The following is a 288,358-nucleotide window of genomic DNA, read 5'->3' as shown; positions in this document are numbered from 1 at the left end:
TGTGGCAGAACCAAGACCTGACAAGAAAATTTAGAACTGGACATTCCACTGTCCCAAAAGATGTGCTAATGATGTTGGTTATGATGATAGTGATGAATGTGATGATGGCGATGATGGAGATTCTTTGTTTGGGAGAATCTGGTCTTTAGAAGTTTTGTTATGCCTCCCCTTCTTTATGTTTTTCTATGTTTTAATGTCAAGGCACAGAACAGATTATCCATGTAATCACTTTAATCAATTATCTGTGGGTGATAACTAACCTGCAACTAATTAGTAAAGTTGTCTCCCAGACTAACAGCACTATAGCATCATCTAAAAGTCACCTCAGAAAGACAGAACAATCCATTAAAAATCACTAATGTCTGCAGGGTTTAAAGATGTAAAGTGCTCATTCGGAGAATGAGAAAATCATGCACAATGACTCTTGCAGTCCGGGTTTGTCACGCTCTATGTCCGTGGGATGACTCACATTGCTAAAGCCCAAGTTTAATTAACATGCTTATTCTGTGCTGCTACTTCCATTCTAACAAATTAAATGTTTAAACAGCCAGTGCAAACATTTAGATCTGAGTCAAAATTGTTTGCACTCTGCCAGTTTAGGCATTTAATTTATTATAATCCTTTCCATAATACATGCCTTGAAAGTCATTTTTTTTTGCACTGAAAAATATCGTTAGTATTTCAACTGATGATATTGAATCTGAGACTCTCAGAATGTGTTGTGAGAACTAATTTGGACTGCAGACAAGGGTGATAAATGAAATAATAAACGAATCCTCGTCTGTCCCGACTTCCCCAATTGACCAGGTGATAACTTGACAGGTGCCAACCCCGGACCTGCCTTTGGCCCATAAATCTTTACTCTTGTTGGGAGCCACTACAGCAGGATGAAACGAAGATCTTACAAAGCTCTCAAACATTTCATCTTAAGAGCCATTCCCTGGATCCTGACCTCTTCCTCCCTGCAGATATTTTTTCAGATTATAGAATTTTGCTAGCTTTCAACAATTTCCTTTTTCCCAAGGCTAAAGAAAGTGAAAATGCACTGGAAAGAAAAACTCTAACAAAAGCTCCATTGAAGTAAAGCTGATGGTGATGATAGAGAGCTCGGGCAAGCAGCCCAAGAAGTTGGACAGATGGCTCCCAAGGAATGACCCTCTGTGGTCCCAGGTGACCACAAGGTGGCAGTGAAAGCCTTTTTCGCCCTCCCCATTGGCACCTCCCAACACCCATCTCTACCCGGACCCTCGAAAACCTGGCTTTGCACTAACCTGATCCAGAGGGTAGATGTTTTTCCACTTACAATACAGATACCTTTCTGTTTTGTTGTAAGAAATGTGGAAACTGGAAAAAATGGTTGGAAATTTGAATAGCTCTTGCTTGAAGAAAATGCAGCATTGTGTTGGGACCAAGACAGAAATATGAAATTATAACAGATGATGGCCATGCAAACTCACTAAATCTTAGCTTCCTTGTCTGCAGAATGAGGAGTTGGCTCCTCTCATCCCTGAGGTTTCTTTTAGTGATTCTTCCAGGCAGAGAAGTATGGATCAAACTCATCCAGCCAGAGAGAGGGTAGGTTTTCAGGGACAGCAATTGTTCTGTTGCTGTATGCTAATCAAGGTCACCTGAAACTGAAAACCTGAATTTATTCACTCTTGGCTGGTCAGGCTTCCATTTCCTGTTTGGAAATCATTCAAGGTCTTCCACAAAACATTCCAGGTTGTTTATACCTTAAGATTGAATTATCCAGAGAGGAGCTCAAGTCAGATTTCATAATGAAGCTATATCTACCCAAAACCTGGCTGGTGGAAGGAGGGAGGAAATAGTTAGATTCAGCCAATTTGTTATTTCTCAAAGCAATCAACTCAGATCAATGCAGCTTTGTTTGCTTTTCCAAATAGTGTGGGTAGTTTAGACACATGAGAGAATTTCTGCTAGAGCCAGTTCTAGGAACTACCTATTCAAAAGAGCCCTGCTAAATGCAAATGGATGTCAATCCCCTCATCCGAATTCACTGTTTAAATGCCAGGAGGTTAACTGAGAAATAAAAGATAAAAATCCTTTCTATGCAGAGACATTTTTAAATGTTTTTAATGCCTTAAGGGATGTGATTAAATAAGGCATTAGCTGGCATTTTAAACCACTTTTTTAAAAATTAATTATAATTAGCATTGTGATTAAGTACTTACTATGTGTTAGGCAATATGTTAAAGGGGATTTAGGACCTTGGTCCCTTCCTCTTCCTCTTTTTGCCATGAAGAGGAGTTTTGCTCTACCATGCTCTACCTACATGTTGTGCTATCTCACCACTGGTTCCCCCCAAAAATGAGACCAGTTGATCATGGACTGTAACCTCAAAACTATCTACCAAAATAAACCTTCTCTCTTATAAGATGATTATCTCAGGTACTTTGTTACAGTGTTGAAAAGCTGACTCTCACACACCTGCAGTAGCAGCATCATGGGCAAAGCACCAAAGTGGAAGTTAGCAGGAGTCACCAAGTCAATTCTGCCTGTAACTGGCAACATTTCTTAAGGTGAATCTCCTTTGGTTTCCTCTTCCTCCAAATTCCCTAAGGACCCTGTTTTACTCTGAAATTCTAAGATTTGGATTTTAGAAAGATAATAATGTAGAAAAAGGGGTTAAGAAAGTAGCAAGTAGAGAAACCAACAGACCAGCTGGTAGCCATAACTGTCCTGTTCATTCTGCACAAATTCTACACCAGCCAGGAACTTTATCCTCCATTCCACATTATGCATTCCACATCAGACCTCTGTTTTATCTTTAGCATGTTAGTATTACACATTTATATTTTTCCAGTTATCTCTTCTATTAACCCGGGCACTCTGCAAAATGACTTGTCATTAATAACGTGAACTGGCTTTTTCAGTTTAGACAGCAAGGAAGATATGGAATTGAAGGAACAGCGTTATCTAATGCATTTTCAAAGAGATTTGTTTGGAGAGAGCGCTTGTTAGAAATACCTAAGCAGAGAACATCAAATCTTTGACAAAATATATATTAGAAATATTGCGCAGAGGACTTTCAGGGATTAAAGTCTACCACCATGCATTGCTTCAAATTTTCTGACGAAATTTTAGCAGCAACCATATTAGAATCTTACAACCACAATTACCAATGCCAGAACCCAAATCACCAATGCCATCCCTATTAGATGTGGATTTGAGAGTAATTTTGTTGGGGGAGGTATATTGACTTTATTGTTTAGTTTGCTTGCTTTTCTTTTAAAAGACAGGCACAGTATTTTCAAATTGGGAGGGACCAGGATAGATTATTTCCAACCCCTCTGTTTTACAGTCAAGCAAATTGAGCCCAAGTGCAGGAATGCTGCCAATGTCACACACCAGCACACACAACCAGGACTCAGACCAGTAACTTGACTCCTAGTCCCTCATTTTCTGTCATGTTCCATAAAAAAACAGAACCAAAAGAAGGGAGCCTCGAAGGACCCTGTCATTAATCAAATATCCCTTAGCCGGGAGATGGATGTTCCATGGTATCAGTCAGAACACCAGAAAACAGGGAACCTCTGCAGACTATAGGGAACAGCAGGGAGGGGCTGAGCTGGTAACTCCACCCCTGCAGCAGATCAAGCAGAGGGTGATTAACTCAGAAGCAGAGATTCAGAGTGAATAAACATCTTAGAGAGGCACTGGCAGACCCTTGACCAGCAATTCAGAGGGGAAGATGGGATGTGGGATCACAAGAGCCTGAGTGTGAACTCCAGCTCCGTCTCTCACTACCTGTGACCTTAAACAACTACCCCCCCCTTTACCTCTCCAAGCTTCAGCACCCACATCTGCAAACTCAGACATCTTTGTGTGCTATGTAACCCTGTGAGTTTGTACATTTTAAGATTGTGGCTTCCATTTGTATTTACAGTGTAGTCAGCCACTGGCCAACCAACCACAATTTAACTTCTTTCCAAGGACACAAACAGCACATTCTGACTCAGGTTAACAGGGCCCAGGCTTGGATTCCTACAACCAGGGGCAGCCACAAATTAGCAGTGTTGGCCTGGACCCACCCCCATCCCCATCCAACATTCTGTGCCACTAACCAGCTGCTCTGCCTATGTTTGTTTAAGTTAATTCAAACACCATCCGAGCCAAGGAAAACACGGCTGCTATTGTAACCCAGACCCAGGACTGGCAGCTCAATAGCCCTGACTGGTGGCTATGCTCTGGTTGTGAAGGGGTGGGCCAGCAGAGCAGTCTTCCCCAGCAAGCTGGAAGGAGCCTGACATGGCACTGGGTTGGGGAGACAAGCAAAAAACAGCTGCCCTTCCCAAAGGCATGTACCCTCCAAGACTCTGACAAAAGCTCAGCTTACATGGAGCACCAACAGAGAGCAGAGAGCTAGGCCTTTAGGGGTATATTCGCTATCAATGTGACTGCTGTCAACATGCCTCCGTAATATACTAGATCAACTCCTAAACCAAGAGACCTCAACTGCAGAGCATGTACAGAGGCAGAGAATGAGGAGGAGGGAAAGACCAAAGGGAACCTAAGATAAAAGTCCCAGAAACAGAGAAGGTAACCCCGGGTCTGTCATCATGGAAGAATCATTTCTCCAAGAGGGGAAAACCTGCAGTCCAGGCACTATACAAACTGACTGTGGACTGGTCTACCTTCCCTGGCCTCAGTTTACCTACCTGGGCCAAGTCTCAGTTTTTTTTCAAATATAACAGACAAGCCCTCCAATCACACAATCTCTTACTTATCTTCCAGCTCTAAACCAGAGGTGTCCCTGATTCCAAGTAGACCAAAACAGGCAGACAGACGGTAAACAAAATAAAAGTCATCTTAAAATATTAATCAATTGTGCTTTCTTTTGAGTGACTTATTTTTTGATCAGTCAGAGGCATTCATGTGGCCTCAGGGAAAATTAAGAATGCTTTAGTGGGAATGCCAAAGAAAAGAAGTCATTTTTACCTTCAGAACTAGCTTTCAGAGCTCAAAGCCAAGCCCTGAGGGAACCTGGAGAGAACTTTTGTCATAGCAATGGATTAGAAAGAAGAAGGAAAAAAAAGGGGGGGGGGATGGGATAGGGGATGGGGTTGAGAACTGGTGAGATGAGGGGGCACCTTATGTGAAGAGTAGGGACCAGAACTGGAAGTCTCATGGAAGCCAAGCCAATCTTGATTCCTGTCTTACACTCACATTCCACCTCCACTCCATTTAAAAAATCCCATCTCACTGGCAATGCATCCAGAATCTTACCTTTTCTCGCCACCTCCTCCACTGCTGCCCCAGTCCCAGCCAGCAACATCTCTCACCTGGTTCATGAGAGACCTCTCCGTGTGTTTCCATGCTTCTATCCTTGCTCCCTCTAATCTCTTCTCACCTCAGCAGTTGGAGTTGTGAGCAAAGTAAATGAGACCATGCCACTCCTGCTCAAATCTCCAATGAATCCCCAGCTCATCTCACATATTGGCAAAGCCAACCCCTTAGGACAGACTCCCAGGCCCCACCATGATTGGGCTCACTACCTCTGCAATCTCCTGTCCTTCTTGCTATTCCTGGAAATGCCAGACACACTTCCACCCAGGGCTAGACAGCAGCCCTTCCCTCTATGGGTGCTCTGCAGACATCCTCATAGATGCCTTCCTCAATCTTTGCTCAAGCTCTCCTTCTCACCTTCTGTTAACTGACCTCAAAACACTCCTGATTGGTCTTCACTAATCACCTTCTCGGATACTACACAACTTAAAACCTGACAATCTTTTTCTCCCCCACTAGAACATAAACACTGCAAGAGCAAGGGTCTTTATTTTATTCACTGATAAAGCCTAGAAGGTGCTAAGTAAATATTTGTTGAATGAAAAACTAAGTGAATGAAGACCATCCCCACCATTGGCATAATGTCTGTGTGGTCCAGGCTGAATGACCCAGCAGTCACTGTTGGATAAATCAATAGCCACTCATGGACTGTCCAGCAGAAAGCGGCTTATCTGGGCCCCAAGACCTATCAGAGCCTTATCTGAACTGGCCCTTGTAGATATTCCCTCCTTTAACTGGTCAGTAAGGTTTGGTCATGAAGGAGGCAGGGCATAATTATTAGCCCACCCATAGTTAAAGGTATGATAATGACTTTTTTGTTCTACTTTATGTAATAAAACTTTATTGAATGTAAAAACCAATATTGCTCAGACTCTGGAGAAATTTTAAATTATGTCTGTAAGTGCAAAATGTTCACACCAGACTATGCAAAGAACTTTTATAAACCAGTAAGAAAAATATAGAAAAATACAACATAAAACCAGACAAGTGGCTATATTCTACCAGAATGCCAAAAATAAGAAATTACAAGTGTCATCAAGGAAGCAGAACAATTGGAATTCTCATGCACTGCTGCTTGGAGTATAATTGTTTCAACTACTTTGAAAGCCATTTAGCAGGATCCACTAAAGCTAAACCTGCTCATGCCATACAATCCAGCAACTCCACTACTAGGTATACAGGTAGCAGAAAGGTAGCCAACCACACACTCATCCACAGATGCAAACTAGAAAATTCACATCAGCACTGTTCACAAAACAAAACCGGAAACTCCCTAACTATTCATCAACAGTAGAATGAATAAATAAATGATGCTTCATTCACATTATGGAACACAGAATCATAACCTAGAACTACACACAATTCCATGAATGACTCACAAAATTCAAACACAAAAGAGCACATATGGGGTTGTGACTCAGTGGTAGAGCGCTTGCCTCACACACATGAGGCACTGGGTTCGAACCTCAGCATATATAAAAATAAATAAAATAAAGATATTGTGTCCATTTACAACTAAAAAAAATATTTTTTAAAAAAGAGCACATACTACATTTCTTTTTGCTGTTCTGGGAAATAATCCCAGGGGTACTCTACCACTGAGCTACATCCCCAACCCTTTTTATTTTTTGTTTTGCCCAAGATGGCCTCAAACCTGCGATCCTCCTGCCTCAGCCTCCCAAGTAGCTAGAATTATAGGCATGTACCACCACATCCAGTTATAATTTCTTCTGAGTAAATTACAAAAGTGGGAGAATGTGAGATATGGTGGTAACAGGCAAGCTGTGGTCATCTGGTAGGGTGGTGATTAAAAGGGAGCCTAAGAGGCATTTCAGGTGCTAGGAAAGCTGTTTCTTGGTCAGAATGTTGTCTACATAGATGAGTTAATTTATGAAAGTCTGTCCTGGTTGCTACTCACACTGTGCCTGCTTTAGTCAGCTTCTTCGCTGCTGTGACTGAAAAGACCTGACAAGAACAACATAAAGGAGGAAAAGTTTATTTGGGAGCACACAATTTCAAAGGTCTCAGTTCATAGATAGCTGGGCTCCATTCCTCAAGGCTCAAGGTGAGGCAGAATATCATGGTGTAAGTGTGTGATGGAGAAAACCAACTCAAAACATCACATCAGGAAGCAGAGAGAGTTTCCACTCACCAGGTACAAAATATATAGCCCAAAGGCAGGCCCCTAGTGACCCACCTTTTCCAGCGACACTCTCCCTAGTTAACAGTTATCACACACTTAATCCCTATCAGGGATTAACTCACTGATTGGGTTAAGGTTCTCATAATCCAATCATTTGCCCTTAAACTTTCTCACACTGTTTCACACATGAGCTTTTTGGGGATACCTCATATCCAAACCATAACAATGTTTTTTTAAAGTATATTATACCTTGGACACTTATACATTGCTGGTAGGACTGCAAATAGGTACAGCCAATATGGAAAACAGTATGGAAATTCCTTGGAAATCTGGGAATGGAACCATCATTTGACCCAGCTATCCCTCTCCTCGGACTATACCCAAAGGACTTAAAACCAGCATACTATAGGGACACAGCCACAACAATGTTTATAGCAGCACAATTCACAATAGCTAAACTATGGAGTCCACCTAGATGCCCTTCGGTGGATGAATGGTTAAAAAAAATGTGGCATATATGTGCCTAAAATTTTACTCAGCATTAAAAGAGAATAAAATCATGGCATTTGCAGGTAAATGGATGGTGTTGGAGAAGATAATGCTAAGTGAAGTTAGCCAATCCCCAAAAAACAAATGCAGAATGTTTTCTCTGATATAAGGAGGTTGACTCATAGTGGGGTAGGGAGGGGGAGCATGGGAGGATTAGATGAATTCTAGATAGGGAAGAGGGATGGGAGGGAAAGAGAGGGGGCAGGGGATTAGCTAGGGCAGTGGAATGTGATGGACATCATTATCCAAAGTACATGTATCAAGACTCGAATTGAATGTCATCATACTTTATATATAAACAGAGATATGAAAAATTGTGGTACATATGTGTACTAAGAATTGTAATGCAAAAAAACAAAGTACATGTATAAAGGCATGAATTGGTATGAACATACTCTATATACAAAGATACGAAAAATTGTAGTCTATACGTGTAATAAGAATTGTAATGCATTCCACTGTCGTGTATTTAAAAAAAATCAGTAAAACTAAAAAAAAAAAGTATATTATACCTTGGATACCCAGTTTTTAACAAAGGAGTTAAGTATAGCAGCAGGCACAGGTGAAAAACTGGTGGAAGCAACACATTATACAAGCCAGGAGATGCCGTTCACAAAGGAAGCTGAGCTTCAGAGGGTGGGAAAACAGTGAATAGAAGAGTGAAGAACAATTGGGGCAGAAATGTGTGCCAATGCCAGAGGCACAATACAAAGCATAATTCATCTGAGGCCTAAGGGGAAAGTGAAGAAGCCAGGGTGGGGGTGGGGGGAGAAGCACCTCCCATGGGCCCTTCACCCTCCTACCCCATCTCTGATGCGACACCAGCCCTGTAGTGCACATTACTTTTCCTAACTAACTGGCTTCTCCAGAACTACAATATAATTTTAAGTACTGAGAAAAAGTGTTAACGTGGTCAAAAAATATTTAGAAAACACTGTATTCTAGAATTCTCTTGGAGATTCATGAAATACTTTGGCATAGTAAAAGTTTGTAACCATCTGCAATTAAAAAACCTATTAAATTCCCCAAGTTTAACGTGGAATCTTTTCGTTTTCTTTCTTTGTTTCTTTCAATTGAACATATATTCGGATGCCACTCCATTACACTTAGTGAATTTGTTAGGCCAATGTCAGATGCTATAACAAAATAAAGATCCCCAAATTTCAGCAGCTTCCACAATAAATTTTATTCCCTACTCACATGGTACCATTATATGATACAGGTGTTACTGGTCTGTGGATGGCCGCCCACATGGTAATTCAGGGTCCAGGTCACTCTCGTCTTATGGCTTTTCCCTTGCTTAGGATTCAGAATCTTCAGCATCTACCTCAGAAGATGGAAAGACGGAATGGAAAAGTATCACTCTTGACCACCTCCACCACTGAGGAGAACTAGTCACCTGATCCTATCTAGACACAAGTGGACTTAAGAAATGGAGTCCCTGGCAGCACGGCTATTCTACAGTGTTGAAGGGAGAGTACAAATGTTGGTGTTTCTACTACACCCTACAGATACATTTCCCAAGTCATCTCTTTTTATCATCATGCCTTTGATCATGCCATTCCCTTTGCCGGGAAAGCACCCTCCCTTCCTACAAAATTCTCTCTCTCCCACTGGAAAATTCTACTCTCTTCTGGAGCCCAGAAGAAAGATCATCTTTTTTCTCCATAAGTCCTTCCCTGAACTGACTCCAATTCTCTTCTCTATGTGCCTACAAGATTTTGGACAGAAGTCATCAAAACCTTGTGTTCATCAGGCATGGTGGCACAAGCCTATAATCCCGGTGACTAGGGAGGCTGAGGCAGGAGGATCAGAAGTTCAAAGACAGCCTCAGAAATTCAGTGAGACCCTGTCTCAAAATAAAATACAAAATAGGGCTGGGGATGTGGCTCAGTGGTAAAGTACCTCTGAGTTCAATTCCCCAGTATCCCTCCACCAAAAAAAAAAAAAAAAAAAAGAGGTTTGTTTGTTTGTGTTGTTCTGTTTTGTCTTGTTTTGTTTGGTAGGGGGCTACTAGGGATCAAACTCAGGGGCATTCAACCACTGAGCCACATCCCCAACCCTATTTTGTATTTTATTTAGACAGGGTTTCACTGAATTGCTTAGCATCTCACTTTTTCTGCACTTTTTGCTGGCTTTGAACTTGCCATCTCCTGCCTCAACCTCCCAAGCTACTGGGATTACAGGGATGCACCGTGGCGCCTGGAAACCCTTATGTCTCTTTCCAGCCAAAAGAGAAACCCCATTTGGGCAGGGTCTGTACCTCAAGCGCTTTCACATTCCCAGTACAAAGAGCTGTGTTTGATAGTCAGGGCTCAGTAAATAGAAGGGAGGGAGAAAAGGAATGAAGAGATTGAGGGAGAGAGAGAGAGGGACAGAAGGAAATAAAAAGAAGCCATGGTTTATAAGGGACCATAGTGGGAAAAAGTAGCCCCATTCAATCTGTTACTCTGTAATTAAGAGCAAAGGGGCTTGTTACAAGAGTTTTACTTCACTTAGGAGCCCAAGAGTTAAACAGATGCCTCTGTAGGCAATTTGTGCTCTCATCTTTTTCTCTCAGTGTTTTTTTATAGATGGCCTTTAACAGCATGCAAATTAGCACCCCTTCATTCTTTCAATCTCAGGATTGACACTAATGTAAACAATTATCGAAGTTCCATATCTGGAAGAAGCCCAGGTTATTGTTTTGATCTGAATGTAGTCAGCCTGTACTTGATGGTATATAATTTAAAAGAACATAATTAAAATGCGTAAGAAAAATCTGGACAAGATTTACAACTATAAAAAGAAACTTTCAAAATGCAGCCTCACATTCTCTTGATTGATAGTCTCGGGATAAAATATTATTCCCTACAAACCAAAGGAGTCACCTGACCAGGCGTGGGCACTAGAGAAGCCTCAGATGCCTCTACCCAGGGTGACAGAGGAGTTGGGGGTCCCCACCCCACTCCTACTCCAGGAGCCTTGTTCCTGATTCAGTTTGGTCTCCACAGCTCAGGCTAAGGTAGGTCGTGAACAAGGTGCTTGCCCTTTTCTTGGCCTTATTTTGCTCATCTCTGAGAAGGAGCTAATTCTTCAGTCCTCCTCTGCCACCTGAGAGTGTTGTTAAAACCAAACAAAGATGGGGTGGAAGGAGGCAGTGTTCTGATGTTCTTGCTCCCTTGGGAGATCTCTCTTCCAAACAGAGGTGCTGCTCCACACTCATGTGCCCTAGGGTGCCCCTTCTGGTATCTGTTATTGCCCATCCACACAAAAATGGCCATCCAGGAGAGCTGCCCTGAACAAAAGCTGGAGACTGAGACGATTAATGTCCCACAACCTCGGCAGGGGATATGTGTTTGACCAGGGTGTCAAGGGGCTATTGATGATAGCTGTGACCTTAATGTCCAATCCCTCCTTTCACATCTTACCAGACCTTTAAGCAGGGCCATCTTCCTAAAAGCTGGTTTGGTCTGATGCTTGATACCTTGTTTTCAGCCTTGTCTTCCCAAGGCATGCTGGCTTCATTGATAAGTGTTGCTAGCTCTTTATCGACATCATTTTAGAATAGGTTGCCAAGGAAACGGGATTCAGGAATGATTCTCATTACTGTACAGTTCCCGACAAATGAGTGTCTGCATTTACGTGATCTCAACTAGTATTAGCTCTCCCCTCCCCAAGCTACCAACACTTACCATGTGCAGCACACAATTCCACGTATAATTATATATTGTCTCCAAATAATTATACATTATCTTGGTGAACAATGCTGCTGTGGGCACCCATGCCAACCACATTAACATCTCCTACAGTAACATCTTCCCTCCCTCCCTCACTGATGGGTCAATAATATATATATGCATATGCCATAAGAAAACCCAAACATTCACTAAAGTACATCCATAAACAAAACTCACACCTGGATTCCTGAACACTGCCTCAGTTTCCATCATGTAGAACTCTATGGTTCTCAGTTCAGGGATGGTCCAAACTGTTATTGTTTTTTTTTTTACCCATTTGTTTTTCTAGAAGGAAATATCATTACTCTCAGTATAGCCAGGGTTTGATAAAGACCTAGTGAGGCCATTCAAACCAAGACAAATTCCTTCATATTTTCTAAAACTATGGAATGGGCATGAAACCACAATGTCAAAATAGTCTCCAACACTGATGCTCCCTTTGGATCATGGGCTTGCACTGCACCCAAGACTATGAAATCCACGTTAACACTATTCTTCTCTGGGCTAGGAGGAAAATCTACAGTGACAGTAAAGCTGAAAGGGGGAAATACAAACAATTTTAAATCTCTATGTGGATTATAACATAGCTCTTTCTTTCCCCCTGCTCTCTCCTCTCCCTCTAACCCGCCCCCACACACAAAGCTTTGAAGGAGATTAACTGGACTACAGAAGATCTGGGGTTGTGAGCACTGAGTTGCATTTTAAAAGAATTGGTGGCTCTAGGTCATTTTAATCAAGTTGCATGTCAGCTTGCAAATTTTCCAAATTAGCTGTAGCTAGAGGAGAGCAAGATGTTGTTCTTTTCTCCTAAAGAATAAAAACAGATTGTTGTGACATGTTCTCAGTCATAATGACAGATTGGCGCTGCTGTTTGTGGTACAAGTCAGAAAACAAAGCAACTTTCCCCCCTAAAATTGTAACACTTGATTGATTTCTGTTGAGATTCAGGCATCTCCCAGTTTGTCAGTGATGTTGATGAAGTTCACAAAAATCTTTTTGAAAGCCAGATGCAGACACAGACTGATTTCAAATGAGATTGTCTTTCACTGGGAAAGGAAGCCTCTTGGTCCTAAGGACAAGTTTCAGGAATGCTTAGTTTGGATACTATTCCGATGTTGTTCCCTTGAAAAGACAGAGGCATGATCAAAGGGGATAGTTGGTGCTCCCTCGTCCTGGGAAGCCCTCTGTTCTGAAACAGGAACACTCTGGACAAAGAGAAGCTTTGTCAACCATCCTGAGTGAGATTGGCTCAGCACACACACCAGTGCTCCGCACACATACCAGTGGGCCCCGGTCCAACGAGGAGTCTATGCATCTCCCCATCAGTCTTCTCAGAGTTCCCTCTTAGTCATATCCAGTCAGAATGACTGCAGCACAAAAGGTTGGTTTCCACAAACCAGACAGGAAGGTGTTTAAACCTGTCATTCATTCTGAAGTCAACCAGCAAACAACACAGCTAAAGACTATGGTTCCCGAATCCACAAACAGAATATTGAATTAATATTTGCATGATATGTGAAGGAGAAAGGAGAGAGCCACAGAATAAACAATTACGGAATACACTGGAGTAATGCCTTAAAACATCAAGAAATCCCCAAATTAACAAGTTCCTCTCATATTCTCAATATCTCAGTTTCCCTTGCCAATGAATACTTGTTTTCTTTTTAAACCCACTCCTTGTCCCTGTCCAACTTTGAGGTCACCCTTCCCCTACACAGAGCTCAGAGACATGAGGATGAATTGGTGTTTAAAGGAAAAAACAGAATATATGAGAATAGCATATCCAGTCCTGGGGATCATATAGATCTTGGGTGAAAAGAGGAAGAGATGCCAAGGAAATGAGAAAAAAAAATGAGTCAGATAACTGAAGAGAATTGAGAGTGTTGAGGTCACAGAGGTCCACTGTGGAGAAGACCTTTAGGAAGATGGGTTGTTAAGAGCATCCAAAGTTACAGAGCACTCAGCAAAAAGCACCAGGCAGTTTGACCACTGGAGAGTCACCCTTGACCTCCATGGGTACTGATTGAGTAGAAACCAGGTGAAGTGGCCTCAGGAGGTTCATGGGAACCCACAGATGCAGATGACTGGCTAAGAAGCTCACCAGTGAGAGAGCAGTAGGGCAGAAAGTAGGGCTAGAAGTAGACGTTGCAGCAAGTGCATGTCTGAAAGCATCAAAGGGCCCAATGAAGAGAAAGACGGAAACCACAGGCGATGACCCAAGTCAAGGCCCAAAGGATGGCATCCAAAGCCAACTCCATTGAGGAGAATGTCCACCTCCAATTGGAAAGTGCAGAAGAGGTGACAAACCAGAGACACATTGTGGTAGATGGAAGATGGTTAGGAAACACTCCATCTTCTCACAGGAAGCCAAGGTGTGTTCTTCAGCTGAGTTGGGACAGGGATGGGAAGCAATTTAAGAGAAGAGGGCCCATTTGCAAACACCTTGGGTAAAACAGAATGGAAAGTTTGAGAGGAAAAGTTTTCATGTCAGAGGGAGTCAATGAGAATTGGATGAAGAATCAAAGTGAGCTGGGTAGGAGAATCAATGCGCTTAAACCCCTGAAAAATCAGAGGTGGGAAATATTCCCAAACTCACTCTCTCTTCTCGTGCTGGCCTAAAATAACGCTACAGCCCCATCAGGCTTCCTAATATCCAATAAGATCAGCAGTGTTTAGGCAGTTCCACGGGATTTAATGAGTCACCTGCTTGATATTTTCCACTTCAGGCCTCTGGCTTTCTGGGACCTCAGTCCACTCAGCTGCAAAATTGACTTACGGGATCATGTCAATCGCCAGATGCCGCAGAGCAGAGCAGCGGGTCCAGCCTCTGCAGGTAAACGAACTGCCTGAAAGGAAACGAGCAGTGATTTCCCAGGGAGTCCCTTCTGCAATGTCGTTCTAATGTCAGCTTTTGACAGCACGATGGTTTCAATGAAGACTCTGGAGCATCCCCTGGAAGTGCCTGAGCCTCATTAAGATGATGTCAGCGCATGCTGCATTTCACGTCTCGTGCACATGAACACCCCACAGGGGGACAACACAATGGCTCAGACAAACTACCATGATGCCTAGACTCTCGTGTGCATTTTCCCTGTGGTAGCCCCCCGAGCCCCTCAGGAATATCAAATGGAAGACAGTCCATCTTGAGCTCAGAGAGTTTGTCGGCCAGTCCAGAGAGGAGTCCTCTCGGCTTAGCCTCAGACTCCAGCGTTTGTGTATGTGGAATGCTGTACATTTCAATTCCTTTTCATTCTTCTCCAGGCCTGGTGCATTTTATTAAGGGCCTTCCTCCATGGCCTCTCTGCCACAGGCTTGTCACATATTAGCTCATTTGATGTTCATGACCAGACCATGATGTTGATCTTACCATCCCTAGTTTCACAGATGGGAAAACTGAGGCTCAAGGAGAATGGGTTACTAGCTATGTCCACACAGCCAGCTGCTGAGGAACTTGAACTCAGAATCACTGTCATGGTGGGGAGCAGACTGTCACCCAGCACACAGACCTGGATCCTATTTGGGTCAGTTGCAAAATGGGCCAACACCATCTGCACCCTGGAGCTCCACAGCCTCACCCAGGTGATGACTATGGGAAGATCCTCTGTACATCTAACCACTGATTGCCATGAAGGAACAGTGTGTCTGTGGCCACTTGCCTCTCACAGAGAAACCAGGGTGATTTCCAGTCTCTTAGGCCCCCAAAGTCACTGGGATCTGCTCAAGGCAGCTGATGGGGCAGGGAACAGTGCGGGCAGTAAACATGGAGACTGATCAAGAGCCAGTTGTCCCTGAGGTGTCAGAGTTAACTTTTCCAGTATCTGAGGGCTACTATGAGCAGCCCAAACCAACAGGATCCTACCTGGGTTTCACACCTATGGGTTCACACTGATACCTGGGCAAGGTTGACGTGTCAAGTTCAGCACTGTGGAGACCAATAGGACTCCAGAGAGGCTTAAAGAGATCAAAACTGTGGCAGGCTCCTGGGCTGGTCTGGAGAGGACAGAGGGTGAGTCAGGGCTGAATCCCAAGGATTCCTCCTCTTCTGGCCATGGCTCAGCACAGAAGCTAAGGGGAGAATCCTGAAAGCTTCCAACCACACTCTCCTATCCTTCCTGGAAAAATCGCCGGCACAGAGGTGAGCTCCAAACGCAGGTGTGTGGAGGAACAGCCAGTGCTGAAATAATGAAAACAATGACCTGGAACAGGAACGGGAGGGATAAGGGACGAACAACTTCATGGCTGACATAATTCAAAATTTCATTAGCTTCATTCCTATATTGGGTTTAGGCTAAACTCCAGGTTAGCCTGAAATGCAAGATTCAAAAAGGTAAAATTTTTGTTTCAAATTTGCCTACACTTTAATATATACCTTGTGGCTAAAATAAAGGGAGGCTTTCTTCTTCAGGAAGCATTTGGAGTCTCCCCTTATCTCCATCTGAAGCAGATGCAGAGGTTTAAGCCTCACTATTTTGAGGAGATCATTCTGTATAATAATTAGTCTTCCTGGGCACTGGCTACACCAAATACATGCTGGACCTCACAACACATAACCCAACAAGGGCGTGGCAGATGAACAAGGTTGTGGCAGCCTGCCTGAGTCTTATTCACATGTGCACATTGTACATGCATATGTACAATGCACAATTGCCTTCACATCACTCATGACAGAAAGCTCTGCCCCAGCCTGCTCATTGCACAAGGACCAAGGACAAACAACCAGGTGCATTTCCAGCCTAATTTAGTGGGGCTTAGTAATTGTCTAAAATTAATGCTCCAAGTCAAATTTCTTCAATCCTCTAGCTGCAGTTTCTAGACACAACTCCCCTGACCTTTTCAGATTCTTGCTATACAATTTGCCTCTTGTTCAAACAATTTGCAATTACCAGACACCAACTGCTTGCTGATAAAGGCTAAATGTAAAATACCAATAGTATCCGACTTCAAAAGGGGGCTTAAGACTGGAATAGTAACTAACAATAAGGGATCAAGGGGGAAAAAACAGGCTTAATTATATACTGGATGGTACCATCATGGCTATAAGACAGGTGCTCCAATTCTTGGCAAGAGAATTCATTACCTATCCACTCTCAGGATGGAAATTCTAATCCACGGGGATGTATACACCACTAGTTTTCTTTTAGAACCATGTTGGCAATAAGTTGTTATTAGACTATTTGCAAAGAACAGAAACTAGGTTCTTAACCTATAATTTATTTCTTCCCCTCCTCCTCCTCCTCCTCTCCCTCCCTCCCCATCTCTCAACACTTTTCACCCATGTGATAGTGAGCTGGCAGTACGACACTAGGGATAAAAAATGAGAAAGATCATTCCCACTCAAGGAACTTACACTCTACTCATAGACGACACAACAGAAATTCAAGTGCAGTGAAGAGAAGGAGCAGGCAGGCACTCCAAAGCACCTAAGTGAAGTGATCTCGTCAGATAAGAGTAAGATCCAGCTCCAACCTATGGAAGGCAGGCCCAGGAAGAAGGTCCCAGCCTGAGGAGTGCTCCCAGCACAGGGACCCAGTGGGTACGCACCATCTGGAGACAGGCAAGCAGGACACAGAAGCACAACCAGCCAAAGTTCATTGTTTTCACCTGTGGGGTGACAGGAGGTGAGCCCCCAGTCTGGAGCAGTACCTCCCTATCCCTGCAGAGGAGTTCTACAGGAAACTCCTCCATGTGGAGCCACACCCATGGGCTTTGAGAAACTGCAGAGTAGATCTCCCAGACAGCTCCTTTTAACCAGAAAAGAGCGTCTGGAATTAAACCTCTGGAATTTAACTTTTTGGAATCTAGAAGCCTTGCTTCCTTACTAAAGTACAAAGTGCCCTGGAAAGAAAACCCTGCCCTCAAGTTATGAGAGAGTCCCTGTTGAAGAGGTATATAGGTGAGAACAGCCTCCTATGAAACCCAAGAAAATCACAAACTCCTGGCAAGTGTCCTTGTAAGAGATCAAGAACCGAGGCAGAAATACACCCTTTGAAGCCCAACAAAGCAAAATGGGAAGGGGTCTTCTTTACCCTTTGTAATTTTGAGACGAGTAGATAGCCATAATGGTTTAGATATGAGGTGTCCCCCAAAACATCATGTGTTAAGGCTGGAGGTAAGATATGAGATTATGAGAGTTTTGATCTAATCAGTGAATTAATCCATTTGCTGGATTATAATTTGAATGAATTACTAGGTAGTAACTGTAGGCAGGTGAGGCACGGCTGGAGGAAATTAGGTTACTGTGGCATGCCTTTGGGATTTATATTTTACTCTGAGCTCTCTCTCTCTCTCTCTCTCTCTCTCTCTCTCTCTCTCTCTCTCTCTTTCTCTCCCTCCCTCCCTCCCTCTCCTTCCAGGCTCCCATGAGGTGAGCAGCTTTCTCCACCATGCCCTTTTGTCATGGTGGAGGGCCCTCACCTGGGCCCAGAGCAATGGAGCAGGCTATCCCTGGACACAGAACCAAAATAAACTATTCTTCTTCTAGATTGTTCTTGTCAAGAATTTTGGTCACAATGACAAAAAGCTGGCTAACATAGGGGCATTTCCAGTTGTCCTGTCGAACAGCTGGTTAGGCCTCACTGCTGTGCTGTTTCATTCTTTCTTCCTGAAGTCTGTAGAGTGCCCCATTGTGGGCCTGATTCTTGTGGCTGGAACAGGAGAGGGCTTCTGGAGGGTTCCTTCCTGTATTCATATCACTTTGTGTGGCTGGAGCCAGGAACCCAGATACCATGGCAGTTGGTGGTGACCTGTACCCAAGCCCCCCTGCCTGACACTGCCCAAAGGGCATGCCCAGCACCCAGCAGAGGGCTGAACCACCATGGGCTGCATCAGCAAATGGCACCTCTTCAAAGGCTTTCCTGTAACCCAGCATCTACAGGTTAAAAAATAAATAAACCAACAGGTGAAATGAACATTAGAGTAGCAACCTGCCGAGCCTCTTAATCTGTCACTTAAATCTAGGGCTTTTAGCTATAATTGAACATCCTACTGTGACTATTATGAAGAGGAGGAGAAGGAGGTGTTGAAGTTGTGGTTTAAGAGGGTGGAGGAAAATACATTTTCCTTCAAAACCAGTCAATAACAATGTCTTTGTGTTAAAGGAGTGTAGTGCTACAAGGCGCTGCAGAGGAAAACAACACATCCAGGACATTTAGAGAGAAGGCTGAGTCACTCTGAGGTGGCCATTATTGTGTGCGAGACTAGGGGACTGCTGAGAGGCCCCAAGACTAGAACTGACTTCTCACAGTCTTGAAAAGAAGCCATGCTGGCAGATGACTGTAAGCATACCATCTGCACTGCGCCATCTTGCTAAGGAAAGGAATGAATAAAAAGAGGGAAAAAGTACTCAATAGGATGCAGCACCAAAACGCTCATTTACAAGCTCTGAAAAGATCCCAGGGTGTGGGGATGATTTTTGGGAAGAATAAATCCTTTCAGGCTAACTGCCATGGGGGCCTCCCTGGAGTTCAAGAGGGAGTATCCTTGCCTTCTGGAATGCAGAGCATCTTCAGAGTGCTGCAGCCCTCTGGAAAGGCCATGTGACATAAATCCAGGAGTGGTTACAGTGCCTGTATTACTATCATTATTGGGCTGAATTGTCCTTGAGAGAAGACTCTCCTTTCCAAGAGGGAAATTAGACAGGGAGTGAATTGTTTCATTTCCTCTTTACAGAAATTGGGTTCCTGGGGTCTGAAGAGACATAGTGAGGGGAATCTGAGGTAGATACCTCAGCAGGCAGACTCACTGCATCCCAATCTTCACTGAGAGCCAACTTGAGTACTGGGCATGTGACCTTGTGAGAAGTTAGGTGGAACTAAACCTGCCTTAACTCTCTTCAGAAAGGATCAAAATGAACATTGTACTTCACATCAAAGTTTTTCCTAAGAAGAACAGGGCAAGGGCTACTTTTCTGCCCATCCAGTCATTACCTTTCAAGTGAACTGAACAGATCCTGAAATCCTCCTTCAAGAATCAAGGTCATGTCCAAGGTAAGAGGAGAAGTGACCTCCTTCAACCCTCCTTTCAATAACTGAGAGTGGCTCAGAACACTCCCTTGAGTTCATGATGGTTGCATGTTGGTGCCTTGTACATGATCTGAATCTTAATTCTTACCCCTACAGCACCTCCTTGGTCCCTTCATTTCAGGGGATGAGGCACGCTGGAGGAGTGAATGTACCATGTAATGTAGGTTTATCCCTTAAAACACTGAATCATAAAAAAATAAACAAGGAGACTAGTTGTATTGCATACTTTCTTTCTGAAATAAACAGAGGACATTTCACACTTGAAATTTTACAATTCAGGCCATCATCTTGAATAAGAATTATATTATCTAGTTGTAATTCACATGTAGTAAGTAATAAAAGGTTAAAAGTAGTGGCAATTTCTGTCTGGCTCTCTGATACTTTTAATGTGACCTGATTTTTGAAGCATTACTTGTTATTAAAGGCTTTTCTATATGTCTGCTCCAGGTTTATCAAGGTTTAATGAAGGAAGTGTTAAAAAGACATGGTTCAAGGTAAAAGCTTCATTACAGAAATTAGAAACTGTCTCAGTGATTGGTGCCCAGCAATGGTTATAAACAAGGAGACGTGAATAAATGTTCTTTTGTATAATGATGGTGGCAGCCATGATATGGAAAGGCAGCATATTAGTTAAGATTCACTGGTACGAGCAACAGAATCCAACTCTGAGTATCCTAAACCAGAAAAGTTAATTATTTGAAGAATTCTAAGGAGCTCCCAGCTTTGAAAGAAGAGATGAACCAAGAAGGACTGAATGAGCTACAAAGAGCTCAACAGCAGGATTCATGGACCATCCCCGCTTTAGGACCCTGACATTCCACAAACTGCATCCTAATCACTTCCAGTGCCTGTAGGTTTCCACTCAAGAGTCAATTTTTGGCTGGGCGCGGTGGCACACCCTGTAATCTCAGTGGCTCAGGAGGCTAAATCAGAAGAATTGAAAGTTCAAAGCCAGCCTCAGCAAAAGCAACTCAGTAAGACCTTGTCTCTAAATAATATACTAAATAGCTCTGGGGATGTGGCTCAGTGGTCGAGTGCCCCTGATTTCAATCCCTGGTACCCGCCCCCCACAAATAAAGATTATTTTTTAGGAGACAGATCATTTCATCGGCCCATTTGGTGTCATGGGTCTATCCCTGTGGCCAAATGGATGGACTCCTGTGATTGTTAACCCCATAAAAGCCAAAGAGAATGCAGAAGGGATATTTCCCCTAAATAAAGAAATGTTGGGTAGACCAAAAAGAAAAAGAAAAAAGAAAAAGAGGTCCCCTTGAGATAACCTTTACTAACCCAACTTACACATTTTTTATCTTCCCTAAAGTCCAGTTGCTCCTAGTTTCATTTAAATGTGGCTTCCTAGCTCACACACCCTCTCAAAAATGTGCATGCCCTAATTGGGAACCTGTAAATGGAGAGCTTTGTGGAAACATGATTAAGATTCTGAACTATAGAGATTAGACTGGATTATCCAGTGGGCCCAATGTAATCACATGAGGCAGATTCAGCAGAAAGAAATATTGGAGAAATTCTGAGCATGAGAAGGAATGGATCTCCTCTTGCTGGAGAAGAGTCACATGGAAAACATAGGAAGGAATTCAAACAGCCACTAGGAGCTAGGATCTGCCTCTGACTGACACCTAGCAAGGAAACAGGGACTTCAATCCTACAACTACAAGGAACTCAATTTAGCCAACAACCTTAATGAGTCTAGAAGTGGTTTCATATCCAGAGCCTTCCAGAAAGCAACTTTGCCTTCATTTTAAAACTCAAAATAGAGTACCCAGTTGGGCCACAATATACTTGGACTTCTGACCTACAGAACTATGAAATAATACTTTGTGTTGTTTTAAGCCACTAATTTTGTACTAATTTGTTACAGCACCAATAGAAAAATGAAGAGGCCATGCAGATGTTTCACCTACTATAGTACTAAATCAGGCATCTAATGATTTTCCCAGTGGGGATAAATTCTCCAGATTTATCAACATGGCCACAAATCTTTTTTTCTATCAGTAATAATAACAACAAAAAAGCTTATGGGTCACCTACCATGTGATATGTACTTTATAGCCATTATAATTTTTAATAATTGCCAAAAAGAGAAGAGATTTAACAAATTTTAAAACTCTCCATTTCACTGCATCCCAGGATACAGGGCTAGCAATGCCTATTTCACTGGACTTTCATTTGGATTAAATAAGAGATAGAGAGGTCACATAATTCACCCAATTTCACAAAAACATTAAGAAACAGAGCTGGGATTAAAACCCAATTCTGACTGACCCAGACCTACATTCTTTCTACCAAGCCACACTGCCTCAATACCACTATGGAAGGATCCAAAATAACATGTGCTAAACTTGATTTCCACTATTACTTCATGGCCTCAAGATTCTCCAATATCTCAGACATATGGGGTGATGGAAAGAGCCCTGGACCAGGACCTAATTAGGTTTCCATCCTTTACCAATAGGTTTATGTGGAGGTTGGGGAATACATCGAAAGTTGTAGCTAGTTCTCAATGCGCATTGGTTTCCATCCTCTGCTGGAATCCTTTGGGTCTCCTCCATGCATGCAGAATCTTTCAGTCAGCCAGGACTATGTAGATGATTTATCTCAGGGGACACAATGTTGGGCTACCAGAGTCACAGATTTTCTCATTCCTTCCCAATTGAGTCCTTCACTTTAAGCCAACAAAGTCAAAAATTCACACACACACACACACACACACACACACACACACACACACTGAACTGAATTGGTCCCTTTGGCAGTAAAATAATTCATTTCATGGCCTGCCCCATGTTTTCAAAGCTACAATTCTGGCCAATTGGGCTGATGGAGGGGACAGAAGCATCTTCAGAGAAGCAGGCCACAGGCTCCTGCTGTCCTTATCCAAAACTCCAGCAGTTTTTCCAGAATAAAAGCTTCTCAATTTGTTATCAGCTTTGGTCAATTTACAGTGCTTTGAAATGGTTCTTCTTAATGACTTTTTTTTTCAAGTTTTCTGAGTGCTTTGTGAAGACAAGCCACTGACCTCTCATGCTGCCATAACCGGAAGTCCTACTCACCATCATTCAGTCAGTTCCTCCAAAGGATCTCCAGGAGAGGAACTTTTGCTCCTAGTCCTTGATCACTGGCCAGATCAGTCCAAAAACTGAACCAAAGAGAGAACTGTCTATAGCCTTCTGAATATCTCCCAGAAACTTGTCTCTCCACATTTCCTAGATTTGCTCTCGGGTAGACAAAATGTAGTTAAGATTTTGCAACTTGAAATCTATTTCTATCATATGCATAATATCTAATATCAGAAAACATACAAGTCTAGATCATGAAGCTTCAGCTTTGACAATTGCTGTGTTTTCATTGCAATTAATGAACCATAACTGCTCCAAATACTTTGGTTCTCAGACCATGGGGCCAACATTCCAAATGGATATCAATTTACCATTGCATTTAGATGAAAGAACAAGAAAGAGCTTTGTTAGGGTGAGTTTGTTTTCCCTATTCAAGCTTCAGTCTGTGCAGCTGACAGCTTAGCTTTGGACTATTTTACAGAAAGGTCCAGAATGGTTTAGCTTGCTACTCCTTTTTATTTTAACCACATTACTCCTAATTATTATCCTCCTTTTGGACATCTCAGAAAGTAAAGGAAACCAATAGTCCACCCGCCCCCATAGCAACCCATGTGAAAATCATTTAGTGAGGAAGTAGTTATTGGAAATTGTTCATGAGCCTAAATGCCATCCATTCATTACTGGTTGCCTAGAAAAATAATATAAGAACAATCACTTTTCAAATGCATATACATCTTCATTGTAAAGTGCTGATATGTTTACGGTAGCTAGAATTATCATACACTTTCTCTAATATTGAATATCAAGTCTATAGCCATTATATTATGCTGGAAGGGGAAAGAGAATGAAATTTATTGAAGTTAAAAAGAAAACCTCATTATTGAAAAGACTAAGAATCACTGCTCCAGGGAAACTAAATCTCTAGTAAAATAGCATCTCTTTTTTTTGGCCTAGGGAAGTAGCAATATGTGTGTCGCACACAATTACCTCTGGTTCATGCCCATGACATTGCCCAGCAATTGGGTGTGGTATTCTTGTAGAATACAGCAGACACCAATCTGAAGCACCAACTTCTACTCTAAGGTCTTCCATTAACTTGATGGAAAATATTGGATCCTTTGCTTTATTTTCTTAAGCCTCCATTTATAAAATAATATTACTGAATGATGTCAAAAATCACTCCAGCCAGGCATGGTGGTACACACCTATAATTCCAGTGACTTGGAAAGCTAAATCAGGAAGACTACAAGTTCAAGGCCAGCCTAAGCAATTTAGCAAGATGCTGTCTCAAAATAAAAATAAACAAATAAATAAAAAGGGCTGATAGTGCACCCTTGGGTTCAATCCCCAGAACAACAACAACAACAAAAAAATCCTTACCAGCTCAGCCATTCTTTAACTCAACAAATTGTAGTTGTAGGTACATTGCACACATCTTCCTCCTCATAAACCCCAGAATGGCCACACATCTTTTACAGATAATTGTATTTCCTAGCTAAGTGTTAACAGTTTCTTCACTTGGCTACTGATCATAAAAATAAAGTGCTGTTCCGGGTACAAGTGGCTGACAGCATCAGGGTTCAGGAGGAGGAACTTGTATAGACTCACCTGTCCCCAAAACAGCCATTATTTACTGAGCACTAACTCCTTGCCAAGCACATTGATAATAACTTTTTGTGTATTAAATCATTTGATTCCTCTCAACACCTTACAAGGTGTCCCGTCCTGTTATTTATCCTACTATCCAGGTTTCCAAAATGCCTCTCTGACCTGCATCACATTATCTTCATATTCTGTGGATCATCTTCCCCTTAAAAAAGTTATATGAGTTCTTAGAATATAATTCATAAACATGCATACTATCACCATGTGGGTCCTTGTCATGAAACACAGCAAGATTCAGGGAAGAAAATTAAAAGTTCATTTAGCTATTACCATTAAATATTTCCTTCTCTGAAGCAAATGTCGGATGTCTGTGTAATTATCCTTAGTTCTCACAGCCAGCAGGAAAGAACCCAGTAATTCAAAGTTTGCCATTCTGTTTAGTTAATCTTAAAAGAAGAACACATGAAACCATGGGGAAGGCTTAAGCTGGACAAATTGGTTGGCAACTGAAAGCCTTCAATGATGAAAGAAAATGTGACTTCTGCCACTGAGTCTGTTGACCTGATTCCCAGTCCTTTTGATAACATCTTCAAACAGTATTCAACAAAACCAGGCTCACCTTATAATGTTAATATACATAGGTTGGTAACATTGCTACAGTCATTCTCTATATATAATTTATATATATGTATTATATATATTATATATATATCAGATACATATTATGTTTCATATATGATATAAAATATGTTATCTATAATATATGTATACTATGTATGTATTATGTTATACATTATATATTATGTAGATAAATAGATGTCTAAATGTTTGGAAAATAATAGCAAAAATAAGCATCAGCTATTCTCAGCAATCCCACTCTTAAGGACAAGAAAAAAAATAGATAGACAGTCATGCATGAAAATGTCCATTGGTCCTGTGAAGCCGCATCTATGATAGCAAAATACTGGAACAAATATAAATATGAACACAGTTTTTCAATATTCATTAAACATTTATATGTGCCAAGTACTATGGTAGGCCCCAACATGAATATGACTCTGCTTGAGGATGCTGAATATCCAGGCTTTTGTTTTGATTTTTTTTTTGTCTGCTTACTTTTAACAATTAGCATACATACTTTTCTCCTTTGGGGAACTGGAAGATGGGAACTATGTAGGCCTGGAGGATCTTGGATGTGAGTTGCATTCCGCCAATAAGAAGTGTCTGCATGAGCTAGGCACAGTGGCACACACCTGTAATACCACCAGCTCAGAAGTCTGAGGCAGAAAGATCATGAGTTCGAAGCCAGCCTCAGTAAAAGCAAGGTGCTAAGCAACTCAGTGAGACCCTGTCTCTAAATAAAATACAAAATAGAGCTGGGGATGTGGCTCAGTGGTCCAATGCCCCTGAATTCAATCCCTGGTACAAAAAAAAAAAAAAATCTGCATGAGATTTGGTAGACAGAAGAAAGGCAGAAGCTACTATGCTTCCTTCAGTAGCAATAGTGGACAGATATATGAGCATCATCAGATGGATTTACAGAGGCCAGCTAAATGCTCTTGCCAGCCATCCCATTGGGTGTTGTGGGGTAGCTGGGACCACCATTTCCTTGCAGTTTTCTGACCTTGGCACTCACTGAGCAGTAACTTCCTAATTCTCTGAAACTAGCCCTGAACCTGAAAGCTAAGGAGAGCTCGTCCCCATCCCCCACTGCTGATTTTCATTCCTCCAGCCTTTTTAGTAGTTTTATAAATGCCCAATTCCCTGTATTAAATTCCTTTTTGATTAAAATACCTAGACTAATATCTACTTTCCTTAATCCCTAACTTATTACTGACAGATTACAATCCAGTGTTAGCTAGTAAAAATATAAACCACAAATGTGAACAACTAGTATTATTAAAATTTTTCTTTCATTTTTCTTTCTTTTTTTTTTTCTCCCTATCCTCTCCCCACCCCTCACCATCAGTGCTGGGAACACTAGACAGGGCTCTACCACTGATCTACATTCCTCAGGCCAGATAATGTAAATATTTCTAGTAGCCATGTTAAAAATAAATAAATAAAAAGAAGGTCTGCAGGTGTAGTTCAGTGGAAAAGTGTATGCTTAGGCCCTAAGCTCATAAGGGCTTGAGTTCAATCCCCTGCCATCAAAAAATAAAATAAAAGGAAATAGGTGAAATTGATTTTAATGATATACTTTATTTAACTCAATATATGCAAAATATTATTATTTCAACAGATAATCAATATAATACTATTATGTTATTCACTTTTTTGTGCCAAAGAGACAAAGTATATGTTTTACACACATAACACATCTCAATTCAGACTAGCTGTGTTCCAAATGCTTAACAGCTATGAATGAATGGTGGTTCACATATTTTAAACGTAAATATATATAATAAACTATGGCAGAATATAGTGGCAATTATTGTGCTAGTATTTAAATAAATTGGGGGGCTTGGTGGAGGATTTGTTTTTGGTACTGCAGTTGACTCATCTCTTTACCTAGTCCATTAGGTATCTGTCAAATGAAATCTGACTCTCAGGTTAAACTAAAGGCACCAATTAATAGTCATCCCTTTTAGATGAAGGAGAATAGATGTTCTATAAGCCCTCAAAAACAACATGGGAAGTTTCATCAGGTGAGAAAGGGGCCAAGGTGCTGGGTGGATAGCAGAGGTCTTCCTTGAGCTAGGGTAAACTCACTTGTAGTACAGAAAGGGGCAGTACCTAAGGGCTACAGCCATCTGCTGAGACGGCAGATGCATAAGCCTGGGTTCCTCTACTGAGCCACAAGGAATGGGTAGTCTGACAGCCAGCAAGACTTGTTTGGTAAGCTGCTGAGCTAGGCATGTAAATCTAGAACAAGAGCCTTATTTATGGTGTGTGCATCGGCCTCCAGACATTTGCAGTAAATCTGTTTAGATTGTGAGCTGGCAGAAACACTTTGTGGAAGGCTATTGTGGCCAAAAGAGACAAAGCCAGTCCTGGAGACCATGTCTTGCCAACTGTGAATGTGAACCAGCAAGAAAGAAGTAAAGAAAAAGAACAAAGAAAAAAAAAAAGATTTGAGGATGAATTGGGTAAAGAATAGCAGTTACCAAAGTCAGGTCAAGCCAAGATGGATGCATGTATACAGTGGGCTACAAAACCAGGTGAGAAAGAAACTGATAACCCAGAACTAACTAGAGATACGTTAGGAACCAGGTGCGATATAGAAGGAGTTGGGAATGCCTGCCCTGTGGCTAGGATGGGCAAAAGCCTGTGTCTGCAGGTATCTGTCTCTGTGGGCTGTCCTTGTATTGTTTCAGCCTAAAAGAGCTGCACACATCCTTTGTCACAGCATCATAATAATTAATAGTTTATTTGTGAGTTTTTACTACATGCAAGGCATGGTGCTAAGAGCTTTGCATACATAATCCTGATTTCATCCTTCCTGAGCCCTATGAGGCAAGTACTTAGTCCCGTTTCATATGAGAAGATCAAGCAACTGAAAACCTTACTTAAAAGACACACACTTAGTAAATGTTGGAAGCTACAATTCAAACTCGAGGCACTTGAATTCTGGAACCTTCTACATAATTGCTATGCTGTGCCGCTTCAGTAGAAGTTTGCTGACTTGACTTAACTGGAAAAGGAGAGATGTGAAGGCCGGAGGGTAAACTCTCAGAGTCCAATTTTACCCAATTCACAAATACTATTAGTGTTGGGCCTGGCTGGGGGATGGTGAGTCACAACAGGAATGACAATGTCAAAAAGACAGTGACAACCCCTTCACACACACTCCTTCCAGAAACGTCCACTTGAGCACTCAGGGACACAGGCACAGCGGCCTGGGTGCAGCTGTGGGGCAGAACCTGCCTCCTTCTGAGAAAAAGGACTCCCTCTCAGGTTGAAGGGACTGTCGCAGCTGCCACCACAAATTCTTGGCCCAGTCCTAGGCCAGTGGCTTGAGTCCTAATTCAGAGAGGCTTGGTTGGAGGGTTGGGGGCGGCGGCAGGTAAAAGAATCGGTCTGTCTCTGCTCTGACCACAGCCTTCCACAAAGGGGCAGTGTCTCTGCGGGGTTCAAGATCTAAACAGCGTAACCGCAAACGCCCTGAGCCAGGTCAACAGCGCCCGCAGATGAAGCGCCCTTTCATAGCTGACAGTAGCCCAAAGGGGCTTCGCGTGGCTCTACCAAAGAACCTGCCAGAGTAAACACGACACGCCGTTCCGACAGGATCCCCATTCCGGTTGTGGCTGTCCCGCCCGGGCCTCAGTGGGGCCCTCACAATGCTGGCTTTTTCTCTGCCAGTCAACCCTCATTTCCCCCACCAGGCCAGGCCGGGTGCCCTGCGAGCTTTCCTACCCCAGCTGCCCGCAGTTCTGCCTGCCGCTGGTCTCGGTCCTAAAAAAAAGCCCAGTTTAAACAGAGGCGGGGTTGTAATGCCTCTCCAGAGATGGCTGGCTCAGCGTGAGGAGTCCTGATGCCACCACCCTGTCCCCGCAGCAGCTTCTGCTCTGTGCACCCCCTCCCCGTGGCACTACCGGGCACACATGCGTGCGGGCATGCTCCCTCTGTGTAGGAAGGGCACAGCAAAGTCTGGAGGCCAGGAAACCTGCTGCCGGGCTTGCCCTCCTGTTTCGGTTGACCCGTCATGGCCGCCATACTATTCCAGAAGATGCTACCAGCCAGAATCCTGCTTCTCCTTTTTTTTTTTTTTTTTTTTTTTTTGTACTGGAGATTGAACTCAGGGGCACTCGACCACTGAGCCACACCCCCAGTTCTATTTTGTATTTTATTTAGAGACAGGTTCTCACTGAGTTGCACAGCGCCTTGCTTTTGCTGAGGCTGGCTTTGAACTCTCAATCATCCTGCCTCAGCCCTCCAGCTGCTGGGATTACAGGCATGCGCCACCCACCCGGCTTGCTTTTTCATCTTTTGACCCTGCAATAAAGTGCCAAGAAAAGCACTCCCTGCCTAGACTTCTAAAGCTTCCTGTACCTCAGAAGGGGTCAAAATAATGGAGCCAACTAATTAGAAAGTGTTGACAATAATTCCTTTACTTTTACATTTATATCTTACTTAGCTCATGCAAAAGTTATTGAAGCATTAAAGAGAATTCTAAATTTGGGAAAGAAAACATTGATCCTAATTTTTTGGAACCCAATGGGGTAAACTATTTTCATTTTTCTGCATTCAACAGCTGTTGAATTTTCATTTTTCCAGAGAACGCTTATTATCATATTTCATATGAAATTTAACCAGTCACATGAGAAAAGTAGAGTAGGCTTATTTGCCCCATTCCATAGGTGAGGCAGGAACCAAAGAAGTTGAGATGACTCGTTCAAGGTCAGTGGCTCAGCTGTTCTCTCATGGAAGGATAGGAGTACAGCCTCTTGAGTCTGGACTAGGGCTGTATTCAGTAACTCCAGAATATCCTAGATCCCTGCTGGGCTCATATCCTGGGTTGACCTGAGGCCTGAGTGAATTAGAGAGATAGGTTTTCCTTCAAAAACAATATCAGTCATTGCCTTTAATAATGGGAACTGGGTGTCTGGTGCCAGGGATAATCAGGAGACTTCCCTTTTGGATTATGTACCATGTACGTGAATCAATTATTCAGAAAATAACAGCGTTCAATTTTAAAGTCTTTTACAAATCAATTTTCTTCTATCCCCAAGTTAATGGAATTGAAACAGATATTGTGATTGTTTTGATCCTTAGCCCTCCAGAGGGGGTAAGCCCATGGCCAGGCTCAAATGGAATAGACTGAGAGAAAGAGATTGGACACAGGGTTTCCCCTCTACACCTAAAAGGTACAGAGTTCAGTGGAAATAAAATAGCCTGCTCTTAATTATCTGTGCTAGTGGCAAGCAATGGAGTAAGTAGTCTAAAATGTAAGTAAATATGAAAAAAAGTTATATTTAATTTATACCCAGCTTTGGAATGTGTTTGGGCACTTTGGAATATGGATCTGTTGTCTTCCAGGAAATTCTAACACTGCAAACTGAATAAACCCAAAGAATTGAAATATTGAGAAACTGTCCACATTTTCCCCTCTTTTTCTTGGTGTGCTTTTGGCTACAGAAAAACAAAAAAGCTGACTGAAGCTGTTTAAACAATGAGGCAATTTGCTGTCTTACAAAACTGAGACCCCAGGTCAGAATATCAGGGCTTGATGATCCAATAGCTCAGCAATGTCATCGAAGTCCAGGGTTCTTCCATCCATTTCCTCTGCTATCCTCAGTGTGGCTTCAAGCTCAGGCTTTTGGGAATATGGCAGGAGGATTCTAAGCATAACCTCCAGGTACAAGGTCAAGGGGGAATGAGGAAGCATCTTTTCACAGAATAAGAAAACTCCTCCCAGAATCCTCCTGCCCTCTCTCTACCCCCTGACATCGCTGCATGCTCCCTTTCACCATGTGCCATTCCAGAACCAACCTCTAGCAGGGGTGTAGGGTAATCACAATGGGCTTATGCTAATCAGAGAAGCAGAATGGGTGTTGGCCAAACACAGCCTCCACAGCATGTACTATCATTCCACCTCTTGGAATAACTCACTCAGCAAGGGAACAGACTTTTTTTTTTTAACCAACATTGGAATCAATTTACACAGAGATATCTCCCTCCTACCTCCTCCTTCTTTTCAGGTCTACTCTTGCTAAGGAATGGTGAGAAACGATATATTTTAGTTTCAAGTTCCTGCTGACTGAAAGCTATGTGAGAGGGAAATAAGTTTAAACAAAGATAATGCTCACATCACTAAAAGATAACTTGGACTGAAGGGTGAGTTCAGCAAGCCATTAAAAGCAAATTTGCCATGAGGGAACACAATAATAAGCAGCTGGCCTCATGTTCAAGGTGAATGTGTCTATTAGGATGAGTATCGTGTTCGTTATTGTTATTTTCAGAAATCTACTTGATTCAAAGGCATTGTCAAAGGCTAATGATCACATGAGGCATGTAGCATACAGGTGTTCTTTGTGCAGCGTGGGACAGGTAGGTCACCTTTGGCTACGGCACCTGCTCTGGTGGCTCAGAAGTGGACACTCAAGAGCAGTCTCATTAAAGTCATACAGTCCCATAGGAAAAGGGATGGATTGATGTCACTAACTTGCTGAGATAATAACCACCTCAGCTGCACAAAGCCCCAGTTGGAGGTTAAGAAGGGAATTGCCTACAAGCAATTTACACAGAGCAGCTAAGAAATAAAACACAGTGTCAGATGGGCCACTAAAAAGCCAGCCTGGGAATATGTTCCTTCTTTCCTGCCCCCACCATCTCTGGAAAGAAACAGAAGGTAAAGCCACTGGCTACATTCATTTTTGGAGTAGGGAGGAGGGAAAAGAAGAAAAATAGGTTTAAAAAAAAAAAAAACCTAGTGAAAAACAGCCATCTCAGAATGTCAGGGTTAAGAAGGGCCATGTACTCATGACCTGCACCATCAGAACGGCATATTTGATCTCGCTTTTTAATAGTAGAAAGGGCAAGAATGCCAGTAAGGGATCATCCTAGAATCAAAAATTGATTCTCAAGCTTGAGCATCACCTGAATCAACTGAGGAGCTTATACAAATGCAGGCTCTGGCTCAGAAGGTCTGCCATGAGACCCAAGAATTTGCATTTCTAACAAGCTCCCAGGTGTTCATGGTGCTGCCAGTCTGGGGATTACATTTTGAGTGGCCAGATTATAGGCTACCTATGATAGGGCATTAGTTTTGTTGAGTTGAAAACTGGTGTCATTTTAATATGTACAGATTTTAAGACAGAAAAGAATATTTAAAAGTCAAGTACTAGAGATTGATATATGGCTTGGGAGGCTGAGGCCAGAGGATTGCAAGTTCAAAGCCAGCCTCAGCAACTTAGTGAGACCCTAAACAACTTAGTGAGACCCTGCCTCTAGATAAAATATAAAAAGGGCTGGGGATGTGGCTCAGTGATTAAGCATCCCTGGGCTCAATTTTCAGTACAAAAAAAAAAAAAAAAAAGGAAGGGAGGGAGGGAGGGAAGGAGGAAGGGAATTCCTACAGCTCAATTTTAAAATGGGTGAAGAACTTGAATAGACATTTCTCCCAAGAAGATACACAAATGGCCAGTAGGCATATAAAAGATGTTCTTCTTCACTAATCATTAGGAAAAAGTAAATCAAAACCAACTCACACCCATTAGAATAGCAATTATCAAAAATAAAAAAGTAAGCTGAGCTTGGTGGCACATGTCTATAATCCCAGCTATTTGGGAAGCTGAGGCAGGAGGATCTCTTGAGACCAGAAGTTTGAGGACAGCCTGGGCAACACAGTGAGAACCCCATCTCTAAATAAATAAATAAATAAATAAATAAATAAATAAATAAATAAAATAATTAAATAACTAAACAATTTTCTTTGAAATAACAAGTGTTGGAGGAGATGAGAAGAAATGAGAACACTTGTGCATTGCTGGTAGGAATGTAAAATGATTAAGCCACTGGGGAAAACAGTATGACAGTTCCTCAAAAAATCAAACATAGAATTACCATGTTCCATCAATCCATCAATTCTGCTTCTGGGTTTATATATAAAGAATTGTAGGATTTCCAGCAGATTTTTGTGCACCAGTATTCCTAACAGCATTATTTCACAAGAGCCAGAAAATAAAAATAACCCAAAGTCCACTATAGTTTGGGTCTGAGATATGCTCCAAAGGCCCATGTGTTAAAGGCTTAGAGCCCCCTTGGTGCTGTTGGGAGGTGTGGAAACTTTAAAGAGGTGAGGCCTACCAGGAGACAAAGGATGACTTAAGTGGCTGAGCAGAGAACACAGCTGGGTGGTGATGGACACAAAAGACAGAGCTCTGAGACCTAACTCCCAATTCTAATTCATCTTCCTTGGTGTGAGAACCGTCAGCTGAGGATGGGCTGCTCTGGAATAATGTACAGATGCAAAACATGTAGCAAAGAGAAAAGAGGACCAGGCATCAGGAAACTGAAATTCTGGTTATAATTCTGTCACTCCTACCTATGACCTTTCAGATGAATCCTTGACTTTCCTGGGATTAGTTCTCTAGTCAGTAACACGTAGAGATTGACAACATTCTCATGTGTAAAATAAAGAGAATGTCTCCCAAAATATTTTGCTTAGAATACTCGTCTCAAGAGATATCCGTGGGGGAAAAGCATAATTTTGTTATGAAATATTTGGAAAATGCTGTAGATTAATCCACCTTCTGGATAGTCACAAAGCACTTTAGCATGCTAAGGGCTCTGGAATGTTCTGTAGTAAAGAAATCTGTTCATTTTTCTTTACCCAGCTATCCTACTTTGGGTTCCAGAAGCAGATGCTGAAGCAAGAATTTGAGTACAAGTAGTTTATTTAAGAAGTGAAGGAAATCTGGGAGAAAGACAGGGAAGGGAACATGGCGTTGAAGGATACATAACTAAGCCCACTACTGAAGGGGCAACTCGAGCTCAATCCCATTGGGGGAAATTCCAGAAGCCAACATAGAACAAACACTTCAGTCATTACACTGAAGGGCGTGGGAGCTGGGATGTTTATACACCAACTCCCACCAGTCATAGGAGTGGTTATGATGGGTGCCAAACCTCTGTACTCCTGACCCATGTAAGAACAGAAAAGCCCTTCAAGGCTTTAGGAAGAACATTAGACAAAGAGATACAGACTCAGGCTCCTGGAAGTCATTTTCTGGTGCTGAAGTGGTAAGGCCAAAGGGACATAGCAAAGTGCTAGCAGCATCTGCAACATTAGCTCATTTGCAACATTAGCTCCTCCCAAACTTATATGACCATACCATACACTGTCTTCTGCCTTATTCCCCAACACCTAAAAATATCCTACAGAACTTTTGGAAACTGAACAATCTCTAAGGTCCCCCTGGTTCTAATGTTCTGAAGTATTCTCATTTACATTACTTAAAAATAACTTTACAAATCCTGTTCAGAGGTGAATTGTCCTTCTGTTTCTCAGCCTTGACCCTATTCCCTGCCCTCACCATATGTTAGGCAAGGCTGGCCTCCTGCCAGGACTAGTGAGGAGACAGACTCTCCAAGCATCCCAGTTGGGACATCTCAGGGATGCACACTCTGCTTTTGTCCCTCTCATGCCCCAGATCCATGGGTCTGTGTCTCAGGCTTCCTCCAGAGATGAATACACCATCTGTGAGAAGCTGGCATGTTCCTTTAAAAAAGAGAGCTCCTTTCTAGGTTCCTCAGTTTGCATGTTTGATTTTTTTTTATTTTCCAACTGCATATTTGATTTTTTTAAATTTTCCACCTGAAAATTTTACTGTGTTCAAAAAGAGAACTCAGCACTTGCCTAGCACATGCAAGGTCCTGGGTTCAATTCCCAGTACTGAAAGGAAAAAAAAAAAAACAGTTTTGGGGAAAACTCTTGTCTGAGCCTGTGGAAAACCGGGAGACAGAAACCACTCAAGTCTCCTATCACACCTGTTTGTAATAAAGAAAAGAAAGACATCCCAGCAACTCAGGAGGCTCAGGCAGGAGGACTGCAAGTTCAAGGCTAGCCTCTGCAACTTAGCAAGACTCTCAAAATGAAAAATTTTGAATTTTAAGAAAATGGGCTGGGGATGTAATTCAGTGGCAAAACATCTCTGAGTTCAATCCCCCAGTGCTGTGAAAAAATAAAAATAAAAAAGAATAGGACAAATCCTTAACCAAGAACTTGAACAGTCTCTCCAGACAAATGGGCTGTCTTTAAAAGAAGTCACAGACTGACGAACAGTCAGCCCCATCTGACCTGGCTGTCATCATTCTCTCTCAGAGCCCAGCGTTTTGAAGGCTTCCTTTGGTGGAAAAAAAATTACACTGGCCTTGGTTCAAGTCTCCTCACTCTCTTTAGCTGACAAGTCTTAAAAAGAAATCAAGAACCAGAAAGAATTAGAGGTTTGCCTATTTTTCCTCAGTCAGCAGCTGCATAGCTTCTAGAATTCATCTTGAAGTCCCTTTTCAATCTCTTTCTCCCTGCACAAACATATCAATAACTGTCCCATTATACACACACCTGGACTATATTTACAAATTGTGAGTATAAATTATCCTGCAAATTGTATTAACACTGCGAATAAATTTAAAGGTGTTTGTGAGAGACAGCAAACCCACCTGTTTCTAAATACCAATGTCAACATGATATCAATGCCAAGTTAGTTCAGCCGGGAGCCTGGCTCAGTGCTGGGCACTGAGGAAAAGCCAGCCCGACTCTGCGCAACTACTGCTTTTAGAGGCAGAAAAAGGTCAGATGATAGCAATTGAATAGAATACGGCTCACCTCACACAAAAAAATGAATCATACAGACCTTGGGTTCAAGGAGTTTACAGTTCAGGAGAGAAGACTAATATATTAAACAACCAAGGTGAAACAAGGACTTTAAAAGGTCCAAGTACTATGCTGAGGAGGCTGCGGGTGTTAGGGTCAGATGCTGTAAGGAAGTGGAGTTTCTGACTTTTGTTAAAAAAGAAAATAAACAATTACAAAAGTATGGTTTATGTCCCCTATAGTTCTCCCTTCCCAAAACAACATTAATGGTTTAGTGCATTTTATATTTTTCCATGCATTTTTTCTTCTTTGATTTAAAGAAAATTTGATCGTGCAGCCTATTTATTGTTTCACAACTTTTTTTTCACTTAACCTTATATATTTATGCATCACTTAAAGCTGGGGATATGTTCTGAGAAATGTGTCAGTAGCCAATTTCATCACTGTTCAAATATCATAGAGCATACTAGCACAAATTAAGATGACTGTGATGTCACTAGGTGATGTAATCTTAGGGGGCCATAGAGCATATACAACCTCTAATTAACCAAAACATTGATTTTCAATGCATAATGTATCCTGAACATCTTCCAGTGCTTTATCAATTTTGTTTTTTTTTTCAAACTCCAACATATTCCACTGTGAGGAGGCATCATAATTTGTTTTTTACCATCCCCTATGAATGGACATTTAGGTTGTTCCACTTTTTGATATTTCAAATAAAATTGCAATAAGTATCTTTGAATTTAGATCTCTTGTATCCTTATATCTTCTTTTTTTTAACTTTAAAAATCCTAAGAGTGAAATTGTTCAAGGAAAAGGTACAAACATTTAACATCTGACAAACATTGCCAGATTTGAGGAAACAGATTTTAAACTGGGTCTTGAGAATCCAAAGGAAAGAGGAAAACAGGGGCTGGGGATATAGCTAGGTAGAGTGCTTGCCTCAAATGCACAAGGCCCTGGGTTCAATCCCCACCAACAACAAAAAAAGAAGGAAAAGGAAAACAGGACTTTTCAGAGAAGGAACATAGAGCTGTAAGAGCAAGTGGCAAGCTTATTCTTGCTACCTGGAATTTTACAACTCCTCATTGCAATTAATTCCCATCCCTGTGTTCTCTCTTCAAACTCACCCCCATCACCGTTGGAGTAACTGAGCTATCTATGATCATGCCCAGGACAATGGCTGTGTTACATAGAGGGAAAACAGAGAAGAGACTTTTCAAATTCCTTCTGCCTGACTCAGAGCCACCATCTGGAGGACTGGCCCTTGGCTACCCATCTGGAATCAAACAGCCAACCCTTGACTCCAATTCCAAAACTTCCCACCACCAGGTGGCCTCAGGCAAGCATCTACCTCCTCTGTGCCTCAAGGATTACATGGGGATCATGACAATACCACTGCTCCATAGGGTTGTCTTGGGGATGAGTGAGATTGAATAACCTTTCAAAGCCTGATACACACAAGAGCTCCAGGCTTGTCTGTTCATGAGGTTTTGATTATTCTGTGGCAGGCTGTCTTCAGCCCCTCTCCCTTCCAATGACAGTGATTCCTCAGTGGAGGCACAAGTAGAGGCCTCAGCATTTTGGCTCAAATGTAAAATGGAGATGCTACTGCCTACCTTAAAAGGGTGTTGTATAGATTCAAGGTGAGATAGCTAAAGGACCTGACCCCCTGCTGGGACTCACTAGCCATTATCTGCTATATAGTTGCATGCATGTGTCTTCCATATCTACAAAGGGTATTAATACCCTGGGCCTATTTAAGGTAGCAAACAGAAAGTCCATATTAGATAACCATTTATCAGCAATAGAGCAGGAGGTACTGAAGGGGGTAACGGTAGTTTAAAAATCAGGAGGTAGAATGGTAACATAAGTGGAGGTCATAGAGATTTAGGCAATGGTGATAGAATTAATAGGGGCAGGTGGTGACTTACCTAGTCCCTGTCTTTTTGACTGGGGACTATATAGACGGTCTTCCCTTAAATATGGAGGCTGATAAAGTGTTAAGAGGGATGCCCTCAGATGCAGGGGAGATTTTGAGAATGTGGAAAACAACAATATTCAAACTGGAACCCAAACCCTGGGGGTATGCAAAGGCTTCCCAAAGGGCATGTGTGTACAGATGGTTTGGGAGTGGAATTAAGGTTCATGGCCTCAATTTTCGCACATTAATATGCCTGAGGATATATCTAAAGCCAAATGTCTTGGAAATTTGCCTTCCCACCTCCCCCCTCATGAGTGCCCAACCCTCGTTGTTAGTTTCTATTTTGCTGCTGTTGTTTGTTAACCATTTCCTCGATGCACGTATTTTCTTTATTGGAACATGATTTTGCCCAGAGGAGAATTTTGCAAAACTCTGGTAGGAAAAAACAAGGAAAGAATATGATCTGCAAAATGTCAAGAACCAGGAGAGGTTTTCTGACACTCTGTATGTGATGAGAGATAGCCAGATCAGGACTTTTATTACAGTCTGTCTGATCAGTGTATCAGAAGGAATTCTACCATGCACTGGGCCATATTCTGTAATCGATGATAAGTTGTCAAGAAAGGTTTTTTAAATGAATTGCTTAGACTAGACTGTGCCTTGAGAAAAATGGCCCTGCATTCAGAAAATCTCATTTTTTTAGAGAGGCAATTTTAGTAGCTAAATATTTGAATGTAGTTAAATATTTATAGATTCACAGTATTAAAAATTCAGGTTACCTCTGGTAGGCAGATGTTTCTTATCATCAGTCATAGACTTACAGATCCACATATCTCTCATTACCTGCTTCTTCAGTTACTCTTATATGTCCTTTCAAATCATCTAATTGCTCCAGCAACCAGGGCATTTTTATCAATTCTTGTTAGTTAAAAGGCTCAACCTCCAGTGTACCATGTCTAAAGCTGGAATAAATCTAGAACTCCAAGCTTTCCTTTATCTTGGTCATTCCCCACCCCCTCCTTGCTTCCACCATCGAGACCAGTCACCTCCAACTCCAGCCCTGAGCTGTCTGCTGTTTGTTCCCTCTGATCCTGCTTGTCTTAGCCCATTTGGGATCTTAGAACAAAATGCCATAAATGGGTAGAATATAAAGAACATAGGGGCTGGGGTTGTGGCTCAGTGCACTCGCCTAGCAAGCACAAAGCTCTGGGTCCAATCCTCAGCACCACATAAATGTAAAATAAAGATATTGTGTCCACCCAAAACAAAAAATAAAATAAAATTAAAAAAAGAACATAAATTTATCTGTCACTGTTCCAGAAGCCAAGAAGTTCAAGGTCACAGTGCCCATAGATATAGTATCTAGTGAGAGTCTTTCCTGGTTCATAGATCGTGCCTTCTCATTTTGTCCTCAAATGGTAGAAGGGGCAAGCTAGCTCTCTGAGTTCTCTTTTTTATGGGCACTAATCCCATTTTAAAGGCTCTCTCTTTATGACCTACTGACCTTCAAATGGCCCCACCTCCTATTATCATCCATCATTTGAGTTAAGGATTTTAACGTGAATTTTGGAGAAACACAAACATTCAGACCATAATACTCCTATTTTCCTACCCATTCACAGAAGAAAGATCTGTGACTGCCTCTGTGGGTCTACTTCCTCTGCAGGAAGACCCGATTAGGGAGTCTGGGGTTGCCTTTTGTAAATCTCATAGTCTGGACCAAAAGCAATAGAGTTGAGACTTGTCATCTATTTATGTGATTATATATGATCCAGAAGAGCCCGCCCCCTACCCCTTCATCCTTCTCACTGCTCATTCTCCCACCCTTACCTTAAAATTAACTCCCAGAGAGAAATCAAGATGAGGTGCACATAGGATCTATACAACACAGACAGCTCCTGGCTCTAGTCCCTGCAGCCCTCTGAAACTACCCTGGTTCCTTCATCTTCCTCAATTCTGCAAACCCATGCCCTTCGAATCAGTCCCATTGTTGATTAACCTAGTATCACACAGAGTGACAATCAGTGAACACGCATGCAATGCATGTGAACTTCTGTTGCTTTATCATCACACTGGTAGAAGATCTAAAGGATCTCAGTTCTATTTTTCCACCAAACAATATGTTCCCTATGATAGGTATTATCTACTAGGAATGCACAAATTTGTGAATTGCTCCATCATCAGAATCAACAGAGGTTGTTTTTTGTTTGTTTGGTTTTGAGTGCTTGATGTAAGTCATTGTCATGAGCTTGCTAGCCCAAGAGGTCATTCCTTACTAATTTTGATAACTGTCATAAGAAAGTGATAAAATACTTGCTACAATGCTCAAGGTGGGAACAATGATGTCCTACTGTGGAAGCAGAGAAGGCGTATGACTAAGAGTGCATTTTGCTGATACCTGAAGTCCAGTAGGCCAAGATCAGAAGGAACGTTTCTGCCAGAAGGCCAGAAGAAAGAAAAAGCAGACAAGCAACAAGGTAGAAGGCAAGATTAAAGAACAGCAATGCCCAAGTTGACTGACAGGTCAGGTGGATGAATGTGAACTTCGGGGGGTGGGGGAGAATGCAGGAAGGGAAGGTGTGGCTACACAGTGGAGGGGGCCTGCTTTGTGCTTGGTCAAAAGAGGGTCCCCTTAATTCACCACACAATGGAAAGATATCATAAAATGTATCTGAGCCAGAGAATGACTCCATCTGAGCTATACTATAAGAAGATTAATCCAGCAGCTTTGTGTGGGATGATTTTTAAGGCAGAGAGAATGGGGGCAGAGAAACTAGTAAGAAAACAGACACAATAATCTTGGTAGATAATGCAGGATTGAATTAGCACAGTCAAGAGAGGAAGGAGGAAATTGATGGATGGGAGAGATACTGCAAAGGTAGAAAACTGACATTATTTGACAATTCTAAATATGAAATCTTTGGCAAATGTGTGTATCATTCTTATTTAGTGTTACTTAGAGTAGTTGAGATCTAAAGACCATCTGTCATTAATGTTAATGAGCAAATAAGATTTTCTCCCCATTTAAAGCAAGCTGTCACAATTCAGAGACCACACCCTCACAGGATAGCGCAACAAGGGAATATCAAAGGACTGAGACTTACCAGAGCCAGTCACCTACTCAGTGTAAAGTGGGATGAAAATAGTCTCCTGTACCCCAACACATCCCAAGTAGAACACCCAGCAGGATGTGAATCATCACTGTGCTCAAGAGCTATCCTAGGGGGCACTAAGGCTGCATTGCAGCAGGAAGCAAACCTGTTTCAGAGCTCCTGCCAGGGAGTGGGCCCAGGGCTCAGGGTAGGGACAGAGAATGATCTTTCGAGGACAGGAAATGCTGTCCATTTCTCACCTGCATCCCCAGCACCAAGCAGAGAGCCTGGCATGTGGTAGGTGTACTATAAATAAATGGTTCAATAATTGAATGCATTTCAGGATTTCTGGAATATTCAAGCACTCTAGTGAGGCCACAGAAGCTGTCACCCTTCCACCAGCATCATGTTCCTGCACATCTTCTGAAGCAACTAAAAAGGCTGAGGTCTCTATGGCTTCAGCTGCAACCTGAGAGGTGGTGAAGAAAGAGCCCACTCCGGAGGGGAGAGGAAGCAGGGGCCAGGGAAGAAAGGTGCATGAGGAGCACCTTGCAGAGACAGGAATCCAAGCCTACTCCTCGCCTCCCCACCCCCACTGGTGGGGAATGCCACAATGCTTATTCTCTCAAGGGCAGACGGAAGAACTGAAAGTATTAAATAATCATTTTTTAATTTAAGTCAGGAAAGCATTTGGGAATATCAGCCGCGTGAGCAACTCTCATAACCAAATAACATTCAAGGCGCCCACCGCAGTGACTGCTTATGTCTCAACACTTGTTTCCTTCCTATCATTCCAGTATTGCTTCCAGCCACGATTTGATGAATCTTGGTGCCAGAAAAAAACAAAACTTATTAAAATTATGCTGTCAAACTCTTGTAATTTCACTTCATGCCGCTTCCAGCTATTTAAAAACAATGTCCCCCCAGCCCTTGGGCCCAAGCTTGGAAGTGACACCTGACTCAGGTCTCTCTGCCTCTTTCTTGTGCAAGTGGAAGTTTCTCGTTTAACATTGGAGTCCACAAAGATCTAAAGGGAGAACTCTTTTGCTGTTCTCCACTCCCTGACTATCTGTGGGTTGTCATTACATATGTGTGAAGCATTCTGAGATTGAAAATTAAACATTTTTCTTAAAAAAAATAGAAAAGAAAATAAAATTATAGCAATCAGATTTCTGCTATACCACACCCTCATGGGAGTCCCTGGAGCCTTTGGGAAAATGAGGGAAATAAATAAAGATATAAATATAAACATACACACAGAGCATATATATACTATATATGCTCTCAAGCAAAAAGTCTGGGTTATGGCTATGTTGATGATCTTGGCCCATCAGATGAACTAAATAGAAGAAATTCAGGAACTTCCAAGGTGGACCTATGCAATATCAGACCATGAAAGGTATGGGCCTCCCAGAAGAAAGTAGGACATTATGAAAAGGTAATGGTGCCCACCCCCTGGATCTGATGTCCACCTGTGAGTCTTCACCTTTGTGGCTGATAAAACTGAACATACCCAAGGATGGGACCAGCCTCAGGAATAAGCAGATGAGTGTGCCTCTGGGAAACAGTGCCAGGCAATGCTGGAGAAAGAAACAAGAGGCTTAGGAGCCTGGCAACAGTAGCACACAAACTAGTTGGTGACTGAACTTTAGTGAAACCAAGACAGGGAATCCCTCTATGATCACATTCATTTCCTCCCTCTGGGTTTTCTTGTTGTTCGGTTTGGATGTGTTATTCCAATGCATTTTCTAGTAAGTTTCCTGTGGAAAAAGTCCAAACTTACTTCAGTGGAACCAGGGGCAGGAAGGATGCCAACCTCTAAACCAAAGTAACCAACAGGGACCAGATCACCCCCTTTCCAGCTCAGATACTTAGAGGAGCGGGGACCATGGCAGCCACTCAGGTGAAACAGGGGAAAGCAGGTAGAAGCAAAGTGGGGTAGGCAGGAGAGAGCACAATGTAACAGCCAGGTGTTACAGACCTTCCTGGGGGCTCCCTGTCATCTAGGGGTGATCCCTCTCTTCATTTTGTTCCTCAAGTCTCTAACCTATGTTGACCATAAGGAAGAGTATGGGCTGTGACGGGGACAGAGAAGAAGGTTAAGAGCACAGAGTTTTCACTCAGAAAACTTGAGTGTGCCACACTTGAGTGTGTTCCCTTATACACAAGATTGGCAATCTCTAAGCTTCTATTTTTTTTTTTTCATTTGTTAGAAAGAGAAACAGTACTCACCACCTCATGATAAGTTGTTGTGGATGATATAAGTGAAAGTTGAGTGGACTTTGGTTGTTCAGACAGCCTATTGCTCTCTTCTTTCAGGGAACTACCTCTCCTTCCACACCTTCACCCTAACATGCAAATGGGACTTGTTACCTTTATGCATGACCTTGATGACACTGACTGGTCAAGAGATAATCACTTATTCCAAATTATTCCAGGCACAGAACGTACCCCATGAGTACTATCATTGGTCCAAGAATGGGTATGGGTCCTAAGCAAGTCACTGGTACTCTTCAGAAGACACAAGGAATACAGATATTGAATCCCCACTGCTAGCCACCCTGCTTTTCTGTGATTTAGCTCTATGCTAATTTGAATTGTGATCTTGCCATATGCAACCAAAAGAATATTCTATGAGACGGGAGTGTGATATTCAAAGTAACAAAGCCTAAAATTGGAACTGAATAAGTTAAGGTCAGTATAGTAGTTTTAGCACATCTGCAAATTCTCTGACACTCCTTCCTCAAAAGGTAAAATCTCTGTTCCCTCCTCTCGAAATTGGGCAGGTCTTGGCAACAGACTGAATGAAGAGAGTGTGCTAGAAAGGACAGTGTATGGTTTCTGAAGCTAGGAAAGAAAAACCCATGGAACTTTTTCCAGTTTCTCGTAGGACTCTCACTCTGAGAACCTTCAGTTATCAAGTAAGAAATTCAGATACCTGAGACTGCCAAATAGAGAAACCATGTGGGCAGAGTCAGCTGTGGGAGTCTTCCCAACCCTGGTGCCCTTCCCAGAATGAAGAAGTCTTTGAGAGGACCCCAGCCCCAGCCACCCTCTGAGACCATGAATGAGAATTGCCTGACTGAGCAAAAGCATCAAGAGCAAAGCACACCCAGATCACCCCCATCCCAGCTCAGGTACCTCACAGGGTTTAGCCCTGTGTGGAATGCTTTGTTGTGCAGCAACAGATGATCAGAAGAGCCCAGTTCCTTGCTCTGACAGCAATCTTTGGGAAGAATATGTTAAGCTATTTGATAAATGATCATCTGCCATGTCTGAGGATTCAGCACACTAATACTGGATCCTTAGGGACTTGGGCAAGGTTTATGCATCGTATTGCCTATAAGTTGCAAAATCTTAAGAAGCTACTTCTGGAACTGATGAAAAGAAATGGACATTGACAAAGATGTAGTCTGGTGTATAGTAGTTGAACATGACTTAAGCATTGCAAAATGCTGAGGTGATAAGAATGTGTAATTTTTTCACGGGATGTTTGCATTAAACTGGACGAGACGTTTCTAGAAGGAGTGTGCGCACCTTGGAAGGAGTGGGTGGGAGGGGGTAAGTGTGTGTGTACACTCACACCTAGGCAGTGAAAAGCCAAAAGTGTGGACTGTGCTGGATTTGTTTTGCTCGTTTCCCACTACTCTTCCCTTCATCTGAAACCAGCCCTTTCCCCTTCCTCCCTGTGGGTTCTCCCTTAGGAGACACCTGGCTCCCCCTGATCCTTCGCTGTAAGATCTGAAGCTGCCGCCATCTGACTACATCCTGCCTCACCAGGAGAGTGAGGAGGTTAAAACCCAGCCCACTGGAGGCCACTCAAGGTCCTTCCCAGCATGGTTCAGATGGGATAGGGACATAGTGGCATGGGAGGGGAAAACCCCTCCTTTCTAGAGTTGACTCTGCAAAGAGGTAAGACTGAATCTGACAGTAGAAATGGCTCTTGCCTCATGAAGGATAAAGCCAACACAGAGAGAGAAGAATTGGTGGAGGCCCAGGAAAGCCCACATGAAGCCTGAGTTCCTGCTTTTTCACGATTTAATTACACAGCCCAAAATTCACAGCTCAGGCTGTTTCGTTGCATCCTCTACAATTGAAATAATCTTTTAACACAATTGCAGGGGTGTGGAGAGTGCCCAGAACATGCTTTTCACACCTGTTTCTCACCACTGTACTTCCATCAAGAAGGAGAAAAGACACCTATGCAAGAGAAAAGCACTCACAGCCACACTCTCTTGGGACTCAGTGGGCCCCAAAGCTGGCTCACCGCATTGACCTCCTGGAAAGTCTTTAAGACATAGGAATGGCCAGATTTCATCCCAAACCCCTGAATGAGAGTCTTGAGGGATGAGGTCTGGTGCCTGTAAATTGTTAAAGTTCCATGGGTGAGTTTCTAATTACTTAAATACAAGTGTTTATCTCTCTTTCTTCCTAAAATTCAATAAGATGACAGCAAAAAAGAATTAAGGAGCTAAAAATATCCAAAAGCAAAAAGAACAGGAATAGAGCCAACAGCAAATGAGAAATGTCCATAACATTCTGTAATATAGAGACTATATCAAAGAGTTAGAAAAGAACACCAAACCTACATGGCTGCAGGGGAAAGCACTTTCACTTCTGGGCACAGAATGGTCAAGGGTGTGGACTGTGATGGATTTATCTTGCCCTTTACTCAGCACTCCTCCCTTTGTCTGAATACCTTTTCTCTCTCCTCTCCTAGGGTCCTCATTAGGAGACTCATCCATCCTTCTACTCCTTCACAAGAACATTTAAAGCCCCCGTCATCTTACAATGCTCCTGAAAACAGAGGTGCAAAGTAGAGCTGAAAACAGATTGGTCAAAAGTCTGTGTAAGAATCAGTTTGTGCCCGGATGAATGTCTTAGCCATGTAGCCAGGCAACAGCCCTTCCTCGACAGGCAAAAGATAAAGTTCACGCTCTTCAGAGGATCAACATGCCAAGTGTCTGGGACTTAGGCAAGGGTGAGGACAAATGAGATGCTTGTAAATACAGAGAATTAAAGAAAACACTGCAGGTTGTATGGAAAGAATCTCCTGCCCTCTTATCTTCCAGCTTCCAGAGTGCTTAAACCCTCAAGACAGGAGTTTATAAATGACTTATTGTTACTAGAATATCCTTGGGTGAAGGCCCCAGCTCAGGTGACCCCAAAAGACCAGGCTCTGCTGCCCAACCCAGTAGACCAATCAAATAGAAGAGCAGGGGTGAAGGGCAGGAAAGAAACTTTTAGTCAGTGTGGCCACACCGGGAAGAACAGATAAAGCCATACAGTGAGCAAAGATTTGTCTTCAAGGGACTAACAGAAATGTTGACATTTTTATAGAAAAGAGGAACAAAGACAAAGGTCAATGGTTTGGATGGTTGGGGGTTACTAGCTGGCAGAGGACGTTGTTCTGATCAGGCATGGTCTGGTTGATCATTTTCTCAGAACTGGCTTTGTGAAGCTCTGGGAAGGTCATCATCAAGATCATCATTGCTTGAGGAGGCTACCTGGTTCCCATCGTGAGATGATTGCTCCTGCTTAGTGGGGCAGCCTCAGTTCCATCGTGGAATAATTGCTCCCACTTATAGGGGCAATCTCATGGAGTAATCTATTCTGTAAGACTCCCTGCCACTTGGAAGTAATTTTCATCCCTGTGAGAAAGATGTTATCTACTAAGCCTATAGTTCCTGGCATCCAAGGTAACTGCAGAAGTGGCTCAGAAAGAAAATCATTTAAAAGGGCAAATGGAAAGCCAGGAATGGTGGCACACACCTGTAATCCCAGCAATTGAGGAGGCTGAGGCAGGAGGATTCCAAGTTCAAAGCCAGCCTCAGCAATTTAGCAAGGTCCTAAGCAATTTAGAAAGACCCTGTCTCAAAATAAAAAGTAAAAAAGGGCTAGGGATGTGGTTCAGTGGTTAAGCACCCCTAGGTTCAATCCTTGGTACCAAAAAAAAAAAAAGAAAGGTAAATGGAGTCATAAAGGAACAAAATGGAATTGGTTGGGTCAATGACAGGATCATCCTTAATTTTCTCCAAGAAAACTTTCTCAGAGAAAGATAATTGGATAAAACCAACAGAAAGTCAAATACCCATCCCTTGACCAAATTTGTTCATAGGTCTACCCAGGCACACTGAGCTTAGGTTCAGCTTTTCAGGAGCTCATAGTTAAATATGAATTGCAGCCAAGAGTCCCTAACATGGCAGGGTACTTCAGGAAAAGAGAGATCTGGACCAATGCACAGGACAAAGAAGCCTGGAAGAAATAAAGACAATGTAGAGAGTAGAAGAAAACTTCTTTAAAAGCTGTAATTAAGATTCTCCCAGATACAAGAAGATATTACACCAATAAAATGCTGTTTCTAAGACCCATTTGAGAACAAGAAATATTATAGCAGAATAAAAGAAGTAGAAGATAAAGGTGTGAAATTAGAATTTTTTTAAATAGAGAATAAAAGATAAAAGATGAATGGCCATTCAAAAAATATTCCAAAAAGTAAAAGCTTAGGGAAAGAAATTGACCAAAGCAAAAAGTACATGAAAAATTCTTAGAACAGAGGACATACATTTCCCTTTTATGATAGTAAGAAGTTGAAAACCCAATCTTAAAACCCCCAAACTACCGTGTAACTGTTCATTTTATCTTTAAAATACTTACATTCACCGGAAATGTGTGGGAATAATAAAATGGCTGCTACTTACTAAGGGTTTGCTCTATGCTAGGTACTTGCCATGTTTTACATGTTTTATATTTCATTTGATCTTCATGACTGTCTTACAGAGTGAGAACTATTGTTTTTCCTACTTGGAGATGAAAAAACTGAGACTCAAAGAAGTTAAATTATCTGAAGACTATGATTCAATACAAGACTGCCTTTCCTCCTAACCATTATGTTCTTTTGTCTCTTTTAGGTTAACACAAACTGCATATATGTATGTGCGTGTGCATGTGTTCTCTCTCTCTCTCTCTCTCTCTCTCTCTCTCTCTCTCTCTCTCTCTCTCTCTCTTCTCTCTCTCTCTCTCTCTCTCTCTCTCACACACACACACACACACACACGATTTTTCACCTGTGCTCTTCCTTGCTTTTACTGGTAGGCTCTCTGCTAACAAGCTCTGTTATTTGCTTTTGTTGTGGTTGTTGTTGTTGTTATTTTTTTACTTTTCAGAAAGACTTAGTCCTTTGTGCCACTTCATATTTTCAATTCTTTTTTTATTGATTGTTCAAAACATTACAGAGCTCATGATAAATCATCTTTCATACATTTGACTCAATTGGGTTTTGAACTCCCATTTCTACCCCAAATACAGATTGCAGAATCACATCTGTTACATACTCACATTTTTACATAATGGCATATTAGTGACTGTAAACTGGCCACTTTATGCTTTTCGTTTGGGAGTTCAGCTCACAAAATGTGAAAAATAAACTAGTTCTTGGGTGTGTTAGATCAGCTCATATGGCCCTTTACCCTCTCATTCATTCTTTGGAATTCAAAATGCCCTGGAAAGAAGAAGCTTCTTTTTGTCCCTATCTGATGAGGGAAAGACCTGGTAAGAAAGGACTTTGCAGAGATGCCGGAAAGTTCACATCCCCCTTGAAAAACAAAGACCAGCTGGGAGCCAGTGTTGATGGACCTTTTGACAGGAACAAGACTGCCTTTCACCAAGGAATGATTTATTTGAAATTGGGAAGATAATGTCAACAACGTCTGTCTTTGGGCTGCTCTCTAAAGAAAGGCTATGTATTCAGCTGGGCTAAGCCAAACCTCTACAAATATAGACAATGACAGAAATTTTCAAGGCATGTTGGCTCTTCTGTGAACATTTTGGTACAATGGCACCAAAAAGATCATTAAATGCCTCAAGGGCTACAGTGTTGCTGCACAACTAGAAGAGGCCTTTCTTCTTCAAGAGTTCACTTTATGTAGTTTCTGAAGTTCCATCTGTCTGTCTAGGTATTCTTCATGAGTCTGTTTCCATAGTTTGTCTGAGACTCCCTTCAGCTTTGCAAAAACTATGTATAACCAATACCCTCCCTTCCAGACTTCTGAAGGTGAAAGGGGCAATGAGGGATCTAGCTTTGACTCCAGACCAATACATGTCCAACCTGTATCACGGAAGCAGACAGTAGAAAGGTAAGAGAAAATGTCAACCACCAAAAAGAGAAAAGGCCTATACAATGACACGCCACCTTTCAAGGGGAGGTGTCCTATGAAATCATTGAAAACAATTCTATGGTAACATAAGAACAATATTTTCTTAAGCCACTGGATGATCATTATGCCTTTGACTATTAAAAAGATTATTAGGGGCTGGGGTTGTGGCTCGGTGATAGAGTGCTTGCCTAGCATGTGTGAAACACTGGGTTCAATTCTCAGCACCACATATAATATAAGTAAAATAAAGGTCAACAAGAGGAAAAAAAATTTTTAAAGTATTATTAGACTCTTGGAAATCACCTGTCGTTCAGATTAAATGAATGGCAGCATTCGACAAGCTACAGAAGTCATCAAATCATCCCAGAGTGATTAATACTCAAAATAACTCACTTGAATATTTTTAAATTAACTTACTAAAATAATATTATGCAGTTAAAACAGTTTTTCATATAATTTACTTTGGAGTTTTGAGATGCCTTTATAAATTGGATAGGCCTGTCATTATTTTCCCCATTTCACAGAGAAATAAACTAATTTCTGGAAAGCTAAGAGATTTGTCTAAGGTTACACAATTATTAGTAAGAACAGCGGCTAAATTACTATAGTACTTGCCATAGTGTGGTACTGGAGTTCCCCCAAAGACCCATGTTTCCACCCACTATTGGAAGGTGATGAAAACTTTAGAAGGTGAGGCCTAGTGAGAGGAAGTTAGGTCATTGGTGGGGAGGTCTGTCCTTGAAAGGGACATTGTGATCCTGGCCCCTTCCTGTCTCTTTGCTTCCCAGTCACTAAAGGCGAACAGATCTCCTTCACCACCAGCTCCTGCCATAATGTGCCAAGCCACTGCAGACCCAAAGCAATGGCGCCAAGCAACCATGGATTGAAACCATGCGCTAAAATGAATTTTTCCTTCTTATAAATTGATTATCAATGGGTATATTGTCACAGTCATGGAAGGCTAACATAGTACTTTTCAAGATACAAAGCACTTTTGCATACATTATATCCTATAAAACTCTCCCAACTGTCCTGAAAGAACAATGTTACTAGTAGACTCAATTCTAGGAAGTAAACTTAGACTCTGAGAGGTGAGAATTTCCCTTTTCAGGCTCTCACAGCTACCAAGATTGGCCTATACAGTACTTACACCCTAGATTTTAAATTTCACCCCTTTATATTAGAATTCAAACCCAGATCTACTGACTACAAATCCACTGTACTTTCTGCTAAATCACATGCCCTTGAAGAAGATGAAGAAATAAAACTTCCTCCTTGAGTAGCATTTTTTGAGTCACGTATTTGGAAAGTGTTTGGGGGATCTATGTTGAAAAACCTTTCAGTTCAGTGGGTATTGAAGGAATAGTCCACCCAGACACCAATTTAAACTGATTTACAAATAGAAGATTCCTTTAAAACTAAAGAAGTCTAGGGCTATGGATGTAACCCAGTGATAGAGGACTTGCCTAGAGGTACCAAGCCCAGGGTTGATCACTAGCTCTGAAGGGGAGAAAAAAAAAGGAAAAAAGAAACTAAGTCTTAACATATCCCTATTTAGCATAATACTTGAAATTTTAAATCCAATCAAGAAAGGCCATGATTTTAGAAACCCTAAATGTGCCTCAGTGTGCCACCCTTAAGCCCTCCTCCAGACCAGTGTACTGAAATGAAACACATGGTTAGACAGTAGCATCAAGCAGTGCAACACTCAAATGGTGTTATGGTTGGATGTGAGGTGTCCCCCAAAATCTCATGTGTGAGACAATACAAAAAGGGTTAGAGGAGAGTCTTAGCCCAATCAGTGCATTAATCCCCTGATGGATTAACTGAAGGTGAATAGGGTGTGGCTGGAGGAGGTGGGCATTGGGGACATGGCTTTGGGGTACATATTTTGTATCTGGTGAATGGAATCTCTCTCTCTCTCTCTGCTTTCTCATCATGTGAGCCACTTCTCTCCACCATATTCTTCCACCATGATGTTCTGCCTCACCTCCAACCTCGAGGAATGGAGTCTGCTGTCTATGAATTGAGACTTTTGAAATTGTGAGCCCTCAAATAAAATTTTCTTTCTCTACAATTGGTCTGGTCAGGTCTTTTAGTCACAAAACTGAAAAATCTGACTAAACCAAGTGGCCGTCTACAAAATACCCAGTACCCGTATACCCTAAACACACCCCTCAGATCATCTAAATGGGGATCCAATAGAGGAGATGAGAACACATCCATTAACAAAGCCCAAAGGTGATTAGTCTGAAGTTGGCATTCTGTCACTTTGTTTTTTATTCAAAGTTAACTTTATTTTGGCATTGATTTTGTTGTCTAGTATAATTTCATTTTTCAAGCACAATTTAAAGACTGTCATTTCCACATACTTGCACCCAATGAGAAACAGCTTTGGCGACAACTTTTTTCTTTATTAAAGTTCCTCATGACCAAACAATAGTGCTTCATTCATCTGAATTGAAAGACAAGGTTGTCAGAAAATCTGTAAGCTGTTTCCACACAAATCCCCAAGTGCTGTGAATAGTGCCTCTGTCCAATCCTTTTCACAGATTTGGCTTCAGCACAAAACTTGGCTCAGTAGGTTTCATAAAACCAATCTTCAGATGCCATAAATGCCCAGTGGATTTTCTGTTGACTCTAGAAATACCATATACTGCACTTAATCTTTTCATGTGACATGCTCATTAGTTTCTACATTCCTGAAATATTAGTTTCTTATGTGCTCAGGGTGGACTTTTTTCATTTCTTTTTTCTTCTTTTTTGAGTGTTAAAGATTGAACCTAGGCCCTGGAACACGCTAGGCAAGTCCTCTACCCCTGAACTACATCCCCAGTTGGAGGGGGTACTTTTAAGAAATTAAAAAGACTTTTTTTTGTAGTTGTAGATGGACAGAATGCCTTTATCTTATTTGTTTATTTTTATGTGGTGCTGAGGACCAAACCCAGTGCTTCACACATGCTAGGCAAGCACACTCTGGCTGAGCTACAGCCCCCCAGTCCAGCTTATTGGTTTTTGAGTTTTATATAAAATAAGAAGTACCCCTTTTTTTTCTTTCAACATTTTATTTTCCTAAACAAAGGGAAGGCAGGGGTGAGAAGGAAAAATAAATAAATAAAACCTTTACATTGTGTTACCCAAACTGGCCTTTCTCTTTTAATTTATCTAAATCTTATGTAACCCTTTGAATTAATGCTGGATTCAATGCTCAATGTCAATGGAAATCTTAGTCTTAAAGAGAATAGCCAGGGATTTGCAGAGCTGGCATTATGAAATGCAGCGTGGAAAGCTGACCTAGTCACTGCAGGCAAGCTTTCGACTTAGAGAAGGTAGAGCAGGTGGCTCTGGTGATTTTCAGATTATGTATTTGATTTTTTTTTTTTTTGGCAATTAAATTTAAAAAGTTAGAAGCCTCTTGATTGCTCGAGTTTGTTTTTGTTACAGCTGCTCCCAGGAGAAACAGTATTTTTGCCATCTGTAAATTGGCAGTAACTTCTAGCCTTTTCTTTATGTTGTAGCATATGTTAGCAGCAGTTTTCTGCACTTGATATGCTCCTCCAATCCCTACTTAAAACTCACTTTTCCTGCGCTTCCAGCGTTAAGGCCCACCAGCTTGCTCTGCTCTATCACTGTTGTGTGTCTGCATTCAATTCAGCACCTCCTACATGCCCGCCACTGTCACCCGGCATCTCAGTGCACTCATTCATTCCCATGCTCTCCACAACCTTCAGGAATAGGTTTTGATGTCCCAGTTCAATAGATGATCAAATTGGATTCAGAGAGAGAGAGAAAAAGGCAACTTGTCCACAGTCACAGAGCTTGTTCATGGAACAACTGGGATTTGACCCCACTGCTACCTGACTCCAGAGCCTGGCTTGTCCATTCTAGTGTGATGTTCCTTAGACCATGTGTCATATCTGCCAGTAGTGATAAAAGGGCTGCAAATAACCAAGAGCCTCAACACTACACGTGTAAAGGTCATGCAGATTATGAGTTACACTTGGCAGGTCTCTAAGGTCATCTAGTTCCTACTTCTACCCTTATAAGCAATTCTCTCCACGATATTCCAAGTAAATGGTTTCTCAGCTTGTGCTTGAGTTGTTTTCAAATTAAAAAAAGAAAGTAAAGAAAAATGTAGTAAATGTTTGTGAATATAATCACATTTAAGTATAAATATTCATTCCATGGTTGAGTTTCTACAGCAACGTTCTATTTGGGAACAATTGTACAAACAGCCAATCTCAGGTTGGATCAGAGAATTCCCACCAGCAGAGCCAGGTACCCAGGAGAGACCCAACAGTGAGGTGTAATCAGAAATTGCAGTCCTTGGTGCTGTTTATGTGCCTTCCTGGGGCTGACAATCTTGAAAGTGGTACCCAAAAGGGTTGAACGGTATTCTTTAAAAACTATACAAACAACTTGATAAACAGAACACAAATTCAAAGAGGAAAAAAATCCCTCACAAACCCACCAGCAGAACTAATCATCTGTTTTCATCATTCTTGTTTCCTGCTAATCCTTGCCCACATGTAAACATGATTTCTTGAGTTGTAATCAAGCATACGTGCAATTTGCTAGTCGAGTTTGCATGCCTAACATTATATCATAAGCATTTTATGTTCCTACACAGTCTGCATAATTATAATTTTTAGTGACTGTATGATAGTCCATCAAAATGACACAACGTAATTTACTTAACTACTCACTTGTAAATTGTTTCTGGTTCTTCTTTATTATAAATTACTTCACAATGATCATCTTTCCTTTTTATTGATTTCCCTCCTACATTTAGGTTGTTTTCTTGGAGTCAAAGCTTTGTATACCTTTTAAAAAGTAAATTTAAATGGAATCTACTTTACATTTTGTGACAGGCAAAAGATCCAAGGCCTTATAGAACTGACATCACATGTGGTTATTCTTTCATATATTATCTAGTATTTGAGTATCTAGCAAGTTTGGGTCATAAGTTAATGAAAGCCTGCTCTCTGACTCAAGAGGCTGAGGCAGAAGGATCGCAAGTTCAAGGACAGCCTCAACAACTTATCGAGGCCCTAAGCAACTTAGTGAGACCCTGTCTTAAAATTTAAAAAGGCAATGTGGGTCAGTACCAAGTACAAAAAAAAAAAAAAGGCCTGCTTTCACTGTGCAAATAGTCTAAAAGAAATTAAAAGATTTTTTAAATAGTAAAATACTTTTCAAGTCTTCCCAAAGAAACCAAAGAAAGGTTTTTATTAGTTTTGTCATCTTTCTTTTCTTTTTCTTGTCTTGTTTTTTCTTTTTTCTTTTTTTTTTTTTTTTTTTTTTTGGTTTTGCTGCACAGTCTTGTCTTGAACTTGTAGGTTCAAGTGATCCTTCCACCTCAGTCCCCCAAGTGGCTAAAACCTTGTTTTCCTTTTTAAAGTCTGTGCATACTTACTCCTTACACTTCTTCTAGCTCTTCTTTGTTTGTTGGTTGGTTGGTTGGTTTTGTTTTTGGTTTTGTTATTTATTTATTTATTTATTTTATGATACTGGGGGTTGAACCCAGGGCGCTTAACCACTGAGCCACATCCCCAGCAACACCACCCCACCTTTTTCTTTTTTATTTAGACATCAGGGTCTTGCTGAGTTCCTTAAGGCCTTCCTAAGTTGCTGAGGCTGGCCTTGAACTTGTAATCTTCCTGCCTCAGCCTCCCAAGTAGCTGGGATTACAGTGTGCACCACCACACGTGGCTTCAAGCGTGTTTGTTTGTTTCCATAGCTTTATTGATGTAAAATTGAAGTACAATAAAATGCACATATTTGAAGCATGCAATTTGATAAGTTTTAACATGTATGTATCAAGCACATTTTTATTTCTTTTTTTACATTTTTTAGTGGTAGATGGACACAATATTTTTATTTTTATGTGGTGCTGAGGATTGAACTCATTGCCCCACCTGTGCAAGGCAAGTGCTCTACCACTGAGCTACAGCCCCAGCCTCAAGCACATGTTTTTAACCAGGTGATTGGCATCACTGGATTTGTTACCAGGCAGATCACTTGGGAATGGAAGGTGGCCTGGACAGGGTGAAGTTGTAGCAGGGATATAGTTAGGAGACCACAGCAATGGTTCAGAAAGTCAGACTGAGGCTCTGGCGATGTGGGATTGAGGAATAGGGATGGTCAGAAAAATATAAGCATAGGTGACATTTCTTGGAATAACCAGGATTTGAAGATCAACTTGTTCAATGTGTAGACTTGACAAGTACTCTTGTTTGGCAGTTCTTAGGAGGTTTTCAGAAGAATGATCCTGTTCAGCCTAAGGTGTAGGAAAGACACATCCAACCCAGAGTCACTTGAGGTACTCCAAAATCCTGAGCTCACCTCCCAAAATACTAACAAGTAAAGCCATTCATTTAAGCAGAACCCCATCTCCCCATCAGCCTCCAATTGCAATGCAACCTTCTCTTGAATGAATGCCATATTATATTATCCACAAGGCGGCACTGAGAAAGGGGCACTGGGTTAAGGAGTCAGAGAACCTAAGTTCTAGTATTTGCTATGTGTTCCTGGTAAGTCACTTGATCTTGCTAAGACCAGTTTATTAACCTGTGAAATGGGCATGATAATGACTCTTCTGCCTGTTTCTCAAGTTGGTTTGGATCATCATGTGAAGTCATGCATGTGGCTCTTTGTAAACTTTAATGCACTTACACAAACATTGGAGGGCTGAAGGAGCAGAAAGGGGAGAAGCAAGCTGATCATATCACCAGCTGATGCTGAACAGCAAACAGAAGAGCCGTGAGTGGGAAATGGGGTAAGAGAATGTTCATGAGTAAGCCTGCAGGGCTATCCTAGTCTGCTCCAGCTGCTATAACAAAACACCACAGTGGGTGGCTTAAACCAGACATTTATTTCTCATAGTTCTGGAATATGAAAAGTTCAATGTCAAGCTGCCAGAAGCTTCAGTTCTTAGTGAAGATTCTCTTCCCAGCTTGCAAATAGCCACCTTCTTGATGTGCTCTCACAATGTAGAAATAGGAAGCTCTGGTGTCTTTTCCACTTCTTTCAAACACATGAATTCCACCATGGGGGCCCCACTCCCATGACCTCATCTAAGCCTAATTACTTCTCAAAGTTCCACCATTACTTTGGGGGTTAGGGCTTTGACATATGAACTGTCGGGAGACACAAACATTCAACCTGTAACAAGGGTTAATTCTGGAGTTCAGGACACTGGCAGGAACAGATCGGAACAGGAGGCTGAAGGGGCTCTAAACCCTGGGGACAAGGGGATACCCGAGGGTGGAAACTGAGCTTATTAATCCTAGCTTGTCACTTTCTAAAGCCGTACAAACTGGACAGGTTCCCAGCTTGGCCATACCTCAACCACCTCATCTAAAATGGAGACCGATTTATTCCTTCGCCAAATATTTTATTGAACAGCTACTGTGTATCAGGAACGGTTCTAAGTGCTGGAGATAAAAAGGAGAATAAGACAGAGAAAGCTCCTGTCCTTGTGAAGTTAACAGTGCCCCATGGGACTGCTCAGAGGAGTACATGGTAGAAGCCACACAGTACAGCGGCTGTGCAAAATAAGTGCTCTAGAATTCTTAGCTGCTGGTATCATCTGTTTCACCATTTTTTTCCCCAGGCCGGTCTTATTAAGATGCTATATGAAGAGGACAAATGAATAGAAATCAGGGGCATTAACCCACAGGTCTGTTCATACATCGCATCTGTTTGTATTTGCTTTGTGGATAGAACTTCAGGGTCACCCCCACACTGCTCATCTCACTGGGTAGCCGGTATCTGTCCTGTTTAACTATTCTCTGGCCTTCCTTCTCCAATGAGTCCAGAAGGGCATTGCTTATTTAGGAAATGACATGTTCCGAGTTATTAATACATTCCAAATATTAAAATTTCAGCCGAAGCACTGGGAAAATCATGGCAGGATCGTAATTTAGGGAGGCCAGGTGGCTAATGAATGCTTAGTGCCCAGGAATATCTTGATTCCTCTGCCCCTCTCTCCCAATTAACAAAAGCACTGATGATCTCGGGGCTGTTTCTGGCCAGCTGGGATAAATCAGCCCTCTGGCAGCTGCCCAAATGATGTATTTTAAGGGCACAGGCCATGTGGCTCTCTATTGCAAAGCAATTGGGGTCACTGTGTTTGCATATGGATTAACTCGCTGTTCAGGGATCCTACCCACTCACGGTGCCCACTGTGGGTTGACACTCAGTGGCTATTCAGCAATGATAAAGAGGAAGCAGACCCAATGACCCTTCAGAATGCTCCCCATCTTCATTTCTCTCCATTCCTGTTTTTATTACTTCAGCAAAAAGAATTCAGTCCATTTTCCCTATCTATCCTCACCGTCCCTATTCTTTTTAGGAAGGGTTTCCTAAAAGTGACAGGAAAAGGTACCCGGGGAGTAAAGTGGGAGAAAACCATAAAGATCCATACAGATGGGGCTGGAAAATTATCCGCTTGGACCATTCTTAATGATTCCAAGGCAAGACACATTAAAGTTAAGAGTCATTTTGAGTAAACTATTAATTGGATATACTGTTCTCTGGGGAAACCCAGTGTAAATCCCAGTGAATAGGCTCAGGTGGTAATTGTTCTGTTGTGAACAGTGTCTAGAAGTTCCTGAATATTCTGTCTCCATTCCCCTGAGCAATCATCTGTGACACAGAGGAGGTAACTGACTTAGTCCCTATTCAGCCACTCAATAAACATTTACCGATGGCCTACTGTGCTCAACACACCGTATTAAACACAGAAAGGATCCAAAGATGTACAAGACAGTTCCCCCACAAGTGGGGAGCTTGCTGGTTTTTAAGTGTGATTAGGAATCAGTGTGGTTTTGCACACCTGCAATCCCAGAGGCTTGGAAGGCCTGAGATGGGGGGGGGGGGGGAATCACAGGTTCAAGGCCAGCCTGGACAGCTTAGCAAGACCCTGTCTCAATATAAAAAATAAAAAGGAGCAGGGATCTAGCTCAGTGTTAGAGTGTCCTGGGTTGAATTCTCAGTACTGCAAAAAAGAAAGAAAGAAAGAATTTAAGTAGGGCACAGTGATGCACACCCATAATCCCAGCATCTCTGGTGGCTGAGGCAGGAGGACTGTGAGTTCAAAGCCAGCCTCAGCAATGGTGAGGCCCTCAGCAACTCAGTAAGACCCTGACTCTAAATAAAATACAAAATAGGGCTGGAGATGTGGCTCAGTGGTTGAGTGCCCCTGAGTTCAATTCCCCGTAGCCCCCCAAAAAATTAAAAAAAGAGAGAGATTAGAAATTCACAAAAGAACTATAATACAAGATCTATAGCTGAGGTGCCAAGGTTCTCAGATCATAGTGATCTGTGATCATAAGTCCTGAATTTGGGGGCTTGTTCAAATACTTTCTATGCCATTGTCCCCATAAATTATTAGAATATCACAAAGTTTCCAATAATCAATAATCCAAATTACATTTCTCAGACCATTTCTTCTGCCTAGAAGCAAGACAAAAAAAATATCCTGTCAAACTCTGATCTCTGATTTTTGGCTAAAAACACTGGCCACTGACCTCATGAACAATTCATACCACAAGGCGGCTGACCATTCATAATTCTGCAGGGGCAGTGAACAAGGAACGTGAGTCTTCTCCTAGGGCTTTCTGTCCTATGACTCAGAACAGTGGGCCTTTCCCTATTTCTCTTTGTATTAATTAATTTACCATTCACCTGCCCAATGAACAACAGTGAAAAAGGCACAGTCCTGGGCTCCCCAAAGCTTACATAATTGTTTGGGGAAACAGAAAAACTAAATAAGCAAACAGGCAATCAGGGTAATATCCAGAGCCTCGTATATAACTAAAACTTGAGACTTTGCTCCGACGATGGCAAGAGAAGCCACAGCCAGGTCTTAAGCAGTAGTGTGAGAGGCTGAGTGTACTTTAGAACAGTTGTTATGGCTACAGTGCAAAGCGAGAAAAGGGAGCAAGACTAGAAGGAGGCAGGCAAGGAGGTTTCCCTGTCATCCCAGAGATCACAGTCACATCACTCCATGGGTAAGTGATTTGAGTTCTTGAGAGTAGAAAGTTGAGATGGACCACAAGTCAAGACCCAGTCACTGTTAGGGATGCTGGGGAGAGCCAGTTAAAGATAACTTGAAAATCAACCAATCTGTGTGGACCCACATACATTAATATGACTCAAAATTGTCTGATTTAAAGGGAAGAAGACCTGCTTTGACAATTCCAGAAGACAGATAATTAACAAATCCCTAGTATTTAGCTTTGGAATGCAATGTTTCGTTTTCTGGAGCACATCTGCAATCAATGCAATATATATATATATTTTTTATTTTACCAATGTAAAAATGTTCCCTGTACGAATTCCAAACTGGCTGGACAGCAGGAGGTGGGAAAGGAAAAGCCAATAGAACCCAGGAGCCAGCTCGTGAGCACAGGGTTATAGGGACTCTAGAATAATGCACTGAAAGTCAATTGCCTATGACAGTCATTTATCGATGCCCTTGAAGATTCCCTGGGTTGTAGACATAAGTGTCATCATTAGAAAATTCTAAAGATTGACTAGCTTCACTTAGCATAATCTGCTCTAATGCCATCCATTTCCCTCCAAATTCTATGATTTTGTCATTTTTTAATGCAGAGTAATACTCCATTGTGTATAAATGCCACATTTTTTTTATCCATTCATCTATTGAAGGGCATCTAGGCTGATTCCACAATCTTGCTATCGTGAATTGTGCTGCTATGAACATCGATGTAGCAGTGTCCCTGTAGCATGCTCTTGTTAGGTCTTTAGGGAATAGACCGAGAAGGGGAATAGCTGGGTCAAATGGTGGTTCCATTCCCAGCTTTCCAAGAAATCTCCATACTGCTTTCCAAATTGGCTGCACCAATTTGCAGTCCCACCAGCAATGAACAAGAGTGCCCTTTTCCCCGCATCCTCTCCAGCACTTATTGTTGTTTGACTTCCTAATGGCTGCCAATCTTACTGGAGTGAGATGGTATCTTAGGGTAGTTTTGATTTGCATTTCTCTGACTGCTAGCGATGGTGAGCATTTTTTCATGTACTTATTGATTGATTGTATGTCCTCCTCTGAGAAGTGTCTGTTCAGGTCCTTTGCCCATTTATTGATTGGGTTATTTGTTATCTTATTGTCTAATTTTTTGAGTTCTTTATATATTCTGGTTATTAGGGCTCTATCTGAAGTGTGTGGAGTAAAGATTTGTTCCCAGGATGTAGGCTCCCTGTTTATCTCTCTTATTGTTTCTTTTGCTGAGAAAAACTTTTTAGTTTGAGTAAGTCCCATTTGTTGATTCTAGTTGTTAACTCTTGCGCTATGGGTGTCCTATTGAGGAATTTGGAGCCTGATCCCACAGTATGTAGATCATAACCAACTTTTTCTTCTATCAGATGCCGTGTCTCTGATTTAATATCAAGGTCCTTGATCCATTTTGAGTTAACTTTTGTGCATGGCAAGAGATAGGGATTCAGATTCATTTTGATGCAAATGGATTTCCAGTTTTCCCAGCACCATTTGTTGAATGACTCCTCAAGGACAGGGTAGGGACGAAGAGCTTGAGAAGAAGATTTACATTAACAGGGGTGAGAGGTGGGAGGGAAAGGAAGTGAGAAGGGAAATCACATGGAAATGGAAGGCGATCCTCAGGGTTATACAAAATGACATATAAGAGGAAAGGAGGGGTAAGACAAGATAATACAAATGGAAGAAATGATTTACAGTAGAAGGGGTAGAGAGAGAAAAGGGGAGGGGAGGGGAGGGGAGGGGAGGGGAGGGGAGGGGAGGGGGAATAGTAGAGAATAAGACAGACAGCAGAATACATCAGACACTAGAAAGGCAATATGTCAATCAATGGAAGTGTAACTGATGTGATACAGCAATCTGCATACGGGGTAAAAATGGGAGTTCATAACCCACTTGAATCAAACTGTGAAATATGATGTATTAAGAACTATGTAATGTTTTGAACGACCAACAATAAAAAAAAAAAAGAAAATTCTAGAGTTGCTTCAACCGCTTGAGTGGACCAATTGTGTTTAGTGACATTGTGGCATTTCCCTCAAAAGTTCTCCTTTGTCATTAGCCACTTGTCCCCAAGTTTTCCCTCTTCTCATCTGAACGCCAGGGTGTACAGAAAGCAGTAGTGATGGAAAATTGTGTGTGAAGGTAGCTACAATAAGAGTACCAATAATGGGAGATCTCCACTGTTCTCCACTCTCTCCCAGAAGAGGGAAGATCTGCTTGGTTTCCCTTGGGCAAGTAGTCATTTTTGGTTCTCCAGTGGCCACCTTAGGACTTTGTCCTACCACCTGCTCTCAGCAAAATCACTTCTTCTGAAGTTCCTACAACCATTTGTACCAGTTCTTCCTTCTCTCACCTATGGCTAGGTCATTCTGGGCAGAACCTTCTCCTATTCTCCTTAATTTCTGCAACTCTTCAGTTTTTCTTTCCATCACATCCTTATCACACCCACAGCAACTGTTATGGACTGCATGTTTGTGTCTTCCTTCAAATTCATGTGTTGAAACCTAACCCCTAATGGAATTGGTATTGACAGGCGGGAACTTTGGGGGATGGTTAGATGAAATCAGGGCCTAATCAAAGAAGCCTGAGGAAGCTGATTCACTCCTTCCACCGCATCAGGCTGCAGTGAAAAGGTGCCATCTACAGAGCTGAAGTTGATTCCTCACCAGACAGGGAACCTGTTGGCGCCTTGCTCTTGGATTTCCCAGCCTCTAGAACTGTGAGCAATAAATTTCTGTTGTCTTTGAGTTAGTCAGTCTACAGTATCTTTTTAATAATAAACCAAATCAACAAATCCACACTAATTGTGACACCTGACCTCAATATTCCCAGCTCTTGGAAATGTTGTTATCTCCAATCCCCTTCATCGGTGAATCCACACTTAGAGAACAGGCTTCTATGGAAAATTAGTTCACCTCTGAGATCTCGAATTCTGAGTTCTCCTGCTCTGATTACAACCTTCACAGTTTTGCCCTCTCCTGCTGCTTCTCGTAGTTCATTAGCCCCTTCTCATTTCACAGACCTCCCTTCCAAGGCCATGTTGAATCACCCAGCCCCTGACTTTCTGCCCTTCTCAAAACCTCTTCAATACCCAACTACCACCAACATCATGATGTAGCTGCGTTTGTTCCGTGCTGAAGAGCACCCATCTTCTCCCTTCATGCTCTCCAGCTCCAACTCAACACCGCTCTTGTAATTCCACATTATATCCCTCGTACCGCTGTTATCAACTTGGTACAATCCCTAACCAACCCCCAGCCTCTCCGTCTCAGTAGATAGTCTTCTCTGCTTCTTTGAGAAGTGATTTTCAGAGTCCTGTACATGTATCCAGTTGTTTGGGTTGATATGTGTGTGGAGGGGTATTATTCTGACTCCTGTCCCCACCCCCATATATCTCAATCTCAATCTCCAGGGATTGTTATTTCTACCTTCAACATTGATCTCAAATCCCTTCATTCCTTTCCACCTCTGTCATTTACAATTAATCTAGTTCTGACCACCATCACCTCTCACCTGGACCACCGCCAGAGCCTAAAAAATCTCTACTTTTAAGATAATCTATCTCTTTCACTCTTGTCTCCTCTTCCATTTGGTCATTCTACCTCACAGTGGCCAAAACGATACTTTTTAAATGCAATCCTGATTGTGTCTTTTCCCTGTTTTGAACCCCAAATATCCCTAAATGCTACTTCCATGGGTGCTGTCTCTCTTCCCCAACCAGGGCAAATTAGATGTCATAGGATCTTAGGGTTCTTGTACTTTTCTCTCATTGTATTTGTGCATCTCAAATACAATGACATCATTATTTTGAGATGACCTGCTTAGTGATTATTTTCCACTATTTAGTTCGGTAAACTCGTTGAGAGCAGAAACCATGTCTCATTTGCTCATTGCTGTGCACCCAGACCTAGCCAGTGCCTGATATGAGAGAAGAGTTGGTTTCTAACCTCCAGAGAATGTGCCAGTAAAGCGGGTCCAGCTGAAGGTGGACAGTAGGAAGTAAGCCTCGGAAATGGGGACACCTTTGACCCCATTCTCCATCAGCCTCCCAATCTTGCTTCCTTGCTACTTTTTCTACTGCCTTTTATCCCTCTTAACCATCATCCTATAAACACATTACATTGGGGTGGTTGACAATATCCCACTTTGGCAATGGGTCTCCCTGCACAGTCCCCTACCCTCATGCTCTAGACAGCTATTTTCTGAGTATGGTTTGTTGAGAAAACATGAAGAGGCAAGGTCCTGCGTTCCTGCCCACCCCAACTCCTCACCCTCTCCTCAAGGTTCAGGTGTACCCAGGGCACCCATTCTTCACCTGCTCCCTCCAGTTCCTTCTCTACTTCTCAAAGTTCATCCTCCTTTCCCATCTTTCTGTCATCTTGCCCCTTCCCTGTAGCCTTCAAATGTCTTTCCAGCCCTAAGGGGATGGGGAACCCTCTCAGTCCTCTAACTACCTTGATGTATCCTCCTGACATTTTCTTCTTCCTCTCAATGCCAAAGTTCTTGAAAGAGCTCCATTTGCAGCATTTACTTTCTGCCACCCACTCATGGTAGTTTATTATTTTATTCACTCATTTTTTAAAAAAAAATAGTTTTAGTTGTAGATGAATCTTTATTTATTTATTTATTTATGTGGTGCTGAGGATCGAACCCAGTGTCTCACACATGCTAGGCAAGTGCTCTACCACTGAGCTACAACCCCAGCCCTATGCACTCGTTTTTTGAATAGTTGACATATGCTCACAATTCAAAATTCAAAACATTCCAGAAGGTACACAGAGAAGTATCTTCCTTCCACCCATCCTCCAAGTCCTACATTCTCCTCAGAGGCAACCCCCACTACCAACTTCTTGCTTATCTTTCCAAAGAGCATATGCATACACATATTCCTGTTTGTATTTTTATACAAGTGGAAAATTTTATACACATGTTCTACCCTTTGCTTTTTTCACTTAAAGTACCTTTGAGGTTTTTCTACACCAGTATATCCAAAGCTGCCTCATTCTTTTAAATGGCTGCTGAGAACCCACTGTGGGGGACATACCATGAATTTTCTACTCTGGACATTGAGGATATTTCTAGTTCTTTGTTCTAACAAACATACTGAAGTGAGCATCCTTATACATATAAGATTTTTCCACCCTTGTGAGTGCATCTCTAGGATAAATCCATAGAAATGAAATTGCATTTTGCAGTTTAGGATTAAATTGCTCTCTACAGAAGTTGTACCAATTCATCCACCCACAGCAAGATGCAAGAAGGCCTTCTTTCCTCCCCACACTCCCCAACAGATTTTTGTAACAAATGTTTTTATTTTTGCCAGCCTGGTAGGTGAAAAAGTATACTTTTAATTTGCATTTCCTTTTATGAAAGCAGTCAACCATTCTTCTTAAGCTTAAGAGCCATTTGTGTTTCTTCTCCTGTGAATTGTCTGTCCCAATCCTTTGCCCATTTTTAAAAAATCTTTTAATGATTCTTAGAAACACTCTATAGTAGAAAATTAGTTCCTTGCTTGTGGTACATGTTGCAAATATTTTTAGTCGCTCTGTGACCCTTTGCCATATGTCTTCTGTGCCCACTAAAACAAATCCAACTATCATCCTATTAGTTGCCTCCCAACTATGAAATTCAAAGGCCTCTTTGTGTGTTCATTTTTTTTTTTCTGCATTTGACACCACGGCCCCATTTTTCTCTAATGCTTTTTTTTAAAAAAAAATAACTGTACTACTTTGTCTTTTGTCATCTCCCACTCTGTTACTTCTGTTACTTCTTCACTAAAATTCCTGTGACAAATGCCCTTGCAAAAGGAGACCTTTGAACTCTGCCTCAGCGGTGCCCAAGAGGAGCCCTGTCTGGAGTCCTCCTGGAGGCTTTCCCAGTATCTTAACCCTAATAGGATGTGCAAACAAGTATTGCAGGCCCAGCACTTCCCCCAGACTCCTCCTTTTTCATAACTCACATGTTATGAAAAATTTCATCAACCTCAACATGCCTGAGAAGTGCTCCTGCCAACTTCTGTCCTCCGTTGGACTCCCACTGCTTTCTTAATCCACCCAGATCTGAAACCTCAATCTCTCCCAGCCTGCATCATGATTGTTGCCAATGAGCCAGGACATCCTGGTCATTAGCATTCCCTCACAACAGTCTTCAGTGATGGTCTTTGATTTCTCCTGCTGTAGTCCTGGATATCCAATCTCCCTCTTCCCTGAGAAACCTCAGTTCTTCCCATGCACCAGCCCCCACATTCCTCAGAAAGGGCTCTGCATACTGCTGGAACCCAATTTGAATTAAGGAAGCCTCAATCCAAAAGAGATGTCATATCATCCTAGTATTAGGGTATTTGCCATTCCCAAAAGTGAAAGGGAAATACAACCCCTGCCCCATTCCACATAAGAAAGCTAAGTCCTTCCACCTATACACAGGTACATATAAGTACACACATATAGTTTCCTCATTCCTTTGGACACATCAGTGTTGAAGGAGTCAGACTTGCCATGTTTTTTAAAAAATATTTTTTAAAGTCGGAAACCACAACATGATAACTTTATTTTATTTACTTATTTTTATGTGGTTCTGAGGATTGAACCCATTTCCTCATGTGTGCAAGGCAAGCGCTCTACCCCTGAGCCACAATCTCAGCCCTGCCACGTTTTTTTTTTTTTTTTTTCTTGTTGGTTTAACTTAATTCACCAGAATGCATTTTGGGGGAGAAGGGAGGACCAGGGATTGAACCCAAGGGGCTTAACCAATGAGCCCATCCCCAGTCCATTTTTATATTTTATTTAAAGACAGGGTCTAACTGAGTTGCTCAGGGCTTTACTAAGTTGCTGAGGCTGCCTTTGAATTCAAGATCCTTCTGCCTCAGCCTCCCTAGCTGCTGGTATTATAGGCATGTGCCACCTATATTCTGGGCGCTGGGCCCAGAATGCACTTTTATTTCGGTTTCCCCAGGCCCCTTCTCTCCAATACTCTTGGCTTGGCCTCACTTTTGCTGCAGGAACATCCAGAGAAGGTGATCCAAGACCCTGCACTATGTCCTAGTCCCAGGAGCCATCCAGCAACGTCAAGCCGGTGGAAAAGTGTCCTCACCTTGGCACTGTTAGGCCAGTGTTCCCATCCACCTGCACAGCCCTGCTCTCCTCTGGGTCCCCTTCCACCCGCACCACAGCACGCATAAAGGAAGACTCAGTGGAAAATGGCTTCCGGTCAGATGTCAAGGCAGAGCATCTGACATTTTAAGAGATCCTTGGTAGGCGGCTTATTGCCCTGGCAATTTAGTATTTCTTGGAATCGCAGAACTCAGCATTCCTGCTCTGGGGGATACATTCACCCTTACTCAGATTTATCCGGATGTTACTTGGTGGCCATTGTATAGAAGAGAGTGAGAAAGGGGGACATCTGAGAATGCAGGACGAGTTCCTACTGCTGCCCCGGGGCGGGAGAGAGAAGGGAGGAGAAAGGTGAGGCTCTGGAAGGGGTGGGGACCGCGGAGCTGGCCCGTGACAGTGCGCGCGCTGTGTTGAATTGCCCGGCACGTCGGGGCAGCGGGACAGAGCCCGGAGTGCGCGCAAAGTTTCCAAGAGTCTTGCTCCTCCCGCCGCAGCCATGGCAGAGAACTCCGACAAAGTTCCCATCACCCTGGTGGGGCCTGAGGACGTGGAGTTTTGCAGTCCCCCGGTGAGTACCGCCCGGGATCCTCAGTCCTACTGGCGGGTTAGTCTTTGGGCCCGGGCTGCTCATGAGTGTCCGGATCCACAGAGGAATAGGGGATTTGTGCTGTTGAGTGGTGTGGACGGGGAGGGGGATTTGGGTGCCCAAATGTGTGCGTGGGGTGGCGCCCCACGCGTGAGTGTGCAAGGGGCTCGTGATCCACAGACGGGCGTGAGGAGGGCATTCCGTGGCTGCGGAGAATCCAGTCCGCAGGACAGTGACTCTGCACCGCGAAAACTTTGCTGATGGCACTTCTAAGCCTGAGAACAAGGGACCCTTGGAAGGGAACAAGGAGAAAGAGACCCTTGAGGGAGCTCAAGACAGGCTGTTTCTCACCAACTCCCCTGATTCCCGGGGGACGCAACACTGGATGGCGAGGTGTGAGCCACCGCAGACACGATTGTTCCTTCTCCACCCCCGCCCGCAGGCGTATGCCACAGTGACCGTGAAGCCCTCCAGCCCCGCTAGACTGCTTAAGGTCGGAGCCGTGGTCCTCATCTCGGGAGCGGTGTTGCTGCTCTTCGGTGCCATCGGGGCCTTCTACTTCTGGAAAGGGAGTGACAATCATGTGAGTCCAAAGAATGAAGCGCCAGGCACAAACCGGAGTGGGGGTGCGCAGGGTCAGGAGGCGCGCGGGGTGGCGGGGTCCTTTCGGTTACGTTCAAGTTCCCCCCTAGGTGGAGCTAGAGCACTGGTCTGTGAAGTGCCAACTCAGAGGCCAGCTGGTCCTCTAGGGATACCTTCTCTGTTCTTCCATCCAACTCGGCTATGCTGCTTTCTACTCACAGAAAGCATCATAGCAAGTCAAAGTTTTAACAACGAATAAAGAAACGGAAGAGCAGTGGAGCTTCGCAGGAAAGCTGTTGGCCCCCCTTGGCCTGGGGCTTACACTAGGCAGTTGTGTGTTCATGGGTAGGGAATCTCACCTCTCTGAGCTTGGTTTCCTCCTTCTTAAAGGAAGAAATGGAACTGAATGACCTCTAAGACCTCTTCCAGCTGAGAAAGAGTAGAAATTAAAGACCTAGGACAAAGGGAGTGGAGAAACAGCCAACCCATACTTGGGTGTGAATTTGATCTTTCAGGAGGGTTTTGTGACCTATTTTTTACTAACACTCCCTTCTCTCTCTTTCTCTCTTTCTCTCACTCTTAATAGTGGCAAATCTCTTTGAGAATCTATTGTGGCCTAGTCACATGTGATTTAATGGTAAATGTTTCACAAACTACTGTCCTACCTTCTTTGTATGCAACTATTTTTGTTAAAGCTCCATGAACTCTCAAGGAATATAAAAGCTGCTTCTAACTTGACTGGGCAGAGTTCCAGTGTGTTCACTAAATACCTGAATGTGTTCACCTATGTAAAAGGGGGCATTTTATCTTGATGACCATTGCCAGGTCTAGTATAAGCTTATTTCAACTAATGGAAAAGAATTCCATCCCCAGGGTATATACAAAGGGCTCTTTCTTAATCACTGTCCTCCTAGGATCTATAACTGCTGTTTTTCCCCCTCTGCCACCATGAAATTCAAAGCATGAACGAATTCCAGTACTTAGAGAAAATGGTGCTGAAAGCAATTCAACCATTTTACACATCACATCTTCTGCAGTCACTGCATAATTTGTATTTTTAACTCAAATGCCTAATGTAGATAAGCATGCCATTTAGCACTGAGTCTGTTTTAGAGACTATATCAAATTTACAAGCATCAATTTGTAAGATCAGAATTGCACTGTATTTTGTGTGGATTTGAAAAGTGCCTTAATGTATTTGTATTTTAAATATAGAAGCTGGGCCAGATGCTCATATTTGAAAGCAGCAAATCTGAACCTGAGAACGTTTTCAATATCTACATCTCCATTAGTAGCAGGGTTTAGATTGTCATCCCTTTGGGAAATCTGATGGTATTAGAATATAAATGCTATCTTTTGATAGCAAAACCTCAATAGTACAGGCCATTTGGGAATAAAAATAGTTTTGCTTTTTAATTTTTCTTAGTATATAGTTTGGTCATGATTTATATAAAAGAAATATCATTCAGCATTTAATTATTCAAGACCAACACGGCTGATTGACAAGATTCTTAGAGAGTTTCAATAATCATACTAAATAAATGAGTCTCTCTTTTTTTTTTTTCTTCCACTTCACTGCAAGATGTTTGGTCGTCTGGTTCAAGAGAAGAGTATTAAATTCTAAGAATACAGAGGAATAGTGAATCATATTTTATTGCCAAGAATCAAAGTTATTTCTATTGCCTACACAGACAGGAGAATGAAGAAAATCATGGTAGTTTTTTTTTTAATTCTCAAAATGCCCTATGTCAATCCATATTACTTCTCTGAAAAACAAACTACAAAATTCAGAACAGACTAAACTTGACACCATCTAAGCATAGCACATGCACAGGTTTTGCCTTCCCTGAATACAAATCTAAATCACCCAAACAAAACATAATCAAAAAAGGTAAGTCTTCGTTAAGCAGAAAGACATATCAAACTAAATGGATTGTCTCTCTTTGGGGATTAGCTGTGCCTCAGCTGCTCTACGCCAATTTTCAAAGGAAAACCAGCTATAATTCACTTCTTCTCCCTTTCAGATGGGTAAGTCCCTGAGGACAGGGCTGAAATTTGGCTGGAGGACAATGAAGTACAGGGTACTAATAATCAGGAGATAACTGACTGGGCTCAAAGATTGAGGCCATTTTTCATCCACATTATTGTAAATGGAACAAGTCGTTGACATATGGGAAATTCCGAACAATGTGAACTGACAACCCCACCCTGTGGGATGAGGGGAGGAGACCATTGCTCGAGGACTTTCTTCTCAAACTAATTTTTCTAGACATTTCCCAAACATTATGTAATTAATCTTATAGAACCTAGGCCTTATTAAAAACTGATTAGCAAATATCCTTGGCTGTAAAAGGCACCATATTGAGCAGAATTTTGGCAAATAATATACTTCATTGTACTTGGATAGAAATAGCCTTAGGTGCCAACAACTCCCTGAGCTTAGAGTAGATAATATATTGCTTCTCCAGCAGCCCAGCTTCCTCCCTAACTCAGAGCCCAGAACTTTGGAAACTGCAGACTGGCTCCCATCCTGCGCTACCCCTACCCCTGTTCAGGAGAGTTTTAGGAGGGCTCAGGCTTCTCACTGCTGATGCCAAGAAAATAGTATACTATGCATACAAGATGGGCTGATGTGCCAGACGTGGTAAACTGTAATCCCAGCAGCTTGGAAAGCTGAGGCGGGAAAATTAAGAGTTCAAAGCCAACCTTAGCAACTTAGCAAGGCCCTAAACAACTCTAAATAAAATACAATAAAGCTCCCAGCGACTTGGAAGGCTGAGGCAGGAGGATCATGAGTTCGAAGCCAGCTTCAGCAACAGCGAGGCCCTAAGCAACTCAGTGAGACCCTGTCTCTAAATAAAATATAAAATAGGGCTGGAGATGTGGCTCAGTGGTTCAGTGCCCCTGAGTTCAATCCCCAGTATCCAAACAAAACAAAATAAAACAAAAAGATGGGCTGATGCTGTTTTCCAAAGGATACAATACCTAATTAGGCAGCATTTGTTGGGGGTGGGATAATGAAATTAGAAGACCACAGGCCAGTCTTCTGTGTTATAATCCTGCCTTCTGAAGAACTGTGAAGAATTTGGAAATGGTTAAGTTCTTAAATGTTGCATTGCTTTACAGTGAATGCTTATGTGCAATGCTGAAAAGAAGGGGGAAGAAAGCCTCTTGTCACCTGAGTGGAGGACATTCTTGCCAGCAGGAACTCACAGGGGTCTTGTCTGCCAGGCTCCTTTCGACAGTCATCATTCCAGCCATGTGAACAGTGGCTCCTCAGAGAGCACTGGCCAGAACAGAGCCTGCTTTCTCAGCTTGACCTGCAGAAAGCACTGACTTAGCCAAAGAAAACAGGTTTTCCAAACTTGGCTGCACATAAGGACCACCGGAGGGACAAAGCTAAAGCAGATTGGTGGGCTCTGCTCCAGCTCTACTAAATCAGAACCCCTATAAGTGGTTCCTCTGATGGGGCCAGTGTGGGAGACAATGAACCGCAGGCATCAGAGTGCCTTAGAAGGAGAGAAGAGGGGCGGTGCGATGGTCAGGCTAAGCTAGATGCTGATGTTTTCTGTCCTGCTAAATGAATGCTGCTGCCTAAAAGGGTGGGGGATGGCAAAGCCATTTCTACATCTCTGATGATAGAATAAAATAGTACTCTGTAGGTCTTGTACTAATGAATTTTCTCCAAGTAATGATCCAATAACAACAGATAGAACAGATAGGCTTTTCCAGTGCTTTTCCATGTGACAGTGACTCTTCATAATGAGGGAGAAAAATCAGGCTTGAATTAAATGGGAGCTATTTACAGTTCTGACTGGCTGGCCTGACATCAGATACAAACTGTCTTTCATCAGTTCTCAGTCCATCCTCTTTGAAAATGTACACGTATGCATATGCATATGTGTCTTCACACAGAATTTATATTCATCATATATAAAATAGATAGATAAAGATAAGTAGCTATAGACATGCCTCTAAGCCCAAAAAAAGAAAGAAGAAAAGCCCTGGTACTATCTATGCTGCACACAAATCTAGTAGGACAGCAGCACACTGAGCAGGAGCAGCAAATGAATTATTTTTAAACCAGCACAGTAATAAGATATCTAAGAGCCAGCATGGTGACACACGCCTGTAACGCTAGTGGCTTGGGAGGCTGAGGCAGGAGAATCATGAGTTCAAAGCCAGCCTTAGCAACTCAGCAAGGCCCTAAGCAATTCAGTGAAACCCTGTCTCTAAATAAAATATTTAAAAAGGCTGGGGATGTGACTCAGTGGTTAAGTGGCCCTGGGTTCAAACTCCAGTATCAACAACAACAAAAAAAGTTAAGGAAGCCCTCTGGATCATTTAATTTAGTGGCAAACAAAAAAAAACATGTGGAAAAAAAAAACATGGTGAAATTTTTCTAGCAAAATCTTACTCAGAAATGTAACGTGCGCACGCACACACACACACACACACACACACACACACACACACACACACCAGAGAAAAAGCATAACTGCTCTGGCTAGATTGTGGGTAGACAGGGAAGGAACATCACAGTTCCACCTGCTTCACCACCCTCAGCTCTGGGCCATGCCTGTGGAGTGCCAGAATTCTAGGTACATAGATGAAAACCACCTATGAGTCCAACTTCTTTATTCTACACTCCAGGCAACTTCTAAGACCCAGGGATATGTGGCATGGCTGGCTGCTTTTCTGATTCCTGGACCAGTCCTCTTCTGGGATCCCCTCTCCCATACATGTTACATCCAATAATATGCACTACAATATCATACACTCATCCCATAGAGTGGAGTATTTCTCTTCTGACTCAGAATAGATATGTACCTTGACAATTCTCTTTACAAGTACTGTTCTATGTTGATATATCCTAGTCCTGTCTCCAGTCCAGTATATGCCATATTCCATGCCTCATCTTGACCAAAGGATTTAAAAGATCAATTTTTAAACAGGTGCCACTGCAAACAGACTTCTTCAACTGAAAACCCAGTTGACTCTCACTTCTCAATTTCCTTTTATCCATCATTGATTCTCAACCCAGCTGCATGATAGAACGAACTTTAGAAAAGAGAGATCATTACTCAAACCCCATCCTCATAAGTTTTGATTTGATTGGTCCTGGGTGAAACCCAGGCATGCCACCTGGAGAGTCTACCCAGGTGCTCTTGATGTGCAGCCAGGATTACAAATAGCAGATATCATTGTATTTCATGATTGGTATATAGATGAAGTCCTCATATATTATTGCATTACTATTAAGGATGATTCCATATGTCTCTGAAAAATTTGAAAGCTACGTCACACACTGCAGTTCTAAAGACAAACCCTGAATTGCTAGAAAAAGAAAGCATTACTAACTCTTATGTTCACTTCTAGATTTACAACGTCCATTATACTATGAGTATCAATGGGAAATTACAAGATGGGTCAATGGAAATAGATGCTGGGAACAACTTGGAGACCTTTAAAATGGGAAGTGGAGCTGAAGAAGCAATTGAAGTTAATGATTTCCAGAATGTAAGTATATGTCATGCATTTATAGAGTTTAACCAGGCAAGCCTGGGGGACTTTTCTAATTCAAGGTGATACAGCATCTCTCTCACACACTCACATGGTAACTGTTCTTTACAGTAGTATTAGTGCCACTGATCAGCATGTAGCATGTAGCATATTCCTTCTGAGAAAGGACCACATACTTTGTTCTTCAGATTTTCAAAAGGAGAGGACCACACTTCCATGGAAAAAAAGATAATATGAAACAATAGTAATAACACCTTTGGGCACAGTGATGCATACTTTTAGTCCCAGTAACTCAGGAGGCTGAGGCAAAAGGATCGCTTGAGCTCAGGAGTTGGAGGCCAGACTGGGCACTATAGTAAAATTCTGTCTCCAAAAGTAAAAAAGAAAAAAAAACACTGTCAAATTCATAAAACTGTGCACTTGGGAAAACTACTTTGAAAAACAAATGTTTCTTCTTCTAGGAAATAAAAGATATGGGCTGAGAAGTCAAAATAAAACTTGATATTTACAAAAAATGGAAAAAATCACAATTGAAAAGAACAAGTTCTTAGAATTATATAAAGTCTTGGCAGAAAGACTTCAAAGAACTATTTCTTTTCAAGTAGTCTTCTGTAACATAATAAATAAAATGTATCCTAGAATATTGCAAGGTCTGAAATCTGAATTTCTAGAGAGGAAGGAAATTTTAAGGATCTCATAGTCCCATCAACAACAAATAGAATCTACTTACATATTTTTCCATTTAATACAGAAATGAGCATGGGCAAAATCTATTTTATAGTTTGTGTTCTCTAGCCATGACCTATTACTGAAAAATTGTTCAAATTCCATTTGAAAATGAATACTGTTTTGTTTTACCACCAAAAAATAATTTACAGGCTATTTGAGATATTAAGCTAGTTAGTGATGCTTCAGCCTACATCTGCTACCATCCAAAGTGTCACTCCAGACTAATTTCCCATTGGCCAACATAAATATCTTATTCTCTTTCACATTCTGCAATGAGGAAGAGGCCTCACTATTTGGGTTCTCCTATTAAATCTGAAGATGGAGTAGGTGAAACTTCATAATGAAAAAGAGCTCTTGAAAATAATGTCTCTTCCTATAGTTTATTGGTCCACAAACATCTCATTGACCCATCTTCTGAGTGATGAGAAAAACTAAAGATGTTTTTCATTTAAATGAAAGCACTCATCTTGCTGGCACCAAATGCACTTTGCAAGTTCTTTTGAATGTCCAACAGATGCTAACATTAGAGCCCTGGGATGTTGCACATTATTCGATGATGGCAAGGACAGGCTATGTTCAGAGTGGTCTCGCCCTGGAGACAGGCTCTGCAGCTCGGACTGTGCCCAGCTGTACTATGTTTGGTCATAGCTTTGCAAATGGTTCTGGTCAGTGCACAAGTATAATTTCTTTGGACCTATTAAAGGCTTTTACTGCAAGACCCAGGACAGGGAGATGCATTTTTTCTTTGTACTACTCAATATAAACTAATAAAATGTGACTCCTCCATGCACATCATTCAATCCAGAACAAAATTGAATGCCTATGATGTGCCCCAATATCAAGATATGCAAAGGGAGCTACAAAGATAAGATCTATCTCTCTCAAGATGTTCATGTATCCTTTGAAAATATTTTAATCCCAAACCTATATATCTGTTTTATAATCCTTTGGTTCTTTCTAATAATGGTATTGATTGTGTTTTGTTCTCATAGACCAACAGGCCACAAATATTTTATAAACTGATCAATTTTATTTGATAGCTTCCACATCTCTCTAAGCCAGAAATGGTGAGTAGAACATTTTTTTGATGGATAGTACCTGTTATGGGTTTAAACAAGCCTGGACTTTTGAAGACACATGAATCAGCCTCTATGGTCATGCACTATTGGTTTCTCTTCTACTTTAAACCATCAGTCAAATTCAGGAAGTTATTGACTGAGGCTCCCTCTGGGTATGGGATGTTGCTAAGCACAGAGGATGCAAAGATGACTAACATTTGTCCCTAAAGGACCATCCAGTCCAGTCTGGGAGGCAAACACACACACACACACAGAAACAGTGCCAGGTCTGCCCAAGAAATGTGTTGTGATGAGCCGTGAGCAGAGTGCCATATTGGCATTGCTGCCCATTAGGGGCTTTGAGCAGGTTTGACAGGGATGATGACAATTGAATCATCCTGAGGAACAATTTGGATTTCAACAGAGAGGTAGGGGCAGGACTCTCGAGGACCAGGAAGCGATGACCAATAGGGATGTATATTCCTGCTTCCAGTACATTCCAAAGGGGGAAGAGACATGGTGGAGACATAGGTGGGGCCAGAGTATGATAGGTTCTGAATTATAAATTATCAGTCCCCCTGTTCACCCAGGACCCCACCAAGGTTTTAATAGATCCTAACAAACAAACAAACAAAAGAACCCCCAAAGGAGAAGAGCACTGAAAAAAAGTACATTGGGCTCTGTGACCTCAGAGAAACAAACACTGGGTTAATTCATAGTGCATGAGTGTATGGTTCTAGGAGGTTATAATCTCACAAGCATCTGTGCTGCTGATTTGAGCCCCTCAGACTAAATACCCCATTTAAATAACAAAAATCCTGGTTGGAAATTAAAAGACACAATATACTGATGGGTATATGAATGTTCATTGTACATTTAATTTGTAAATATTTGAAACTTATAATTAGAAAGCTGGGAGGAGAAAAGGATAATATAATCTACCTAGACAGGTAGGCTATTGATTTAAAAAATCAATATAGTCCTCAAGTGTAACATAAAGGAAAAATAAAATGAAAGTAATTTATAATAAAATATGAATCTCATATATAAATGTTTAGCCTGATGCATTAGAAAACATAATAAAGTCAAATTCATGTGGGGTAGTTGAATGACTGTCAATGCCACAACCCGAAATGCAGATGGACACAAGTGTGCTTTGGCAATGCAATGTTATATCATTTTCTCAAACAGTGGACGTAAGTACCAATTTCTCTCTATTTTCACTGTAATTGCATTTGTAGGAAATTCATTGTACATTACAACTGTGCCAAAAATCATTCTCTATTTATATGTAAAACACTGTCGGGTTCTAGGCACAGATTCCTATATAGATGGGTTTTTCTCTTAGACCCAGGACAGTCAGTTCTTTGGGACTACCCCTGGCTCTGTGGGACCCAGTCTCCCTGGGCAGAGCCCAGTAAGGTCAGGAGCATCTCGATCTTTGTAACAACAAAAAACTCCTCCAGAAATTTCTAAAATACCCTTTAGGGGCAGGACTCCATGCCTTCCTGAGAGCCTTCTGGGAGTCACAAAAATAGATGAAATGCCCTAGAAAGAAAAAAAAATGTACAGCTAAGGTGATTTTTTAAATAAAAATGTTAGGTTTTGGAAATCTTCACTCATTGCCTTTGTTAGCAAATTTCTTCATTATCACCAGCTTCTAAGGCCTTGATTGTTTGCAAAAAAGCAGGAGGTTTGCTTGACTTTCTGGTGCTTCCTTTAGTTCTCTGTTTAATCTCCTAAGATGTCTGGCTGCTTGATGTGGATTTGTAGCTAGACACGGTGGTTAATACTCTGTGAATTCTTTCCTGCTGGTCCTGCCCCTGTGGGGTTTCAGTTCTCTGCAATGTGTAGACTGCCAGAACCAACTCAGTGCTAGATTCACATTTGGTGCTGTTATCTTTCAGCAGAAGCAACTCTCTCCTTGGGGGTTATGGTGTTTCCTCCCACACATCTCACATTCAGAGGACAGGAGTGTTTGAAGTTAAGAGAACATATTACATAGGAAGGCAGTCATATCCCTCCCCTGCCTTCTGTTTTTTTGAACCATTGGTCCTAGATTGACATACAGAATAAGAGCAGCAGAACTTTGGGTGATAGCATAGCCAAAAGTGTTTCTCCAAGTGTGTTTCTGAGGCCACCAGCAGGGTAGTATCCAAGAGCTTGCTGGAATGCAAATTTGTAAGTCTGGGAGTGAGACCCAAAACTTTGTATCTTATTTAACAAGTCCTCCAAATGACTGTGATGCAAGGGAAAGTTTATGAGACACTGGTACAGAAGAAACTTGGGTCCAAAGGTAATTACAGTCATTTCAAAATTTAGTTTCCTAAAGAAGTTCCTTTTACCCTAAACTGGTAGTTCTCAACTTGGGCTTTGTATTATAGATACCTGGGGAACTTTTAAGACTACCAGTGCCATACCAATCAAATGGAAATCTCTGGGGAGGGCCCAGAATCTGTGTTCTTAAAATTTCTCCAGGGCATTCTAGTGCTTGAAGTCAGACCCCTTGAAGTTCCTCTGTGAAGCAGGGGATGGTGACCATACCTTGTCTGAATGACACCTGGTGCCAGGAGAAATAGGAAAAATGGGTTATGTATGTGCACGTGGCTAGCCAGGCTTCAAGGCAAAAAATGAGATGTTTTGGAAAGAATGAATGAAACTTTCCTACTCCATTCACAAAGTGTTACCCACTATCTTCATAGGGTTCCTGGTGCTAAATTCAAATAAAGCAGAACTTTCAATGAATCTCCTCCCGTATGACTTAACAATTAACTTTATTCTTCACCTAAAAGGACTGAATCCTGAGCTAGTATCCCTATATTTCTAAGTGCTTTTCTTCCCCCATTCCTTAGCACCGATTCTGCAATCCATTCAGTTATCATCCTGACATCCATCTCAACACACATAAGATTGTCAAGGTTCAGACTTGGAGGTGGGGTCTACATTATTATGGAATAAAATTTATGACCTTTAAGACTATTTTTGGCTACTCACTTGTCATGAAATCAAAACCAGCTGAGCAAAAATCAATACTCCGGGGACAGAATATACAGTTACCCTTCATGTCCTCTGCGGGTAGAAGCAGTGGCTGAGCTTCAGCCAAGATGGAGCCTGTGCCAGTGTTTCCCTTGAGGCTAGTCCCCAGGCAAATGAGGTGGAGACACTGTTTATGACTCACAGGGGACAAAAACAAAAGATCCAGGTTCTCGGGTAAGGTCTAGGAGCAGAGTTCATCTCCTGGTGACGGGATAAGCCTTTTTGTTTACTCTGGGCTCAGTAGCTTAGGACAATTAGGAATTAGAATTAATTTGACCAACATCTTTCTTTGTGTGTGTGGTACTGAGGAATAAACCTGGGGACTCTTTACCACTTAACTACATCCCCAGCCATATAGATCTATATTAATATGGGTATAGATATATTTTTTTGAGATAGTATCTCCCTAAGTTGCAGAGCCTGGCGTTGAACTTGCCATCCTACTGCTTCAGCCTCCTGAGTCACTGGAATTACAGGTGGGTGCCATTGTGCTTGGCATTGACATCTTTTGAGAATTTTTTTAGGATCACCAAAAAGAAAAAAGACAAAGATACTGAGCTTGAGCTTGTAACTAAATAAACAGTGTAGACTAAATGCCAAATGAGATAGAGATAAGAGGATGGACTCACCTGAACTGGGAGTTCAGAGAGGTTTTGTGGGAAAGCTAGCAATTCATCTGAACTTGTGGTCATCAGTGGAGTCACCAACATATTCTGACCCACTCAAATATTACCTCCTTGTAGTCTCCTCTCCTATGCTGCCTAAAGTACCATTCCCTGACATTTCTATCCTTCTCTGGCTTATTTTCTTCATAATACTTATTTCTACCTGACTTTGTTTTATTTTTAGTAAATAATGGTAAAAGGTAAATCCCATGAGAGAAGGGATTTTTATGGTTTGTTCATCCCCCATACCCAGCACCTGGAACAGTGCCTGTATCATAACAGTTAATAAATGAATGAATGGATAGATGGATGGATATACTTTTATCTCCTAGGGCATTACAGGAATACGTTTTGCTGGAGGAGAGAAGTGCTACATCAAAGCGCAGGTGAAGGCTCGTCTTCCGGAGGTGGGCACCATGACCAAACAAAGCATCTCCTCCCAACTGGTGGGTACCCACTTGCTCAGACAGTGAGAGCTTTGGCAGCTACTGTTTGAAGGCACAACCCCTTCCATCTCCAGGGTCAGGTTCATGACCAGACCTCAGTTTTATTTCTTCTCTAGCAAAGCAATTTAAACTATTTTTGTCCTACTGGCTCCAAAGGATCATTCTGAGTTGATGTATTAAAGATCTGGGGAAGTCACATTTAAAAGTGCAGAAAGGGGCTTGGTCCCCACATGACCCTCACTTGCCTGATGTTAGGAAATGATCTGATCAGTGATTAAGATTCTATGATAAGGTGCACCAACTGTGGGCCAGAAGCTTTATCAAGGGAGGTTCTAAATTGTTTTGCCCAACATTGAACTGAGATGGCTTCTCTACAATTTCCTCCTTTTAGTTCAAGGTCAGTGCAAGAAAGCTATATAACATATATTTAATTCCTTTTCTATGTATATCAATTTATGAATTTTGTTGACATAGTTCTTTCATTTATCATTAGTAAATTGCCTTTTAAGTTTGATCTTTTTAAAATTCACTAAGAATTCCACAGAGTTCTAAAGACACATTTAACAATCACACCTTATGGTTTTATGATGTTAGGTCTTACAAAGTGGTCACACCTATTATGGTGTACCATTTAAGTTGTTCCAAGTATGGTGGAAAGAAAATGGGCTTTAGAATCAGAAAAACATGGATTCAAATCCTAGTGCTGTGGATGTGGCTTTAACTCCTTGAGTCTCAGTTTTGTCATCTGAAAATTGGGGGTAGACACACTGTGCCCATGATTCTAAAGAATCTACTAGATGTTGAATGAAAGACTGTTGCTCATCATTGCTAATTTTATTATGATCATCTCTGAGCCTTCCGGTATCCCTGAGAGGGAAGCGCAGCAAGTGTTAGTTCCCTCAAGGCAAAAGAGGGAAAATATGGGTAAGCGAAGGTGCCTGGAAACTGCCTGATTGTTTGCCCCCAAAGGAGCAGCAGCAGGAGTTATCTGAAAACAAAACAAAGCAGAAGCTAAAAAACAAAGTTTTGAAAGTGGCCCACCATGAGCTCTTTTCTCTTGCTTACTCCCCGTTTCCCCAGCATTCATCCTGTGAGATGTTTTCCAGACTCCATTGGTCCAGCCATTCTCGTCTGATCACATTTCTTTGTTCCTCTTGAGCTGAGCAGCTCAGAATGAAGCCCATGCTCTCTGTGTAACCCACTGATGCCAATCTAAAAATGGGAACCATACCTCCTTTGCTCTGACCCCTGAAACTCTCTTACTGCATTATCACTATTTTTTAAATACATTTGTACCACTCACTTTCAATCATAAAGACTTTAGTGAACTATCATCCTTGCCATCCTCCCCAGAAAAGGACATGGGACTCATTCTCTGTGCCTTCCATAAGAACCAGCTCCCCAATCATAGCTTACCCAGATCTACTCATAAGCCTACAGTATATTTTATAAGTTACTTTTTGATGTTTTTTCCATGATTTTTAAAAACAACAGTTACTGTAGAAAATTTTGGAAATACATACAAATTTAAAGAAGAAAATAACCCACAATGGCACAATCCACAGACGACTAATGTTAACATTTTGGTGGATTTTCTGTGTTGGTGGGTATGTATCAGATATTATTTTCGTAAGTGATGTGAGACTGCTGTATTATTATTTTCACTTTAGTTCTTTTAAAGTGTAAATTACCATGTAGATTATGTGATTATAATTTTCAAAGTCATTTATTCTTTTTTAAAAGTTGTAGATGGACCTTTATTTATATGTGGTGCTGAGAACTGAACCCAGTGCCTCCTCATACATGGTAGGCAAGTGCTCTACCATTGAACCACAACCTCAGCCCAAAAGTCTTTTATTCTTGAACACTTCCATTATCTTCAATTTTTCACTATTTCAAAAAAATAATAATTAAAAATAATTATTTTTGAATAAAAAAAATTCACCGTGGTAAACATTTCTGTATTTCAATTTTTGTACCTGATTTTTTTTTTTTTTTGCCATAGAGGTAGATTATTTGTCCTGTGTTTTAGTTGTTTCTATCATGCATGATGGACCCTCTCTGATGGACAAAAGCCAATTCAGCCGATACACTGTGTGAATTAGACGTGTGCTTGGCTGTCAGCAGCAGATAACTTCACTTAGAGTAACTTATAGGGACTTGTTTTTCTCCCACAGTAAGCAGTGAAGAAGTAGGCAGCTGTGGAACTGCTCAAGGGCCAGCATCTCTTTGATTTTTATTTATTTATTTTTATCTTTCCTTCGAATTCCAAACGTGGTGGCACCACACAACCTCTTCTTTAATCCAAAAGAGGCTGAACAGGGTGAACTGTGATTTAAATTTGATAGGTAAAAACAGGTCTCAGTTCCTCAACATACTCCAGCCTGGATTTCAGTAGTCAGCACTGGCCAGCCAGGCACATAGGCCACTGGACAGTATGAGAAAGCAAGTGTCTGTCCTGGCAGGGGCTGCCTCCAAGGAAGTAGGACTGTGTTACGAGGAAGGGGCAGGAGGAAGGAATGGATAAGAAACTTCGAGTATGTGCCCCAAGATTTATTTGACATTCTTAGCTTATAGAATGCATCTACATGCATTATCCCAATCATTCCATTTTTCCCCACATACTTTAGATTATGATGGGGCAGATTTATGCATCACTTACTCCCATAAATTTTTTATCAGTTTGATATAACTTTAAAAAGCTACTGTACTCAGAGAGCATTCATTTCCTGGATGGAGCCATTTAATTTAAGGTAAATAACTGGATTACCTGAGTGTTAGCTTCTTCCAATAACTTTAAGTTGTTTTAATGCAACCATAAGCCTGAGGGAGAAAACATAAATGAAGTGCTGCTTTTAACTGAAAAGTAAGGAGAAAACATTTTAATTTCTCCAACCTACTGCAAACTAATAAATACATGAAAGGAACAACCTGGCAAAAATAAATTTGTCTCCTGGGTTATCAAACCATCCTCAGCATCTCTCTGTAGAAGAAAATCTAGGGTTTAGCTTTGAAATCTCAGTGGTGTGCCTGATGTGAGGAACATCTGAAATATGTTTTGTTATAGCTGAGAAATGGAGAAATGGTTTATGTTAAATACTACTTTGAACTGGAGACATTAAAGAACCAATCACTTGCTTTTTCCATTGTTGTTAGGAAACCGCAGAACAAAACCCCAAAAGATTTTCACTTCAAATGAAGGGTTCCTCTATCCTTTATAGGATTTCAGGGTCTGTTCAATTGCTTTTTTGCAAAAAAACATCTTTGATCGAAAACATCAGATTAACCTAAATCTCAAAGTTGGTATCAAGTAATTTTCACTTCAACACAGAACACTTCCATTCACACATTACAGCTATCCAGAGGCAGGGTAACAGGAGGTGTGCTGAATACTGTGAAGAGAGCTACAAAGAGATTGAAACCTGAAAGTGTGTGTGCATGGCACACACACTCACATGCAAGACACACACAGAATTCTGTTTTTACAAGGTAAACTAATCTTTTTAGCAACCCACGACTCAATCTGAAGCATGCCCCACCATCTTCTTTACTCATGTGCATTTCATTTTTAATTTCAGGAAGGCAAGATCATGCCTGTTAAATATGAAGAAAATTCTCTTATCTGGGTAGCTGTTGACCAGCCTGTGAAGGACATCAGCTTCTTGAGTTCTAAAGTCTTAGAACTCTGTGGCAACCTTCCTATTTTCTGGCTTAAACCTACATATCCAAAAGGTAACATTTTAAGTTCTCTTAATGGTGCTTGGAATTCTTCCTGTTCCTGTGAGATTCCTCCCTGCCTCTCCACAGGTCTGAGCATGTAACAAGAAAGATAACATCAGGATGCATGTGATGATGTCTTGGTAATTAGCATGCGAGATAAAAGACAAGGAGAATGACAGCTGTGACTGCCATGTAGAAGGGAAGGAGCAACAGGGTTAAAAGGAGGCAGTGCAGGAAGACAGAACACATTGCATTACCTGCGACTTTTATTTATGATGCTCCCACTTCTTGCCGCTGTGCCCCTTAATCTCACTTGTTTGCACCTTCCAATTTTACTTTTTTTTTTTTTTATTCCTAAGGCATAGAATCAAGGGACTAAGAAACTGTCATGCCACCGAATCTTTATTATGCTCAAACCTAGAATTATGGGACAGCCAAAAGCTGCTGTGGGTATAGGCTGAGATTCCTCAATTTCTAAGCTTGAGCATCAGCTTCCAAGTCCGGAGAAAATAAATTCCAGGTCCCTGGGGCTCAGAGATAGGCATATTTTTTAACTATTTCCAGGTGACAAAGGGCAGGTGAGACCAGCAGGCCTCTCTTTCCCCTGAGTCTTTCCTGTCTCTAGAGGGCTTCTCACTTCATTTCTACTGCAGTCATTGACCTTCCCAAGGTCTACTTTGTAGCTCTGGTTCAAGGAGGGGAGGGAGTGAAAGCCCTTCTCCTCACACAGCTGAGATGGGCTGTTTTCTGAAAGATTCTACTGAACACCAGAAGAGAATAGAATGGAAATGAAGAAAGTAGAGGCATTAGAGCCACTAGGCTTGGTGGGAGACTTGTTATGGACAGTTAGTGTTTAACAGGTAGTTTCAGCTGTTTGCAAGATGAAAAGAGTTCTAGGGATGGACGGTGATGGTTGTGCAGCAATGTGAATGCACTTAATACCAGTGAACTGTACACTTTAAAATGTTTATAAAGTGAAAAATTTTTGTTTATAGGTTTTACCACAATTAAAACAATACCCCACCAGGCTGAGAAAGTATAGGTTTCTGATTCTTCCATGACTAACTTATTCTTAGTTCCTATTCTGTTCCAAAGCCTGGAGGAGATGGCTACTCCCTAACCCAGGACAAGCTGACAGAATCCAATGCATAAGCCACTGACAGTGGCTGCCAGGCATGTCAGTAAGTAGTATCTGTCACCAAGGGGCTGGAGGAAGGGCTGCCAAATAGTCTGTGCTTTTCTCATCTATGCTCTTGCTCAGGTCAGTGGTTGTAACACAATTCTATGGTCACTTACCAAAATCCTGCTTTCCATTCCCCACCTTCCTTCACCCAGGTGGGGCTGTTAGTCAGCTTTTTGTTGTCATGACAAATATCTGAGGAAAAAAAAAACTAGAGGAGGACAGATTTATTTTTTCTCACAATTTCAGAGGCTTTAGTCCATGGTTGGCTGGCTACACTGCTCTGCACCTAAGATTAGGCAGAAGGGTGTGGCAGGGGAAAGCTGCTCAGCCTGTGGCTGCTGGAAAGCAAAGAAAGAGTGGTAGGGAGAGGGCTGGAGACAAGATAATTCTTTTCGGGGCATTCTCCCAGTGATCTACTTCCTCCAACCATGTCCCACTGCCTAGAGTTTCCAATGGACTTTCATTGGTAGTCCATTCAGCTACCAATGAATTAACCTATTGCTAAAGTTAGAGCCCTCATGATCTAATCCCTTCCCAAAACCCCACCTTTGAACACTGCTGCGTTGAGGACCAAGCTGTCAACACGAGTCTTTTGGGGTAACATTCCAGATCCAAACCATGACAGTGAGCCTTCATGCTTTCTACTACCCAGGAACTACATTTTCCAGTCAAGGACAAAAGTCCCCACACTGTTACCACATAGAGCTCTCCCCAATCACATTCTGTCTGAAGACAAAGTCTCTTACCCAGAGTTCATTCACTCATTTGACAAACCTATCATGTACCACATAACTTATTTAAGGCTTCTGAGGTGCATCAGTGAACAAAAGACAATATTCCATGCCATCAATGAGTTTTACATTGTAGCAAGAGGATATAATTGACATTAAATTAAAATAAGAAAATTATATAGTATGACACAAGGTGCTATGCAAAAATAACAGTGCAGAACAAGGGGGTGAGGAATGGGGATGGGAAGACAGTATAATTAGCAGTGCTAAATGATAGACACTGAGTAACTTCACCCTTGGGAAGGAGCTTGTTCCTTTCATCCAAGATGTTCCTTGATCCCTCACAGTCCAATTGCATGACCACATTCAATCATCAAAGATCCATACAAGAATTACACATATGGGACTGGGGATATAGCTCAGTGGCAGAGTACTTGCCTAGAATGCACAAGACCCTGCCTGGGTTCAATCCCTAGAATGTAAAAAATAAAATAAATAAAAAGAATTATATATTCTGTGCATGAGAAAAGTAGAAACCAGCCAAATGCCCCAAGATCAGAAAAGGGTTAAAAACATATTTATCCTTTATATATTTGTTTATATATAAATACATTTATATATCTTATACATTTACATATAAACATAATTTTATATATAAATATAAATGTATTCATAATACATATGTATATGTATACATATCTCCAAATACATATATTTATATTTCCAAAGAATGGAATAACATAAATATTAAAAATAAAGGTAATGAAGGATTAAGCTGGGCTCAGTGGAAAATATCTGTAATCCCAGCCATCTGGGAGTCAGAGGTAGGAAGATCAGAAGTTTGAGACAACTTAGTGAGACCCCATCCAAAGGGCAGAGCTTGCTTCAATCTTTTGTTGATTGTATTTTACAATAAAATCAAGAAAATCAACCTCCCTGTAGAGGGTGTCTGGTTCCCCTCTAATTCTAATAAATGCCCTCAACTCCAGGGTCCAGTAGCCCTTGCTCTGCAATCTGGAAGTCTGCAGGTCATTGGGGTCATTTATCAAAGATGCTGTAAATGGTGCCTGGATGCAGGTCAGAAGGGAAGCAGAACACAGATGTCCACAGAGCTCTGACTATGCGCCAGGCACTTCCCTAGAGCATTACATTTTGTCCTTATTTAATCTTCATTAATAACTGTTGAGGTGACTCTTCATATTCCTATTTTACAGATGAAGAAACCAAGGTTCACAGAGATTAGGTAATTTGCCTGAGGTCATTCAGCTAGTAAAAGGAGTTGTGGACTGAATCCACGTCTCCCTGATGTTTATCCAAAGTTATCTCTAGCTTTATTTTTTTTTTAAATATTTATTTATTTATTAGTTATTGGCAGACACAACATCCTTGTTTGTATGTGGTGCTGGAGGATCGAACCCGGGCCGCACGCATACCAGGCGAGCGAGCTACCGCTTGAGCCACATCCCCAGCCCTATCTCTAGCTTTAAAGCATACTAAGTGTTCATAAATAACAAAGCATGATATAATCATCATCATCATCTGATATTTGAGTGCTTATTATAAACACTTGTGCTAAAACCTTTAGATATACATTTTCATTAACCTTATCACTATCTTATAAAGTAAATATTTTTATACTCATTTTATAGATGAAACTGAAGCACAGGGGAGACACCAAAGTACATATTGTATGGTACTTTTCATCTGCTACTCGGCCATTGGTGGCACTGCCTGATGTATGAAGCAGTGTGATTAACTAGAGGGGGGTTTGGAATCAGAGTTCACATCTGTGATTGTGGCCAGGCCACCTGGGTCTTCCCAAGACTTGAGGCTCTTATACCAGTGGCTGCTTTTTCAATCCATAGAACTTTTTATGAGAATCAGCCAAGATAATGTACTTTGCAAACTGTAAAGCTTTATACCTATATAGCCAATCCTTTAGGAATAGTTACAACTACTGGTCTATTAGGCTAGGGATATAGCTCAGTGGTAGAGTGCTTACCTAGCATATGTGAGGCCCTCGGTTCAGTTTCCAAAACCACTAAATAAAAAGATGTTTTGAGGAATACTTAGGGCTGTGAGAAATAGAATACAGATCAGTGGTTTCAACAAATATGGTTTTGTTTTAAATTATTTTTAACAGCCAGAAGCCTGGAGGTATGAAGTTTCTAGCATTATTAGCTTCTCTGTGATACTATCATGTTTCTAACTTAGCGTTTTGCTATCTGTAGCATGGTGGTTTACCATTCTTGTGCCTAACACTTCATAGTCAAAGGTTGGCTCTTATAACTCTAGATAGCACATCTACATTCAGGAAGGGTAAATAAGATAGAGGAAGTTATATCTGTCCTGTTGTACCAATAAAACAAACTTTCCCACAAGCTGCACTACCATATTCTGCTTATGTCTACCAGATATGGTCATCTGTCCATTCCTAATTGTAAAGGAGGCAGAGAAAATCAATAGTATTTATTTACTCAGCCCCATAGTGAAATGGTCAAAGAAAACAGTTGTTGAGAATGGGACTTTGTCAAACATCTTTCAATGTCTGCTTCAGTTAGTATTATAAAACCAAAACGAATTATCTGTATGTCTTAACTACAGACCCAAGACTCTAAAAGATGCTTTCATAAAATCATCAGTACAAAAAGTTACAAGAGTACTCATGTTTATACTTTGATATTCTTATGTTTTTCACCCTGAAAACAAATGCATATCTAACTTGCTTAATCAAATAAAGGGATTAATACACATCAATTTTTGCAGAAATCCAGAGAGAAAGAAGAGAAGTAGCAAGAAAAATTGTTCCAATGACCACAAGAAGACCACGCAGTGGGTCCCGGGGCAGCCCAGGCCCTGGAAGACTGAATAATGAAACCAGACCCGGTGTTCAAGACGATGCCGAACCCTTCAATCCTGATAATCCTTACCATGTGCGTACTGGTGTTCTGGTGACATGCCCAGAGGAATGCATTCAACGTAACTCTGAAATGGTCTTTCTACTTAAGGTTTCATACAAGCACTTAATATTCAACTGAGAACTTTACTCAGTTGTTATAAAAATACATCTTCATCTATTTGGCAAAAGGTTTATAATTAAGGGTAAGAACACTTAACATTGCCTCTGTAGTGTAAAATCCTTATTGGTTCTAACTCTATTCAAAGTTACTTTCTTTGCTCTCCCTTTTTGTCACAGGAAAACCCATGAAAACAAATTCATATCATGTATTTGATTATTTAAAAATGTTTCCAAGAGTGTTTGCACCCTGGAAGCAACACACAATGTTAAAATATTCTTTTTCTCTTTAAATCCACTTTTTTCATCCATTTAAGAGACATCTGTGAAGAACCTGTTCTTTCTCAGGCCCTGTGCCCACAGTTATTAACTTCTGCCCTGAGGGCTCTCAGCCCTCAAGGAAGGGACTCAAACACAGATGAAAACACTAGCCTGCAACGAGAATTGATGTTTGTTAGGTTGGCACTAAGGTGCTAAAAACTCAAAATCTTCAAAGAAGTATCATTTACAGTTACTGTATTTTGCAGGCAGCAAAATATACATATTTGTAACTAGTTATTAAAATAAAAAATGTATGCAGCTTAAAAACCTCTACAAAGGGAACAATGTAAAGTGTTTCCCTTCCATCCCAGACCCCCTGCCAGCAGCAGCAGCCTATTAACAATTATTATTTGCCAAGTTTCTTTGCAGAAGCAAACACACACATATGTGCAAACACACTGTAACACAAAAATTCTATGCCTTGCTTTCCAGGTTATGTGTGTGTGTAATTAAATATATATATATATATATATATATATATATATATATATATATATATATATATATATATATATTTTTTTTTTTTTTTCTTTTTGGTGCTGGGGATTGAATCCACCCAAGGCCTCACACATGCTGGGCAAGCACTCTTATCACTGAGCCACATCCCCAGCCAATGTCTTGATTTCATTCCCGTTAAAATACAGTATTTTGGAACTTGTTCCATATCGCCTACATAGTTCTACATGTACTTAATATACATTTTAAAGACTGCCTACAACTCCTACATAATACACATTAATTCTGTGTTATCTTTTCATTTAGTAGTATTCCAACATATGGATGTACATAAACTTATGTAATTCTGCTTTGGTAGGCATATAAATCATTTCTCTACAGCAAATACCTTTAGAGAACTCACAGGGATATGGGTAGTAAATGAGGTAATGCAGGTCAAGTCTTAGCACAGGGACTAGTACATAGCATTAACTTGTTCATCGTTAGCTGTTTTATCTTTTGCACACGTTGTCTTTAGCATACTGAAGCATGGGTCTGCTGCATACAAGTAGATGGGACTCTTATATTTTAACGGATACCAAGCTGCTAAGGAATTATACCAGCCATATGTCTGCAAATGGTAATGGAAGGACCCACTTACTATCGAAAGAAAAAAATTCTTTTTCTTTTTCTCTCGTGATACGGGGGTGATCAAGGTCCTCACACACATTGAGCATGTCCTCTAAAATTTAGCTACACACCCATCAAACTTTTTAAAAAAATTAAGTCTTATCTTGCTCATCTTTTATTATGTGTAAAGCTGATCATCTTTTCATGCACTGTGTGCATGTGTGAAGCATTCAGTCCTACACTGCTTCATGTGTTACAAATGTATTTTCTAGTTTATCATATCAGGCTAATATGTTTTAGAAAGATTTAAAGCCAACAGTATCTTTTAAATCCCAGATCTTATCAGAAAATTCAGGACGCCATAGTAATTCCATAAGCCAACTAAGAAATGAAATCTGGGTGGCAAACAAAAGCTGATGATCCTGGAGGTGGCTGGGTGGCCTGAAATCAGTTCCAAGGATGAGGGTATCAGCCCCTTTACACAAGAGTAGGATGACTTTGTTAGGTGCAATAATGACAGTGTGGTTGTGTAGGAAAATGTCCTTTTATTTTGGAGGCATTTCTAATGTATTTATAAATGAAATGTTACAATACCTTCAGTTCTCTTCAAGTTCATGTCAGAATTTACTTTGTCAAATTGAGGTAAGTGTATTTCTGTTCAATATTCAGTTTTTTCCATTTTTTAATAAATTTAAAAATCTTAACACCTGTCCCCCTAATTAAGATTACATTTCCCACCAAGAGTTAAACGAAAATGAGAATTTTAAGGGGCAATACTAGAGCGTACAGAATCTTGATCCCTAGATATTCTTGAAAAGGTAAACCAGATATGCAAATGAGCAGGGGGCAGATTCCTCCCAGCTTTATAATTTCCCCAGCAATGAAAAGACATTTTACATCAATTATGATTTTGTTGGCAAAGCTGTCTTGAATTCTTATGGATCTTGAATGTTATAGACCCTTTATGACTCTATGGAGATAACATTCCCATTTTGTTGCTGAAAAGAAGACAGGAGAAATGAAATGACTTGACAATGTTCTGGAAGCAAGTAGAACTGGAACTGAAACTTGTTCTTAGCTTAGACCCATGGGTTTCCAAATGTGCACCCTGGAGCCTTGGAAAAAATTACTAAAGAAGGGCACCAGTGTTTCCCTGACTTAAAATTAGCAGTGGCAGAAAAGCTACTTTTGATCATAGTATTTGTTTTCTTACTTGAAACTAGTTGAGTCATACTATTCACGTGTGAATATTCATAATCATGGCTCATTAAAGGCACAGAAGAACTTCAGAGTGCCATTTAAAAACTCCACAATTTTCTGCCAATAACAGATTAGGTAGGTGAGAATTCCTTCATGTCAGAAGACATTCTAAATGATGGCAGTTACAAGTAGTAGATTTTGCTGATCTCTTATGACGTATTCAGTACAAAAAAACCTCAGGATCGTACTTTAAAACGATGTGCTATAACCTCATTATGAAGAAAATAAAGATAATTCTCTTTTATTTCACAGCAGCAAGAAGGAGAAAGCATGACATTTGATCCTAGACTGGATCATGAAGGAATCTGCTGTATAGAATGTAGGCGGAGCTACACCCACTGCCAGAAGATCTGTGAACCCCTGGGGGGATATTATCCATGGCCTTATAATTATCAAGGTTGCCGTTCGGCCTGCAGAGTTATCATGCCATGTAGCTGGTGGGTTGCCCGTATCTTGGGCATGGTGTGACATCACTTCACGTAGCAGGTGCTGCCAAGTAAAATTAACTTGTGAGTTGACAACCAAAGAAGCATAAAACATGCTGATGTTGAGGGACCACAAAGTATTTCATTCTAAACCTAAGCAATGTTATCCTAAACAGAACTTCTCAACTGCTTTCCAGAAATGTACCTAGTATGTGAAGCACATTGAAAAGATGGTATAAAGTCTATAATGCCATATCTTTATTATATGCTTTGCTTTAACAAGGCCTATGCAATTCTTCCCCAGCTATTAATAAACATAAAAATTTTATAATCTGTCAAAGACCTCAACATTTAAGTTCTTTTTTTCATCAACCACATTCAAAATCATTTCAAGCCATTTTGTTATTTGTAAAAAATTCCCAAATTATTTTTAATCTTTATTGTTCTTCTCAGTCTTACAAAAGTGCCTGGAGTTCCCAGATAAAAACACAAAAATAGGACAAATAATGGAATTTACCTGAAAGTAAGCAATGCAATCTCACCGTGGTGGCTTATGAGGAGCTCTTTATCTATAATTTATGCTGGCATGTGACTAACAGGTGGCTGTCTTATGTAGTCTGGTCACCTCCAGGAAGAGTATTACAATAAAGAAAAACATAGAAGGTAAACTAGACTTGTGAGGAAGCACTTTATTGACATTCTGAAAAGCAGGTCTTCATACCCTTTTCAATCTCTTTTCAATAAGTGGTTGTTGAGCAAGAAGCAGCATAATGATTTTTACCTTTGTAGTACAAATCAGGCTGCCGTGTAGCCCAATTACCAATAAGTTACTATCCTAGTAATAGGGCTGCCAGTGTTGCTTGGCAGATGCAGCTAAGGAAGAATAGCCTATTTATTTATAATGACATAAAGGAAATCTCCCAGGAACAAGAACTGTCTTTAGAAATTGAAATATAAGATCAGGAAGAAGATGAGCAGGTAACTTCATATTTTTGACATTTTAGTTTTGAACCCTACGTTTCAGAGATAAAGAACATTTTTCCAGAGTAAAATAAAAGCTACCCAAAACACAGGATTCTAGGATGACAGAAAGTCCTTAACACAACTACCATATTTTGAATATATCAGATTATTTTGTCTCATGTTTGCCAATTAAAGTCTATAAAAAGATCAGAATGTTTAAAAATCTAGTTATCAGATCCCTCCACTTTATGGAACACATATATAACAAGCTTGGTCTCTGAAGGAAAAAAAAGAACGAAATATACACACTAGAATGACATGAAATGGTCACAACTGACCTTAGGCAGCAGCTACTTCCTGCAGTTGAGTTTTACATGCGCTTTAAAATACTTGCTAGTCTATTAACTAAGTAAAACATGTGCCAAGAGTTCTGCACACCATCTCCCACCCACATGGCTCAGCAACCTGTACTGGGTTCTAGAACCAAAATAATGCCTACTTGAGGCCTACATGGATAAGCAGGAGTTAGCCAAGTGAAGTTAAGAGGATGGGCATTCCAGACAGAGACTAGTTTTGAGTAAACCCAGATGGTGTGAGGCTATATGGTATATGAAAAAAAAAGCATTGGCTGAGGTAGGAAATATCAAAATGGAAAAGGTAGAAGCTAAAAAAAAAATTTAAAAATTTTTAAAAAAGAGGAAAGGTAGAAGCTATACTTTAAGCATGTTAATCTGGATTTTTTTTTTCCTTTCTTACTAGACAAGAAAGAGGAAACCAATGAAAGATTTCAGGCAAGGAGGTGCCTGGTTAAGTTTCATTTCAAATGGATCACGTTAGTAGCTTTCTATGTGAGAATCAAGCAGGTTCCAGATAGGTGAAAGGGGCATCTCAGCAAGGAGAGCATATCATAAAGGAAGGCTGCCTCATGAAAAGATGCTCCCTTTTCAAAGCTCATAATTGGATAAAAATGTGGGAGGCAAATAATTTAACACATAAAAAGAATCTGGATGTTTTAAGGGCAGAGGGAGACTCAAGACTAGATAAAGGGTAGGCATAATCCAAGAGACCCAAATTTTGTTCAAAGAAGAAAACTAAGGACTACTTTGAAAAAGCAGCAGCAAATGGACAGAGAAAGAACATCAAGTAAACAGGACACTGGGAAGAATACAAAGTTCTATACAACTTTGTACCATTCCCTAAATTAACCAGGCCAGTCCAAAAGTTGCAAACACACCACAATTTTCTGTGCTGAATCTTGACTGATAGGTCAGTACATATGTATAGGCAAATATATCAGTGATACTTCATTACTTTAGATATGTATTTTTTAGTGGTGATATAAATCAATCCTTATGGAACATTTTAAGCTAGTTTTCAAGGTTTTAGTTTGACTCCAAATGGAAGGGGGCTCCAACAGCTTACAAAAGGTAGCCGCCACTGGGTGTAAGAAAAATGAAGAAAAGGTATTGCAGGGTTTTAATACATAAATTGTTCTTTCTGTCACATTAACATATGTCACTGAAAAATACTAACAAGCTTGTATTTCAACAGGCTTAAAAACACATTAACCTTATCCTTTTAACTCCTATCACCATCTCAAATAAATGTAATGTTAAAAAGGGAAATATGGGGCTGGGGTTGTGACTTGCCTAGCATGCGTGAGGCACTGAGTTCGATCCTCAGTACCACAGTAAAAAATAAATAAATAAAATAAAGTATTGTGTCCTCCTAAAACTAAAAAACAATTTTAAAAAAATACTAAAAATAATTATTTAAACCATTCAGTCATTTTATTTATTTCATGAGATTTTATCATACTCTAAAAAAATTCCTTGTGGGTGGAATGGCTTAATGTTTAAACTAAATATGATTTGTTTAATAAAGTAGTAGTTTATAAAAATGGTCACAATTTTTTTAATTAGCTGATTTATTTGGGGAGAAGAGGGAATTGACAAAAATCTACATGCATAGATAGTTCCAATAGTGAATCTCAAACATGAAGGTGTAAATCTGAGTTAATGATACAAACTGCAGCAAAACATTTTACAGGCAGAATGTGTTTAGTGTTTATAAAAGCTGAACTCATTTTTAAGAGTTTTTGTACATATATATGCATGCCCGTATTCCATATGTATATACAGGTGTACTCCATTGGAAAAACTCCCAACAATATTAGAATCAAATTTACCAAATAAGTTATTGTTGGCTGATGAAAGACTCACCACAAGTTTTAAACTACTTACATTCAAACATTATTCAATTTACATAGTATTTACTGTGTAAGTAATCTATATATATATATGTGATAAGTATGTCTATATATAAAACATATGCACATATAATCTAAACTTAGCAAATGCTGTTTTCTAAGATGTTTGGCTTACTGAACCTTTTTTCATGTTTTACAAGTTTTAAAGTCAAATATATCAGAGTCAGTCTATTAGGTTTCACCTCAAAGTGATAAAAATCATGGTGGCACTGGAAATAATATACTCAAGCTGAGCTAAAGCAAGTTACTAGTTAAAACATAAAATTATTTATAACAAATTAAGTGGTATACCCCAATCAATTCTCACTACAAATTTGGTACTAATTTACAGATACCAGGTGTCATATCTTTTTTCTTTTGCCAAAATCCTTTCATATGAAATTCTTACAAATGAATCAGAACCATAAAACATTCAGTCTCCTTCTTCTCCCATGTAGATGGCTACAAAAATTCTAACAGCAAGAAGAAAGACACTTTGGAAGAAATATCTTTACACAATTTTTTTTTTCGTTTTTGATCACTCACTACATTTGCAAACTTATATAATTACTTAAAAAGCAAAACATGATTTTTGTGGTTCCCTGTCTTTCCACCTTCTAAGGTGCAGATTACTTAACTGCTAGGACATTTCTTTTAATTTCCTATATTTAATTAGCTTAGACTGTTACCCATCTTCTTACAATGAATCTGACTTATACTGATATAGACAACCTGGAAAAACTGGTCAAGCATGAACTTTCTCTTAGCAGGACACAACGCTGTTAAAGGTAAGTAGTTTCTTTTCAATTAAAATCATATTCCTGCCTTTTAGTTACTGAAGTAACTAAAAAACTAAATAGTAAAAAGATCTCCATAAGATGCACTTTACACTCAGCCTAATCAACCAACACCATACTCACTTAGCGCATGTGAGTATCAGACAGGGAACATCTGAGAATATGTCCACTGCTAAAGAAATAGTGCCTCATGCATCAGTACTATGTCATGGTCCTCCAAGAACACTTGATAATCAAATATTCTCTGCTAAATTTTAGAAATATCTTGCACTAATAAACTAGTGTCATACTCAAAGTGATTCTCGATTTGTTTCATTTTGACTCCGATTTTCTTTCATCATGTGCAATACTACACCAATATATAGACTCAAAGACAATTATAATGATCCTAAGGTTTAAATGACAGAAAAACAAAATAATCATTGGACAATTCTCTTTTGCCTTTTTATTTCTATGTTAAGAGGAAAACAAATCTTGTAAAGTTTCACCCAAGTAGCTTTTTACTCTTTTCTAAAATTTATTAAAAATAAGGCATTATATGTGACTTGTGCTAACTCACTTCTTTCTTTATTCTCTTAGTCCTTGAAATCAATGTCTTCTAAGTACAATCCCTGAGATCACCCGTTTCAACATCATCATGAAAGCACAGACTTATGGGAACCTATCCCAAACCTACTGATTCAAAATCTCAGAAGGAAAGCCGACAAAGTCTACATTTAAAAAATACAAGTCTCCCAGGTGAGATTAGTCACTATTAAATTTAAGGACCACACCCTTTATATTATACAAAATATCAGCCCAATGCTGTATTTCAGTTGCCTGGTATTTTTGAGCAACTATCAGTAGGCCAGTCACTACATGATTAGTTTTGAAAGAAGTTCTGTATAAATTATATTCACGAACTGTTGTGAAGGAAAAAAGTATGAGAGCACTTTGAAAAACAAACATCTATAAAACAAAAAGTTTAACCCAAACATAGACAGTATTTAAGACCCATTCTAGGTCTAAAATTCTAGTGTCATTTTTGTTTTCTTTCCTCATACTGACAAAGGATGGAATGCAAATACATGGTTAAGGGAATAAGAGGTTCCAAAGCTACCTTTAGTCTTGGCAGATGGCCCATAAAACCATGCTCTGCTGACTTGATTTTAATAATTCTATTAAACATAAAATACTATATCACACTTACTCTTAAGTCCCTGTTCACAACCATTCTATTTAATCCAATCTTCTCTTAGTATTTCTTCTGCTATAACTGTACTAACATTCCAGAAAGAAAAATTTTTTCCTAAGCAAACATTGCATCAACATGATATTACCATTAATTTAATGTGTAAGAAAGGGCAGAAATAAGTTTGAGTATTCAGACTGAGGGCTTCAATTATGCCCACTGATCACCTACTATAATTCAAATTAACCACATTAACACAATTAGGGTATCCATAGTCAAAATCCATTGCAACCAATCCCTGTTAGATGTATAACGTAAATTCCAGTTTTCCTTCAAACAGTGCCAGTGTCTAACATTTATAGTAAATTCCACTAAAAGGGAAGAAAAAAAAAATCGTACTGATAGAGACATACTTGGGGTGGGGGGACAAAACTGGATATGGGGTCAAACACCTGTAATCCCAGCAAACAGAAAGACTTGAGGAAAGAGGATCACATATGAGGCCAGCCTCAGCAACTTAGCAAGACCCTGTCTCATTTAAAAACAGCAACAATAAAAAACCAAAACCAGAAAAACCAAAACAAAAAGGGCTGGGTATGGATGCAGCTTGGTGGCAAAGCATCTCTGGATTCAATTTGTAGCCCAAAACAAACCAACAAAACTACAGTGAGAGAAATGAAGTATAGAAACTAGAAATTTGGGGGGGCAGGAAGAAGAAAGAAGAAAAGAATGAAAATAATAGTATATTCAGAGAGAAGAATAAAGAATAAAAATACTAGTATATTCAGAGAGTAGACATCTACAAACTAAAACCAAAGAATATGGAGTGAAGACTATCTATGGCCCACAAATCCTGAAGTGTTTACTATATGGTCCTTCAAAGAAAAGAGTTTGCAAGCACTGTAGTATTCTTATAGTGGAAGAAGCTGAAGTTTTGGTGCATAGAAAAGCAATTAAAGAAATGCAGGTAAAATCTTTGGTTGGGGCTGAATAGCAGGGGGAAGAAAAACCAGACTTTTGCCCTCCTTTAAGGAATTCTAATAACAGGACTGAAGAAAAAAACCCACAATCTGTATATTTAAATAAAATGTATTGGACACATACTTTGAGTCAGGTGTTAATTAAATCCTCACAATCCTGAGAGGAACTATCATCCAGTATTAAAGAAAAGAACTAACATTCAGTGTTAAAGACGAGAAAAATATAAACTAAATCACTTGTCCTCAAAATACAACATATTATAATATCAGAATGGATTTTAAGATTCCAGTTTCACGTTAGTATCTTTTCTCTCTAAAACAGCTCCTCTGAAGTAAAGCAGGAAAAAACAATACAAAACCCTTTGGCATCTAATAATAGACATAATAATAAAGCCAAGAAAATGTATTCACCTCTTAGCATATTTAATGTACACTGACTATATCTCTAACCTAAGTTAGCTTACTTATGAAAATGCTCAATTAAAGCCATAGAAAAGGGTAATGCTAGAGTACAGATTACCAGCAAAAACCAGTAGAAAAACCATTAACTTGACAGTGAATCCACAGTAGTGCCTGCTTCAGATTCTTTGGTGTGTGAGAGGAGAACAGGACTGATAAACTCCTGCATATAAAAACATCAGCTTCTCTTAGCTAATGAGAACAAGTCAAAATGTGGTTTACAGTGTGGTTTACAACTGTACCAATCTGTACCTTGTTTTACAATCCAATAGTATTACTCTGTTTTGAAAGATAAAATGGACCTGGCACTGTGGCATACCCCTGTAATCCCAGTAACTCAGGAGGTTGAGGCAGGAAGATCACAAGTTGGAGACCAGCCTCAGCAACTTAGTGAGGCCCTGTCATATAATAAAAAATAAAAAGAACTTAGGAAGTAGCTTGGTGGTAAAGGACCCCTGCTTTACCAATCTCTAGTACCAAAAAGTTAAAATGAAATAAAAAGCAGAGGACTTCTAGGGAAGTCCCTCTACATAGTTTGTATTTTCTTCTTCCATTTATTATACTTGATTTTTAAAGTATTGGTGGCAAAATTTACAGTATTCATTCAAAAGTATTATGTTTTCTATGAACTTTTATGCGCTCAAAACTAGAAATTTTAATAATTTTTGCTTTACTTTTGGGAGGGGATGCTCGGATCTGAATCAACAATTTTTAATTGGCTTTCCTCAGACAGAACCCCAAATCTTCAAAGACTGAACTTACAACACAGAAGTCTTTCTCTAGGCCTTAAATCTCTCACCTAAATTCATGTAAGATCATCTGATGTTATCTGTAACATTAAACACTGTTCTTTGCAATTCACACATATAGGTATGTAATTCTTAGTCAAAATCCTTAGGGTAAAGATGTGTTTCTGAATTCACAATTATGCAATGCCATACAGATATATCATTAACTTAACAATGTCAGCAGGATCTATGCTAGCTTTCTGTAATTAAACATATTATTTCTGCAGCAAAATATGACTACTCATATTATAACTTGAGGCCAGGTTTTATATCACTTGTCATACACATGCACCAAAATAACCTGGTACTTTCAGCTTTTAGAATTAGAATAGATGATTGTGAAATTATATGAACTCATAAAAGCCAATGGGGCAGAAACGGGTACTGCTTTATGCCAGTTTTCCCATCTATAAAACTGGGATGACAATAGTATCCCCCTCATTGACTAATTATTTGCAGAACCTTCTATAAAAGGAAAGATCCTTGGTTTCCTAATAAGCTATCTTATTTAACAAAGTGAGGATAATGTTGTGATCTTTAGGAATATACCTTCCCAATGTACAAAAAATAAATCTCAACTTGTTTCATTTTCAGATGGCTGATTCAGTAATAAAAATGATTCACTGCCAAACCAAATCATTCACATGAAGAGGGAGCCACAGTTGTCTAAAGCATGGGTTGAGTTTAGTTTCACATTCCAGCTTCATCACTTACCAATGAAATGAATTTGGGCAAAGAATTTATTCTTTTCTTTCTTTTTTTTTTTTTTAGTTGTGATGGACCTTTATTTTATTCATTTATTTATATGTGATGCTGAGAATCAAACTCAGTGTTTCACACATGCTAGGCAAGTACTCTACCACTGCGCCACAACCCCAGCCCAAAATTGGCCTCATTTTTCTGATCTGTCATAATGGGACGCTATCACTACCCCCAAAGGATTATAAACAAGGTAGTATCACCCTATCTATGGAAAAATGCGGTCACACAGTATCTTCTACTGTTTACCTTATGGGTTCACAATGTGTATGATTTTAGACGATTGGGGTGGCAGGCAAGTTTACTAATGTAAGAAGAGAGGCCAAGAGGTAAATTAATTCCAGAAGCAGTAACAAGGATGGCCCCAAATAGTAACATTGTGGGTATATCAGCAATTGCAATATGCCCACAAATTTCCAGAATAAAGTCTCTTAATGGAAAACAATCTTTTTATTAAGAAAATACACAATCAGAGACAAAGGAAACCAGATCAATGTGGATGATTCCTCTTAAGACTACATAGCTTCAAGTTTAGAGCTGGTTACAAAATATAAGTGGCTGTAGTACTTAACAAAAATAAACCCAACCCAGGAATTTTCTATTTTTGGAAGTGTTAGTAATAGATACAAACAAATCTGGACAAAGCAGATCCCAGAGAGATTATAAGTGTATTAGGCTGATCAGATGATAAATTAATATACAATTTTGCTCTGGGTCATTGAGACTACCTCAGAGATCAATTACCTCATTTGATATGGAATTAAATGGGGGGAAAACAAAACAACATCCAAATACTGAATTAAAATTTCTATCTAAATTACTTATGAAATGCCGATACACCTCATTTTAATAAATGTTTATTTGAATTCACCTAGAAAATTTACATAGGACAGTTCCATTATTTTTGTCTTCTATAAGTTAGACCGCCAAGAAAATACAAAGCTTTTCCAAGCATAGGGATACATTAACAATAATGCTTCAATGTTCTGCAATTAGTGATTATAGTAAGTCTAAAATAAACAAAAGTGTTAAAAATAATTATAGGGCTGAGGTTGTGGCTCAGTGGTAGAGCACTTGCCTAGCATGTGTGAGGCACTAGATTCAATTCTCAGCACCACATATAAATAAGGGAATAATATAAAAGACCAAGGCCAGGAACAGTGGTGCACACCTGTAATCCCAGCAGCTCAGGAAGCTAAGGAATTAAAAGCCAGACTCAGCAATTTAGCAAGGCCCTAAGCAACTAAGTGAGACCCTGTCTCTAAATAAAATACAAAAAGGGCTAGGGATGTGACTCAATGGTTGAGTGCCCTGAGTCTAATACCTAGTACCTAATAATAATAATAATAATTGTAGTGGGGCTGGGAATGTGGCTTAGTGGTAGAGTGCTTGCATGGCACGTGTAAAGGCCTATGATCCTCAGCAATACACACACTAATTTACCTACCCAAGCACACACACTAATTGTAGTTATTAATGCAAACCATCCTCTCTCTCCATTACACAAAAAGACAGAAAACATATCTTGAAAAAATGACCAGAAAGTGTCAACGTGTCAAACTAGTTAGTTGGCAACCAACTCTTAATGGGTATTAGGACAGACAAGAAATTGTCAAAATGGACCTTGTTTTGAACCTACTGTATGGCCATTCAAAGTGATCACTACATAGCAGAGTTCAAAGAAGCAGATTATCTCATTTAAAAGTCTTTGAAGACAAAAAAAAGAGTCTTTAAAGACAGAGAATTCTGGAAACTCATCAAGGTGCAAATTATGACAGAAATCAGAACAGATGAAGTCTCTATGATTAAGGAAAAAAAATACATTCCAGAATTAAACCTTAAAAAGAGGAAAAGAAACACTAATGCAGAAAAAAGTACATTCTGAAGGAACAATTTAGAAGATTGAGAACCAAAACTTGAAAAATGAAAATGAGAATCTAGAAAGAAAATGAGACCAATTAATAACAGGTACTTTGAGATTAGTAGAGAGTAAGAATACAGTAAGAGGCTCTTAATCAGAATGTTTTAAAACTTTCTGTGAGCTTACAAATTTCCATTATCTAGAAGGGTGAAATAATAGCAGAACCACAGTAGTACTTTTTTGCACAGCAGTTTGGCCTACTTCTCTCAAAACTACCTTGATTTACAAATCTAACATATTTAGATCACATGCATTTTATAATGCTTTCGATCTCATATATATTAGGAATTCCATTTAGACCAGCAAAATACTGAATCCTGCCAATATTAAACAAATCTAGCTAATAGCCATACTCAGAGAACATAAAAAAGTAGTTTGTAGGGTAGAAGGAAAAGCAATAACTGCAACATGCTTTAACAAGTTTAACAACAGGTTTGAACATTATCTAGGATCACGCTACCATCAATTTTCTTATGAACTCTTCTACATCCCACATAAAGGCATAGAAGGAAGAAGCTGAATATCTACTCTTAGGCTGAAATGATGGCCAATTTGCTTCTCATTCATCCTACTCTCAGTTCTAGGCAGTGTCTTGCCACAAAAATGTCAGTGACACCTAACACAGCAGAGATCAACCTCTAGGGCATAGAGGCTAAAAATATTATGGTGAGAATATAACACGAGATCTACAAGTCATCCATGACCTACACCTTATAAAAGAGCTTAGACTAAAGGATTTTAATCACAGAACAATTTTTCCCATCTACATTTACAATGAGCTCAGTAAGCATTCTATAATTATTTCATCAATGTTCACTTTCTTTTTCTCCATTACATTATAAACTCTGAAATTAATGATCATGTCTTTTAGTTTTCATATTCCCATGGTATCTATAGTTTTTAGGCACAGAGTAAATACTCAACATATACACATTAATTTACTTTAAAGTAGCTACCAATAACCACTGAAACAAGTATGGATTCCAGAACAGAGATTTTCTAGTAAAGAAAAAACATAATAAAAATAAAAAACTCCATCACTGCTATAGCTTCAAAAATACCACTGTGGTAAAGACAACAAAAAAGAGAAGCTGGGCTTTTCTAGATCTTTCTTTACCTTGGTTTCACAGACTATCCTAACTATAGTTAAATTTGCTGTGTATTAAATTCAAGGATCTATGTTTTTTTATACAGGAATTTGGAAGGTAGGACCAAAATCTCAGTGCAATTACAAATACTTCCCATAAAAATAATTAAATGGGAATTTCCTATGATAAATAATTTCTCATAGTTCTCATTAAAAACTTAAGGTAAATAAACCAAACTTTCATAGAAAAATTGTATTTACAACTCCAAAAGCAGTTTTTAAAAGCAAACACGATATAACACTGAATTTGAAAAATTTATGCTAAACCAAAGTTGCCAGGTTTAATAAATTATTAACAGAATACTGCATCAAAAATAAGGCAATAATCCAAGATATGCCATTAAAGATTTCTTCACCCTCACAACTAGACAGAACTAATCTATCTAGTAGCAAATTCAGTTTCAGCAAGTTTGAAATCCTTAAGGACAGAAGTGATAAAAATGTGATCTTCATTCTTCATTAGACTCTTAGAATACTTGAAGGAAAATAATTTCTAAAGCACAAAGAGGTAAAGAGGTATAATCTTTCAAAATGATATTCAGTGTTCAAAATTCAAGAATGCAACACCAATACACAATGGGCATTAGGTGAGTATATGCAATACAATGATAGCAAATTAATTTATTTAGTACTTTTTCCATTCCATATCATCAGGAGGATTGATTTCAACTTTCCTTTTACCTACATCAGACCAGTTGGTACTCAAAACTGTACCACCAGACTCCATCTGGAATAAAAAATAAAAATAGGTTAATTCCTGGGCCATATAATCAAAACAGAATTATTTTCCTAAAACCATTCTAACTATAGTCTCAAATATAGGCTATTATATAGCTCAACATGACTCAAGTATTTTTTTTTAAACTGAGGCATTTCAGAGAAATTAACAAATTCCATGAAAATGTGAAAAGGAAACTAGAATAATTAGGTAGAAGTACTGTGTACACATATATTACCACATCAAGCACCATGTTCCCCTCTGCTAATCAACAAAGGTATATGTGGAAAAACCACCTTCAAATGAAAAGTGATGCTGTAATTTTTTACTGAAGACAGTGAAGACCAAGCAAAATAAACTCTTTCTATACTAGTTAAGCAGAACTTTAAGGATCTCTAATTAATACTCCCCAGTGTCAAACACAAACAAATTTCCTCTGAAAAAAAATTTTTTAACCATGGTTAATATTTTAACAACCAACAGTGTCTCAGTGAAGAATTGGTTATCTACTTAATTACCTACTGAATATATCATCTAACAATGACCCTAGCATATTCATACGATCATGTGCTATATAATGATGTTTTGTCAACAATGAACTACATACATAGGACAGTGTTACCATAAGATTATTATGGAGCTGAAAAATTCCTATTGCCTAATAACATCATAGCAGTTGTAACAGCATAGGGTGACACATTACTGGTATAAACAAATCCATTGTGCTGCCACTGATATAAAAACAACATACCATATTATACTAGCAGGAGCTTCTTACATCTCCTGATTCCATCTCTTGATTCTATCAAGAGGCCACATTAGGCTGGAGATGTAGGTCAACATGGGATAACATGAGGAGGGAAAAAAAACCTACCCATCAAGTGACTGACCTAACACTATCTAGGTTTATATAAATACACTCAATGATATTTGCACTAATGACAAAAATCACCTAAACATGTACTTCTCAGAACGTGTTCCACTGTTAAAGGGAAATGAATAAATGTATATAAAAATAGTAAAACTTCATGATGTTTGTTGTTTTGGTGTAATAAAAATGCAATTTTTTATTTATTCTAATTAGACTGGGAGAGCACACAGGACAGAGTATTTTGGGGTTAGTTTGTTTTCCCACAAGACAGAAGCAAGTTTTTGGTTTAAGGTCAATGTTGCCACAGAAATCGCTTGTTTTATAAGTATATACAGTTTACTTAAAATTATCAAAGTTTCAGTATAAAAATATATTCAGATTCTCTATTACATCTTTGATTTGACACAGTGCTATTTTGTCTAGAATGCATTTAAAAGTTAATAGTGAGAAAGACTTCCTTTCTGGGAAGACTGAAGTATTTCTCCTTGAAAAAGTCAAATGAAAAATACATCAAGAAAAATAATTTACATAGTTCCACAGTGATAAACTGTCACTAAATCTCAATCTGATTCGGATGGTATTCATGATGCCCTAGCAAAAGCCTGAATTTTCCTAATCAACAGAAAAATTATTAAAGCAATGAATAACTAATGTGTACTTTTCCACTAGCTAAACACAATTTGGAAATTTGCCCTCTATATTCTTCATCTCTTAACACTGAGACAAGAGATTCTAGGAGGTAAATAATGGAAGCTAACTCAGCTACTATGACAGATTCAACTAAGATAATTCCCTAACTCACTAATTAAAAAAAAAATTATATATATACATATACATATATACATATACACATATACATATACACATACACACACACACACATATATATATATATATATAAAATAATCACTTGTTCTCATCTCTTCTACAAGTTTTCAACTTCCTCAACAACTCCTCTATGTTTAGAGCAAGAAGAAACATTTGGACAAAGCCCATTCAAAAAGGTCTCCAGGCACAGTGTAAGTAATTTGGTGTCAAATTATCTACTAAAAATGTCTAAAATTCACTCCCCCACAATATTTGGGAGAAAAAAAAAAAAGTGATGTTCTTACAAATGATTTGTTCATGGCACGTTTCACTTCATCAGAACCATCTGAATAGATCTGCTGAAATAGTTTGTTTAAAGCTGCATCTCCCTCCAACTTCTCATTCTTTTCTTCTTCTTTGATCTCACCAACCAATTTATCCCAATTTCTTGTATAATGAGATGAAGATGGATATAAGTTCTTTACATCTGTGAAGTGAAAATGGAGGAAGAAATTAATTGATGTGTTTTGATTATACCAAGAATATGTAACACTTTGACCATGATAAACAGAATATGTGAGCAATTTAGGTCACCAAATTTCATTTTTGCAATAAGTGTTTTTTAAATAAAAACATTATTTTAAAAAGATGCTTAATATACTTCTCTCATAAATAAGATTTTAATGTTAAAAATGTGGCTTTTGCTGGGTGTGATGATGCATGCCTATAATCTCACCAACTTGGGAGATGAGAAAGACACAAGCTTGAGACCAGCCTCAGACACTTAAGAAGACCCTAGTTAAAAATTTTTTAAAAAGAACTGGGGATATATAGCCCAGTGGCAGATGGCTCAGGGTTAAATACCCAGTATCTCTCTCCTTCTCTCTCTCTCTCTCACACACACACCAAAAAAGGGTGGCATTTTAGGAACAAGATGCAATGGCAAATGCCTATAACTGAAGCTATTCAGAAGGCTAAGTGGGAAGGATCATTTACACCCAATAGTTTGAGTTCACCATGGGAAACAAAATATAAAATAAAAATGTGGTTTTTCTAGGGAACTCATGTATCTTTCAGAGTAAACTGAAAGTATGATCACAGAAGCTACTACAAGAGTGAGTTAAGACTCCTTCTCTCCCCACATTAAAAATAAGATTGCTTCAACAATAAAGAATTTTTAAGTTGAAATATATTACTTATTTACAAATACAATACTTGACAATAACTATAATATCTGCACAGTATAGAAAATAACAGTATTTATAGAGCACACTGGGGTAAAACAGGCTGCTTACAGATAGAAAAGGTTGGTGGCCCAGGGACTTATGATACAGCCAGGGCTGCCCAGAAAATCAAAAGAATGAAGATTTGGGCACACAAATAATTAAAAAATAACAAACTGACCTAGTAGGTATAAGAGCAGCTCTGTTCACTATCCAATGAAGACATAAATGATGACCACAAATGTAACCACATATATAATTTTAAAATTCTAGGAGTATGTTACTAAAAACAATCATGGTAAAATATACTTTAATAATGTACTTTATTTAATCTAACATATAAATAGCATTTCAACATGAAATAAAAAAATATAATGTTTTATATTTTTTTCCATGTCATAAAAATCTGGTACATATTTTACAATTTAGTACATCTCAACGCAGACTAGTCATATTTCACGTGCTCATCATGTGCATGTGGCTAGCAGTTACTGTACCGGACTATACAACTATGAGGCTTTGAAAAATCCTGGTTTGAAATTTCTTTATTTCTATATATTAATACAGAAACTACTAAACATTCATTCTGTTTTTCATCCTTTCTTTACACCTATAAACCAATTTTCTCCCTGCCCACCCTCCATCAAAACAAAACCCAAGGTCAGAGCAATGAAAAAGGTAAAACAGCTTCTGTCATTTTCTCTACATGCCAAGCTCTTTCCTTAAGACCTTTATGCATTCAATATCTACTTGAAATTCTTTTCCCCTCTCTTTGTATTGTTTGGAATTTACCACCACTCATTTACATAAAATAGCTTTAATTTTTTCCCATGTCTGTTGTGTGCTGGTATTATTACCATGCTTTAATTTACTAACTTTCTTTTAATCAACCACTTTTTTTCTTCTACAAAAATTAATATATTATAAAAGCAAATCTAATGTACTGCAATAAATGAAAAATAAAACTGATTATTTCAATAATTAGAAGTTATTAAAAAAATAAACCCCTGAAATAAAACCAAACCCAAGACCCTATATGATTTTATTCATGGCAGGTATATTGTTTTAAAAACCCTATCCATCTTCCATCTACTAGAAATCCCCCCTTCTTTGTACATTTTCAATAGTAAACGAAGAAAACAAACAAAAAAATGCAGGCCATGGTAAGTTAAGAGCCTAGGAAACATGGATTTAATTAATTCTAATACTCATTCCCTGGAAAGATGGAAATAGAGGTTTAATCTCCACTTTACAGATAAGAAAGCTGGCCCAGATAGGTTAAGTGACTTGCCCTTATCTACAGTCTCCACCTTGCAGTACACAGAAATCTGACAAGCATATTAATTCCTTACAAAAATGTAACAGGACAAGAAGAATAGCATCTTGAATATCTTAAGGTATTGAATTTAGAAAAAAACTTAGTAACTGTAACACTAAAAAAACCTTGATTTTTAATCTCATAAAAATTTTTAACACATGGAGATGGTTGATGAACTATAGACTAAGTGACCTAACTTCTTTACTCAAATAACTACAAAGATACTCATGCCAGCAGAGATCATTTCCATGTTGAAAATATAGCAACAAAAAGTATCTCACATGGGGCTAACAGAACAAGACCTATACTCTGAAGACCTGGCTTTTAGTCCTAGACAATGAAACCTGCTGAGCAATCTTAAGCAAGTTGATTAACCTTTCTGAACCTGTACAACAGAAGGAATAATGCTGGGCTGCCTATTATACATGGCTGTTATGTGAGATACTACTCTTAGAAAAGTTTTGCACTACATAAAATCATAAGTTCAAAAATCTGTTAGTCACAAAAGAAGCATGTCTTTTTTATTGTCTTACAATTATCAAACAAAAATACTTTAAGTTCCCTAAAAATTACCTGTTGGTATGTATTTCCTGGTTTTGCTAATTATACCTCAAATCAATTAAGATTTTATCATTGGAGCAAGTGGGGTTAAGAATCTATGGGAACTCTTATTTTGCAAATTCTGTATGCATCTAAAATTACTTCTTAATTAATACATGCACACATAAATGATCCACTGAACAACCCATTTCCTAAAAGTGGCCACAGGAAATATGTTTTCTGCTACAGAAGAAAGTGGGCAAAATCTGAAAGTAGCTGAGACACAATATTAACTTGATTCAGTCATCAAATCAGAGCATTAACTAATACATCAAAAAGAAATTTCTCTCCATTTACTAATGAGGTTATTACAGAAAAATACAATCTTAGGTTATAGTTCTAAGAGTGTCCTGCAGATTAATTATTTCATTAGAAAAATGCTTATCTACTTATTGCACGTGGTTAGAATTGACCTCAATGAAATGCTGTACATCCCGTAAAGAGCTACCCAATCGACCCTACTTTCCTCTCTTCTCCTAGGCTTTTCTTTAGTACTTATTACCTATTTTTATCCTTCTCTAAATTAATATAGTGAAATGGGCTAGAAACCTTATTCAACGAAGCCCTGAAATTTAAGGCAATTAGAGTTGACAATATTGGTAGAAGGAACATAAAGGAATAAACAAGAAAGAGAGGCGGGGAAGATGAGAAAATATATCAGCAGAGCAAACAAATTAACTTACAATGCAAAAAGCAGTAATAAGAAAGGGCAACAAACAAAATCAAACAAATTCCAAATAATGTCATAAACTGACATGGTGAGCAATCCCAACTTCTCTGGGATTTTGCTGCTAATCATTTGTATTCTTAGAGTGTAGGAAGTTAGAATAGTCACAAGGCTACTTTGTATTCATTACACAGCAACCTTATTATACTCAATATATTTTATCTTGGAAATATAAATAATGGAAGCAGAAAAAATGTTCATTACTATTTAATTTCAACCACACAACATAATACAAATTTAAAGCTTATCAAGGCCAGAAAACAAACCTGCTATGAACTGTTTTGAAGTAGGGACATCTCCTTGCCCCTCTAGCTTTTCCCATCTCACAGCCTCTGGCTTTTTCATTTTAATTTCAATCTAGAGGAAACACCAAATAAAATCCATTATCAAATGTAAAATAAATAAAACAGTAAAAATGCAATTTTCTTAAGTCATTGAAGTTTTATAAATGATAGTTTCCTTAGTAGAATGAAAGACATTTTTACTGTATGTTTATATGTGACTACATGACCAACATGATTCTGCAACATGTACATTCAGAAAAATGAGAAATTATATCCCAACTATGTATATCAAAGTGCATAAATGAATTCTATTGTCATGTATAACTAATTAAAACAAAAAATTAAAAGAAAAAGGTTAAATTTGAAGAATTATAAAATACTTATTTTTAGGGGCTGGGATTGTAGCTCAGCGGTGGAGCATTCCCCTAGCACGGGCGGGACCGAGGTTTGATCCTCAGCACCACATAAAAATAAAGGCTTTGTGTTGTGTCCATCTACATCTAAAAAATAAACACTAAAAAAATTTTAATTTTGTTTCTACTATTAAAATTCATCCTTCCAAAAAAAACGACATAAACACTACAATTTGAGTTTCAAGACTTAAATGCTTACTTTTCTTCTTAAGCAGTGTTTTCAACTAGGGATGATCCTCTCACCCAGGGGACATCTAGCAATGTCTATGGACATTGCTGGTTGTCACACCTAGGGTAAGGGAAAGGTTGGTGCAGACATCGAGACCAGGGGATGGTACTAAACATCCTATAATGTACAGGGAAACCTTCTACAACAGAAATATCCAGCCCCAAATGACAATAATGCCAGCATTGAGTAACCCAATTTCTATAGGAATTTGCTGTTTTCACATGTGCACCAACCTGCTTTAGAGTAATTTATTCTACTGTGTAAAAATAATACAGCATATTCTAATATATTATTTTACAACCATTCATTCATCAAATAACTACAGGTTGAAAACCCCTTTGCTGAAATGCTTGAGACCAGAAGTACATTAGAATTTAGATTTTAGAGTATTTGCATGTACATAGTAAGATATCTTGGGGATGGGACCAAAGTTTAAAAATGAGATTCCTTTATGTTTTATGTATTCCTTAATCACATAGTCTGAAACTAATTTTATACAATATTTTAGTGCACCTCCATTTTGACTGTAACCTGCAACATAAGGCCAGGAGTAAATTTTCCACTTGTGACCTCACGTCAGCACTCAAAAAGTGTTTGATTTTGAACTTTAAATTTTCATATTAGGAATGTTCAACTTGTGCTAAACACCCACAATGAATAGGTATGCTCTTTAAGGTTGTGGGGAATTTAAAAAATATTAATGACATATCTTTGACCATTTGGAAATATATGAGATACTTAAAGTCACAAAATAGGCAAATACATGTCAAAAGCTCAGGAAATCACACCAGCTGCAAAAGGTGAAGGATTCATGCAGTTTAAAGGGTGATGAGGGGTAGATAATGTTTGCAAGGATAGAAGGGGTAACCCAGTCTCCAGAGGCAAAGAGAATGGCCTAAACTGGAGCTCTGGGGACACAAACGGCCAGAGTACATCAGGGAGTATGAAAAACACCAATCTGCCAAGTCCAGAATTTATATAAGAGCAGTGAAGACTAGATGGAAAAAGAGCAGAATACATAGACTTCAAATGTTAAAAAGAAAACAAGTATCCTAATAGCAACTTTTACTCTCATCAAGGCTTGTCCCCAGCATCTACCCTTACTCCTCATATATTCACTCACCTCTACCTTTTTTTTTCCTATTCAAATAATGTTCCCATCTCCATTTTTAGATTGGCAAAAATCAGTATTTTCAGTGTAAACATTATAGTAAACTGCATCAAATAATATTATGCAGATTAAATTAAGAATCAAATTAAATTTTACATTGTAATACTTTTATGAAAAGGATTATTACTTCTGTAAATGGGAGAGACAGATATAACAAAGAGCAGCCTATTCACCCATTTGTTCTCTGACTTCTTTTGAATCAGATAACTCATTTAAATCGGCAATTCCTGGTAATGTTTCTTCTACCTGCATCTTGCTTCTTTCACTTTCAAATAGAATCAAGAACCCAGATGGCAGTGTGTACATCATCGTACTAAAGTACATTCCCACTTCATATCCTTATGCTACATGCATTTTTACATAAAAGTTCATTTTTTCACTTTAAGAGCAGCACATACTTGCAGTCACATTTACTGAAAGCCACCGTAACCTGAGGAATTGTGCAGTATGAACAAAAAGGCCTTTAAATAAAGATAGTCAAAGCTCTCAGCAACAATCTGCTTCAAGTGAGACAAACTGACCTAAGCCTGAAATTATACTTATTCCATTCATTAAAATAGCAGTACCGAATAAACCATGTAAAACAGCTTTTTAAAAGGTGAAAACAGGGATGGGAGGGGGTTAATTTTCTGTGAATTCTTTTTCATACCTACTTCGCTTTCAATGCTTATACATGCTCTTAAAAATGAAGTTTGAAGTCTTGACATTTCTGGCAGATACTTCTAATATTATAGTCCAATTTCAGAAACTTTTTATTGTAAACACTAATAAACCATTCTATTTTCATTTAAGTAAAAAAATACTTTAAAAGCTAACTTAAATCATTTTTAATATATATTTTTTGGTTATCAGTGCACCTTTATTTATTTATACGTGGCACTGAGAATTGAACCCAGTGCCTCACACATGCCAGGCAAGTGTTCCACCACTAAGCCACAACCCCAGCCTCCTAACTTAAATCTTTGATTTGTTTGAATGTTGCTCTTATATGCACAGGCAAAGTTTTCAAGGTTCCATGAAGCCATTTGGGCTGGTATTGTGGCTCAGTGGTAGAGTGCTCGCCTAGCACGGGCACGTCCTGGGTTCGATTCTCAGCACCACATAAAAATAAAGGCATTGTGTTGTGTCCATCTACAAAAAAAAAAAAAAAAGATTCTCTCTCTCTCTCTCTCTCTCTCTCTCTCTCTCTCTCGCGTGCGCTCTTAAAAAAAAAAAAAAAAAAAAAAAAAAAGAAGCCATTACTACTTCTAAGTAATCATAGCATAAAGACACTGGCTTCTTAAGAAGCAGTGCTACAGACTAGCAGTGAAGGAATTCTCTCCAGAAGTCTAAAGAACCCAAAGCAGTTTACTGGCAAACTTTTGAGATTAACCTGCCTCAAGGTTACAGTTATTAAATAACTGTGCCTCTATCTTTAGAATGTAGCCTTTCCAAAATTTTCCTACTCTTTGCAAATTTAATTGGTACCACAAAACCCTTTGTCCAATACTGGAGCAGTAGCTCAGTCTTTGCAGGCCAGACTGATACCTCTTGTTTATTCTTAAACTCAAATCTGTGTCCCCCAGCCCTCTCCATGGTACTAGAGATTCTATTCAAGGACTTGTGCTTTGCACTCTACCACTAAGCTACATCCCTAGCCCTTTCGTGGCCCGTGGCCCCCGCCCCCCCCAGAGTTTTTTAATTAGTGCACTGTAAGTGCATGTAGTTTTGGGATTCGTTACATATTCATATATGCACACAATATAATAATATAATTGGCCAATATCATTCCCTAGTATCATCCCCAGCTTTTAAAAAAATATTATTTTGAGGCAGGGTCTCACTAAATTGTCTAGGCTAATCTCAGATTTGTGATCCTGCTGCCTCAGTCTCCTGAGATGATGGAATTACAGGCCCGGAATAGTTGGCTTCACTCAAGTCACTATAACCATTTTTTAAAATACAAAAAATTGTAAGAAAGGCAAATTTCTAACTGCTTAATTTAAGTATTTATTGAGTGCCAGGCACTGTGCTCATAAGGAAACAGCTTTTGTTCTCTCATAAAACAACGAAAAATTCCAGTGTATATAATTGTGAAGAGTGGTGATTTGAATTATGGTCTGACTCTCATGGTTGCATTTGCACTGGAAGCTAGCTGTATGAAGGTACAGGTCAACATGCCCCAGTTGCTATAGTAATGCCGGCCAGGGAGGTATGGCTCTATATTAGTCAAGGCCTGATAGAGAATTCTGAGCAAAACAAGATGACTCTAACATTTTGCCAGTCCTGTGGCCTTTAGATTGCCTGCTTTACTGAAATTTTCCCACAAATAACCTTTTGACGAAACCTATAAAATAAACTTGCTGAGCTAGTTCTGGAGTCTGTCAAGCCTCACCAAGGGCTTGGCTACCCACCTGGCCCCAGCCTTTTCTCTCTATGTGTGTCTGTCTTTTCTTTATCCCTCATTGCTCCTGAGCACCTGATATCTCCTTAATTAATGGTCTTAGCTGAGAGATGAGAGGGCTGCGACAATTGGCACCTGAACAAGGATTTGAGAGGCCCAAGCATACAATGTGTAGTGACAGACCCCATGCAAAGAAATAGAGATATTTAGAAGGTAGTATATTAAAATGCTATTAGTGATGAGTCTTCAGTAACTACTCTCTCAGCTGCGTCACACTTTCCCAAATTTCTATACACATTTACTGCTTTTATAGCCTGAATAAAAATCTAAATAATCAGGGAGAAAAAAAAAACAACCAACAACAGTAGTAATAACATTTATTGAGCACTTATATACTCTGTGTGCTTCACATGTCATGTCATTTAATAAAACCACACTACAAAAGAAGATTATCATCCATATTTTAGAAATGAGGGAATGTAATTATGGAATAATTTGCTTGAAATACCTTTTCTGCTAGACTTTTCACTTATTTCTTCAGACCGAGAACAAGGCAAAACCAATTAATTGTGTAATTAGAAAGAATCACAAAGAGGTGCTATTTGTTGGATATATGACTTACAAGCAAGTATATTAATCTCTGTGAGCCTTAGCTTCTCCTTTGAAATGGGAATAACAAGGCTTATACCATATAGGGTTCTTATGAGGATTAAATATCATGTACAAAAAGACTATAGAACTATATCTGGCACATAACAAATGAATGCAATCACAAATATCTTCATCATCATAAACATCTGGAAAAAAACTGGGCAAATTATTTAACGTCTCTGGGTTTGGTTTCTCTACCTTTAAACTGGTAATAAAAATATATATACTATATAGTCATTGTGAAAATTACATGATATACAGTATAGTGTCTAGTATGTGATAAATAACTATTTTAATTTGGCATAGGCCAAACAATACAGATATAGTACATGTATGCAGTAAAATATTTTGCTGGAAAATATTTAATGGTATGGGGGGGGAAGCCATAATGAATGGTTAAGTTTAACAGACATTAAGAGAGTGTATATATAGCAAAATATTTCTTTATAAAATATACAAACATGCATTAATGGAAAAGAAAGAGTACATTCCAAGATCCACAATTTGTGGACATCAGCAACTAATTCAGTAAAAATAAAACACAACATCTCACTATTATTCCAATATTAATAGCAAAACAAAGCTATAATCCAAACACCCCCACATTTACATACTGACAAACACAAGTAGCCTGCCCAGATATCCCTACTCTTCTACCCTATCTCTGGAATTTTCTATATATTCTCTTGCTTCTATGAGCATTAAGAAAAGGAATTCATTCTAAAACTGCTCAAATTTTAGTGGTGAAAAAGGAACGAGGAGGTTATTATTTTGTCTCCAGTAAAAGCACACATTTTTATTTACCATGGTTCCATGTTGTATAACACAACAACTTTTTGTTTTTGTAATATATAATATAAAAAATTACTTAAGACTAAAAATAAAGCTGGGCATGGTGGCTCATGCCTCTAATTCCAATGACTCTGGAAAGAGCCAGCTAAGGCAACAGGATCACAAGTTTGAGGCCACTCTCAGCATCTTAGCTAGTCCCACAGCAACTGAGCAAGACCCTGTCTCAAACTAACAATGTAGCTTAGTGGTAAAGTGCCCCTGGGTTCACTCCCTAGTACCTGCCCCCCCCCCCAAAAGAGTATAAATAGGAATATAAGAATATTTCTATAAAGGTAAATTTACCCCAAAGGATTGAGAAGTCTAATTCTTAAGAATATTTCACAACATAGTTGACACCGAAACCACAATACTGAGACTATGACCAGAGAATAATGTCATGAAATTAACATCAGGAAACAAAAGAAACATGATGGTTTCTTAATTTTAGAAAGTGGATCAACAGGCTGACATGTAAACTGTATTCATAACTGTAAGTGCAATGTAATGGTAGAAATAACTAGCAAAGATACTGAAAAAATATAGTCTGGCTAGAAAAAATGTTCTAGATACTACATTGGAAATACTTAAATACTATTTCATTAGTTTAAGGATCCCACCTCTTCCTGTTTTCATCACAAATTATTATTTTTCACACAAATAAGTTAACTGGCTACACACAGATACACAACATTCATTCAACGTGGAAGATGGGGAAAAACAGGACTCTCAAAGAAAAGAAATAGTTCCTGTAAAACTAGATTTTTAACAGAATCTTATTTTAAGCATATTCTCCTAAGCAAAATGCATCATTTCCTTAATTCATACAAGGTTCAAGATATACAAAAATACATGAAAAGTAAATTATTTCTGTACTTTTCCCTAAGTACCATCACTCAGTAACAATGATTTCATTTTCAATATTTTAAAACACTATCTCCCTCTGCTGTATGAAACTGGAAAGGACTCAAAAGATCTCATCACTTATTTCTTTCAAAATATTAAGAAAAGCTATAAATTTGTATGCTACAAGATATAATATATAGGTTAGCAGCCCAACAGAGTTATATGTTTAAAACATGGAAAGCTATAAATTTATTTGCTACAAGATATAATATATAGGTTAGCAGCCCAACAGAGTTATATGTTTAAAACATGGAAATCTTTCTTTAAATTCTTCAATCCAGAATTTGAAAAATCTAAGCAAAGCGTGGTCAGAATTAAATATGCAGCCAGGTACGATGGTGCAAGCTTGTAATTTCAGCAGTTCAGGAGGCTGAGACAGGAGGATCCTGAGTTCAAAGCCAGCCTCAAGCAATGGTGAGGCACTAAGCAACTCAGTGAGACTTGTCTCTAAATAAAATACAAAACAGGGCTGGGAATATAGCTTGGAGGTTGAGTGCCTGAGTTCAATCCTCAGTACTCCCCGCCCCCGCCAAAAGTACCAAGCACCTGTTATGTACAATGCATGGGATGAGAAAGGGCTGCCAAGTTTAGTAAATAAAAATATATCATGGAACCTGGTTATACAAAAAAAATTATTCATTGTTCATCTAAAATACAAACTTCATCTGTATTTCAAACACTTTATCTGAATTAAAGTCCTTAAGTTACTTATCACCTATTCACACAAATTAATTTACATTTATAATACTTCAAATGCATATACATTAAGAATCTCTTGGTAGAAATATATAAAAAATACCAAAATCATAATTTTCTGACCTATCTTCCTCTCAAATCTACCTAGTGTTTTGTGCTTGATTACTCAGAATTATTTTATTTTATTTTTTTTTAAGAGGGAGAAAGAGGAGAGAGAGAATTTTAATTTTTTTTTCTTTTTTTTAGTTTTTGGAGGACACAACATCTTTTGTTTGTATGTGGTGCTGAGGATCGAACCCGGGCCACACGCATGCCAGGCGAGCGCGCTACCGCTTGAGCCACATCCCCAGCCCCACTCAGAATTATTTTATTGAACAAATTCTACACTATGTGAATAGAATAAGTGATAGACTAAAATCCTGGTGAGATTTCATCCCTTTTCTGACCTTCTATTATCTCGAGCACTTGATCCACACCTGCCACATAATTAATCAGCTTTACTTTTGGCAATCTTCAAATAAAATTTCAAGGGGCTGGGGTTGTGGCTCAGTGGCAGATCACTTGCCTTGCACATGTGAGGCACCGGGTTCAATCCTCAACACCACATAAAAATGAATAAACAAAATAAAGATATTGCATCCATCTATAACTAAAAATATTTTTTAAAAAAATAAAACTTCAAAAGGGCAAACCATATTAAACTAGAGACAAAATACTACTTCATGTATAAAAAACCATATACTAATGGAAAAAGTTTATATCATTCATTCTTATTAACTCACTTATCATATACTTTCATACAATTTCATGTAATTTTACTGGTAAAGGGATTTTAGAGCCCATACTCCTCCCTATATAGATGCTGAATACTTAATCCAAAGTCATTGTGACTAGACTAAATTCACAGGACAAGCTAAGAGACAGATTTTTTAAATCTTCAATTCAGTATTTCTCCTACTAAATTCACTACTACCTACATCTTTTGAATGATGCTTAAATCTTATAAATATTAATTCTACTTTTTTAAAATACAAAGGAATTAAAACATTATATACTCAAACTGTTATTCATTACTCCTTCATAGTAAAGTAACCTGAAATTCAGCATAACTAAAAATAAAACAAAAAATTAGATTTATCTTTATAACTGTTTCTATTTTTAATTGCATAAGGCAGGGTAAGAAAAGTATTTATACATTAAAACAGACCAAACTGACAAGTTCTTCAGAAGAGATAATATCAGTATCAAATCATATAAGCTATTTTTATTATATCCACTTTGAAAATCTTCATTGAAAAATCCTATAGCTATCTTTATAAGTACACACACACCACACAAACTATTAGTTTTATATTCCACTATTCAAATTTTGGGGATAAGAAAACTGTGATACTAAACAATCATTGTTTTTAATTTCCTGAGCGACTCCTCCCTCCCTTTTTTGAGACAGGGTCTTGCTAAATTGCTGAGGCTAGCCTGAACTGGTGATCCTTCTGCCTCAGCTTCCTGAGTCTCTGGATTACAGGAGTGTCACCATGTCTGGCAACTGTCTCTTTTAATTTAAATAGGATTTACAAGTTTATTATCACATAGGTGATTAATTCACCAGTAGGTTTATATTTTGAAAACATTACAGGTGAAAAACCTTTCCAATGGCCTCACCTTTGTTGTAAGTACTTTAAACGTACTCTGTTCTGGTATTATAGGATGAAGCAATCTCAGTTTCAAATTGTAATCTTCTCCAGAAGGAAGTTTCACCAAAGCAGACAACTATTGAACACAAATTAGCAACACATTTTGTAAATTTACATAATAAAGGCTACAAAGATTTTAAATGAATACAGAACTCTGACAATGTTGCAGATTAAACATTTTGCATAGTGTGTCAGATTTAAGAATTTCAAAATAATCTTTCAGTAGTATTCTTCATGTAAATTCTCAAATATTTAAAGAACAGAAAACAACATTTGAAGTATTTATCATATTTAATCACACATAACATTTAAATCTCAAGAAAACACAACACACAAATGCAAATGATATAGTAACAAAAAGAAATCATTCTTGCACAAAATATTAAATTCTAACCACCTTTCTTAATATCTATCATAAGGTTCTCTACTTAATGCTTAGAAACCAAGTTCTAAAGTCATACTCATTAAATATAATTAGTAAATTCCAAAACCACACAGCTAATAACTAGACCTTTTTCATAAAGTTCACCATGTAAGTATAACCAAATCACATATCTTATTAATTGTTAACCAAGTTCTGCTTTATACTCTTTTTATAACGTAAGTTTTTTTTAATAACATTTATTTCATTTTTATGTGGTGCTGAGGATCAAACCCAGTACATTGCCATGTGCTAGGCAAGCGCTCTACTGCTAAGCCACAATCTCAGCTCCTGCTTTATACCCTTAATCTAAAGAAAAAAATATATTTAGCTCTTATCTCAAATTTTTTAACTCAAACTAAAAAACAATGCTTCAGATTTTATTCAGCCTCTTCCATGTTATCTCAAGAAGAAATGGCATATAGTTGATAAATTGCTATAGATTATTCTGCAATATACTAAGTTGGCAAATAATAGTATGTAATCGCCATATAAAATATGGCTTAAAGATTACCTCTTTTTCTGAAAATTCCACATTTACGTCATTCTTCTGAACATTCTTGATCATAAGTGTAATGATTACTTGAGATTCTGTTTGATACCAATCATACCTATTAAAAAGGAAAGAAACTTTAAAAAATTGTTTATCAAAAAAAAAAAGGTTTGATAAAAAACTCCACCCTAAGGAACAAAACAGCAAAACAGCTATTAATTCACAGAAGCAATTATATGTAACTAATCTTCTATTATCTGTACTAATTAAGAGAAAACAGTAAGGTAGGTGATGCTCACATCTTTCCAGTGGACTTAAAATATAATATATTAGAAATTAAAATATAGCTATATTAGAAAATATATTTTCTAATATAGTTGCACTTAAGCTAATATTAAAGACAAAAATTAGGGCTGAGGTTGTGTCTCAGTGGTAGAACACTTCCCTAGCACATGTGAGGCACTGGGTTCGATCCTCAGCACCACATAAAAATAAACAAACAAAGATACTGTGCACATCTACAACTAAAAAAATTATATATTCAAAAAAGAAGATAAAAATAAGCCAGGTACCCGGCGCACCCCTGTAATCCCCACAGCTCAGGAGGCTGAGAGAGAAGGATAGTGAGTTCAAAGCCAGCCTCAGCAATGGCAAGGTACCGTCTCTAAATAAAATACAAAATAGGGCTAGGGATGTGATTCAGTGGTTGAGTTCCCCTGAATTCAGGTACCAAAACAAAAAAAGATAAAAATCATTCTAAACAGCCACTAATTATACATTATCAACAGTTTTATACTCTCATTTCCACCGAATGCTAAGGTGAATTAAACACTTCTATTCCTATTTTACAGATGAGTACACAGAAAGCTCAGTGGCAGCAGTGCTGAGGTGGATCTGGTCAACCTGAGTCAATACTACAAGCTCTTCACTGAAGCTGGGAGTAAACAGACCTCAGCACAGAAACAGAGGCAAATGAGCTCAAGCTACAGTTATTTAAACTTTACCCATTTGCCAGGTACAAATAACAATTCCTTCCCCTTCAAATCTTACGGTATTCAGGAAGAAGACCAATGTGTCCAGGGATTATCATTATGTGTACCTTTCATAATGAAAGCTCTAAAAATGTAGTAATCCTCACTTTCAAATGAGACTATAATCTCCCTGAAGGGAGAGCTATTTACCCTGATACTATTATATTCTCAGGAACAAACATATGCCTACTTACTATACAATATACTTATTAAATCAAATGCTGAATTATTTTATGCTCCAAATTCCATAATTGTCATTTGATGTTTATGTGTTCTTATCCTCACTATGGTCACCAGGCAAGTCAAAGTTCCCTGTTTACAAAGTAATTGGAGTCACTTCATTTCCCCAAAAAGAACATGAATAAATTGTTTTGTTGTAACATTTTTAAGTCATTTTAGGTAATTATGTCAAAAAGCACCTAGATTAAAGAAAAAAACTTTGAGAGTGTCATAGTCTGTCTCTGAAATTCAGTGAGGATGCAAAACTCCAGATCAATGCCTTGTGATTCTGTTACAGTCCTAAGAATGCAAGTTGTACACATGGCTCATGAATAACGAAAACCAAAATCAAAGACTTAGTAGTGTTTACTCATTATTATAATTGCTATCTTCAGCAATATTAACTTTTAGCTCATGTAGAAGGTTCCTATGAAAATTTTATTTCAAATATAAGATAGAGGTCAATTACAAGTCCGTTAACCCTAATATGAGCTTATTATGTCATAAAACAAATTTAACTGAAAGATGTTCTCCTTTATGGGTGGAAAGGTGACATACTATGGCAACAGAGAAATGATTTAAATGATTTAAATTTACTTAAGTAGAACATTAATACTAACCAGTAAACAGTCTTAAAAAATTAAGTTTTTTATAAGGCTATAACACTATTTTAAAAAGAAAAATTAAGAAACTTAAAACCACACTGTAAGGAATCACTTATTAAAATATGGGCTCCCCTCCCCCTTTAAGCATATTTATCATGCACTGTTTTATGAAAAGAAACACTTACTTGATTTTTGACTGAGTCCGCTGGGATACAGACTAGTTTTGTCAAGTTGAAAGAAAAAGATTTTTAAGTTAATTTAGCAATTGAATATTAAAATACACATACTATTAAATTAACTCAGTGCTCTAGTTTTTTTTGATATGGAATAACTACATGAAAATTTTCTTCAAAGATAAAACATAGTGTATGCATTATTAAATGATACTAGTCTTCACAAAAAAAAACATGTTGCCATTTTTATAATTTCATTAATTTAAATTTTTAAAAATATTTTTCTTGAAACATTTTAATAACAGAAAACTTTTCTAAAGGTATGAATGGAAAGTTTATTTATCCAAAATGTCCAGTCCTAAGATGAAATAACTCCTAGCAACATTTTAAAAACCATTTTAAAGAAACAGTATAACATTCCAGTTTAAACAATGTAAAGACTGCTCTGAAAACCTATAAAGGAACCATTTCCATGGAGATTTCCAAATAACCTCAAACTCCATTTTGTGACCTTTCTCCAACAGACATATCATCAAGAAACAAAGTGACTCTTGTCCAACACCTACTTTCCTAAACTATGCCTGCACCTATTAAAACTAAATCTAAAGACTTGTCCTGGGTCTTAGGTAGCCTCTAAACTGACCCAAAACCAAAAAGGGAAGAGAGGAGGTTTGGGATCATGGAAATAAATAAAAACTACTTTTAGAGGTCTGAATCTAACTCAGAATTACTCTTCAGTATAAAGGACTGAGAAACAATGTGCATCTAGATCATATTAAGTAGAGAAACTAACCAAAATAGATTATTCCAGTTCACCCGGATACCAGGAAAAAAAACAGACTGAACCATGGCAGTAATAAAATGTGCTAAGCCTACATAACTTAACTCTGGACTAAATGTTTTTCTTCTTCTTCTGTTTTGTTTTTTAATTTTTTTAGTTGAAGTTGGACACTATACCTTTTATCTATTTATTTATTTTTATGTGGTGCTAAGGATTGAACCCAGGGCCTCCCACGTGCTAGGCGAGCACTCTACCACTGAGCCATAATCACAGCCCCCTCACCTTTTTTTTTAATTCAAATGCCATTCTGCTGTTTGTAGCCCTAGCCTCAATCTTAAATTATAAAACCTGAATTAAATTACTAGCAATAAAATAGAAAGTAGACTTTTAAAGACCTCTTCCAATTCATTCCCTACCTATCACACCTAGGAATATGGGCAAGCATGGATGTATAGGGATAGATAGCACTCACATTTGCAGATATTCAAAGCCCTTGTTACTATGCATACACATATTTTGCCCGAAGCTCACAATAACCTGTGTGATGTAGAATAGTTCTTTCAGCTCCAGTTTACACATGAAGAAATCTCAGGGAACAAGTGACTTTCTTAATGTCACAATGTAATTTTGAAAGATTGAGATGTAAATAAATCTTTGAGAATGTACAAAGTAACTCAAAATGTTAAGTAATTGCCCATAAAAAGTATTAGGAGCCAGATATAATGAAGCATGCCTATGATTCCAGCTATTCAAAATAGTGAAAAAGAAGAATCATTAAAAGGATCCTGAATCCTAAACCAACCTAGGAAACTTAGACCTTGTCTTTAAAAAAAAGACTACACTCAAATCTCCTGACTCCTTGTAATTTTCTTTCTTGACTAAATATGTAAATCACTACTACTAAAAAAGCATTAGCCATGATTTAAATATATTACATATAAGCTTAAACTGATTAAAAAATAAAAATCTCTTAACTCTGCCATAATTTTTAATGACTGAAAAGACCTGAAGTTTCATGTCCAAACCAATGACAAACATTAACAATGAATAAGATAAATATAAGCATTTCCAATTTTACTTACCCCGTGTGTTTTAAGCCAACCATAACAAGTCCTACAAGTGAATCCAATTGTTTAAAACTAAATAAATGTGATGCCTTTTTAATAATAAAGGCAGGAAATCATCATCATCATACTAAATTAACTTAATCTACACACTAAATTCATTAAAACAGCCAAATAACTTTCATGACTATAAACCTTTATAATTATTTCATAAAAATGATTTTATTTCAATTGCTACAAGAACTAGTATTTAAATCAAAGTGCTTAAATTTTTAACTGAGAGAGCTCATCCCAATTGCTATCTCAAATTATTTTTGATACATGAAAATTAATGAAGTAAAAAAATGAAGAATGAAAACTATGGACTTACCACCTCAGATTCTGACCCTATAAAACATAAAAATGGAAACATTCTCAGACAACAGTGCATCTGTAGGCAGTTACATAATTTCTGTAGCACAAATATACAAAGAATGCCAATTCTCTGTATCTTTCAAATAAAAAACTGGTTTAATTTTGCATCCTGGAGTCATGTTAGACTCCTTATTTCTAAGGAGTACTATTCCAATTTTACATGCTAGGCACGCACTCGACCACTGAGCTACAACCCCAGCCCTCCTTAAGTCATTTCTTAGTAATATCATGATATATTGCACAGAAATTCATTCAAATCTCCCTTTCAATAAAAGAAAGTAAGCAAACATCAACATATCATTAGAAATCAATATCTAAGGGACTATGTACTACTTATAGAGATGAAAAATAATATTTGTTCAAACCAAAACATTTGAAATATTTACTACTATTTTGAATTGAAAGACTATGGGAAGCCTACATAACACACTTACCATTCAGAGCTTCTTGACACCTTTTAATCCAGGCAATGAAACTAGCACCTGCACCTACAAAGAAAAAACTAACTATAACATCACGCATCTGTACAATATAACATATTCATTTAACAAATACGTAGGGAATATCTACCATGTCTCAGGCAATGTTCTAGGCACTAGGGATTCAGCAATGAAAAAAGACAAATATACCTACCGTATGTTGCAGAGCACCGCAATCCTAATATTTTTACTATAAACTTACCAATACATTCAGTTATTCACCTGGAAAATTCTGCTTTGTATGCTAGATTAGTTTTAACTACAGCTGAACTCATTCGTTTCTCAGGTATTTATAATCGACATTTTGTCCCACCTCCCTTCTCTTAAAGAAACATCCTCTCACCCGACAAAATCAGACCCGAATCAGATTCCCAATATGCCATCAAACACGGTGGGGTGGAGACCTAGTAACCAGCAACTGGGATGAGGTTGAAAAGCCTCTTCTAGCCCCAGCCTGCTCTTCAATGCAGGCATCTATTCTGTCTACTCTCTCTTAGGGATTTTACTTGTTGTCATGCCTTTCCTACTTATACTTTGTGAAGTTCTGTTATGTCTCCAAAACTTACATGGCAACCAAGAGACTATATACACAGCAAACTATATAAAAGTAACAATGTGAATGTATACATAAAAGCAAATTATTCTTGAGACCCAGAACACTGAAATCTAAATAGTCATAGTCCCTACTAAAAAGGCTGGGGATGTGGCTCAGTGGTAGAGCGCTTGCCTAGCATGTGTGAGGTACTGGGTTCGATTCTCAGCACCACATATAAATAAATTCATAAACAAAATAAAGGTCCATTGACAATTTAATTATATATATATATAAATAAAAATATTAAAAGTACTCTACGAATTCAAGGTAACTTCAGGCAAGACCTGAAAAATGACAAGCAGTAAAACTTAAAATTTCCTAACTTAATTAAACTACATATGCCTTAATAAAATTTTTAAATACACATGCTATATTCTAGGGAAAGGTGTATCAAAACCCTATGATGGGCTGGGACTGTAGCTCAGTGGCAGAGCACCTGCCTAGAATGTGAGGCACTGGGTTCCATCCTTAGCAGCACATAAAAATAAACAAATAAAATAAAGACGTTCTGTCCATCTACAATAACAAAAAATAAATAAAATAAAAACCCTATGGAATAACCTATTATTCAAATAATTAATAAATTAAACCAAGCTTCCCATCATATAAAGGGAGGGGGAAAAGGTACAAAGCTTAGAAATGTAGAGGATGACTCTTGTCTCTTTAGGTTTTCCAATATTTTATCAAAGTATTAGACAATTAGACTCTTTAAAAACTTGCTAAGAGCAGACATGTTGACTTGCTTATTGAATAGCCATAATTCATGTACCAAAATTGGAATAAGCAAGTTTAAGAACAACTATTATGCCCAGATCACTTTCTAATTCTGTATTTTTCACTTGCACAGCTGGATCCAAAATCCTTTTTTCTGAGTAGGTATGTAGCAGAAAAGCAAACATTAAAGTTGTAAATCTTTTAAAAAATATAATACTTTAGAGGAGAGTTTCTCAACCTCAGCATGGACATTCTTTATGGTGGGGTGCTGTCCTGTGCATTATAGGATGTTTAGTAGCACTCCTGACTTCTAGTAACTAGACAATATGAGCACAATCCCCATCTACCAATCACAATAATAATTAAAAAAATCTTCAGACATTGGCAAGTCTCTCCCAGGAAGCAAAACTATCACTAGATTAAAAATAAAATGCTTTAGAGATTTGTGATAATACTCTATTGTAAGATATAGTAAGTACAATCAGAATTAGGCAGTCTGTAATTATTCTAAAAGATTACTTACAACCCGTTATCTTTCAATATTTTTACAGATTTTTAAATTTTCAGCTCTCACAATTTGTGTTCACAGAATACAAAGCTGTGATAATGTACATATTCCTCTCAAAAAGATATGTTTAAGAACTCAAACACTCTCAAAGCTCCATATTTCTTCTGTACCCTCTCAGAATTTACTCAAATTTACACTTCCAGATTTCCCATCTTTGCAATCTTAATAACGTAAAAATGAACAAACTTTTGAACAAGACAACTTTTCCATTAGAAAAAAAAAATAAAGCCAAACTCAGTATGGAGAGAATACTCAGTATTTAGTTTGACTTTTAACTGTAAGATTTATCTGTGATTTAAATGCTAAAGAAAGGCCAATTTAATCCATTTTAAATGCCTTCAAAGTCTGTAATAAAGAAAAAAGGTGTTGCCTTTCTACAATTGAAATTAATAAAATTCAGCTATGGTATTTAAGATATACAAATGATAGATTAGTTTGAGTATAACTCTAATACTTACTATCTAATTTCTGTCCTTCTGTAAAAGTTTCTAGAGCAGAAGCATAGTTTTTTTCATGGTATTCACATATCCTGCATGGACATATTAAGAGCAAATTAACACATGTATCAGATCATAGAAAACAGTCCCCTTTCTAAATAAAAAATTTCTTAGTATTCTCTACTGTTAGGTTTCTTTTTTTGGGGGGAGGGTGTTCAAAGATTGAACACGGGTGTGCATTACCACTAAGCTACATTCGTAGACCACCCCCTCCTTTTTATTTTGAGACAAGGCCTCACTAAGTTACTGAAACTGGCCTTGAACTTGTAATCCACCTGCCTCAGCCTCCCAAGATGCTGGAAATACAGGCCAGGGTCAAACCACCAAAGAGAAAGAATTTAAGTGTATGCTAATGAGCCAAGAGATTTTCTAAATTACTGTAACGTCTAGTATAATTCTCATTAAAATTCAATTTTAAAATTCACTTCACAAGGATTTTAATTGTACAAAATTGCTCATTTCAAAATATACAAAGAAATTTATTCTTAAATATTAAGTCCCATTTATCAACAGAAAAAAAACTGGGTTTAAAAAATAAAAATAAGGGCTGAGGTTATGGCTCAGTGGTAGAGCGCTTGCCTAGCACGTGCGAGGCCCTGGTTCTATCCTCAGCACCACATAAAAATAAATAAATAAAAATAAAGGTATTGTGTCCAACTACAACTAAAAAAAATAGATTAAAAAAAATTTTTTTTTTCCTAGCATTTGTAGCCCATTCAGCTTGGCTGGGGAACAGGATGTTCTCTAGTCAGTTAAATACCATAAATTCCAAATGATAAACAAAAAGGGAATGTGAAATCTATCAGTTTCATCTATAACTTGCAGTTACATCAATCGTCACTAATTTAAACACAGCAAATACAAATCTCCTACTTTAGTTAATGTACTAGAACTGTTATATGTAAAACTGAATCAATTCTCAGCTGTAAAATTATGTATAAATACAGCATTTTACCATATACCTATACATAAAGCTTACAATTACTTCATTCAAAAAATGAAATACCTACTAGCTACAGTCCAATCCCAACAAGAAGAACAGTTCATTACACACCCTTTTCTCATTATAGCAGTGGAATTATTTGGATTGAGTTCAAGGGACCTTTTTACATCAGCAACAGCATCTGTATATAAAAAGAAAAGTTTTTTTTTAAAGTCAGTTATTTACAGATCTAGCAAATACTACACACTAGAATCAGTCTTAACACTGAAAGGCCATAGAGTTTTATCTGTTGGATGGTTTTGTTGTTGTTTTCCCAGTGCTAGAGATAGAACCCAAGGCCTCACACATTGCTTACAAGCTTTCTACCACTGAGTTACATCTCAGTCCCAAATGGTCTTAAATTGGGAAAGTTTATTTGAGCTAAAATTCAAGTAAGTATTACCTTCATAAATTTCTTTTGTTCTAATATTTAGCTTCCTTCTTAAAGCTCTTCCATTAATAAAGCTCTGTGTCACAAAGCCATTTTCACATCAATAGTATTTATGTAAAATGTAGCTTAAGATATTCATTCTTCTCTACGGATTCTCAATCAGAATTTTTGTTTGGGGGCGGGAGGGATACTGGGGCTGAACTCAGGGACACTTGACCACTGAGCCATATACCCAGCCCTATTTTATATTTTATTTAGAGACAAGGTCTCACTGGGTTGCTTAGCACCTCGCTTTTGCTTAGACTGGCCTGGAACTCACAATCCAGGCTGTCTCAGCCTCCCAAGCCCCTGGGATTCAGGCATGCAACACAATGCCCACCCTCAATCAGAATTTTTTAAAAAGTTACACAATACATAAATACATTCTTTTTTATTAAAAAAAGGAAAAGAGCATTTCATTTAAATACTGTGAAATAATACCATTTTTTTTAGTATATCCAAAGACTATAATTGAAATCCATACAAATTCTCTACCCACCGAAGAGACACACTTAACAGGTGTTTCTCAACATAATGTTTGTCAAACTGCGGCTACTTTACCGATTGTTGTGAAAGACCAACTTAAAAATTGTATGATGGGGTGGGGTTGCAGCTCAGTGGCTGCGCGTTTGCCTTGCACGCGTGAGGCACTGGGTTCAATCCTCAGCACCACATTAAAAAAAAAAAATGAGTGAAATAAAGATATTGTGTCCAACTACAACTATAAAATAAATATTTAAAAAAAAAAACCTCAAAAATTTCCTCAACTTTTTTGGATTCAGTTTGTTTTAGACAAAATTTATAAGTAACTGATAGAGAAGAGACAATAATACACTTCATAAGAGAAGTTACCACAGTAATTCCCAAGGAGAATGTGACAATAAGCTCTTTGACAATAATACTGTGCATCATCTGGTTTCTGTTCCAAAGCCTTAGTCAGCTCCTACAAATAAAAATGTTGAGTGTTAGTAAATGTTTTTTAAAGCCACTGAATTCTAATTAAAACATAACTTTTAACCAACTAACCTATTGTTACAAGCTATTTGAAGAAAAGAATGGGAAACAAGTTGGGAGCTTTTCCTTGTAAAGTTGATCAATCTTTCCTTCCCTTTCCCCACTCCATGCTCAAAGAACACAATGTAATGTAACATTTATGTAAAGCACTTAGCAGTTTCTGGTATACAGTAGAAACTTAAAAATTATCCCCCATTTATTCTGAAAAATTTAGTTTGTATACTTCGACCAGCACAGAATTTCTCCAAATTTGGAGAAGACTCAAAAGATCATACAGAATTTGAGATGCCTAGAAAATGGGAAGATATCCAATTTTAAAAATAAATCATTGAAGTTAAATCTAGAGCTCAGAGAGGTTAACAGAATCAATAAATACAAAATTAAGCTTACCTGGCCCTGTCCTATTCTCTGTAAATGCCAAAAAACCCTGAAAGATTACACTGTTTCAAGCCCAGATTAGAGAAATTAAACTTTTAACACCTTTGATAGTCACAACATATAGATAGTAGCTGGAAAAATAACTACATAGGAAAAGATCTCCTGGGGCTCTTCCCTTCCAACCACAGTGACCTTTATGAAGCTCCTCATCTACCTCAGTAACTAGAATGCACCTCTCCCAGACGTGCAGAGAATGCCTTCCCTAACTTCCTAGTTTGTGACCAGACAGCCAAAGACAGGATTCAAATCCAGGGCTTCCTGACTCTTTTAACCACAAAACACTGCCTCTTAGTTACATGTTTTTACTCCTTGTTGCCAAAACTATCAGGAATCTATCTGTATTGATGTATTCTAATATTCTCAAAATTTCTAGCACCAAACTTTAAAACAATTTTGAAAGTAGCAGATAGCTTATTTATTTACTAAACCACATTTTCAACTCAAACTTCTAGCTTCTTCTCAGTAAGAAAACAGAAATATTACAGTCAAAAGACTTATAGATCATACTGATGATTGGATTAATTTAAAAAGTATTTTTAGAAAAAAAATAAAGTACTTTTAGAAGTATTACAGAAGAGACATAAGCCAGACACTAGGGTAGAGAGAGAAGATTTGGAAAACACACACACACACACACACACACACACACACACACACACACATCCCTTTTCTTTAAAAGTTAGAAAAATTTAGTTAAATGCTTCTGCATTTTAAAGCACCTCTGTAAATAACCTTTAAAACCATAATCCAATTTCTGGTTAAGGAGAACTGGTTATGGTTATTCAGTTAAATAAGATAAGCAACTGACTTAAACTGTTACTGAAAAAAGTTATCAAAAAACCACAGTACAAACTTTAAAGTCTGACACTCAAAAAAAAAAAAAACTTATAAAAGTTTTATTCATGATTTTATAAGATTTTAAAACTTACAAAATCATGAATAAAACAATTTATCTTTTGAATAAGCAACATAAAATAAAACAAGGAAAAGTAAAGTTAAAATAATGATTTATGGTCTTTACATCTAACTTATGGCACGTTTTTAGAGTTCGGCTTTTTTCTTTCTGTTCTTTTGACAATCACTGCTGTCTACAATGGGTCTAAGAAAATAAAATAGATAAAACAAGGTCTTCAGTGCCAAATTTGAATTACAGCAACAAAAGGCTATTATTTAGTAAAGATCTATGCTAAACACTGTAACACGTCCACAGAAAACTAGTTAGTGGGCTGGAGTTGTGGCTCAATAGTGGAGCACTTGCCTCTCATGATAAAGGCTCCAAGTTCAACCCCCAGCACTGCAAGGAGAGAGAAAGTTATATATTAGGTCAGCAATTCACAAATATCAACCCTAATATAGTCTGAACAAGAGAGAGGAAAACTCTCTTTTTAAGGCATTAAAGTTACAGTTGGGCCAAGCATGGTGGCACACACCTGTAATACCAGTGACACAGGGCAGGAGGACTGCAAATTCAAGGCCAGCCTCAGCAACTTAGGGAGGCCCAAAGCAACTTAGGAAGACCCTGTCTCAAAAATTTAAAAAGTACTGAGTGTAGCTTAGTGGTAAAGCATCCCTTGGATAAACCCCCAGTACCAAAAAAACAAAATCCCCAATAAAACTAACCTAGATCTACATGTGGCATCCAGTATCCAATTATTGAAAGCTACTGATTTTTCTCCTTGCACCTTTTCTCAGTCTTTCCTATATTCGGTTTTGCCCTTGTTTCCTTTGGCAAAGAATATAAAAATATTTGCCTCCATAGTCCTTAATCTTCTCAAAGTTATAAATAACACCGGTTACCAAATTCAATGCATTAATTGATCATTTTTTGTGGCCCCTGACAATACTGACTAGGCCTTTCAATCTACTATTCTGCTAGCCTCTTTAAAGCTGTTTCCCTAAAACTCATTTATATTTAGTATTCTCTCTAGCATATTTTCTGACCTAGCCAGTTTCGGAGCTTCACATATATTTTGATGTATGCTGGTGACTCAAGTCTATATTGAGCCTAGCCAGTGCTCCTGAGCAACATCCACATATAGCCAGTTCTCTGTAGACTTCACCTGAAATGTTCCAGAAACAATCCATATACAATATTCAAAGTTTAAACCATCCCTTCAAACTTATATTAAAACTGTCACTAAGTCTAGTTCATTTTTCATAAAATAATTCCCCTCCAAGCCCTCAATCACCGCCCTAGATTTCAACATTCACCTCTTACAACTTCTCACTATATTTCTGTTATCCACTAATCCCTGTGCCTCCTCCAATCTATTATCTACTTTGCTTTTAGAGCAGGTATAATTCAGGTAATTTCATTTCTTTCAGAATTCTTCAGAGATCTGCATGATTATGGTAAAACTGAAAATCCTCAATGTCTTAAATGCCTGGCCTCTGTATTTGTGTAGCCTTTCTCCCAAAGGACTTGCCTCCTTATGTTGCATGATCTAACACTATTTGCATATTTTTTTCTGTGCCTACTGAACTGCAACTTCCTCTGTACAAACTTGTGTATGTGTTTTTACTTAATTGACAGAACAACTGTATATTTATGGAGTAAGATATGACATTTCAATAAATGTATACAATACATAATGATTAGATCAGGGTAACTGTTATTATCACCTCAGATATATGCCATTTCTTTATATTGGATAAATTCAAAATCCTCTCTACTAGCTATTCTGAAATATACAATTAACTGTTTGTAAACCAGTTACCCTACTGAGCTAGAGGACATCAGAAGTTCTTCCCCTTACCTAACTGCCCCCCCCATACCCACTGTCCATCCTCTCTCCATGTTTTATTCAATCTATCTATTTATTTATTTATTTATGGTGCTGAGGATCCAACCTAGTGCTTCACATGTGCTAGGCAAGCACTCTACCACTGAGCTACAGCCCTGGTCCTCTCTGTTTTTTTAAACCCCACTAGTCAGTCTCTATCCTGCTATGCTCTCATTGTACTTCATACAAAAGCCCATTACAATAGTTATCTTATATTTTAATAATCTGATGACTTGTCTGTCCACAAGACTGTAAAATCCCTCATGGTAGTCTTTTCTTCTTTAGAGTCTTGGCCCCCAGGAGAACATTCAGCACTAATAAATGCTGTTTGGTGACTGAAAGAAAAATGTGAAACAATTTACACTACACAGCCCCTTTCTTCCTTATTCCTGATTGGATGGTCTTGGGTAAAAAATACTCATTTTTTTTTTTGTGGAGCAGGGAAGGGGGCTGGGGAGTGAGCCCAGGGTCTCATATATGCTAGGCAAATGCTCTACCATTAAGTACAGCTCCTGACCAAATATACAGATTTTAACCAATATGATAGCAAGTGACCTGAACCCCAAAATGGCCTGCTAAAGTAGCCCTTGGGGAAACAGACTAATATTCAGCATCAATGTTCTGGACCTACTTATAGTTACCAATTATTTAATAATTTACATTTACCCGTTCGACTTTGTGAGGGCATCTCAAGGTTAAGAAATAACATTTCCTCCTAATATAGCTGGATTTATTTCATGATCACCCTCCTTTTACTCAAAAGTTTCTGATTTCAGGTCTGTGGTGGGTCCCAAGAATATGCATTTCTAACAAGATGATACTGCAGTTGATCTGAAGACCACACTTTTGAGAATGAATGTTCTCTAGCAGTAGACCAAAAGTACAGTGCAGCAAAATTCTTTTAGAAGTCATACTAGGAAAGAAAAAGGTCCTCTTGCCTGGTATTGCTAACCTAACTTATAACTTGAAAGCAAGAAACTCCTGGCTAACATGGTTGTAGCTTAGGCTCTATTTAATTGTTTTTATTGAACTCTTAACACTTTTACATTCCTTTACAACTTCATGGTCTTCCAGAGCGCAAAAACACAAAGTGCTAACTTAGTCCAGTACATAAAGAGAACTGACCCACAACAATCACTCCTTGTACACTGCAACTCGAAAAAAATATTTATCAACAAACGAATTAATACTGAGCCTTACAGGACATCTGGAAAGTTTTAGGGACATATGGGAAAAGGCTTTTGTTCTACTATACTGAGTTCATACAGACGCTTAACACTGAGCCTGTTATGTAAGAATGGCAAGGATGACAGTCAAATGAAATAATATCATCAAGCCCAAATTTCACTTTTTCCTATAGGCAGAAATACCATTTAAAAAAAGAAAAGAAGCTTCTTTGAAACCAACTATGACCCCACGAAATAAATCAGAGAAGGTGTTTTTTCTCAGGAACTGCGGGGATGCAGGATGCAGGAGTCCGGGAGAGAAGAAGAGTAAGAGCAGGGGTCTGGCCCAAAAGGGTCCGTGTGGGGCTGAGAAAAGAAACTGAGGATCTCAATACTGAGGTGGAGACACAGTAAAAACTGTAGCCTCCGTCCCGAAAAGGCAATGCTGGGAAGAGGCGGGGTTAAGCCAGAACAGAGTGGAGGAGAAAGAAATGGTCTCTCACCTCTAACGCCGCCTGGGGATCCTCTTCGATCAAAGCATCTGAAAAGCACTGGAAAAACCTGCCGGGAAAACAACGACTTCAGCAGAGCTCGCTAACCAAAGGGGGGGCGTTTAAAATAAACAACAAAAGGAAAGGAAAACACGCACCGCTGAGCTGTTGCAGGTTCTGCTGCGGCCGCCGCCATCCCTAACAGCCACTGTCGCTACCGGGGGAGCTGGTACTACCGCAGTTACCAGGACCGCCGCCGCCCACGGGGGAAACTTCTGGAGAAACACCAACCGAGCTTCCGTCCTAACTAGCCAACGAGCAGGCACGCAGCGTGCGGCTGGGGGAGGGGAGGCGACCAGCAGGCGCAGAGCCAGCTGGGAAAGTGGAGGACCGGTTGTCGCCGCCGTGTTTGGGGTCCCGTGACAGGCTCTGACAGTCCCTCCCCTCTCCCTGGAAGCCATGGTTACGGAAGCCGCCAGCACACTCATTTGCCCTTTCTTCCTCCATGTTCGCCCAAACCCCGCCAGCACTCTAAGAGAGCCTTCCGGAATAGTCTTTCAGAAGCACTTTTGTAACGCACTGTAATCCCTCATGAACTCTTGGCGATTGGAGCGTATGCCTGTCTGTTAATAACACAAACTGCACTGACATTTTTCACTGAAGTTCTCATCATGGTTACCGCAGAAGCCCAACCTCTCGTGAGCCGTGACGTCATTCGTGACTGCGAGTGTTTTTCCGGGAGCAGAGTCCCGGATGGCGCGTGGATTCTCGCGATCTTTTCGCTGAGTACTCGCCGAGTCCCTACTCACCGGAAGTTGTTTTGGTCCTAGAGAGGTGACCGAGGAAAACTTTGTTTTCTTCCCGGGCGTGTGTGTCCATCAGTCTGTGGCCCAACCTTTCTTCCTAGTCGGCTTCGCAGACCAAGAACAATCTTTTCAATCCGAAAGCACCCAAGGGAGGAAAGTTTCCTAACATTGTCTCATTGCTGCTTTATTTTCCAACCCAGTTGGCCAAGCAAGCCCTCTTCCACCGTTCTCTGGCCCAAGTAGATCTAACTAGGAAGCTTCCAGCAAGTTTCACAGGACGGGGTTAGAATGGGGAACTGGAGGGAGAGTGAGAGGCACTGTAGAATTAAGTAATTTGAGTGTCTGGTACATCCATAGTCCACACTAAACTCCGAGTCTCAAAGATGTTAATGCCCTCAAGAAGTTTAAATCCGTTTTGTTCTAAGCGACAGAATGAAAGAAGTGATAACAAGGCGCACTTAAAGACTACAAAGTTAACTTCCTCAAAGACTAACTTTGATACCTGAGCTCGTCCTTGAAAGATGAGAGTTGATGAAAGGAGGGAAAAGGCAATTAATTCGGACAAAAACAATGTGTTTGAAAACATAATCGCTAAAATTTGAATTTAAATTCAGTCAGAGAAACTAGAGCTAGATCATAATGGGCAAGGTGTGGTGTGCCAAGAAGCATGGGTGTTTTTTAAATCTGCAGAGTCATCAATAGATTTGCATTTTTTAGGTAAATTTTTGTACTGTGAATGAATGATTAAAGGGACAAGGAAAATAGTTGCTGGGAAATAACTCTTAATATAGGTCAAAGAAATGATTTCTAACCCACCCTAGAGTAGGAGAGGGAAAGTATGAGTTCAGATAATCTTGAGATAAAACTGCCAGGACTTGCCAGGCACAGATGGTGGAGCAAGCCTGTAATCCAGCCAGTTTGGGAGGCTGAAGCAGGGGGATTGCGAGTTCAAAGCCAGTTTCAGCAAAAGCCAGCCCTAAGCAACTCTGTCTCTAAGTAAAACACAAAATATGGCTAGGGATGTGACTCAGTGGCGAATGCCCTCAAGTTCAATTCCTTGTAAGCCCCCCCCCCCACACACACACACACACAAACACAAAAAGAAAAAGATATGAATTGAAAGGGAAACAAGTTTTTGGTTTGGGTAATTGGTGAAAGATTATACCAGTAGCTAAATTATAAAACTGAAATGAAGCAGATTTGTACAGAGGTGAAGAGTATTCATTTGGATATAAAATTTTGGAGTTCACAGCATACACTAAGAAATGAAGACCATAATGATGAGACCTTTTGAAATCTTTTACATAACCATTTTTTTGAAGTTTTCTTACTGGTTTATAGTAGTTCATATGGTTTAGAATGGAGTCATTTATTCGATACATCTATTGCAGATATATTCTCAGTTGTCTTTCATCCTCTTAATTGTAAAAATGTAATCCAGCTTGTATGTTCAGTGCCTTTTTGTGTCTCATTTAAATATTTCCCTACACCAAACCTGTGAAAATACTTTGTTCTAGATGCTTTTACTTTTCATGTTTACTATCTGCCTTGAATTGTTAAAGGTATGAGGTTAGGGGTTAAAGTTCATTTTCTCTCCCATAGGAATATCCAATTGATCCAGACACATTTATTGAAGTTTTTCATTTCTCCTTATTTAAATTCTATAGCACCCTTTGTTGTCATATGTAATGTTGAAGCCACCATCTTGGAATCGGAGTTCTAAAACCTGCCAGTACCTTAATATTGAAATTCACATTCTCCAAAAATAAATTTATGTTTATTATAAATTATATAGTCTTAGGTATTTGTTTTAACGACATAAGTAAACGACATAAATCACTTATATTGTGATTTATGCAGTGAAAAACTGCAATACTAGTCTGGTTAAAAAGATTTTATTGGCCTGGATTATAGTATATTAATATTATATACTCTTAAAAATCATTTTAGAATAATTAGAATGAGAAAATAAGTGAAAGTTACTGCTGGGTATAGGTATTGAATTACAATTTTATTTATATTTTTCTTAATGTTTTCCAAGTTTAGCAATTAAGTTTCTAATTAAAAAACTTGTTTTGGGCTGGGGATATAGCTCAGCTGGTAGAGTGCTTACCTTGCATGTACAAGGCCCTGGGTTCAATCCCCAGCACCACACACACACACAAAAACTTGTTTTTTACAAGTGTGTTTAATATTGTTGAGAATATTTTATTTTACCCGATTCTTGGAGCTTGGGTCCTATGGTTTGAATGTCTGTAACTGTTAAGAGGTAGGACCTTTAAGATTATCATCACCAGAGTAGATCTGTTATAAAAGCAGCCCCCTTTTCTGCTGTCATGAATGACTCAAGAAATGCCAGTATCATACTTCCTGGTCTCCAGAACTGTGACAAGGATCCCACCACCTCCACCCCACCCCACCCACCCCATTATGGGGATTGAACACAAGGGCCCTCTACATCCCCAGCTCCAACCCTCAATCCATTTAAAAAAAAATATTTGACAGTTGCCAAGACTGATCCTTCTGCCCCAGTCTCTGAAATTTCTTAAATTTCCACTGCACCCACCTGAGAAATAAATTTGTATATATATATAATCATTTAGTAGTAACACTGTAAATACTAGCCAACAATCTCTGTACACTTGTTAAGAAATTTTTGCCCAAAAACAAATAGAGAATTTCACGATTTATTTAATAAACCAATTAAAGATACAAAAAATGTTTAGAGGATTCCAAAATTTAAATTTTCATTTAAATACAAATTCAGTTTATAATATGAAAACATATAACATTAGACCTCTAAACATGATTTTTTTCATCTACAAAATTTTTACTAGAAAAGTTTGCAGAAAACAATTTTTATTGTGACACTAAATGTACATTATTTACAGTTGAAAAATCTAAAAACTATTTCATTTCAGAAACTTGGATATATGTGTATGCAATTCCCTTCCCCTCTCCACCCCCAGTAAAAAATAATCCAAAATATAAAGCTATTATGCTTTTATAACAAATGACTACTCAAGCCAGATTAGCCCAAGACTCAAGTTGTTTTCTTGGTCTTTAAGAATGTGCTTTGACTTTCTTAGAATAGCAGTATACCATTTAACACTCAGCAACAAAAGTTTACTATAATGGACCACAGTACACAGTGATCTAAAGAATTAATGAAAAAAAAATTAGGATGAATTTATGGCAGATTTTATCGATAATAGAGTGAATTTTGTACGGATCACTTATTTTTCTATAATATTTAAGCTATATTGCTTTAGGAAATAACTTGATAATGTTTTAATTGATAATTTTAAAATACAGGTGTTAGAATAAAAATTTAAAACTAGAAGGGAAACTAGAGATCATTTACTCCTATGCGTCCCTTATGAGAACTGAGGCCCAAAAAGAATCAAGTGGTTTGCATTGTCCAAGTTTACACAGCTAACTAGGGGGAGAACCACTCTTAGGATGATATTTTATACTACTCTGCTGAAACAAGTTGAGCCATATCATGGGCATATTTCAATTTTTAATGTTACTTTTTTATAGTTTGTTATACAGTACAACCAACTAAAGTCAATCTAAGAGACATAATTTTAACAAAGAATAAAATAAATTGCTTGCATTTTAGAGTCAAGACTTAACTTATACAAGTGGAATGAAAATGCTTCCTATATAAATTTCCTGTTGCCTTACATTTAAGTAATGTATTTACAAAAGAATCAAAACAGCTAATACAATGTAAAATTAGAAAAGAAACTTTAAAAATGTTTATGGTATAACAACTGAAAAAAAAATCTCAAAAGGATATCTTCATAGTATAAAATGCCTGTTCCTTCACAATTGAATTCTGAAACATTTGGAGAATAAAGAGAAACACTTGGGTTTTACTCCCTCAACTAACAAAATCAAAATTAACTCAATTATTTTTTTTAACAATCGCAAAATTAGGAACCTCTGTAGATTTATCTTAGAATCAGTTTACAAACAACTGAAAATGAGTTCAATTATAAAACAATCATCCATAAATCCTTTGGTACATTATTTAAAAAGAGTTGGGTTCCAGCAGTTCATTTTGTTTCATAGCTACCTGAGAGGCAAATCCATTGGTACTGGATACCACCATCACATAAGGTTGTGGCTGTTGCTCAGTTTTCTCAGTATCTTCTTTCAAATGATCTTCAATCTCCTTTTTTTCCACTTCTTGTATAAGAGTTTTTGTCTCTTGAGCTTTGATAACTGAAGTAATTACAGTGCCAGGAGGGTGAGCAACGAGTTGTGAACTTCGAGGAGAAAAGGTCACCACAGGTGTAGTAGCACTGAAGGACGGGGATGAAGTCATACTGACGGTTCCATTGCAAATGGACTGAACATTGCTAGTAAGAACCTGTTGTACATGGGCAGGGCTAAAGACAATTGAAGGAGGAGAGCCTGCCTTCTGTGATGGTAGCATGACATTTTCTTTCAGTACTGTCATGGGCTGTGATGATGGAATAGCTTGTAAAATAAATTTCTGAGATCCAGCACTGGCTGATGGATCTGTGCTGGCTATTACCGTTGTAAGTGGCACCGTTTGGAGTGTTACTGTGTGCAACTGCTGATTCCCAGGAGACACGACCACTGGAACTTGGGTTGGAGCCTGTATAGTCCTATTGAGATAACCAAATAAAAGTGAGACAGCATATTCATTATTGAAACCTTAATACTTGACAAGTCGTCCTGAAAAAATACAAGTCTGGCATTTCAAATGCTGTTTCCCATATATTTTACAGAATAATAAACATCATGCCAGGTATACATCATACATATTTTATCTCTGAAACCATTCATAATGATATTATCCATGAGTGCTATTTAAAAAAAAAAAACCTCTGTATAAAGTGCCACATCAACACATCTGGCACACCAATTTTGGTGAGGAAGGAGGAGATATGGAAATGCTTAATAGTAAGGAAGTTAGGTACAAGCTATTGGGGGGGGGGGGACTGGGAAAGTTGGTATGGTGGCACCTGCCTGTAATCCCAGTGACTTGGGAGGCTGAGACAGGAGGATTGCAAGTTCAAGGCCAGCTTGGGCAATTTAAGGAGACCCTGTTTCAAATAATAATAAAGGGTTAAGGATGTGGCTCAGTGGTGGGGTGTCCTGGGATCATTCCCCAATACCACAGCAAAAACAAAAAAGTTTGAAGAAAAAACTAGGAAATTAAAATCAAATCTGATTCATTTTTTAAAATACTTACAGGATAATATCAATGTGCTCATCCATAATAATTACCAAACTTCGTGATTTTCAATGTTTTTAAAATAACATATAAAGAGGCAAAATGCTCTATTAACTAAAACAAAATCCCTGTCTTAAATGTACATATGACAGAGTTCTTAGGATTTTAATAGCTCATAATTCATATGTATTTACATAAAACAAGTCAGGATTATAATTTTTTGAGAGTTCTTAGGCTGATAGCATAAAATAAGGTCAAGCTTTGACAAAAATAAAATAGGAGCATGTTTTAGCAATTTTGTAGGCCTAAATTTTCACAAACTTTAGTTACAGAGCTACAATTTAACATAATCTCATTTATTAAAAAGGTACATAAATGATATCATGAGGCAATCTAACTTTAAAAGTTCACACCTGTGAAAGTTATAATTTGGGTCACTATTATATAAAAAATAGTTGAAAAACTGCATCTGGATATCTACTATCTTCTCTGAATTCTGTAAAGAATTTTATAAAAGATACTTAGCTGTTATTTTAAATGGCTAAATGCTAGGTTAGAGTCCCCATAAACTAGGTTATTAAAGCTAAATTTTAGTATGCTATAGTTATGTGGACTGTCACATGTGAGAAATGAAATTCTTGAGAAAATAAATGGGATAGGTGGAAAGATAAAATAAAAACCCAGTACAACTTAGGGAGAACTTCAAAGTATGTGGGAAGACACAGGATGACTAGAGCCTACCCATTCACGTGTGATAGTGATTCACAAATTCAGACTGCCACTCAAGTCATCATTGTGAGCATCAGTCTACAGCAGGATATTAACAGCTCTCTTGAAGGACAAAGCTAGAAGAGATCATGAGTGGGGTATAAAGATTTAATAGGTAGGCAGAATATGGCTGGGAATAAAGGCCAGATGAGCTAATACTAGGCAGGAATGGACAAAGTGGGAGGACACCATCACTTTGGGAGTCAGGGAGCTTTTCCAAAACACACTGTGCCTTTGCCATCTCTTTTCCCACCTGAATTGGAGTAACTTTGGTGGAATGAGAGTCTGAGTATGGTACCCTAGAGCCAAATACCATTTTAAAAATAAGGTCCCAAAAGGCTTTCCAGGACAATAGCTTACATACAGGTACTCTAGGTAAAACAGTACTTGGCATATAGTTAACACAGATTCTATAATATGTATAGCCTTGTCATGTTGTATAAACACATTTCCTCCATTTTACATGTAAAAAGAGGTTAACAGCTTGCATAAGATAACCAGTAAGATAAGAAAGAGACCATCTGACTGCAGACACTCTATGTGTCTATATAGAAACTCTATAGTCAGGCACTATTACAACATACTTCTACCTCTGGAGTTCTGAATAATTTCAGCTAAGATGAATATTTACAATTATATTCTTAAACTACAGGCCATTTTAACTCTGATATCTCTTCCCCTTTTCCTTCTCTAAGATATGGCAGAAACAATAATGTACTTTAAAATTGTCTACATTACTAATTAGGGCTACCATTAGGCAGTTAATGCTTCTGTTCAAATTTTTTAAAAAAATATTTTATCTTTTAGTTATAGTTGGACACAATACCTTTATTTTTATTTATTTATTTTTTATGTGGTGCTGAGGATCGAACCTAGGACCTCACATGTGTTAGGCGAGTGCTCTACTGCTCAGCCACAACCCCAGCCCCTTTTGTTCGAATTTTTAAAAGACAAGTCTTTTCTAGTTTGAGAAACTAGACTGTCTGTCAGAAAATACACATAATTATATATGATATATACAATGTAAATATGATGGTTATTTGAACAAATTTTAAAACAAATTTTAAATATATCCCATTATATTATATAACAGAGTATATTTTAGTTACTTTTTAAAACCTTCCTAAGCTGCTTATAACCAATTTATAATTCATCAAAATTTCTGAGATGGGCTGGGATTGTGGCTCAGTGGTAGAGCACTTGCCTAGCATGTGTGAGGCACTGGGTTTGATTCTTAGCACCACATAAAAATAAATTAATTAAAATAAAGATCCATCAACGTCTAAAATTTTTTTAAAAAATTTTTGAGGCTAAGAAAGATAATATAACTTTTGTTGAAGATCTTTTGGGAAGTGATTATCACAACGACCTGTAAGTATTATGATCTTTATTCTACAAATGAGGAGCCACTCAAAATGTTTAGTTCATTTTCACATTTAATAACTGGCAAGGCTGGAAGGTAATGGTTACCTTCTTCCCCCCTTCACCACGCTGCACTTAAGGTAAATTACAAACTGTACATGTAGATACACTGGGCAGGGGGGAGGGTACAGGGGATTTAACCCAGGGTCTCTTTACCACTGCTACATCCCCAACCCTTTTTATTTTGAGACAAGATCTCTCTAAGTTGCTGAGGCTTGCTTTTAACTTGGGATCCACCTGCCTCAGCCTCCAAAACTGCCTGGATTATAGGCGTGGCCACCATGCCCAGCTAAAAGGCATTAAGACAAGTCAGGCATGGTGGAGCAAACCTGTAATCCTAGCTACTTAGAAGGCTGAAACAGGAGAATTATAAATTAAGACCAGCCTCAGCAATTTAGCAAGATCCTGTCTTAAAAAAAAAAAAAAAAAAAAAAAAAAGGGAGCTGATAGAGCACCCCTGGAATTCAATCCCCAATACCCCACTAAGACAAACTCTTAGTGCTTGAATAAATATTAGAGAAGAAGTAGTTAGGCTAGGTAGACTTCAAGTTTACCAATGGACAATTTTGTGAAAATATTTTATCAGAGATTTTTTTTTTATTTGCAGTACTGAGGACTGAACCTAGGGGCACTCTACCATTAATTACATCCATAGACCATTTTGGAACAGGGTCAGTGGTTTAGTTTTGTTGTTTCTTGGACTAACATGAAGCCAGAGTCAAATCAAAATTTGTAAAAACTAAACACAAATGCTATAAATCAAAAAAGTTTAGTTGACTAAACATAGATAAATGCAATTTATGAGATAAAAATAAATGGGTGAAGGAAATACACTGAGATGCTACATGCCTCGCTGTAAATAAATGACAGTTCATGTGATCTGTTATAAATCAGTAGGTAATGTGGCAAATCATCAAGCTCACTGCTTTGGACTAAACTGCTTGCATTAAAATGCTCTCTCCACCACGTACTAGATATAACCAAGCTCCTGCACCTCTGTTTCAGTTTCCTTACCTGTAAGATAGGAATTTCAGTGGCAGTGGTGGGGATTGCATACTAGGTAAGCACTCTGCCAAATGAACTACACCTCCAGCCCTTCAATTTTTAAAAAATTTTTTGAAATGTATTTATTTATTTATTTTGAGATAGGATTTTTCTAAGTTGCCCAGGAAGTACTTCAACTTTAAATACTCTTGCCCCAGCCTCCCAAGAAGCTGGGATTATAGATATGCACTGCTATGCCCAGCTAAAATGGAAATATCACTCACATCTCATTGAACTGTAAGAATTCTATATATCACTATATGTAAAGTAAAATATAAAAAGTTCTGCGTGTCAAATTCTTACTATAATAATTGAAAAATCTATATTTTAAATTATATATGTTCTACTTCCTCTCAACCACAGTGAGAAAAAATCTTTAAAAGGCCCCTGTTTTTATTAGTCATAAAAATGAGCAATGTAATCAAACTACTATTTATTTTCCCAGGATAATGGTTATTTAGAATAATATCTATTCTTATGAGTTATGGGTTGAAGTTATTTAGAGGTAAAAGTCAAGATAATCTTAACTTACTTGATAAATAGTAAAACAGAAAAAAAAACCCAGGTCATAAACTAATCTACAGAGAAAAGGTAAAGTGCTACCAATTTTTGAATCTAGGTGCATGGTAAATAGGTATTTATTAAATACTATTTTGACTTTTCCACATTTTGAAATTTTTATAATAAAAAGCTGGGTAATTATAAAATACAACTTCAAAAAATAAAATATCACTATCTTATCAGAAATTATTCTAATAAAAACCAATAATGTCAAAATTTCAGAGTGATATGTTCAATTTGCTTGAGGTTCATGCTCTTCAACTGAGCTATATCCCCAACTCTATTAAAGGTTAAACTGCTTGAAAACAAGTAGAATTTGGGGAAAGAAATAAAAGATAAGACAAATGACAGAAAAAATTTTAAATATATATGATTTTAAAATGTGAGTATATATACATATAAAGGAATGATTTACTACAATAAGAATGTAAGTTTTAACTTGAAAATGTTAAATTTTATATTGCTTCATTCTATAAATAGCCCATTTAAAAAACTCCTTATTCTAAAATGAGGGAAAAAAATGAATACATGCACTACTTCAAAATAAACTCTAAAATGTGAATGTTTAGGCACTAGGAAAATGATAATGGATAAAATATGGCTCCTACATAGCTAAATATGTAAGAGGCAGGCATTAAAATCAACTGAAATGACAGCTGTATGTAACAAACAGAAGATAGTATGGCCAGGCAATCAGCTTAAACTGGAGATCAAGAAAGAAGTATACGAGGCTAAGAGTTGAGGTAACCAAAACTGGACATATTTTATCTGAACACGGATTTAACAAGAATTGCAAGAAAGCAATCTAAAAAAGCTAGTTTAGAAATGACTTGTAGTAATACAGGTTGCACCTTCCTAATCCAAAAATACAAAATTCAAAGTGTTCCCAAATCTGAAACAAGTGGAAAATTCCTAACCTCATGTGACAGCTCACTGTCAAAATATTGTATACAATTACCTTCAGTCTATATGAATGAGATATATATATAAAACATTAGTGAATTTGGTGTTTAGACTTGGTCCTATCCAAAATAAAGCTCTTTATGTATATGCAAATATTCCAAAATCCAATATAAAATTCAAAATCTGAAACACTTCTGATCTCAAACATTTCAGATAAGGGATATATAACATGTATATAGCCTAATCTGAAAAAACATATTGGAATCCGGGCAGATTTCATGGAACTGTCAGGGTATTCTAGAAATGAAATTCGAAAGGGACACTAAGGACAGTTTTTAAACCATTGGGAGGAAATAGATAGCTTTGAATTTTTCTGGCAAGTCTTAGAATATTTTAATAAGTGTCACTGGGTATCATTCACAAATTGACTTTCAGAGTAATATCTAATACAGTATTTGCAATTTAATACTTTTCAAAGCTAGAGGCATTTTTTAATTCTAAAATGGAAATTTTCAATACAATTGCTATAAAATTCCACTTAATCCCTCCAACAGTTGGGTCCCGCTGTCTAGATGTAGCCATTTGTGTCTGTTAGCACATATACACACAATGGTAAGATGACAATCTAGAATCTAGTGGGAGGAACCATATATTCCCAAATACATAATCATATGGTAACAAACTAACAGGAAATAAAACACTAGAAGGTAAATGCTTGAGATTATATCATTCCTGTCTAATAAAAAAGAAAAAAATCAACTTGAATCATTTGGAAAATTTAAGATTTTCCCAATAGCAAAAATTTTAATTTGTACGAAAGGCTGAATTATCCAAGTGTGTTCTTGATTCTAGGTAAAATTAACTTGTATCAAGACAACTGAACCAACACCTCAGCATTTATATTATGGAATATTCAAACATAGTATGGAAATCTGGAAATGATAATAATCACTTTTATTTGTTTTGGAAGGGTTCCTGTGTGCTGTTACATTTCATGTTCTTGAAATTCATGACAGTATAAACAGGCAAAACAACAAAAGCTGTTAAATATCCATTGACTTGTATTCCTTATTCCTTGCCCCTATTCTAAGATCAGGTAAGGGCAGTCCCAAAATTCTTTAGAAAATCAATCTAAAGCAGGGTTTTCTTGGTCAGCATCTATACTCAGGCTCTTAGACAAGTATGATTTTTAAACTGAGAAAACTGCTTTTCCAAATTCTGGCACTCTGAAGCCTGAAAAAGACAACTTTAAATTTTTAGCCTCCCCACTTGTTTGAACTTGTAGAAGTATTCCATAGTAGGATCTTCCCAAGTAAAAACATTTCTTTTTTGGAACTCAGTACATTCTTAATGTCAAAGTATGACAATCTATGTTGAATTTTTTCAGATTCTGACTTGATTTGAAAAAAAATCTGAAACACTTCTCTGGATTTTTCTTACCTTTGGGACATTCCTTATATGGGTCTATCTAGCTATAGTTAAAGTGATAGAATAACATCAAATAATGTTAAAGTTTAAAAATAAGGAATCACTGATACAATCAGAGGGCTAATACAATACATATGGTTCCTGAAATAGTCTGTTAACCAAAAGTTCTAGCTTAAAATAAAATGTTCACTTCTGAACCCTGACCCACTTAATAAATAATGGTGCTGGTCAGAAACATATAGAAATTATGCATAGGAACTTTGGTTTTTCTCACCTAATGCTCTGAACAGAGGAATTTAATGTTTCTTCTTGCATGCTATTGGTTACAGTTGCTTCTCCTTCTGCAACAGCTTGTACTGGCTGTACTACATGAACTGTCCGGAAGAGCTGGGTAGGATATGGAGACTGTGAGGGCTGCATTGTCCTCAAAACTTCTGATGGCTGTGTAACTTCTATAGGATCTTTGGGTTTTGTAGCTTTAGAACTCCCTGGCTTTAGAACTGTAGTGGCTCCTTTTATCCCTGGACTTGAAGATACTCTTGATCGGCTTGCTTGATTCCTACTTGAAGTGGTTGATGAAGATAGTGATGGATCTGAAGACTCTATGCTGGAACTTGGATCCTCATCATCTATGTATATAAGATCTTTTGGCATTTCTTTAAACTGATATACCAAGCGCTGACCTTCCACTTTTGCAAGAATACCCCTTTGGTAATAGTACCTATTCAAAGCAGATAATTTCATCAATATCCTATTCAATCAATCAAATTAAAATAATATTCAATAAAAACAATTTTCCTAATCATAAGCAACTTTAAAGTTAGAATCAAACAAGTGAAAAATTTTCTGAATTAAGGACAGTTACCTTATATAGGATAAACTTAACACTTAGAGAGAGAAAAGTCATTATTGCCAATTAAATCTAAAGTCAATTCTGATTAGGGTACCGTTGAAAAGTAACCAGTCTTCAATTTTCTTCCTTTCTCTATCTTGCTGCTAACTTTCTGGGATAATCAACTATCCTACATATATCAAGAAACTGTTTCCTCTCCATAGCTTCCTGTAACATTAATATGAGTTTAAATTTTATTCAGATTTGTGTGCAAACTTTAATGATGTACAGTACAGAGATCCAAATAGTCTGTCATTGATTTTAACAAAATCAAGAGCCAAAACAAAGTGTAAGCTAAATAAACCAAAAACTTGAACTAGTTCTAATTTTTGTTGTTATTGTTTATTTAGGTACTAGGGATTAAACTCCGGGGTGCTTTACCACATCTTTAATCCCTTTCTTATTTTGAGACAGGATCTCAATAAATTGCTGAGGATCTAAGAAGAGTTCTAGTTTAAGACTGTCAAAAAGATTATTCTAAAAGATTATTCAGATCATTCTTTTTTTTTTTTAACTACTGGAGATTGATACCTGGGGCACTTTACCACTGAGCTATATCACCATCCCTTTTTATTTTTTGAAGCACGGTCTCACTTGTGCTGAGGCTGACCTAACTGCCTCAGCCTACAGAGATGCTAGGATTACAGGCATGTGCCATCATGCCTAGTCAGATCATTCCTATTTTTAATCTTTCTCAAATATGTGCATATATTGAGAATAAATGACATGATCCCAGAAAAATAAAGTAAAAGCAAGCTTAAGAATAAAATGGTACCTCATTCAAAATTTCTAATATTAATACTGAAGTATGAATCTATTCCATTAAAATAAATAACATCATACCTGAGCTTCATGTTTAAAAATGAACTTCTTACAAGTACCTGCACTACCACTATTGGTATTTGGGGCTAAATTTAAACATAATGGTTCAAAATATGAGCCCTACAGTTCACATACAATTTCTAATGATAGATATTTTCTTAGTAAACTATAGGTTAAGTATGTCTTATCTAAAATACTTGGAACCAAAACATATTTCATATTTAGGGTTTTTTTTTTGAGTTTTTGAATATCTGCATATAGACTTTACTTATTGTGCATCCCTAATACAAATCACCCAAATTTGGAAATACTCAAAAAATCCAACACTTTTTATCTTTTTGGTTTTGTTTGTTTTTTGAAGTGCTGGAGATTAAACCCAGGTCTTTGCACATGCTAGGCACTGTACCACTGAGCCTCTTCCCCCAGCCTCTCAAAATCCAAAACCTTTTAGGCACCACAACTTTTTTGCTCAAAAAGTGTCAGATTTGTAGCATTTTGAAATCAGATTTTTGTTTAGTTCAACCTGTATCTGTTGTTGTTTCCTTTTTTTAAGAAGGAAAATATCTTCCCTGGTTAGAATAAGCTTTTAGTTTGAATGTGCACTGATTTCTACAAGAATTGTGGTTTTAAAAAAATTATTATTTCTTCAGTTATACATGATGGTAGAATCCATTTTGACATAATTTACAAGCATGGAATATATTTTGCTCTAATTCAGACCCCTATACCTCTCCTTCCCCTTCCCTCTCCCCATCCCCACTGATCCCTTCCTTCTCCTAATCTTTCTGCCATGTACCTATAGTTATTTTTTAAATTAATTTCTTATGGATGTACACAACAGTGAGATTCACTGTGGTATATTCATACATGTACATAGGAAAGTTATGTCAGATTCACTTCACAGTCTTTCCTTTTCCTATCCCCCCGCCCCCCACCTTCCCTCCATTCACCTTTGTCTATTCCACTAAACCTCTAAACAATTGTTGTTTTGTAACTCAATAAAATTCTCTTCTTTAATCCCTTAGTTTTTAAAAAGTTACCTATTTTTTCAATACCTAGGAAATGGTATTCTTAACAACAACAAAAAAAAAACCTTCACACACCTGAGCGCTCTTCCCATGGTCTCATAATTCATATCAGGTTTGTTTTTGTGTTTTCCCCACAACCTGGATACTGCTTTAGAATCTACCAGTTTAAAAATGCCTTTTTCTCGTTGAGTCCATTTGATGTATTTAGGACAAGTAGCTTTGTCCTGGAGCAGGGCCAGTAAAAATTCCCAAAGATAAATTGTATTTCCTGAAACAAAACAACTTATTTTTAAATGAACAAAATTTCATTTAAAAGAGCACAATAAAACAAAAAAAGTTCTGTAAACTATATTAACACAAAATTATTATATAATTCAGTTAGCATTGCCAATATATTCAGTTAGAATTGGTGATTTGATGTTCATAATTTTTAAGGTCTAAGAAAGAACTCTGAATCAGTCCTATGTAAGATGACTGAAAAGAGACAACATCTTACCCATTAGATTTGCAATGACTTAGGGAGAAAGCACTTCAAGATATTTTTTTTTCTATTTAAAAACCATTACATAGAAGAAACATGAAAGAATTATATGAAACTTTACATAGTTGTTGTCTTTATATTAGAACAAGTAGCATCAGCCATAACAGCTTTCTTCAAATTTGAGCAATGGTTATGAAAATACTAGAATTTCAAGACAACCTAATAATGTGTATGAACTGAAATCTAACAGGGCTGAATTCTTCCAAGAGCCTCATATTATTAAATGAATAAATGGATTATTTTGACATACAAATGAAAATAACTCAAAAGGATTTCTAGAGCTACCTTATTACCAGTTCATTTACAGAAATTGGCAACTCTATCTTATAAACATTGGTAGTAATATATTCCATTTCAATTTATCAAGAAAACTGGAGGTTTCTACTTAAAATATGAAGACATTATAAAGCAATCTCAATGTTACTTGGCCTGGAAGTATTATTGGGAAATTATAGCAGTACTTACCTTTCCCATCTTTGTTTTTCTTCTTCACAGATATATTTGGAGTAGTAGCTGGGGAATCTGGTCGTGGTGGTTTAGTTTTCCTCCCTGAAATCAGAATAACCGTGTAAATATCTGCCCTCAAAAATGAAAAATAATGAACAACTTAGCTATTTTTTTCATTTATCATAAATTTCAAAGGCCAAAATGTCTATACATAGGGCAATAAACTTGACCTTAAAATGCTTTTACTAAAAAATAATTTCAGTAAAAACTTAACATTAATGTAGGTTAGATCACAAACACATTTATGTAAGAAATGACTGACTCATCTGTAAAAATAAGGTTAAATTTCAAATATTGAATCTTGTCTTTGATGTAACCATATTGCATATTGCATAGTGCTTTCTTAAGAAATCGGGGAATATTCTTGACATTGATAAAACTTAGACTTAAAAAATTGGCCACATAGGTTTGTCTGACTCTTGGTTGTACAAGCTTTTTAAGGCAAGAGAAATGGATTTTGAGCTTTTCTCTCTTTATATAAAAGATATTTCTACATACATTTTCAAATGTTAGAAACTTTTCCATATTCTATAAATATAGAAAACATCTGAGGTAAAATGTGAACCACCTAATTGTTGAACCACCTAATTTATTCCTGTATATTTGATATGTGTTGGAGGCCTCAGATGTGCTAGGCAAGACTCTGCCAATGAGCTACATATATTCTTAGCCATTTTTTAAAAAAACTTTTTTCTAAAATATTTTTTTAGTTGTAGATGGACACAATATCTTTACTTATTTATTTTTATGTGGTGCTGAGGATGGAACCCAGTGCCTCACATGTGCAAGGCAAGCACTCCACCACTAGGCTATAGCCCCAGTCCCTCCTTCGCCATTTTTATTTCATTTTGAGACAGGGTTTCAATAAGTTGCCCAGGCTGGCCTCGAACTTACAATCCTCCTGGCTCAATCTTTGAGTAGCTGAGATTACAGGAAGCACCCACCATGCTTGGCTTGTGTATTTTTAAACACCTCAGTTTTCTATCTCTTGAAATTCTCAGCAAATTTTATGGTTATCCACCATCAATCTCTAAGTCCATCCTGACAGCCTAAATACAGATTGGTAAGTCTCTGTGATATACTTTTGCCACTCTTCTGGCAAAAATGCTTGGTAGCATTTTTTTTTTATTATTTTTTTATTGGTTGTTCACAACATTACAAAGCTCTTGACATATCATATTTCATACATTAGATTGAAGTGGGTTATGAACTCCCAATTTTACCCCAAATGCAGATTGCAGAATCACGTCGGTTACACATCCACAATTTTACATAATGCCGTATTAGTAACTGTTGTATTCTGCTACCTTTCCTATTCCCTACTATCCCCCCTCCCCTTCCCTCACATCTTCTCTCTCTACCCCATCTACTGTAATTCATTTCTCTCCTTGTTTATTTTCCCATTCCCCTCACAACCTCTTATATGTAATTTTGTATAGCAATGAGGGTATCCCTTCATTTCCATGCAATTTCCCTTTTCTCTCCCTTTCCCTCCCATCTCATGTCTCTGTTTAATGTTAATCTTTTCTTCCTGCTCTTCCTCCCTGCTCTGTTCTTAGTTGCTCTCATTATATCAAAGAAGACATTTGGTATTTGTTTTTTAGGGATTGGCTAGATTCACTAAGCATAATCTGCTCTAGTGCCATTCATTTCCCTGCAAACTCCATGATTTTGTCATTTTTTAGTGCTGCGTAATACTCCATGGTGTATAAATGCCACATTTTTTTTATCCATTCATCTATTGAAGGGCATCTGGGTTGGTTCCACAGTCTAGCTATTGTGAATTGTGCTGCTATGAACATCGATGTGGCAGTATCCCTGTAGTATGCTCTTTTAAGGTCTTCAGGGACTAGTCCGAGAAGGGCAATAGCTGGGTCAAATGGTGGTTCCATTCCCAGCTTTCCCAGGAATCTCCATACTGCTTTCCAAATTGGCCGCACCAATTTGCAGTCAAACCAGCAATGTACAAGTGTACCCTTTTCTCCACATCCTCGCCAGCACTTGTTGTTGTTTGACTTCATAGTGGCTGCCAATCTTACTGGAGTGAGATGGTATCTTAGGGTGGTTTTGATTTGCATTTCTCTGACTGCTAGAGATGGTGAGCATTTTTTCATGTACTTGTTGATTGATTGTATATCCTCCTCTGAGAAGTGTCTGTTCAGGTCCTTGGCCCATTTGTTATCTTATTGTCTAATTTTTTGAGTTCTTTGTATACTCTGGATATTAGGGCTCTATCTGAGAAGATGGAAAAATATACCCTGTTCATGGATAGGCAGAACTAACATTATCAAAATGGCGATATTACCAAAAGTTCTCTATAGGTTTAATGCAATGCCAATCAAAATCCCAACTGCATTTCTTGTAGAAATAGATAAAGCAATCATGAAATTCATATGGAAAAATAAAAGACCCAGAATAGCAAAAGCAATTCTAAGCAGGAAGTGTGAATCAGGCGGTATAGCGATACCAGATTTCAAACTATATTACAGAGCAATAGTGACAAAAACAGCATGGTACTGGTACCAAAACAGGCAGGTAGAACAATGGTATAGAATACAGGACACAGAGACTAATCCACAAAGTTACAAGTATCTTATATTTGGTAAAGGGGCTAAAATCATGCAATGGAGGAAGGATAGCATCTTCAACAAATGGTGTTGGGAAAACTGGAGATCCATATGCAACAAAATGAAACTGAATCCCTTTCTCTCGCCATGCACAAAAGTTAACTCAAAATGGATCAAGGAGCTTGATATCAAATCAGAGACTCTGCGTCTGATAGAAGAAAAAGTTGGCTCCGATCTACATATTGTGGGGTCGGGCTCCAAATTCCTTAATAGGACACCCATAGCACAAGAGTTAATAACAAGAATCAACAAATGGGACTTACTTAAACTAAAAAGTTTTTTCTCAGCAAGAGAAACAATAAGAGAGGTAAATAGGGAGCCTACATCATGGGAACAAATTTTTACTCCTCACACTTCAGATAGGGCCCTAATATCCAGAGTATACAAAGAACTCAAAAAATTAGACAATAAGGTAGCATTGTTGACTGTATTTAGTTGAGGCACTCATGCTGTCTGAATAAACTACCATTCTGTATATAGTTACTACCTCTCTTCCTCAATATTCTGGTCTAGATCACAGGGTGAATTTGGGGTGAATATAAGACAATAACTTAGAATACCAAAATTTTAGAGCTAAAAATCACAAGGTAAGTAACAACCTATCCCACGAAACTGAGTAGGAAAACATTTTTTAAATCATTTGGATGAGTAAGAGTATGGGGAAAAGGGGTCAGAAAAGCCTTTTTTTTCTTTTAAATTTTGTCTTAAGACTATCAAATGCCATAATCTTGGCTACTCAGGAAACTGAGACAGAAAGATTGAAAGTTCAAAGCCAGGCCTGGGCAACTTAATGAGACCCTGTCTCAAAATAAAAGGGAATAAATAGGTGGCAGGATGGGGGCTGAATGGTAGAATACTTGCACAGCATGCATTGGCCCTATAACCCTCAGCATTGTGGGGGTGAGGGGAGAAAAAGCCAAAAATATCTCTAGTAATACTTTCAGCATGTCAGACATCTGTAGAGAATTCCTTCATGAGGCAGATTCTCTGGCTATGTTTATGACAATAAATCATTAGAAACCAAGACTTTGGTAACCTATCGTCTTATTTTATACTATATACATGCTCTTCTGATAGAGGTAGGCAACAGGAATAAAGAAAATATCTAACTAGTTTAAGTCATGACAGACACTGTCCATAGCCTACGCAATAATCCATCATCTCCCTTACTATTTCAAGGTGGCAATATACACAGCTTCACATGAATTATAGCTTGGTTGGATACAAAATTCTTGATTTACAATTATTTCTTTGCCAGGCATGGTAGTGCATGCCTGTAAATCCCAGAGACTTGAGAAGTTGAAGCAGGAGGATCACACGTTCGAGGGCACCCTAGGTAACTTAGTAAGACCCTATGTCTAAATAAAAAATAAAAACGGCTGTAGATTCAGGAATTTTATGTACACATAAGCATATTCTTTTATCATTGGCTTCTTCCTTTAACATAAAAATTTTTGAAATTTATCCATTTTTGTTTTATGTATCAATGGTATGTTCTATTTATACTTGAATGATATTATATTGATATACCACCTGGTTAGTCAATCAGCAGTTGATAGACATTTGGTTTTTTTCTAGTTTTGGGCAAGTGAAAATATGGTTGCTAAAAATATTCAATATAAGTTTGTCTAAACATACACTTTCATTTCTTTTGTTTAAATATTTAGAATGACAAGGTTACAAGTATACATTAAAATTTTTAAGAAACTGACAAATTATTTCCCAAACAATTTTTCTTCATGAAGAAGGGGCCATCATAAGACTCAACTCATTTGTTTCTTGTCTCTCAGGTAACACTGACTTTTGTTTGACTGGTATCTATTATCATTGTTTCATATATTTTGCCTATTTTTAGTTGCTTCAGGTAGAAGGGTAAATCCATGTTCTATTATTCCATCTCAACTACAAGTAGAAGTTCCCCCTGGTCTTTTTAAAAATCTTGTTCTTTGATCATGTTATTAACCATGTTAATTCTTTGACTGTTTCTTATTCTTTTGCTTTAGAAACTGTAATCTTCCTCAAAGTTTCTATTTGATCATTTTATTATCTGTTGTTTTCTTAGAGAACTAAACCGAGGGTTTTCTATGTCTGCTACTTTTTACTCAGGAAATGTCTTCCTTGTGTATTTTGTGATACCATAATGTCAGTTCACCTTTAACAGGGCTTTTTCTGAGGAAATCCTATGCAACTTAGGTTCAATGTGCAACCTACCAGAACACTTTTGTAAGTTTCAGCCTGGTGCCCCAATGTTATTATCAGCCTGGAGCCACTTTTATGTTAATTACTTGGCTGGGAATTCTAAAATTAGTGATAGTTTAAAATCTCATCATAAACCTAGTTAAGGGAGACAAGGATCATAAATTCTCAAAGGAAGAATTCTCCAGAGTCCTGCAGACACTTGTACAAGAAACTTGTACACGTTTCCTTGTATTTGTTAATGGATGGATTTTCCCCCAAGTTTGTATCTCTTTTAGGGTTCCAGTTATATTTTCAGGTCTCAGTCTAATACCTCAGCTTGCAAAGGCCCAAGACCTAGGCTGCCACTACATAAGCAATAAAAACAAGCCCCTTGACTTAGGTTTCTCAGCCCTTGAGAGCTGCTACAATGTTAGTTTATACTTTTTTACTTTCTTCTTCATTTTTCTCTTGGAATTTCCCTTACTTTCACATGAGCTCAGATTATTGGTGGTTGGTGAGTCCTTTAACCAAAATATTAAACTCAAAATAAATGAACAATGAAATGGAAAGAGCAACAGACTTCAGAAGGCAAGTGTGGTGCCAATTTGTGAAAAGTTCAAAATCCCCTTAAAATTTTCCTCTTCAATTTCTTAGTTGATTTCCAATGCATAAGTTTTCCAATTAGAATCTTATGTTGGAATCAATCACAAGTATAGACTGGTGATTTTCAAATAATCCTCTTTGGGGATGAAGCTGATCTGTCCTTACCCACAAGCTCTTTTTTGAGTTTGAGTTAACAGGGTTAGATTAAAAATCTGAGGCTTTAAAAAGTTGGCAAATCTTTTTTCTGTGATAAACCAAGTATTTTAAATACATAAAATTCTATTTTTTAAATGACCCTAATATGAACAAATACCTCAATTTGGATTTTTGCCCTCAATGTGTTAATTGGTGTAGAAATATCTTTGAGCAGGCACAATGGAACATGCCTATAATCCCAGCAACTCCAGAGGCTGAGGCAGGAGGATCACAAGTTTGGGACCAGCCTCAGAAACTTAGTGAGGCCCTAAGCACCTTATCAAGACACTGTATCAAATAAAATACCAAAAGGTCTGAGGATGTAGCTCAGTGATAAAGCACCCCTGAGTTCAATGCCTAGTGCAAAAAAAAAAAAATCCTTGAATAAAATTATATAGAGATTCCCCATCAAGACTTGATTATTTGCCCCGCAAAATTAACCATCTACCTTGAATAAAATTATATATAGATTCCACATCAAGATTTGACTATTTGCCCCCCCAAAATTAATGACCTACCTTTCTTTCTTTTAGGCTGTTCTGGTGAAGAGGCTTCTGGTGAGTCTGCATATGTCTCTTGCACCTGTTGAGTTTCCATCACTTCAGGAATCCCATCTAATGTGACTGATACATGGGTAATTGGGGCAACAACAATATCATCTTCAGATGAAGTAAATACATTATTATCTAAAGGAAGTAAAATCAACTAATTATAACATACTGTGTATTATAAACCAAAATAATTTTACATTTCTATGAAGGTTAAAGTAGAAATAAAATTTTAAAATCTATTCTCTGCCTTAAATCAAGTACCCTAGATCAGTGGAGTCTTGAAGGTCTATTTCAATGTCTTTCTTACTTGACTTCCTATCAGTTTATCTTGTCTCTCTCCTCCAGGCTGAAGTTATCTCCTGAAATCTAAGTCTGATCTCATCACATTATTCTTCTTACTACATTATTCCTCTATACAAAAGCTTTATACCCTAAAAATTAGAAGAAAAAATTATACAAAAAAATATATTCCTATAATTTGCAAGGAAAAATTAAACCCAAACTCCATGGCATGTCTTTTAAAGCTTCCACAATCTAAACCAACCTTTCCAATCACATCTCCCAACTACCATGAAGTTTACAGTTTATCTGTACCAAAACATTCACCTCAAAATTTATTTATTTACCTATGTATGTATGTATTTATTTGTTTATTTATTTTACAGGTCTATGTCTGTAGCTCAATCCATTACCTCTAGCTTGAATCCCCTCTCCTGTCTCCTTAAAAGCTTATTCATCATTTACAGCCCAAGTCAAAACACTTTCTCAGTAAAGCCTGTCTCTAGTATGAGAGACTGCTTTCTGAATGCTCCTGTCCTTTATTTTTGGTTTTTACCAAATTTCACTGCATAATCAGAGACTTTTTGATAAATTTATTTTTTGCAAAAAAGTGGGGTGCAATCATTATGTGAAGATTTTTTTTTCAAGCTGTATACTACTTAAATCACTGATTAGTCTTTGGTGCAAGATTAGGATGCACAGATTCCTCGTGAATGTATGTGGTCATAATGATTATGCAAGAAATATGGTACAATTTTTTGGTGGGGGGTACCAGGGATTGAATTCAGGGGGACTCAACCACTGAGCCACATCCCCAACCCTTTTTATACTCTATTTAGGGACAGGGTCTCACTGATTGCTTAGTGCCTTACTTTTGCTAAGGCCGATTTTGAACTCACAATCCTCATGCCTCAGCCTCCAAAGCCACTGGGATTACAGGCATGTGTCACTACAATGGTGTATTTTATAAGTAACTAACTTCAAAATTGAATTCTAAGATTGGGGAAAGAAATAACATCCTTTTGTGTTCATGCCTAATTCACTGCTATTGCACATATATAAGTAAACATTCAATAAATATCTTGAGTTGGTTTAGTAATAATTAATTTCATGAGTTTGACTGCTTCCATGTCAGAAAAGCTCCCCCTGCCCCCAAAACCATGGATTTTTAAATAGATAATGTGGAGACTACGGGTGTAACTCAGTGTTAAAGCACGTACCTAGCATGTGTGAGACCCCAGTTCAATCCCAGCATTGGGGTAGGGGAGTGGGGGAAGGATCTGGATGATTCAGCAATTAATTTTATGCCACAAAAGAACAGTAAAAATTGAGCTGTGGTGTGGTTCGGTGGAAGAACACTTGCCTAGCATGTGTGAGGTACAGGGTTCAATTCTCAGTACCACATATAAAGATCCATCAACAATTGTAAAAGTTTTTTTTTTTAAAGAAATAGTAGAAATTTCAATGACTTTGCCTACTCATTGATTATCTATAAAGATCACTTGATTATAACAGTCTGGGATTAAATACCCTAATAGTTTCACTGATGAGGTTAAGAAATTCTGCATAATGTACTATTTGATAATTAGTAAATTACTTTTTGTTCCCAAATTAAAAAGTCATCTTTAACTGAGCACTCTATCAAAGGTGCCTCAACTAGTACTGTAGCTTAAAATATGCTTAGTACTCTAAAATATAAAACATGGTCTCTGATCTCTTTGATATTTACCATCTACTAGAGAGAAATGGCAAGAATAAACTTATAGCATACATAAACATGAACAATCAATTACTCACTTATTCGTTTTTCATCCAGCATAGGGCCAGGGGAATCCATATTGAGGAGTGCCTCTGCAGCCTCAATAGTTTCAATTGTTTCATCCCCATTAGGACAGGAAGCTTCAACTACAATACATTAAAAGAAAAAATAGAATTAGCTACAAGATATCTATTACCCTGAAATTCAGATACTGCTGATCTCCTGAACCAGGAAGCATCATTTAATGTTCCCATCAGTTAATGAGTTACCACCGTTTCCAACAACTTTTAGGCACAGTCACATTGTAAGAATCTAAATATCCTTTGGTACCTGTAAGTATTCTGGTACCATTTTGAGGTATGTTTTATGTAATATTAATTACTCTACCAGGAATTTTAATTAATACAATGTACAAACTACGCATTATTTTAAATAGTTTGAATATATACCTGAAATTGTAACTCTCAGATTCAGGGTTGGATTGATAGTTTATAACTGTAACCCTTTAAATTTTACACAGACTTAAAAAGCAAATATAAATACAACATTTATAGAAAAAGAATCTCCACACAAGTAAGAGTGAGGTCATGGGTTTTCAAAAATTCTTACTGGCAACCTTCTTTCCAAATGAAAACTTAGGTAGAACTTTAAAGACAAAGTGGTATTTTTTTCATTATACATTTTTATAGGTTCAAATTTATAGAAAATTTGATATGAAGTAAATCAATGATTAAGAATGAAGTTTAAGAGCTGGGTTGTGGCTCAGGGGTAAAGCGCTTACCTAGCATGTTTGAGGCACTGGATTCAATCCTCAGCATCGCATAAAAATAAATAAATATATGACTTGATTTTTTTTAAAAAAAGAATGAAGTAAAAGTAAATAAACAAAAATAAAACTAGTTTGAAGAACATAAAAATCTGAAATCAGGGGTTATAGGTACAGCAAAAATCTAATAAAAACTTCAAATTCCATAAAGTAGCTAAATCTTTTTATTATTGAAGTTTCAAACTAAATCAAAATCATGGAACACAATATAATGATACCCCATGTATTCATTTCCAGCTTCAAACATTACTGAAATATAGTCAATCGTCTTTTTTATCCAAGCCCTACTCTCTGCCCCCACGTTTTGTTTGTTTGTTTGTTCTTGTTTTAGTACCAGGCATTGAACTCAGGGGCACTCGACCATTAAGCCACATACCCAGACCCATTTTGTATTTTATTTTGAGACAGTGTCTCACTGAGGTACTTAGTGCCTCACTTTTGCTGTGAGGCTGGCTTTGATCTCATGATCGCCCTTGCCTCAGTCTCCTGAGCCCCTGGGATTACAGGCTTGCACTGCGCTGGCTAAGTGATGTCTTTAATGAGATAAGTTAAAATGAGGTCATTAGGATAGACTCTAATCCAATATGACTAGTGTCCCTTTAAAAAGAAATCTGAACATAAACAGGTACTGAGGGAAGACTATGTGTGAAGACACAGAAAGAAGACAGTTATCTTTATAAGCCTAAGGAAGAAGCAACAGAAGAAACCAAACCTGTCAACACCTTGACCTCAGACTTTTAGTTTCTAGAACAGTGAGAAAAGCCACTTAATCTGTAGTACTTTGAGCCACCCAATCTGTAGTACTTTGTTATGGCAGAAATAGCAAACAAATACATTATCTGAATTATCATCTACTGCCCTTAAGAACTAAACTGTTCTTTCTTTCCCCAGAATTTCTCAAAAGCACAATACTCCTTCCCAACTCTAGAATAAGGACACTTACCTTTCTCATGGCATTGCTCAGACAAGGATGAATTTTTAAACAAGCTGCATCAGAATACATTGGAAAAAAACCCATGCTAGCTACACAACAGATACATGGTAGTGGTGATCATAAACAAACTACATAGATCACAGGCAGCAATGCAAAGAAATTTCTAATCTGACTAATCCAATTCTTTTACTGATAAGAGAAACTAGTCCAGATTCACTAAAAACTTTCATTGGTTTTTCTCTGAATAAAAAAATATGAATATTGAGCCTGAGGGATGTTGCTAAGTGGTAAAAGTGCTTGTCTAGCATGCTTGAGGCCCTTGGGTTCAACCCTCAGCACTGCCCATCTCACAACAAAGTAAATAATGATACAATGCTTTGATAAAAAAAAAAAAAAAAACGGAAAACAGGTACAAAAATTAGGTGTTGTCAGCCAGTGTTATCAATGGAGATTTTGCCACTTGATATATAATTTAACCTAACTTCAGTTTTTTCTATTGTGAGAACTAAATAAGATAATGTACATTTTTCAAAAAACACTTATTACACTAATATGATATATTGAGGAGACAATGCCATTTTCTGTAACATGTTATAAAAAATGTATTACCTTAACCCCAATCAGGAAAAAACATCACACAACTAAAATTGAGGCACATACTAAAAAATATGTAACCAGTAACTTCAAAACTGTTAATATTATGAGAAACAGAGATTAAGGAAACACAGAACGATAACAAACTGGAAGAGACCAAAGAGAAATGACAACAAAATGAAATATAAGATTCAAGATAGGATCCTACAACAACAACAAAAAAAAACCCATTAGTAAGAAACTGATAAAATATAAGATTTAGGTTTAGTTAACAATACTGTGACCAATGTTCATTTTCTATTCTTAATAAATGTACAGTGGATAAGATATTAACAGGGGAAGCAGGAAGAAGATCAGGAAACTTTTAATATTACTTTTGTAACTTTTCCTATAAGTCTAAAAACAATTTAAAAGTTTTAAAGAAACTATCACAATTTTAGTATATAATAAGCACTCACAAATGATAATTATTATTTTGATTATCACTATTACATTTATTACTACAGATAACCTAAATTTTATTCAGTCAAAACAATCTTCTATTCCTTTCCCCCAGTGATAGCTAGCCACTATGGGGAATTCCAAAAACACTATTCCTGCTGTAGTTTTTCCAAGTATGTAGAAAACAAACTCACAATTCATCCCCTTTCCAATCTTTATTGTTTATCTTTGGCCATATAAGATTCTATATGCCAGCCACAAACATCGCACCCCAGAGCTTTTTTGGATATTATAACAAAAATGTCAACCCAATTTCCAACCCTTTGACCCCAAGTATATGCCACAAAGTTGTCGTCATCTTGTTAATCTTTCATCATCTTTTCAATATATTGGGTAAAAATAATCTTATTTTACACCATATTTGTTTACTAAATAAAATCTCTTGGTCATATCAATATATGTTTATATATTTTTTACTTACTATTGTTCCAATTCTATGCCCATTTAAAGTTGCTACTGATTTTTTAAAGCTCTCTATGTATTAATAATTAATCCTTTGTCTACTGTGTAAATTCTAAGTATCCATCTATCAATCGCCTTTTTGTTTCAGTTATATGTTTTGTGAGGATAAAGATGTTTTCTTTATTTATTAGCAGTGTCTATTCATCTTTTTCCTTTGTACTTTTCTCCTAATTTTCATGCTTACAAAATCCTTTATTACTTTCAAATCAAATGGTCAACTTCTTAAAAGGTTTTTAATAGTTTCAATTGTTATATTACATGTTTTAATCCTTTTGGGATTTATTTTGATACTTTGGAGCACGATCAAGGCAGAACTCTAACTTTCTTTTCTCTCCCAACAAATGGATACACATTCTTCCCTTCTGTTCTAATTTAAAATGTCACGATATTACATGTAAACTCCTTCAGTAGACCACTACCTGCACCTAGACTTAATATTCACTTCCAATATTCCAACTGACTATTCTGTCACTAATATCACCTACTTCAGTTACTGTAATTTAGGAAGTTTTAGTATTTGGCCAGGCATGGTGGCAAATGTCTATACTCTCAGAAACCCAGAAAGCAGGAGAATCACAAGTACAAGGCCAGCCTAGGAAATTTGGTGAGACCCTGCCTCAAAATGGAAAAGTAGAAAGGACTGTGGATATAGCTCCCCAGGGTTTAATCCCCAGTATTAGGGGAAAAAAAAAGTTTTAGTATTTGGTAGCATACTTACTGGTATAAAACATTTTTACTGAATATATACATATATATTTATATACATATATTACTGATATATACATATATTCAGTAATATATGTATATATGTATATAAATATATTTATATTTAGTAAAAATGTATTTATTCAGTAAAAATTATATATACATTATGTATTATATATACTATATAATATATATGTTTTATATATATAATATATATTCTATATTATATATATATAGTATATAACAGGCACTGTGCTAGGTGTTAAGTTAAAGTTAAGAGAACAAGGCAACCAATACTTGTCCCAAGAAAACTGAAGATATACCTCATTATGCCTACTTCTTAACTTTCTTTTATAAATAAAGATATAAGCTGGGCATGATGGTGCATGCCTGTGATCCCAGTGGCTCAGAAGGCTCAGGCAGGAGGCTTGAGGGTTCAAAGCCAGTCTCAGCAACTTAAGTGAGGCACTAAGCAACTCAGTGAGACTCTATCTCTAAATTAAAATACAAAATAGGGCTGGAGATGTGGCTCAGTGGCTGGGTGTCCCTGAGTTCAATTCCTGGTTACCCCTCCTCAAAAATTAAGATATCAATATTTATTTCTGAATAATTTTCTCAAATAAATTCCTAATATCTCTGGCCAAGACACATGAATGCCAACATATAAAACTACAAAACATTTATCAATTTCCAAAGTTGACAGAAATATTATTATCACTACCTTATATTTATATAATCTACTCTTCAAGTTTGAAATATCTTACTAGTAGTGACTGAACCTAAAGAGAAATCTAATAAATCATAGGTCCTTATCCTACATTCTCATCATGTTCTACTATTTTGCTTCCTGTTACGTGGTAAGAAAATAATATTCCTATTTGATTCTTCTGACATGTCTGTAATTTAATAATCAATTTCAATATATTTAAGAAAACAGAGGTAAGAAAGCAACATGAAATAGGCAGGTGACAAAAAAACGTAGCTTTCTTCTTTCTACAGGGCTCTAGCTTCTGCAGGTAATGAAGCTACTCAAAAATGAGTTAGAAACTTTTTATCTCCAAAAAAAGTCAGGACTAAGGACAGTGCCTAAAACTATGCTATAGCAAGGTCCTGTTGGAGACAAACTCACCTGTAAGGGTGATGTCGTCATCATCATCATCTATAATTTCTTCTTCAGCAACATCCAGTGAACTCTCAGTAATCATATCATTAGGTTCTTCCACACAGGCTAGACCAGCATAACTATTGAGAATATCAGCACCAGGAACATGCTCCACAATTACAGCAGGAAAAATAGCTGGATCACCAAGCTGGGAGGGGTAGGAACAGAGGTAAAGGAAAACAAAAGATTAACAAAGTTTTGCTTTTGTTAGAAATAACCCAAAAATATTTTAATATTTATTTTTTAGTTTTAGGTGGACACAATATCTTCATTTTATTTTTTTTTCTAATGTGGTGCTGAAAATCGAACCCAGTGCCTTACACATGCCAGGCGAGCACGCCACCATTTGAGCCACATCTCCAGCCCCAGCTACTTGTATCTTGACAATCCTTCTAAGTTGCAGAGAACTATATACCACATAAACTTTTTATTAATCTTGGATCTGAATAACCAAGTTTTCATTGGATATTCTATAAAAGTAAATTTTTAAATGATATTACATAAAAATGTAATAAGAATAAACCAAGAAGTAGCATACAAATACACAAATAAAATCTCAATAATTAAGTTTCTCTGGAAAAAAACAATCTGAGTTGAATAAATATTACACTGTTGCTTGGCACACAAGTCTCATTTTAACATTGACTCATATGGAAAACATCAGCTTTCAATTTCTATTGTCCCCTTCAAGCATGACTATATTAAGGATATAAATTTTTATTACTAATGACTGATTATAAAATCATGGAATTTTATATTGAATGGACCCTGAAAATTTAACCTAGTCCAACCACCTCATATTATGAGAAAACTGACACAGAGGGTTTTTTAACAACCTACTTAAATTTTTTAAAAGTGACAAACTTTATTAAATTATTAATTTAGCTTTTTTGTTTTGAAAAAATTTCAGACTTAGAAAAACTGCAAAAAAAAAAAAAGCCAGATATGGTGGCATATGCTATAATCCTGGCAACTTGGGAGGCTGATGCAGGAGGATCATTATGTTCGAAGCCAGCCTTAGCAAATAAGCAAGATCTTGTCTCAAGGAAAAAAGAAAAAGAAAAATTGCAAAAAACTCTCATACAACCTTAATCCACATGACCCCAATTCTAACATTTAATCACATTTACTTTATCATTTTCTTCGAATACTTTTCCTGATTTATTTGAAAGTGGTAGACATACCAGACAAAATGCTATAGTGATTATTTCCTAAATAATCAAATATTATTATATTAGTACTGGGGATTGAACCCAGGGGTGCTTAACTGCTGAGCCACATCTCCAATCCTTTTAAGCATCTCCAATCCTTTTAAATTTTTTAATTTTGAGACAATTTCTCACTAAATTGCTGAGGCTGGCCTTAAACTGCAATCCTCCTGCCTCAGACTCTGGTGTCAATGGGACTGCAGGTCTGCACCATTATACCTAGTCAAATACGATTTTCTATAAGGGTGGCACAATTACCAAACCAGGAAAGTAACACTGACATTGTCTGAAGGATCATAAGTTTCATTTAGTAAACATTCTGTTTCTTAAGGACAACTCCTTTAATCTAATAGTTTCTTCACCTTTAATTTGGAGCAATTCTTCAGCCTTCTCATTCACAATCTTAACACTTCTGAAGAGTGTGGGCATTTTGTAGAATGTCCCCCAATTTTGGTTCAGATAATTCTCATAATTAGATCCAGTTAGGGTTAAAGAAGTCACATGATGTCCTTAAAAATATGTTATGTCATGAAGTTCAAAATATTTATTTGTCCTACCATGGGAACTTTGATTACTTAGGGTTTCTTCACTATATAAAGTTACTATTTTTCCTTCTATAATTAATAAGTTTCTTGTAGGAAGACACCTCAAGACTATGTAAACATCCTGTTTCTTAACAAAGTTATTTCCTCATAATCCAGGGGTGCCTCAACCCTTTTTATTTTGAGATAGGGTCTTATTAAAATTGCTTAGGGCCTTGTTAAGCTTCTGAGGCAGGCCTCAAACTTGCAGTACTCCTGCCTAAGTTTCTACGTTGCTGGAATACTGGTGTGTGCTACTGTACTCAGTTACCAAACTAAGGGACAACTGCAAATTACCACAAGTCATAGTTAGCAAGATTATAGCAAACAGTATAATCTTAAATGTGAGAAAAAGTTCCTGCTCATATTATAAACAATGATATTACTCCATAATGTCAAGTCCTTTGCTATTTTCCTCAAATCCACTATATTGAAAATATTATGATTTAATTATAACTAAGTAGCCTCAATATTAAAAATAAATTTACAGAACTGTACGCTAAGGTTTGATATTACTTTAGTCAGAAGCATTTAACTACCTAAACTTAATATATAATCAAAGGTACTAAACAGTTTCATTGCCTTCAAAAATGCTATGCTCTGAAATTTATGCATAATAACCCTAAGCACATCTGGATCATTTTATTTCAAAATGTTTCTTCCTGTTTCAAAAAAGAGGAAGTTAGGCAGAAGTTACTAGCTCTTCAAATTGTGAGATACGTTTTAAAATAAACTAGAAGGCTCAACAATTATGTTGTAAGCACACACACATGCAATTAAGAAGATATTTTGTAAAAATATCCAAAGCAAAATATAGGCATTTGGCCTTGCCTTTCCCTTTCTTGAGAAATAACCAGTAACTCATTTAATCCAAACTAGCATAAATATTTGCTTGTTAAAGCACTTTGGCTTCTCTTCTCTCCTAAGAGTTCAACTTCAGCTCCAACTCTTCCTCTAACAAAACTGAGCACAGAGTTCAAAAAATTTTCATTTGTCTTTATTTTATGCTGTTACAGCCTAGGTTTAAGGTTAGAACACAACTCACTACCCCATATATTGACAGATAAGGAATTTAGTTAAGAAACTTATCCAAGGACACCAAGAAACAGAGGTATGTCAAATGCAATTCACAGATGCAGTCCTCACCAAGATAAAACAAAAGTATTTCTCCCTATCTATCTGGCTCCTACAATTTGATAGAGACTGGCAAGGGCAATAATATTACAAAAATATTATAAACAATAATATTACTCCATAATTTTACCTGAATATATATATTCCCAAGGTTTAGTAACTGCAGATAATTTGTTACTATTTTCTTGTCTTATTCTACTAACCTATAATTAAACTGGAGAGGTGGATCACTGTTTCCCCAGAATTTATAGGTCTCAGGAATATGTTATCAAATATCAATATAATCAATGCAATTTCTACTCCAGTGCCATTCCCAGAGAAAACTGCTATTATCAGTTTCTTTGTTCCCTAACAGAGACAGTCTATGTACAGTCATGCATAGTCTATTTTGCTTTTAAAAAATAATTTTAATTTCAGATCAAATAATAATTTAAAAAATATTAAGAAAATTTCAGTGTAGGGATAAAATTCAGTAGTAAAACACTTTCCTTGCATACATGAGAACCTGGGTTACTCCCCAAAAGCAGGAAAAAAATAGAAGAGAAAAAAAAAGAGGAAAAAGAAAAATTACAAGCACAGAAGTAGAGAAAAAAAAATGCTTCCTTTGAAGCAAAAGCTAAACCCACTTTGTCCCATCACCCCAGATGTGAAACACCTACAAAAACTTAAATATAGTATAAAATATATAATATTATATAATACCATCAGTACTTTATATAAGCTTTAACATCAGACCTACTTTTCAGTGAAATACTGAGAATATTTGAAAATTTGGGATTTACTGGGTTAATTAAGAGTGAAAAGGGACACATGACTTTGATTTAGAAGGCAGTAACATGCAGTCAAAAAAACACAAAACATGTGAAATCATGAGACATAAGGCCTTTTCCAGTGTCAAGGTCCTGACCATATTTTCCTTACTTTCAAGTGAAGGGAAAGCACCCAGTTGACCTGAAGACCATTCCATTTTGGTTTGTTAAGATGTATTTTAAAGTTACAGACTCTAAAACTGACTGAGCTTATAACCTTACAATAAGAGATACCATTTATTTTTATGCACTACATATGGGAGGGAGTAGCATGTACAATGAACCCATAGTTTTGCCTTTGCTATTAGCATAACTTAACAGACACCAAACGTTTTCTTTAAATGATTAACACTTTTATCATTACAAAATTCTATGAGGGAGATATACTAGACTATATTTTTACAAAGGAATGTGGAGGCAAAGGGAAATACAATAGGCCCACTGTTCCTCAGGTTCCACATCAACAGATTCAACAAAACACAAAATGAAAACATTTAAAAACAACTCAATCAGTACTGAATACGTACAAACATTTTTCTTGTCATTATTCCCTAAAGAACACAGTATAAAGACTACTTAAAAGCATTTACGTTGGGGCTGGGGATGTGGCTCAAGCAGTAGCGCGCTCGCCTGGCATGCGTGCGGCCCAGGTTCGATCCTTAGCACCACATACAAAGATGTTGTGTCCGCCAAGAACTGAAAAAATTAAAAAAAAAAAAAAAAGCATTTACATTGCATTAAAGAAAATAATCTAGTTGGGCATGGTGGTGCACAACTGTAATCCCAGCAGTTTGGGAGGCTGAGTCAGGAGGATCTTGAGTTCAAAGCCAGCCTTGGCAATTTACAGGGGCCCTAAGGACCTCAGCAAGGCCCTGTATCCAAATAAAATACCAAAAAAAGGGTTGTTGATGTGGCTCAGTGGTTGAGCGCCCCTGAGTTCAATCCCTGGTACCAAAATCATAAAGGAATAAGAAAAGTAATCTAGAGGTGATTTAAAGTATGTGCGAGGATGTGCCTAGGTTATATGCAAATACTATGACCAATTTATATAGGGTACTTGAGCTTCTGCAGATTTTATCCACAGAGGTCCCGGATCCAATTCCCCTTGGATACTGAGGGACAACTGTAAATTACCACAAGTCATGGCTAGCAGGAGAGAGCACACTAACTTGAACTCACTTCAGTTCTTTACCTGACAGTATAATAGTCAGCCTTAAATATGGTACAGTTTTTTGTTGTTGTTGTTGGCTTATTTTCTTGATTCTATTTAGACAAACAGAATAAGTAAGGAGTGATTTGAATGGAAATATTATCTTTCCCAGGGCTTGAACCATCTGAGTCTATGATAAATTTTCTTTTTTTTTTAATATTTATTTTTTAGTTTTCGGTGAACACAACATCTTTATCTTATATTTATGTGGTGCTGAGAATCAAACCCAGCGCTCCATGCATGCCAGGCGAGCATGCTACCGCTTGAGCCATATCCTCAGCCCCATCCAGTGATAAACTTTTTTGACATAATTCTCTCAGTATGCAAGATCCATCCCAGAATCACCAGTCATACATTCTCCTTTGGAGGTACTTGTTGTTCTCAAGAAAAGCATGGGCCATTTTTCTAGTGCACTGAAACAGAAATGTATATTCAAAGTTGTTTACCTTTAATTTCTCCAAAATGCTATTAACCCACATATAAAAAAGAGACCAACTGGGTATCTTTGCAATAATACGAATAGTTAGGTCTAAGAGGCCTAATTCTGTATATACAAAATAAATGTAGGAAATACCTTTGGGGTGACTGGCAAGACTCTCCGCCTCTATTACCAAAAATGGAAGGAAAATACACACTCCAGTAACCCCAGCTGCTGATCTGGACTCAGGATAAACTGTCTTTTAAACTGGATTGTCTAGCAACTGACTAAAGTATGAGTCATCAGGAACCTAAAACCTTCATACTACATACTGTAAAATTCCTTAAAGAAAACTGGTTCCCAATCTCTTAAATTAAGTCATAGAAAATTCAATGTGAATTTTTGCTAAGATTTAGATTTTAAAAAAATAAATAAAATATTAAGAAAATAAACTATTACATTATTTTGCTAGGACACCACAAAATAGGTACCTTATAAACAACAGAAATGTATTATGCCAGGCATGGTGGCACACAAGGCATGGTGGCACACACCTGTAATCCCAGCGGCTCAGGAGGCTCAGACAGGAAGATCGTGAGTTCAAAGCCAGCCTCAGCAAAAGCCAGGAACTAAGCAACTCAGTGAGACCCTGTCTCTAAATAAAACACAAAATAGGACTAGGGATGTGACTCAGCAGTCAAGTGCCCCTGAGTTCAACTCTAGTACCCCCCCACCAAAAAAAATGAAATGTACTGTCTTACAGTTCTGACAGTTAGAAATTTGAAATTAAGGTGTTAGAGGATTGTTTCCTTTTGTAGATCTGTTCTAGGCCTCCCTCTCTGGCTTATAAATGGCTGTTTTTGTGTTCATATGGTGATCTCTCTGTGTGTCTATATCCAAACTTCCTCTTTTCTATAAGGACATCAATCATATTGGAGTAGGAGCACATCCCCTGTTCCTACTCTAATAGAACCTCATTTTAACTAATTATATCTGCAATTATTTCTAAATGAGGTCATATTCTGAGGTACCATATATAAACGGATGAGTATGTACACAATTCAACCCATAATAGGACTCAGTTTAGCTAATCATTTGACAATTGGTTCTCTATACCCTAAAATAACTTCTAAAGTTTATGACAGCTGCACAGTGGCACAAGCTGTAATCCTAGTGACTCTGGAGATTGAAGTGATATGAATCAGTGGTTAAGGGGCCCTGGGTTCAATCCCTGGTACGGCAGAGTAACAGACAAAGTTTATGGCAATAAAGATTACAATACATATATAAAATCTTATTAATGTTTTTAAATTGAAGGTTGGGAACAGTGGCACATGCTTATAATCCCAGTGGCTAGGGAGGATGAAGCAGGAGGATCACAAATTCAAAGCCAATCTCAGCAACTTAGTGAGGTGCTAAGCAACTCAGTGAGACCCTGTCTCTAAATAAAGTATAAGAAGGGATGGGGATGTGGCTGAGTGGTTAAGCATCCCTGGGTTCAATTCCCAGTACCAAGAGAAGTATAGTTTTTAAATCGAGACTAGATATTACTCTTTAGGTTTCTATGCTGATCATCATCAAATCTTATTCTACATCTTTTCAATCAGACTTTTTCCCAAGACTTATTTAAAAGAGGAGCTTCAAGATGGTTGAAGTGATGGATTCAATGGCATGTGCCTGTAATCTCAGTTACCCTGGAAGTTGAGGCAGAAGGATCACCTGAGCCCAGGAATTCAAGGCCAATCTGTGTAATACAGTGAGACTCTGTCTCAAATAAATATATAAATACTTTTTCTTAAAGGTCCACGCTATTCATCAATTGACAACATTACAACAATTAGCAATTGGATCTGTTATTTCCTTTTAAGACATGAAAGTGTCAACATGTTTTTTTATGATGCTGTAACAAAAATATTATATTTCACTTGGCTGGCTTTTTTTTTCTTTTTTTCTTTTTTCTTTTTGGTACCAGGGATTAAACCCAGGGGCACTTAACCACTGAGCCACATCCCCAGCTCTCTATTTTCAGCATTGTCTAAGTTGCTTAGGGTCTTGCTAAATTGCCAAGGCTAGCCTCAAATTTATAATCATCCTACTTCTGCCTCCCAAATTGCTGGGATTACAGGCATATGCCACCAGACCTGGATATAGCTACTTCTTCATAAAATGACTCCAAATATCTCTAAAAGCTATTCTTACAGCAGTTTTTTTTTTTTTTTTTTTTTTTTTTTTTTGTGCTGGGGATCAGTTCAAAGCCTTGAACATGCTAGACGAACACCCTACCAATGAGACCCTTCCCCAAGTCCTTTTATTTTTAAGAGAACCTTGCTAAATTCTACTAGTACTTAACCTTGGCTATAAACTGGGAAAGATTTTAAAATGTCAAGATATGATCCTGCAAAGGATCACATAAATCAAACTATCTGGTGCTATGATTGAGGCCTATTATGAAGGCTCCCCGAGTGAGTCCTATTTGCTCCCCATGGTTCAGAATCACTGCTCTAACTAACTAAAACATTTAAAACTACATTCCCTAAACTGAATCAACTAATTGTTCATGCCAATTTCTGAATAATATCAATATCTAGTAATTACCAGTAAATCCAGATATTATTATGAGATTTTTTGCTGTTTGGCACTTGCAAGCTATTTTTACTTTTGTTTTTGGAAAAGAATCAAAATAAATCACAAACCATGGGAACTAGAGAAGATATCCTGGAGTTAAAATTCATCAAAAATTAGTTTCAAAAGCAACCATTTCTATGGGAAAATTAAACTACAGTGATTACAAAAATGACTTTATATTTTTGTAACTTTGTTGAAAGTCAACTCTACAGAGAGAAAAAATACACATATCAATTCCCCCCCTTTTTTAATATTAACAAGTAAGTTTTAGACACGTTGAAAGCAAAAATTTAGCAAATGTTTAGGCAGCAATAATAAAAATAAGACCAAGTTTTAGCAAAACAGAGGGAGAGTTCCCCAAAGTTAAAGTGTCCTCTATTTAGTTACTATATGTTGTGGTTGATCACATATGTGGCAATGCCATTAAAAGGGGGGGGTGCTCAAAAAGAGAAAAAAAATGTAACCAATATAAGTAGTACATTACTTCCTCTAACTAAGCTTGCTTATTTCCTCAATACAACACAATCCAAGGTCCTACATTGAAAATTTAAGAAACAGATCATTATTCCCACTCTATTAAGCAAATAAGTTTGTTCAACCAGTTTTATTTAAAAAGCACATGAACTCTCACATAACTTGCTTGCCAAGGTTCTCTTACAGCACAGCTCAATCTGTTACATAGTGGTTGTGAAACATCCTGCCAAGGTCCTCTATGAAATATATTAAAATGAAATAAGTATCATCTTCCTAAAACAAAAAGCAGGTTTAAAACAGTCTTTAAATATTTCCCCACCACAGATATTCTTTGTAAAGACAAATGCAAAATGAGCACACTTTCAATGAGTTCATACCATATCAACAATGGACCAGGCCTTTCTCCTCCTATGTCTTCCCTCTTCCAAAGCTCCCTGACTCCAGACTTTCCCCAGTAACAAATTAAACAATGACCTGTCTTCCTATCGGACTAAGAATCCAAACCCTCAACCTATGAAGACACTGCACTTTGAGGACCTCTCATTCATTCTTAGAATAACTTTCTTCGACATTGATTTTGAAAACAAAACATAAAACCAAAATCAACTCACTCTATCATAAGAAGAATTGACAATAATTTTTATGTAGCAAATGGAACTACAGATACACATGGTGAAAGCAAAGTATAAAAAGTAAGAGCCCCAGTTCTATTTAAAACTAGACTCCACCATGTCCTGGGTATCTGAACTCACTAAGCTTTTGGGGTTTTGTTGTTGTTGTTTTCTTTTTTTTCTTTTGTAGCAGTGATTGAACCCAGGGGCACATACCACTTAGCCACACACACTCCATCTTTTTAAACTGTGAGACAGGGTCTCACTAAATTACTTAGGAACTCAGTAAGTTGCTGAGGCTGGTCACAAACTCACTATCCTCCTGCCTCAGCCTCCCGAATTACTGAGATTATAAGTGTGCTCTACTGCACTTGGTAACCTTTAGTTTTTTTTATCATTCTAAAACAAGAATAACAATATTTTCTAGTTATTGTAAATAAATCACTTGCTATAATGTATGGCATATAGTAAGTACTCAAGAAAATATTTTGATAATGAAAGTACTTCAATATCTGATATTGACGGAAATAAACACTCATAAAAGCTGGCTTACTACAATTTTACATTGATTGTCATTACAAAAAAAGACCATACCAATCATCTTTTTTGGCTATACAAGGTGGTGCATACCTGTAATCCCATCCTCATCTAGAGGATGAGGCAGGAGATCACAAGTTTGAAGCTAGTCTTAGCAACCTAGCAAGACCCAATCTCAAAAACAAAAAGGGCTGGGGACATAGTTCAGAGGTAGATTACTCCTGGATTCAATATCCAGTACCACAAAATAAAAATGACAAAAAAGAATAATCTTTTAGAAAAATGGTGAACAAATTTAACCACCGACCCTTAGCAATAACATTTAGCATCAATAAAAACAAAAAGAGCTGATGCATATCTATGTTCACTGTGAAAATTTATCAGATTCTAGAACCTATGCACATTTTAAATTTATGCACATTATATATTTATTTGTTTGTTTAAAAAGCACAGGTTTATCTGACAGGAGAAACAGAAACTTAAAATGTCTTCAATTCACTTTTATCTAGTTTCTCTCATTTCTACACATTGTTCCAGGGCAGAGGTGGGAGCAAAGCAGTTGAGGAGAGGGGAAATGATCAAATAACTATGACGGTATTCCTTCGTCACCTCGTGTAAACCATAATAAAAGGAAATCTATATAAACAGTGCATCAAGTTGGAAACACACACACACACACACACACACACACACACACACAAGGTGACTAGTGCACAAAATGAAAATTAAAATTCTTTAAACAAGTTCCATGGCACACTTAAAAAATGACTTAGGGAAATAAATAATACATGAATATACTCATATTCCAAGAGAATATTATTTCCTTCCATAGAGTACCACTCCCCAACAGCTATTTCCAAAGTGCATTTTAAATGATTTCAAAAATCATGAATTACATAAACAAGCTAGAATTGTGCAATAGATTTCTAAAGACCAGTACAAAGTTTTCTGTGAAGAATTCTTCACAGCCAAATTCTCTGCATATTTTGAAAAATATGACATTAAAACAGCTTCATTATCTGCAAATAAAAATATTTCTGATTAATTCAAGCTCTCTATAAATACCTTCTACCTTTTAAGAGTAAAAGAAAACAATATAACTCTGTGATACCAGATTTTTAAAATTCTATACAGTTTAGTATATACTGTTCAACACAATGGGCTAACTGAAAAAGTAGTGTGATAATGTAAACTTAAGTTTTTAAAATTTTTATACGTAAATGTCTGGAGAGAAATGACATTCCCACTTATCCCAAATATAATAACTTTAAAATAATTTACTTACTATTCTTCCAAATCCTTTCTCTTTTAAGGTTCCTTTTATCTATTTTTTGAGGGGCAGGCAGTACCAGGGATTGAATTCAGGGGCATTCAGCCACTGAGCCACATCCCCAGCCCTATTTTATATTTTATTTAGAGACAGGGTCTCACTGAGTTGCTTAGCACCTCGCTTTTGCTAGGCTAGCTTTTAAACTCTCAATCCTCCTGCCTCAGTCTCTGAGCTGCTGGGATTACAAGCGTGTGCCACCACCCCCAACCCTTGTATCTCTTATATCCCAGAATGATGATTAAGAGTTTTGGCTCTCTAGAGATTCAAATCCAGTGAAGGATTCAGCCTTTGAGATTCTTTATAAAAGATTTCCTTATTTATAAAATGGGGATATTAAGAGTTGTACTACTAACAAGAATCACTGTAAAGATCAAAAAAGAAAAATATACCATATATAGGCCCTGATAAATGTAAGAGACAATAAATATTTACTCTTATTATTATATTTAAATAAAATATTCAACAAGGTGTGATGGCACATGCCTATAATTCCACCTGGGAGGCTGAAGTAGTAGAATCTCAAGTTCAAGGCTAGCTTTGGTAATTTAAGGATAGATATCCTGTCTCTAAATAAGTTAAAAAAGGAATGTAGCTCAGTGGTAGAGCTTTCCTTGTTTCAGTCCCCAATACCAAAAACTTTTAAATTAATTAATTAAATATCCATCTTGAAATTAGCCTATTGCTCAAATGTGTGTGCACATTTAGCCAGGTTTTGGTATCATTATGTTGTTTTTATTAAAATTACTTAGGAATTGTGGAACCAACCCAGATGCCCTTCAGTAGATGAATGGATAGTGGATAGGGAAACTTTGGTTTATATACAAAATGAAACATTACTCAGCATTAAAAGAGAATAAAATCATGGCATTTGCAGACAAGCGGATCAAGTTGGAGAATATAATGCTAAGTGAAGCAAGCCAATCCCCAAAACCAAAGGCTGAATGTTTTCTTTGATATGAGGATGCTGAATCATAATGACGATGGGGGGAACATGAGGGAAATGGAGGAACTTTAGATAGGGGAAAGGAGGCAGAAAGGGGGTAGGAATGATGGTGGAATGAGTTAGACATCATTACCCTAATACATGAATGAAGACACGAATGGTGTGAAAATACTCTGTGTACAATCAGTGACTTGAAAAATTGTGTAATATGAAATAAATTACATTCTTCCATCATTTATAACAAAATAGAATAAATAATTTAATTTTAAAAATGACTTAGGAAACTCTGAACTGAAACTTTAAATAATTCATTCAAGTTTGAAATAAAACTATTTGGGTCTCTCAGTTTTGTGTATGTGGGGATTGTTCCCTGGCACTTTTCTGTTTCTTTTGTTGTTACTTTGCATTTTAATTTCAAGCAAATATCAAATACAGATTTCTACCATTCAAAAACATAAAATACTTCAGTGCTGTGACTCAAATGCTATATCAAATCCCCACAGTTCTCCATCATCCTGTCAACCCTTAGTAAAAATATAATCAAGGGCTGGGGTTGTAGCTCAGTGGTAGAGTGCTCACCTAGCATGTGTGAGGCACTGGGTTCAATTCTCAGCACCATGAAAGATAAAATAAAGGTCCATCGACAATTTAAGATTTCTATATGTATTTTATATTATATATATAATACATTTATATATGTGTGTAAATATATATACACACACACATATAAAATAAAATCAAGTACTGTACTGCTTTAAAAATTAAGGAAATAATTGAACAGCTAATATAGCAAATTATCCACTAGCAGATACTCCAAAAGAGTGGAAATCAGAACTAGAATCAAGACATACATTAAGCCAGGTTATTTTGAAGTGTAATTACTCTGTGTTCCTTTTTAACCTTGCCCTACAAATCTACTATAGATGAAAGATTCTAACATAGGTCTTTTAGTTCCCCAGTAATAGATCCTAGGTAATAATGAACTATAGAAAATGGAAAGGCTAGGAGGCATAATAGCTCAGTGGTAGAATGCATGCTTAAAATGGCAAGGCCCTAGAGTCAGTCCCAAGCACTAAAAAGGGAAGTGGGTAGAGGTGGGGGGAACAATGCTACCTCTATTATATAGTGACTTGTGAGAATCAAAGTATACGTAGAGAAGACTAAAGTACAAAGAGCTGTGCAAACTGCTAGGCAGTGTTATCTTTGCACTGCACTTAAGAATAAAGCAGGAAATGTTTTCTTGGCAGAGGTTTATATGCAAAGCAGTACAAGGATAGAAAATATAAATACGTGTCTCTATGAGTCTCCTCATTTCTAATGGCTTTCTTTCATCAATATTCTAGTTTTTGTGGATTATATATCTGTTACAATTATCATGATGTACATGAATAGTATGTTATGCAGGTTAATATGAAAGGAAAAAAGATTTTCAACTCTTGGGTAACAAAGTACTTCTTTTTTTTTTTAAGAGAGAGTGAGAGAGGAGAGAGAGAGAGAGAGAGAGAGAGAGAGAGAGAGAGAGAGAGAGAGAGAATTTTTAATATTTATTTTCTAGTTCTCGGCGGACACAACATCTTTGTTGGTATGTGGTGCTGAGGATCGAACCCGGGCCGCACGCATGCGAGGCGAGAGCGCTACCGCTTGAGCCACATCCCCAGCCCCAAAGTACTTCTATCTAAAAAGAAACTCACTATAGTGCTGTGTAAAACATGTTCTCGGATCTCTATTTTTGTGAATCCTTCTATATAGTAAAGTACAAAATAGAATAAAGTGGTACTCCAAATGTGGTAGTAATAATAAAAGTAGCTATCATGTTAAGTACTTCAAACAACTTATCCCACTGAATCCCCACAACACTATGCTGTATTGTTGATACTTACTGGTCAATCAACCTGGAAGACACACAGCTGAAATCTGAACCCTGACAATCTGACTCAAGTCAGCAAGCTTAAACACAACAACAGACTACAAGTACTGGATCCTTGTCATAATCAAAGTTTCATCTCAATTAAAGCTTGAGTTTTAAAAAATTATAGGGATAGTTATCTTCATGTTTAAGCTGTGAACACTGTATTCAGAGCCACAGCTTAAACAAGTTATGTTTTTCTTCCGTTGGCTCTGCAGATGAGTATTTCTGATGAAGTGTGGCTTCTCTCTTGCACAGCACTATCAAAAAGTACAAAGGTGGGCTGCGACTGTAGCTCAGTGGCGGAGCACTTGCCTAGCATGTGTGAGGCACTGGGTTAGATCCTTAGCACCGCATAAAAAACTAAACAAATAAAGACATGTTGTCCATCTACAACTATTTTTTTTAAAAAAAGTACAAAAGTCTAAGTAAATGGTCCTTTCTCCAGATTTCCCCAAGATAACATTTGGAATCTCAATGTAAATCCCTGTGGAATTGTTTAAACAAAGTTTAATGGTAGTGTCTCTCTTTCATGACAAATGACTTTCTTTGGTCTTTGCACAGATTTTTCATTTTTTATCCAGGATAAATTTGACAATGCATCAAAAAGCAAAAAGAATCCCAGCAGCTCAAGAGGCTGAGGCAGAAGGATGGAGAGTTCAAAGCCAGCCTCAGCAAAAGCTAGGCACTACAGAGTTCAATCCCCTGTGTCAAGAGAGAGAGAGAAGAGAGAGAGAGAGAGAGAGAGAGAGAGAGAGAGAGAGAGAGAGAGAGAGAGAGAGAGAAGTCAATGAAAATTATATTTGTTTTCTTATTGGAGTGTCAACTTTAAAAGTTAAATATATTGGTGAGTTGTGCATATGTCTGACTATATGTGAACAAAATCAATTATGAGGTGAAGTAGGCAGGTCGATTGAGGCAGGTGGGGAGATATTAAATTTAAACCAGATTTAAATGTTTATTTATGAACTAAGTAAATAAACATCACAACAGTCACCATCAGAATGATAACTTAAACATGCAAAATCTATATAACTCTAAGAATTTAAATAAAATCATGTGCTCAGTACATAAGATTCTTGTCAAAGGCCTTTTTAAAAAAAAAAGAAAAGCAGAAAAATAAAATAGGGCATTTTCTGTTTTTTTTTAAAAAGGCCTTTGACAAGAATCTTATATGTACTGAGCACATGATATTCCTGAATATAGACAGTTTAGCTTCATCAGAGCTTTTCGAGAATGAAAAAGTCACACTAGCAGATCATAGGCAATGACGTAAATTTAAGTTACTCAAAAAAGAAAAAGCAAAAAAAAAAAAAACAACTAATCAATACCATGTCAAACCAAACAAAATGCTACAATGTAAAAGGAAAGTGCTCTCCTACAGAGTAAAGCTGCCAGATTTTTAAAATTCTGAGCAACCATTTATTGGCTTATTCTAGAATCAAGCCACCATTCCCAATTAACAAAGAAAAAAAAAAGCTGAATGAGTTTGTATGATTGGTATCAAAGTCACAAAAATCACCTTCATGACCTTACTTATCCCCAAACAACTGGGTAAGATAAAGTACAAAGCTCAAGGTAACAAATGTCTTTTCTTGATTTAACTTAGTTCATTAACATCATGACTACAGCACAAATAGCATCTGCCACATATACTGACTATATCTCCTTTGACCAGTTATTGGTAAATGCTTTACAAAAATATTTAATACTCTTAATAGTAGGAGGTATTTTTTTTATCTTTGATAGAAAAAATAAAATTCAGTTATATTTAAAACTTGTCTAGCAGCCAGGCATAATGACACACATCTCTAATTCTAGCAACTATGAAGGCTGGAGAAGAAGGATTTCAAGTTTGAGGGCAGCCCTGGCAATTTAGCAAGACTCTGCATTGATGTTAGAGAGGAAAAAAAATAGTTAAAAGTCACACAGCTAGCCAAACTGATTCTCTGTAGGTCCCACACATACTCTTGACTGACCAGAAACATCAATTTTCAGCATTCAATATTATAACAGTTTTAGATAGACTGGGTGCACATTAGTCAATCACTTTTCAAAAAAAGACCTCACAGCTAAGCCTTCGGATACTAAATTATTTCTAAATGTGTTATATGATGAGGTAGGAAACAAGACAAGGAAAGCAGAGTTACTTGAGCTTCCCACCAGTTGCCTTCAACAGGAAAATTAAATCTGTTATAAATGTTGTTTTTCCCTTTTCCCTTGCTGCAGAGTAAAGTGGAATGGGGGAAATGCAGATGCTATACAAAATTCATAAATTAAAATATAATAAAACCTCAAAGTGTCATACAAAACACCACCTTTTAGGACAGACACTTCTCCCCTAACTTCAGGCTTCACACCACCATGCTAAGTTACCTGGTCCTATCGCATACTTCCACTACCTTCTCTGAATGTCACATTAAATGGGAACAGGTTAAAAAGACAACCTCACAAAACTGTGGTGTATATACACAACAGAATACTACTCAGCCTTAAAAAAGAATGAAATTATGGCAGTTATGGGATAAATGGACAGAATTGGAGAATATCATGCTAAGCAAAGTAAGCCAATCCCCCCCCCCAAAAAAAAAAACAAACATTAAATGATTTCTCTGATAAGTGGATGCTGATCCATAATGGGCAGCGGGTAAGGGAAAAAGGGAGGAACTTTGGATTGAGCAGAGGGGAGAGAGGGGCCAGAGGGTATGAGGGGGAGATGACAGAATGATACAGACAATATTACCCCATGTATGGGTATGATTGCACAAATGGTGTGTAACAACATTATGTACAGCCAGAGAAATAAAAAGTTGTGCTCCATTTGTGTAAAAAATAAAGTTAAAAAACTTACAATGTTTTTACTAGTCAAATCATAATGTAGCTTTTTCAGTAACAATTTCTTAACAATTTTTCAAAAGAAGAATTCCCCTAATATTGAGAAATTTACAAGGAGGGGAGGAAGAGAAGGTGGGAGGGATTCCTACCTGCTTCCTAACTTCTTTAATGTCAGGCATGCTAACTTACTTAGCAGTGGCTAACATTATTAAATATATGATAATTATTATGAGAAGATCATTTTCTTAAACTCACACTCAAACCATTAACAGTTTTCTTCTTACTTCACTAAATCAAAGGACATCATTTTCATAAATACCAACAAAACAATATTGAAGATGACCTTTTTTAAAAAGCTGATAATACTGTTTTATGTAACTGCTTATCCTACATCTGCTGTATTGATTGGAAAGAAGACAACTGTTACTTGTATTCTTTATAACTGCCGTTCTGACTGGAGTGAGATGGAATCTCAGTGTAATTTTAATTTGAATTTCTCTAATTACTAGAGATGTAGAAAAATTTTTCATATATATTTTGACCACTCATATTTTTTCTACTATGAAGTGTTTGTTTAGTTCCTTTTCCCATTTATTGACTGGGTTATTTATTTTTCTGGTGTTAAGTTTTCTGAATTCTTTGTATATCCTGGAAATTATGCCTTATCTGAGGTACTGATGGTGAAGATTTTTTACCAATCAGTATGATCTCTGTACATGTTCTTGATTATGTGAGAAAGGTACTCTAATACATTGTTGGTGGGACTGCAAACTGATGCAACCACTATGGAAAGCAGTATGGAGATTTCTTAGAAAACTTGGAATGGAACCACCATTTAACCCAGTTATCCCACTCCTTGGTAGACACCCAAAGGACTTAACAACAGCATACTATAGTGATGCAGCCACATCCTTGTTTATAGCAGCTCAACTCACAATAGCCAAGATATGGAAACAGCCTAGGTGTCCTTCAAGGAATAAATGGATAAAGAAAATGTAGTATATATACACAATGGAATATTACTCAGCCATAAAGAAGAATGAAATTATGGTATTTGCCAGTAAATGGATACAACTGGAGAATATCATGCTAAGTGAAATAAGCCTATCCCCCCCCCAAAAAAAAAAAACAGAAGCCGAATATTCTCTCTGATTTGTGGATGCTAACCCATAACAAGGGAGGGTGGGAAGGGGGAAGAATAATAGTCCATTGGGTTAGACAAAGGGAAACGAAGGAGAGGGCAAAAGAGGGGATTAGGAAATATTAAAGAGTAAATTCTAAATAGAATTAATTGTCATAACTTTCCTAGCCTTGATTTTGTATACACAACCAGGGTAACTCCACATCATACATGACACAAGAGTAGGAACCTAAATAGAGTAAGTTATACCCTATGTATGTATATTCTGCCAAAATAAATTCCATTGTCATGTATAACTAAAAATTTTGAAAAATCTTTAAAAGAAATGGAAAGATAAAAAAATTTTAAGTCATATAGCAAAACTAAGAAATATCATAGGTTTCAAATGTTTAAAGGAAGCTATTTATTTATTTATTTATTTATTTATTTATTTATAGGGCTGGGGATCGAACCCAGGGCCTTGTCCATGTGAGGCAAGCACTCTACCAACTGAGCTATATCCCCAGCCCTAAGAGAAGCTTTTTACAAAATAAAACAGCATATTTAGAAATAAGAATAGAATGACTTTTTTTCAGGGGTGGATGTCAGAGATTGAACTCAGGTGCACTCAACCACTGAGCCACATCCCCAGCCCTTTTTTAATTTCAAGACAGGGTGCTAAATTGCTTAGGACCTCACTAAATAGCTAAGGGTGGCTTTGAGCTTGCAATCCTTCTGGAGCCTTACCCTCCTAAACCACTGGGATTACAGGTACTCACCACTGTACCAGGCAACAAACAGAATTACTATTGATTTACCCAGCAATGCTGTTCTAAGCAACTGAGTACCTTCTGAGAGAACTGAGGTTGCCAATTCCATTTCCAAGAGAAAATTTACCACCATGAATCTCATTTTTTTTAGAAGTGTGCCCTTTTGAAAAGTAAACAGAATGAATAGAGTCAACATGATATAACCATACAATGAATTATTATTCATCAATTCAAAGGCTGAAGTACTGACACACAGTACAACACAGATGATCCTTCAAAACATTAATGCTTAAGTGAAAGAAGCCAGTCACAAGACAGTACATATTATATGATTTCATTTATAGGAAATATATAGAAATAGAAAGTAGATTCGTAGTTCTCAGGGGTTGGGAAAAGGAAGAAATAGGATACTGACTGCTAATGTATTCAGATTTATTTGGGGGATGATAAAGTGTTCTAAAATTTAATATGGTGATAGACACACAACTATGTGTATGGACTAAAACCACTGAAACCACTGATATTTATTTATTGTATTTATCTATTTTGCTGACCCCAGGGTTTCATGCATGCTAGGCCAGAGCTCTATCACTGAGTTACATCCTCAGCCCTCTTAAAAGTATTTTTATATTGAGTCAGGGTCTTCTAAATCACCTGGCCTGGTCTCCACCGTGTGATCCTCTTGCCTCAACCTCCCCTCTTGGATCACAGGTGTACACCATCACACCTGGCAGAATTGTACATTTTAAGTAGATGAGTAGTACTACACTAGTTTGCTTATCGACCTATAATTAACTAGAATGAATAATGCTTTTTCCCCTACTAAAATGCTGAGTGAAATAATTTCCCTACATTTGAAATTACTTTTTCACCCCTTACATGTCACACTGGCTAGTATTATTCAAATAATGATTGAAGGCTCAGGCTGGGTTACAATTCCCAGCTTTTTACCAGGTACCTTAGAGTTTACTTTAAGATAAGTTTAATATCTAAAGTTCTGGCTCTGAATGTTAAAAAAAAAAAAAAAGAAGAAGAAGGAGAAGGAGGAGGAGGAGGAGGAGGAGGAGGAGGAGGAGGAGGAGGAGAAGGAAGAGGAGGAGGAGGAGGAGGAGGAGGAGAAGGAAGAGGAGGAGGAGGAGGAGGAGGAGGAGGAGGAAGAGGAGGAGGAGGAGGAGGAGGAGGAGGAGGAGGAGGAGGAGAAAAAGAAAAAGAAAAAAAAAAACAGCTCCAAGCTTTTTCCTTTAGTAACTATGCTATTACAGGCAAGTAACTTCCCTTCTCTGGCCTTAATTAATTTTTTGTAAAATGAGAATGAGAGTACCTCACTCTCTTAGACTGTTATAAGAATTACATAGGATAATTCTTATACAAGACATAGCACAGTACCAGGATAAAATGCTCAGTAAATATTACCTACTAAAATTCATATGTGAATATTTCTGGAGTCCACCACACAAGTCTATATGCTATCTTATGAAATAATCTCATCTAGATTCTTTTCACAGTAACAATTATCTTCCTTACTTCCAAAGTTGGCAGGGAAAGAACTCAGGCCAAATGCTAGACCACAACAGGGTTGTCCCTTCACTTTAAGGTTAAGAGGGCTATAAGCAAGATACAAGTCAGATTTTCTCAAAAGTAATCAAGCTAAAATATACAGAATAGAAACAAGGAACCTCTGTATGTTTTATTCCAAATGACTCAGTTTAGGGATTTGATAAATCTGGTCTGCTACGATTTTAAAAAGAAAGCAACCAAGTTAGAACCTGGAATTTTATGTAAATATCCCACTGTATCCTTATACATGTTAATAACATCATTCCAGCTTCCAGCCTGCCACATCTCTGGTGCTAAACAAATTATACACAGAACACTATGAGTTGACATTCCTTCTTTTTTATGAGGAAACCTTGGTCTCTGACTTCAAAAAATCTTACATTCCTGTCTTGAAAAAATAGCAGGTTTTTATGATCTATACTCTATACATTTTCTCACTCTCGAACATGTAAATTGAAGGTCATGAATTTGAGGGCCAGTCTCAGGAAATTAGCAAAACTCTGTCTCAAAATGAAAAATAAAATTAGCTGGGGGTGTAACTCAGTGGTAGAGAACCCCTGGGTTCACTCCCTAGTACGGGGAGTGGGGGTGGAAAGGAAACGAAGAAAGAAAAAAAGATTCTACTCTAGTTTCCTAAGAAAGAGGGAAACACTATAAGGATATTAGTTTTTCTAATAGTAATAATAATAAAATCAGAAAAACTATTTTAATTACATTTTCAATAACTATTTTTTAAGTGGTACTTGGGATCCAATCCAGGACTTTGCCCATGCTACATCCCTACCCCTCAATAACAATTTGTAAAAGCGAGGTGTTATTCACTAAACATGTACAACAGAACAGTGTCCAATATTATAAAAAAATAGTTCATGATATTGGCACCAAAACAGACATGTAGAACAATGGTACAGATTAGGGTACACAGAGACAAACCCACATAAATACAGTTATCTCATACTAGGCAAAGGCGCCAAAAACATACATTGGAGAAAAGATTGCATCTTCAACAAAATGGTGCTGGGAAAACGGGAAATCCATATGCAGCAAAATGAAATTAAATCGCTATCTTTCACCCTGCACAAAACTCAACTCAGAATAGATCAAGGACTTAGGAATTAGACCAGAGACTGTGCCTAACAGAAGAAAAAGCAGGCCCAAATCGTCATCATGTCAGCTTAGGACATGACTTCCTTAACAAGACTTAACAAGTGCAAGAAATAAAACCAAGAATCAATAAATATGATGAATTCAAACTAAAAAGCTTCGTCTCAGCAAAGGAAACAATGTGAAGACAGAGCCTACAGGATGGGAGAAAATCTTTACCACACGCCCAGACAGAGCACTACTCTCCAGGATATATAAAGAACTCAAGAAACTTAACACCAAAAAAAAACAAATAACCCAATCAATAAACGGTCTAAGTAACTGAGCAGACACTTTTGTTTCAATCCCCAGTACCCAAAACAAAGAAGATATACAATTGATCAACGAATATATGAAAAACTGTCAAACAACTAACAATTAGAGAAATGCAAATCAAAACTATTCTAGGGGCTGGGGTTGTGGCTCAGTGGTAGAGCACTTGCCTAGCTGATGCAAGGACCTGGGTTCAATCCTCAGCATCACATAAAATATAAACAAAATAAAGTCATTGTGTACAAAAAATAAATAATAAAAAAATAACTATTCTAAGGAGACTGAGGGTGTGGCTCAGTGCCAGAGTGCTTGCCTAGTATGTGTGAGGCTCTGGGTTTGATCCTTAGCACCACATATGAAAATAAATAAAATAAAGCATGATGTCCATCTACAACTATAAAACAAATATATAAAAAATTTTAAAAAACTATTCTCAGATTTCATCTCACAATGGCAATTATCAAGAATACAAGCAACAATTAAGTGTTGGCAAGGATGTGGGGGAAAGGTACACTAATTCATCGCTGGTGGGACTGAAAACTGATGCAGCCACTCTGGAAAGCAGTATAGATATTCCTTAGAAAACTTGGAATGGAACCACCATTTGACCCAGCTATCCCATTCCTCAGTTGTTTTAGTCAACTTTCTCACTGCTATGACTTAAAGACCCAACCAGTACAACTGTAGAAGAGGAAAAGTTTTTTTGAGAGCTCACGGTTTCAGAGGTCGATAGACAATTCCATTCGACATCATGGCTGGAGAGCCTGGCAGAAGGAAGCAGCTCACATCATGGTGGATCAAGAAGCAGACAGAGAATCCACTTGCCAGATACAAATGTATATACCAAAACCACACCCCAACTCCCACCTCATCTAGCCACACCCTACCACTTCAGTCACCACTCCATTAATCCCATCAGAGATCAACTGATTAGGCTAAAGGTGTAACTCAATCATTTCTCCTCCAAACCTTCTTGCATTGTCTCACATGTGAGCTTTTGGTGGACACCACATCTAAACCATAACATCGGTCTATATCCAAGGACTTAGAATCAGTATACTACAGTGACACGGTCACATTAATGTTTATTGTGGCTCGATTTCTCAATAGCTAAACTGTGGAACCAACCTAGATGCCCTTCAATAGATGAATGGTTAAAGAAAATGTGGTATATATACACAATGGAATATTATTCAGCCATAAAGAAGAATGAAATTATGGCATTTGCAGGTAATTGGATGAGGCTGAAGAATATCATGCCAATCGAAGTAAGCCAATCCCAAAATGCTAAAGGCCAAATGTTTTCTCTGGTAAGTGGATACTGATCCAGAAAGGTAAAGGAGGGTAAGGGAAGAATGGAGGGACTTTGGATTGGGCAGAGGTGAGTGAGGGGAGGGGAGGGGAGGGGAGGGAGTGAGGAGGTAGGAAAGATGGTGGAATGAGACAGACATTATTACCCTATGTACGTGTATGATTGCACAAATGGTGTGAGACTGCAGTGTGTACAACCAGAGAAATGAAAAATTGTGCTCCATTCGTGTACAATGAGTCGAAATGTATTCTGCTATCATGTATAATTATAAAAAATTTTTAAAAGAATCTATGAATATTTGTTTCTGATCTTGAAATCACAGAGAAATGACAATACTGCATAAAATGAGAATGTGAACAATATGTCCCAAGAAAATGTGTACTATAAATATAAAGCTAGAGGAGGGGCTGGGGTTGTGGCTCAGTGGTAGAGAGTGTGTGAGGCTCTGGGCTAGATCCTTAGCACCACATATCAATAGAGGTATTGTGTGCAACTACAACTAAAAAAAATGTATGTTTAAAAAAAAAGTTAGAGGAGCTCAAAATAAAAAGGACTAGGGATGTAATTCAGTGGTAAAATATCCCTGAGTTCAATCCCCAGTACCAAAAACAAAACAGAAGACAACATATACTATAGTCAAGAAAGTTGTAGAGTAAGTTACCACTTCTCATCAAAGATCTTCTGACATGATAAGAACTATAACTGACCACATATATATCCCAAATCATTTGATCAACAGATAAGTTTTATCTTTTTTATAAAACAGATTTTTTTATCATGCCAAATGGATGACACTGACAATAAGTATTATAGGAATAATAGAATCAAGCTGTTAACTCCTAAAGTATTTGTTTTAGGATGAGTATCTGGAAAAAGTGGGTTTTGTTTCAAAATACTGAAAGACAATTAGGATTTAAACATGCCACCAGTATAAAATGTGGGAAATCATTCCTGATCAGTGAGGAAGCAAGCTTTTGGGGAAATCATACAGTAGACTGGCAAAAATATGTAGTATAAGAAATGAGAGCATGGCACACTGTGAAAAGCTTCTAAAGGTATTTGGATTGACTATGCAATCACCAGAAACCTGCTTTCTCTGCAACACCTCACCTTGTTCATCTGCAGAATAAACTGATTACCCTTCAAGATCTAGTTCAAATGCAACTTTCATAGTGAAGCTTTCCCCAAATCCCAATGCAGTCAGTAAATGTCTCCATTCTCTGTGACCCCAGCACTTTGATTTTACTTCTATTGTTATATTGAGTAGTGATTCCCAAACAATGCATGAAAAAAAATCACTGGGCATCTTGCTAAAAAAAGCACAAAGTAGGAGGTTCAAAGTTACCCTTTAACCTCTAGGAAACAACAGTCAAGGCAAGTCAATTTATAACTTGAGAAACAAAGTCCTAAAATTACCTTCTTATATTGTGATAAGCATCTATCAAAAATATTTGTTCTGCATGTCATAATTCTTCTTCTTCCACCTTACAACCTATGTTCATTTGTACATGACAGAGATTCACTGAGGTGTACTTATGTAAGTACATAGGAAAGTTAGGAAAGACAAGTCAGATTAATTTCTGTCTTTCCTATTTCCTGTCTACTTTTAAAAACACCTTGTGGTGAAGGTCCTAAAACATGGGATCATTTCCAGATGAGAATCCATAAGTGATTGACTGACTTGCACAGTCCAAGATTGTTAAGCAGATTACTTCCATCAGTATCAAGGCAGAAATGGATGCTGAAGTCCCCACTGCAGTGCCTAAGTCAGCTATTTTAATGAACTGATTATCAGTTATTTAAAAAAAGAAAAAAACAAAAACTGAAGAAACATAATAATATGTCAATAATATAAAAAAATATTAAACTATGAGGTATTTTTCATTAAATTAGCTTCTGAAATATTTGTGTACTGTCATGTTTACTTCTATTAGAAACTTGTATCCAAAGCTTCCTTATTTCAATTTCCTTATTTTCCTACATTCACCAGGCAAACATACCTATTTAATGAAGTCAAACCAAAGCACTTTCACATAAAAGTACACTGAATTTCAATACTGATGTTCTCCCACATCAGTGCAAGAATTTCATTTCCAGCTAGAAATATCCCTCAGTTAAGAATAGCAAGAGCAGCTGGGCAGGGTGGCCCACACCTGAAATCCCAGAAGCTTGGGAGGCTGCCAGGAGGATAGTGAGTTCAAAGCCAGCCTCAGCAACTTAGCAAGCTCTAATCAACTTATCCAGACCCTGTCTCTAAATAAAACATAAAAAGGGTTGGCTGGGGATATGGCTCAGTGGTTAAGCAACGTTGGGTTCAATCCCCAGTACAAAAAAGCTTAGTATAGAATTTTAAATGTCAGAATCAACAGTGTTTAATGTTTCTCTTTCCAACACCTGTCCCCCTACCACTATCTCTACCTGAAAGAGTTCCAAAACAGTTTTGAAAACAGTACAAACTTATGTGAGAGAAAATGATCAATGTGCTGGCAAATAGACATTAACAGTGTCATTATACAACCACAGACCAATATTGAAAACAGGAAATTCTAATCTGGTGCCTTCCAACAGTGATTTTATAAACAACCAACCAATTAACCAATACTGAATCATAAAACAGAATGAATTATTTTTAAAAGAAATATTTTATTTTGAAAAGTTAAAATCCCAACAGAATTTTTATGTAACTTTATAAGCTGATTCTAAAATTCATACAAGATCTCAATTCAGGGGTGAGTATCCTATAGACATCAAATATAATGTCACATTATTTTAAGTGATACTGGTACAATAAAAAATAGCTCAATGAAACAGAATATATTAATTAGTAAGTTCAAACCTGAAGTCTGTAATATATACATAGACACATGAGAGAATGATACTGCTCAGTAAATATCAGCTATGTGTAAGTTCTAAGAGCTCTTTGTAAGTATCAACTCATTTAATTCTCATAACAAAACTACAATACAATTTAGGTTCTATAATTTTCATTCCCATTTTGTGGATGAGAAAACTAAAGCACAGAAAGGTTAAGGAAATTGCCCAAGATCACACAAGCAGTAAAGAGTGGAGCCAATATTTAACCCAGGAATTCTGACTCCAGTACCTGAGCTCTTAACCACCACTAACACTAGATAGGGTTTACTGCCTCCCTGAATAAGAATTTTCACTGCAGTACTGTATATAATATTGTATGTAATGTATATAATATTGAAATACAGCCATTATCAAAGACTGGTGAAATAAACATTCATAGTACAGAAAAATAATACAGAACCAATCAACACACACATATAATATTTTATCATACATTAAGTGAAAACAAGTCACAAAATACATTTAGGATAATGTCATCTATATCTTAAAAATAAATTCTGCGTGTAGTTTTGTAGGTATATAAAACCCACAACTAGTTCATACTAGTTTCTTCTCGGGAGGAAAAAAGAATTAAGGAGGGGCTGGGGAATGTGGCTCAAGCGGTAACAGGGTTGCCTGGCATGCACGGGGCTCGCCGCCTGGCATGTGCGGGGCGCTGGATTCATCCTCAGCACACATAAAAATAAAATAAAGATGTTGTGTCCACCGAAAACTGAAAAATAAATATTAAAAATATTCTCTCTCTCTTTAAAAAAAAAGATTAAGGAGTAAGGGTGAAGAGAGATTTCCACTGTTTTATATATTTTTATATTAGGTGACTTCTTTTATAAATAGCAAGTGATTACTTTTATATTAAAAACAAGCTGGGTGTTGTGGTACACATCTGTAATTCCAGCAATTTGAGAGACGGAGGCAGGAAGACTGAAAGTTCAAGGCCAGCCTCAGCAACTTAGTAAGTCCCTAAGAAACCTTAGCTAGACCCTGTCTCAAAATAAAATGAAAAGGGGCTGAGGTTGTGGCTCAGTAGTTAAGTGCCCCTGGGTTCAATCTCCAGTACCAAAAACATAAAAAACAAAAACTAACTAGCAAATAAACAAGGAGGTAGAACCATAGGTCAAATAAAGCCAATTACCACTGGTTCTAACCTCATGTGAAGCAATTAAGTTTTTGCTATGCTTATGATTGTACATGAGAAAAACTCTGAACCTGGTCAATAGTTTCAAATATTTGGGCAATGATTATAATACAGTAAGATTGTCATGCATCACTCCAAGAAAATACGACATCATTAGTGAAAGTCAAACTGCTAGAGGTTCAAGTTGTAGCACCACTATTTGTTAGCTATATGATTCTGAGAAAGTCATTTAATCTCTTCGTGTTTCAATTTCCTCACTATAAAATGAGGACATTAGTATTTATCTCATATAGTTAATATCTGTAAAGTCCTTGGATAATACCTGCCCCAAACTAACATTGGACAGATTCATTCTGTCCACTGAAAATTAATAACTTAATAAAATACAGGGCTGGAAATATAGTTCAGCAAGATCACATACTTAGCATGCATGAGGCTCTGGGTTCAACACCTCATCATCACATTAAAAAAAATAGATATTTGTATATGCTGATATAAAGCTAACAGCACCCTGACCACAGATATAAGATAAACAAAGTGCTTTACACACACAGGTATATAAGTATTTTTTGCAAAATTTTTTATAGCTACATATATGCATGTATAAATATGATACTACAATGTCAAATGCATTTCTCATGGTTAAAAGAATGTCAAAGCTACTGCACTAGAACACACCAATGAGTGGCTAAGGCCTCTGTCCTCTGCTACCACATCCCGAGATCAAACCTCACCACATCAAGCCTAGAATCTATCACAGGATCTTTTCTAAGAGATGGCACAGTAAACACACTGTCTTCAAACCTTAATATATACAAACATCCTGTCTTAAAACAAATTCAAAACACTTTCTTCTCCTAAAATGATTTTTCTATTATCTCTAGATTAAATTCAAATCACTATTAATACATTTTTAATTGGAGCCAGGCAATTCTCAAACTATTTTTCTACCTAGTTGAAGCTCATCTTGCTCTTTAGATAAGCTAATCCAAATTATCACCTCTTTTAGGTTTATTTATAAATTTTTTATTCTGCCACTTCAGTGAACACTACAAACAGCTAAGAAATTATCATGTCCTAACCAAAATTAAAAATCAATTTTAGGATTTGTAGTAGCCATGTTTGTAGAACAAAAGCATGACATTATAATTGGCCTGTTTAAGTAGTCAGGATTAGGCTTATTTAACATATAAGTCAGTCATATTAGGAATATTTTAGACCCACTGGTTCTCAAAATATTTTTCCTAGTAAAATGAATCTAACTCATTATTTGCACATCATGTATAAATTCAATGAAAGCCAATTTAGAAATTCTTCAGTTCAATCCCCCTATAAATGATGAAATTCAAATCTAGAGAAGTTAAGTAACTTCCTCATTGTCACATGCTTTACACCGAAATGATGTACAATTATGTACTGCTGGCATTATTTCATCTGCTAGAAAAAAAGAATACAGTTATAAATATTATTTAAAATCATATTACCTCCAAATATTCTAATTTTGTGACATTCATAAAGCTCCATCTTTTAAAGAAAGTAATTTTCTGATACAAATGAAAAAACTAACAAATTTATTAAAATTCAGTTTTTTTCAGGTCCCATACCTGTTGTTCATCCTCCATGACGTTACTAGCAAATTCAAATACTAGGTCGTTTTGTTGGACAACAGCAGCCATAATAAAGCATTCCCCTTAGATCCACATGAGAAATATTCCAAACAGATTCAAGTTATCAGGCCGTAGAATCCAGTGAGAAATTGGGTAAAACTCCTCAGCCAAGTCTGTGAATTACCGTATACCCCGGTTATCTTTAAGGAAGGTGCTTCGATTTTTCTTGGTTCATTGATAATTCTAAGCAAACAGAAGCAATTTTTCTGAAATTTTTCTTTTCTCAAGCTTCCTGGCCTGAAAAAAAAAAAGTTTAAATTAGTTGTGAAAAGGCAGCCATCCATTTAAAATATAACCAAAGCACAGTATTTCCAAAGCGTTTTGTTGTTACTGCTGATCTTCAAATAAAAATCAACATGACTAATTATGTCTTTGTTAGGCTTATTTTTATTTAAGTTAGACATAAATTTCTTTGAAGACTTCATTTCTGCCAAGATCACCCCTTATTACCAAAAATGAAGTTTCTCCTTCTCTCAGTTAAACTTAGGTTAAAGTACTGAATATTAAAAAACAAAAATTTAAAAGTCCAGCAATAATGAGGTTTATAGCCACGATAAAGGATATACAAGCAATTTCCTGCTTTCTACTAATCCAGCAAACCACCTATATCAGAACTGCTGCTCTATTTCATAATGCATATTATGTATATTTTTGCCTTTAATAGAAACATTCAGACAGCATCCCTGTTAGGTCTAATAATATGTTAAGAATTAAGAATCAAGTACATTTAAAGTTTAGTAAATAACATTTTAAGAGCTTTTTAAAATAAGCAGAAATTAAAGCCTACTTTTTCTGTTCTTTAAAAGGCTTCTGATAATTAGAATGCTTTAAGAGTTACCATGCTTACAGCCCCTCTTCAGTGGCTTCTTTTTTAGTGCACTACAATGTATTCTTATCTCTAGCAAAAGGCTGCAAGCAACAGGAAGGAAACAGCACTTGACCACGTCATGGCAAATTAGAACATGCAAAGAACTGCACTTTACAATAGTAGAAAAACAGAAACGCAACTTAACAGCAAAAAAAAAAAAAAAAAAAAAACATAGTGAAGACAGAAATGCTTTAAAAATGCCTAGCAAAGATGTATTTTTTTAAAAAAAAAAAGTTACCACTACTAACAGAAAAAAATGAAAACTGATTTAGGTATTTACTACAATTTTGTTAAATATTGAATCAAATAGTTATGGCCATAAATGTGACATAAAAAGACAAAGATATTATTTTAAATTATATTAAATAATATCTAGTTCTCTGAAATAGCCTTTACCATTTTAATACAAATATTTTAAAAAGAAGTTGACTCCAAGGAAAGTATGGCCACTAATTTTCTAAAAATTTTAAACAGGCAAGTTTGGGGATGAGGCTGACATGGTGATTCAGTTTTCCTGAAACAGCTAGCTATATGCTAGAAAAATAGTGTACTCCATTTCCTAATTTCAGTAAAACCGATTTCCTATATATTCTAGGTTCTAGGCATCCCCATAGAATACTGTGACTTCCATAAATTAAAGTAAAAATTAGAGTTAATAAATTAATTCAGATTTTTACTCACTACACTCAGTTCCAACCCAATAGTTTCCAACTACCCTCTGCTCTACTCCTTTTAAGAGTTCAATTCCAACATTGAAAAAGTATTTTTAATACATTCAGTAGTTTTTGAGCAATGCACCATATTTAGAGGAGAATTTTTTTTCATTTTAAATTGATCATAGATAATATAAACTTGGGACATATATTTGGCCTTGCACACACATTACTTGTACTATCTTTTCCCTTAAATTATCCTACAACCCAATCCTGCCCTTATAGGACTATTCTCCATGTTCCTCCACGCAAACTACATTCATTCGTGTCTCTCTTATCAACTTCTATTATTACCCATGCTTGGAACACCACTCCCTCTCTCAACACTACATCATATCTTTTCCATTCTTCAATGCTCAACTCATGTACCATTTCTTTCACAAAGCCTCGCCAAACTTCTGTGCCTCAACCTGTAAGCACTGCGCCCTTCAAAAACACAGTACTTGACAGGCACAGGCCTATAATCCCATTAACTCCAGAGGCTGAGGCAGCAGGATCTCAAGTTCAAGTCCAGAGCTGGGGAAGTAACTCAGTGGTAGAGCGCTTGCCTAACATGCACAAGGCCCTGGGTTCACACCCCAGTGATGCAAAAAAAAATAAACAAAAAAGTTCAAGTCCAGCCTCAGCAATTTAGTGAGATCCTAAGCAAATAGCAAGACCCTGTCTCAAAATAAAATATAAAACAAAGGCTGGGAATGTGGCTCAGTATCCCCAGGGTTCAAAAATAAATAAATAAATAATTTAAATGAAGTACTTCTGATAATAAGGAACCTATTATCCTCAATATAGAAACACACAGTAAGAAAATATAACCAAGGATGATTCCTGACCCAAAAGGTTTTCTAGTTTAGGTTAGGTTAGGTTAAGTTAGGTTCCAAAAGGCTGTTCCAAAACCTGTTTGTTCATAAATACAAAGTGACACTATACTAACCACCAATGTGAATGGTCTCTGTAAAGTTTCACTTTCTTTTCCATTGCAATTACATATGATTTCTTAGCAACATTTCCACAGCACTTCCACACCTGGTAAGTACTGTGTTTTAGAAGGGAGAAATTCTCATGGGTTGAGACATAGAAGTTAGAAGGCTTTATGAAAGAGATGGCACATTGTGTTTTAATAACTGTCACTGATGGGCTGGGGTTGTGGCTCAGTGGTAGAGTGCTTGCCTAGCACGTGTGAGGCACTGGATTTGATCCTCAGCACCACATAAAAATAAATAAGAGATATTGTGTCCATCTACAAAAAAAAACTAATAACTGTCTTTGAAGAATCACAAAAAATAAGAATAAGCAATAAACATATCCACATCTTAAAGCACATGCTAATAATCAACAATAATAAGCCAAGACTAAAATGGTTCCTCACCATCAGTAGGTCATTTGTTGGGGCAGAAAAAGATAACTTAGTTCAGGTACATAGCTTTTATTAATTTGTATACAGAAGTTCACAAAATGAAAATGTATAATTAAAGGAAAACATTTTATTGGCTTAATCAGGTTTCTGTTCTTTCATCTTTCCTGCTCCTCTTCCTCTATTCTGTATAAATTATATTCCCTATGGCATCAAAGTGTTCTTGGGAATAAATTTTGTCACATAATCCAGAGTTATCACTTGTACATGTCAGAGATATTTCAATAACACAGGTATATTAAAATTTTTCAGTAACAGACAAAACTGAAAATCCAAATCAGTGATTCAGTTTTTCATCAAATAGACTGAGGGACCCAAGATCTCAGTCTGCAAGCAAAATAGAGTCAGAAGTAGAATTCTCACTACCTAAATATAGTAATTTTCCATTACTGTAATATACAGTCTTACCTCAATCTACCCAAATCCTTTATGCTGTAATAGTTTAGAACATATATTTAATAAATGCATAATCAAATTTAAGGGGAGGAAAAAAAACTCCATCTCTAATTCAGCTTCTGATCTCCAAAAGCAGTCAGTAAACTATTAGACAAGCCCCTCAAAGTCACTGCATTTCTAAAATATGCCCAAAATTAAATGTATCATATTTCCTCAAATGTACTCTAGTATGGGACAAATATAGGTACTAAAATTGAAAGAGGGAAATGGTTTCTGTTCTAACCTAATAAACTTTAAGGTCCACAGTAAATATTAAACTTATTTAAATTTACCCATCATTAATATTTTGTTTCAGAAACATTTTGCTATATTAATAGTTCTTGAATGTGTTTTCACAATATAATTAAGTAAGAAGGAAAAAGATAAGTGAAAACTGCTCATTCACCACACAGACATAAGTATCAATTTATCTGCATGGTTTTAAGAAGTAATCCAGTAAGGCATAATAACTCCACAGACTGGATCCTGATATCTTTCAGCTGGGTCAGTATCATACTCTTGTTCTCTAGGAAGACATGCCACAGGAAAACTAAGCAATAAGATTTCTTTTTTATTTTTAATTTTATATTTTTAGTCGTGGATGAGCCTTCATTTTTATTTATTTATTTTTATGTGGTGCTGAGAATTAAACCCAGTGTCTCACAAGCTAGGCAATCGCTCTATCACTGATTGAACCAAAACTCTAGCCAAGGTTTTAGATAATTATGGCATAAAGGTAAAATGTACTAGCTAAGAGTAATGAGGTGGCTGAATGAACACCCTGACTTTAAAGTATTCAGACAGTGTTCATGTTTATAATAAAATAAAGTAAATTAGTCCATGGTATCAAGAAAAACCACACAATTTTCAAAGGGTCTCAATATTCTCAATCTAAAATTGTGAAATCACAGGATTTTAGAGCTGAAAAATACTTAAAGATCACCTAGGACAACACATTTATTGAAAAGAAAGAATGGGATGGGGATACAATTAGGTGATAGAACATTTGTATAGCATACACAAGACCCTGGGTTCAATTCCCTTGCCACCCCCCAAAAAAAGAATTGGGGTCTAATGCAATCTGATTTGTCTGAAGATACAGAACCATTAGTAGAAAAGAAAGCAAAAGTGAACCAGGCTCCTTGTACCCCTATATTTTTTTAAAATGGAATTTATTTATTTATTTTATATCTTTATTTCATTTATTTTTATGTGGTGCTGAGGATCAAACCCAAGGCCTCGAATGTGCTAGGCGAATGCTCTACCGCTGAGCCACAATCTCAGCCCCTCATATAATATTTTCTGCAACCTCTTGATACATGTGATGAATCACTGTCAACCATATTTTTACCTGAACAACTGATTTACTTAAATCAGTCTTATTATTATTGTTCATTTCCAAGTCTACCATATCATATAGTCTTAACTTTACATCTTCACCCAGGCTAAAAAGTGAAAAAGGAAACAAGATTTTTTGTAAGGTGACCACAAATAATAACTCATTAGAATACTTTAATAAAACAGATTTTTAGTGACATTTTCCTTTCCAGTTCCATTTATTTTATTTTTCAGTGCTGGGGATAAAAACCCAGGACCTCACATATGCTGGGCAAGGGATCTACCACTGAGCCACAACCCAGTGCCTTAATTTTTTTGAGAAAGGATCCCACTAAATAGAGAATCTTCTATCCTGCCTTAGCCTCCCAAGTAGGGTGGATTACAGACTTGTGCCATCTGCATCCAGCTCTTTCTAGTTCTTCAAAAGCAGTATTGTTGCTATCTATCATTTACATCAAAAATGTGGATACTGAAAAGACCATTAAGAAACATACCACAATGTAGTTAGAGTTAAGTAATGAGATTTGAACTTCCCCCAAGAAAGGATATTAAGTGTCTCAGTCCCTGCAGAAATAAAAGGGGGTACAGTGCGGGGGGCCAACACTAATTTTGAAAAAATACCATATTATAAAGCCCTCTGTAAATTATGTACAATATACATAAAACAGAGGAAAAACACAAGTGTCCAAAACATTTCTCACTACACTTAGTATTCTCATAACTTAATTTAAATAGAAAATTATTCTAAACTACAAACTTCAAATTTTCAAAGAATCTAAGTTCAGAAAAAGTTTAAAACTATGTCTCTGGGGGCTAGAGGAGTAGTTCAGTGGTAGAGCACTTGCCCAGCACACATGAGGCATTGGGTTCAATCCCCATAACTTACCCCACAAAAAATTCCTAGAATTCATATATGAGCCATGTATAGCACTGCTATCTTTAAAGCAGCAATTTTGCATAACTACTTTAAATTTAGACATTCTTTACTTTAAATTTGGCATTCATTAATGGGATGGAAGGGCCCAGAGGGGAGAGCAAAGTACCCAAAACTATTAAAAGTATAGTTTGCTTTCATGTAAATGAAGCACAAATTGATGACTTTTGTATACAAAGTCTCAGTCAGGGGCTGAAGGTGTAGCTCAGAGGTAGAGCTCTTGCCTAGCATGCATGAGCACTGGTTTTGATTCCAAGTAACCACCTCCCCCACCCCACCCCACCCTCCCCCCCCCCACACACACACACACAATCTGTCTCAGACTTCTGGTAACCCACATTAAAATGAAGCAGGTCTTCCCAAACTTGTCTGAGCTCACCTTAGTTTCAACCATGTTAATTAAAAAAAAAAAAAAAAAAAGTATGATCAAACTAAAAAACTAAACAGTCTGTCTTCTGTATTCTTTGCCTTTTTGCTGACACTCAGTTGAACAGTTCCAAGAGTCTGAGAGCAGGCCACAATTACTCTCCAGACCTGAAATTCCAGTTCTTTCACATAGTTCTCCACTTTCTATCATTGGCCACTTGGTCCACCTGGTGTCAGATTACAGTCAGGCTGCATCTACAGCACCTTGCAAAACAGACAGATTGCATTCCTAGGCATACCTAGACCTGTCCATACATGTGTTTAAGATTAACCCTTTTTTTGAGCATGTTCTGAAAGCAAGAGAACTTAAAACTAAAAGAGAAATATCTACCCGTTAGCAGATAATTTTCACTCTGGTCATGAAATAAGTTTAACTTCTTTCCTGGCTCAAAAAGTCTGAAAGTAGCCAAATGTAGTAGCACACATCTATAATCCCACCAATTTAGGAGGCTGAGACTAGAACATGACAAATTCAAGACAAGCCTCAGCAACTTAACCAGCCTCAGCCTGAGCAACTTAGTGAGACCTTGTCTCAAAAACAAAAAATTTAAAGCCTTAAAGTTATGATCATGAAACATCATTAATTCATGCTTCTCTTATGCAAATTAACAGATTGGAAAAACTTTCTTCCTGCCAGCACCCTAAATCTCAACTCTGGGGGAAAAAAAAAAAAAAGACCCCTATTCATAACATGCTAAAATGTGTAAAATGTCCTTATCAGCACAACCTGTTATGGCAATTAATGATAAAAAAAAATCTCTCCAACAAACAAGAATTAACTTCAAGGAAATTCTGTTTCATTTCTGTGGCTGTTTATTCCCCCTAGTTAACATTTTCATCTTGGTGGGTGAGGCAAGTCTCTAGTGCAATCGTTTCCCCATCTGAGAGGGCAAGATTCCCATCAATAACTGCATTAGGCTCTGGCATTGACAGAGAAAAGTCAAGGATACATTGTTTAAAAGTATCTCCAGGAGATTTCACTGTGACTGCCTTCCCTTCCTCTAATTCCCACTTGGCACAATACTCTTCTGGTAGAAACTGTTCTATCATAAGAAGTTCTACTCTTAGAAGTAGACAGACATACTATTAGCTGAAAGAAAATTTTCAAGATCATATAAATCATTTAATAGACACGCCCTACATTATTAGGTGATAGCTGCTTCTTGTTTTCATTTGATTTGCCCTTACTAACTCTATTCTAGAGTTAGTGGTTTTTCACCCTTGAATAGGAGCCATTTACCAAAAATGAAAATACAATCAACTTACTTCTCTACTTAAAACTAACCAATGGCTTTCAATGCTGATAGGAAAAACTCAAAATTCATTATCAGGATTTAAATTGTTCATGATATGACAAACGTTTAAGGAAACTTCACTCAGATTTGTAAGATAGGATATGTAAAAGGTTTTCTTACACTGGAAAGGTAAAGAGGATATACCACAGATGAAACCTAAACATCCACCTCTAAGCTTCAGTAGTCAAGACAGTGAAGTATTGGTAAAAGAAGAGACAAATAGATCAATGGAACAAAATAAGAGACCAGAAACAGATCCACATAAATATAGCCAACTGAGCTTTGACAAAGGAGCAAAGGCAGTCCAATGGAGAGAAGGTAAGTCTTCTCAACTAGAACTGTCTATATGTTAAAAAAAAAAAAAGAATCTAGACACAAAATTAAAATCCTTTGTAAGTATTAATTCAAAATGGATCACAAACATGAATGTAAAATGTAGAAATTGTAAAACTCACATAACACAGGAGAAAACTAGATGACTATGGTTTTGAGATGAGAGATATGATATCAAAAATAGGATCTATGAAAGAATTGATTAGCTGGACTTAATTAAAATTAAAAATTTTTACTCTCTGAAAGACAATGTGAAGAGAGTAAGACAAGCGACACATTGGAAGAAAAATATTTGCAAAAGACACCTGCTTAAAACTTAATGAAAGAATCAAAGCTCAATAATAAAAGAATCAACAACCCAATTAAAAAATGCTCCAAGGAGGGACTGGGGTTGTGGCTCAGCGGTACAACACCCACCTAGTGCGTGTGAGGCACTGGGTTCCATCCTCAGCACCACATAAAAATACAACTTAAAAAAAAAATGCTCCAATGAGGGCATGATGGTACGTACCTGTAATCCCAGTGACTTAGGAGGCTGAGGCAGGAAGATCCCAAGTCCGAGGCCAGCCTCAGCAATTTAAAGAGTCTCTATGAAACTTAGTGAGACCCAGTTTCAAAAGTAAAATACATACATAATACATACATAAAAAAGACTGGGTATGTGGCTCAGTGATTAAGCACCCCTGGTTCAATCCCCAGTACTAATAAAAAGAAGTCCAAAGACCTTAAAAGAGCGTGGCAAAAGATAAACATATGAAAGATGTTCTATATCATATGTCATCAGAAAAATGCAAAATTTAAAATGACAAGTAATATACTATAATATATAATATACATACCTATTAGAAAGGCCCAAATTCAGAACACTACTACCACCACCAAATGCTAGTGAAGATGTGGAGCAACAAGAACTCTCATTTGTGGCTAGTTGGAATACCAAATGGTACAGCCACTTTGGAAGACAATTTAGAAGAGTTTCTAACAAAATTATACATACTCTTACCACATGATCAAGCTATAGGGCTACCCAGTATTTACCCAAAGAAAGTAAAAACTTATGTCCACATGAAAACCTGCCTGGGAGTAGACAGAAGTTTACTTATGTTACCAAAACCTGGCAGTAACCAAGATGTCCTTCAGTAGGAGAATGAATAAGCTGTGATACATCTGGAGAATGGAACATTATTCAGCACTAAAAAGAAATGATCTATCAAACCTGAAAAGATATGGAGGAAATTTAAATAGACATTACATACATTTGTTCAGATCTATTGAAAGGACACTATCACCAGTAAATCCTAATGTGAACTATGGACTTTTGGTAATAAGGAAAAGTCAGTATAGGTTCATAAATTTTAATGAATGTACTCTGGTGGGGATGATGATAATTCAAGAATTTATGCATGTGCCAGACTTGGACGATACATAGGAAATATCTGTTACTTTCCTTTCAATTTTGGTGTGGGTTTAAAACTGCTTATTTAAAACACAAGTATTTTTTAAAAAGTACACCTCTTGGGCTGGGGATGTGGCTCAAGCAGTAACACACTCGCCTGGCATGCGCGGAACACTGAGTTCGATCCTCAGCACCACATAAAAATAAAGATGTTGTGTCCACCGAAAACTGAAAAATAAATATTAAAAAATTCTCTCTCTTCTCTCTTTTTTAAAAAAAAGTACACCTCTGTCACAATTTGTGTAATTCTTTGCTATTGTGTTACTCCCCTTTCCATTATTATAATAAATACTTGGGATAAAACTTGAGGAGGAAAGGTTTATTTTGCTTCATAGTTTAAGTCCATGATCACCTGGCCTCAGTGCCTATGGGCCCGAGGTGAGTTAGCACATCATGGCAAGAAGCATATGGCGGCAACCTGCTCACCTTATGGCAGTCAAAAATCAAAAACAGAAAGAGGAAGGGATGGGGTCCAAATATGTCCTTCAATGGCACACCCCCAATGACCTTCCCCTATATCCCACCTTCTAAAGGTTCCAACTTCCAATAGTGCACAGGTTGGGGACTAAGCCTTTCACACATGAGCCTCAGGGGCATGTTCAAGATCCAAACTATATCAACTATCATCTCAACAGCAGCAGTTTCAGCATTTCTGCATTTTTCAGTTTCCTACCTTCCCCCAACCTCACAATTACAGAAGTCAAAGTACCCTGTCTTGACTCCACCAAGAAACCCAACATACACTACCCAGGCTATCTGTTTGTGCATACTGCCAAGTTCAACCCAGATCTTTCCACATATTTTCTGTGGAATAAATACCTTTTATTTCTATGACATTTTAGGATCCTTTTTCAAGACCCAACACAACCAGACTTTAGAAGATAAACTCCAGGGAAACAAAACATTTCAGCTTTTCCCAGGTTACCAATAAATTTTTAAGACTTTAAGATTCTTTGTGGGCAAAACTTCCCTCTTCCCATGTGTGAGACCTAAATGGCCTGCTTTTTTTTTTTTTTTTTTTTTAATGGTATACCTCCTTTCTTCTCTAAATAGGAAACTATTTTAAATAAGTTTGGATATAATCAAACAATTCTGATATTCCATGTCAAGAATCTTAAGATGAAATTATTCCTGTAATAATCCTGTCATCCTAAGCCTCTAAACTAAATGAAACAAACAACAATAACAAAAAAAAAAACAGCTGCAGTAAAACCACAAATAAGAAATAAGAATGCAGAAAGTCATGGGCTTAGTATTATAGAATATATGTACCTAAAATACAGATATTTAATAAATTATACATGTAATTTTGTATTTTCCTATACCCTACAAATCTTTTCTGAACTTCTCCTAAGCTCAACATTGTAGAAAATACAGAGATAATGCATAGTCCTAATTCCCATGAAGTTTAGTTCAGGAAACAAGACAAGACAAATTCCACAATGTAGTTCTTAATTGTTAACAAAGCTGGTCAATGCTGCATGCTTTCAGAAGTTCCTGGAGGGTTTCAAGTACCATTTTAATAACATAGAATGGTCTCTATGACTATTAACTCAACCAATGCAAGGCAATGGGATGTAGTTCAGTGGCAGAGTACATGACTAGTAAGCACAAAGTCCTGGGTTTGATCGATAACACCAAAAAATAAAATAAACAACCCAATGTAGTACACACCTGCAATTCCAGCAACTCAAGAGGCTGAGGCAGAAGGATCTTAACTTTCAGACCAGCCTTAGTGAGATCCTGTCTCAAAAAATTAAAAGAGCTAGGGAAATAGTTCAGTGGTAAAGCACCCTTTAGTTAAATCCCCAGTACCAAAAAAAAAAAAAAAAAAAAAAACCCAGTTCAAGTCACATTAATGGGACCTGAGATATATCATCCAAAAATTATGACGACAGCTGAAACAAACATTCCATAGCTTGATTGCTACTCTGTCAGCTCCAGGTCACTAATGTGTATGCTGCCCCCCTTAAATTCCTCACCAATTACTGATTAAATTACTTCACAAATCACTAAGCCACATTCTCAACAATAGTTTTTAAACAGCTCAAGGTATGGAAAAATTCTTTAAAACAAACAAAATTCACTTAACTGATTAACTTGACATTTTTGTTCTTTGCACAAGATTAGAAAAAAAGTAGAAACAGTAAAATTATAAAATTTTCAAAAGATATGACTCATTACTATGTCCTTACACGTTATTCAACTAAACAGCAAAATCATCCTTCCATTCATTTAGGTACCAGTGAAACTTTGAAGTATTTGAATATCTACTAATGACTGTATCTTGTCATTTAGTATTAAATATTTTCAATAGTCAATACTGACTTAGTTATTCAATGAAGACATGATATCCATGACAGACTCAAACTCCTTAAATCCCTTAATACAGACTACAGTCATCACCATTTGAGAAATCTTTACCTTCCTCCAAAGTGATGTTTAAAAGAAGAATGCTCCTATAAAAATGGTTATTTTGACTAAGTAAAGCTTCATTCAAACCTGGATCTTTATTGGAGATATTTTCTGTTTTATGGCTTTGTCTTCTTTCAGGATGTTCAAGGACTCAAAGGTGATTGCATTCTCTGCCATTGAGCTTAGTAGACAGGCCTATTTGATTTTTTAAAAATACTTCATCATAAAGACACATTCAGGAATTGTACTATAGCACCATAAAGTTCATTTATATTATCATTTGTTAGTAATGCCTCATGTTTAATAACTACTCTATAATTTGCAAAGCAATATATATACCTATTACTGTATTTAATCCTTGAACCTCTCTAGTAACTTATAGATGTTTTTGCATCAATAAAAAAATATCTGACACTTCCTCAAGGAGATTAGGAAACAGATAACAAATAAAAATAACTAAAAAATAATAACTACTATTTAAATGAGTTAGGAAACACAGTATTTAGCAGAGGACCTCTTTAATCTTCATATCAATAACACTCACCTCTAAATGTATGAAGATATAAAAAAATCAAGATAGTTAACCAAATAAGGGCAGGAACCTCGTTACACTCATCATTGTACTGACAGATCCCAGAAAATCCACAACAAAGATCTGTCAAGGAAATACTCAAAAGTATTTGAAGTTACAATGGGGATGTGAGTCCATGTCTGATTTCATGTCAAGCTCATTCATCTATTTATCCATTTGACAAATATCCACCTAATACTTACAATGTGCCAGACCATATTCTAGGTCTGCAACAAATAAAATAAACCAGATTTCTGCCCTGAAATGGCTTATAATCTAATTTATTGATCTTCAAAACAATATGCTGCCAGGCACGGTGGCACACACCTGTAATCCCAGAGGCAACCCAGGAGGCTGAGGCAGAAGGGTCATGAGTTCAAAGTCAGCCTCAGCAAAAGCAAAGTGCCAAACAACTCAGTGAGACCCTATCTCTAAATAAAATGCAAAAAAGAGCTGAGGATGTGGCTCAGTGGTACAGTGTCTCTGAGTTCAATCCCTGGTACACACACACAAAAAAATGTTCCTCCTCAAAATATTTGTTTTTAAAATGAGGGAATGTCAGGCAATACATTGCAATTGTTATCTTGTAATCCATGAATAGAAAGTTCTTCCACTCTCCTTCAATGTTTACCGCCTAGCTACACCACAACCCCTCTCCTACAACTGAATACAAAAAATGTGACCTCTCCTACGCTAAGTGGAAGTAAGAGTTGTAGAGAGAAGATGCTTACCATTCAGATAATCTGAGAGTGCATAAAAGAGGAAAAGAATATCTGATGAAAAAAATAGATAAATTCAAAGGCATACTATAAAATACAATGCTGATTTGCATAGGAGTAACTTACAAATAAACATCTTGAGAAAGAAGAGAAAATTCTTTCTTTATTGTTTTTTCTATATACCAGATGGTCTTCAGAAATTATATAGTATTATCTATATCCTTTTATTTATTCAACAAGCACTCATTAGAAACTTAACAGCCAGACACTGGTGGGGGAAGGGAGAAGTATAAGAGGTAGCTAAGAAAGACTTTCTTAAAGGTGCTCACAATTTTTTGACTAAGGCAAATACAATTTATAATAATAAACATGCCACAGCAGAAACAGGTGTAAAGCTCATTCTCCCAAGTTGTTTTGTAATCATTTCCTATATCCTATCTTGTAAGATTATAAGATACTTGACAGTAAAAGATAATTTTTCTGTTTTTTATTATTGAACATACTAAGAATACCATATGTGTTAAAGTCAAATTAAACCAGATACTCTCTTTTATTAATAATTTTTACTTATTAACATTCATTAAAATGGTAAAATATGGTGGTCTCATGTTTATGGTTGGGTATCATACAGAATTTCACTAAATGTCTAGCTTCCCAGAACCAACTGAGGTTACATGAGGCTTCACTGAATATCCTCAAAGTAACAGATATATGTATTTTCTGATTCAAATACAGATATACATTCACATTCCCAACAAATGGACAAAAAAGGCAGTCTTCACATGTATACTAAAAACTATTTTCCATAAGTCTAAGTCATTTCAATAAACCAAAGACTATTTAGCCAGGCACAGTGGTACATGCCTGTAATCCCAGCAACTTGGGAGGCTAAGGCAGGGGGTTCTCAAGCTCAAGGCCAGCCTCAGCAATTTAGCAAGACACTGTCTCAAAACATAAGAAAAAAAAAAAACTATTTATTGGTTCCTGTGAAATCCTTAAATATTAAAGATTCAATCTTTAAAAAGCAAATTTGAATCCTTAAGATTTGACTTTTTTAACTTAAATTTTATTTTTTAGCTGGGTTGGTGAATGTCAATCTTTATGTTCTATAAAAATGTCATAAAAGGAAACACACTTTCAACATAAAAAGCTTTGCTTTCCTATTAGATCCTATGGCAAATATCTATTTGCCACCAAATAATCCATATGATCCATGAATATAAAATGAGCCTATAACATCCCTAGAATCAACAAGTATCAAAAGTTTAATGAAACAAGCTTTATGCCTAACTGGTTTCCCCAATGGAAAATTAAAGCAGCAATTGTACATCTGTGTCTGTTCCTCTCTTCGTGGTTTAACTGACAGGAAGCAGAGAATAAGATATGGCATACAAACGTCAAGTATTTCCTGCCTTCTCTGCTCTATCTTTATGTCTTATTTTATAAATAGTTCAATAGTTTATGTGAAAATATGTCAAAGTATTGTATCAGAAACACATAATGGCAAAGAGTATTTCTGAAAACAGAGCCAATAAAAGTATTTTGGTACTGGGATCCAAGACTCGATAAACACACAAAATTCATTATTATAATTATAGACTTTTCAAGTATTCTTAGGAGTATATATTATAGAGATGCAGATTTGAAAAAAAACACTATGGCTGAGTAAAATATAAAAATGCAGCTATCTTCTCTATTCATATTGATCAACTTTTACCTTAACTATAAATATAAGCTTCCACAACCATAATTAGTATAACCACTCCATTCCAATGTCCAAAATGACTCCTCATAATTTACTGCATACAAGTACATCTTGAACTTTCTGAAACCTCTCTTCCCTAAACAGAACTTAATATACACCTAATAATCAGTTTTAAGATGGCACTATGCTCCTAAAGTAAGATTTCTTGAATGAGTGGTTTGAAAAGAAAATACCATTTTTGCCTGGTAGTTTCAAGGAGTAGGATCTGGCTATTCATTTCAAGAGTCTAAGTTATTAGTACCTTCCTAGCAGCTCATTAGTATACTTCTGTCCTTACTTGTACATGTATTATCTCAGTTGTCCCTGATATCTAGGGAAAAAGGACTAAGTCCCCTGAAGAAAGAGGGACTTTGTCCATTTCCATACACTTCAGCTCCCCTCCCCCACAGCCTCTGGCTCCAATGTTTGGTGCAATAACCCTAAATGGAGGGAAAAGTCTCAATGCAGCTGCAAAGAACCTAATGTCTACCACTTAACAACCAAATATGTTAACAATGATATACAACTATTCTATTCTACCAAGGCTAGATGCATATTACACTTTCCTTTCAAGTTTATGGCTAGGATTAACAGGTTATAAATTATCTAACAATGTACAATTTTTTTCTGATACATATATCAAAGGATCAAATACAATGCCCACCTTAGAATGTTAACACCATAAAAACGTTTTGAATAAAGTGATAACCACAACATAACTTATTTCTAAATACAAATTGTTTTAAGTTGCCCCACAAACTAAAACACATGTGATATTAATTCGCAGCCCAAAGCCTTTCATTTATTTATTTATTTATCTTATTTTGAGATAAGGTTTTGGCTAAGTTGCCAAAGCTGTTCTCAAAACTTGTGATCCCCTTGCCTCAGCCTCCAGAATCCCTAGGATTATAGACATGCACCACCATGTCCTGCTTCTGTTTTGTAGATTTTTCAAAACTTATGTAGGATCTAAGAAAGTAGCTCAATGTGTGTGCTTGTCTAGCATATACAAGGCCCTGAATTTGATCCCCCGCATCTCATAAATAAATAAGACCTTACAAAATAGTGGACTGTAGATATTCTATGCCAGGTATGGTGGTGCACACCTGTAATCGTAATCCCAGGAACTAAGGAGGCTGAGGAAGGAGGATCACAAATTCAAGACCACCCTCAGCAATTTAGCAAGGTTGTACTAAGCAACTTGGCAAGACCCTGTCTGAAAATAAAAAATAAAAATGGCTGGGGATGTGACTCAGTGGTTAAGTACCCCTGGAATGAATTCCCAGTATCAAACAAACAACAACAAAAAAATAGCATACTATACTGTATATATTCCCCCAGCATACTCCAACAAGTTCATTTTAAAACAGAAATTTTTTAAACAAACACAATGGGTATTTGGAAAGGAATTTTAAGATTTTAATATTCCTTATAACTTAATGCTTAGAAAAATATTAACTCTAAGGCCTACACATGATTATTAGACTTCCATTATAACACAAAGCAATATCTCAGAGGTACAAAATAGCCTATCTTCAATGGTGCCTCCCACAAAAAGTGTTCTGACCTTATGCTGAGGAAACCTGAGAGTCACTCAAGATAACCAGATTAAAACTCACTCCATTAATTCAGTATAAAACTTTATTTTTTCTTTTTGTGGTGCAAGGGATAGAACCCAGGTTCTCATGTGTGCTAGATAAATGCTGTATCACTGAAGTACACATCCCTAGCCCTATACACAGCAAGTTAAAGTTCTTTCAATTAAGGGGAAGCCAATTAAGAACATTTTGATTTAAATTAAGAAACTGTAAATCAGAAAATGACTAATGAGAAACTGAATCTACAGGAATAGGTTAATTTGAAGGCACAGTACACCTATTACTATAAAACATAAAAATTACTGATGACACTGCCAATTCCTTTTACCATGAAAATTAAAGTTACTATACAGAGATCTCTTAGACTAGAAGAGAAGCCAGTAACTGAATCTGCCTTTCAACTTCCCTTTTCTTAATCACAAAGGAACCAACTAAATGGAAATATTGAGACTTGGAAAACACTTTCACTTTCTTTGAGAAATGTTGATTTCCTTATTAGAGGGACATGAAAAAATAGAAAAATACTATATTATTAGTTAAATTAAATTTCTGCTACATAATTTTGTGGATATACTATTATTCAACTAACCTATATTGTTTGGACATTTGGATTATTTCCAATGTTGCACTATTATGATGATTCTCAAAAAGTAATCCACAGACCCACAGAGGATCTGGAAAACTTTTCATGGAGTTCATGAGGTCAAAACAATCATTATAATATTAACATATTATTTACCCTTTTTTCTCTGTGTTGACATTTGTTCTGATGATGCAAGAGCAAATGTAGATGAAAATGCTAGTGCCTTAGCACAAATCAAGGACATGCTACCAAACCATACTAGTTGCATTTTTTACCATGAGGCACATTTTTAAAAGGCAGTTTCGCTTAAGAATATTCTTGATAAAAAGTAAAAAAAAAAAAAAAAAATTACTTTTCTTGAAAGATCCAATGTTTCTGCAGTTTACACACACTTCAGTTTTCACAAGATTCTGCCCCAAAACTCTAACACTCAGTTCCACGAAATATGTACTAGAATTTTTCCAAACTGGGAATAATCTAATGCCGTCAAGACACAACAGATAGCTGGGCAGTGGTGCATGCCTGTAATCCCAGTGATCTGGGTGGCTGAGGTAGAAGAATCAAGTTCAAGGGCAGCCTGGGCAACTTAGGGAGACCCTGTCTCAAAATAAAAAGGGGTGGAGATGTACCTCAGTGATAGAGCACCATAGGGTTCGATCCCCAATGTTTAAAAGAAACACACACACACTTCTGGTATAGATAAACAATGGAATACTACACTGCAATGAAAATTATGATAAATATGAGAGAGCTGGGGACATAGCTCAGTGATAGAGCACTTGCCTAGAAAGAGATAGTGGGTTCAAGTCTCAGCACCACATATAAATAAAATAAAAGTCCACTGACAACTACAAAAATATTTTTTAAAAAAGATAAATCTCAAAGTTAAATGAAAGAAGCAAATCATTGAAGTATATTATATGATGTGATTCCCTTTACAAAAAGTTCCAAACAATAAAAGAGAATAAAATCATAGCATTTTCAGGTAAATGGATGGAGTTAGAGAAGATAATGCTAAGTGAAGTAAGCCAATCCCAAAACAACAAATGCCAAATGTTTTCTCTGACATAAGGAGGCTGATTCATAATGGGATAGGGAAGGGGAGCATGGAAGGATTAAATGAACTCTAGATAGGGCAGAGGGGTGGGAGGGTGAGGGAGGGGGCATGGGGTTAGAAATGATGGTGGAATGTGATGATCATTATTATCCAAAGTACATGTATATATAGACCCGAACTGGTGTGAATATACTTTGTATACAGAGATATGAAAAATTGTGCACTATTATAATTGTGCTCAATATGTAATAAGAGTTGTAATGAATTCCGCTGACATATATAAATTTTAAAAAATAATAAAAAATAAAACCTTAAGAAGAAAAAGCAAATAGCACATAAATGTGTTCAATTTTCTCTTGTTGGGTGAGGTGGGGGCATTGTAGAATCATGACCAGAGAAGATCCCGTAATATGCTACATAACTACCTTTATTGTAGTATACAACACGTCTGATAGGTTCTTTACAATGGAAGAAAAATTGCTCATTTGACTGAAAACTTCCTGAGTCATTCGAATTGACTCAAAAATAATGCTAATCTATTTTCCAACATTTACATGAATGCAGATCCTAAGTAAAGGAGTAAGGTATTCTGGTCTACTGATGGAAGCAATGATCATTTTCAGACAGTTCAACTGGTGGAACTCTTCTTCCCATTCATAGAATGAGATTCAGTGAACATTTAACAATGTCCCATTAAACAGGATGGAACATTAGGCAAAGCCTACAAACATGCAGTCAATGATGCAGTTCAATGTCCAAAGAAACTTCAAAAATCACAGCTAAGCATTACATGGTATTAAAAAAACTTACCTTCTCCATACTCAAACAATTACAAATTTCTCAGGAGAGAAGGGTTTCAAAAAACTGCAAATGTTGCCCCCTAGATCAGTAATGTTTTTCCTAGAGCCCCAAGGATAAGGGGTTGAAAAGAGAATCCATAAAGTACCAAGTGGAACTAAAAAGCTAATATTAAAAGTTTAGAGAGATAAAGAATGGGCTAATTACTTTGAAAAACGAAAATTAGTTTAATTATATATCATGGTTAATACTACAATGGGTTGGGAGTAAAAAGGGAACAAAGTTATAGAAAAGATGTGGAGATGCGCAGTTGAAAGGCACATAGCCAATAAAGGGATACCTACGATAGAGAAAGGAGGCTACACAGGTTTGAACAATGATAATAAAGTACCCTGATCACCTACGTTCTTTTGTAGAGGTTGTGGACTTCAAAATATCACTGCTGCTTAAAAATTCAAAATTAAAATGCTAAATAATTGATTAATCACTCTCCAAAGTCTTAACTCTGCAAACAAACTCCCTAAGGATATGGCCTATAAGCACCTGAATCAAAAACATCTAGAATATTTCATAAAAATGCTGACTATCAAACCAAACACTAAGCCTAATGAATCAGAATTGCTGAGTTGAAGGCAATTCTTTCTTACACTGAGTTGACGATTATACTGCTTGAACAATATTATAACATTAGGAGCCAGAATCAGTGGCACACACCTGTAATCCCAGTAGCTTAAGAGGCTGAGGCAGGAGGAACATGAGTTCAAAGCCAGCCTCAGCAAAAGTGAGGCACTAAAGAACTCAGTGAGACCCTGTCTTTAGATAAAATACAAAACAGATCTGGGGATGTGGCTCAGTGGTCAAGTGCCCCCAAGTTCAATCCCTAGTACACCCACCAAAAAAAGATAATATCAGAGATGCAGATAGATGTTAATTTTTTTGTTTGCTTGTTTCTTCTTTTGACATTACTAGGGATTGAACCCACAGCCTTGCCCATGCTAGGCAAGTGCTCTACCACTGAGCTACATCCCCAGTCTGGCAGGTGTTAATTTTTTTTCTGAATGACTACAATGTACACACACCAGAGAGGGCTACATGCCTTTTAGAGTTGCCACTCTTAAATTCTGGACATGTCCATCTGAATTTGTCACAATGCCATATAAAATACCAACCTAGAGTAGTCAAGAATTTAATACCATATGTGGTATCTGCCTACCCATATATGCTTGGTACTTTGTCGAAGGTTGAAAAAGACAAAAAAAATAGGATACAATATCTCTGATCTCATAGGGCTTATATCTTTATTGTTTTTAAAAATGGGTATGGCAATCAAACCCAGAACCTTGTGAAAGCTAGGCAAGTGCTCTACCTCTAAGCTACATTCCCAACTGCATATATTTTATTTTTATTTATTTATTTTTTGGGTACCAAGGATTAAACTCAAGGTGCTTAACTACTGAGTCACATCCCCAGCCCTTTTTTGTTTTTTATTTAGGGACAGGTTCTCCTCACTTGCTTAGGGCCTTGCTAGGCTGCTGATGCTGCTTTTGAACTCACAATCTTCCCACCTCAGCCTCCCTGGGATTATAGGCATGTGCACCACTGTACCCAGTGCTTGTATCATTTTTAATCACTCTTCTTAACCTGGGTAAATGTTATTTATTCTTCAATACTCATAATTCCTTCAAGATAAACTTTCCTATTTCAGATTTTAGTCATCTTTCATCTCTAGGCAGTGTGACCCTGAATTTAATTGGTGGTTTGGTTCTATTCTTTACTTATTTCAACCTGTGGTTACCAAGCCATTTTCCCAACAAGAAATTTAAGTATGTGAGGATAGAGACCATGTTTCTAGTCTTTGTGCCATCTGTTGCTTAAGGACAATGATGGCCATGCTATGGAAGATCTGATATTGAATTAAGAATATTCAGAAATTTTGAAGGTTCAACAGTTGTACACAGTGCTAAAATTAATAATAAATAAATAATTGGACCTAACAAAATTTCACACCTCAAGAACAAGCTGATCTAAAAGTCAATTTCCAATCATCCCAATAACACATATTTTAAAAATCAGTAGAAAAAGATTTTGTATTCTCTAGATTTTAAAGATAACTGACATATACGGATATGAAGACATGGAATTAGATTACTATGAGAAGGTTAAATTTAAAATGTGTACTATTAAAGCTTAGAAAACTGTAGATTTTGTGAACATGTACATATCACACTTATTTTAGTAGAACAGGTGTAATACTAGACAGTATTTGTGCTCCTAATAGAATATGAGGTAAAACTGAGGAAAAAAAAACAAACCTTTCTTGTATCCAGAAGTTCAAATAAGTTCCCAATTTTTTTGTATTAACATCTAGGACTATCTTACAGAGGCAATATTACAAACTATGCTTCAACTATAAAAAATTCTAAATGACAAAAACTATTGCAGAATTTAAACAAATGTATCATCTTCTCTGATTAAAAAACCACTGGTTTTTTAATTTTAAAAACCACTGGTTAACTCATTTGATTGATAATTATCACCAAACAACTTAAGGTTTTATTTATTCTTAAGGAAACACAGGCCATTTCAAACAAAGCATTATTTGTTAGTGTGTATTAGCATGAGGAGCTCCAGACTGGACGCGCTGCCTAACCCAGAGCCAGTCTCAGCATCTGGGTAACTATTTCTTCATCTACAAAAGTGAGGCAGAACTTTTCAGCACAAAAGTTCTTTAAATCAGAAACTCTAAGTTTAATTCAGGTGACCTGGTTGAAACTTTCAACTTATGGAAGGAAAACAATGTACGGGAGCTATGTAATAACAGAAGTTGAAGTTCAGTTTTCTTCCTTCCCCACCACCTTCTCGCTTCTTAAAGCCCTACCCCAGACTTTCACATAACATGAAACACACATATATATATATGACCAAGTCTGTTTTATTTTAATTAAATATAAAATTAGTTTAATTTATTTAGCTTCCTCATCTTAAGAAGCCAATTCTTCTACTTTTAATCACTGATTCTTCTACTTTTATTAATAAATAAAACCTTAATTACGTTGCTTATTTTTGTGCTTCTAAATTTTTCTTTTATGGATCACTGGCCTTTAAAAATAAAAAAAAAAAAGCAAAAAGGTTTCATTAGATTTTTCAAACAGTCCAGACCTGAAGTAAATACAGCCTTTGCTTACTCAGGCTGACTAAACCAGCAATACGCAAACAAAGATAATAACAAATGGTTCAGACCTGAATTGGCAAAATGTCTGCTAAGTCTTTCTTATAATTCCACAAAACTGAGATCTGTTAATATCAACAATCCTTTCAAAAGGGTAAGAGGTAATAACTGCTTTTCTATATTTTTTTTCAAATCTGATAGGGCTTTAGGCAACTTCAGAAAATTGTAAGAATAAATTCTCAATGAACCAGCTAAATTATCATTTTGGTCAATAATAAATAATTTGGCTAATTTTATTTCCAAAAGCTTTAGACCTAATTATTGCATATTCAAATTTTACTTTTATTCAAATTTTAGTTTCAAATATGTTAAGTAAAATACTATTGCACTCAGATTCTCAGAGTACCTAAACTTCAAGGCACACCAGAATGTATACTTTGCCAGCTAAAATTTCACAATTTTAAAAATGACAAATATTTCAGAAAAACACTGAGCAATCTTCTCACGAAAAGTTTTTTGTTTATGCAAAATATTCAAATCTTAAGAATAGGAAAAAGGGAAGACAATTCTCCACTTTTCCTTTTTATATAAAACAGAAATAGTACATATTTTGACAGCTTTGCTTCCAAGGTTGTTATTCAAAACAAGTTTCCAATGTGAATGATGGCTTCATTTTTTTTTTTCTAGTAGTAAATGAATCATTAGAATCTTTCTTCCTCTTTACATAAAACTCTAAACTCGCTTTTACTTGTTATCTAAATAACTGTTCACTTTATTTAAACTTTTGGTATTCAAAATATTTAGCATAATTCATTAACTTAAAAAAATAGAATTGTCCATGAGCAACACCTGTGAATGAGTTGTCACAAAGTTCATCTTTAATTAAATGACAAAACAAAGCCACTACCCCTAAATTTTTTAACATCCATATCACAAGAGCATTACAGTTTATTTAATCATAACTTGACAGCCAGTCCCACAAATGATTAGATTTCTTAAACTAAAATTTAACTTAGTTGTTTTATGGTATTCAAAAAAGAAAAAAATCCTTTCTTCTGAAGTCACATAGGGGGAAAACACCAATCATGCAAAAAAAGTTTTTAAGATTCTTTACCAAGAAAATCTAAAACTTTCCAGTATCTTAATGCTTTGTTTCCCCCTAGTAGTTAAGTGCAATCAGGCATGTGACTGACTACACACATTTTATCAGAGTTAAAGAACACTTTCAGCCATGTTCTTCTCAACAGGTAAGAACCACCCTCCGTTTATCAGCTCAAGAAATAACCAGAAGCAAATATATAAAACAAGTTACCTTCAAACATTCTTTCTCTTTAGATTTTGTCCTTTGGGCTTGAAAATAAAAAGCAATCCGGCAAGTTTTATGCTGTTAAAATGGCTCCTGTAGATTGGGGAAGTGGTGTCTGTGCTTCAGCTTATGAGTCATACATGAAACTGTTTCTAAGGGAGGCACGCCCATGTTGCTGTGGACTCAATTATTCTACTAGGTCAAACATGCAAATCTACAGGTAAAAAATGGCAAGGGGGAGGGAGGTATAGGCCAGGAGAAAGATACAACCAAGGAGCAAGATCTACCTTCATTTAAACCATTACTAAGCTTGTGTTTACTGCCTTAATTTAAAATTAACAATAAAATAGAAAGAGAACATACGAGGAAACAAAATTAAAAACCATGTTATTTTAAAATATAAAATTTCAGTTTTTAAGAATTAATATCAAATAAATACAACAATGAAAGGCAAAAAGTATACGAGAATGGGAGAGAACAAACTGTGGTTTTTAATGTAACAATGGATTGGTGGTTCTTATCTGGCTATTCATTAACCCATATATGAAAGGGATATATTAGTATGTAATCCAGAAAAGCTAACAAAGTACAATACCAGATGCAGACCTGTAGGTTCTCTAAAGACATAAAATCCACTAGAAAATTCAAAGTTCAATGAAAAAGTGTGAGTCAATAAAGTTTATAATTTTTTTAGTCTGCATTATAAAGTCCAACATAGCAAAATGATTTTAAATAGAACTGCAAGTTTGATTAAAAAAAAAAAACTTATTTTGAAAAAGTTATCAGGGCTAGGGTTGTAGCTTAGTGGTAGAGCACTTGCCTAGCATGTGTGAGGCACTGTGTTCAATTCCCAGCACCACATAAAAATAAATAAATAAAACAAAGGTATTTTGTCCATCTACAGCTAAAAATAAATAAATAATATCAAAAAATTACCAATACAATCAGTTATTTCATAATTCTACCATTTCCAAGTGATATACACAGCTTTTTCTTTGCAACAAGACTTTCTGCATATATTTCAAATCTCCCATGTGCCAGACACCTTGCTACAGCTTTGCTCCACTGTACAATGACCAACAGAAGGAGCAAACAACTGAAGCCAGTAAAACTGCTTTCCAAGTCATCATCTATCTGACAAGGTGGCCAAGGAGCAAAAACATTATAGCTAGTTACCCTGGCCCCTGGGTAAACATTAATTTATTCTAAAAGTTTAAGTTAATTAAAATGGCTTGAAAACAGTAAGCACCTCCCCAAGTGCTCGCAATGATGCAGTGTAATTCAACTTTCTGCCTATGAAGTGCCCATTTAGTCCATTCCTCTAACATGTATGAGTTTACTGCTTTTCTTCAATAATCTTCATGGTTTAACAAATTAACAAAAAATGCAAAAGAGAAAAAAACATCACTTTTTCTATTGCCAAATGTCCTGTTTAGCTTACTTTAGCTAAACACTTATCCATAATGATTATTCAGAATCCAAACACCAAGAAACAAGCTTCTTCAAGCAAATTAAGTCCACTGATCTCCCTGGCCCCACAACTGAAACTCCTTTTGGACAATATCCATGTAAGCCTAATATCTCATTATTTTCTTTTAGCTAATTAGAAATAGAAATTATAAAGGATAAAAGAGGATAATAGTAAAAGGATGATATCAGAACAAGTAACAAAGCTAATAATCAGAGAAGATAACAAACAAAAAACCTCTTATAAAACTATGAAAATGCTAGGCACGGTGGCACACGCCTGTAATCCCAGCAGTTTGGGAGGCTGAGACAGGAAGATGGCAAGTTCAAAACCAGCCTCAGCAAAAGCAAGGCACTAAGCAACTCAGTGAGACCTGTCTCTAAATAAAATAGGCCTGGGGGATGTGGCTGAGGATGTGGTCAAGGGCCCCTGCATTTAATCCCTGGTACCAAAAAAATAAACTACAAAAGTGATTAGCCTCAGCTGGGTATGGTGGTACATGCTTATAATCCAAGTGACTAGGGAGGCTGAGGCGGGAGGATCCCAAGTTCAAGGCCAGCCTCAGCAGTTTAACAAGAACTATCTCAAAATGAAAAATAAAAAGGGCTGGAGATGTGGTTCAGTGGTTATGCACCCCTGGGTTCAATCCCCAGTATAGGGAAGGGGGAAAAAAGTGTTTGATGGGCCTGGTGGCACACACCTCTAACCTCAGCTACTTGGAAAGCTTAAGTAGGTGGATCAATAGTTCAAGGCCATCCTCAGCAATTCAGCAAGACCCCAACTCAAAATAAAAAGGGCTGGGAATGTAGTTCAGTGGTAGAGTGCCCTTGGGTGCAAACCCCAGAACTTTAAAAAAAAAAAGTGTCTAAATTCTAAGCCATTCTGTAAAGTCAACAAGTTGTACATATTCTCTAAGTATATCACCATATGCTGAGTGTCATGAAGATATGGCATCAGTATGATACAGGTTTCCAAATGATAAAGCGAATGACATCAAGTATGAAGATATTTTATGCTGTTTAGATATATTAAAGGATAAGCCTGCTACTGAGAAAATCCATTTATATAAAATATCTTATTACTTGATAATAACAGATATTTGAAATGTAATTTTAAAAACATACTTTTTATCATCAATATACAGAAGTGAAGTAAAAGACTTAAAATGGAAAACTACCTTTTTCAACACAAATATGTTCCTAAGGAGATGATTCTAAGGTTGCTATTATAATATATTGCCCCTTTCCTCAGCAGTATACCTAATAGAAATATTGTACCATCTACAGGAAATACATCCTAGTTTTATTCACAGCAAACTCTCCACACATCAAAAAAATATAAATAGCCACACACTAGAGTATCAAAGAAAAAAACAACAGGCAAACAATTTAGCACAGGTAGAGTCAATCTACTTGGGTTCAAATTCCAGCTCTGCTGCTATTACCTGTGTCATCTTGAGCAATCATTTAACAATGCTGTGGACATCACTTCTTTATAATACAGACTAACAGTATCCACTGTGAAGGATTATTTTGAAGATTAAATTAAATTCATGTATTGCTATTGCTCTCTAGAATAAAGAATTTTCACAACTTAAGAAAACAGTCCAATCTTTTCAAATGGTCAGATCTGAACAAATATTTCACCATAGGAAATCTGATAGCAAAAAGCACATGAAAAGATCAACATTAATACACAATAGGGAAATGCAAAGTAAGTTCCCACTACCATTCCACATCATTAGAATAGCTTAAAGCAAACAAAAAATACTGAGCAGGGAACAATGGTGCATACCTGGAGGCTGAGGCAGGAAATCTCAAGTAGGAGGCTGCCTGAGCAACTTGGTTAGAACTTGTTTTAAAGAATTTCTTAATAAAGGTTGAGGATTTGGCTCAGTGGTAGAGTGCTTCCCTATATGTGAAAGGCCCTGGGCTTGACCACCAAAACCATCAAATAAATAAATAATAAGATTTTTTAAAAACCTGATAAGAGCAAGTGCTAATGAGGGTATGGAGCTGCTAGAATTCTCACATATTGTTGGTGGAAACACAAAATGGTACAGCTACTCTAGGAGACACTTTAGCAGTTTCTTTTACAGTTAAACATATACTTATTATATTCTCCAGTAATAGCACTCCTAGATATTTATCCTTGAGAAATGAAGACATGTATTATCTTTTTAAAAACTATACAAATAATTGTAACAGTTTTGTTCATAATCACCAAATACTGGAAAGCCAGTTGAATGAAATCCAATACTGGTGAATGAATAGACACATTGTGGAATATTCATACAATGGAATGCTACTCAGCAGTGAACAGGTACAAATAGGTAAATTTCTGATATATGCCACAACATGATGAATCCAAAAGCATCAACCTGGGGCCTGTGGTTGTAGCTCCATGGTAGAGTGCTTGCCTGGCATGTGTGAGGGTTCGATCCTCAGCACCACATAAAAATAAATAAAGGTAAAGTTTTCATCTACAACTGAAAAATTTTTAAAAAGCATTAACCTGAATGAAAGAAGCCAGGCTCAAAATATGTACAATATTATTCCATTTATAGGACATTCAGAAAAGACAAAACAAAGGAAAATACTATCAGTTGTTGCCAAGGTTCAGGGGATGAGGAGAAGTGACTGACTCTGAAGAAGTAAAGGAGAACAAGGTAACATATTCTGTATCTTGACTGTAGTGTGTGTGTGTGTGTGTGTGTATATTATATATATATATATATATATATATATATATATATATATAATCATTTATATTTGTGTTGTCAAAATTCATGTAACTATAATACTAAACAGGGCAAATTGTACCATATAGAAATTACACCTCAACACACGTGACTAAAGAAATCTAGTTCCTGAAGTGTTTTAACAGTACTGGGCACATATTGACCACCTGATAAATAATGGCTATTATGATGATTCATTAAAACAACCAGCATCAAATACTTCAGGATGATAAACCTTAACTAAACCTCAGAACTCATAAATAAGACAACTTAAGATTTGTGATAGGAATATAATGTACCTGTACATATTGTGAATATATCATTTTCAAAAACTAGATAAACACTGAGTCAGTATATACCTTAATGTAGAGCTGTCATGGCTGCCTCTTTTAATTACTAGCTGAGAAAAGACTGAGTCAATGGAATGAACTTATTAAATGTCAACTGACATTAAGACAGCTTCTTTCTTCCTTTAAAAACGAATTTACTATATGTTCTAGGACTCACTTTTCCTTCTTATGTTGCATCTTCTCCTTTAAAAGACTCAAATTTGAAATTTTTTAGTACATGAAAACATAGAACCATCTAATTTTCATACCTAAGAAATTGAGGCTTAAATAAAAAGCTTGTTTTGAATCTATCCTCTGGTCAGGAGCTCACATGCTATCCCTATCAGAAATGGAGGAAAAGATCGAACCATTAAGATGATAAATGATCTTTGGTTGTGGTGGTGCCTCACTGTAAATCTCAACAACTTGGGAGGTTGAGGTAGGAGAATCACAAATTCTCAAGGCCAGCCTCAGTAATTTAGAGACCTTGTCAACAAAAAAATAAAAAGGGCTGAGGATGTAGCTTAGTGGTTGTATATCCCTGGATTTGATCCCTAGTATCACACACACACACACACACACAAAAAAAAAAAAAAAAAAAAAAAAGGAGGAAGGAGGAGAAATAGGAAAATAGGAAAGAAAATCAAAATATCAATGTTCTCTAGTATTTAAATATAAAAATTAAGAGAATTAGATTAAATATTATAAATATTCCAACTGGACATAATTTTATTGATGTTAACAACTCTCAAAGTATGATCCCAGGTTCCAATACCTGTGTACAATATTTAAATGTGGGCTTTAATGTGAAACGGTTAATTCTCTATTTTCTCATCACTTTCTGTTCTGTACAGACTCAAGTTAGTAGGACTCATCTATAAGAAGTATGCCTCCTGAACAATTGTCTATGCATTTAAAGAGGCATACCAAAAGGCAAAAGGACCAGGGTTTTGATTTTGCTCACTACTGTTATTTCCACCACCTGGCACAGGAACCTAAACTCAACAAAAAACTCAAGACACATAAATAATGTTTCAAAAATGGTTCATTCAGCCAGTTGTGGTGGCACACCAGCTCAGGAAACTGAGGCGGAAGGCTGAGGCAGGAGGATTTTGAGTTCATAGCCAGTTGGCCTCAACAACTTAATGAGGCCCTAAGCAACTTAAGGAGACCCTGCCTCTAAATTAAATATAAAAAAAATGCAGTGGGTGTGGCTCAGTGCTTAATAGCCCCTTGGTTCAATCCCTGGTACCAAAACAACAACAAAAAGAGTTCATTCAGGAGAAAATGTATTTAATCAGGAATTTACTACACACTGAATTTTTATTTTGCTTGTTAAAAAACAGAATCTTGCTAAACTGCCAAGGCTGGCGTTGAACTTGTGATCCACCTGCCTCAGCCTCCTAAGTAGTTGGGATCACAGAGTAGCTGGGATTATAAGTATGCACCACCTTACCAGCCGAAGTATTTTTAAAGACATGATTTGGCCCAAGATTTTATACAGCTGGATTCATGTAACTATGTTACAAGATTCCATTGGCAGTGTTCATTCTGGATGTTATTCTTTCCCGTCATTAAAAAATAACCAAGAACTTGTTGTATTCTATATGATATGCCCAGGTAACATGTTGTCTATAATCTTAAATTGTTTTATATAGGCATGATATTTTCTCTCACAATTTTAAATTCAATATTAAAAACAACAAATATTACTTCAGTGGACTGTAACCAGAAAAACACCTCAGGATCACCAGGAGGAACTTTTTGAAGACACTTGCTCATTCTCAGAAATGGATTCAGTGGTGCAGGTGGAGCCCAGATTTATGAGAACCACTGGCTCCTTCTAAGTTGTGCTGTACTTCACAAAACAGCCACTATTCAATTATTTCTAAATGTCGTAGAAAGGAAGCCTTATATATTTTATATCGAGTTTACAGTAAAATCTTCACTACTCTCTACGTGAAAGCATCATGTCATAGAAAATGATCATCACACAAACCACCTGTCCTTTCCCTATCACCAACTGCAGTCTTCCTAAAGAACAACTCTGAAGGGGAAATACTGGGGAATTATATTGGGCAAATTATACTGTTATATTGTGTCCATGTGTCCGTATAAAAATATGTACACCATTATGTACAACTACAATATATCAATTTTATAGTGAATAAAAAAGAACAACTCTGAGAATGATATGATAATTGCTCGTGCTAAAAGAAAAAAGCAACTTTCATTTCTCCTTTTTGTTTTTTTTGGTACTGAGGACTGAACCTAGGAGCACTCTACCATTAAGCTACATTCTCCAGTCCTTTTTATTTTTTGAAACAGGACCTCTATAAATTGCTGTGGGCCTTGCTAAGTTGATGAGACTGGCCTAAAGGCAAAATAAAAAGCCACACTATTTATCACAGTACTCAAAGGCTTTCATAGTTTGGTTTCTATTCACCTTCCATTTCCAGTCCTAAACTCTCTGGCTTCCTACTGTCTTTCTCATACATACACATATATACCACACACACTCCAGACACTGAAACCTCCTGGAATCTCTCCATTCCTATTTGTGTGCCCTTCTTACCACTGTTTCCTGGGATTAGAATGCACTTAACTTATTTCCCATCTTATCCTCTCTGCCTGCCTAGAGAATATCATTCCAAGTCTCAGTTTAAAATCCTCCTCCGCATGAAGCCTTCCCTCAACAGCCCCCCTTATACTTATTACTGTAAATGCTTAGCATAATGGAAAGGGACCTTAGAGATCCTTTATCCAGTCCAGTGGTTTATAAACTTTTAACAGTTAGATTCTTTTTTTTTTTTTAAAAATCTTTATTTTTATTTGTATGTGGTGCTGAGAATCTAACCCAGTGCCTCATGCATGGCAGGCAAGCGCCGCTACCACTTGAGCCACATTCCCAGCCCAACAGTTAGATTCTTATAAAAACTTTCAGGAAAACTTAACACAACCTTAAATCTTCGCTGTTTCAAGAAAGCCTAAAACACTGATATACTCCAACCTCATTTTAAAAATAGAGGTAGTATATAGAAAAAATGGATTTTCCCAATTTCAAGTTAATGACTAATTCTAGAAACTCTGTCATTCATTTAATAAATATTTACTAAGCACTTACTATGTGCCATTGTTCTAGCTCCTTACTAGACAGTGACCAAAAGACAATATTGTTGATAAGTGCAGCACACACAGAGATCATTTAAGATAGATCTTGGGAAACAACAGTGAATTACTATAAACTTAACCAAGAGGACTCCCATTGTAGTTATTGTACCAGAGGTGGCTTCACTATCTGAGCAAATTAACATATTTGGAATCTGGGTATGTAGCTACTGATCTCACAAATGCCTTTTCTCCACACTTGCCCATAAAATCCACCAGAAACAGTTGGTTTTCAGCTGGCAGTACACCCCCTACTCTACCTCAAGAAGTGTATCAACTCTCCAGTCCTGTGCCAAGACCAGCTTGGTGAAGATATAGGGAATACTGAACAGGTAGCAGAAGAAGGCAAAATTTTTAAATGCCACCTCTACCACATGACCAGTTAATGAAATAAGGTCTGAAAATACATTTGTGTGAATAAAAACACATATGAAGCATAAACCTTTGTTTTCTTTCTTTTTAGTCCTTTATCATAAGAAGTACTAACATTGCATTAGTACTTAAGCATAATTCATTTTACATTAGTATTTAAGTTATATAATATCAGAAAAGTAACTATCACTCAAAAGTTTTACATCCACCTCTGAGCAGAGTTGTGGGCTAGAGATAATAAGTTTGGAGATCATTAACACATGATAATAATGAATATATGATATTAAAGTAACAGATAATGACAGCTTCCTGAGACATACCATCATTTAGAGGTAGAGAAATGATGCTGAAGTAATAAGGGAAAGTGAAAAAGAATACTCAGAAATGTAGGAGAAAAACAAACATGTGTACTATTAACCTTGAATTTAAGTGTTTCCAAAAACAGGGAATGAGCAGCTATATCAAATGCTGATGTCAGATCAAGTAAGATGAAGTCTGAGGAAAAAAGGACAGCTGAAATTTAGTGAGGCCCTAAGCAACTTAGCAAGATTATCTCAAAATAAAAAATAAAAAGGGATGGGAATATGGCTCAGTGCCCCTAAGTCAATCCAGCAACATGGAGGCCACTATTAATTTTTTTTTTAAGTTTTGCTCATGTAAAAAAGATTTTTTAAAATCTGATTAGAGAATGTTTAAGACAGAAGGAGAGGGAAGAAACTAAAAATAGAAAGTAATTTTGTTGGGAGAGGAGTCAAGAGAAGATTTTCTGACTTATAGGTTCTGGGCAATGAAGGATAGGGACTATAATTTAACAAGATCAGTACTGGACTGGGGTTGTAGTCAGTGGTAGAGACACTTGTCTAGCACATGTAAGGCACTGGGTTCAATCTTCAGCACCACTATAAATAAATAAATAGATAAATAAATAAAGGTATTGTGTCCATCTAGAACTAAATATATATATATATATATTTTTTTTTTTTTTAAAGTAGCCGTCAAGTCTACTTCACCACCTCCTGAGTATGAGATGGGCCTAGTGATTTATTTGCTTTTGCTTTAGCCAAAGGAAATAACAACAAAGGTAACACAAGGAAAGACTTGAAAGTGTAGGCACAATGGGCTCGCCCTCTCAATGTTGAGATCCTTTCTGCCATTACTGGAATATGAGAACCACATGGAAAAAGGCCCTGACCAGGTGAGTGTAGCTCCTCTAGATTATTTATCTTGTCCCAGCCAAGTCAACCCAAATGTGAACAATCACCCAGTCAACCAACAGAAATATGACACATACATTTGCTCAGAAACTATGACTTGCCCATGGCCTCACGGTTAGTAAACATAAAGCCAGGATTTAAACCCATTCTCATGCGAGAATCCTATGTCCTTTCTTATCCCATTTTAAAAACTTGAAAATATTTTGGACTTTAGAATTTACTTTAAACAATCTAAATAATTGTCTCTCACACTTAAGGATAATAAAATACACAATTATAATCTGCTACCCAGATTAAAAATGCAGGCAATTTTAAATTACTGAAATAAATTTCTAAGATTTACCAATCTCTCTGCTTTTCCTGCTGTTTCCCCACTACCTTTTCTCCCCATCCTTCAAGATTCTGCTACAGTTCATCAAAAGAAAGTACCTAAGAAATTTTTAAAAATAGAAAAAGTTACTTTTATACCTTTACCAGACAAATAAACTCAAGTGGCTAAAAGTAGGAATAGAAGAAGATATGGAAAAAAAAATAGACCTGATACTACATATAAACTTAAGTTATAACTTAAAAATCAATAAAAATATTTTATTCTGTTTTGTTTTTTAAAAAAATCACAGAAGGGAAGATCTTTCATTTAACTAGAATTAGCTAACAAAGTCATCACTGCTACTCATATTCTTCAATCCCTATTATCACATTATTCCAATTAGAGATTTAAATGTTTTTTTTTTTTTTTTAAGTATCAGAATAGCAGTGTACAGGGCACACCTGTACCCAGTGATTCTGGAGACTGAAGCACTATAACCAAAGCTATGACAAAGGACAAGTAGGGGTAAATAACAACCAAAAATCCTTAAAAAAAGAAAAAACTTTGGGGGTTTAACTCACACAGGTGAATACATTTGTAGATATTTGGCAAATGCTTCACAAAAAAAGAAGCTCTTAATCTCCTTAAAAATCAAAACTAAAAATCTTAGGCAAGGGGCTGGAGTTATGGCTTAGTGGTAGAGCACTTTCGTAGAACAAATGAGGCCCTGGGTGCGATCCTCAGCACCACATAAAATAAATAAATAAAATAAAGGTACTGTGTCCAACTACAACTAAAAAATAAATACATTTTTTTAATCTTAGGCAATATATTGTAGATGTATAAGAAAAATATATAGCATGGAATTCCAACAGTGAGCTCATTCTCAAAGAAAATGGCCTTCGACTTCTCATCAAAAGATTAACCAATGGCTGGTCATAATGGCAAGTGCCTAGCTGGAGTCCCAGATACTCAGCAGGAGCATGACTTGAGTGTACAAGACCAAACTAGGCAACATAGCAAGGCCTTATCTCAAAAAAAAAAAAAAAAAAAAAAAGGCAGCTGCGCGTGCGAAGTGCGCGGGCCTGCAGTCCTGGGCGGCCTCTGGGTCCCTGTAGGAGCCGTTGCGGCGGCCCGGGTGCTCCAGGCCGAGGCCGCGGGTAATGTTCAAGCCCAGAAATGCCTTATGTGGATCGTCAGAATCGCATCTGTGGTTTTCTAGACATTGAAGAAAATGAAAACAGTGGGAAATTTCTTCGAAGGTACTTCATACTGGGTATCAGAGAAGATAGTTTTGTATGGTACATGGATAATCCACAGAACCTTCCTTCTGGATCATCACGTGTTGGAGCCATTAAACTTACCTATATATCAAAGGTTAGCGATGCAACTAAGCTAAGGCCAAAGGCCGAGTTCTGTTCTGTTATGAATGCAGGAATGAGGAAATATTTCCTACAAGCCAATGATCAGCAAGATCTAGTAGAATGGGTAAATGTGTTGAACAAAGCTATAAAAATCACAGTACCAAAGCAGTCAGACTCACAGCCTAATACAGATAATCCAAGTCACCAGGGTGAATGTGGGAAGAAGCAAGTGTCTTACAGTACTGATATTGGTGGTGGTGTACCCATCATTACTCCAACTCAGAAAGAAGTAAATGCATGTGGGGAGAGTGTTGACAGAAATAATTTGAAACGATCACAAAGTCATCTTCCTTGCTTTACTCCACAACTACCTCCTGACAGTGCCGTTATCAAAGCTGGTATTTTGTAAAACAAGGAGCAGTGATGAAAAACTGGAAAAGAAGTTATTTTCAATTGGATGAAAACACAACAGGCTACTTTAAATCTGAACTGGAAAAGGAACCTCTCCGCCTAATACCACTTAAAGAGGTTCATAAAGTTTAAGAGTGTAAGCAAAGTGATATAATGATGAGGGACAACCTGTTTGAAATTGTAACAACATCTCGAACTTTCTATGTACAGGCTGATAGCCCTGAAGAGATACACAGTTGGATTAAAGCAGTCTCTGGTGCTATTGTAGCACAGCAGGGATCTGGCTGATCAGCATCTTCTGAGCATTCCCACAGTCCTTCAGAGTCCAAACACACTATCTGTCCTGCAGATGCCGCAGCAGCAGCCACCTCACATTCCACAGCCTCTCAAGCAACTCTCTGGTCTCAAGCTTTACCATGGAGATCCAAGGATTTTACAAATCTCTTGCCAAGGTCAGGCCAGGGAACTTCAAGGTCCAGATTGTCTCTACAACAGAACCAGCTTCCAAAGTGACTGAACAAGCTCTGCTAAAACCTCAAAGTAAAAATGGCCCTCAGGAAAAAGATGGTGATCCCGGAGACTTGGATGATGCAAGCCTTCCAGTCAGCGATGTATAAGATAGAAGCATGCAGGGCCTATCACTATCCATCCTCAGTGTCCTTCACGAGGCTTCTAGCCAAAGATGATAAAGGGGGAAGTGGGTTTTAATGTGTATATTATACTGCCTTTCAGATGTACTCTTTGAAAGCTGGTAAACCAAGAATCTAAGGAGAAGCGAAATGAAATGTCATTTCTTTCAGAAAGAGGGAAAAAACCTGATTGTCTTCGTATCAACTATCTTAAGCTTTGTGTATTCTTATTTGGGTGGCAAAAATGTGTGTGTGGTATTTTTTTTCCTAGTGACTTTGACAGTTTAAATGTTTAACAACTTACAAACATTGAAAATGCTTATTAATTGTTTTGGTCATTTAAAAAATGCTACTATGACTTCCTATTAAATGTTGATATTTAAACATAAAAAAAAGAACAAAAAGGCTGACTATTAAACATCCAATTCTACATTATAAATTAAAATGTTTAAAGTAAAAATATTTATATATTTTGAATCTATTTGTAGTTTTGTGCAAGGTTTATTTAAGGAAACAGGTTTTGGAGGGTTTTTTTGGTGCTGGGAATTGAACCCAGGACCTTGTGCATGCTAAGCAAGCACTCTGCCACTGGCAAGTGCTCTTACCACTGAGCTACAACCTCAGGCCACAAGTTTTCTTTTTTTGGACCAGGAATTGAACCCAGGGACACTTTACCATCGAACCACATCCCAAACCTTTTTATTTTTAATTTTGAGACAGGATCTCACTAAGTTGCTGAGGCTGGTTTTGAAATTTCAATCCTCCTGCCTCAGCATCCCAAGGTGCTAGGATTACAGGCATGCGCCACTCAGCTTAAAGCTTTCTTTAAAAAGAAAAAAAACTACCAAATACTGAAACATGGGTCAATAATTTGTATGCTCAAGTACTTAGGCAGAAATGTACCAATAAATTAATAACATAGTATTTAGATATGTCTCCAAAATATAAGATAAAATGGTGGATAGAGAGAAAACTATAAAATAAAATAAATATTTTAAAATGTTAATGGTAAAATACAGGCAGTTAGTAAATAAGTATTCATAAAATTTCAACTTTGTTGCACGTTTTAAAACATTCTTAATACAATATAGAGGAAAAAGTCTACTATTAATTAAATTGAATATTCTAGTAGAAAAATTGGTATAGGGCCTGGATAGGCATTTCATAAACACAGGAAAAAAGGTTCATTTTCACAATCTCAGAGTACAAAAACAATACCATTTTTCATTCACTAAATTAACAAAAATTCAAATGATTAGAGAGGGCATAAGAGAAACAAATGCTCTCATTCTCTATTCATGAGACTTAAAAGAGAATCATTCTAGAAGGCAAATTCATAATCAAAAGGCTTTAGTATGGGGCTGGGGATGTAGCTCGGTGATAGGTTTATTAGCCTAGCAAGTGTGAGGCTCTGGGTTCAATCCCCAGCACGGCCAAAAAAGGGGGGAAAAAGTCTTAGTGTGTGTGTATATCTTTGACTAAGCAGTTTCAGTCCTAGGAATTTATTTCAACAAAATATATGCATATATTAAGATAGAAATATGTGATATAGTATTGTTCGAAAAAGTAAAACTGGAAACAGATAAATCAGGAGAAACTACTACAGAAACTGTCACGTTATATGGAAGGGTCCATGTTATTCAGTTATCAAAAGTGATTACTGAAGAGCCAGGCTCAATCCTATAATCCCAACAATTTGGGAAGCTGAGGCAGAAAGATACCAAATTCCAGAGCAGCCTCAGTAACTAAATAAGACCTACGCAACTTAGTGAGATCCTGTCTCAAAATTAAAAGGGCTGGGGCTGGGGTTGTGGCTCAGTGATAGAGCACTTGCCTAGCATGTATGAGGCACTGGGTTCAATTCTTAGTAATATATATAACTAAATAAAGGCCCATTGACAATTAACATATATTTAAAAATAAAAATAAAAAGGGCTGCAGATATAGCTCAATGGTAAAGAACCTCTGCATACAATTCCCAGTACCAAAAAAAAAAAAGTAAAATAAAATAAAAAGTGGTTATCTATATAAAGTAGCATAGATATGGGAAAATCTCCAGGATAAATTTGTGAAATGTGCAAGTTAGAAAACAGTATAAATGAAGGCACAATCGACATTTAAATATTCATGATTTACCTTTCAGTGGGTAAACTATGGCAAATTCAAAGTTAACAGTACTAATCTTATTCTGGATAGTCAGATTTTTTATTATTTGTATTTGTTATGTAGTATTTAAGTAGCTATACTATGTTTCTGGCACTGTCCTTCAGACTTAGAATACAGTCAACTTAACTGTAGATGGACAATTCAGGGACAGGCCCTGTCCACATATGAAGAAAATCAACAAATGGCATAAAAAGTGGCCAGAAAAACCTACTTAGAGTGATCAGGAATAACCTTTCTGAAAAGGTGACAGCTGACCAGAGACCTAAATGTTAAGAATCCTAAATGATAAGGTAAAGAGTCTGAGGAAGAATCCTATTAGCAAAGGAAATTACAGTTTCTTACAAAGGCAATGAAGGAGGAGGAAGCACCTCAGTGAGAGTGAAAGGAGATGAGAGAAGTAGGAAAAGCAACTTAGAGAAGTATTCTTACAGAATTTGTGTCATTTATACTCAGAAAAAAGGACTGAGCTAGAAACAAAACAAAAAAAAATTGTCAGGTGTGGTGGTACATACTTGTAATCCCCACAAATTAGGAGGCTGAGGTAGGAGGATCACAAGTTCAAGATCAGCCTAGGCAACTTATGAGGGCCTAAGCAATTTAGAGAGACACTGTCTCAAAAAAATAAAAAGGGGGCTGGGGATGTGGCTCAAGCAGTAATGCACTCACCTGGCATGCATGCGGCCCAGGTTCGATCCTCAGCACCACATACAAACAAAGATGTTGTGTCCGCCGAAAAATTTAAAAAAAAAAATACTAAAAAATTATCTCTCTATCTCTCTCTCTTTAAAAAAAAATTTTTTTTTTTTAAATAAAAAGGGCTGGGGATGTATGTAGCTCAGTGGTAAAGCACCCCTGGGTCCAATCCCCAGTACCAAAAAAATATATATTTTGGCACACCCTACCCGTAAAAGCAGTCAAAATCTTGAAATTTTTTCTTGCTAAGTGATCAACACACATCTCATTTAATCCTTATAACAGAGCTATTAAAATCATTCAGAAAGTTTCAAAACTGAGTGGTCTTGGAGCAACAATTCTCATATTTGTATTCACTAGATCCTGCTTAAGGAATCAGCAGGGTGAATATTTTTCAAGTATTTCACAGACCCTGATCATTTTTAAATTCTAGTTCTTCCCTTAAAAAAGCATAATCATTTAAAGTCCTATAGTCACACAACCCAATCCCAATCTTTATTATTCCCTCACTTCACAGCTTACGTTCCTCAAAGATTTTTCTATACTTACCCACTCCCATTTCTTCATCTCCCACTCATTATTCAATTCACCCTAATCTAATCTAACCTCTCAAGTTACAACAGATTTAGTGTCATAAAAGTCAACAACCTCACAGGGCTAAATCCAAGCCAGGCACAGTGGCCCATGCCTGTTATTCAAGCAACTCAGGAAGCCGAGGCAGAAGGACCACAATCTCAAGGTCACACTCAGCAACTTAGCAAGACTTTGTCTCAAAAAAATAAAAAGGCCTGGGATGTAATTCAGTGGCAAAGCACTTCTGGTTCAACCCCATCTCCCCCTGGCCAGAAAAAAAAAAAAAAATTAACACAAAATGTTAGTCCTACTTAAAAACACTTTTTCAACTTCTCGGAAGCTAAGTTCTTTCCTGATCTACCGTTTCTGGAGTTTTCCTCCTCAGTTTTCCCGAAGACCTCCTAAACACTCAACACTGTCAACACTGGAGGTCCTAACAGCTCAAAGGTACCCTCTTACTCTTTGTGGGCAAATCTATCTATTTACAGGGCATCAAACTACCAAGTTACAGTATAAAGGTAAAAACCACCTATGTTTGATAACCCTGACAATTCCCTTAGATTTACCCTTTACTTTTTACCACATTAACAAAACACACTGGCAACCAATGTCATCTAAATAAATATAACTGAATTTTTTTCCAACATTAAAGTACCAGATTAAATAGGTAATTTACATTTATAGACCTTATTGTACAAAAAGGTACACAACTTTTCTCCTTACTCCCAAACCATTCTACCTCCATAGTCCCTGTTTAAAACATCAACATCTGCGTGTTCTTTAAGATTTAAAATCCTTAACATACCTACAATGTCTTCTATAATCTAATTCCTGCCAACCTCATCTCTCCATTTCTAGTCACAACTTCCAAAGAGATCTTTCATTTCTCAAAGTTTACCCTTTCTTTCCAGCTACAGAGCACTTACAAATCACTACCCCCTCAGCCTTTCTCCTCCCCCACCCCTCCTCATTTCTCCTAAACCAGAAGGTTACTCCCTTCAGGACTCTAATGCCATTTCCTCAGGGAAACCTTTTCAATCCAGTCCATTCTCCCAGCTTGTAAGGGGTCTTTATGCACATTAACACTCAAGGATACTTTTGCAAATAACACTTAAGGATGCTTTTTACTTGTTCAATCAACATCTCTTTTGCTAAAATATAAGTTTCATAAGGATTTGTCTGGTTTTTCTCATTTTTATACCCCTAGCACCTAACACTCAAATACTGGTGAAATTAGTAATTTCATCTCATTACAAATACTTTTTGCACTCAAAAATAATTCGTATACCTCTGATACTATTTGGTTTTTACCCACAGTTCCTGTCGCTCATAGGAAGGCCTTAGAAACTAGAATTTCTATTTCCCAAGGTGAGTCATCATAAATCCTGTTTTTACTGCCACATTTTTTGTCTCAGAGCTGGCCATAAAGAAACCTCTCTGACCTATCCTTGTCTGATGTTAGGTCATAAGACCCTCCTCATTGGTGGGGGAGGGGGCTACTACCCCAACACTTTGGAGAGAAGGCTAACACCACCCAGTCTATTAGCATTAGATATACACTGAAGTCTGAATAAAATTCCGGAGCTGAGAGAGTTCTGGATATCTGAACAAATGGAGATTGCTTGGAGGATGGCAAACCCTTTCATCTATCTAAACCTATGCATTTCTTCCATCTGTATCCTTTATAATAGCCTTTATAATAAACTAGTAAAGGTGTTTCCCTGAATTCTGTTGAGTCACTCAACCAAATTAATGGAACTCAAAGAAGAGGCTGTGAGAACCTGATTCCAAACTAGTCAGAAACACATGTAAAACCTAGGACTTGGAATTGGCATTAAAGCAGGAGAGGGGGGCAGTCTTGGTGACTGAGTCCTCAACCTGGGCAATCTGATGCTATCTCCAGGTAGACAGAATCTGAACTAAATAGGATTGATTAGAGAACACTCAGCTGGTGTCCACTGTAGAACTGACTCCTACTTGCTTGCTGGTGGGGGTAAATCCCCACACATCTATCTGGTATCAGAAATCTTTTGTGTTGATTCTGGTGAGAACAGAAAAGACATGGATTGTTTTTGTTTTTTTCAACAGAATAACCAAATAAACTTTGAATTTGCTTCTTTACAAATTTTCACAGGGATAGCAGGACATAGTGGCCCACACCTATAATCCCAGTGGCTTAAGAGGCTGAGACAAGAGGATAACAAGTTCAAGACCAGCCTCACCAACTTAGTGAGACCCTAAGCAACTTAATGAGATCCTGTCTCAAAAAAAAAAAAAAAAAAAAAAAAGAGGCTAGGGATGTGGGGCTCAGTGGTAAAGCACCCCTGGGTTAAATCTCCAGCAACAAATAAATAAATAATAAACAAGATTTTTAACAGGGATAAAAAAATACGTAACATTAAATTAATCATTTTAACTATTTCTAGTACACTCATGTTGTGTACAAGCTATCTATCTCTAGAACTCTTTTCATCTTGCAAAACTGAAACTATATCAATTAAAAAACTACTCTTTATTTTTCCTGGCAACCACCAGTTCTACTACCTTTATAAATTTGACTACTCCAAGTACCTCATGTAAGTGGAATCATGCGTATGTCTTTTTGTTATTGGTTTAATTCAGTTAGTATAATGTCCTCAAGGTTCATCCATACTGTAGCTTGTCATAACTTCCTTTCTTCTTAAGGCTGAATAATATTCCCCTCTCTCTCTCTCATTCATATATATATTATATATAAAATATATTTTTTTTCTCTTATTTATCCATTCATCCATTGATAAACACTTGGGCTACTTCTACCTCAACTGAGACTCTCAATTCTTTTAAGTATATACTGAGAAGTAGAATTGCTGGGTGATATGGTAATTCTACATCTTTTTTTTTTGTCCCGGGGGATTGAACTCAGGGGCAATTGACCACTGAGCCACCTCCCCAGCTCTATTTTGTATTTTATTTAAAGACAGGGCCTGAGTTGCTTAGAACCTCATTTTTGAAGAGGCTAGCTTTGAACTCGCAATCCTCCTGCCTCAGCCTCCCAGCTGCTGGGATTATGGGTGTGAACCATTACACTGGGCCAATTCTACATAATTTTTTGAGGAACTGCCATACTGTTTTCCATAGTGGCTTCCCCACTTTATATCTCCAGAAAAGATACACAAGATTTCCATTTTTTCCACATCCTGGCCCCAACATTCACCAATTTTTTTAAATTTTAGCCATTCCAGTTGAACGTCAGCCAGTGAGTTTGCTCTTACATAAACATTAACATGTCTCACTCTAGTCAGAATGGCAGTTATCAAGAATACAAGCAATAATAAGTGTTGGCGAGGAAATGAGGAAAAAGGTTTACTCATACATTGCTGCTAGGACTGCAAATTGATGCAACCACTTTGGAAAGCAGTATAGAGATTCCTCAGAAAACTTGGAATGGAACCACCATTTGAGCCAGCTATTCATTCCTCAGTCTATAGCCAAAGGACTTAAAATCTGCATACTATAGTAAGGCAGCCACATCAACATTTATAGCAGTTCAATTCACAATAGCTAAATTGTGGAACCAACCTAGATGCCTATCAATAAAGGGATAAAGAAAATATGGAATTATACACAACAGAATATTACTCAGCATTAGAGAGAATAAAATTATGGCATTTGCAGGTAAATGATGGAGCTGAAGAATATCATGCTAAGCAAAGTAAGCCAATCCCCAAAAAAACAAAGGCCGAATGTTTTTTCTGATTAATGGATGCTGATAATAGGGGTGGGAGTGGGGAGAATGGAAGAACTTTGGATTGGGCAAAGGGGAGGGGCAGATGAGCATGGGGCAGGAAAGATGGTAGAATGAGATGGACATCATTACCCTAAGTACATGTCTGATTGCACAAATGGTTTGACTCTACATTGTGTGCAACCAGAGAATTGAAATGTTGTGCTCTATTTGTGTACAATGAATTGAAATGCATTCTGCTGTCATGTATAACTAAGTAGAACAAATTAAAAAAAAACTGTTACCTTCCCTTAAAAAAGCATATACCAAAAGATGAAAAAGTTAAAATTAATATATTAAAAATGTGAATATTATTTAACAAAAAAGTGTATCTTGTTTTCTGTATAAACTTGTGGTAAAAGGCTCTCTAAAATTGGGCTCCATTGCTGGGCACAGTGATGTATGCCTATAATCCCAGCAGCTCTGGAGGCTGAGGCAGGAGAATCCCAAATTCAAAGCCAGCCTCGGCAACTTATCGAGGACCTAAGTAACTTAGCCAGACCCTGTCTCTAAATAAAATATTTTTTTAAAGGATTGGGGATGTGGCTCTGTGGCTAAGTGTCCCAGGGTTCAATCTCTGGTACCAAAATAAATAAATAAGGCTCCATAAACTAGTAAAACATATTCTAGACAATATTGACAATGCAGAAGAATAAACCATCTCTCAAAGAAGAATTTCAAAGGAAACCAAAATTCTGATTCATGTGCAACGACACAAAAAGGGGAAAACAAAGGAAAGGCATTCCCACTCATCTCTGAAATTCACTGATGGCCACCTGAATACTTGCAGTTCTGAATTACTTAAACCTGTGTTTTGTCTCCCATCAGGATACTTCCCCTAACCTCTACCCACCGCTGTATGCTGGGCAGCCTTCCTTATCAACTTTGCCTGTGATCACTCTCTTCCTGTCATACTCAGCTGTTATAACTGGGTCCATGCCTGCTAGCCTCCTCAGGGGTGATTTCAGCAGCACAGCTGCATCCTTCCCGATTAATAGGTTGTAGGTGCCCCTTGGCAAAAGTCAAGTATCTGATAAACACAAAAGCTAAGGAAGCTGGGATAAAAAAAAATTCCATTCCAATATTGAAAAGCTGAATTAAATGTCTGATTAAATCTTGGAACATAAAAAGCTTCACACGGAGAGGGGAGGGAGGGAAAAGGAGGAGGCAGAGGATTAGCAAGGATGGTGGAATGTGTTGGACATCATTATCCAAACTACATATATGAAGACACAAATTGAGTGTCAACCTACTTTATATACAGAGATATGAAAAACTGTGGTATATATGTGTAGTAAGAATTATTATGTGTATAATTATTATTATGTATATATGTGTAATAAAAAACAAGTACATGTACGAAGACATGAATTGGTGTGAACATACTCCATACAAAGATATGAAAAATTGTGCTATATGTGTAATAAGAATTGTTAAACATTCTGCTGTCGTGTATTTAAAAAAATAAAATCAATAAAATAAATTAAAATTAAAGCTTCACACAGAGCAATATATGAATACATTCTAAATCAGAAATGTATCCTGGTCTCTAGATTCTGAATCCAAAAAAAGATTTCAACTCAAAAGATTAAACTACAAATACAGAAGAAGTCACTGGGCCAAGTGCCTTCCCAAAGATTTCAAAGTAGAAAAAAAAGTTTGAAATAGAAAGTATTTAATAATGAAAGCAGGACTCAGTGGTGATGCCTATAATTCCAGCAACTCAGAAATTGAAGCAAGAGGACCACAAATTCAAAGCCAACCTCAGCAACTTATTAAGACCCTATTTCAAAATAAAAAGAACTGGTGGTAGTTCAGTGGTAAAGCTTCCCTGGGATCGATCCCCACTATTACCTGCCTTCCAAAGTATTTAATAGGGAAAATTTGCATTCAAAAATACTAAAATTTACAGTTTATGAAACAGTGATAACTGCTTTATCAAAATTCCAAGTCATCTATGCTAGAATTACTTTTCAAAGATTTTTTTTATTTGTATTGGTGAAAACAAACCTAGGTATGAAAAGTAAAAGTGAATACTTGACTACGAATAATCCTAAAATAGTATTATATATCATAAAAAGGTAGATACTGTGTGAAAACAAAGTCTCTTAAGAGTAGATTAAATGTTAAAAGTTTCTTTATGTAAGTTCAATGTCACATTTTTAAAAAGATTATGAGAGCAAATAATTAAAGGTCCTTAGAAAATATAATATATCCTGATGTGGTGATTCACACCTGTAATCCCAGCGACTCAGAAGGCTAAGGCAAAAGGATTACAAATTCAAGGCCAGCCTTAGCAATTTAGTGAGACTGCTTCAAAACAAAAGTGAAAATTAAAAAGAACTGGGGATGTAACTCTGTGGTAAAGCTCCCTTGAGCTCAATCTCCAGTTTAAAAAAAAAAAAAAAAAAAAGAAGGAAGGAACCAAATATATCCCTAATTTTATCAACTCTTCATTGCAATACCTAGGAAAGGAGCAAATAAACCATGACGTATTTAGAAAGTTACTTTTCTTAAGCCATATTTAAATAATTCTTTGGGGTTTTTGTTTTGTATTGTTTTTGGGGTACTGGGAATTGAAACCAGGGGCCCTGAACCACTGAGCCACATCCCCATCCCTTTTTATTATGAGACAGGGTCTCACTAAATTGGTGAGGCTAGCTTTGAACTTGTGATCCTCCTGCCTCAGCTTCCTGAGTTGCTGGGATTACAGCACTATGTACTACACTTCCACACTCTCACTCAAATAATACTTTTAAAAACATAATTTACTTATTTGTGGACCTGTATAAACATTTGCTTTTCTTTGAGAGATAGAGGTCTCACTATTCCTAGGCTAGTCTCTAACTTGGTTCAAGCCATCCTCCTGCTCAGTCTCCAACTAGCTGGAGCTTACTGCTAATCATCTGTATTTTCATCATGGCCTATTTAGCTTAAAATTATACAATATATGTTGATTGTAGAATGTAAATATTCAGGGAGCAAAAAGTAATTCTGAAAAGTCACCCACAATCCCAAACAGTTACAGGATAATTTTAAATAAAACCAAACATTTAAAGTTTACTCCAGATTTGTTATGCTATACATTTTACAAAAACGATAATATTTAAATATTAAAAATCATTAACAGTTGGGCACCATGACGCATACCTGGAATACCAATGACTCTGGAGACAGAGGCAAGAGGACACCAAATTCAAGGACAACCTTAGCAATTTAGGAGACCCTGGCTCAAAATTTAAATATATACACACACACACACACACACACACACAATTAGGGATGTAGTTCAGTGGTGAAGCACCCCTGGGTTCAATCCCCAATATCAAAACCAAAATTAATAATCATTAACATTTGACAATTACTCAATACCAAAATGTAGGGCCCGTAAAGCAAAGTATAAGGTAACTTAATAAGCTAGAGACTAATACTTCATCCATTCTCATCAGAATACACAACTGCTGACCTCAGAATGTTGTTTCAGCTCACTTCTGCTTTTCTATTTCAAGCACTAAATGGCTGCTCTACCACTGCTGACATCTCGGGGAATTCAAGTGTGTAAGTCATTTATGACATTGTAGGCAGTAAACAACTCATCTGCTGGGAAAGTTATTTTGTAGAATCCAAGACTAAACCATTTCCTGAGTTACAGAGAGCAAATTAGTCTTTCACAATCACCATTTCACTTCGATATCCAGCTAGCTTACCAATGTTTGATCTGTGAGCAGACAGCCTTTCTAAATAAGAAACAATATACTCCAAACTCTTTTACATAAGTACATTTAAACCATTTCATCAAGCCATGGAGAATTTTTAACTAAAACCAACTGTACAAAAAATGAGAAGAGCTAGGCTCAGTAGCACAAGCCTGTAAACCCAGTAACTTGGGAGGCTGAGGCAATAGTACCACAAGTTTGAGGCTAGACTAGGTAACTTAAGGAGACCTTGCTTTCAAAATAAAAACAAAAAGATGTTAAAGATGTGGCTCAGTGATAGAGCACCTCTCAGTTGAATTCCTAGGACCTAAAAAAAAAAAAAAAGAAGAAGAAGAAGAAAGCTGGCAGTAGGTGGGGGATTCATATAGTACTCAAAAAAATACGGGGCTGGGGTTGTGGCCAGTGGTAGAGCAGTCGCCTAGCCATGTGCAAGGCCCTGGGTTCCATCCTCAGCACCACATAAAAATAAATAAATAAATAAGGTATTATGTCCAACTACAACTAAAAAATACATATTTAAAAAATGTAACTCTCAAATGATAATACTATGTGTGTGTTATAAAATGAGATTTTAAAAAATTAGTAAAATAAAAGTAAAAAAAAATATATCATTTCACAACAGGACTACATGCCATATGGTTTAAAAAGCAAACTCTTATGAAATTTCTGAAGAAACATACCTTCTAAAAAAGCAGTGAATTTCTTTGCAACTTTTTAAAGCTATTAATTGTATTTCAGATTCCATTTAAAAGCCTCAGAAAAGCTTCCAGAAAAAAACTGATTTCAGCCAGGCGTGGTGGTGAACACCTGCAATACCAGCAGCTGCAGGGGTCGGGGAGGTGGAGGGTGCTGAGGCAGGAGGATCTCAAGTTCAAAGCCAGCCTCAGCAAAATCAAGGCACTAAGCAACTCAGTGAGACTGGGGATATGGCTCATTGGCCAAGTACCCCGGTACACCACCCCCTTTCCCCCCCCCAAAAAAAATGATTTCAACCACATACACCAATGGGAGAGAAGAGAGCAAGTCAGCTCTAAAATAATAAATTTCATGCTGGGTGCAGTGACAAACACCTGTAATCCCAGCCCTGTGGAGGCTGAGACAGCAAGTTCAAGGCCAGTTTCAGCAACTTAGATCCTCAGCAATCTAGTCCCTCAATTTCTGAGACCATGTCTCAAAATAAAAAATACAAAAGGGCCAGGGATGTAATTAACACTCCTGGAGATTCCTAAGATAACTTGGAATAGAACCAGTCATCCCCCTCCTAGGTTTATACCCAAAAGACTTAGAATCAGCATACTATAGTGACAGCCACATCAATGTTTATAACAGCTCAATTCCCAATAGCTAAACCACAGAACCGACCTAGGTGCCCTTCAACAGATGAGTGGATAAAGAAACTATGGTATATATACACAATGAAATATTACTCATCCTTAAAGAAGAATGAAATTATAGCATTTGCCAGTAAATGGATGGAACTAGAGAATACTATGCTAAGTGAAGTAAGCCAATCCCAAAGAACCAAAGTGGGGGAGGGAGAAAAGAGGTACTTTAGACTAGACAGAGGGGAGTAAAGGGAGAGAAGATGACATGGGAGGAAGAATGATATAATGAATAGAACATTACTTTATGTGCATATATGATTACTTGACCTGTATAACTCTATACCATGTAAAACCAGATGAATGAGAAGTTATACTCCATTTATGTATGATATGTCAAAATGCATTCTACTGTCATGTATGACTAATTAGAATAAAAAAAAAACACACTCCTGGGTTTCAATCCACAGTACCAAAATGAATACATTAGAATTTACTAATTTGAAATTTATCAAAGGAATGAAGCTTCTCTATAATTCTTTCGGATTTTAGTTCTAAATTTGTATTGTCCACAGGGTGGCAGTCTCACAGTCTTAAGTGTCCCTGGATTCAATGCACAACTTCAGTGTTCAAAAAACTACATGCACAAAGATGTGTAATAAATTTACTATTTGAGGGGTTGGGGTTGTGGCTGTGGCTCAGAGGTAGAGCACTCGTCTGACATGTGTGAGGTACTGGGTTCAATCCTCAGCACCACATAAAAAAAGATATTGTATCCACCTATAACTAGAAAATATTTTTTAAAAAATTATTATTTGATCAACCTGAAGGGTAAAAGTTGCCTGTCCTCTCCAAAACATTATGTTCTTAACTTCCCTAGTTCTTTTAGGAGTATTTACTTTGTAATATCTTAAAATTTCCTTCAATAAATCTCTTGTATATGATCTTTTCTATTTTGCTGTCACCACCCTATTTTAGGGAGACTAGATACAAGGAGAGCTGTTGGGAGACTATTACTGGCAGGAGATTGCCTAACTTGGTCAGGTAGGTCCTAACCTAAGGAGAATGGAAGGAGTAGGAATGAAGGTGAGAAAGGACACAGATATAACCTTTCCAAATTCCAGTTCATCTAAGACAATACTACCAAATTAATTACTTTCATATCACTTTTCCAAGCGAAGTAAAACTCCTTAACCTAAAATTCAAGAACTTTCCAAAATCTCTTTGTCAAGAGCCAAAGGCATCTGTAAAATAAACTTTTGCTTTGAAGAGACCTTGCAACTCTTGGTTTTTATTCATTCAGCCAATCAAATATTTTCTAAATGTTTACCAGGTGACATGCACTGTTCCAAGACTGGTGATATAAAGGGAAACAAGTCAAAGTATCTACTCCTCCTGACAGGACAGTCTATTTAGGGAAGCAGGTAAAGGCCCCAGGCATTTCCAGCTCCAGGCAGGTAGGAGTGAGGTTCCTTCAAAGTACAAGGCACTGGAAACACAACAGGGGTTGGGAGTATTGGTCAAGAGAGATCTGCCAGAGCACTAACAATGTTCCCTACCAACCCTAGTCTATTTTTGCAGCCCTATTTCCCATTCCTATCCCTCTTGTAGACTCAGCTTGGCCAATTGCTAGCAATTGTTAATGCATCTCTGCTTTGGTTTGCCTCCTCTAAAAACCTTGTTCCCCTCCCCCACAAAACAAAAGCCTAATTAGTCTTCAAAGTTCATCTCAAAGCTGCCTCCTAGAGGAGGGCTTATTCCCTAATACAAACACAGATGTGAATTTTGGAGACCTTTAACCTTGGTTTAGTTCCCTCTGAGCATTTATCAGACTATGCACACTATGCATTGTAACGTAATTACGTAATTATTACGTAATTACGTGTATACTCATCCAACCTCTTTCATCAGGTATTTACTGAGTATCTGCTACATTCCTGAAATTACCCAAGAGCTAGAATTTTATTGTTAAATTATCCCATTATCATTTTAAAATATGTAATATTCAAATGATAAATTTAAAATCTAGAGATATTCTATAGGCAGCAGGGCACAGTGGCAACACAGCTGTAATCTCAATAACTCCAGGAGGCCAAGGCAGGAGGATCACAAGTTTGAGGCCAGCCTGGGCAATTTAGCAAGACTGTGAATCAAAATAGAATTAAGAGAACTGAGGATGTAGCCCAGTGGTAGGGTGTTTTCCTAGCATGCTTGAGGCCCTGGGTTCAAATCCCCAATACAGAAAAAATTTTTCAAAGTCCTATATGATTTTTACTTATTCAATCCTTAACATTTTGCTGAGCTGTGACATGCCATAAAGTATAAAGTTCACAATTCAATGTTTTTTGGCATATTTAGAGTTGTGCAATCATCACTAAAATCTGATTTTAGTACATTTTAATCACCTTATGTACCTACATCAGCAGGCACCCTACCAACCCCCCTTTCTTCCAAGGTAATCACTATTTAACTATTAACATTTTATAAGTGGAATCATATAAAACGTGGCCTTTTGTGCCTTGTTTCTTTCATTTTGCATAATGTTATTGAAATTCCTCCACGTTACAGTATGCATCAGTATTTCATTTCTTTTTGTTGCCAATTAATATGCCATTGTACAGACACATCACTACTAATTCATCAGTGGGACTTTTCGGTTGTTTCCACTTTTGGCTTATGAATAGTGCTGCTATAAACATGTGTGTACAAGTTTGGGGGTAGACATACGCTTTCATTTCTCCTGGATATACACTTAGGAAATGCTGGATCATATCACTCTGTTTAACACTTCAAGGAACTATCAAACTTCCAACATGACTGCACCATTCTACATTTCCACCATGGGTGTTCAAACTTCTTTACTTTTGTTTGAATCTTATAGAACAAGAACAGTTCCACTACACAAAATCCTTACCCTCATGGAACTAATATTCTGATAGAACAAAACAAGAAATACACAGAATCAAATAAACAAACTGGCAATTTTTACAAAAATGAAGAAAAAACAGAGTAAATCAATCAGGAAGTAACCAAACAAGAGGGACTCTAGAATGATCACAAAAGACCTCTCGGCGAAAGCAATGCTGACCTGAAATGTGAAGAGGTAACTGGAAGTGGGTATGTTATAGGAAGAAGAAATGGCAAGTAATAAAACTAAGTTTACATGTTTGAGAAGTAAAAATGTGCCAATGTGGATGAAGTATAATGAAAAGGCAAAATTCGCAAATTAAGTTGGGAAGGTAAGCAGAGGCCAGATAACCTTAGGTCTCACAGATTAGGATAAAGTCTTTCAATTTTGCTTAAAAATGCCATAATCCTTTTCTAATCTCTTATCTTTGTTTAAATATGGGTGCTCATTTCTGCAAACATTTACTGAACTTTCATGTATCTTCTGATCACGCACACATTAGCGAATATTAAAGAGACTTTTTAGGTACATCAGCACCATTCATTTAGTATCATTATTTAGAAGCCAAGAAAGAATACCTAAAATATGGCTTCCAATGGCGTTTTGGTAAAAAGGTACAACCATATGCATGAATCCTCACAAATTTATCTCCTAGTCTTAACCAATTTAAGAAGAAAGCCTTACTGACAATAATTTGCAGCTCTCTTAGATTATCAAGATCATATTTCAATAAAGTCAATTAAGAATATAGCTTAAGTTTAGTCTCATAATTTAAACCTAGATTTCATTCTTATAAACTGAATTATAATTAACTGTTTTTTTTCCATTCTATTAAAAATTCAACCTTAATCCTATGAGTAAAAAAAATAGTCTACATGTTTATACTGTTTAAATCCCCCTCCACCCCAGTACTAGGGATTTAAACCTGGGGTGCTCTACCACTGAGCTACATCTCCAGGCCCTTTTATTATGTTTTATTCTGAGACAGGGGTCTCGCTAAATTGCTAAGGCTGGCCTAGAACTTCTATGGTCACACTGAGATTACAGGCGTCAACCATCATACCTGTTTTTTTGTTGTTGTTGTTTTGTTTTGTTTTTTGTTTTTTTGAGGTGGGGTCTCATTATGTCGCTCAGGCTAACTTTGAACTCCTGAGTCTCCTGCCTCAGCATTCCAAGATATGCGTCACCTAGTCCTAGATTGAGTCTTTTTAAATAAGTTTTTTTTTCCTCTGCATATTACAGCTATGTTCAGGATTTTCAAAGAGGAAAAAAAATATTTTCAAAACTCGAATGACATAAAAGGTCACTCTGATAAAAGAACCTGTTACCTAATCAAAACTTATGAAGTTAAAACTCCTTTCTAGGGTCGGGGCTTGATTTCCCATAGTTCTCCCTCCAGGCACTCTGCTCCTGCCAAACCAGACTACTTGCTAGCCTCTTGGTACTTGTCCCCGCCATCTCAGGTTTATGATTCACATTCCCCACCAGGAGAAATCCAACCAGTTCTTCAAGGTCCAGAACGCACACTCTTCCCTCCTAGTCTCTTCTCCAGTTACCTGAGTATAACTGATTCTTCATCTCTGTGTTCCAGTAGCAATTTCTACAACTCATTGTGTTGCCTTATATTCCATCTGGTGCACAACTATAGTAAAGAAATCTGTGTCTTGGATAGGGTTGCCATCAACCATTCCCCTTGGCTCACCCCAAATACACAGTGTAACTAGTTACAATTAGGAGTGGTCAAATTTAAAATAATGCAGTTTAGCACCATTGGATTCACATAATACCAAGTCATTTCAAAAATTAAGCCCTCTGTGGAGACAAACTAAAGTAGAGGTAAATTTCCTTCCTTCCAAATTTGGACCTAACTCTTCAGTATCTGGTTATTAATAACAACACAATATCACTCCTTATTTAAATAAAACTTCTCCACTTTCATTACCTACACAAGAATTATTCTTGCAATGCTATCTGAAGTTTGTAAGGTGTATTCAAGAATTTATGACAGTAAAGCTAGAGTTCAGAGAAGGTGAAAGATTCCACAAGTTCATACAGTTAATCATAGGACAAAATGTGATTCCATTCAGTATTCTATTACCTACCCACAAACATAAAGCACCTGAACATCAGTAACTTCAAAAGCATCTCGTGGACTTGGCATGAAGTAAAAAATTTTTGAATTAATGAAGATGATTCAAAATTTGTAGTTGTGGCAGTTTTCTTCTTTCATCTTTTTCTTTTATTTACAAGTGAAAGACTAATTAATCCTTAATCATGCAGATCACATTAACAGATCATTTTCAAATTTACTATGCAGTTAACAGTTTGGAACACACATATAACAACCAAAACATGCTCATCCACAAGAGTCACTTTTTCCTTATTTGTTCCCAGAAACCCAATAGACTAAACATTATAGCTGCTCCTATTTTCTAATTTCAACTTGCATTTAAGATAACGCTTTTGTTTCATTTACAGCTCACATGCTGCTGACACAGCTGCCCCTTCTTTGTAATAAACACAGGGCTTCTATATTTAAAAATACAGTGAAACTTTGTTATAACATCCCCTCCCCAGTCTCCGGACAATTTTCTCTCATCCAAGATCCACCTCCCCCCAGGACTTTTTAATCAGTGGCACTTAAAACACTGGTCCTTCGGAAAGTCAATGTTGTTCTTCAAAGACGTCTCATCACAGTGGTATTTTCCTTCTGCGTAGCTCTTTGTGTTTTAAGGGAGGGGAGGGAATCCTCTTCCCAAAGGCCCTCTCCTTAGGCTGGGGTACTTTCAGAGCGCAACCAGCGCCGGCAGCGTCAAGTGGGCTAACCTCGCACGCACACCCGGCGGGTGGGGGTGACGGGCAGCTGCGCCGCCGGGAAAGCGCGCCCCTGGGGCCGCTGCCCGAGGCGCTGGGCGTTCCGGACAGGGGGGGTCTCCTAAACAGCCAGCAGAAGGACGATATCACCAACCCCGGACGCCCAGAGCCAGCACCAGAGCAGGGCAAAACCGTCCCGCGTCTCTCCCCCGAGGAGTCAGGAGGGGGTGGCCAAGCAGGGTGTGGGCGCGAGGGGGGCCTGGGGAGGAGATAAGGCGAGACCCGAGTTAATCATCACCTCCCGAGCGTCTGGAAAACTACGGGCCAGGACTGGAGGGGCGGGGGAGCAGCGCCGCAGAAAGTGAAACTCCCCGACCATCGGACACCTGGAGCTAGAGGGACCCAGAGCGGGACCTGGAGCCTCTACGTTCCTCCAGCCCGCACGGCTGGGGACTCCTGGTCTCAAAGGAGCACCCCAGCTTTGGACGCGACGAACGACTACATCAGTGCTTCTCTTCTACAAACTGACCCGCACAAGGGATGGGTGTCAATCTGAATCACTGGAAATAAAACAGCCCCCCAAACCCGCCTTCCAAAAATAAGGGGTACACTGTTCCCATACCGGGAGTCGAACCCGGGCCGCCTGGGTGAAAACCAGGAATCCTAACCGCTAGACCATATGGGAAGTGCTGCTAGAGATACCGTCGCGACCCACCTGACAAGCGTAAGCGCTGCTACCGCCTTCACTACGCCGTGCACTGCCGCCTCTACTCGAGCGACTGCCGCCCGCTGCCCACGCGCGCGCGGGAACGAGCCGGGCCAGAGCGCGCAGCCCGAGCGGGGGAGGGGCGGGGCCGCGCCGCGCCGCGCGACAGGAAAGTTCTAAGGCGAAGCCGAGACTCGCGGGGGTCCCAGAACCAACTCTTTCACCTTTCTTTTTTTTAACTCCGCCAACGGCCCCCAGCCCACAGGTCCGGGTTGCTCCGTTGGTCAAAGTGCGTGCGGACTAGTTGGCAAAGTTGAGAGCGACGACGTCTCTGGGAACAGCTGTTTGCGTTCAGGGCGGAGGCGGCGTGCAAGCTCCTTGGCCACGAGCCAGCGAGCCTAGAAGGAGAGTGGAAGTTCTGGATCCCAGGGGAGGACAGAGAGCAGACGGGCTGGCGCGGGGGCTTGAAGTTTCTGTGTTTCGGCTCAAGTCCCGTCGCGCTTTCGCTCCTTCTTCGTGACCTCAACTCCTTTATATCGACCCCACCTCTCAAGATTTTAGAGTACCGCCCCTGTAGGGGGAGGGGAGGAGGAGGAGATTTCGAACGCGGTCTGAGTCTTCTGGGCACCCGTAGTTGGGAACTGTGGAACGCTGGTCTCAGGGAAGGTGGGAGGTGTCAGAGCTGAGAGTGAGGTTCCTATGGGCCTCGCAGCTGGCCGGGCCGACTGTCTCCGCTTTGAGTGTATGTGAGTCGGATCCCGGGCGACGCGCGGAGCGGCAGGCGCAGTCATGTGAGTCGGGTCTCAGGCTCTGAACAACGAGGTGTTGTTTCTCTGGACATCTCTTTCCCTCCGGGTCCCTCCGCTGCCGCCACCCACTCCCGCCCTTCGGGCCGGGGGCGTGACGGACGCGCCCTTAACTCGCTCGGGTCCAGCGGCGGACCTGCAAGGCCGGTTCTTTGGGCGGGGTAGAAGTGCTACCCTTAGGAGCCACCTGAGTGCCTCTGCACTGAGTCTAAGCTGGGAGCCTGCGGCCCGTTGAAGTGGCAGGTTGCACTGCAGAAAAGGTTGCAGCTTAGGACTCCTTCTTTCTACGTTGTCTTGGGGGTCGCCGCCGCCCCTTCTGGTTCCTTAGCGCTTGAATCCTGGGGTATTGTGAAACTTTGGTGTTGGGCTGCGGCCACCGTTGCAGTTCTCGCTCACTAGAAGCGGCCAGCCTGAGACAGCATAATGACTTTCTTTTGATCGCCTTCTGTGAGATCCCGTTGCTTTTCCAACTCATCCCGAAGCTCAAGAACAAATTGTATTAACTGATACTCTCGAAGGAGCCACATCTTTCCCCAGAGTAGACATATACTTGTTTTGGTGAATATGACATTTAAGGCATATTTGAGTTTCTGTAGGCCTCTGTTATAGCATCCTCCTAAAAAGTTAGAATGGAACGTAAAGAATAAATATTTTTCTCTTGAGATGTTCCTTATTTCCTCATACTGACGCTAGTAACAAAAAAGGAAATTTTTAAAATTATTTTTCGAAGTAGTTTGTAAGTCCTGTGCCGACTTTTTCTACTCTATTGACAACAGAATCTCAGTTAATTGCTTCAGCCACATAAGTAATAAAATAGGGAGCTTTGTTAACAAAACGTTCAGTAGCCAACACTTATCTTTCAAACTCCAAAAAAAAGGTTAAAAAAAGTGAATTTTTACCTTTTTAATTTTTGGATGAGCTCACACTTGTTTTCCTTTTTTCAGGGCCGACTACTGGAAGTCACAGCCAAAGAAATTCTGTGATTACTGCAAGTGTTGGATAGCAGACAATAGGCCTGTATGATGATACCACTAACTCTAATAGTATTCATGTGAATAATATTCATGTGAAGTGCTGCTTTTAGATCAAAGTCCATTTCTTTTACATTGCTCTGATTATTCATAACATCAAAAGATTTCTGTTGTCATATTATTCTGCTTATGAAAGCTATAAGCCTTCCTTTTTATCAATTAAATTTGATTATGAAGTCAAATTATTCTGTGGATTTTCAAGAAATGGACATGAGTGGGTAATTTCATCCATGTTTATGAAACATCTATGTTGTAATGGTGGTGCTTATAATGCATACAGAGTGAACGTGGAAAACTCAAAATATAAAAAGATCATTATTGTGCTTTTTCTTGTATATTTCTTGCTCTACATATAAATAAATATATATGATGCAGAGTTTTAAATTTGAAAGATCATTATTATTCCATCATAAAATATAAAAATAATAACTGTTAAGTGCATTATTATCATATTATCATCTTATAGTCTAGGAGTAAATTTTGTTTGTTTTGGATATTAGGGATTGAACCCAGAGACACTTATCCTCTGAGCCACATCCCCTGCCCTTTTTATTTTGTATTTTGAGACAGGGTCTGGCTGTTTTCTAAGTGCTTCTCTAAGTTGCTGAGGCTGGCTTTGAACTTATCATCCTTCTGCCTGAACCTACTGAGCCACTGGGATTACAGGAATGTGGCACAGTTCCTCAGCTTTGATCCAACTTTTAAGACATAAAAAACACATCACCGATTTTGCCCCCTTTCTGCATATCATAGTATTATGTACCTTCTACATAAAAATCAGAGTATCAAATATACATTCAAATGCTTTTTAATTGACAGAGTTGGACACACAAAATAGTCCAATCTTTAACAATGCTGTATTTCTTTAGTATACATTTACATTGTCTATAAGGTATTAGTATTTTTGGTTGGTTGAGGTTTTTGTTATTGTTTTTCTCTTTCAGTGTATTTGAATACTTTGCCAAAGTTCTTAACTGTTTTTTGAGTTAGACTGTTCTTATAAATAAATGTCATGAATTTTTAAAATCAAATTTCTAAAATTTGATTTCATGCAAATCACAGAAAGTTTTTTCCTTAGAGGCAGTAAAATGAATATTATGAGTTAGCTAGTGTAAATAATCCCTTCCAATACAGTCTGTCTTCATCTTCTTGAATTGCTGACACACACTGATTTAGCCTTTAATTAGAAACAAAGTTAATTTAATTTTAATGGTCTTTCAATATTATTATTTATGTGGTATAATCAACTTTAGGAAACCCAGTATAAGAAATAGAGATGATTATTTACAAAGTCATACTTTGTAAATAAGAGGAATTCACAGTATTTTAGAATAACTCAGTGTTAATGCATAAGATTTGATAGAACTTGATTTTGCTGAGTTTACCAGGACTTTCTTCCTGCCTACTACCAGATACTTGTAACTGAGGGCGAATTTTTGGTTGTTTAAATAGATAATAGTGCTTACTCTCTGATCCATGTCCCCAACTGTCATTGCACATAGTTTCACTTTTTTTTTTCACTTTCTTACCTATTCTTTGGTTGTTTCCATGTGTATATAGGTATGAGTTCTTATTCAAGTACGCATAAAAGGTAACACTGTAGATGTAGTGTTTTGGACCATATTTTTAAAAATTGACAATATACTCTGGAGGTCTCTCCAGTTTGAGAATTTGTTTTCTATTATAGTACTCTGTGGGATTGTACCACGATTTAGTTACAGTGCTGCAGTAAATAACCTCATATATAACCTCATTTTGAACTGAGCATCATTGCAACTGTAATTCCAGTAACTCGGGAGGCTAAGGCAGGAGGATTGCTAGTTCTAGGCCAGCCTCAGTAATTTAGAGAAACCCTATCTTAAGATTAAAAAAAAAAAATGGAAAGAAATAATATAATAAATAATATGTAGCTCAGTGGTAGAGTGCTCCTGGATTCAATTTCCACTACTCCCCCCAAAAAACCAAACCATTTGTACATGTGCAAGCTTATCTATGGAATAAATTCCCAGAAATGGGATTGCTGGGTCAAAAGAGAAATGTATGTATAATTATGACGGATATTGCCAAATTGTCCTTAATGGAAGTTGTACGTTTTACATCATTATCATATTGTATAAAAATATGTGTTTATAAATACCAAATGACTCCTTTGATATAAGGGGTGTAAACAAGGACAGGGTAGGGACGAAGAGCTTGAGAAGAATATTTACAGTAAACAGGGATGAGAGGTGGGAGGGAAAGGGAGTGAGAAGGGAAATTGCATGGAAATGGAAGGCGATCCTCAGGGTTATACAAAATGTCATATAAGAGGTAAGGAGGGGTAAGTCAAGAGAATACAAATGGAAGACATGATTTACAGTAGAAGGGGTAGAGAGAGAAAAGGGGAGGGGAGGGGAGGGGAGGGGAGGGGGGATAGTAGAGAATAGGACAGACAGCAGAATACATCAGACACTAGAAAGGCAATTTGTCAATCAATGGAAGGGTAACTGATGTGATTCAGCAATCTGTATATGGGGTATAATTGGGAGTTCATAACCCACTTGAATCAAATTGTGAAATATGATGTATTAAGAACTATGTAATGTTATGAACGACCAATAAAAAACAATATGTGTTTATATTTTTAAATGTCTATTTTTCTTAAAATTTGGAGGATTAATAGTGGCTTCAAGGAACATTGTTCTTTATGTCTCTTATTTAATATAACAAATACAATAATAAAATTCTAGAGGCTTGATGGTTTTGACATTTGATGTTTGAAGGTGTTTCTTTAAAAAAATTTTTTTAACCCTTTTGGCTTCGTGGCCTTTTTGAGTCTTTATTACAATCATATTTACAAGATCAGTCATCACTGGTACCTTGTATTTTTCTCCCATTAATATGATCATTCTGTTTTATTTTAAGAACCAAAGGATTTCTAGGTTCAGTTTCTTAGGGGCTTTTTTTTTTTATCCCAAAAGGGCTAATTTGCCTGAAAATTAATGAGTTTTGATCTTTTTTGCCAGTCATTTTAATTTTAATGTTCTTATTTCCATCCTCACACTTACTATAATGCTTTATTGTGAATTTTATACTGTTCATGTAATTTACCTTTATATTTTCTCTTTCTTATTTTCCAGAGTGTTGAATTTCATGAAAGGGGAAAAAATCATAAGGAAAATGTGGCAAAGAGGATCAGTGAGGTAATTTGGACTGATTCTCTGCTAATTTTTTTGTGCAAATGTCAATTCTTTATCTCACTTTCACTTTTATGTGTATCTTACATAGATTAAACAGAAAAGCCTGGATAAAGCAAAGGAAGAAGAAAAGGCATCAAAGGAGTTTGCTGCAATGGAGGCAGCTGCCCTGAAAGCATACCAAGAGGATTTGAAAAGACTTGGCTTAGAGTCAGGTAAAAAACAGCCTGCATGTTTTAAAGGTAACATCAGAGGTCATGCTGAGAGCTTTTATTGTTTCTGTAAAGAGGTTATGTACCCAGGGTATACTCTCAGTGATTTTATTATGCATCATAGCCCTATTTAGATAGTAGGACTTGGCTTTTGCACTTCTGTTTTACTTTTTTTGCCTCATCTATTAGTGCCTTCCTTCACATCAGCCAGTCTACATTTGTGGTTACCTAGTCCTAGCACTGTTCTAATTGAGTGGTTCATTTCATAGACACTATCAGTTTTTTTAGGTATTCTCGTTATTCAACTAAAAGCAATATTCATTAAAAAATAAACCTTGGGCTGAGGCTATAGCTCAGTGGCAGAGCACTTGCTTATCATGCGTGAGGCACTGGGTTCGATCCTCAGCACCACATAAAAATAAAAAAATAAAGGCATTAATTCTGTCCATCTACAACTCAAAAACATTTAAAATAAAATAAAAAATAAACCTTGTATTAAAACTACAGTTCATTTTATCCATATGATAAAAACTATGAATCATATTTGTTTATATGGTTGAATATATGGTGAAATAGCCTTTTTGGACAAATTAACTGACTTTACTACTAGAGGGCATATTATTTTGAAGCTTTAAATATAGCTAAGTTCCAAGTTAAAAACATTATTTAACTAGAATGTGCCTATCTTGTCATTGCTCTAATTTAGGAAGTTTCTGTGAATATTTCTTCCATGACAAATCCATTGTCCATTAATCCAAGCATATAGTAAATCTCAGTTATTGATCTTGCATAGTGGTTGGGATAGTCAACATTCAGTAGTATCCTTTAATCTCTACTAAAAACAGGTTTCATTTAAGGTTTTGAGCAAAATACCTGTTAATGGGCGTTGCTTTCATTAAAGAAGAACAGTTGTAGTTAGACTTTAAAAGTATTATTGTGGACAATGATAGTTAAGGTGAGGGTGCCATGGTTCCTTAAAGATAAATCATTTGATAGGAAAAAAGATATAGGCAGTCCTGGAGAATTAGAGAATAGTAGTTGAAAAATGTAACTCTTTATCAGTTACATGAATTGAGAAATTCCATTATGTTGCCCTTTGACCAAATAAATCAGCATTCTATAAATTAATGGATTTTTTCTATTGAATATTTTTCATAGCCTTGTTTTCCTAAATAGGATATTTATTTCTTTAAAAGTACAACAATGTAGTTTTAAAAAAAAGACAACTTCTAAAAAATTTACTAAATGCTATTAAGATTTCTCTGACATCCTTAGAACTTTTTCTAATTGTACATTTTATGCTATGGTCTGTTTAGAAGTTTTCCTCTCCTCCAATAACAAGTTAAATACATCTTTTCTTTTAAACATTTACAGTTATAAATCATTTTTAGTGATTACAGAATGGTTAGGAACACAAACTTTAGAATCAAGCAATTGCTTCTCTCTAGTTATATGACCTTGGACTTTTACTAAATTTAAGTAACACTAGCGTACAAATTTCTTATTATAGTAACCATCCATAATAGTGTTTAATAAAAGGTAGCTATCTATACAGTGTATCATAATTTATTTAATTTCTTCATGTTTAACATTTAGATTGCTTACAGTTTTTCACTTTTACAAAGAATGCTACAGTATGGATCATTATGCATGCATTTTTGCACATTTCTTTTTCTTTGAAGGTTCAATTTCTTAAAGTGAGACAATTTCTTAAAATGAGATTGCAGTATCAAAGTATGAGTATATCATATATATTGTAGCTAATATCCAGAAATGTTGGGCTGATTTACACTTTCACTAAAAATAAAACATTTATTAACATGTTGGAAATATTGTCCAATCTTTTGGGAAAAAGTGAAGTCATAAAGGAAGAGCATGAGGAAAAGATTAACATTAAACAGAGACGAGTGGGGGGAGAGAAAGGGAGAAGGGAAATCGTATGGAAATGGTAGGAGACCCTCAATGTTACACAAAATTACATATAAGAGGTTGTGAAGGGAAAGGCAGGGGGCGGGGGAAACAAGGGAGAGAATTGAACAACAGCAGATGAGGTAGAGAGGGAAGATGGGAGGGAAGAGGAGGGGGAATAGTAGGGGATAGGAAAGGTAGCAGAATACAACAGTCACTAATATGCCATTATGTAAAAATGTGAATGTGTAACTGATGTGATTCTGCAATTTGTATTTGGGGTAAAAATGGGAGTTCATAACCCACTTGAGTCAAATGTATGAAAGATGATATGTCATGAGCTTTGTAATGTTTTGAACAACCAATAAAAAAAAAAGCTACATATTTTTTCACTTCTGTGTAAGTACCTGATAGATCAGACTAGTACTGGATTTGATCATTCTTTACAGTACTTACTGATCTCCTACAAAAATTAATTATATTTATTTGCATTTCTTTGAGTATTAGTGAAGGTAAATGTTATTCTCTGAGTTGCTTTTGTGCATTCTTGTTAGAATGTTTGATTTGTAAGGAATCTTTGTTAGGCATTAATTCATTTTATTTTTTTAAGAATGATGTGATTCTTTTATACCATTATTTTATTTGTTTATTTTTATGTGGTGCTGAGGATCGAACCCAGCGCCTTGCACATGCTAGGCAAGTACTCTACCACTGAGCTACAACCCAGCCCATGCATTAATTCTTATATTCGTTGTATTTTTCATTTGTCTTTCGTGAAAAAAACATATATTTGATTTTTTGTTTTTATATTTGCCATACACAATGTCTTAATTTTTATGTGGTTGGATTTAACATTATTTTACTTTGTCTGTATGTGGTTTTGTTTTGTTTTATTTTGGGTACTAGGGATTGAACCAGAGACACTTTACCACTAAGCCACATCCCCAGCCCTTTTTATTTTTTACTTTGAAATAGATTTTCACTAAATTGCTTAGGGCCTCACTATGTTGCTGAGGCTGGCCTTGAACTTGTAATCCTCTGGCCCCAGCCTCCGGACTCATTGGGATTACAGACATGCACCACCATCCTCAGCATGTGTGTTTTTTAACTTCATGTTCTTTTAGTAAAGTATTTTTGGTCTGATATTTATTTTCATGTAAAAGAGTGGAGAATAGCTTTTACTTTATTTTATATTGTTGTTGTTGTTTAAAAATTAACCAGTTATTCTAACATTTTCTATTATATGATCTTTTTTCTTCTAATAAAATATATCAGGAATTTGGAGTTAGCTCTATATCTGAACCATTCTGTTTCAATCATATCTTTGCCTGTTTTTGTATCATTTGACACTGCTGGATCCTCTAACATTTCACCCCAGTGCTGGGGATCAAACCCAGGACCTTAAATATGCGCCAGGCACTTAAGACTGAGCTGCATTCCCAGTCTTGGATCTTTTTTTTTAACCATAGTTTTAGAATAAGTTTTAATATAAGGTTGTACTAAATTCCCCTTACCACTTTTTTTTTATTTTTCAGTGTGTTCTTACATGATTATTTTTCCAAATCTTGTCAAACTTTTGATTAAAATAACATTATTAATATTTTGTGAAAGAAAAAAAAAGTGAGGTTACTTGACAACTTTGCCTTTCTCTCATCCTTTTTTTTTTTTTTAAGAAATTTCAGAGCCAACCATATCACCAGTAACCCCCACTATTCCACCCACCTCTGCATCAAATCAACAGAAAGAAAAGAAGAAGAAAAAAAAAGATCCTTCAAAGGGTAGATGGGTAGAAGGCATAACCTCTGAGGGTTATCATTACTATTATGATCTCATCACAGGAGGTAAGTCATTTAAGCATAGAACTAGTAGAAAATAGTTCCATTGGAACTATTTTTATTTAATATTGGAACATTTTAAACAGTGAAAGACTATAACTTATTTTAGCCAGAAGGTTTAAAAAATTATGTGCCCTTTAAAAAAGTACCTTTCTCATTGTGACTCAGTGTCATACTTAAGGTTTTAATAGCTTTATATTTTCTCAGTAAAATTTTCTGAAAATATGAACTATACGGAAATAAGACTTTTTAATTCATTTTACAAATTGCAAGGTCCTTGAAAGGAAATGTTAAGATTTTCTAGCCAAAAGCAGTCTGGGAGCCAGAAACTGGTTTCTTTTTTTGTGTACTTGTCTTGATTGATGTAGCAAACTCCCCCATTCATATTAATGTCAGATAGCAATTTCAAATGAAATACATAATGGTGTTTTTCAGTAGGAATACCAAAAACATCTTTTTATTTTCTTTAACAACTAAATATATTTGGGATTTTCCCTTCATATAAATTCTAGGAAAAATAACTTTATTTTATTATCCAGAAACAAAATTTAGTGACAGAAATAAATTTTGATTCCAGGAGGAACTTTCAAGTGTAGTAGTAAAGATTATATGGTATCTCAAAATAATGACTAATTAATTGTGATTATATGGATGTGAGAGATTATCACAGGAATTACTTTTGAGCTAATCTTGGGACATCAAGAATGGTGTCTTGCCATTTGTATCCCTACCACTTAACACAGTGCTTGCCTGGCGAAGTGCAAATACTCAATAAGTATTTTGAATGAATCCAAAGATTTCAATAGATTAAGAGGGTACAGCATTTCAACAAATGGAACAATATAAACTTAAAAAAAATTGAAAGTTTTAAGACATAGAGAGTCTTTTGGCAGAGGTAAAACATTCATGTGGCAATTTTCATTGGCTAATTGATAATTAGAATCTGAGTTAGGGAGCTAAATTGAGTTTGGGGTTGTAGATAACATATTTACCTTTAGGAGTATATGAAATTACAAACAATGGAACAAAAAGTAAAAAAGGATGATTAGTATATATATTGAAGGAATGGATTGAAGAAAAGCCAGCAAAAAAGTTCAGAATGATCAGGAAGGTTTGGAAATGAGATCAGAAAGTTAATAATGAAAAAAAATTTGAAGTGACGATGTTGTCATAATTATGATTAGAATCATAATCAGTTTGGGACTACATAGAAATGGTGATAACAGTAATAATAATAGGTAACAATTTATACTGAGGCTTAAGTGAAATAAATAGTGTACAGCAATAAAGATTTCCCTAAATAATTAAATTCTAGGGATGAGTAGTCTTTCTCAGATTTACTTAAAAACATGTTATTCATTCTTTTCTCCCTTCTAGGGCATCATTTCTTCGCCTTTCTACTTTATATACTCTTGCCCTCAGTAATATTTGTCTTTAATTCTTTACTTCATCTTTTCCTCTTTCAAGTCACTGTTCATTCCATCTTCTCCCTTGCCCTAAGATAACAAAAAGCTATTCTCTTTCTAACCCAATCCTAAATTCCATGAAATCTTTGAAAGAAGCCTTATGTAGTTCTAATACATCCTGTGCAAGTTCCATGGGAATTAATGTTAGAGAGCCATCTCGTGAAGATAAAACATTCTAGTAACTTCTGGTCTAGTAAATTCTGATCCTTTGATTTGTCGTTTCTTCTTGGTTACATAACACATATATTCTTTTGCATAATGTTGCTGGCATGTATGGGGCTTTTTTTTACATTTCAATTATGTTTTAAACTGTATTTCTATAGTGTTTTATACACAATGACTAGTTTGTAAATTTTTGCCAAATTAAATTATTTAGAGTTTTTTTTTTTAAGCAAAAAGATTTTTTAAATGCAATATATTTTGCTTTAAGCATCTCAGTGGGAGAAACCTGAAGGATTTCAAGGAAACTTAAAAAAGGTAATGGAAGCACATTCATAGTGTTTTTGCTTATTCTTTAAAGTGATTGACTTCTGGGGCTTTTACAGAGTTTTATTAAGCAAATTTTACTTCCAAATAAGCCTGCTACCCCAATCCCCACCTCCAACTTTGTTCCTTTCTTCCTGTAATCCTTTATGTTAGAAGGCTGGGTGGAAATGAAACTGTTGTCTATTCAGAAACCCCATGCAGGGTGAATATTAATAGTTGTTTGCAGTTGGTTATCATTCACATGTCCTTGTCCATCTGAGAGGAATTCCTGGCCATCAGGGGTATCACTATACCTAACTTCCAGGTGTCGGGTAAAAAGGGAAAAGTGGCTAAATCTACCTTAATAATGCAATATATAACTATTATCATCATTATCTTCAATTTATTCTGTTTTTTCCCCCCAATCCTATTAGACAGCAGTGAAGGCCATTTGGGTAGAAGGTTTAAGTGAAGATGGTTATAGCTATTATTATAATACAGAAACAGGAGGTAAGAATTATCTTTGATTTTTCTTTTTTTTAATTGTTTTTTAGTTCTTAATGGGACTTTATTTTATTCATTTATTTATATGCGGTGCTGAGAATTGAACCCAGTGCTTCACACATGCAAGGCAAGGACTCTACTACTGAGGTAGAACCCCAGCCCTCTTTGATTTTCTTAACTGTCTAAATTGTACCTAAAACTGCTTGTTAGTCTGCTAAAGTTCATCTGAACTTGGGATTTTAGTATGTAATAAACATTTCCATAGAAAGCCTGTATTGCTTTTCGTAATTTAAAAACATTAGTACAGCTGGGCGCAGTGATACATGTATGTAATATCCCAGCGGCTCTGGAGGCTGAGGCAGGAGGATAAAAGCCTCAATAAATTAGCAAGACTCTTAGCAACTCAGTGAGACCCTGTCTTTATAAATAAAATATAAAAAAGGACTGAGAATGTGGCTCAGTGGTTGAGTGCCCTGGGTTCAATCCTCAGTACCAAAAAATAATAATAACATTAGTACAGTAGAAAAGCAAAAAGATTTCTACTTGTAATATATTGTTCAGTGTATTAATGTTACTCTCAATTGATATGTCATTTGCAAATTTAATAATTTTTACTCTAAAATTACTGGGTTTTGTTATGATTTTAGAAATATGATCATTTCTATGGAAAGTACCTTAGAGATCGCCAATGTTCAATTTTCTTTTCTTTGTTTTTGTTTTTGTATGTGTGTGGGCATTAGAGATTATACCCAGGATTTTATGTTTGTTCTACCATAGCGCTATAGTGCACACCTGCACACCTCCCCCCAGCACTTGAACTTTCTTTTTCCTTTTTTAAAAAATAAAACAAGTTATTTTAGCAGTGGCTAAAATTGTCACATTTTCACTTTGTCTAATGTTTCAGTTGTATACATATTTATAAAACATGCATAATTACTGTCATCTAAATTTTTCAAATTTATTTCATAAAACTTCAAGTAATTAATTACACTTGGGCCTACTACAGTTAAACTTATCAGTTTGGCTATAGCCTTGATGTAACTTTGGAGGGGTTTTTCATTTTTTAATTTCTACTATTCAAAGACTTCTATATAGCATTAAATCTTTTAGTAAAAAATAGCCCTTTTAACCCTTAAACAGATAGCAAGCAAGCCTGCCCAGTTATAGCAGTGTTTCTATCCAAGTAAAGTACTAACTTTTTATAGAGATAAAACAAAGAGTGATATAATAGGCTTTAGAATTAGACAGAGCTAAGCTCAGTGCACAACTTCTTCCTTTACCAGTGATGTGTTAGTGAGCCTGTCATTGAGCCTATAGTCACGCTTCAGTAAAAATAGATGGTCATAGTATATACTCCATGGAATCATTAAGATTAGATACCTGTAAAGTTCCCAAAACAGTGCCTGGAACATAGGAAGTGCTTAGTAAATTATTTCTTGATAGTTCTTTTTGTTATTTGTATGAAATACAGATAAAGGAAAGTATTTACGAGGCTATTCATACTGATTTGCCCTAAATGCTTTCAGCTTATACTTGGAGCATTGATTGTTAATAGCAGGCCTTTCAGCTTTAAAACTACCTCAGTTGGACAGTGAATTGAATAATCACTTATTAAACTAAAAATAGAGAATATTTTCAAGACAATGAGAAATGTTTTCATTTTATTAAAAGCCTAGTGAACCACCAGATGGCAGTGGAGCTGAATCAATTGAAGTCCCCCTCCCACTATCAAAGTGACAGATTACATCCAATCATATCTTCATAATCATATCAGAATGATTTTAGGACTGAGGCTATAGCTCAGTGTCAGAGCCCTTGCCTAGCATGTGTGAGGCACTGTGTTCAGTCCTTGGCATCACATAAAAATGAAACAAATAAAATAAAGGCATGATGTCCATCTATAACTACAAAAAATAATTTTTAATGATTTTTTTTTGTGTGTGAAAATTCCAGGAAATCTTTATGATAAGTAAATTTCAGGGAATCTCACATATGATCCTTATTAGTATGTTTCCTGAAATTGTTATTGGATAAATTGTGAGTCCATAAAAGGATCACCCACTTTTTTTTTAATCTTTTATTAATTTTATTTTTTTAAATACACAACAGCAGTGGAATGCATTACAATTCTTATTACGTATATAGAACACAATTTTTCATATCTCTGTATATAAAGTATGTTCATGCCAATTTATGCCTTTATACATGTATTTTAGTGGGTTTTTTGCATTATAATTCTTAATACACATATATACCACAATTTTTTATATTCTGTTTGTATATAAAGTAGGTTGACACCCAATTCAAGTCTTCATACATGTACTTTGTATAATGATGTCCATCACATTCCCCCATCCTTGCTAATCCCCTACCCCGTTGCTTTCCCTCCTACCCCTCTTCCCTATCTAGAATTCATCTAATCCTCCAATGCTCTCCCTCTGTACCCCACTATGAGTCAACCTCCTTATATCAGAGAAAACATTCAGCATTTGTTTTTTTGGGATTGGCTAACTTCATTTAGCATTATCTTCTCCAAAGCCATCCGTTTACCTGCAAATGCCATGATTTGGAGATCACCCACTTTTTAAGCCTCCCTTTGCTTTGGAATTGTAGATGTAATTTACATCTAGTAAATACCAAGTTGTTTGAAATTCATTTGTGAAAGATACAAAAGCAAGATGTTTAGAAACTATTTTAAAACTTTTTTTTTTGCAATTAAGTTTTTTTGTTATTTTTAGATACAAATAACAGTAGAGTGTATTTTGATATATTATACATACATGGAGTATAACTTATTCTAATTAGGATCCCTTTCTTGTGGCTGAACATGAGGTGAAGTTTCAGTGATTGTGTATTCATATATGAACACAGAAAAGTTATGTCCAGTTTATTTTACTCTTTTTTATTTCCATTTCCCCTCCCTTCCCTTCATTCCCCTTTGTCTAATTCAAAGAACTTCTATTCTCCACCCTGCCTTGTTGTGTGTCAACATCCACATATCAGAGAGAACATTCAGCCTTTGGTTTTTTGGGACTGCCTTATTTCACTTCGCATGATAGTTTCCAGTTCCATCCATTACAGGCAAATGCCATAATTTCATTCTTCTTTATGGTTGAGTAATATTCCATTGTGTATATGTATCACATTTTCTTTTTTTTTTTATTGTTGGTTGTTCAAAACATTACATAGTTCTTGATATATCATATTTCACATTTTGATTCAAGCAGGTTATGAACTCCCATTTTACCCCGTATACAGCTTGCAGAATCACATCAGTTACACTTCCATTGCTTTACATATTGATATACTCATGTCTGTTGTATTCTGCTGCCTTTCCTATCCTCTACTATCCCCCCTCCCCTCCCCTCCCCTCCCCTCTTCTCTCTCTACCCCCACTACTGTAATTCATTTCTCCCCCTTGTATTGTTTTTCCCTTTCCCCACACTTCCTCTTGTATGTAATTTTGTATAACCCTGAGGGTCTCCTTCCATTTCCATGCAATTTCCCTTCTCTCTCCCTTTCCCTCCCACCTCTCATCCTTGTTTAATGTTGGTCTTCTTCTCGTGCTCTTCTTCCCTAGTCTGTTCTTAGTTACTCTCCTTCTTAATCAAATAGTAATGTGAAATAGATGCAAGGTTGTCATTTAATAATTGTAAATAATAGAAATTATTATAATGGAATTACTTCAAGTAGAATTGGTTACTAAATAACACTAGTACTAAAATGTGTTGAGCAGAATCCAAATGGGAAAAACCTGATGATTTCATTCCACATACTGGAGATATGCTTTCTAGTAAAATTGATGAAAAGTCACTTGGCACCATAGAAGACTCCAAATCATCAGATTCACACAGTGATTCTGATGGGGAAAAGGAAGCAGAAGAAAAGGTTTCCACAGGAAAAAAAAAGCTAATAATAAAGTTTAAGGTAGGTTCTTGATTTAATCTTCACAGAATTTTATCAGTTTATAAGAAAGTTCCACAGTCTTTTTTTCAGTCTTTGGATATAAGATAGAAATAGAGCTAAGATAGCTGGGGATGTGGCTCAAGCGGTAGCGCGCTCGCCTGGCATGCATGTGGCCCGGATTCGATCCTCAGCACCACATACAAACAAAGATGTTGTGTCTGTCAAAAACTGAAAAAAAAAAAAAAATGTAGAAATAGAGCTAAGATATATTGGTAGTTCTCCCTCCCAATCCTTGATTTTGCTTTATGTGGTTTCATTTACCCATAGTCGACCAAGGTCTGAAAATAGTAAATGGAACATTCCAGAAATAACAATACATCAGTTTTAAATTGTATGACATTCTGAGTGACGTGATGAAATTTCCTTCATTATAGTATGCTATTGTCAGACACAATATCTTTATTTTAATGTGGTGCTGAGGATCGAACTCAAGGCCTTGCACACACTAGGCGAGCACTCCACCACTAAGCCACAATCCCAGCCCCTACTGTATTGTTTTTAACTCTTACTATGCCTAATTTTTTAATTAAACTTTATCATAGGAATGTATGTATAGGGAAAAACACAGAATATAGGGTTCAGCACTATCCATGTTTTTAGGTATCCACTGGGGATTTTAGAATATATCCCCCAAAATAAGGTGAGGCTACTGTATTTTGGTAACTGGATAAATGTCTATACTATTTAGTAATACCTATTGGAGAACAAAATTCTTAAGTTTATTTGAGACCTTCTAAGTTTAATCAGCCTCTGTAACATTCAGAGAGCTGTCTGTATGTCTGGACTAGAAATACTATTTGAATATTATTAGTATATTGATAATACTGTAAATCTCAGAGTAGATGAATAACTAATTTAGTCACTAGGTGACTAAAGCACAGTGAAGGCCAATATCATTGGTTTTAAGACTCATAAAACAGGTCAGAATATTTTAAAGTTTTCTTGGTTAATAAAAGGGGTTAGAATAGAGAGAGATTAGTGCCGTTTGCCAGCATCATCAGTGAATATAGTCACCTGAAGTCATTTGATCATGTAAAGAATAATGGAGAGAATAGTATAGAAAGTGGTGGGTGTGATCCTCAGAGGAGATCTTTATTGTGTAAGAATCAAAGTATAAAGTATCATGTCCTCCTTTTTCGCATACTAGAAATGAAATCCAGGGTGCTTTACCACTGAGCTACATTCCCAACACCTTTTTATTTACTTTTTAAATTTTAAGATGGGGTCTTACTAAGTTGCCCAGACTGGCCTCATAGTTGGTATCCTTCTGCCTCAGACTCTCAAGTTGCTGGTATTACAGGCATGCGCCACACACCAGCTATCATGACCTTTTATGCCTCAGTAAAAATTATTTATTAAGAGAGTCATGGTAGAAATAAATAAATAAAGATATTGTGTCCATTTACAACTAAAAAAAAGGAAGAGTCATGGCCTGCAAGCAGTCAGAATTGCTAAGAAAAGTGGACACTGCATCCTAGTCCTATAATACTAACCTTATGAAGAGATGAGTTGACATCCTTTCAAAGAATTGCAAAGGAAACAGTGTCCCAGGCCAGTAACTCATAGCTGTACAGTTTGCAAAGAGGATTAAATCAGTACATGATCCACTTGCTAAACTAAGTTACAGAGGTGTGTTATCCCGATGAAGGGATGCCATGAAGTACCATCCCTATCCAGGGGCATCTGTGGGAATTGCTTCTACCCCAATGAGGTATCTTTCTAATTCATACATAGTTGCTAGTTATACAGGCCAGTGAGGCTCTGGCAGTATCCTCAGAGTGAAGATGATTTTCAGTTAAATCTTAACAAGTTGAAGGAGTTCTCTAAATAGACATAGCTATAGAAGAGTCTGATTACATAGCATCAAATTCAAAAGGAGAACAATATAAAGGGAGATCACTGTTGGATATGTAAGCTAGGTAAGAAAGCAGAAAAGAGAGACCTAATATGTTAGACATAATGAAAAACCTTCTTGAATGTTATGGTTTAGATCTGGAATGTCCCCCAAGAGCTGCTGTGCTGGGCAGTGCAGCGGTGTTCAGAGGTGAAATGAGTGGACCATGAGGGCTCTAACCTTATCAGTGGATTAATCCACTTAATGGATTATTAGTTTGAATGAGAATGAGCCTAAACTGGAACTGGTCTAGGTGTCTGTCAGTGTATCAATGGATAAAAAAAATGTGGGGCATGTGTGTCTGTGTGTGTACTTATATGTGTGTGTGTGTGTGTGTGTGTGTGTGTGTGTATAGTGGAGTTTTATTCAGCCAAAAAAAGAATGAAGTTATGTTATTTGCAGGAAAATGGATGGAACTTGAGAACATATTAAGCAAAACAAGGCAAACTCAGGAAGTCAAAGGTTATCTGTTTTCTCTCATGTGGAAGCTGGAGAGGAAAAGAGGGGGCAGGGATTTCATGAAAATTAAAGGAAGATCAGTAGAGTAGAGGGAAGGAACCATGGGGAGGGAGAAGTAGAGGAAAAGGGGAAGTACAACGGAATGATAGTAGCCAAATTATATTGTAATACTGTGTGCATGTATGAATATGTAAAAACAAATCTTACCATTATACAGAATTATAATGCACCAATAAAAAACATGAAAAAATAAAAATAGAAAAATAATATAATTTGAATACACTTACTGAGAGGTGGTAAAAACTATACACAGGTGGGACGTGACTGGAGGAAGTAGGTCACAAGGGGCATAGCCATGGGGACAATATCTGTCCTTGGCACTTTTCTCTGTCTCTCTGTTTCCCAACTGGTATGAGCTGAGCAGATTTCCTCCACCATGCCCTCCTGTCATGTTATTTCTGCCTTGGAGCCAGCCAACCATGGACTGACCCTCTGAAACCATAAGCCATCTTTCCTTCTCTAAGTTCCTTTTTTTTTTAAACCAGGGATAGAATCCAGAGGCATTTAACCACTGACCCACATCCCCAGCCCTTTTTTATATTTTACTTAGAGACAGGGTCTCACTGAGTTGCTTAGAGCCTCACTAAATTACTGCGGCTGGCTTTGGACTTGCAATCCTCCTGCCTCAGCCTCCCGAATCTCTGGGATTACAGGCATTTACCACCATGTCCAGCCCTTCTCTAAGTTCTTGCCATGTATTTTGGTCACAGTAATGAAAAACTAATACATCAGGCATTAAAGTTCTTCCATGTATTATGTACAAATTAAACTATTAAGTGAGATCTAATATATTATTAAGGGTAAATCTGTAAGATGATTTTTAAAAGAAGTTAACTTTTGATTTGTGATAACAGTTTTACTTGAAGTGTTGTTTCTTGACTGTTACATTTCAGGAAAAAAATAAAAAGAGTAATGAAGGAACTGACCCAGAAATGCAGAAGGAAAAAAGTATCCCAAAACAGAATTCATCAGGTCCAAATGAAGAAAAACCCAAAACTCTTAAAAAGCCAAATCCATATGGGGAATGGAAAGAAATTAAACAAGAAGTCAAATCTCAGTAAGTACTTAAAACCTTAATCCCACTGTTATTACAAGTATTGCATATTCCAGTACAATATACATGTATTGCAACCATTAATTTCAAGGGTACTATTCTTATTAAAAGTGTAGCCCAGGAACTGGGGGTGTAGCTTAATGGTAGAGCACTTGCCTTGCATGCATAAGACCCCAAGTTCAATCCCTGGCACCCCAAAAAAACCCTAAAAAGTATAGAGTAGCTAATTTCTTTATTTCTAGAGTGGTTTTTATTTTAAAATGTAAGGTACTGGTTACTTTTAAAAGGAAGGTAAGGATTGTTTTAATTCTTACCAAAACATGCATGACATTTCTGTTGACCAACTCACACGTGTACATGTGCACATTCTCACATTCACCATCATTTTTTTTGAGGAATAAATATGTTCATATTCAATAAATGCTTTGCAAGATGCTTTACATATATCATAGGATATATCTAAAGGCAAGAAAAAAGTTTTTGCTTTGTTATTCTCTTGAAAGTAGCTTACTACACTTCAGAATTATAAAGCAGATATTCGATAAACAGACCAGTTCATTATCAGTTAAACAAAATCATAGTAAAGTTTTACATTATTAGTTTATTTGTTCAAATAAGTTATTTTCTTAGGAATATTTATACCATGAAAGAAAGATGTCACTACCAGTTTCACATTTAGTCTTTCTGCAATGCTTAAAGGAAACTTCAGGTTTAAAAAAAACAGAAAGTATCTTCATGCATAAAGGAGTATTCTTCAAAGCCTCAGTGCTTTCAAATGATAATGTAAGATGGTTTCTTTATGTATACTTTTACAGCGAAATGATTGTTAAAGTTGTTTTTTTTTTTTAAGAGAGAGAGAGAGAGAATTTTTTAATATTTATTTTTTTAGTTTTCGGCGGACACAACATCTTTGTTTGTATGTAGTGTTGAGGATCGAACCTGGGCCGCACGAACGCCAGGCGAGCGCGCTACCGCTTGAGCCACATCCCCAGCCCTTAAAGTTATATTTTAATGAAAAGATGTTTTTCATAAGATAGAGTTCTATGAGGATTGGACAGTTCTATATACTCATCTTAGAATTGATTCCTTAAGTATAATATAATATAATACAGCTTAGGACTGCTGTGAAAATGTTATTATGAAATTGTTCAAGTTGTATTTATAGTACTTTTTTTTTCCTCCCTGTACAGGAGGGTTAAAACCAGGTGCACTCTACCATTGAGCTACATTCCCAGCCCTTTTTATTTTGAGATAGTGTCTTGCTAAGTTGCCCAGACCTGTCTCAAACTTGTTATACTCCTGCCTCAACCTCTCAAATTGTATTACTAAATGAAATATTAGGAAATATGTGCTGAATGCTACATAGTTTCAGTTATCATGATAAACATAATGATTCTATATATATTACAGTTACAGAAATAATAGACTGCTCCATTACTTCAGCTCTTATTTGACTTAAAATAGAAGATGGTCCTACATCGGTACTTCCAAGTTGAGATTTTTTTTTTGTTTTACTTGTGATGAATATATGCTGAAATCATTCTTATTAAATCTTAGCCTAGTCAGATAGTTTAATATATAATGGATTATGGCCAACTTCATAAATAGGTCAACCTAGTTTTTTTTTAAAGGGGGTTCCTACCCCAAATTAAAGCATGCATATTTACAGTAGTTTTTTTGTTATTGTTTTTTGGTATTAGGGATTTAATCCAGGGGTGCTTTACCACTAAGCCGCATTCGTAGCCCTATTTTTTATTTTGAGACAGGTTCTCACCAAGTTGCCCAGGATCTTGGTAAGTTACTAAGGCTGACCTTGAACTTGTGATCCTCCTGCCCCAGTCTCCCAAGTCACTGGGATTACAGGAATTCACACCACATCCAGCTGAATGTTGTAGGAAATTTTGAAAATTAAGTATATAAAAATAATTTATTATTCAGTTACCCAGAAATAATACTAACATTTTTAAATATTTTTCTCAGTATGTTTTCTCATTTTACATTATTAATATTTTCCTGTTATATTAAAGTTTTATAAACACTATTTCAACCTTGATTTTACTCAGCCATTCTTTTTGTTGGGCATTTATTTATCCTTTCTTTTTTTGTACCAGGGATTGAACCCAGAGGCACTTAACTATTGAGCCACATCCCCAGCTCTCTTTATTTTTTATTTTGAGACAGGGTCTTGCTAAGTTGCTTAAGACCTCAGTAAGTTGCTGAGGCTGGCTTTCAACTTGTGATCTTCCTGCCTTGGCCTCCTGAGCTGCTGGAATTACAAGCATGCAACACCATGCCTGGCCCATTTTTTATTTTTATAATGAACTCATTATTATATGGATATCTTTCTCTGTACACGTATCTGACAACCTAGAAGTGGAATATATGTGTAACAGTTACATTTTTAAATCTGTGGCACTGGGATTGAACCCAGGGATATTCTACCCCTAACTGCATCTTCACTCTCTTTATTTTTTATTTTGAGACAAGGTCTTCCTAAATTGCCTAGGCTGGCCTCAAATTTTCAGTCCTGCCTCAGCCTCCGGAGTCACTGAGATTATAGACATGCACCACCACACATGGTTGTGAACATTTTAAAATCTTAATACACAGAGTCCACTTATTTTCCAGAAAGAGTATACTGTTACTCCATTAGCAGTTTCTGAAAGTTCCTATCCCACTGGATTTTAAATAATTTCTAATTTGGCAAAACATACCTTATTTTAACTTTTCTTTACTGATAAGGTTGAAAATGTTTTTCATATATTTGTCAGCACATCCCCTCATCAGTCTTGGAGGAGTTGGTATAACATTATGATCTACTGAGATAAATGTTCTTCAAGTTTTATATTATACAGAATGGTTCTTTTTTTTTCTGAACTATCATTACAATTTTGAAATTTTATCTTTGTCCTTATATTCTTGTTTGTTTTGCTTTTGCAATCCTAGCAAATTTCCTAACTTATTCTTACATTGTACAACTGTTACAATAGCTCTAGACCTAGACCTGTATTTGTATCCACGTTTGTAAGATCTCTAATCCGGGCAAGGTGGCACATGTCCGTAAATCCCAGCAGCTTGGGAGGCTGAGGCAAGAAGACCATGAGTTCAAAGCCAGTCTCAGCAACTTAGCAAGGCCCTAAGGAACTCAGAGAGAGACCCTGTCTCTAAATAAAATAAAAAAGAAAAAGGGCTGGGAATGTTGCTCAGTGGGTAAGTGCCCCTGGGTTCAATTTTCAGTTAAAAAAAAAAAAAAACTCTCAATACTTGTCTTCATAGCTCTTTCTGCATAATCTAAATGTGGAAGAAGAAAATTTGTTATCCTGTCATTGAACTGAATAGCATTTGTTAAAATTTTTAAGTCTTATCAAACAACCTAAAAAAATCACATTATCTCTAAACTGCAATTATCAGAATTGATGAGGGCTCACAATTTTCGTTTTATTGTTTTTGTTATAGAAGTATATATAATGTACTCCAGTTTTCTTTTCATTTGCAAATGACAGAATTTTACATATGTCTGGAAGAAGTTTCAAGTGTAGCTGGGGATAGGGGCTTGAATAAAATGATCAGGACACTGTGTCTGTCTCTATTACCACTCTCCTTTCCTTTGAGTTGACCCCTTTCCAGGCAGGCTCTTCCCACCTGATTGCAAAGCTTCAAGTTTATGTCATACTTAATGTAAAGTATCCCAGCAAAAATAGAGTGTTTTTTTATTGGCAGTTCCTGAATTTGTCCTACTTAACTTTTATCATGTACACAGTACCCATTCCTGAGCTTACCACTGAGTGGACATGAACTGAACTCAGAATTCATAGACTTAGAAAGACGGAAAAGTAGTTCCCCAAAATACAAGTAACAATAATAATAAAGAGAGTTGTAGTACTAGAAAAATGGGAATGAGGCATTAGAAGAGTCAAAATAAATGTTTCTACTCCAAGTGCCTAGTGTAGTATGTGGCACATAGTAGACATTCAGAATATTTTAGCTTTCCCTGTGTTCTAATTTTTAAGTAGTTAAATATTTTTGTTTTCTCCTTCTTTTAATTTTTATTTTTTGGTACCAGGGATTGAACCCAGAGGTGCTTAACCACTGAGCAACATCCCCAGCCTTTTTTTATATTTTATTTAGAGACAGGATCTAACTGAGTTGTTCAGGGCCTCAATAAATTGCTGAGGCTAGCTTTGAACTGGAGATCCTCCTGCCTGAGCCCGCTGAGTCACTGGGATTACAGGTGTGTGCCACAGTACCCAGCTCTCCTTTTTTAATAAAATTTGCCAAAGGATTTTTTGTTTATCCTCAGTAAACCAGCTCTTAAATTTAATTATTATTCTTTGTTTCTTCATTTCTTGTTTTTATCATTTTCTTGCTCTGACTTTTCTTAGGTTTCCTGTTTTTCTTACTCTCTTCGGATGAACACTTAAAATATTGACAAGAGATGAAAGAGGGTCTGTTCTTGTTTCCTAATGAAAAGTCAAAGCAATTGATTTGTCTCTAAATGTAATTCTGCCCATAAACCCCATAAACTTGGAATGAACAGTCCTTGATGTCATCATTTTTTAAATAGTTTTTAATATAGTGTTTCTGCGTAATTTTTGAATTGGTGGTTTTTCAGGTAGATGGGAAGCCTTTTTGGTTCTTTCCCCCCCACACACTTTTATTGCAGTATGTCTCAACATAACCTTTACAGTTTTTGCATGTTGAATTTGGAAATGATTCTGGTTTTTTGGAGGTACTTATATCATTGTTTTTTGTAACTGTTCCAGTAATTCAAAAAGATTCTGTAATGTTCTGTAGTATACTGTACATGTAGTCAGGACCAATCAACTGATTATTTATAACAAACCATGTGGATGGTTGAAGAACTAGGTTTTAAAAAAGGGGTCCTAGGCAAACAGCCACACTGTCTTCTGTGTTAGGATATCAAGATTCCATGATTTTCATCTTCTGTATAATCCTTCAAAGTCCTTTTCAATTATGGCAAAATCAGTTTCCATAAATGCCTCTCCCTTAAGTATCTACTGGTACTGTATATCTTATATAAGCACGGGCATTTTCTGTAGTAGAAATGAAAGACTAATAACTGAGACTTTTTGTAGGAAAAAAGTTGATGTTCCACTTGATAAGAATTCAGTCTCTTAAATAAAATTGTAAAGTCTGTATTTTAAAAGTTTACTACTTCAAAATGACCACCTTCTAACTTTTCACCATTAGTCATCATTAGGTGATCTGGGGGCTTTGGTGGCAAACATTTTTCTTATTCTGTCAAATAATGTTTTTATTTTTGCTTTCTGTTTCAGTGAAGAGGTAGATTTGGAACTTCCAAGCCCTGAAAATGAATATGTGTCAACTTCAGAAGGTGATATTGGGGAACCCAAAGTGGTATTTAAAGAAAAAACAGTTACTTCTCTTGGAATTGCAGCAGATGGTGTGGCCCCAGTTTTCAAAAAGAGAAGAATCGAAAATGGGAAATCTAGAAATTTAAGGCAACGAGGTGATGATCAATAATTGTAAAAGCATTTTATATGTGTGTTTTGGACAGAATGGAGACTTACTCTTCTTAAAGCTTCTCTGTGCTTGTTGGTGTACACTGATGCTAAAATTGACTTATTCTAAATGTATTTTATGTGAATTAAAATAATAAATCTTTTTTTATGTGAAATTTATTTTTGTTCCTAAAATGGAAACCTACCATGTTCAATTGTAATACAGTGTATTATGTTGGGTGTCTAAAAATTGTTAATTATGCCATCATTTAAGATGCTATGTATCTGTTATTTAAAACATGGAAATATAAGACCTTTATTCTTATTCATATGGACATACTTCTGCATTGAAAATGCACTGTTTTTGCAAACTCATATTAACTGTTACCTAAGAAATAAGAATCAAGCCATATAAGAGAAGATTCAGAGCTCAGTAACAACTCAGGATCCTTTAGAAGGCTGATGTAAAAAATGTATGTATATTGGCATACCATACTCAATTTAAGGATAAAGCTCAAACCAGGAGCCTCTTAGGTACTTCAAATATAGAACTTGGGTAGAGCAAAAACTAGACCAAAAATAAAAATATGTATTTGCCCCCAGTTCAGTTCAAGGCAACAAATATTACTTAAGCATTTTAACTTTGAGTTCCAGGCATCATTCCAAGAACTTGGGATATAAAATAGATAAAAGAAACATCCCAATTCTAAGGTAGTTCACATTCTAGAATAGTTTTTTTTTTTTTTCCCCCAGTCATGCCATCTAGCAACCTTATAAATGTACTGGAAAATATTTTTTAAGGTTTATTTAAAGCTGTGTAGAGCCAGACATGGTGGTGCACGCTTTTAATCCCAGTGGCTTAGGAGGCTGAGGCAGGAGAATCACAAGTTCAAAGCCAGTCTCAGCAACTTAGCGAGGCCTTAAGTAACTCAGAGAGACCCTGTCTAAAAATAAAATATAAAAAAGGGCTGGGATGTGGCTCAGTGGTTGAGTGCCCCTGGATTTGCTCCCCAGTACCAAAAAATTTTTAAAAAGTGTGTAGATAAGGTCTCTGACTTTAGTAATAAAAGTTTTTAGCGTTCACTTAGACATACTACAAATTCCCCATTTTCTGGTTAAATTTCTTAATTTAACCTATTTGAAGTTGGTACCTCTCTTTAGTGCATCTAATTCTTTAAATTTTGTTTTTCATAAATTGTACAGTATTAACTTTTGTTAGCAAATATTTGTTTTTTCACAATTACTAGTATACATGTAAGGAAACAATAGTTTATTAAAAACTTCTTGAAAGTAATTTAAATACTGGGGTTTTTTTCCTTCTAATATTAAGACTCAAATTAGCATTGGCGAGATAGTATTTGGAGATTCGTCTTTACATTTGTTCCTTCTGCTTATTTGGATACTTTGTGAATGGAAAAGCCTAAACTTTCCCCTTTGTTATGAAGAAGTATTTTATAGTTCACTTGTCAGGTAGCTAAGCAGTACATTTTGATCCTTTACTTTTCTCAATTCTCAATTGGAAAAGATAAATACAAGTGGAATGCTCCTATACTTACGTTTAGCTCCTACAAAATACAGTATTGAAGACGTTTTTTTAAACCACATCTAATTATGTGAAGTATTTCTCTTTAAAAGGTTTTTTGTTTGTTGAGAAAGGGTCTCACTAAGTGCATTAGGACTTCAATAACTTATTGAGTCTGGCCTTGAATTTACTATTCTTCTGTCTTAGCCTGTAAATTGCTGAGATACAGCCATGTGCCACTGTACTGGACTTTTTTTTTTTTTTAATGCGTTCTTCTTATGTTTCTCTGAATGACCTTGAACTCCTCCATACAGAGATACACATGTCCTCCTACTAAACTATACCTTCAGCTCTCTTAGATGCACTTTTTTTTTTTTTTTTTTTTTTTTTTTTTTTGCAGTATGGGCGAATCAAACCCAGGGCCTTGCACATGCCAGACAAGTACTATACTCTGAGCTACCTTCCCAGTGCTGTAGATGAGTTTTTTTTTAAGAAAGCTAATTCCTTTACCTTCAAAATTAGATACTGTTCTCATAATAATATCTCTAGGTAGATCTTGAACTAAATCAGATTTTAAAGATTACTCAGAAAATATGTTTTGGTGTTTGATACCAATATATTTTATATATTATAATATACATTATAAATATCCAAATAATAGGGGTTTTTTATTCCAGTAATCTCTGACCCCTCCCCCATGATCAGAGGGTTTTTTTCCTCACCGTGTTAACACTGGATGTATATGGATAACCTTTCTGACACTGGGATTCTTGAGGTAAACGGGTAAAATCGCATTCAAAGAAGCATGGTCACCGAGTGTGGTGGTGCACACCTATAATCCCAGTGATTTGGGAGACTGAGTCAGGAGGATCGCAAGTTCAAAGCCAGCCAGCCTCAGCAACTTATCAAGGCTTTGTCTCTCAATATTATCAATTCTGAGAACTGTACTAAGAAACAAACCTATCAGATTTTTATGTTAAGTAGCTATAATTAAAATAATATGATTGCTCATATATAGGCACAACATATATATAAACTAGAGTTTCTGGGTGTCTGTTACTATGCCAGTACCATACTGATTTAATGTGTTTTTATAATGTTTTTAACTTCTGGTAGAGCAAATATCCTCAAACAACCTTTCTTTTTCAAAATGTTCATGGTTCATATTCATTTGTTATTTCAAATAACATTTTGTCAAGTTGTCTCCTCTGCTCTTCCCAAAGTGTTGTGATTTTATACTCCACCTATTGAGTTGGCAATAATTACCATCTTTCTAACATTCATTCATCTCATAAATATGTGTTTTGTCATTTAGTTCTTTTTGGAGGGTGGGGAGGGGAATACCAGGGATTGAACTCAGGGGCACTTGACCACTGAGCCACATCCCCTGTCCTTTTTTTGTATTTGTCTGGCTTTGAACTCTCGATCCTCTTGCTTCATCCTTCTGAGCTGCTGGGATTACAGGTGTGCACCACCATGGTCCCATACCTGGCCATTTAGTTCCTTTTTGTCTTTAAAGTTTTGTAGGGGAAGGAGAGCATGCCCAAGGCAATCCCCACCACCAAAAAAAAAAAAGTCTTAAGTATTACAGTTTTCTTCATAAAGACCCTGCACATTTCTGGAAATGGAAGCTCCTTGAGGGCAAGTGCTTTGTTTTGTTCCCAGAATATAGACCAGAATCTGGCATATCATAACATTTATTGTATAGATGTCATTTTCACCTGTCAAATACAAGATCAAATAATTGGATAATATTGGTGAAGATGTGGAAAATTGATAGTCCTATATACTGCTAGTGAAAGGATATGTATTAATCTTTTTTTATGTGTTTTATAGTGTTTTGACATCTTAAAAAGCTTGCTAACAAAGTTGAAACTCCTTCCAGCATAAGCCCTTTCTTTTTTTTTAATTTTTTAGTTATACATGGACACAATATCTTTATTCTGTTTATTTTTATGTGGTGCTGAGGATCGAACCCAGGTCTCACATGTGCGAGGTGAGCGCTCTACCGCTGAGCCACAACCCCAGCCCTATAAGCCCTTTCTTAAAGATGGTGAAGATACCACTGGTGCATTCTCTCATATACAAAGCAAGAAGTTCTTAGTTTGTTGTAGTTGTAGTTCCACCCACCTCCTCATCTAACACAAACAAGCTGATATGGGGGTGGTTCCAAGACCCCTAGGGACACCAATATCCTCAGATTTTCAAATCCCTTACATAAAAAGGCATAGTGTGTACACATAACCTACACATGTCCTCAGCATACTTTAGATTCCTTAAAATACCTAATGTAAGACCAAAACAAAAAACAAAAAAAAAAAACCACAGTCTCAGTATTGTTCAACCCCAGGACTGCAAAAGCCCCAGCATACTATTTATGGATGCCTAAGAAAGAACTTGGATTGGAGAATTCAACAAAGAAGGTTTGGACATTTTTCTTTTTTTATCTCTCTCTCTCTCTCTCTCTCTCTCTCTCTCTCTGGAAAAGTTTATCACTGTTTCAGAGGTCTTAGTCCACAGATGGTCAACTCCACTCCTCAGAGTAAGCCAGGACATCTCATGGAGGAAGGTTGTGGTGGAGGGAAGTGGCTTGGGATATGACAGCAGAAGCAGAGAGAGCAATTTGGACATTTTAGTACTCAGAAATCCTTAGGGGCATGGGCTGGGGTAGTAGAAGAGCATTTGCCTAGCATATGTGAAGCACTGGGTTCAATTCTCAGCACCACATACAAATAAATAAAGGTCCATCAACAATTAAAAGATATTTTTAAAATATTTTTTAAAAAATAAAGAAATTCTTAGGGCCAATAGTCCAGGACAAGGAGGACTCCACTGTGCCTACAAGCAGGAAAATATATACAGGGTAGGTTGTGTGCCTTTTGCACAAATTAATTTCTTCAGATGTTTTATAAATGCATTCTTTTTCTTTACGACCAAGAGCACTCTGTTTTGATCCCTACCTAAAGATTCAGATACAAGGGAAGTGGCCAGTTTCCTTCTTATCCTCATTATCACTTTCTTTCAAGTCCTTATATCTCTAGCAGGAACTGCAAGTCTTCTTAGGCACTAACTGTTGTTTACCCCCAACAAACACGGTCCCAATTTTTTCTGAAAAAAAAAATTAAATATTTTTTTGTTGTAGATGGACCCAATACCTTTATTTATTTATTTTTCTGTGGTGGTGAGAAGCGAACCCAGTGCCTCACACGTGCTAGGCCAGTGCTCTACCACCGCGCTACAACCCCAGCCCTTACTGAATGTTTTAATCCACAGTTTATTAAATTCATGGATGTAGAACCCAAAGATACAGCAGGCCAACTTTTAATTCCCTTGCCCTAAATTATTCTGACACACAAATACCAGGTAACTAGAGACCACCCCATTGCCCAAAGCCTCACAGAACTATTCAAATTAGCTAATCCTAAACTGTGTACACTGTCCTGCCTTGACTATCCCCTATAATTCCCAATGAAGGCTCAGACCTAGACTTTTCTGTCCATCCCATCTGCTGCCCGCTGAACAAAACTTGGCCTTTCCTCTGTGGCCCTACATGACATGTGGTAACCCCCTGTCTGGAACCTGAGTAAAATGAACTTGTTCCTTCCAACCTCATTCTTGTTTCCTTATGTGGACTTTACCATACTATTTCTATGCTGCATTTACATTTTTAGAGCATAATAAATTGATTCAACCTTTACAGAGAGCAGTTTTTCCACAAATCAGAATTTGAAAACACTCTGCACCATGTACAGCCGGAGGAATGAGAAGTTTGCTCCATTTTTGTACAATGTGTCAAAATGCATTCTACAGTCACATATAACTAATTAGAACAAATTTTAAAAATAATAAATTTTTAAAAAAGAAAAAATTTTTAAAACATATCTGTTGACCTAGAAAGTTTACTTCCAGAAATTTATTTATAGATACTTTTATGCCTATGAGAAACAATATATATAATAAACGTAGCATTATTTCTAAATCAGGACTTGGAAACAAACTACGATCTATAAATACAAATCTGGTTAAATTAATTATGCTATATGCATTCAGTGCAATATTTTACAGGTGTTAAAAGAATGGAGACCTATGTGCACTTACATGAATTGACCTTCACCATAATTGTTAGGTCAAAAAAGCAAAATTCAGAGCAGGAAGAACAGTGTGTGTTTAAAGACTGAAGTTCTAATGCTAGTCATTGCCAATCCCTGTAAGACCTTGCAATCTGTCTGTGCCTCGATTTCTTTACTATAAAACAGTACAAAGTGCCAACCTCCCAAGCTTGTTTGAGGAGTAAAAGAGTTAATGTGGTTTTGTTTTTGTTTTTTTCTTATTAATACAGTATTTATTTGTCTTCCCTCTGTCAAACCCTGAGCCAACCACTTTCCCCAGACTGCCTGAGGAGATATAGGAAAAAGGACACACAAGGCAGACAAGACATGGGAGAAAGAATGCGAGGTGGAAACTGCTCCTTCACATGGTGAAGAGGATAAGAAAGGCCACTATTAGGCAAAAGAGCCCCATGGTCTCTGAGAAGGCAAAGCCCAGAATGGCGTAGGAGAAGAGCTGTTGCTTCAGAGAAGGGTTCCTGGCATAACCAATGATAAGGCTTCCAATACAGTCCCAATCCCAGCCCCAGAGCCAGCCACCCCAACTGTGGCAGCCCCAGCCCCAATGAACTTGGCTGCTGTGTCAATGTTCCTTGAAATGGTGCTGGTTTGGAAGCTAAGGGGAGGGATAAGTGAGGTCAGGGGACATGGGACTGCCAAGCTGCTGAAGCTCTCATATGTCAGTGTCTCTGGTCGGTTCAGAACTATTGCAAACAGTAGTTGGCTCAGCAGCTGAGAGGTGATCTACCACTGAGCCACAACCTCAACCCCTATCCCTAGCCCTTTTTAATTTTTTATTTTGAAACAGGTCCTCAACAAATTGTCCAGGCTGTACTGAAACTTGCAATTCTCCTGTCTCAGCTTCCAAAGTATCTGGGATTACAAGTGTGCACCAGGAAAAACCCTTTGACTTTTGATTCTCAGGCTAAAATAGTTCAAAATTAATTCACTGGAGAGGGATAGTGGTGATAGTTTTACAATTTGAATTACCTAATGACACTCAATTGTATACTTAAAAATTGTTAAAATAGTTGATTTATGTTTTACCACAACATTTATTTTGCAAATTATATTGTTATAAACATCACTGCCTTGCCAGGGCAGTAAGAGTTCATACCTCCTATATTTATTGAATGCCCGCTAATCTGGTTTAAACTGTCTTCACCTCAAGTCTGTTCTCTCAACTTTTGCTCATCCTTCACAAAAGTAGCAGAATAATATTACAAGGAAAAAAATGTCCTTGCACAATTCCCTCCCACATAAATCTCAATATATCAAATATATTCTAACTACAACAAACAGAAAATATAAAGAAAAAGGAGCCAGGCATGGTGTACATACCAACAATCCCAAAGACTCCCAAAATTGGGGCAGGATGATCACAAGTTTGAGGAGCCTCAGCAATGAAGCAAAGCCTTAAGCAATTTAGACCCTATCTTAAAATAAAAATAAAAGAGCTGGGGATGCAGCTCAGTGGTAAAGTGCCTCTGGGCTCAATCTCTGGAACCAAAATAATAATAATAATAATAATAATAATAATAATAATTTTTAAATTAACTTACCATCCCCAGCCCCTGCCTGATAACCTCTAATCTATTTTCTGTCTATAAATTAATTTATCCTAGATATTGATATAATTCATAATATTTAATACAAGCAAAATCAAACAAAATTTGTCTTTTTTATGCCTGGTTTATTTCACTTAGGATGATTATTGTAAGATATCATGCATGTATAAGTATTTCAAATTTCTTTTCATAACTGAATAATTCCATTTTATGGATATACCATGTGCTGCTGTGGACAGTTACATGTGTTATTCAACTTTCTGTTATTGTAGTAAATACTTGCAATAATCAATTTATAATGAAGGAAGGTTTATTTTGGCTCATGCTTTCAGAAGTTTAAGTCCATGGTCATTTGGTTCCATTTCCTTTTGGGTCTTAGGTGAGGCATAACATCATGGTGGGGAGTGCATGGTAGAGCAAACTGCTCACCTCATGGTGGCCAGGAAGTGAATAAGAAAGACAGGAAGGTTGGGGCTGGGGTTGTGGCTCAGCGGTAGAGCGGTAGAGCGTTCCTCTATCGTGTGCAAGGCCCTGGGTTTGATCCTCAGCACCACATTAAATAAATAAATAAATAAGAGAGACAGGAAGGGGCCAGGATCCCAGTATACCCTTCAGTAGCACACCCCCAATGACCTAACTCCCTTCCACTAGGGCCACCTCTTAAAGATTCCATCCCAATTATGCCATGGAGACTAAGCCTTTAAAACATGGACCTTTGGGAGAGATTTATTCAAATACTAGCAACATAGAAGAATGGGTTTTTTTCCCTGGTACTTGGGATTGAACCCAGTATCACTTTACCAGTGAATCATATCTCTAGCCTTTATATTTTTTATGTTGAGACAGCTTTTCACTAAGTTATCCAGGCTGGCCTGAAACTTGCAATCCTCCTGTCTCAGCTTCCCAAGTAGCTGGGATTACAGGCATGTACCACCATATCTAGCAGCATACTGGTTTTTTAATTCCTGTTTTCAAATCTGTTGGGTATTATTGGGTTAAATGTAAGTCAGTGCCTAGAAGGTTGATGTTTCTAAAGGTGAACTAAGAAGGATCCCAAGAATGTGTTGGGGAGGGGAGCAAGGAGAAAGCAAGCTGATCAATTCCTTTATCTCCAGTCTTTAAATGAAGAACAAAGCAGAAGGATGTTGATGGTAAAATATGTACTCATAAAATGTCTGAAGAAACCTATATGAGCAGTTGGACTAGGCAGCCCTCCATTTTATTCTGGTCTACTGCCACCAAGGAACTTGTGAGTAATAAAATGTCTAAAATCTCTCAGTGAGGTCCTTCAATTTCTTTCTTTGGGATCAGAAAATAGTATTTACGCTGGGGCCTTTGCAGCCCTGTGGTTGAACAGGAGTGGAATTTCTGGGCCAGTTTTTTTTTTTTTAATTCCTCCTGGTACTGTGAATTAAACCCAGGGGTGCTTTACAAGTGATTCACATCCCAAGCACCCCCCTTTTTAAGACAGGGTAATACTAAATTGCTGAGGCTGTCCTCAAACTTGAGATCCTCCTGCCACAGCTTCCCAAGTCACTGGTATTAAAGGTGTGTCCCACCATACCTGGTTAAGTTTGGAAGAATTGTTTTTTTATGGTGGCTGCACCATTTTATATTCCTATCAACAATGCACAACTTTATTCTACTACCCATAAGCATCCAACATCATCTGCTGAAGTCTACTCATCTCAAAACAAACTAACTGGTCATCCATCTATGGGTTTACTTCTGTACATTCAAATCTATATCATTTGTCTATATGCTTTTCTTCTGCTAGTACCACACTGTTTTCATTCCTCTAGTTGTACATGTTTTTTAAATCAAGAAATTATGAGATTGTGTTTTTCATGAATTCTGGACAACAAGAATACATGCTGATAAGAGAACACCAATAAGTTATATTTACTAATTACAAATTAACTTATGATGGGGACAGCCAGGAATGGTGGTTCATGTCTGTAGTCCCAGGTACTCAGGAGGCTGAAGCAGGAGGGTTGCAAATTTGAGGCTAGCAACTTAGGGAGGCCCTAAGCAACTTAGCATGATCCTGTGTCAAAATGAAAAATAGAAAGTGCTAGGGATGTAACTCAGGTATGGAGTGTCCCTGAGTTGGATCCCCAGTACTGAAATATTTATATATAAAATACACATATAGGGGCTGGGGCTGTAGCTCAGTGGTAGAGCACTTGTCTCGCACATGTGAGGCACTGGGTTCAATCCTCAGCACCATATAAAAATAAGTAAATAAATATATTGTGTCCATAAAAAATTTTTAAATACACATATATATTATATTAATAATGACTTTTATATATTTGACTCTTGTAATATGTTTCAGTACTCAAACCCAACCCCATCAAGGTATAGTACTAATTGAGTATCCAAACTTCTAAAGAACTAGACCTGGGATATGGTGACTCTCTAACAAGTAATCTTTGCAAGATCTGTGTGGCTAGACACCAGATCCTCTCATTCTTCAGGGTTTTTGTTTGTTTTTTGTTTTTGTTTTTGGTACTGGGGATTGAACACAGGGGCTTTACCACCAGACTACATCCCCAGCCCTTTTTATTTTCATTTTTTATTTTGAGATAGGATCTCACTAAGTTGCTTAGGTCTTGCTGTATTGCTGAGGCTGGCCTCAAACTTGTCATTTTCCTGTCTCAGCCTCCCAAGTTGCTGGGATTACAGGTGTGCACTTCTCTACCCAGAATATCCTTTAATTTTAAACAATAGCCAGATATCTCAAGAGTCTGATGATTGATGTGTTGTGCAGCATTCAGTGCTTATGTACAAGAATAAAAATGCATGAAGATTTCTAGAAAACCAAAATGAAGTTCTTACAAATACACAGATCAGAAAAGCCTGGGGTTTTAATACCAAGACCTATAATCTTGACACTCCTCTACACTGCTCTTTCTTCTCTTTCATTTTCTCCTCTTGAGAGCACTCCCCAAAGTGTATTATTAAAGACAGCTGCATGTATTAAAGTGGATACTGCTTCTATGTTATCAAATAACTCCAGGAGGTAATAAAATTGCATTACACTTATTTTAAATGAGGTTATGGGGCTGTTTGCTAGTGAGTGATGAATCTGGGAGGTGCCTGACATGTATGACCAAAATCTACAGGAGAGAACACACAGCATCATACATGTAAAATCCCCTTATGGTGTCTGCCATTACAAAATAAATTTTATCTTTAAAAAAAAACATATTCTTGGGTGGCTGGGGTTGTAGCTCAGTGTTAGAGCACTTGCCTAGCATGTGTGAGACACTGGGTTCTATCCTTAGCACCACATTAAAAAAATAATCAATAAAGATATTGTGCCAGTCTACAACTAAAAAACAATTGAAAAAAAAAACCCACACATATTGTTGGACCTCTTTCTTTCCATGCCTATAATGCCTCTGCAAACATGGTGAACTTTCCTAAACCCACTGGACATTTTGTAAGAAGTATGGTAAACACAAATCCCATAAATGACACAGTTCAAGAAGGGAAAGGATTGTCTGTATGCGCAGGGAAAGCTGCACTAATGACAAGAAACAGAGTGGGTATGGTGGGAAGACTAAGCCAATTTTCAGGGGAAAAGTCTAAAACTACCAAGATTCTGCTGATGCCTGAGTGTGATGAGCCTAACTGCATATCTAAGAGAAGGCTGGGTATTAAGAAATTCAAGTATTTTGAAATGGAAGGAGATGAGAAAAGGAGCAAGTGATCTAGTTCTAAGCTTCATTATTTGTTTTATTATGAAGGTAATAAAATGTTGAGGTTATCTTAAAAAAATTCATGGCTGACTGAATGACTTAGATAAACTCTATTTTATTGAAATGGTGATGAGTGTACTATAATGATCTAACCCAGTTTAATAAAACCCTTTTGAGTTCCTGTGCCTAAAATATGAGTAAAGGGAGCAGGTGGGGGCAGGTGAGTACCTCACTTGAAACCTTTTTCAGAGTAAATTTCAATTTTGGTAGGGCTATTATCATTTGCTAATTTAATATGAAATATTATAAGTAACAGGCAACAAGGAGAAAAAGAAGAAATTAAAGGCTTTAACAGAGCACTTTTAAATTTGTTGTGTAGCAATTAATTTTCAAAACGCTCTTAACAACGGAAATCAAATTCATGGGGGTTTGTGGCAAGGTGAAGAAACTTGCAGGTAATATGAGAGTTGGGAGTGGAGGTGTATCATACTGTTTTTCTTTTGCCTCCTCGCTTTCGAAGGTTTGACCAGATTTAAGTTTCCCTTTTAATTTTCCACCATCTTCATAAAAGGTAGAGAAATATATAGTGTGATAAATATGATTCATAATAACAGCATTAGTCCATAATTAAAAACATTATGCATTGTTTGGTTGTCTGGTAGAATATGCACATCAGAAATAAGCTGTAGTTCTGGAGACCAGTGGGTTGCTATAACAACCAGACAAAACAGTTTAATAATAGCTCTCCCTCAAAGCTAGAAAATTGACATAGAGATGAGAGCTGGGTATGTAGGTGTTTATCATATAAATGCGAATAAGCACCAAATACATTTATGTATTTCTTCATTGGATAACTATTCATTGAGGGCCAGTGCAGGGCTTTGGACTATGTTAGGAATTTTCAAGAAGATTCACATGGCCCCTGCAATAATACAATGTATGTTCTAGTGGAGAAGACAAACAATAAAGAGCAAACAAATCAATAAACTGAATACTTCCTGCTGGCAAGAAGGGCATGAACGAAAAGAAAGAAATGGGACCATGACACTGAACAAGCAATAGATAAAAAATACAGAGATTAATCTAGTCACAGTATATTTCAAAAAAAATTGGTATTTTCTGAAATATGTGGAAGCAAACAAGTTGATATCATAGAAATAAAGAGTAGAATAGTTGTTTCCTTGAAAGTGTATGGGAATGGGGGAATACAGAGAGGATGGTTAATGATTACAAGGTACAGTGGGATAGAAGGAATGTGTATCTCAATTCAAAGAAAAGATCAGTGTTTGTGGTGGTGGATATGCCAACTGCCCTGAATTAATAATTGTATACATTATTGAAATGTCACGCTATTCCCTATAAATAAGTACAATTATTCTGTGTCAATTAAAAATTCTTTAAAAATATTGTGTTTAAGTTTACAGGAGATTTAGTAGAAATGGACAATAGAGCCTTTTTAAAAAAATATCCGTTTAATATATTGTCCTCGGATAGAGGGCGTATCAGATATTAAACTGATAAGAACAGGTACTACAAGTACTTGATCTTAGCCAAAAGGCTGAGAAGTAATGACAATGGAGTTTTTTATTTTTGGTACCAGGGATTGAACGAACTCAGGGGCACTCGTCCACTGAGCCACTTCCCCAGGTCTATTTTTGTATTTTATTTAGAGACAAGGTCAGGTCTCACTGCGTTGCTTAGCACCTCGCCATTGCTGAGACAATGAAGTTTTAATATAGGACAACAAACAGCTACTAACTCAGGTGTTATTTATTCCTTGCTTGTCCCCAGTGGTTAGGGATCTATTATGAAGTAGGTTGTTTGTATTTTAAATGAGCATGGTTATTTATAATAAAAATTATAATGGCAAAAATTATAGCATATACTGGACAGGAGCAATTTTTCCAAATGGTCTGTGGCAGTTATTCTGAAGTTTTCACAACACACAAAATAATGACACTATAGGTATATATTGACTAAACCACAATTAAGTACAAGAACTGGGCAAGGAGGTTGACACAGAGGTGGAGGCCTGTAATCCCAGCTACTCAGGAGGACAAGGCAGGAAGACCAGAAATTCCAGGCCAATTTAGTGAAACCCTATCTCAAAAAAAGAAAAGAAGACTTGGGCAGGAAACTAGTTTTTGTTGTTTTGCTTTAAGCTGTTCTATCTAATTATAAAATTTTAAACAAGGTATAAAATGGGGAAAACCTGTGATCATTATGAAACAGAGACATGAAAGCTAGACAAAGAAAAAAATAATAAAAAATTCTAGTTGAAATTTCTTTACTCAGTGGGAGCTTACATAAATATTAATTAGGGGCTGGAGCTGTGGCTCAGTGATAGAGCTTGCCTGGCATGTGTGAGGTCCTGAGTTCAATTCTCAGCACTGTATATAAATAAATAAATAAATAAACGATCCAGTGAAAACTAAAGAATATTTTTTAAAAATGTTAATTACTTGACTCTTTAGGCAAACTTAATTTAGTTCACACATAACTGTTTTATTCTCTAATGCATTGTTTTCGGGATATAGTTCCAATTTATTTTACTTTTTTATTGTTTGTGTTTCCTGTCGGGTTTTTCTTTCCACATTTATTTAAATTGGCACATTGTACTTGTACATAATGATGGGATTTGTTGTTATGTATTCATACATGTGCACAATATAACAATAAATTTGGCCAGTATCACTCCCCAGCACTTTCCCCCTCCCCCCACTTCCTGGTCCCTTTCCTCTACTGATCTCCCTTTGATTTTCATGAGATCCCCACCCCCAACCCCCACCTTTTGTTTCCTTTTTCCCCCTCTAGTTCCTACATATGAGAGGAAACATATGACCCTTGTCCTTCTGAGTTTGTCTTATTTCACTTAACATAATGGCCTCAAGTTCTATCCATTTGCCTGCAAATGACATATTTCATTTTTCTTTGTGCCAGAATAAAACTCCATTGTGTATATAGATCACATTTTTTATCCATTCATCCATTGATGGACACCTAGGCTGGTTCCATAGTTTGGCTATTGTGTTGCTATAAACATGGGTGTGCATGTATCACTGTAGTATGATGATTTAATTCTCTAGGATAAAATACCAAGGAGCAGTACAGCTGGGTCATATGGTGATTCCATACCTAATCTTTTGAGAAACCTCCACACTGATTTCCATAGATATTGTACTAATTTACAGTCCCATCAACAGTGTAAAACTGTTACATTTTCTCTCCAGCCTCTCCAGCATTTATTATTGTATGTATTCTTTATGATTGCCATTCTGACTGGTATGAGATGAAGTCTCCGTGCAGTTTTGATTTGCATTTCCCTAATTGCTAATGATATTGAACATTTTTTTTTCGTGTATTTTATGGCTATTTGTATTTTTTTCTTTTGTGAAGTGTCTGTTTAATTCATTGGGTTATTTCTTTTGGTATTAAGTTTTTAAAGTTCTTTATATATTCCAGACATTAATCCTGTCAGAAGAGTAGCTAGCAAAAATTTTCTCCCATTCTGTAGGTTTTCACTCTCTTCACATTCTTGTTTCCTTTCCTGTGCAGAAGCTTTTTAATTTGATGCCATCCCATTTATTAACTTTTGGCATTATTTGGAGGTTTAGGGATTCCGTTGAGAAAGTTGTTGCCTGTGCCTATATGCTAAATTGTTGACCCTGTGTTTTCTTCTAATTCCAAGGTTTTTGACCCATTTTAAGTTGATTTGTACAAGTACAGAGAGATAAGGGTCTAGTTTCATTATTCTACATATGGATCATGGGTTTTCCCAGCACCATTTGTTAATAAGGCTGTCTTTTCTTCAATGTATGAGAAACCAAGTTTTGAACCATGTACTATGGCTAATGATCTGAGCCTCCACAAAGAGAGAGATAAGTAAATGACATTTGCACAACACTACAAAGTCAATTGAGGCACAGAAAATGATGAAATGTTCCTAGAAAGCCTAATTTGCTTAAGAAATTTCCAGTTTTCATCATTAATCTATAATTCTTTTTTTGTGCTTTTTTTTTTTTTTTTTTTAGTCCCCGGAATTGGACTCAAGGGCACTCGACTACTGAGCCACATCTCCAGTCCTATTTTGTATTTTATTTAGAAACAGGGTCTTGCTGAGTTGCTTAGTGCCTCACTTTTGCTGACGCTGGCTTTGAACTCTCGATCCTCCTGTCTCAGCCTTCAGAGCTGCTGGGGTTACAGGCATGTGCCACTGCACTCGGCTATACCTTTGTTTTATTTATTTATTTTTATGTGGTGCTGATGATAGAACCCAGTGCCTCACACGTGCTAGCAAGTGCTCTATCACTGAGCTACGACCCCAGCCCCATCTCTTATTTTCTCAACAGAAGCAACATTTGTTAATATGGTATTGATTATACAGAGCCATTTCTCAATGCTCTTTTCACTTAGGAAGTTAGAATGTTCTAAGACAAGAGTTTTGCTCATCAGCTATGGTATCAGTACACACTTAAATCTATGAAGCTTTAATCAAAACAAGATGAAGTGTCCTTGCCTTTTCTGTACAGAGAGCATCAGGAGACCAGGAGTTCCTTAAGTCTGTCTGAAATGGGGGTTGGCCTAGACAATCTTGTGTTGGTTGCAGAAATTTCCAGGACCCATGTCTTCAGTTGCTCCAAACTTGGGTCTGGCACAGAGCCTGAATTTCTTCACCCTCCCATGTCCACCTGCCCTCCTGCTACTCTGGACACTATGGAGTGGGAGCACTCCATGCTTTTGGCACTGCTCATATCATCTGTCCACTTTAATTGTGGTCAGGCATGGAAAACCAACTATGAGCATACTGGCTGGGCCAGGCCCAGCCTAGAAAAAGGAGAGCCTTTGGAGACCTGGGCTTATGTGCTGCATCTGGATCTCTAGCCTCACAGAAACTCATCTCCCCATTAGTGCTCTCTAATTATACCCGAACTGGTGTCCCAACTTCCTTGGGCCACTGCTTGCAAAACAGGGCTTCCTTGGCTTGGTCGTCTTCTCCTTGGTCATCTTCTTGGCCAGAACCATTCACCTTCCAGCAAATTAGGGAAGATCAGGCCCAGGTATTGCATAAATTGGCCTTAGACTCACTAAAGTAAAGGCCCAGGAATTTAATTTCTTTCTTTCTTTCTTTTTTTTTTTTTTTTAGAGAGAGAGAGAGAGAGAGAGAGAGAGAATTTTAATATTTAATTTTTTTAGATTTCGGCGGACACAACATCTTTGTTTGTATGTGGTGCTGAGGATCGAACCCGGGCCGCACGCATGCCAGGTGAGCGCGCTACCGCTTGAGCCACATCCCCAGCCCTTCTTTCTTTTTTTTTTTTTAATATTTATTTTTTAGTTGTAGTTGGACACAATACCTTAGTTTACTTATTTATTTTTATGTGGTGCTGAGGATAGAACTCAGGGCCTCTCACGTGCTAGGCGAGCGCTCTACTGCTGAGTCACAACCCCAGCCCCCAGGAATCTAATTTTCTATGAGAGTTGTACCAAAATATTGCCCATTTCCATTGGGGTTTCTAAGCTGATACCATGTGGATCTTGAAAGTCCTGGCAATCATTTTGGCTGCCATGTGATAAAATCTAGATTTACGGATAACATGCTGTGAGACTGTTATTTAACTGAACATTTCCCCCTCATTTTAGAATAAGGAAGTTTTTAATTCTTACTGGATATTCATTGACCCAGAATAAAGACTAACTCCTCCAGTCACCCTTGCACCTACATTTGGCTGTACATTTAAGATCTGGCCAATTTCATGTCATCAGAAGTGATATATAATTTAACCAAATGGGGCAGAATCGTGCCCTCCTTTTCCCCTTCCCCTTCCCCTTCCCTGTGGCTGCAATGTGTACATGAAGGTGAACCAGCTTGATCAGGGTCCACATAACATTGAAATTCTTTCTATGAGAAACTTATTTAAACAATGGTAGGGTTTCTAATATGTACAACCAACCTATATCCTAACCAATGCATAAAGTAAGAGAAAACATTATCTAGTGATATTTTTCTGTACAGAGAAAGCCTTGAGGACAGTGAGCCTCTGGATTAGGCTGTGCCTGAAGTGAATGGCATTGCTGAATTTTTCAGATACAACAGTCAAAATGTTCTATTTTCTTAAGATCTAAATTAAGGTTCTGTTGCTTACAACTTAAATTCCCAGAACCTCTCTTTATTTAAAGTATAAACATATCCGTTTGGGAAGAAATGCTTTGCATTTATTTATTTATTTATTTTAAAGATAGAGGAGAGAGAGAGAGAATTTTTTAATATTTATTTTTCAGTTTTCGGTGGACACAACATCTTTATTTTGTTTTTATGTGGTGCTGAGAATTGAACCCAGTGCCCCACGCATGCCAGGCGAGCGCATTACCGCTTGAACTACATCCCCAGCCCCTATTTATTTATTTTTAATAATAATCAAGTTGAGAACACTGGGATTGGCATCCACAACACCTTCTACCACCACCACCAAAGATATGCTCTCTCTCCCCTGTCCTCCTTAGTCCGAACAGGAAAGTCCCTTATTCAGTGGACCGTGGGTGAAGACACACTTCTTTATGGGAAAATTTTGTCATTCCCACCACTGATTTGGACCACATTGCCCTTCCATTCTTTACCAAGAGCACCAGCGGTGACTTCTATGGCCATGCACTTCTCCTAAAAAGTAGGAAGTTTGCATCCATTGTCCACTTTAATGAATTTTTGGCAGCCAGTGGCTAGGAAGGAGACATTCAGCTTCATCTTGAGGCAGTTAATGGCCTATGAGATGCCGTGAAAAGAGCTTCACTTTTCTTGATATAGGCCCATTTCCTTTGCTTTGTTTCACTGGTTTAAGGTTGTCATTCAAAGTTCAACACTGGTTTCTTCATCTGCTATTGAAGCAGTCTCTGAATCAGGGGATCCTGTGATTTTTTTTTTGCCACAAAGTAAATCCTACTAAAACAGAGTGATTATGAAAACCTGATTATTAATGATAAATAACAAAGGGTTATGTATATATTCATTTCATTCCTTACCTATCATTTATTATTATTATTGGTGCTAAGGATTGAACGCGGGGTCTTGAACATTATTAATATTATTAATAGCAACAAAGGATTACTAATAACTACTAATAAATGTGTTTAATGTATTGAACAGGATTGATAAATTGGAGGAATTCCCTGTTTGTAGAGCCTCTTTATATGAGATAAAATAAGCCAAAAAAAAAAAAAACCCCAAAAAACAAAAAAGGAGGCAGGGAATCATATTCTTTCTTACATTCTTTAAATTACTCACTTTGTGGCTAGGCATGGGGTGCAAGGCACTAGCTGGGCATGGTGGCACACACCTGTAATCCCAGTGGCTCAGGAAGCTGAGACGGGAGGATCTTGAGTTCAAAGACAGCCTCAGCAATGGCGAGGTACTAAGCAACTCAGTGAGACCCTACCTCTAATAAAATACAAAACAGGGCTGGGGATGTGGTTCAATGGTTGAGTGCCTCTGAGTTCAATCCCCAGTACAAAAAAAGAAAAAGAAAAAAAAAAAACACTAAGCAACTCAGTATGACCCTGTGTCTAAATAAAAAATACAAATTGGACTGGGGAATGTGGATCAATGATTGTGTTTCTCTGACTTCAATCCCTAGTACCCTACCCCCCTAAAAATAAAATAAAATAAAATTAATTCGGTCATTTTGTGACCTTTTTGATTCTTGGTATGACTGTTAATTATATTGTATGTTAAACATTTTGTCTTTGATATTGAGAGACACTAATATTTATTTATCATCTAGTTCCGGCTAAACATTTTGTATTAGTGCTGTCATACACTGAATTATTTCACATAATGAAACTAAGATGTCTGTTTGCTATTTTTTTTTTTTTTTTTTGAGACAGGGTCTTACTATGTTTCCCAGCCTGGCTGTGAATTCTTGATCCTTCTACCTCTTTTCCCAAGTAGCTGGAATTATAGGTGGGTTCCACTGAGCCTAACCTGACACTGATATCTGAAGATAAATTTTGTTGACATTTGCATAGAAATTACTGCATTTCTACACAAAGAACAATTTTTCTTTACACTTTTCTACCAAGAATATGTTTTAGGATTTCCTTTTTATTTTATTGTTTATAGTTGTAGATGGACAGAATGCCTTTATTTTATTTTTATGTGGTGCTAAGGATCCAACCCAGTGCTTCACACATGCTAGGCAAGCACTCTGCCACTGAGCTACAGCCACAGCCCTTAGGATTTCCTTCTCAAATTGAGTTGAACATGGTAATTAATAATTCAATTATTATATATTCCAGTCATGGGAAATATAGGCAGAAACTATTAATGAGTTGTTTGACTTTGTCATCTCACATGTCACTTTTCCGCTAGTTCTTTTTTTTTTTTTTTAATGAAAAATCAACACCTGAAACTTCAGAGCTTTGGGGAAACATTGGACAAAAATCTAGGAAGTAATATATAATATATACAGCAGAGATTATGTTTAATATTTTCCTGAATTTATACCAAGAGGCAGAGAGTTGATCCATCCCCAAATGTATGAAATTCATCATAATGTATGTCTTTCCCTGTGCCCTTGGCACAAATTGCATTAAAATGAACAATAAATTGACCTTCACATCACTGATACAAGGTTAACGGTATGCTGATGATAGGCTGAAGACACTGTAGTACATGGAGATCAGAGATGCATCCAAACCCCAACCCTATATACACATAAAATTGTAAGTTGAGATATATATGATGGTCTTCAAAGAATTAAATTATAAAGGAAATAAGTACAAATCAGAGCAGATATGGAATCTTCAAAAGACAAAATGGGTCTCATGCCACAACTCACTAAAAATCTAACTGAAGAAATGATGTAGCTGCAGAAATAATACAAAGGGAAAAAAAGGTAAGAGAAAGAACTGGGCGCAGTGGTGCATACCTCTAATCTCAGCGGTTTGGGGGGCTGAGGCAGGAGGATCAAGAGTTCAAAGCCAGCCTCAGCAACAGTGAGGTGCTAAGCAACTCAGTGAGACTCTGTCTCTAAATAAAATACAAAATAGGACTGGGGATGTGACTCAGTGGTTGAGTGCCC

The 288,358-nt window shown here is 37.2% G+C and overlaps 4 protein-coding genes, 1 non-coding gene and 3 pseudogenes across 16 annotated transcripts; 3 read left to right on the top strand and 5 right to left on the bottom strand.

Moving 5' to 3' along the window:
* Nucleotides 1-66,482: 66,482 nt before the first annotated feature.
* Cnmd (chondromodulin) lies at nucleotides 66,483-92,210 on the top strand. 7 transcript variants are annotated; one of them, XM_026399583.2, is made up of 7 exons: nucleotides 66,483-66,554; nucleotides 67,015-67,155; nucleotides 72,534-72,674; nucleotides 78,498-78,611; nucleotides 82,190-82,343; nucleotides 87,012-87,178; nucleotides 90,163-92,210. In XM_026399583.2, the coding sequence occupies exons 1-7, from the start codon at nucleotides 66,483-66,485 to the stop codon at nucleotides 90,373-90,375; spliced, it is 1,002 nt and encodes a 333-aa protein (XP_026255368.1). In that variant the 3' UTR covers nucleotides 90,376-92,210. The 7 variants fall into 7 exon arrangements, with proteins under 7 accessions (XP_026255368.1, XP_026255366.1, XP_077648828.1 ...); XM_026399581.2 differs by having other exon boundaries at nucleotides 90,160-92,210; XM_077792702.1 differs by having other exon boundaries at nucleotides 82,190-82,355.
* A 9,597-nt stretch (nucleotides 92,211-101,807) lies between these two features.
* Sugt1 (SGT1 assembly cochaperone of MIS12 kinetochore complex) lies at nucleotides 101,808-132,873 on the bottom strand. The gene is made up of 13 exons (XM_026399577.2): nucleotides 132,601-132,873; nucleotides 132,455-132,512; nucleotides 127,403-127,493; nucleotides 126,193-126,262; nucleotides 125,100-125,170; nucleotides 122,720-122,773; nucleotides 122,242-122,258; nucleotides 120,039-120,070; nucleotides 118,020-118,116; nucleotides 117,053-117,160; nucleotides 108,096-108,186; nucleotides 104,267-104,448; nucleotides 101,808-102,292 (listed from the first exon to the last, which is right to left on the bottom strand). The coding sequence occupies exons 1-13, from the start codon at nucleotides 132,636-132,638 to the stop codon at nucleotides 102,191-102,193; spliced, it is 1,011 nt and encodes a 336-aa protein (XP_026255362.1). The 5' UTR covers nucleotides 132,639-132,873; the 3' UTR covers nucleotides 101,808-102,190.
* Nucleotides 132,874-136,051: 3,178 nt separating this feature from the next.
* On the bottom strand, nucleotides 136,052-244,366 carry Elf1 (E74 like ETS transcription factor 1). 6 transcript variants are annotated; one of them, XM_077795208.1, is made up of 9 exons: nucleotides 244,290-244,366; nucleotides 190,165-190,464; nucleotides 161,723-161,903; nucleotides 156,610-156,717; nucleotides 154,501-154,668; nucleotides 148,338-148,421; nucleotides 147,407-147,599; nucleotides 144,864-145,310; nucleotides 136,052-137,891 (listed from the first exon to the last, which is right to left on the bottom strand). In XM_077795208.1, the coding sequence occupies exons 2-9, from the start codon at nucleotides 190,234-190,236 to the stop codon at nucleotides 137,288-137,290; spliced, it is 1,857 nt and encodes a 618-aa protein (XP_077651334.1). In that variant the 5' UTR covers nucleotides 190,237-190,464; nucleotides 244,290-244,366; the 3' UTR covers nucleotides 136,052-137,287. The 6 variants fall into 6 exon arrangements, with proteins under 6 accessions (XP_077651334.1, XP_026255343.1, XP_026255349.1 ...); XM_026399558.2 differs by lacking the exon at nucleotides 244,290-244,366 and adding an exon at nucleotides 244,075-244,159; XM_026399564.2 differs by lacking the exon at nucleotides 244,290-244,366 and adding an exon at nucleotides 244,075-244,159 and having other exon boundaries at nucleotides 154,501-154,605.
* Nucleotides 224,177-225,389, top strand: LOC113190354 (pleckstrin homology domain-containing family A member 1 pseudogene; annotated as a pseudogene).
* Nucleotides 243,973-244,044, bottom strand: Trnae-uuc (transfer RNA glutamic acid (anticodon UUC)). Its single transcript has one exon. It is a non-coding gene; the product is annotated as a tRNA-Glu (tRNA).
* On the top strand, nucleotides 244,194-270,261 carry Wbp4 (WW domain binding protein 4). The gene is made up of 10 exons (XM_026399565.2): nucleotides 244,194-244,856; nucleotides 245,816-245,888; nucleotides 249,022-249,084; nucleotides 249,170-249,293; nucleotides 252,872-253,039; nucleotides 254,930-254,976; nucleotides 255,399-255,474; nucleotides 259,205-259,395; nucleotides 262,741-262,904; nucleotides 268,199-270,261. Coding segments are annotated over exons 1-10 (1,116 nt in total). The 5' UTR covers nucleotides 244,194-244,854; the 3' UTR covers nucleotides 268,407-270,261.
* A 4,115-nt stretch (nucleotides 270,262-274,376) lies between these two features.
* LOC144253361 (ATP synthase F(0) complex subunit C2, mitochondrial pseudogene) lies at nucleotides 274,377-285,933 on the bottom strand (annotated as a pseudogene).
* On the bottom strand, nucleotides 280,735-280,857 carry LOC113190367 (U2 spliceosomal RNA; annotated as a pseudogene).
* Nucleotides 285,934-288,358: the final 2,425 nt, after the last annotated feature.

Source organism: Urocitellus parryii, chromosome 2, assembly GCF_045843805.1.
Source record: "Urocitellus parryii isolate mUroPar1 chromosome 2, mUroPar1.hap1, whole genome shotgun sequence".
Lineage (NCBI taxonomy): Eukaryota > Metazoa > Chordata > Mammalia > Rodentia > Sciuridae > Urocitellus > Urocitellus parryii.
The sequence above is the reverse complement of the archived record's forward strand: the minus strand, read 5'-3'. Positions and strand labels throughout refer to the sequence as shown.

Excerpts from the sequence above, each read along its gene's own strand:
- Cnmd (XM_077792700.1), top strand. The coding sequence starts at position 66,483 with ATGGCAGAGAACTCCGACAAAGTTCCCATCACCCTGGTGGGGCCTGAG. Across the intron at positions 66,555-67,014 it reads TGGAGTTTTGCAGTCCCCCG|GCGTATGCCACAGTGACCGT; the intron begins GTGAGTACCGCC and ends CCCCGCCCGCAG. Across the intron at positions 78,612-82,189 it reads AAAGCATCTCCTCCCAACTG|GAAGGCAAGATCATGCCTGT; the intron begins GTGGGTACCCAC and ends TTTTAATTTCAG.
- Sugt1 (XM_026399577.2), bottom strand. The coding sequence starts at position 132,638 with ATGGCGGCGGCCGCAGCAGAACCTGCAACAGCTCAGCG. Across the intron at positions 122,774-125,099 it reads AGAAGGACAGAAATTAGATA|GTGCAGGTGCTAGTTTCATT; the intron begins GTAAGTATTAGA and ends TTTTCTTTGTAG. Across the intron at positions 102,293-104,266 it reads GTGCCATGAACAAATCATTT|ATGGAGTCTGGTGGTACAGT; the intron begins GTAAGAACATCA and ends TTTTTATTCCAG.
- Elf1 (XM_077795208.1), bottom strand. The coding sequence starts at position 190,236 with ATGGCTGCTGTTGTCCAACAAAACGACCTAGTATTTGAATTTGCTAGT. Across the intron at positions 156,718-161,722 it reads TGACGACATCACCCTTACAG|TTGAAGCTTCCTGTCCTAAT; the intron begins GTGAGTTTGTCT and ends AATGTATTGTAG. Across the intron at positions 147,600-148,337 it reads GAAAAACAAAGATGGGAAAG|GAAATACAATTTATCTTTGG; the intron begins GTAAGTACTGCT and ends GTTTTGTTTCAG.
- Wbp4 (XM_026399565.2), top strand. Across the intron at positions 259,396-262,740 it reads AGCTAATAATAAAGTTTAAG|GAAAAAAATAAAAAGAGTAA; the intron begins GTAGGTTCTTGA and ends GTTACATTTCAG. Across the intron at positions 262,905-268,198 it reads AAACAAGAAGTCAAATCTCA|TGAAGAGGTAGATTTGGAAC; the intron begins GTAAGTACTTAA and ends TTTCTGTTTCAG.